Source organism: Aricia agestis, chromosome 2 (assembly GCF_905147365.1).
Source record: "Aricia agestis chromosome 2, ilAriAges1.1, whole genome shotgun sequence".
Lineage (NCBI taxonomy): Eukaryota > Metazoa > Arthropoda > Insecta > Lepidoptera > Lycaenidae > Aricia > Aricia agestis.
Window position 1 is genome coordinate 10,832,465 of NC_056407.1, and position 258,847 is coordinate 11,091,311.

At 36.1% G+C, this 258,847-nt stretch overlaps 5 protein-coding genes across 13 annotated transcripts; 4 read left to right on the forward strand and 1 right to left on the reverse strand.

Annotated features, from left to right (window-relative positions):
- Positions 1-14,617: 14,617 nt before the first annotated feature.
- Positions 14,618-85,317, forward strand: LOC121735107. Of its 5 annotated transcripts, none has more exons than XM_042125816.1 (16): positions 14,618-16,455; positions 41,949-42,311; positions 56,487-56,651; positions 65,117-65,304; positions 68,296-68,462; positions 72,022-72,148; positions 75,755-75,769; positions 77,072-77,224; positions 78,722-78,909; positions 79,906-80,048; positions 80,432-80,641; positions 81,844-82,083; positions 82,235-82,395; positions 82,937-82,980; positions 83,145-83,256; positions 83,922-85,317. In XM_042125816.1, the coding sequence occupies exons 1-16, from the start codon at positions 15,198-15,200 to the stop codon at positions 84,030-84,032; spliced, it is 3,645 nt and encodes a 1,214-aa protein (XP_041981750.1). In that variant the 5' UTR covers positions 14,618-15,197; the 3' UTR covers positions 84,033-85,317. The 5 variants fall into 5 exon arrangements, with proteins under 5 accessions (XP_041981750.1, XP_041981751.1, XP_041981748.1 ...); XM_042125817.1 differs by having other exon boundaries at positions 72,025-72,148; XM_042125814.1 differs by lacking the exon at positions 83,145-83,256 and having other exon boundaries at positions 72,004-72,148; positions 82,937-83,092.
- Positions 85,318-90,667: 5,350 nt separating this feature from the next.
- LOC121740000 (cadherin-23) lies at positions 90,668-141,526 on the forward strand. Of its 3 annotated transcripts, XR_006037520.1 has the most exons (31): positions 90,668-90,769; positions 106,239-106,580; positions 108,114-108,265; positions 108,569-108,787; positions 112,403-112,694; positions 112,835-113,007; positions 113,200-113,397; positions 113,619-113,812; positions 113,889-114,089; positions 114,889-115,003; positions 115,360-115,522; positions 116,962-117,119; positions 117,404-117,559; positions 118,066-118,242; positions 118,673-118,807; positions 119,556-119,740; positions 120,467-120,726; positions 121,345-121,508; positions 121,626-121,793; positions 122,482-122,639; positions 122,808-122,989; positions 130,777-131,006; positions 131,285-131,461; positions 131,703-131,983; positions 132,151-132,388; positions 132,538-132,723; positions 132,883-133,218; positions 133,999-134,194; positions 135,266-135,653; positions 135,960-136,299; positions 141,517-141,526. XR_006037520.1 is itself a non-coding variant. In XM_042132669.1 (30 exons), the coding sequence occupies exons 2-30, from the start codon at positions 106,394-106,396 to the stop codon at positions 135,601-135,603; spliced, it is 5,619 nt and encodes a 1,872-aa protein (XP_041988603.1). In that variant the 5' UTR covers positions 90,668-90,769; positions 106,239-106,393; the 3' UTR covers positions 135,604-135,707. The 3 variants fall into 3 exon arrangements, 2 of the variants coding, with proteins under 2 accessions (XP_041988603.1, XP_041988601.1); XM_042132669.1 differs by lacking the exons at positions 135,960-136,299; positions 141,517-141,526 and adding an exon at positions 121,884-121,967 and having other exon boundaries at positions 121,626-121,709; positions 135,266-135,707; XM_042132667.1 differs by lacking the exons at positions 135,960-136,299; positions 141,517-141,526 and having other exon boundaries at positions 135,266-135,707.
- Positions 137,695-141,098, reverse strand: LOC121740002 (ubiquitin-conjugating enzyme E2-17 kDa). Its single transcript, XM_042132670.1, has 5 exons — positions 140,779-141,098; positions 140,218-140,281; positions 139,957-139,988; positions 139,370-139,553; positions 137,695-138,882 (listed from the first exon to the last, which is right to left on the reverse strand). The coding sequence occupies exons 1-5, from the start codon at positions 140,800-140,802 to the stop codon at positions 138,743-138,745; spliced, it is 444 nt and encodes a 147-aa protein (XP_041988604.1). The 5' UTR covers positions 140,803-141,098; the 3' UTR covers positions 137,695-138,742.
- Positions 141,527-149,811: 8,285 nt separating the features above from the next.
- Positions 149,812-168,934, forward strand: LOC121739743 (progestin and adipoQ receptor family member 3). 2 transcript variants are annotated; one of them, XM_042132294.1, is made up of 7 exons: positions 149,812-150,143; positions 150,416-150,625; positions 151,109-151,265; positions 155,215-155,367; positions 162,269-162,457; positions 164,448-164,516; positions 167,936-168,934. In XM_042132294.1, exons 1-7 carry the CDS (start codon positions 150,067-150,069, stop codon positions 168,098-168,100), a joined length of 1,020 nt encoding a protein of 339 aa, XP_041988228.1. In that variant the 5' UTR covers positions 149,812-150,066; the 3' UTR covers positions 168,101-168,934. The 2 variants fall into 2 exon arrangements, with proteins under 2 accessions (XP_041988228.1, XP_041988229.1); XM_042132295.1 differs by having other exon boundaries at positions 149,813-150,138; positions 150,420-150,625; positions 167,936-168,932.
- A 15,620-nt stretch (positions 168,935-184,554) lies between these two features.
- Positions 184,555-237,852, forward strand: LOC121739834 (pituitary homeobox homolog Ptx1). Of its 2 annotated transcripts, none has more exons than XM_042132420.1 (5): positions 184,555-184,921; positions 196,736-197,038; positions 219,379-219,519; positions 227,810-228,051; positions 237,259-237,852. In XM_042132420.1, exons 2-5 carry the CDS (start codon positions 196,849-196,851, stop codon positions 237,850-237,852), a joined length of 1,167 nt encoding a protein of 388 aa, XP_041988354.1. In that variant the 5' UTR covers positions 184,555-184,921; positions 196,736-196,848. The 2 variants fall into 2 exon arrangements, with proteins under 2 accessions (XP_041988354.1, XP_041988355.1); XM_042132421.1 differs by having other exon boundaries at positions 219,379-219,504.
- Positions 237,853-258,847: the final 20,995 nt, after the last annotated feature.

Below are 258,847 nucleotides of genomic sequence, written 5' to 3' on the forward strand. Positions count from 1 at the left end.
TATTCACTATTAATGTACTAAATTTTACTGCTTTATTACATGAATTGTTATGTTCGATATAGGTCTATAAAAATATTGAGTTTTAAATATATAGGCTATTATAAAAGAAGACACTTAAAGGTAGAGAAATTAACTTTATGTAATGACAAATGTTTTAATGCATAAGAGATTTGGACAAAAACAGTTGTAAAAATCAAAATGTACAAATAAGAAAATTGTATAGCCATAAGTAAAGAAAAAGAAATCAAAATGAAAAGAGCAGACAAAAAATACAGCATACAACAATCCCTAATAATGTTAGGGGGGTTTTAAAAAAAAAAAAAATATATATATATATATATATATATATATATATATATATATATATATATGCCTATTTGACACGATAGACCCTAAGGGTACATAGAGGCTCCTGGTGGAGGTTCAAACACCCCCATTGACGGAGTCAGAGGCGCAGGGACAAAACTTCCGCAAAAATATCCCATGCCGTTAGTAATTGGTATCTAGTATTATAAGGTACCTTTATATGCCTATTGCATTTGCTCCATTTTAGCCAAAACGTGCTATAGTTACCGAATAATATTTCTTTTAAATTTAAATTACTTTATTTTAAAGTGCATGTCGATCGAATAAATGTGTATTTTGCTGCTTCTATTTATCTATGCTAATATTATAAATGCGAAAGTGTGTCTGTCTGTCTGTCTGTCTGTTACCTCTTCACGCCCAAACCGCTGAACCGATTTTGCTGAAATTTGGTATGGAGAATAATTGGAGATACTTTGGGTCCCGAGAAAGGACATAATATGATACTTTTTATCCCAGAAAAATGTACTTAAACTTATTTTGGCGCAACGGAGTTGCGGGCGTCATCTAGTTTTATATATTTTGGAGCAGGATCTTTTATCCAAGAAACTACAGTCATTTCCTTCCTACGAAGACTGGAAACGAATCTCAAAAGCTATGCTTAGCCGGCTGATTTATAATATTTTCAAGCCAAAATTACTTTTTGGTGTTCCAAACGCACGCCTAAAATCAATTACGTATTCAATACGTAACCGCCATGTATCGGTTACGGACGAATCAATATGTGCCATCGAGGAAATTTATTCATAATAGTTTTTCGTTTACTATTTACTACAACTTAAGTTTACCTTTTGCTATTTCCGTAAATCATAATTATCTCTAAATATAATATGACTCGAAGGTGACTGACTGACTGACATAGTGATCTATCAACGCACAGGCCACAGCCCAAACCACTAGACGGATCGGGCTGAAATTTGGCATGCACTTAGATGTTATGAGTTATGACGTAGCCATTCGCTAAGAAAGGATTTTGATTAATTCCACATCTAAGGGGATAGAATAGGGGATGAAAGATTGTATAATACTTTTTAACGCGAACAAAGCCGCGGGCAAAAGCTAGTTCATAATAATTGTTCGTATTAGGACATAAACGTTACAATACCTAACACCCGCCGAGACGAGCCAAGCGAAGCGCAAGGGTTTCGTCGTTTTTTGAACCCTCATCGAGTTGGTTTCCGATGTACCAGATAGTTCATATTCTCAGGATATGATGTCGAAAGTAAAGTAATTAAACATACAAAGTTTCAATTGAATAGCTCTAATACTAACTCTAATACTACTTTATTGACATCTAAAATAGAACGATTTCGTTACTGACTCACTCATACACTGACACACTGATAATCATCAAAATGTTTGGCTACTTCCTGAAGTGCTAGAAAGCTAGGTATGTTATCTAAGCTTAGTACACAACCAACAAAAAAATTCATAAACTTATAACTTTTGCCCCCATCCCCTAAAATGGGGGTTGTACCTAGGTTTATATGAGACTTTCACCAATTTTATGAATTAGGACATAAGAGTTTACACGGGACTGTAGACAGTAACTAAAAAACCTTTAAATAAGTACTAACCACAACCAACTTACTAAAAGAATTGAAATCCCACTAAAAACATTTCTTGTAAAATGTTGCCGAGACGACCACATAGGATTTACCCTGTGAAAAAGATATGAAATATCATGAAGAGCCAAGCTTCTGAATCTACACGGCCTAACTCTACTGGGCCTAACTTAAACAAATTCTATATATCAGTAAATATGTATGGCTTAGCTGTTTCGTTACTTACTTCAGATCAGAAACGACGGTAACGAAACGGCGAAGCCATACATATTTACTGGTATGTATAAGTAATTTGTTTAAAAGTTAGGGTCAGTGCGGCGAGCGTGCGCGCGGGGCAGGGCAGCTCATCGCGCGCACCCAGCCTGGCCAGTTCATTATCTAATGACGAGTAAACCTACCGTGTTTATTTGTTAATTATTAAATTGTTTCTATTAAGTATGAAATCAAATATTATGTATGCCTGTAATGGGTAAGTTGCGTAACAATTACTATATGTATTAGGTGTATATTAAGAATCCTTTGGCGCTAAAAGTAAAATGCTAACTAAGCATTTACGTGTAAATTACAATGTAAACAAGTGAAGTGCTGTAAATGGTGTGATAAAAACTTTACACAAATTCATGCAGTTAACTTTAAGAGGTGCGCTCAGCCTGTAAGTTCAAAAATTGCATGTTTTCAGTATAATTGTGCCAATCCAATTGTATGTATACTTATTATTATGATTAATAAAGAATTTTGAAAAACAAAAAAACAAACACTAGAAATGTTTTTGGTGGGATTATATTTTGTTCCTTCATAATTTATAGATATCAATCTCAATTTCTGGCACGAAAATAATGCATATTTACCGGAACGTAAAAGAAACGAATAGGTATTCGTATGAAGAAAATATAGAAGCCGTATTGTGTCACAGGAAAGTCTTTGTACTGTATTTGCCGTGCGCGAGTCTCGAACAGCTTATTTAGTTTGTCGCTTTGTTGAATGCACTGTACATTCACTGTGTAATATTGACTATCTACTTCAATTTTGATTTGAAATTCTAATGTCGGTGCTCGCTGCGCCCCGATTTCGGCGTCCTACGCGATAAATTCTACGGGAACATAAAATTACACAAAGCCTTTATCACATGTCCATTAAAATCGCTGTATACGATATTCTTTTATGGCCACCATAATGGCCATTTGCCTCATTTTTGACATAAAATACATCCTTAATCAATAAACAATAAGGGAGTTTTCATGTTCTCTGGTATATACAGTAAATATACATAAGTTTGTAAGTGATATAACAGATGTCGTAACATAATTGTGGTAGTCTCAATATTGGTGGTAAGTGGTAACTAATACTTATAAGTTATATAGGTACATGATAACAGTCGCAATTATCAGTCTCGCTGGATTTTGGCGCTAGATCAATACTGTATTTACTAATCAGAGAAATTGATAATGAGACAGATGACGGACCTACTTATTTCGGTTGGATTACGTTTTTAGGGTTCCGTACCCAAAGGGTAAAAACCCTATTACTAAGACTTTGATGTCTGTCCGTCTGTCCGTCTGTCTGTCTGTCTGTCTGTCTGTATGTCTTCAGGTTGTAACTCAATAACGGTAATAGCTAGAGAGTTGCATTTGTCAGCATGGCATTGATTGTATTTATACTTTAATAATTAATAATAAAATTTAAATAAAATTAATAATTAAGGGGCGTCTCCTATACAAGAATCACATTTTTTTACTATTTTTGCTCTATAATGGTGCGGTTCCTGTTCTGAGTGCGGAACCCTTCGTGCGCGAGTCCAACTCGCACTTGGCCGATTTTTTATGGTATAAGCTTCCATTTCAATATTCAGTATTATACTGTATCAAAGCCAATCAACAAACACAGTATTTCAATGAATACCAAAGTAAAAGCTGCGGAAAGTGCCTATGTAAAAACTGCACCCTAGTTTAGATTATCGCACTAATTTAAGCGTTACTTCGAGGAAACAACATAGTGTTCCGGTAGTAGGAAGACCAGCGCTATGGCAACGGACGGCAAACATTCCTCCTATCTAGGTCGCTAAGTCAGTCGGGAATATTTGCCGAATGATATTCATATTGCGTCCATTTTGGCTGTTTGTCCTAGAATTCTAGGGTCTTTACAAAACATTTCAGAAAAATAAGAATAAGGTTTAGTATTTACTTACATTGGTTACACTTACTTATTATCTTATCTGGTTTTTGAATTTTCATTCGTGCAGATATTAGTCTAACGCGCAGAAACCGTAATTTTTGTCCTAACGATGGTTTTTATATCGTCCAATACAATATTTCATTACAAATCGGTTCTGCGGTTTATATTTTGTTTATGAATCTGTTTTATGGATCCATAGTATTAATATTAGATTAAAAATAAAGTGAGAAATATACTTGGTTGTATCACGGCCTAAAAATGTATCATGTATTTAAGCAATAAAGCGCGCCATGTCATCGCTTTGATTATATTTTATCAACCTACGACTGTATTTTCAAGTTCTTGCTGAATCATCGTATGGAATATTTCCAAAGAATAGTAATGGTAATAGATTTCAATCGCTGCGTAGATTTCCTTTTACGATTAAATCGAGAAACCTTCTTTGGAATCCTCCGAATCCTTCGCCATTTTCGACAACTCTAATATTATATCCGTCACACGTAACATAATATTTACTTTATGTACCATCGAGCAAATCGATTCCTAGGCAGTTGACAGACCAACGTCATTTGGTCGGATCATGCCAATTTAATGCTAATTGTGATCTGTCGGCTGGGTTGCTAATTGTGAACTCGACCAAACTACGTAGGTCGCCCATCTGCCTAGGAATCAACTTCTCTGATAGTAAGTACGTCAGAAATATTGTTACAACTACTCGGGTAATCGAGACAGTAGCGGGCATTGACTCCCTGTCAAAGAACTGACTAGATCCATTTCTGTGACCTAACCCGACCAAATGATGTAGGTTCGCCATATCCATTTAATGCCAATAAAGCAATTTCATCGATGTTGCTTTTATTTTTATAGGTAAGTACGGTTATCAGAAAAATACGAGTGTACGTCAGTTAAATTACTAGGCTAGAGACAAAAGAGCAACATTTGGCAAATTGCCAGAGTATTCGAAAGCGCTTTTAACGCAAATATTTATGTCTTCAAACTATGTTCACGACAGCTACCTTAAATAATGTCCAAATTTTGGAAGAAATTATTTTTCACCCTCCGGACGGAAAACGTCAATTTTCTTCCCGCTGCACTTGCCGATGTTGCCGTTTTCCGCCTCCGTCGATGAGAAAAATAGTACGCACCATGGACAGTAAATAAGAAAGCCGCAGATCACATGTTTGTTGACCTCGGCCCTCAGAATTACATGTGATCTGAGACATTTTTTATTTTCCTCGGAATTAATGGCAAAAAACGGAATCCTTATAGATTCGTCATGTCTGTCTGTCTGTCCGTCCGTATGTCACAGCCACTTTTCTCAGAAACTATAAGAGCTATACTATTGAAACTTGGTAAGTAGATGTAATCTGTGAACCGCATTAAGGTTTTGATACAAAAATGGAAAAATTATTAAAAATTTTAGGGGTCCCCATAGGTACAACAGAAACAAAAAAAAAATTTTTCATCTAACCATGCGTGTGGGGTATCTATGAATAGGTCTTTAAAAATCATATTGAAGTTTCAAATATAATTTTTTCTAACCTAAATAGTTTGCGAGAGAGACTCTTCCAAAGTGGTAAAATTTGTGTCCCCCCTCCTCCAATTTCTAAAGTAGGGGCATGATAAATCTAGAAAAATAAATGATGTACATTACTATTGAAAACTATCAACGAAAATTGGTTTGAACGAAATCTTGCAAATAGGTTTTTTTATACGTCATAAATGGTAAACCTTAAACCAACAAAAAAAATTTTTTTTCATCTAACGCATGCATGTGGGATATCTATGGATAGGTCTTCAAAAATCATATTGAAGTTTCTATTTTTTTTTTTCTAACCTGAATAGTTTGCGAGAGAGACTCTTTCAAAGTGGTAAAATGTGTGTCGTCCCCCCCCCCCCCCCTCCCCTACACATAAAGCTATTACTTTTTTTTTATATAGATTTAAAAAAAGTAATAGCTTTATGTGTAGGGGAGGTATCATAAAATATATTTTTTTAAGAATTTATAATAACCGTTTTGTCGGCATCATTAATATCTGCATTCATGCCGAATTACAGCTTTGTAGGTGCTATAGTCTCTGAGCAAAACCGCGGACAGACAGACGGACGGATAGACCGAAACTATAAGGGTTCCTTGTTGACTACGAAACCCTAAAAAATATACATGTAATATCAAACCATGTCACACACTTTTTAAATTAGTAACTAATTTTAAAACTTTTTACTGCAAAATACATAAGTTAAAGGAGAGTTACTGTTGCTTTCCTTTTACTTATTTTACAGTAAATAGTGCACTATATGCACTAACCTTTAGCTGTTTCTTAACCTAAAACAAAAGAACATTGAATTATGAATCGTACGCGCATTCATTCATAAATGTCTGTCTGATCGTGCAGGATCATTAGCAACAATTATTATGGACAGATGTTATTTGGGCGTTTCGCAATCACAATGCAACAGTATCATGATATTTGCGAGGCATAACTCCGTTTAGAATTATGGATTTGTGGCAGCGCGGCTCGTTATTAGCGATATACATTACAGCTGCAGACCTATATCTTATTACCACAATATACAGTATAAACCAGTAGGACGACATCATACAATCTGACAAATCAGCGCGTTGTACACGTGTCACGTGGTACCGCTGCAAGCGTACTATGAACGGCTCCGCAACATAAGAATAGGGCGCGTGGCGATATGAGGCCGATATACGTAAGACGTATAAATTTTGAGGACAACTTTAAGTCGGCTTACTGGTTCATTGTCTACTGTGTCATTGCTACGATTACACAGCAACAATTATTATTAATAGGTATTCTACGTATAGTCTGTCAAGAAAGTTAAGAAATTAAAAAGTGGCAACATCGTAGTGTCATCCCTTTTTTCTTAGATTGATTTGAAAGGGATAACACTACGATGTTGCCACTTTTTAATTTCTTCACTTTTTTGACAGACTACTTATATAATTTTTCACAAAAATCTTAATACTATACGATTCGTAAATTACATAGGAAATGTATAGCGTTTAAAAACACTATAATTTATCACTTGGTCAATTCTGTTTTCAATTCGAAAAGGTGTGTTTATATTTATAAACCTCGTGGAGAGAATAAAAATAAAAGTAATATCGCATGTGGCCCACGATTCTGCGCGGGCGAAGATGTGGGTAGATTGTAGAATATATAGAAAATAATTTGTTTCTGTAACATTTTCCCCGCTCACGCAAGTTTGCTATAATATTACGTTTGAACAAGGTGGAAATACGGATCAAACTGGGGTGTAAGATAATATTATACTGTTTATTACATTCTTCTAACATATTCGTATTGTGTTATTAATTTGTAGTCCTATTCCGCCGCAATTACGTCTTATTTCAATACTGTAATTAGATTAATATTATGTTCTCTAGATGCGCGACAGTACTTAAGGGCCTACCTCAAGTTTTATTAAATAAATTATAAGCAAGAAACTTTTCGAAAAAAAGCTTTTATTTAAATGCTACTAATAATTTATCAACAAAAAAAAATTTATGACTATTTCGCCATCTTGGATGGTCGACCATATTGGATTTAGAGTGATGTCACATACAATATCGTGCATTGTCATCTAAACTAAACGTGCATGCAAAATTTAAGATCAATCGGTTAAATATATCTGCTTCAAAATTGAGTTCCAAAATTTCACCCGAACATACATACTTAGGTACATACATGGGCGTACCGAGGGGCGGGGCAGGGGGGGCAGCCGCCCCCCCCCCCTGCATCATGTTGACGTCCCTACTAAGTACTTTTACTTATAAAAATTAAAAATTAAGAAAACGAATTTTTGCCATTTGTTTGCAATACAATATTTTTACAACTAAAAATTATGAATTTTTTATTCTTTACACAGCTAACCTAGCACCTAGCTAATGAAAAATCTGATTTGCCCCCCCCCCCCCTGGCACCAGAACCTGGGTAATTTGACCCCCCCCCCCCCCCCCCCCTGGCCCAGAACCTGGGTACGCCCATGGGTACATACATACAGAGCAAGTTAAATAAAAGCTTTTAAAAACACCAGCTGATTGCGATCTATTTGAATTTGTTTTGAAAACAAAAACATCGGCTATCGGAATATGTGAGAAAGTTCCTAAAGATTTTTACTATTGGTATACAATAGTAAAAATCTTTGCCTAAATTTTACACTCAATGAACAAGAATACAAAAGCGGTATCTGAGCACCCAACTCTACGTAGACAAACTCTGAAAATAACCGCAATATTTTCATCCTTTCATGAAATTAATAACTTTTAGGAAGTTACAATTTGATTCGCGCAGAAGTGCAACAAACATTCAACGGGTACCCACATATTGTAAGCGGAGGGCGGACCGTGTTCAAAGCTTCCGCAAATTTCCGGGGCGTATTTGATTTGCAATTTCAAATTCATATTTCATTGAAATCGATTTTTCAGTGTAACGAATTGAAACTAATTGCGAGTTATACTAGAAACTAGCTGATGCCCGCAACTCCGTTGCGTCAAAAAGTCGTTAACACGCGAAAACCGTACATTTTTCCGAGATAAAACGTATCCTATGTCCTTTCAAAGTATGTCCATCTCAAATTACAGCAAAATCGGTTTTCGGTTTCGTCGTAGAGATAACTGACAGACACACAGTGTTTATTGTAGCCCAAAAAACGGACATCGTCTTTTTATATACTAATTCGAAAGAGTACTTAATCACAAATCCCCGTGTAAAACACCCAGGTAGCTTTACGTTTTAATAGTACGCTTTAATAGTTTTTGAATTATCTCGAAAAGAAAATCCCAATCCCGCGTTCATAAAAAAGTGAAAAGTTATTATATTTCAAAATTGGTACAGATTAGAAAAAAAACATATGATATAATACTTGTAGGACATACAAAAAGCTACATTATGAACCCTTTTTTAGTCGGCTATCACTTATGGGGGCAATGAAAACGAAGAAAATCGATTTTCAGTTTTTATTTTTTTCTGACTAAACTAAGTCGATGTCGAAAGCGCATGTTACTTTAAAAGAAAGGTAATTGTCACCACTACCAATAGTAAAAATACCAAATCCCTAACCCGTGGAACTTTTGAGTTCTATGACTTAAAAAAATCCGGGATTGGCGGGATTCGTGAACTTTGTTTTTTTATTACACTGTTCGATCGTTTTGCTAGCAAGGAACAAATTCTGCGAAGTAACTATAGTTATCAAACTCTAAAAAGTATCAATTTTCTAAGAATGTAATTTTTTGACGAAATATCTAAAAAAAATGGGTAAGAAGTTAAAAAATTGTGTATTTAAATATTTTTTAATTTAGTTTTATTTCTATGTATTTAAATATTTTTTTCAGAATGTTACATGTTGACCTACCACCGGTTCGGGAACTAACCAGTTGAGAAGAATCAGCGTAAGAATCTAGCACGGGTCCACTTTTTAGCCAAAAATTTAAAATTATTCTTTTAAAAATAGGATTTCCAACTTAATCTATAAAATGTAAAAAAAAATAACAGATAAATTAACAGTGTAAGCCACAAAATTATGAAAAATATTATTTTAAGGTAGACTTGCTAGCATCTACCAACTGCCAAGATGTGCCATCGCCCATCGCCTATGAAATCGTTGAATTTATGGTAGGCTTTAGCAAAAATAAAACGTTCTTTTGACTACCTTTTTCAATTTATTAATGGAAAGCTTTTGAAACATTTTTTAAGTTTTATTATAAAAACGCATACATTGACCCATGGAAGAGTTTAAAGGCTTATAACTTTATTGACGTAAGCTTGGTGTATTCAAGTCCCATCAACAAAGATGCCATTAGGATTGGTTTAAGCCCTCTTCACGCCTACGTTTAGAATTTCTCCTCCATATTGTATATAAAAATGATTCAAGAGTCAGACAGTGGAGGATTTCCAAACATTCAAGTGAGGGTAAAATTGTCGAGGATCGAAAAAAAGACATCCAAGTAAAAATAAGAACCAAATGGTCCTTTTAGTCGATATAGTTCGTCCAAATTACGGCACTACAAATAACGGGACTACGGTCCGGCGCATTTTTGCGACCATCGAAAGTCGTACAATGTTCGCCAACATTTTGGAAATTGAAGAAAGACTTATACATGAATTGAGTATAATTTTACTAACGATTAACAGTGGATTGCCAATAAACACCGAAAATTTTGATTTCTTTTGCAAAACTTTAGCGTACCGATATGTTGTTGAATATGAATGGCATCCCATGACAATAACATTACATGAAATACTAGTCCACGGTTAAAACATAATCAAAAATAGATCCTTTACCTATAGGATTTCTCTCAGAACAGGCTGGTGAGTCGCGCAATAAAACTCGTAAAAATTCCAGGATAAATACTACGACCGATTTGTTCCATCGAGCACTAGAGTCATCCGACCCAATAGTTTCCCATTTAAACTTTAACTCCAGACAAAAACGCAAAAAACGAGTACCTTATCCACCTGAAGTAATAAACTTATCAATAGCTTTTAAACCTGCCCCTATGATAATAATAATAACAATAGCTCAGTGACGATGGTGAAAGTAATTAATTAATTAACACCGACGCTGACGTCATAACAATTATACTATCATACTTTAAAACGATAAAAAGAAGCTTGATATCTAAGTTTTGTGGCTAATCCCACATTTTTAAAAACACATTTTTTTGATATTCGAATTTCACCAGTCGTGAATGTTGACGACAATTAATATTATACATGACGGCAACGGTGATGACCTGACACATGCATTGATTATATTTTTTTTACTTTAATAGCACTTACTTATACATTTTCCTAAAGCATTTCGTCGAAATGTATGAAAAAAAGTACATTTAAAAATATTTAGTACTTTTTAAGCTTTGACAACTATAGTTACTTCGCAGAATTTGTTCCTTCTTAGCAACACGATCGAATAGTGTAATAAAAAACAAAGTCCACAAATCCCGCGAATCCCGGATTTTTTAAAGTCATAGAACTCAAAAGTTCCACGGGTTAGGAATTTGGTATTTTTACTATTGGTAGTAGTGATGATTACCTTTCATATAAAATGCGCTTCCAACATCGACTTATTTCAGTCAGAAAAAAATAAAAACTGAAAATCGATTTTCTTCGTTTTCATGGCCCCCATAAGTGATAGCCGACTAAAACAGGGTTCATAATGTAGCTTTTTGTATGTCCTACAAGTATTATATCACATGTTTTTTTCTAATTTGTACCAATTTTGAAATATAATAACTTTTCACTTTTTTATGAACGCGGGACTGGGATTTTCTTTTCGAGATAATTCAAAAACTATTAAAGCGAGACACCTGGGTGTTTTACTCGGGGATTTGTAATTAAGAACTCTTTCGAATTAACAAATAAAAAGACGATGTCCGTTTTTTGGGCTACAATAAACACTGTGAGACAGACTAACACACTTTCGCATTTATAATATTAGTATGGTATGGCATAGTAGATAGTTTAATTTTCAATGACGAAATAGGTACCTAAGTGTTACTTGTTTTGTTCTAATGTGATAATATTTTGGTAAAACAGTCGCTCAATTGTCGACAATTAAAATATTATTTATACAATTCGACTTTTAAGTTTTACTTATTTCTTTTACTTTGTCATTATTCATCTCTTTTACTTTGCATTTTGCGTTTCTAAATAAAATAAAATAAAACTCACCTCCGGGCGGAAAACGTCAACTTTCGTCCCGCCGCACTTACCGATGTTGCCGTTTTCCGCCTCCGTCGAGAAGAAAAATAGTATACGCACCATGGGCAGAATATAAGAAAGCCTCAGATCACATGTTTGTTGACCTCGGCATCGCCTCGGCCATTACCACAAAGCTGTTACTTCTATACCAAACCTTCTATACCAATCCCAAAACCGTAAAGGAACTACTACGAAACGGAAGAATTGTCGACGAGTCATTGATGAGATAGTCGACATTATTCAGCTAATTGATTATCCGGTTGTTGATAGATTTTTGGCAATCAATACTAGACGAACCTTGAGATATATCCGCAATACATCTCTTGTCGGCTCATACTAGCCGCATGTATCCGATCGACACTGATGTATCGGTGATAATAAAATATACACTCGGTGCTAATCACAACAGTTGAATTAATAAACTAAAATATAAAAATAAATGGTTTATTTCTGAGTAAATTTGGATTTTTTTTTTCAGAGTCTCCACGTGTTGACCTACCACTGTTTGGGAACAACCCGGCGAAAAGAGCCGACGTAAGAAATTTGCTAGCAAAAAAAAAAGGTATTAGGTACTTAGTATTATTTGACTATCACATATTTTTATTCATAGATAGACGGATCTTCATAATTTAGTAGGGTTATGCTTACCGCCTTACCGATATAATTGATTTGACCTAACAAATAACCTAGACTTATGTTGATTGGGGAACCTATGAACCTATTTCTCTGGCAATACCTGAACCTGGGTAAGTAACAAAATATCAATTGCCTTTCTAAAAAAATGTCCTAGCTATCTTACTCGTATCTTCCGGCAAAACCTCAACTATTTCTATGTACACAATTTTCATTATTTTGAAGACGGTACCAGCTAAGAATGCTGAGTTCTATGACAAAATATTTTTAATACTTATTTAAGACTGGTACCAACTTCAAAATAATGAAGATTGTGTACATAGAAATAGTTGAGGTTTAGGAGAGTTATGCATTAGGCACATTAAAGAGTAAGAATTATTTAACACTTTTTGGTTCATTATAAATTATTATTGTTTTTACCCTGGAAGTCGGTTTTAATTTTTTGTTAAAAATAATAATTTCACTCTTTTTAGTCATATTTAATAAGCTGGTTTTTTGTACAGACCAATGTGTTATGCTTAGTGACTTCCGACAGCTCGCTCTTAATCAAGCAATGATAAAATTAATGTTCATACGCCTGTCTTTAAAGGCTCTAAAGTACTGTTCAGTGAATTTATTTCTATCATTACACTAATGGAAACTCATCAGCTCAACATAATATAATATTATGCTCAAATATAACTATAATCGTCCTTATAAATTTTAAGGAGAATAACATACCTCATAGATCTTATGATCAAATTGCTAACTTGGTAACCTAAACACCAAGATCGAATCATTTACATTGAAATAACATTATAATTTTGTAAATCGATCGACAAATTCGGGTTTCATTCTTAAAGACGATTAAAAGTACCAATAATAAGGGTTATAATTAGATAATTCATGGTGTGGTGACTGGTGGTAGTGATAATGATGATGATGAATGTAACTTGCATAGTAGCATATGCTTTCAGTTCTTAAACCAACTCCGAAACCCCCAAACTTGTATTTATAAGGAATCCGGAGTTCTCTTAGCACCTTCGGAACCATGGTATATCTTATTGCAAAATCTTGCTTTTTGGTAGCATATGCTTAGGATACTTCATAAAAAATTGAAATCACTATATGTTTCCATATAAATTTTGAGGAGTTCCCTCGATTACTCATGGATGTATGGTGGAATGGTGGTGATGATGATAATGCTTTCAGTTCTTAAGACAACGCCGAAACCCCCAAACATGTATCTATAAGGAGTAAGGAGTTCTGTTCACCACCTTCGAACCATGGTATATCCTGGTGCAAAATCTTACTTTTTAGTAACATATGCCTGGAATACTTCATATGAAACCAAAAAAATCATATGTTTCCATTTAAATTTTGAGGAGTTCCCTCGATTACTCATGGATCCCATCATCAGGTACCACTTTTCAGAACATGGTACCAAATTGGAGTAATACCCTAGACAACAAAACAAAAATTTTGAAAATCGGTTCACAAACGGCGGAGTAATCGTTGAACATACATAAAATATATATATATATATATATATATATATATATATATATATATATATATATATATATATATATATATATATATATATATATTTTATGTATGTTCAACGATTACTCCGCCGTTTGTGAACAACGTACAGCCGAACGTATAACCTCCTCGTTTTTGGAAGTCGGTTAAAAAGTAGCCAGTAGCCGATTCCTACTGAATATGCATGTACAATTTGGTAAAAATCAGTAAAGCCGTTTCAGAGGAGTACGGTAACTAACATTGTGACACGGCAATTTTATATATAAGAAGATATTATTCTTTAACCCCTAACAAAAAAGAGGGGAGTTATAATAACAAAAAGAATCGACACTCTTACAACGTTAAATTTTAATTCTGAGCTGCAGCTGAGAGATGCGTGTTGCTGTGTTACATTAGCTCAGAATTACTTAATCGGCTTGTGTATGTTTATATTTCTCTATGATCGGTATCTATCAGTTAACTACATAGATACAGGTAAACGTGTTATGCGTCATGCTTCAAATAAGGCCCGTGCCCATGGTCGGCCCCCGATGTGACACATGGCAAATATAGTGTGTCACTGTAACAAAACATGGCTTTTAAAAAACTGTGTCAGTGTAAACAGTTGCGTGGACATTACGTCTGTTACGCGAACTAGGTTCAAGGGGAGCCAGATAGATTGCCGGCGCGTTTCACTATTTATAGAGCCTCGAGTCTATTTAGCAGACCGATCTCAGTGCAGATATGTCCGGAGTCGCGACCGTCCAAATCTCACACTCCCGCGCCGAATTACGACGAAAATTACGTCAAAACATTGAAAAATACGAAGTGATCAAATTTTGGTTTTACGGCTTGTTTTCAGTGCAAATGTGATTTGTGACAGTGATTTTAAGTTAAGTGGTAGTAATCGTTTGTGATACGTGCGAATAAAAGTACAAGGTTTTCTTATATTATTTTCTGAGGCACTAAAAATTGGTTGTGCTACCGTAATAATTTTGTAACCGTGCTAATTACCATATTCATAAACAAACGTGTGTATGTTGAAAAACAAAATTGACATTGGAGTTATTTACACGAGAATGCCAAAGAATATCTGGAGAGAAGCCAAAATGAGCAGCTGACTGTAAACAAACTAAATAGTATCGTATAACTGAATACCTAGCGATACATCACAACAGAACGCCGCCGAGCCGTAATAGATGCTAGGCCTAATTCGAAGGGAAAACTTTTCCAAATGGCGGAGAAAGGAAACTCGTCCGACAGTGACGGACCAATAATACAGGATAACGTAATACGAATACAGCTCCGGAAACCGAGTCATCGGAAATGGGCGCTGAGGACGCAGAACAAGTCACCTGGAATAAGATTCCCGACAATACAGCTATTCGACTGCGAAGGAAACTTATTATTAGAAACTAATGATGATAATATTTCGATAAAAAGTTCAGATTTTCATGAACCCGCCCTGAAATCGAGTCAATCTTTGAAAGAAAAAGATTACAGGCACATCATAAACAAAAATTTGATACGAAAACACAATACTATTTCCGGAGAGAAGGTTTACACGCGAGTCTTCAGGAAACCCGTGCAAGTGTCGGAAAATAATGTAGGAAAGTCCGTCGTAAACGATAACAATTCTTCTGAAAACATTCCAAATATATTCACAACAATAAATACTCCATCGAGCAACAACTTGTTGAGTAGTCGAGAATCCTCGCCTTTCGAGGGACAGAGCGAGATAAGCAGCTACAAAAGTTCCGATTACGAGAATCACAAATCATCAGAAACGAAAAGTGATGAGCAGAATAGTGAATCCAATATCGAAGATTGCAAACAGTCATACGTCTCATCTGTGAACGAATCGAATTATGCGTGGAAAGAAAACGATAAACAGGGTAATGTGTACTTAGGACTTCAAACATCTCAATCGTTCAATAATGAATTGTTATCTGCGAATTTACACGAAAATCGAAGCAATAATGTGTTACGTTCGAAATCGGTCGCTCTGTATAAGCCGCCACAAAATAAAATATACTTCCTAAACACCTACTTAAAAAGCTTACAAGCCCGAAGGAGCTCTAATGCTTCTAATCCGGATTGGTTGTCGATACATTTGCGCCAAACAAAAGATCCGCAGGAGGACTCGTACAATAGATCCAAAAATGTCGAATCCCCCAAGGGCCGTTTGAAAGTATCCAACAATGTATCTGAGGCGGAATTCAACAATTCGCCGTCCGATGTTGCGGCAAAATGTGAAATGAGGAAGCGATTAAAAATGTACCGACGCGGCATATCTGAAAATGAATCGCGGTGTAAAAGTTCAAATGGGTTTAAGAAGAGGCGACACTCGGTGAGCGGTGCGATGAGTATTACTCTCTCCTCCTCGTCGGAGAGTGTGGATGAGGCTGATGTTGTTCTAAACCGCTTAAAGAGAAGGATCCGTAAGAATAAAATAAGGGAGAAACGAACTCGAACCGATTTAAATGGATGTGGTAAGCATTACTTTCTTTATCCTTTAGTTTTTACCGGCATTTTTTGCAAATAAAGTAGGTACACTCCGTGCATGAGTATCGAGGTTTTGTCAAATTTTTTGAGGGGAATACGGGATATTTTTCAATGTCATATATTATTGGGACGACGCCCGGTTCGCCTGATCCACAGCTTTCAATTCCTCGGAGCTCGCGCGAGGAATATACTGTAGTCTGTACACATGGTGTAAACTGTAGAGTAATTATTATTATATTTTGTTATATCAAACGTAATATTAAGTACGTGTACAATTCGTTCAACAGTTATATTTTTAGTACTGCAAAGTTATTTGATATGTCGTATAATCATTACTTGGCAGTTTTTATAGCGATCATAACCTTCATTTGTCTTGCTTCCGTTGTCGTCTCAGTAATTTTTCTCATGATTTAATTGAATAAGTACTGTTTGTGCCAAACCTATGGGATTTAATTTTGAAAAGAATTTAATTTAAAAAAATCAGAACAGTACAAAAAAGGCATACCCTATGCCCCACGTATAAAGCAGTTAAACGGACAATGGACTAAAACCGTTAATACTTCGATCGCAGATTCCAGGAAATGCTTTTGTATTCTATTGTTGTTGCGATCACCGGTGCTCTTATGGGGCTTGAAGAATTAACGTTATTCAGGGAATACAGAAGTCTTACCAAAGTTATTTCATAGTTCATAGTAACTACATATTATTTTATATAATATCAAGTAAAAACATGTATTCAAAACATAATATTATAGCTGAGTGATAAACTGTACGGAACTTCAAAAAGGCAAAAACTTGTAAGCTTTTTGTTTGTGTGACATCATTTTTATTTGCATCCATGATCCATATAATATATTTACCATAACATCAGGGTGAACTATTCAAGCTAAACAAGAACATCATACTTAAATTATTACTAATTGAAACAAAGTATTACGAATAAGTTTAATTATCTCTGTTATTATTAGATACGTATTAATAAACTAACACACGAATTAACACTTCCTAAGAGAGCCTATATTACTTGTAACTTGCGGTATAATTATTATTACGATTATACCTATAATATCTCATAATACCTTCTCCATCAGCATTCGTGCTAAAGCACAGTTTACGTAGTAACTACTAAACTAGTAACTATTATCTGTGGCACAGTTCTTTTAGTACTTTAAGGTACAAAATTTTATACACATCTTGAAATTTTAATTTTATATATACACATCAAGCCCCATAAGCTCACCGGTGAGCGGGACACAATAGAATAACAATAGATTTCCATGAATCCACGATCATCGAAGGATTAAAAAGCTTTGTGCACCAATTCGCTGTTTGAACTTTAGAAAAAGTTAAGTTAGATACAGCAGTGCCATCTACGTAAAACCTTCTTAACTAAAACATGCAGTCGGAACTCGGAATTTAGCCGTCAGCAGACTGTGAACTTACCGAGTTAACTTGATATAGCTGCCCTCTGGAGGAAAATTGTACAAACTTAATGCTAACTTGGTTGCCAGCACTTCCCAAGTAGCCGAGTTGCACTTCTAAATAATATTCCGATGATTATACCTAATAAGTTGGTTTTTAAGTTGTTTAAGCTTTACGAGTATTTAATGTTTTTAAAACTACATTTGACATTAAACACATTAGTGATTAGGTGTTTTGAGTAATTATGTAGCATTGGTATTAGTAGCATCTTAGAAATTAATCCATAGTCAGAAATTGGCTCTTTGTTAATTGAAGTTATATCAAGCCAATGATAATCATGATCTCTTTTAAATAACCCGACTAAATTACCTAAATCTGCCACCTGCCCGAATTACTTTTATTTTAGTGTATAATAATTATTTTAATGATACGTTTACAGAAATTAAAGTCGGTTATTCTGAAAAAAATATAAGTAAATTTTAATAGTTTGGTCGGGTTATGTTGTGTCAAATCCAACCGACTCGCCATAGGACTCGCTGATCACGTTTTACATTGAATTGACATAATATTATAGGTAAATCCGACCAAATGATGTAGATCCGTCAACTGCCAATGCATCAATTTCTTCGATGGTACTTAAAAAGCTCTGTGACAGTTTTACTGTTATGAGTCAGCTCCTTTGTTATCTCATAATCTGTTGTTAATTTGCAGTTTAACCTGTATAGGCGTAGATATAATGAAAGACGTATAGGTTACTAATATTATACACCTAGTAAAAGTACTTACGGTAAACTCCCAAAAAATAAGGACTCAATTAAAGTCCTGCGTCAGCATTACCCCACGGGCCACGACCTCATTTTCGCGTCCTTTGTCGAAGACTATATTTTCTGTAACATAAATCAATACAATGATTTCCGTTTTTTCCACCAAAATAGGGATGAGAAAATTATCGAAAGGAATTCTTAAGTTAACCGGCTCTGGCTGCGCGCCAATATTTGAGGATTATGAAATCGCCTGAGAGCAATATGGAAACAGGGTTCAAAATAAATTGACCCTTAAGTTCCTGCTCATGTTAACGTTGGTCAACAGAAATTACCTCGTGTCGTTTTATCGTGAAATAAAATTGCAATTGTGGTCCGAAAATGTTAACCCCTTTAAATGTTTTCACAGAGTAAATTTTTTCTTGTTTTACTTTAAGTGTAATTCGTATGATTGTTTTTAATAGTGTTATGTTATTAATTGTTATGTTAATTTATGCTGCCCTAATTTATTGCTAATTTGCATTCCTTTATAAATTATTTTGTATTTATTTTTTTGATATTTCGTAATAATAATTTATCTATTACAAAATATACTGCTGTTTTACATTTTCAAACCGTATTTTAAAATTACGATTTATAATATGTTATTTTCCTACCTAGTAATCTAGTGACTACTAGTCTAGTACTAGATATGTATAACTAGTAGAATATAAGAATACAAATCTTTAGAAAGAGTTTAGTTACTTAGTTGAATTCTCCTATAAGAATTTCGTACTTACTAACATACTTAGCTATTAGATTTCCTAGACAGTCGTATCAACAAAAAGATTTAGCAGCATGTAATCGATAGAATTAATAAGTTTATACTTTATCGACGGTCAAGGCCGCGCAGGTCATTTCATTGACACCGAGCTGTGTACGACTGTTGCAATGCGACACCGCAGCCGTGCCCATTGCTCAATACAAAGGCAATAGGCTTGCGGGCTCGTAAATGTGCACGTACGTTAAATAAACAAAGAAATTGATATAATTCTTCGCCATACGACCAGCATAAAAACAGAAACACATGGTACAGAACATGCGCAGAGACGGCGTCGCAAGTCAATATCCTCCCTCCCAAGCGCCGACGCGCCGCCATAGCAAAACCACCTAACTCACAATCTGTAAAAAACTTAAACGTTTTAACTTAGTCACTTATTTTAGTCTATTTCGATACCTCTTCGTTCATTGAAAAATGATCTACCTAGGCCTTTCCCCAATGTTCGGTAATACATACATTGTATCATTTGTTATTTAAAACATGGATTTTGCTTAGGTTATAGCCTATAGGTAGCTTAGTTTCATTATTTGAATAGAATGTATAAGTAAGAAATTGAAGTAGTCTCTTCAAAGCTATTCGTTTTGTGATAATTCCTATGATGGACAAACAAAACTTTGAATTATGGTCAAAATAATGTAAATTGTAAACTGTAGTCTGTGTCAATTTGTACTGTAACTCTACAATATAGGACTTAACAGTTACATAAAATCGAAGCTAGATTTAGAATTTCAGACAAACGAAGTCACAAAAATACCATACAATAGACAAAAATATTAATATCACTGCTGAAAGTAGAAAAAATGCATCTTACGAAAAAAGTTAAAGTGTAAGTTACATCATTTTGCCCGTCAAGTAAGTTAGTTTAAGGTTTGTCCGCTAGAGTGGCAGTGAGTGGCGACCAGCTGGTAGGTTTGACAGCACAGCACACGAATCGCGTCGCTCGGCCGAAACGCCGATACATACCATTCTCACGTGTACCCGGTATAAGTTCCGATTTTTGACCTTCCGCCTTTCCTAAACAACTTTTACATAATTCGTGAAAGTAGGAGTGATACAGACTATTTTATTCGGTTCGTATTTTTGTTACTTCGTCTGATTAGTTCCGATGCATTCTGAAATGCCGTAGTCGTATTATTGTGCGAGCGTTGTGTGGTATTTTCGTTTGTTTGGTTTTGAATTTCATTTGGATTGTACACCGGATTTATCTTATTTTAACCGGAGGACATAAGAGGGTGAGTGAATTGTATTGTTTTGAGTTGTTATACAAGTTTTTGGAAGATGTAAATATTATTAAACTTACAGTATGAATACAAATACCAGATACTTATGTAATAAATATGCGACAAGAAAGTGATGTGTATTAGATTATTAATTATCAAATAGGAAATAAAGAAAACGATGGTTTTTATTGTTTCCTACGAACACTATTTGTCTTAAAAACAAAGCACTTCCTCAAAAATTAAGTTAAGGTCGTTCCGCTAAGAACGTTCTTAAGTTTCTTTTTAATCTTAACCTTTTTTTATGCGTCGATTGGAGGTTGAGATCATTTTAAACAATTTATATGTAAGTATATACCTAATATGTACTCGTATTTATTTAAAACAGTCTTTTATAATAACACATAGAAGTGATTACAATTTGTAGACGTTGTGATGTGATTAACACATCAAGATAAGATCATAATAAAATAATGAAATTTAAAACACGTGATACATAATTAAACTCCTAAGTCCTAAGTCCTAGTAATAATATTAAGCAAGGTAAAAGTAACAATAAAATAAGCAATTCTACGTATTGGTTACCTATTGAATTTGGCGATATTTCGGAAACAGGAACCTACAATGGACATCAAACGCGTAAATGACTTTCATTTCCTCAATTAAAAAAGTTGTAATGCTAAATGAACACAATATAACATCGTCCACTATCGTCCATTTAATATAAGCGTGTGAAAGTAAGAGACTAGAGTACTTTACCTATAATAATGATACTTACTATGAAGTCGTACATTGTAACTTGAACGTCCTACATCGTATTAACTACCAGAATACTTATAAGTTAAAAGTATTACACATCAAATCCTTTGGATCACACTAAGGTACTGCTTACACTTGGATATCTTTGGAACAATAATTACAATTCACACCAATATCGAGATGGCAAAATGTCATAAGTTTATAATTTTGTCCTTATTCTTTGACTTTTCAAAGTGGTCAATAGTAACTAATTTTACAGCATCCGCGGTCTGGATAAGATGATCAATGATCATAAATCATAATATTTTGTCATTTTTTACAACTACTAAAAATATTCTCCAACTACCCGAACCCGAACCCGAACATTTTGCAATTAATATAATTAATAGTTTTAACGCATTTTATTATAAAGATTTTTTATAAAATATCGTAACGTGAGTAATGATAGTGTTAAAGAAATCTTGCAAGCAAAATAATTATTGTAGTCGTCGTCAATAATCACAATATACCTAACTTTAATAAATATTGAAATCTAACCCTTTTGATTTGAGGTTTGTATGTTGGTCATACATACCTCAAATCAAAGGAACACATAATATTATCCTCCTGTGGCGCCATAAAAATAAATCGTTTACCCAAACCGTAAAACGCCCGTATTCCGCAGTAGCGTAAAAGAGTTATTTTTACTTTCTTTCATCGGGCTACAAAATGGTTGTCTCATAATGAAAATGGCTTGACGAATGAGGGATCACTAAAAAGTGAGCTTGGGTTTTCACAGTCTCATTATGCATTCTAGCCAGTCATGATGTTCGCCTCGAGACCTATCACGGGAATACCTGAGGCCAGTGTTGACCGCTTCACGGGCTCGGCAAATATTTTTATTTTGCTACCTGTTCATCTCCAGACTATACAGGTGGGTTTACAGTGCCAAATGTTTGGTAGATACCGAAACTACGATTAACAGGTGTTAATTGCTACTTCAATCATAATTTGATGTTATCAACACGTTAAAAAAAAATCAAAACAACCAAATTGGTTTCTAGAATTATTTTCTTACTAGATGACGCCCGCAACTCTGTTGCGCCAAAATTTGTTTATCGCGCGGGAACCGTACATTTTTTGGGATAAAACTATTATATGTCATTTCCCGGGACTCAAAGTATCTCCATACCGAATTTCTGCAAAATCGGTTAAGCAGTTTGGGCGTGAAGAGGTAGTAAACAAACAAACAGACACACAGACAGACAGACATATAGACTAAAGATGTCACTATTCGGTATTCGGCCTATTCGGCTTCTTTTTTTGCTTATCGGCCATGCAATGCAAAATGCAAATGCAATAGTACGTAATACGTATTATTCGGCCGAATAGCACATATTCGGCCGAATAATACGTATTACGTACTATTCGGCTGAATACCGAATACCAAAATTTAGTATTCGGTTAATACATAATTTTGAGTAATATAACATGTTTTTTTACATGATATAGTCATGTAAAAAAAAACACGTTATATTACTCAAAATTATGTATTAATTTCCAAATTACAACTTTTTAGTAATTAAAATTGATCAGTGGTAAGTTGTGATGGATAAAAACCAGCTTTTCAGCATTTTTTGGTAGCAAACGATTACACTTTTCATCGTACTTAAATGTTACCAGCCTCAGAAAAATATAACCTCTTTGGCAAATTTCGGAAGATTTGGGTATTGTTTTTCGTTTGCTAACCACCACTTCTCTAGGCGAACTGTTTTTAAATAAAAATCCAACTCGTTTGACGCAAATGACTCGTTTGAAAACGCAGCGAGGAAATCAGGTTGCGACTTGTTTTAATCCAGCTACCGCGCCCCGGAACAGTATTTATTTCGTGCCGAATATTCGGCGCTTCGGCCGACAGTGTGTCCGAATATTCGGTTTTTGGTATTCGGCCAATTCACTATTCGTGGCATCCCTAATACACACTCTCGCATATTTTATTATATTAAAATGGATATGGATGTGAAAATGTCTAGCTATTGATAAGTGATCAAATCATTCCGGCGAATCAATTTTTAGAACTGCAGTCGATTATCATTAAATGTGAACTGCGTTGTACTCTTCATTTGCGTTTCAGATCAGTCAGATTGGCCTGTGATCAGTCGGAACTCGGACCTAATCGATCGGCTTCCTCGTACCGGCAACGGATCTTCTTTCTAATGGAATTTGTTCGGATAAGAATCAAAATATTATAATAGCCGGGTACCATTAGTCGGAGTTGTAGGTACGAACATAAAGCCCGTAATGTTTTCTGTAATCATATCGATTGTTTGTTTAGGGCCGGTGAGGGGCCCAAATACAATGGGCGGGTGTAACGGCCCACCGCGCCTTTTTATTATAGATGTTGTACCCAGAGATAACAAAAACGGTGATATTTTCATGATGTCGGGCGAGAAATATTTTTGGGTACGTGTATCTAATAAATATTGTTATCTGGGCCGTGCGGTTTGCTTCAATTGACACGAATTTCTAAATATCTACAATGTGATACAGCCTCCGCGAATAATCGTTCCCAACTCTTTAAATATTATTTTAATGTAACATTAACGCAGCTTCGATCCTTGTTCGGTCAAGTACATTGTATCTACTACGTGATGTTCTTTAGCAAACATCACAATTTAGTATTCTGATATTGTCTTACACATTAAAGAAATGTTTACGTCGCTTCGTTTGGTAGTTTATGTAAAAGACACTGGCCCTTTACTGGCACTGTACATGTAGCTTTATCTGGGTGCACGGTAGTGCACACGCCGAAACGAGCCAAGCGAAACGCAAGGGCACTACGCACCTTTTCTCGAAGTGTTTCAAGTATGTTCTCGAAGTGTCAGTAGAGTTAGGATGTGTAGATTCAGAAGTTTGGCTCTACGTGAGATCTTTTTCACAGGGTAAACTGTTACGACTTACGGGTTGGCACAAAAGATTTTAGTTTAAGGTTTATACTAGCTATTTGACCGAGCTTTGCTCGGTGTTCGATAAAACACGAATAAAATGACGATCTAGCTAGGAATAATTTCTAAAAATTATTCCTAGCTAGATCGATTTATCGCCCCCGAAACCCGCTATATACTAAATTTCATAAAAATCATTGGAGGCGATTCCGAGATTCCAATTATTTATTTATATACAAGAATTGCTCATTTAAAGATATAAGATTATATAGTGTCAATTGCCAAAAATTAGAAAATAGAACGACAAGAAAAATGTATGAGAAACGACGTGTCTGAATGTAATATTGGTTTTGAACCTAAAATAAAGAATAATTATTAAGTATATGTGTTTATTCTCAACATAAAGTGGCGACCGTGAGGCGAAAAACCATTAGAGAAAAATACGTGAAAACATTGAGATTTCAGAATGAGTATATTAGTTTGGGAGAAGCAGAGGTCTCAATTTAAGGCGTATTTTTAACAGGCACGTTACATAAATCGGCAAAAGTGATGTGATAGAGGATGCCGATTTGGAGTTCCTCCAAACAAAAGCATCTGAGTTGTCGAGACTAGACGAAAAGATACAAGACGTCATGTTACAAGACTCGGATTTTCTCGGAAGAAATTCTCAACAACGAATTTGACGAGAGCCAGAAATATCAGCTCGAGTGGCTTAAAATAAAACATTGCAAAAAGGCGCCGAAGGTAACAAGGCGATCCAGATTTGGACTCACAAGCTAACCAAAGACTAAATATGTCTACTGCTAAGAAGTTAGAGAATATTAAGAAAACTGAGGAAGAAGAAATAATAGCAAGCGAGTTAAGTAGAGATGTAACTGTTTATGTAAAAAGTAATACAGATACATTCAGAAGTAAGCTGTTATATTTTAGCAAATATAGGAAGATAGTAAGGTTAGTAGCTACATTACTAAGAATGAGTCAAAGAATAAGGCAAAAATATAATACCAAGTCGACAAATATTTGCTATGAAGAGTATGAGAATACTGAAGAGACTATAATAAAGATAGTACAGAAAGAGACTTATACAGAAAAAATAAGAAATAAGAAGTTACTGACTACAGAAATAGATCAGATTATTACAGTAAAAACAAGATTAACATATAGTGGAGAAGATAGAGATTTTATATATCCAATTTTGATGCCAGGAAATAATGAGTTGTTTTAAAAACATAAGGATATGCGTCATGCTGGAACACAAATAATGATGGGTGAATTAAGAAACACTTACTGGATGACAGATACTATCAGAGATAATTTACGAAGATTATTAAAGAAAGTTGTTTCTGAATGTCAAGTCTGTAAGAGATTTAAAGTGAAACATTATGAAGCACCACTACCACCAGTAGAACGCATAGTGGCTACAGCACCGTTTGAAGTAACAGCACCTGCCGCGCGCTGCGCGATATCTGCAGTTTCGCGGGAGTTACTACAACAATTTACCAGCAGAGTCACCGGGCATTTTCTAACCTTTTTTTTAAATTAGAAGACAAAACTTTTTTTAAGCATATTTTTTGAAATAGGTTTTGATGAAGGTACCTACTATGTTACATTGTTATGTTATTGTGGATTATGCACCTGTTGCCTCCCCCGGGAGTGTGTTACGACTTACGTATTGGCACAAAAGATTTTAGTTTAAGGTTTATATTATATAGTGTCAATTGCCAAAAATTAGAAAATAGAACGACAAGAAAAATGTATGAGAAACGACGTGTCTGAATGTAATATTGGTTTTGAACCTAAAATAAAGAATAATTATTTAGTATATGTGTTTATTCTCAACAGTAAACCTTATGTGGTAGTCTCGGCAACATTTTACAAGAAATGTTTTTGGTGGGATTAATGTTAAAAGAATCGTGGTGCGGAATACGTATCACTAATGAAATATCAGTGATATTTTAATCCCGACGAGTTTTTCAATCAAATTAATTAATGATATGCAATTTTTTCATGTATCGAATTCTGTAGCTTTTAAGCCTGCGATCACTTAAACTATTGAGAGACACAAAAACCAGGTAGTTCGTCAACACCCTTATCTTAAGCTGCATAACAAAAAAGTTCTAAACCATTAAGCAGATTTTTAATATCGACGACGTTCTCATGATTCGACAGATAAATACGAAATTAGGCTGAGGAGTCCATATTGATTTAGAATTCTCGACATATTCCGCCGCAAAGATCACATCGAGACCCGAGATTGAAACATTGCCGAAATATTGGGAGACCAAAATCAATGACAGTCACAACTCACAACCCTTTATTAAAATTTGTGATCTCGTCGCTACGCCTCGTAGCCTTTTGCGAGCCTGCGTAGAACATTGACACTTTTATTAAAATGGAGACTGAATATATGCTGAATAATGAATTATTTTAAGTATATGTTGCCGCTAATGTGCGTAAACTAGTTAGACTGCAGATTAACAAGGTATTCTGGGTGAGTCAGTTAAATTGCAAAAAGTTTATTCTATTCTCATTAAATTACATAAAACAGGAAAAAATATTAAATTTTAAGTAAAATGTTACTCAAGTACTTACTTAATAAAATATAACATATCGTATCAACTAGAAAAAAAACCAATCAAAACAACAAACACGTAGGTCAAAGTTTTTAGGACTTTTACGAAGGAAGGGAATGCAAATTTACTAGGTAAAATGGAAATAAAAGCATTTTTAGTATCAGGGAATCTGCAGATTACCTAGATAATGTACACGTTAACGTATTGTGCATTTTAACGGTAACATAATATTATACACTGTCTAACTAATTACGGCGGAACGGAGTTGCGGGCGATATCCAGTTTGAAACAATTGAATTAAAGTGACATTTATTAAACACGCACTGCAGACTGCTACATATATTGCACAACGCATTGTGAGACAATTAACACATAATTGGTCAATTGTGGTGCCCCAGACACGAGAGAACATGATGATTGACAGTTTTTGTGTTCAACAACTGGTTCAGTTGCACACATTTGATGTAATTAATTCATAAGTAGCCGTTACCGCGTCAAAGCACGCGTGTTGATAACACACGTTGGTTTACTATTAGCCAGTATTTTGTGTAGGTGACCTAGGTGTTAGGTATTGAAAGGTTTTTTACGTACTTAAGTAATAAAAAAACTTAATGTTACATACAATGTAAAAATTTACAAAATTGTGTATAAAATGAGAACTGTAATTATTTAAACAATCTAATAAGATATACTTAGTTACTTTAGAATAATTGCTTATGGACCAAGATCCCGCGAGGGCCAGACCTTCCTTCGTTTCGTAAAGCTGAAAGTTTACCTGTTTGTGACCTTTACAGAGGTAAGAACGACCAGCAACTATGGAATTGCGGTCGCGGTTAATTTAGGAGAGTTCCAGTTCTGAAGATCTACCTGACCATCGAGAAAGAGTAAAGTTCAATTTCATAGCTGATGTTATCCGCGGTAACTTGAGGAATCTCTTCTTCCAGTGTCGGAAAGGAAGATATGGCCCTCGCGGAATCTTACTCTATTATATTACACACAGTCATAATGAATAGAACTAAATTATCTCTATCTTGTTTTACTCGATAAGCTTCTTAGAATATTTACGTAAGCTCTAAACTTGCTTATCCTTCGACCAAAGTGCTTATCTTCATTGTATTTATAACACTCCCATTGCTGCACTTTTTTGTAGTTTAAAAGTGCTTTCGACGGTAATTTAAGATCTAAGTTTATAATGTAAAGTGAAAAATCTTTTTAAGAACGTGAATCTACTAGAGTCTAGACAGTTAACAAAGTTAGTAAAACCAGTTCGACGTTTGACAACGTTTTTGTCAATACTAGAGATCGTCCAATGGTCGAAATTCGACCTTAGTTTCAACGACATTGGGCATTTTCAAAAAAATGTGTACCCCTGGTTTTTACCTTGTCCCTTGACTTCGCTACAGATTATTTGTAAAAAATTACATACTAACATTTTGTAATTTTAATGTAGGAGCATAAACAAGTTTTCTTTTATTAAAATACATTCACGTTTGTATATAATTTTATTTAGTATGAGATTTATAAGGGTTTTTAAGTACCGAAACCTATTAAATTCACCTGTCCCCTTCCCAGAAGTTGTAACAAAATCTTTAATAACTATTTTTTTTCTTAAAGTAAGTTACTTAAAAAACTTATGTTAGATTCTTAAATACTTAATGTATCAATTGAATGTCTTGTTATTGAAAAATCTAACATAATTTAACTACAAATTAATTAAAATTATAATCATGAAAAAACAACCCGGCCGGAATGTTCGGTTTAGTGACCGTTTTTTTTAGTTTTATAAACATACTACAAAAATATTTTCGGCACTAAATGATAGCACTATATTTCATTGTACATCGAGAAACTTCAATTTAAATTTAGTAGTTAAAAATCTGCTACAAGACGCGGACGCAGGTTGGATGGTTCTTCAGGAACGGTTTATTTGTTCAGATAAGTGACCATATTTTGTAAGCATTATTATACTTTCTCCAACTGTTTTTACTGTTGACACGTTGCAAAATTAGTTTAGTATTTAGTATAAAAAATGAAATTGTGATAACTCTTATCGGTTATTTACAAACACTTTAAAAGTAAAAGAAAGTAATATTACGTGACTTCCGACTTGTGACTTTTCGTATGGTCACATATAATGGAACGGACAAGTCACAACAGGCGGAAAGCATAAGGCTTAGTTCACATTTTAAATAAATTATTTTTTTATTCACGGTTTTATTATGAAAATTGGAGATTTTTAAACTGGTACGATTAACGTACAAATATATTTTTTATTACTTATGTGTTAAGGTGACGCCGCGTTAAAGTAAAAAACCGTTTTGGATATGTTTTAGATTGCTAGTTTTCTATGAAAGGCCGGCCCGGCCTCTCACAGAAAACAAGCAATGGAACAGCAAAAAATGGAAAGGGCGTAAGTGACAAAATAGTTTTGTCGCGTAATTTAAAAACCATAAATACATTTCATATAAGCTATGGGCAAATTAAAGTGTATGCTTGAACCAATCCATGTACATTTTTGGAAGCTTAAATCACTCTTCTCTGTAGGGAAAAATAGGAATCCTTTTTTTTTACACAGGTCTATTTGATTGATTATTCTGTGTTATAAAAGTTGACCAATCGTGTTATGCTATGGGTAAATCAAAGACAAAGACATGATAAATACTGACAATGAACTTTAATTTCTTAGCTTTAGTTATTGCTGAGAAAAATCGATATCGCTACAGCCAAATCATAAAGGCGTCGACTTTACTTAACAATAACAAATATACTATTTAAAATTTAAGTACCTAAAAGTTTTATGTTTTTTAAAAATTTTGATTTTATTTCCACTACTTTTCTATCAGTAAAGTTGAAAATCATTTTGTGTCGTTGATATTTGCAGATTTATAATAACTAGACATCAGATTATATGCATTTGCATACTTGCATATGCAAATGCATATAATGTCACTTTTTAGGCGATAGTGCATATTTTGGCAATTTTTCGTTGATAGTGCATACTTCGGTAGTTTAACTTCCATGGGCATTAAGATTGCAATCGGAAAATGTTGGTAGAAAATTATTATTGGCGTATAATAAATAAATAAAAAGTCTTTATTTCAAGAAATTAAAAATCCTGGATTTTATGAAATTATAAAAATTGGCGCTTTTATTAATGTCACTACCGGAAAAGTCTTAAAAAAAATAATAAATTTTAATATTAAGTGACTTTTGATTGTGCATATTTTGTGCATATTTCGACCATTTTTCGTGCATATTTGCATGGATATTTCGGCACTTTGATCGTGCATATAATCCGATGTCATTAATAACTTAGGAATTCGTAGACATGTGAACACATCTTTATGATTATGAGATGTTCGTCCCTCTAATTATTGAAGTTAAATCTATGAAATCAAAGAATTTTTTACTTTTATAAGTAGTGCAACAATAAAAATGTTTAAATAAAAGGTTTTTGTGTTATAAAAACTCCTTTAAATATGTTAAATATTACTTACTCATGTAAAAAAATGAAAAATAACCTAGTGGTTGGGTCACATAGTCACACTATGGATTAAAAATAATTGCTACTCTTGTTGATCCTTGAAATTATCTAATTTTTTTTTAATAAACAATTAAATATGCATTTCACTAGATTAAATTAACGAAGAAATCCATTTATTGCTGTATTTTTTTGTATAAAATTATATTTTACATTTAGTCGCACAACGGAATCTGTTTCGTCGAAAATTCGATTTTGTTTCAATAATATCAGAATAATATAACGTTTTCAGCGTTCTTTTTAACTTATTCCATTAGTTCAATATTTCACTATCAAGATTTTCTAATAAACAACGACAACAACTAACTTATCCTACTGTACTTTCTAATTTGTACTCAGTATGTAGAGTAAACATTTTACGAGTTTAAAGTTTTCAAATAAGATGTAAGCTTGATTTAATAACACGAGCCGATGCGGGTGCTCTCTCTACGTTAAGTATTTATAGAGCTGGAATGCCTCGCCCACCCGACTATAATATCACCACTGTCAAGTTCATTACTCACTCCCGTCTCCCGCGTTATACGAATATCAACTCTTACGTTCAACACCCACGATACAAACTCTGAAAAACTCCTTTGTTATAGAAAATATTTTACATATTATCGTCGTAAAAATGATAAACATAATAAAGTAAATCAAAAGTAGGTAAATCAGAAGTAGACTTACGTATATATCGGGATGTGTCCTCAAAATAACTGTTCTAAATATATTTTATGAAAACACTTTACAGAAAACATATTATTAATATTATTAACATTTTATGACCATAAGCCAGAGCCCAGATTGATAACAATGGTAGCACTAGGTATGCCATCTTTGTAAATATTAACTAGACGTTCCGCGCGGTTTCGCCCGCGTAAATTAGATATTTCACAGACAAATTAGTCCACAAAAAATAGCCTATGATCCTTCACGTGGTCTACTTCTTATCCACAGATAAGGCACACCAAATAATAGAAAAATTGCTCCAGTAGTTCGTGAGATAAGCCCTTTCAAATAATTTCCCCCGTTTTTTCCATATTTTTCTCTATGTCTTCGCTCCTATTAGTCTTAGCGTGATAAAAATATATTATAGCCTATAGCCTTCCTCGATAAATATCTCACACTGAAAGAATTTTTCAATTCGGACCAGCAGTTCCTGAGATTAGCGCGTTCAAATAAACAAACATACAAACTCTTCCGCTTTATTAAATTAGTATAGCTATACGCGAGCGAAAAACTTTACATCCCTTTTAACGAAAAATGCGGAAACGTAGGTGAATGAAATTTTGCACAGTTATTAATTATTATAGTTTATATTATGGTGAAGGACTGCATCGAGCTAATATTGTTTTGAAATTATGCTTTTATCATACATTTTTTTAACAAATAAAACATAACACACACTACAGTCTAAAACACACAAATGTTTATCCGTCTGTCCGTTTGTTCGTCCGTCCGTCCGTCCGTCTGTGTGTCTCCAGGCTATCTCAAAAACCGCTATAGCTAGATATCTGACAGATATATTTACACTCGCACTTGATGTCTCTGGGGCTCCCGATTTTTCTGTCATAACCCTACTCTGCTATAAATTTTACTAAAAATCATATTGAGATTTAAAGGTACAAAAAGGTTTGTTCTCCAAGGGATTTATGTTTATAGCAACTATACCTATGAGGGAATTTTTACGACAGAAGATAAGGCAGGCACTGACTACTGTGTTAGTTTCAGGTTTTTCGAAAGGTCACGGATTAAGAGGAGTCCACACCGCCGTTTTTCCATACAAACGTTGTCCCCTGTTTCCTCCCTGGATAATGCCGGTAGAGTTATGATTTTTTTCCTGAATATCTATGGCCACTATTAGCATGTCCCTATATTTTCTTTTTTTTCATAATTTTATTATTAAAAAAGATAAGAACGTCCAAAAACCCAAAAAAATGGCCAGATTTTCCTCTGTGTTCAAACACGCAGAAAACAAAACTCGCTAAAATATACAAAAAAAAAATAGGAACACAGCTCCAGCCTTGCTTTAATTCTTAATGAAAAAAATACTTAAATCGGTTAAGTGTTGGAGAAGGAATTAGCGGACAACGAATCGAAGATTTTTTGTTCTTTTACGAGTATTAGAACTTTTGTCGTGTTGTATCTATCGCGCTCTGCGGTGAGAGACTTGAGATTAGTGAGACAGCAATACATTTTCAAATACCTATTTTCTATTTCTCTCGCCCCTGCTGTATCCTCTTAAGTATTGGTTTTCCACGGATAGAGTTTTCCAAGTGTTTAATTCTTTTCTCGCTGTCTAGTTCTTTCTACCTTCTTCTACATTTATTTCTTTTGAAAAGCTCTCCTTTAATTTAAAGTAACATTAAGCACCAAATTAGTTAACAAATATACTGGATGACGTCTGCAACTTGTTGCGCTAAAATTCTATTATCGCGAGGTAAACGTACTTTTTCCGGAATAGAAAGTATCCTATGTCCTTTCTCGGGACTCAAAGTACCTCCATACCAAATTTCAGCAAAATTGGTTCAGCGGTTTGGGCGTGAAGAGGTAACAGCCCAACTAGATAAGAGGTCACACTCTTTTGCATTTATAATAATACGAGCTTTTGCCCGCGGCTTCGCTCGCGTTAAGAAGTATTATTATATACAAACTTTCATCTCCGATTTTAACCTCTTGGGGGTAGAATTGATCAAAATCCTTTCTTAGCGGATGCCTACGTCATATCATCTACCTGCATGCCAAATTTCAGTCGGATCGGTCCAGTGGTTTAGGCTGTGCGTTGATAGATCACATGTCAGTCAGTCACCCTTGAGTTTTATAGGTATATAAAGATTAAAGATTGGTATGGATGGATGGATATTTTTAATAGTAACGTTGTTTGTTAATAATAATGAATATATATTTATTTCTGAATCCAACACACTTTTAATATAATAGTTTATTCTGTATGTCCCGGGATTCCCTTCCTATTCTGTTTTACTAAATTGCGTGACTGTGTGCAGTTATATCTGTATCAAATAACAGTTTGTACTTTATGCATTCTATGGTTTCTTTGGTAATGCAATGAAACTGTTAATGAAAACAGAAACACGCAAGTCCCCGCACGATATCAAAGCGCACGGAAGTGCGCAGGCCTAGTTCCAGCAGGCCGCGCGCATGCCGTGCACTATTTACACGAACCGTTTTGACGCACCTTTGACCCCCCTGTAGCTCAGTGTCTATTGCGAGAGCAAAAATAAAATTATACCCACGTAAATATATACTAGTACCTAAGCAGTATACCCTATTTCATAGATAAAGGTTTGGTAGATCCTGAAATATGTCCCTGTAAAAATAGCTAATTTTGGCACTCACTCACTCACTCACTCACTCATTGACTGGTAATCAAAACCTCTAGGAAATTTGGCATAGGTACGGGTTTTGCAAAAAAGATTAACAAAAAAATTAAGATATATTTTAGAAATCGGTCAAACGTGAGTCGGCTCATCTACGAACTTTAGAGGCAGTTTATATCGCGCATGGCATAAAAAGAAAAAAATACTTAGGTTACATGATTTCTTGAAAAAAAGAATTGAAAGCCCACCAAAAATATTCCTGTTAAAATAGGCAAATTTTTGGCCTAAAAAAAAGAGTTGAAATCCAATCCAATGCCAAGTTCAGATGCACTTCATTGAACATCATCATCTTCATCAACGGCCTTATCCATAATACTAATTCTAAATTTGAACTTGTTTTGATTAGGATTAGGATTAATTCCGGTTTCAGATCTGTATTTGACTGTAGTTACAACCTGCAAAATTGTATATAGAGACTAATAAAGAAAGTATTGTAGAGTCGATTTAAGCGGAATTTATTATCTACTCAAGATATTCCCTCTGATAGTCCCTCAAGATAATATCTGGTGTTTCAAACACTTTTTTGTTTTTGTTGCCAATACCAATATCGACCACCTACAAAACTATGCCTTTACACTGTAGTATTTAAACACCATGGAAATTTGCACGATCGAAGTGGTTCTACTACTTAGGCCCGATTCGACCAAACTTGAAGTTACACGAGTATAACTATCATGAGAATAATTTTACTCCTTTAATTTACTCTAGGGTATTATCGTTTGCATTTTACCAAGTTACTCAAAGAGTATGAAGTAAAATGTCAATTATAGTTCACAATGACCCCGACCGTGACAGTTGAACCCTGTTGTGCAACTATTCTCAGTTTAATATTTACTCCACCAAAGTAGCCCGTGTAAATATTTACTCCCGTGTAATTACCTCATTCTTGGATTAGAAGTTGGAAAAACGCAAAACCAGCTTACTCTTAAATAAGGAGACAGTTATACTCGAGTAAAATTTTACTCCAATTTGGTCGAATCTGCCCTTAGGGTCCCTGTCAAACGTCAACAATGTCGATTTCACATACAAATACATAAAATTCCCTAAGTTTTTTCGTCCTAGCGTTGCGAAAGTAAAAAAACTGTGGTTAATTTACCACAATACCCGTTTCTCTTCACCGACAGCTTAACAATGGTTTAATAACACTTAACATTTAACCACAGACTAGTTACGAGTTAACCGATGACTGGCCGTTACATAAACGCCAGTTATACTGGACTAAACGCGCTCAAGTATAGATCTAGTCGCGCTTACATGAAAGTTCACTTAGGCTAGTTTAACATCAAGTTAAACTCTGGGGCCGAATAAAATGGTATAGACAGAGTTTTGCGAACAGCAAGTGAAGCCAGGTTTAATTTATGTATGCAGTGTGAGTAAATCTACGCTTTTCATCGACCAGTTTACCTACGAAAGATAGTGCGAAGTAACGTAGTGCTATGCATGTGTTCGTAAGCATATTGTGTCAATAAAATGGGATTAGTTATAACTAGACATCGGATTATATGCACGATCAAAGTTCCGAAATATGCACAATCAAAAGTCACTTCATATTAAAATATTATTATTTTTTGAAGAGTTTTCCTGTAGTCTCGTTAATAAAAGCGCCAATTTTTATAATTTCCTTAAATCCAGGATTTTTCATTTCTTATACAGCACCAATAATAATTTTCTACTAACATTTTCCATTAATTTGTTAACTACTTTATTCAAAATTTTTACTAATGTTGAAACTTGAACCAATAAACTACAAAGAAAATTTTCGTTTCTGGAAAGATATTGTACTTACCTATTGGGTGCATAATGCATTGCATTCTTTAAATGGGGATGGAGCTACATATTATATTTTGAAGTGTTTTGATCTATCGTACCTCTGTTTTGTGGCCTTGGTGTGTGTCATGATAGCTAGTTTGAAGACCACGAGGGCATAAAACTACCGAAATATGCACTATCAACGAAAAATTGCCAAAATATGCACTATCGCCTAAAAAGTGCCTTTATATGCATTTGCATATGCAAGTATGCAAATTCATATAATCCGATGTCTAGTTATAACTTATAATATTACCTTTGCCGATTGCCGAGCGCTATCTTGTGCTTTTTAGGGTTCCTTACCCAAAGAGAAAAAAACGGGACACTATTACTAAGACTTCGTTGTCTGTCCGTCTGTCCGTCTGTCCGTCTGTCCGTCTGTCCGTCTGTCCATCTGTCCATCTGTCCGTCCGTCTGTCCGTCTGTCTCCAGGCAGTAACTCAAGATCGGTAATAGCTAGAGAGTTGAAATTTTCACAGATTATGTATTTCTGTTGCCGCTATAACAACAAATACTAAAAACAAAATAAAATCAATATTTATGAGGGGCTCCCATACAACAAAGATGATTTTTTCGGCCTTTTTTGCTCTATATCAATAATGGCAACAGGTAGGTACTTGAATTTTTCTCAAAGTGCTTAGTTATACGTGTACTTTAATATTTAATAATAATATTAAAATAAAATTAAAATTAATTCCCATACAAAAACACAATTTTAGCCTAATTTTGCTCTATAATGGTACGGAACCCTTCGTGCTCGAGCCCGACTCGCAATTGGTCGATTATTTGCTCTATATCTATAATGGTAATTACAGGTAGGTCCTTGAATTTTTGTTTAAAAGATCTAGACGAATAACGAATGGGTGAGTGGCGCATCATAAGCGCCACTCACCCATTCGTAATGTCAAATCCCATAATATTTTTTGGTGTCTAATTTAGTCGTCGAACTATCGAATGTTTTTTGACTGAGTACTTTACTCTCTAAATTGCCTTACTTACCGTTACGTTTTATTGCGTAAAGCTGTCTCATTTTATTAAAGAGCAACAAATTCTGCGCCTCATAGCTCATAGAAACTTCCGTCCAACTCGGGCCGCCCACTACAAAAGCTCAGCGTTAAACTTTGTCCTTTCGTATTACAGTAAGTGAAACGTAATACACTTGTACAGTCGAAGACAGATCCGGTGTGCTTTTGAGCCTTATTGTCAAGGGATAAAGTCGAAAAGTTGTAAGCCAATACAAGAAAAGCGCAATTCGAATCTCCCGCTGTGCGGTGCGGAAGTGCCGGCGAGACTTTACGTTAGGAAATTGTATTATGCGCTGAATATAAAATTATTTAATATCAATGTACTTTCATGGTATTGTACCGGCACTTAAATGTACTAACAGCAACTGCAAAACACCTTTACGCTATGATCTACTAGATGTTCCGCGCGGCTTCGCCCGCGTAATTTATTAATTTTACGGAAACCGTACATTTTTCCGCAAAAATCCCTTCAAGTTTTAATACGTGGGAGAGCCATGCTTCGGCACGAATGGGCCGGCTCGACCGGAGAAATACCACGTTCTCACAGAAAACCGGCGTGAAACAGCGCTTGCACTGTGTTTCGCCGAGTGAGTGAGTTTACCGGAGGCCCAATCCCCTATCCTATTCCCTTCTCTACTCTCCCCTTTTCCCTTCCCTTCCCTACCCTATTCCCTTCCCTTCCCTACCCTCCCGTATTACCCTATTCCCTCTTAAAGGCCGGCAACGCACTTGCAGCTCTTCTGATGCTGTAAGTGTCCATGGGCGACGGAAGTTGCTTTCCATCAGGTGACCCGTTTGCTCGTTTGCCCCCTTATTTCATAAAAAAAAAAGTGGTCTATTCTTTGTGTGTGCCAAATAACACAAAATATGCTTCTGTAGTTCTTAAGATAAGAAGAAATTTCATATAATCTTCTCCCGTTTTTCCACATTTTCCTCTGTTTCTTCGCTCCAATTGATTTTAGCTTAATAATGTATAGCCTATTATAGCCTTTCTCGATAAATGGGCTATCTAACACTGAAAGAATTTTTCAAATCCGACCTGTATTACCTGAGATTAGCGCGTTTAAACAAACAAATTCTTCATCTTTATAATACTATATAGATCCATTTCTGTGTTTATAATATTAAAAGTATACAGGGTGTAACAAAAATAAGTGATAATATTTTAGGGTGTGTACGTGTTCCTTGTAGAGAGTTCACTGTGAAAGTAGCAGCGCTGAAAGACCAACATTTTTTTTTCACTTTTGTATGGGAAAACTCCTTTGCCCATACAAAAGTGAAAATTTTTTTTCGTCTTTCAGCGCTGCTACTTTCACAGTGAACTCTCTACAAGGAACACGTACACACCCTAAAGTATTATCACTTATTTTTGTTACACACTGTATAGATATAGATTTAATACTAGCTAGATGACACCCGCAGCTATTGTTACTATCAACTATGTCCCGCGAGAACCGTTTCTCCGGGATGAAAAGTACTGAAATTATTCTATGTCCTTTTCATACCAAATTTTATCAAAATCTGTTCAGTGGTTTTGGTGTGAATAGGTAACAGACAGATAGACAGATACACTTGCGCATTTATAATATTAGTATGGATTAACCCAGGGGTTCCCAAATTGTGCGCCGCGGCGCCCCAGGGCGCCGTGGAAAGACAAGAGGGGCGCAATGAGTAGGTCCTCCATCATTATCCGAAACCACAAATACGAGTAACATAAAATTATGATTAAGTATAGCAGGTAGATGATCTAATAGTTAGGTAGAGTAGGGCGCCGTGACAAAATATTGTAAAGTGTAAATGCGCCGCAGGCTGAAAAAGATTGGGAACCCCTGGATTAACCAATAATGAAAATTCTCCTGTGGCAAAAACTAACTTTTTTTTTATGAAAGAAGGGGGCAAACGAGCAAACGGGTCACCTGATGGAAAGCAACTTCCGTCGCCCATGGACACTCGCAGCATCATAAGAGCTGCAGGTGCTTTGCCGGCCTTTTAAGAGGGAATGGGGTAATAGGGGAGGGTAGAGATGAGAAGGGAAGGGAATAGAGGAGGATAGGGAAGGGAATTGAGCCTCCGGTTAACTCACTCACTCGGCGAAACACACACCGGTTTTCTGTGAGAACGTGGTATTTCTCCGGTCGAGGCGGCCCATTTGTGCCGAAGCATGGCTCTCCCACGTATAGCATGGCTCTCCCACGTATTTTTGGCCATTTCCACAGCCAACTCAATGTCTGTGCCGAATTTTATTAAAATCAATTTGTTTTTATGTCTCTTTGATGCAAACAAATAAAACTTCTCCGAGCTATAAACATTTCTTCATATGGCTGTACAACAATATTTTAATGCAAAATTAACAATCATCAATAGACAATTCGATATGATCTGCCTCTATCAAGATATATTTTTCATAAATCAAAAGCAATGGATACCAAATTATCAACAAAAAAATTCGCCATTTCAGAATTCAAATAACTTTCAAATAGGAATAAATCTCTGAATCTGAATTGTTTCCTAAAGTTATATTAATTTGCCTTATTTGCATTATCTTTTCAGTTTTCTTTGCCCCGACTCGCTGCTTTTATGTAGGACTTTGGAAAGTTTACGAATATAATATTTGAAGCATTTTGCATTTATTCAAATTCAATGCACCATAATATTTTATTAACCCATTTAGACCCAAATGAAACTGAGCCATGGAAAATATGAAATGTCTTTATTAATTTATAGAAGCCAATAACATTATTAGGAAAACACAAAAAAACTTATTTTTTTTTGAATTCTGATATAAAAAAATTGCCGGCCTCAAATCAGGCCAATGGGATCATACGATGTGAAAATTTTCGATACATATTTTATGAATGTACCGTGTTTTCATACATTTCTCAAATTGCTTTTGACTTTTTCATGACGTAATGCTAGCCTACCAGAAATACGCGATTGTTGGGACAGTTTTTCGGGAAAGTGACCCTTCATGCTGCAGGTTTGGCAGTACACATTTTTTTGCTGGTTGCAGGATTCTACCGCTTGTATGTCTCAAGTAATGACGACCAAATGCCGCTGAAATTGGAGCTGATTTAATTCTTGTTTTTATTACTTTGATGATACAGCCGCCATTCGTTTGCCACTGCTACATTCAGCATGTGCGTAAACAGTACCTACCAGTTACAACCAATTTTTGTTTCGTATAACAGTGCGTGAAAATCGATTGACCAGTTGACTTGACCCTACGCATATCCTTGTTATAGCTTTGATAAAAATGTAGGAAGCTAATGTTCACCTTCTTTCAACAGTAATACATCTGTTTACTTTTCCCGGAAGAAAAACGCTGTAATGGCTTCCCCCGATCGCATAGACATTATAATCCAGCCGATGTAAAACAAATTCTGATTTAGTTGGTCGAAACGGTAGTCAAACTCGTCGTTTTCTTTTTTTTCATATCCTTGACGGATACGAGAGGACACTTTTCTGTACTGCCTTGGCCAACATTATCAGATGCACAATAGCCAGCTACCCCTTGGAGTAGTGAAAAACTGGTAAAGAGACACACGGTTGCGAAGGAAATACGACTAAATATATCTTTCCACTGTCATCTTCAATCATAGCAACTTCCTGAAGTCCATAGTATTTATCATAGCTAGTGAATACACTTCAGTTCATTGATTATACGAAATTTGTCGGTGGACAAAAATTGGAATAATTTACATTCAATGTGCCCATTGGCCATTGAATTCAATATATTGAGGATTATAACTTAATAGTTAAAATTTTTAAGGAGAATCTTATTTTCTTCTTTTTATACTATTTAAATAAAAGCTTTTTTTCAAAAAGCTTTTTGTTTATAATTTATTATATCAATTACCATAATCTACGCTTTCGAAACTGAGTTTCTATTTGATCGCTTTTCACCAATCATCTCTCTCATATAATTTTAATTACTCGTAACTATACTATGTCAGTTTGAATTTCCTGGCGATGTTTTTAAGATGACACGATTGTTTGGATGAAAAATCCAGCAACCTCGTACGAGATATTTCATGTCCGAACGTACATTTCCCTCCGTAATCTAACCCTAGTAACTGGTTTTACATAAACATTGCGTGTAGCCATTTTCAATTCCAATTTCGTTGCCGTCGGTACCTCCACGTGAACTGGAGTAACTATTCCGCGATAACAGGGGTGAGGTTTTGCGTGCCTGCCACGCCTGCACACCGTGTACACCTCTCATGTAACCCCTATGCCGACTACATACGGTTTCATTTTATAGAAGCAGATGTAAAATAATTCCGAATGTACTCGCTCTAAAATAAACCTGCGTTTAATTAAAACTTGACTACGTATTTAGTTGTAAATCTTTGTTCTCACGTTAGTATGTTTATTACTATTTTATTATTAACAAAGGTGTTATATGGAATATTAAATTACATACTATTCGCTTTTCTTTTTATGCAACTGTATTACAATAATAATTATGGCTGACCTATTTTTAGTTTAGTATTTTGTCTCTTTTAATATTAACAGCACCACGGGTTACAATTAGCGGATAATAAATCTGTAATAACTATCTGAAGATGGGGACGGTAATAGAAGGGAATATAATAAAGCTTAAAGCGATGCTTTAATACTATCTTAAATCTGGCGAATCTCTTAATTGCCAGCCCGGGGTTTCATTACTGCACAAATTGCCAAATCCTTTTTCTTTACCTTCCATTTACTTTAATGTAACTGCCAGCTTCTCTCAAAATATTTTCCGTGGAACGCTTATCATAGCTAACGCCATATTAGAAGCAATTTACAGCATTGTATAATTTTCGTATTTTCGCAGTTCGGTAAATTAAGTGTTCAGTTATTTAATTCTTTAAAATGATGACATCGTGTAGATTTATGGTCAAAACATCAAAAGAAACTGCAAAAACTTTGCATAACATTAATTTTAAAATTAAGTAGTTTTTTTTTTATTAAATTCACCACTTGCATAATATTAATATGCAAATAATGTATAATTAGATAATAGAAAATATGCATGTTTTTATCTTAAAATGAAAATAGGGATCACTAAAGTTGGCACATCCTAACAGCTGCAAATATTGGTTAAGACCTACCAGAGAAGTTGATTCAGACAAATGGCGGAAATGCGTAATTTGGTCTCGTCGAATTGACTTAACCCGACCAAATGACATAGGTCCACCACTCCATCGTCAATGAATTTATTAATTTTATTTTAAAGGTAATTTAAAGACACTCCTCTCTTGTTCTAGGTGGAAACGGGAAGCGCATCGGGGGCGCGTCCGAGGATTGGCGCGATGCGGGCGGCGGGACCCTCGTGAGGGCCCGCCTCACCATGGGCTCCAACATCAGCCAGCACTCGGTGAAAGGCCTGAAGGGGCGGCGCGCGCGTTCCAGCGGGGACCTCTGCAATGGCGAAGCCAAGGAGACGGAGTCCTCGGTGTGCGGCTCCGTGGTGGGCGACGTCATGGGCTGGAACCGCTCCCTGCCCAATCACCTGGACGGAAACCGACATCTAGCGGACTACAGCCGCGTCAACAATAACTACGCCGAGTTTGGAACGTACCGCAGCCAGACCAAGGGTAGGGGGCTGCGCTACCGCGTCTCCAAGTCGGGTGAGTTGGTTTATGTCTTATAGTACTGATGCTGTAGCGGACGATGTATACTGAAAGCTGTACTAGATTATCACACGCAGATGATAACGGAACTTGCTTCCTACTCTATAAATGTTAGTAAGCACTAAATGTTAGTGATACTTGCCACTACTTACTAATATATTCTTACAAATATATATTTTTTTATGAAATTAGGGGGCAAACGAGCAAACGGGTCACCTGATGGAAAGCGACTTCCGTCGCCCATGGACACTCGCAGCATCAGAAGAGCTGCAGGTGCGTTGCCGGCCTTTTAAGAGGGAATAGAGTAATAGGAGAGGGTAGCGAAGGGATGGGAAGGGAATAGGGGAGGGTAGGGAAGGGAATAGGGTAGGGGATTGGGCCTCCGGTAAACCCACTCACTCGTTGAAACACAGCGCAAGCGCTGTTTCACGCCGGTTTTCTGTGAGAACGTTGTATTTATCCGGTCGAGCCGGCCCATTCGTGCCAAAGCATGGCTCTCCCACGTATAAATTATAGAATATCTCGATATTCTGTATCGCAAAAACTCAATTTCCTATTTTAAATGTTTAATAAATTAGCCTGACTTGCAGTACCCTTAACAAAAACACTAACGATAGTGCGGTGTGAATAAAAACAATATTTACGTTAGCGTCTTGGAGAGCACTCTCAATCTGGGGTGTTATCGGATAAAGAGATAAGGCTAATGCCTCTGTCAAGAGAAAAGGATCGGTGCCACACTCTCAGCCACTAAAATTTTATTCTCTTTAAAGTAACTTTAGCTTTACGGCTTTGGTGCAGATAATTTAGTGTTAAATATTATGGATATCGATTTCGCGGATAAAATATATGGGAGTGTAGTTTACATATTTATAAAGAAAGTGTGCTTGCTTATTCATAAAAGCACTTTATAATTTTATGCCATTTACAAGCATTCGCGGAAGAAAGCTAGCAACTACAAAACGCGGTCGTTAGATTTGCATAAAAGTTTAAATACATAATCTGTAAAAAATTCAACTCTGTAGCTATTACCGTTCTTGAGTTACAGCCTGAAGACAGACGGACAGAAATCGAAGTCTCAGTAATAGGGTCCCGTTTTTAACCTTTAGGTACGGAACCGTAAAAATGACTGAGTCTTACTCTAGATATCAATTTCTGACTAGAATAGTGTAGATTCTATTATAGAAATAAAGGTCACATGATATAGTTAAGTTACATTGGAGTAACAGAGTCTAAAATAGCAAAATAATTCAGAAGTTTCTTTTTTTTATTTGTAGATTAGCCAGTAGCCACGCAGATTAGCCATCAATATCTTATCTGTATGGAAAAAGGACAAAACAATACCTGTTACATATATGCATATAATTCTCATTTAAAACTAATTTATAACTAAAAATATAAAAATATATATAACTAAAACAAAAACTAAAATATAATTATCACTTCGATTAACATAAAATATTTGTTTTTACTTTTCATACGAATTACTGTAAACTGAAAAATTCCACTCCATACATTGTCGCATTTCCGAATTGAGTCAATAGTCGAAACTGCGCCATCTCCAGCACCGGGTGAGCTCGCGTCGTACGTGTTTTAAAAAGCTCTCCGTAATTTTATTTTCTTCATACATTACATTCCTTTTAGCGAGATACGCTAAATAAAATCATCGAAGTGTATATTTTTCGTGTAGCCCGCCTCGCCTGTTATTAATTTAGTAAAAAGGTTTTATGTATGTTTTTCGTGTCTGAATTATAAACACGTGCTTGAGTTTCCTCTGTGTACAGCGTTAGTCATACAACGACCAACTTTTTTGAGTTCCCGAAAATTAAATATTGTAAAACTCACGTTACCCCATTTTCATAAGGCTTCATCACGTTGGCGGTTGGCCCATGATTGACCAACAGGCGATTACGAATGATCATGTAGAATGGGGTATTTGTTTACTATTGCCCGTAATACCTCGATCGGGGGAATGGCAGACACAATAGATTTTCAATTGTTATGCGACAGCCGGGTGCCGCTTGGGCGGCTTGGGTGATGGGTTAATCGACATCGGTGGTGCATTGCCATAGACAGTTTCCCAATTTACAGTTTCCCTTATAATTTAATCCTCGATCGCAAATTCTTGGAAATCTATTGTTATCGCGGTCGAATTTGACCGCTTGGGAGTTGATAGGTTAAGCAATCCTTGTAACCTACGTCTACTTCATCATCTGGCTACTATATCTGCAGGTTTATACATCAAATTCACAGTTTTTTGATTTTAAATCATTTTCCCAGCCCTAAAGCCTCCATTTATGTAAAAAAAACGGCAATCTGTGTCTCTCTTATGATTTTCCAACATGGCCTAACGTGGAGAGGGTCCAGAGACACACAATCTAGTCACCCACACCGCTTCGTTCTGAAATTACGTCATTCAATAAAACATGTGAGACCCGGTATTATGACACGTATTGGTAACGTTCATAAAGCCGATGATATGTCACCAAACGGATATTATGATTCAGCGTATTTGGAGGCTATCTAAAAGAAATTTCTCTGATCTTTACTATTATTTATGAAGAGAAAGTTCCCATGGTATCCGAAAGTTAGTCATTGACTACATACATTCACTTTACGTCCGTCCATCTGTTATATTAGTTTAGCTGTGTAGGTACTAATTATTTTCCCAAGAAGGTTCAAAAAGCAGTTCTTACAAATTTCTTTTCATTTCATTCTCGACGCCCAATTTCAGAAATGTTCTAAGAAAAATACAGCCTGGATATGAAAGGAAAATCTAAGCAAATTACGTTGAAGTTTTGATTCGGTCGAGTTTCCTTTGTTCGGTCGAGTGAGCTAGAATCCTAACCCTGTACCGAGTTTGTTATGGCTTGGCTTTTCGCAGTACCGGTTTTGGGGATCAGCGAAACTGCGCTGACGTCAGACACTGCGCTCCAAATAACTTTGGGTCAAGGCTGACTTCTAAATTATTAGAACTAAACGACGAATATTTTAATAATATTAATAAATCTGAGCGTTCTGACCTTATTTTAGAAGCTGCGATAAATTTGCTTAATTCTGCCGTTAAAGGCAGTTTATGGCACGTGCTTTTAATATTGGAATTTTCGGCGATCCGTCTTGTTATGTCAGACGATGTGAAGCAGTTTTACGAAATAGATTAAATTTTATTGTCGACTAACATTACGCTGATTTTATCCTTTGGGTAGTTGTTGTTGCTCAATATTCTATAGTTGGTTGTAAATGTAATATTATATATTTATACAGAGAATTAAACTATTTATTTAGAAGTAATTTATTTTATTCCGTTGCTTAGTATCAGTGACGGATTAACCCTTAACCAAATTAAGCAATTGCCTAGGGCATCACGTCTGAGGGGGCACCAGAGGAAGCACAAAAAAAATGTCCTTAGGGGCACGTTCACGTCTCACTCTCACCCTCATGTCACCAAAAACCACATCAAAAAAAGTTTCTAGGAAAAAACTAATGTTTTTAAGCGGAAAAGGTTTAAAGATCGATTCTAGTTGACATAGTACAGATAGGGGGGCCCACAGGCATGGATTGCTTAGGGCATCAAGTAGCCTTAATCCGTCACTGATTAGTATTTCGTATAAAATTTAAACACTGTGGTAATTATGTAATTATTTTAAAACAATAGCTGTTGGAGGACATTAAGAGACATGTTTTTGTTTAAGATTTGATTTAATTATATTATGCATCTTAACATTACAAAAGATACTTCTTAACACAAAATATTTTATTAAATTAACTGCAAATTTAGAGCTGGTATCAAAAATTCAATTGTCCTCGAACGCGTTTGCCGGGTAACGCCACTACCGTAATCCTTCAATAGAAGGGGTATAATAGCTCCAAAACTCTTCAATGTAAACGTAAATTGCTCTACAAACAGCATTAAAGTAAATTAGGGCAGATTTAAATTCAAAAGTTTGAGTACTAAAACGAAACGGCGGAATTGACCCAGCTATTTCACTCAATGCAAATAATTAGCAAATTACCCTTTGTGGAGCGCTCGCAGAATCAACAAGAAGGTACAATTACAATCGTCATTCCAGGCAATATTTATCCGCCGCTTGGAGCCGATTTCCTGAAGTTTAAACTAATTTTAATCGCTTTAAGAGGGGACGCGGGTGCAGTAGAATTTAAACGAAGAAACTATTGCCATCACGCTTTACCCTGCGCCGGTGGCCGCCGTTCATTTTTTGCGATTTTTGAAAGGTCATATTTTTATTTATTAGTAAATTAAAAAAAAATCGAAGGTAGAGGCATAGCTTTAACAGATACCAATATTGTGTAAAAATCATTTGTCTAGACGCATTGTCCAGGGAGTAAATTGGGGATTACGTTTGTATGGAAAACAGTGTTAGCGTTTCCTCCTAAGTTGTGACTTTAAGTTTTATAATGTAATGGTAGAGCTATTACACTTGTTATATCCCAATAATTATTATGGTAATTAATGATTTACCCAATATTTATCTAATGAAATATGAAAAATGAATAGCGCATCTGCTAGTATGTTTATTATTAAAATAATAATAAAATATTTGAAACAATAATATTTATCTAATTAAATATGAAAAATTAATAGCGCATCTGCTAGTATATTAATAAAGTAATTAAATATTTAAAGGTTGTAAATGAATGTATAATACTTCCTATGACGACATTATCTCAACCAAACCCGGCCGCTTAAGTACAAATTTATCTCACTAATGACTACAATGAATGCAAAAGGTTTTCGTTGCTCCGATATTAATCCCAATTTGCCGAGCGGGAGACGGCCCATCCCTTCGACATTGATTCATGAGCAGGAGAAAAAATCTTTGTTAGGCTCATACGATTACGCTTTTACTGCTTATTTGCTTGCTTATATTATAACTAGCTGTCCCGGCAAATGTTGTTTTGCTATATAAAGTATTTCGCCCTCATTTGGCCCCATAATAATTAATAGTTCAATGATTTCGCCTATTATTTTATTGAAGTGACTAAATAAGTATGTTACCATAGATAGCAACGTCCATCGCTATCCCGTCGCACAAACAATGGTCGCCGTCCGTCTCGAGTTGTAATAATATACTATTATTTATTCAACAAATGTACTTATCAATATAATAAGTACCCAGTAGCTCAGACCCACTGAATATGCATATAAAATTTCGTAAAATCAGTAAAGCCGTTTTGGAGGAGTACGCGGCCTAACATTGTGACACGAGAATTTTATATATAAGATCTTGCTATCCATATCCATACTAATATTAAAAATGCACTTCCTGTCTGTTACCTTCACGCTCAAACAGCTGAACCGATTTTGCTGAAACTTGGTATGAAGATACATTAAGTCCCGGGAAAGGACATAATATTAAGATACTTTTTATCCCCGAAAACTGTACGGATCCCGCGCGATAAACGAATGAAAGGGAGTTGCGTTTATGATGTAATATCATTGGAGTTGCGGGCTTAATCTAGTCTTAGATACTTAATATTATAAAGTGGAAGAGTTTGTTTGTTTGTTTGAACGCGCTAATCTCAGAAACTACTCGTCCGATTTGATAGGCTATATATTATCACGCTAAGACTAATAGAAGCGGAGAAATGGAGGAAAAGGTGGAAAAAACGGGGGGAAATTATTTGAAAGGGCTTATTTGAACGCACTAATCTCAGGATTTGAAAAATTCTTTCAGTGTTAGATAGCCTATTTATCGAGAAAGGCTATATGCTATATTTTATCACGCTGAGACTAAAAGGAGCGAAGAAATAGAGGAAAATGTAGAAAAAACGGAGGAAATTATTTGAAAGGGCTTATCTCACGAACTACTGGAGCAATTTTTCTGTTATTTGGCACAGAAAAGAAGTAGTGTGAAGGAACATAGGCTATATTTTGTAGACTAATTTTTCTGTGAAATAACTAATTTACGCGGACGAAGCCATGCGGAACGTCTAGTCTTGGATAAATTTGGCAGCATTTTAGGTAGTCTAATATCTTCCATTTAGGTAACCTTATTCCAAAAACGTAAGGTAGCCATCTGCGGAGTATACGTGAGCTAAGTTTCGCTCGGAAACTTGGAAGTAGGTAGGGAAGTCATAAACTTTTAAATGTTGCGATCCTTCGACAAAGGAGTTTACAACCCTACTTTCTCATTATAACTTTTTTGTTTTAGAAGTTTGCCGTAATGAAACTTTTGTTTAAGTATATTAATAAACATTTAATTTGCGTTTAATTAAGATAATTTTGCAGAAGATCAACATGGGCTTTGCTATTTACTTACAGTATTTATTTATATTTTAAACAGTCATAAAATTATTTCCGGAGGCCATCCAATATCTTGTCTATATAGACTACTTGCTCTATATAAATTCAGGATAATATCATGCATTTCGACACTTACGTAATACTCCATCTCAATTCACTATCGATTTCAAAGAGCAAACACTGTAACAAATACCGGGTTGTATAGATGATAGTACACTTAACGCTGAAGTACCACTTAATCAGTAGCCTTTGGTCCGGGAATCGCGTCCGCGTCCGCAATCAATTGCGTCCGTCCGTCCGCGATGAATCGATATAGGTCAGTTTTGCCATTTCGCTTGTACAGGTTCTATCGATTTTTCGGGTAATATTTTCTGGTTCCGTGGCTTTTCGGTCTCCCTGTCGCCAGACTAAAATGTGTGATAACTGAAAACTTTGTGAAAACTTTTACAGACAATGAGCGAGTATTATGGGGTATTAAAAATATAATAAAATAATACCTCACGTTTTATGTTATTCTATTTTTATTATTCTTTAGTTTTAATACAATTTTATAATATTTAACTTATGCCGGAAAAGTAAAAAAAATGTTAATGTAAGTTGCGCTCAGACGAACAATGAATAAGTAGAGCTAGATGAAACAACGGCATACTACCTGTTATATTACTATTTAGTATTTGCACTGTACACATGACTCGTGACATGTTAAACCCTATGTGAATATTGCATAATATAATATGTTCAGCCCTATTTAAAGTAAGCTTTATTCATTTTTAGGGTTCCGTAGTCAACAAGGTCCGTCTGTCTGTTTGTCCGTTTTGCTCAGAGACTATAGGACCTACAAAGTTGTAATTTGGCATGAATGCATATACTAACGATGCCGACAAAATGGTACATGAAATCTTAAAAAATATTTTTTATGGTATCTTCCCTACACATCAAACGGGGATGAAAATTTTTTTCGCGTCCATCCAATGGTGTGGGATGTCGATAGATCATTTAGCGATTTAGGGATCCGTTTGTGAAATATTAAGTTTTAAAGTGGTAAAAATCGTTAGAGTCCAGTGTTCCCTCCTTCTACCAGCTAAACGGTTGCTTCTGGAAATGTGAAAAAATTCATGGGAGTAGGAAATATGATGAATTAAAAAAAAACTTTTACGGCTAAGAAGACTTCATAATTAAGTTATTGAGTAATAGTCGTTCAACTAATAAAAATGTATTCGGCGAAGTATAAAGGAACTTTTCGTTCAAATCCCTTTGAAAGTAACTGAGAAGATGTTTTTGTTAGTAGTGTAAAACGCGTTATAAATGTACAATTGTACATTCATTGACCATACAAAAATTAAAAGAAAAACTAGCGGTACTACGGAACCCTATATTGCGCGTGGCCAGACACGCACCTTTTCATGGTAGTTGCCATACTTTTATAGTAGGTATTTCAAGATATCAAAAATCTTGTATTTAGTCAAAATTCCAAACGTGAGAAACTTTTATCCAAAACTCGATATTATTCACTGCTAAGCATATTCCTTGCATGACGAAAAACTTTGAATAAGGCTTTCCAAATCACGAACAGTTATTTTCCGAATCACAAATAACTTCCGGTTTTGTTAGAGTAATGTTGGTATTATGCGGATAATAGAAGCTTATTTCTGTAATGCATTTTTACCGACTTCCAAAAAGGAGGAGGTAGGGTTTAACTTAAATTTGGTACCATGTTCACAAGAGTGGTGATCTGATGATGGGATCCTGGAGGAATCGAGGGGACTCCTTGAAATTTGTATGGAAACATATAGTGATTTCAATTTTTTCTGAAGCATTCGAGGTAAATGCTACCAAAAAGTAAGATTTCGCACCAGGTTATACCCTGGATCTGAAGGTACCCAACAGAACTTTTGAATCCTTATAGATACAGGTTCGGGGATTTCGGCGTTGTTTAAACAACTGCAAGCATAAGCCAACACATCAATTTATTTGATCATCATCATCAAAATCATAATTATGCCATGGGTCATCACATTATGACCCAATTATTGATGCTTTTCGTGATATTTTGCATCGAAGCAGATGTTTTTGATGATTATTTCGCTGTTTGTGGACTGATTTTCAAAATTCTTGTGTTGTTGTATAAGATATAATCTCGATTTTGTATAATAATTACGAAAGTGGTGAGCTGATCATGGGATCTATGAGCAATCGAGGGAAATCCTTGAAAGTTATCAAAAGACTCATAGTGGTTAAAATGTTGTTTCTAGTAACTTAAACATATGTTACGAATAACAGAAAACTCATACGAAGGTGTCTCTTGGTCCAAAGACACTGAACAGAACTCCTAAACCTTTAAAGATAAAAGTTTTTAAATTGCAGCATCGCTTAGATAACTGCAAGCATTTACCACAATTTCGCTTACAGTAACATAATGTGAATAGTTAACATTCGTAGTGGTTATTTACGCATAAAGCCTTTTCTTGTAGATAACTAAAAAGAGTGAAATTATTATTTTTAACAAAAAATTAAAACCGACTTCCAAGGTAAAAACAATAATAATATGAACTAAAAAGTATTAAATAACTCTTACTCTATAATAGTGCCTTTTTCAGAATTCGTCTAAATCTCAACTATTTCTGTACATACTACAGTCTTCATTACTTTGAAGTCGGTACCAGTCCCAAAAGCTTCAGATATTCTGCCATTGACTGAACTTACGATAAAATTAGCTGGTACCGACTTCAAATAATGAAGACTGTAGTATGTACAGAAACAGTTGAGATTTAGACGAATTCTGAAAAAGGCACTATTATAGAGTAAGAGTTATTTAATACTTTTTAGTTCATATTATTATTGTTTTTACCTTGGAAGTCAGTTTTAATTTTTTGTTAAAAATAATAATCTCTTAGAAATATAGAATGTTGCATACGTTACGCGGACTCGCGCACGAAGGGTTCCGTACCGTTATAGATTATAGTCCAAAAATTGTGTTTTTTGTATGGGGGCATTTTTATCTGTTTTCATTATTGATAACGAGCAAAAAACCCCTTAAATATTTATTTTATTTTTAGTATTTGTTGTTATAGCGGCACCAGATATTATACACAATCTGTGAAAATTTCAGAAGTCTAGCTTTAGAATTTCAGAAGTCTAGCTTGTGAACGAGAGTGAGATGATTTCGGGGAATAAAATTGTAATCATATCGCCCAAGGTGGTTGCGAGTAGCCGAGAACGGTGAAAAGCATGAAGCGCGGAAAATCCCCGGGACATGATTCACTCAGCATTGAACATTTACAGTATGCTGGAGTTCATTTGCCCCGGGTCCTAGCCATGCTTTTCACCTTCTGTATAGGCCACTCGTACTTGCCCGAGGAGTTGATGAGGACTGTAGTTGTCCCCATAGTTAAGAACAAAACGGGAGACGTGTCTAGTCTGGGTAACTACAGGCCTATATCACTTGCGACGGTTATAGCCAGAGTATTGGACAGTGTGCTTGATAGTCATTTGGAATCTACCGTTCACCTACACGACGCACAGTTCGGTTTTAGACCGGAGCTGTCTACGGAGTCCGCGATACTAATTGTCAAGCACACTGTCCATTACTACACCAGTAGAAACACGCCTATTTATGCGTGTTTCTTGGACCTTTCCAAGGCTTTCGAACTTGTACAGTACGATAAGCTGTGGCAAAAAATGTCAAATAAAACTAATATTCTCCCCGAGATCATCCCAATTTTTAAGTTTTGGTATAACAACCAAACCAATTATGTACGTTGGCCCGGGGCACTCTCTAAGGTGTATAGGTTGAATAGTGGAGTTCGACAGGGTGGACGAACCTCTCCTCGGGTCTTCAACATATATATGGATTCTTTGATCAAAGAGCTCAGCAGTACCGGGGCCCACCCCGGTACTGCTGAGTACCCCAGTGCTCTATTGATGGTAAATGCATCAATAGTATAAGTTACGCTGATGACATGGTACTGCTGAGTCCGTCTGTCAGTGCCCTTAGGCGCCTAATAAGAGTTTGCGAGCGTTACGCGGAGGCGCATGGTACAATACTGACAAGAGCGAGATACTCGTGTTTAAGGCGGGAACCAAGAGTTACTCTATGCCGTGCGTAACACTGAACAACGAGCCGCTCAGAAGAGTCGAGCGCGTAAAGTACCTGGGCCACTGGGTCACCGAGTCGCTGGCAGATGACCTGGACATGTCAAGGGAACGCAGGGCACTGTCAGTCAGGGCGAATATGTTGGCTCGTAGATTTGCTAAATGCACTGCAGAGGTGAAGATTACTTTGTTTAGTGCCTACTGTCAGGCTTTCTATACGTGCAGTCTATGGGTCAAACATACGCTAGCGGCTTATAGTGCCCTGCGGGTCCAATACAATAATGGGTTCCGGGCACTGATGGGGCTGCCGCGATTCTGTAGCGCGTCAGGGATGTTCGCAGACGCCGGAGTGGACGGTTTTGCAGCAGTAATGCGAAAAATATCTGCATCCCTGATTCTCATCAGAGTGAGTACGCGGCAGCTCCAACAGTTACCTGCAACTCATTGCGAGTCGAATGGACACTGAGTGTCCATTCATGATAAAATGGACTCTAATGCATGCACAGTCACACAGTCTCACGTGATTATTTAATGTTGTGCAGTTACGAGTATTGTTATAATATTATGTAATTTTTAAATTTATAATATGGACCATGTCTGAAATAAACAATTTGAATTTGAATGTAGCGGTTCTTGAGATACAGCCTGGAGACACATAGACGGACGGACGGACGACAACGAAAGCTTAGTAATAGGGTCTCGTTTTGACCCTTTGGGTACGAAACCCTAAAAATAATATAATATCGCAGTAAAACAAGCTCGGCTTTGCTAAAGTATTATCCATTACATTTGCGTAAAAATTTCGAGAAAAAGTATTATTAATGGCTGTCGCTGTACTGAATTATTTATAAGGGGGCGAAAGAAACGTAAGCGAGGCTAAAAGGGTGCCATTTAAAACAGCGCTAGTGTCATTAGAGCGGTGGATTTGCATTTCGCTCAAACGTAAGGTTCCTTAATATCAGCTTAGTTCTTAGCTCGCGTCTTGAAAACGCTAATGAGGTCCTCGGTTACGGTGTTTTTAAAAGTCTTTATACTGTAAACAAAAACTGCAATAATTACAAGGTGCATTTCTCACTGCACCTTTTGCTATCAATAGGTAATTCGTTTTTTTGTCGAGGACATGCACGGCATTTAAACAATGATGCATAGGATAATTTTACAAGGATTATGCCAATTTAAAATTAAAAGAAAATACGGAAATATTGAAAATATTTCTTGCTTTGCTACTCTAGGGCCTGTTTCACCACTTCCTGGAGAATCTGTAAAAAAAGTTGTGGAAATGGTGAAAAAGGCACTATGTAGCAAATCGGCAAAATAGAGATATTCGCATGAACAATAATAATATATTGAATTACAATTTCTCGTACAAAATATCGCACCGGTATTGTTAGATAAATTGCAGTCGTCGGATACGTCCCACTGTCTGCAGGCACAAAGACTTCCGTTCAACCTGAAGCGGGAAATTGTGCCGTCTCTGGATTTGCATACATTCATAAATCCTTTCACGTAACAAAACGTATCCACAGCATACTCGGTATAAATCAACGCAGCGGTATACTCTAGAATCTAAATTTTACACGAATGAGCCGGCTCGACCGGAGAAATACCACGTTCTCACAGAAAACCGGCGTAAAACAGCGCTTGCGCTGTGTTTCGCCGAGTGAGTGAGTTTACCGGAGGCCCAATTCCCTTCCCTATCCTCCCCTATTCCCTTCCCTTCCCATCCTTACCCTCCCCTATTACCCTATTCCCTTTTAAAAGGCCGGCAACGCGCCTGCTCCCATCTGATGCTGCGAGTGTCCATGGGCGACGGAAGTTGCTTTCCATCAGGTGACCCGTTTGCTCGTTTGCCCCCTTCTTTCATAAAAAAAATCTAAATTTTACGTAAACACGCGATACTATATATTATACGGCCCTCCGTGATCTAATTTTTGTGGGTTTATTGGTTTGCGTGAATATAATTTTTAGAATTATTTATCGTCTACTAGATGTGGTCTGTAACAATGAAATTCGGATATCGGGAGGAAATCGAACAATTTCTCGGAACTCAAAGTATCACCATACCAAATTTCATTAAAATCAGTTCAGTGATTGAAGCGTGAAGAGGTTACAGACAGACACACTTTGCATTTATAATATCAGTAAGAAAATACCTGAAGTATGTATTCGAAAATTTACCTTCATTATAATATTAATGACTTTAAATTACTTTTTACCTCATCTAGAAACCCTAATCGCTACCAACTATAAAATATGTAATGTGTAAGAAATTCCATGTATGAATAGCACCATACTCAATAGTTCAATACGGACTAAAAGTGGTTCTGAGTTCCGAAAAGGAAAGCTTTGACTTTGATTTATAATATCCATTGATTAATGATTATTGCTTCTAATCGCCCTAATGGTGTCAGCAGATTTAGACCGGGATATAAATAACCTTACTACATGACTTCCACTGAATAAAATAGCTTGTAGACTGGGAATGAAAATAAAAATTGGTCTAGTGCGATTTGGACTTGAGACAGACGGAGAGACATCGAAGCCTTAGTAATAGAGTCCCGTTTTTTCCTTTGGGCTCGGAAACCGATAAAAAATCGGCCAAGTGCGAGTCGGACTCGCGCACGATGGGTTCCGTACCGGTATAGAGCAAAAGTAGGCATAAAATGTGTTTCTACTTTCTTGTGTGGGGGGTCCTTAAATATTTACTTCATAAAAATTTTATTATTAGTTATTAAAGTTCAAATATATGTAATTAAGGAGTTTGTAAAAATTTCAAGTGCCAAGATGTTACTATTATTGATTACGAGCGAAAAGACCTAAAAAAATCACGTTTGTTGTATGGGAGCCCCCCATGGAGGAGAGGACGTGTATTCATACCCAGTATTTAACAAAACATAATAATATTATAATCTACACGCATAAACTTTCACTCAGTGAATCCAATAAAACACAATTTCGTTCTTCAATTCGTTCAGGCGCTGGAAAAGACGAAAATAATAACAGAAGTAATGTACGTATGTAACGAAGTTTTTCTTTTCTTATATCCGGAGGCGTTTCTTTGTGCCTATCTCATTTTGTCTGGTGGTTCTGACAATTTTCCAAATTGAAATTGTGTTCCAAACTCAGTCTATTTCGGCGGGAGATTTCAGGCTTTTTCGGATAACACATACTTAGGGCCTCAGTACACGACGTTTTGGATTGTGTTGAATATTGGAAATTCTTGTGAAAGTTTTGAAGGTTTTTGAACCTTTTTTTTTTTTTATGAAATAAGGGGGCAAACGAGCAAACGGGTCACCTGATGGAAAGCAACTTCCGTCGCCCATGGACACTCGCAGCATCAGAAGAGCCGCAAGTGCGTTACCGACCTTTTAAGACGGAATAGGGTAATAGGGGAGGGTAGGGAAGGGAATAGGGTAGGGGTTAGGGGATTGGGCCTCCGGTAAACTCACTCACTCGGCGAAACACAGCGCAAGCGCTGTTTCACGCCGGTTTTCTGTGAGAACGTGGTATTTATCCGGTCGAGCCGGCCCATTCGTGCCGAAGCATGGCTCTCCCACGTAATTTAAAATGTATGATCTACTCTATAGATAGATATACTATAAGATACCTTTAGAAATCGTACCTTTTTCCTATTTGGATTTTTCAAAACTCCATGCCTAAAGGATAAGAAAGTATTGTTTTCCAAGAATACTGTTTAATGTGGGTGAACCGCTGAAAATAGTTGTTTCATAAACAGATTTTTTTGATAAAACAAGTATTTCCAGCGGCTTTGTCCGATTGCTTTGGGCCTAAAACTTAATGATGACTTTTATTTACAGGTTCAAATGCAGAACCAGTATGGAAGCTCCAGGACCCGGGTTTCGACCAGGGCTACGGGTCGGAGAGGTCGCCGGAGGAGGACTACCTGCCGCCCATCGTCCCTCCCATATCCCTGGAGCAGTACGAGCAGGAGCTAAGAGCGGTGTACCCCTTTATCACTGAAGGTGAGAAAGAGACACGTGTAGTTATGAGTGAAATAGCAATAATTTAAGTTCTATGCCTGACTATGTCGTAGCATCCAAACGGGTGGACCGATTTTCATCTTCTTTTTATTTTTGTTTGAAAGCTGGCAGAGAGTGAGACAGAGAGTCGAGAGTGTTTTTGGTAGCTTCATCATCAGCTTCCTAAATCCTTCGATCGTGGAAAAACTAGACAGAATAGCTTATCTATTGTTATAGCGGCCGCATGTGGCCGCTTGGGAGTTGAAGCATGAGTAATAAATTATTTTAGTTAGTATTCATAAAATAATGTGATTCGATGATCATTAAGGAACTACAAAATTTATTTTTGAATTTACGAATAAAATCTTCAAATGCGCTACTAAGCTAAGGTGGAAATAGAAATACGATTATGAAAACTCTAATCAAAGGTACAGTCAGCAAAATTTAATTACAAATCTAAATATATTTCATCCCCATCCGTAATTTATAGTTACATGATACGTGATATTGAAATTAATTAAAACGCTAGGCTTAATCAACACATATTGCATTCTATGTAATTTATTACACTGAAATACTAACGAACGAATATTGAAAGCGAATTTGTATATATTTATTTTTTGCATGGTATCGGAGAGATCTGTTTTTATTTTTTTAAGCTTCGACGAAAACAGAGGGTTGTTATATTATCGTATCTACATGTCTGTCAGTGTGTGTGTCCATCGCATCGATCTAAACGGGAGGACCGAATTGGAGCTAGTTATTTTATGAGAGTCGTGATTAGTGAAGAGAGAGTTCTTAGCAGTATTTCTTATTCATTAGCGTGCTGACTGTTAAGAAGTCTGGGGTTAACCTGGTTAGAATTTTTTTCAGTGGTATTTAATTTATATTTATCTAATCTAATCTAATAAGTATATAAAAATAAGTCGGATTTTCTTTCCTGACGCTATAACTCCAGAACGCACAAACCGATTTCTACGGTTTTGCATTCGTTGGAAAGGTCTCGGGCTCCGTGAGGTCTATATAAACAAAATCAGAAAAATCTTCAAGAGAAAAGCAGGAAAACAGGGAAAATCATTTTATGGCAAAACAACGTTAGTTTCTTATGGAATCTCTTCTTATCCCTTAAAAGTCCTAATGTCTTATTCCATACTCAATTCTCATTTACATTCTAAGTAAATCGTATTTTAGACGGGATAATGTGAGCAATGAAGTCATAAGCTTATTTAATTCAGTAATAGCTGTGAGTACTCCATTACCGGGGATAAACTTTGAATATTATGTGGAACAGGTGCGTTATGCTTAAGCCGGATTTGCAATTTTCCCTCGGTAGCAAATTTTGACGCGTCTAAAATATTTAGGCGTTTTATACCATTTCCTATCTCGGATGTTTTAATGTAATTATAGCCGTCAAGGTGTAAGCCTTTAAAACCAGCGAAATTAAAATGGTATTAAAAATATATCTCATCAGAAAACATAGATTAACTCTGTATTTTGATATTTTCTCAGGACTTATAGATGCAATCGCTGTAAATTTCCCGCCTGAAAAGATAACATCATTTAATCTTGAAATATAAATTTAATGAGATAATTTCCTGTATTTAGTGTAGGATGTAGAATGAAGAGACCTCCAGCACGGCCATCAATAGAAATGCGAAAGTATGGACAAACTGTGGAGATAAACTTAAGGTAGCGTTACGATCTTTTTTCGTTCCCAAAAATTCAATTAAAATGCCACTTTATGACAGACTATAGTCCTCAAAATTCAAATAGTATCCTACTCTATAACATATAAATAAATAAATAAAATCTTTATTCCAATTATTTAACATTACACAACCACAATAAACAAAAAATACAAAAGAAAAAAAATGTATGAGAGAATGATAAAAAAAAGAAAGCACTATCCTAAAATAAAAGTAACAATAATTGCATATTTAAACAACATATTACACTATATTTATGGCAGTGCAATGCCAAAAAATAAGGAAAAGGGGACCGCTCAGGTTTTGACAGCGACAGTCGCCGCTGTCCCTGGTCTTCCGCGAACTCCTACCCCCATAAATCAAGTTATCGAAAAGAAATAAAATAGTTTTGATACAAAAGGTCGATATTAATTGTAACATACAAGAACCTTAAGGTATTTATTACAATATTGACATGGTGTAGGGAAATGTTTATGAGTAACATGAACATCATGATAAAAAAATAATAATATTAAAATGTAATAAACTTAAAAAAAGAATGTAACGCATGTTATTATGATAATGTATATAAATAAGAATAGTTTTTAATAGGTCTATTAATAAAAAAAGTAATGTAAAATAATAATATAAACATAAACGACTATTTTACTAGGGCTGGACTAATTATTAATTATTTGTTTGCAAGTGCAATAAGTGATGCTTGAATTTAATAACTATAGTCTGTCATAAAGTGGCATTTTAATTGAATGTTTGTCGGTCGCGATTGGCCGCGGTAAAGATCGGAACGGCACCTTTACTTTATGTCCACAGTTTGTCGATTCTTTCGCATTTCTACTGGTGGCCGTGCTAGGGCTACTGGAGGTCTGGAAAAAATCGTAACAATATTCGGTTTATAATAGCAGACTGTTAGTTTCCTCATAGAGTATATTTATTTGTAATCGCTACTTATAAAATAAAATCTAGTAAATGTGATTCCAGACATAACTAGGTTTATTAACAAATAATTTTGCGTATAATCATCAATCAATTCACGATGTCAGATTTAAGTTTAATCTGACTTTGTGTTGGGATCAACTGGGTTTTTGCGTCACCCAATTCAATTTCGACCGCCGACCCGTGTCATCACCACTATCCAACTTGTCAGGTTCCGTACGATTAAGGTAGCACGATTCGACAATGCGAAACCCTAAACCGAGTCTTAATCTTATGAATACGAATGAGATGGTAAATTGTTTTGGGTTTAGTTGACATTTTGGATGGATGTAGAAATTGGGTCTTAGATTACTTTGCATAGATGGGATTTGGATATTACGTAACTATTTCAATGTGAAACACAAATATAATGTTTTTAATTGTATTTTAGAATAGATAGCCTATAGAATCTTTGAATCGTCTCACCTACTTGTTACTTAGCCGGTCTCTAAGCAAACCGAGGAAACGTTCTTTGTAGAAGCTTATAAAAAAACTATTAAAATTCTCCACCTGATCGTACATTTGCTCAACAAAAGTGCTACCTACACATTAAATTACACCCCTTTATGTCATCAACGTAACAAATTATTCGCACCATCGTGACGTAGTGCGTGTGCGTCCAACGTCACGTCTATTCCCGTGCATCCAAAGGTCAAAATCCCTCGGCGTCACTAAGCCCGGTGTTGACCCGCTAATAATAATGGAGTAATGATGTGACGGTGTGACACGGCCGCGCCGGCACGGTGAAATGCATTGAGCTTTTAGTTTACTCATAGTATTTCGTATATTTTATCTACGTCTCCTCCATAGTATATACTTTAGAAGCTACGGACATTATTGGCGTTTTTGAAACTTATTGTATTCAAAAAAGTCGAGTTCATCCTCACTATCAGAAACGTTTTACTGACGACCTCTGTGGCTCAGTTGGTGGGCTGTTGGTAGCTTAAGCCGAGGGTCGTGGGTTCGAATCCCGCCGAGGGAACAAAAAGTTTTCAAGGTTCCTGGGTCATGGATGTGTATTAAATATGTGTATCATATTATAATAAAAATCTTAAATTTAAAATATGTATAGTATAAAAGTATCAAATATATTTCCGTTGTCTGGTACCCGTAAGCAAGTCCTTCAGGTACTTAGCACGGGGCCTAACGTGGTGTGAAGCGTCCATAGATATTATTATTATTATTATAGACTAGCTATTCGACCGAGCTTTGCTCGGTATTCGATACAACACGAATTAAATGACATTTTCTAAAAATGATTCCTAGCTAGATCGATTTATCGCCTCCGAAACCCCCTATATACTAAATTTCATGAAAATCGTTGGAGCCGATTCCGAGATTCCAATTATATATATACAAGAATTGCTCGTTTAAAGATATAAGATAAGATAAGATATAAGATAAATTGATTTATTTATAGGCAGATGGAGGACCCACGTAATTAGGTCCCGTTATGTCAAACCCAGTGGACAGATCACAATAATTAACATTGAATTGACATGATCCGACCAAATGACATGGGTATGTCAACTGCCTGTGAATCAATTTCCTCGATGGTACTGTATACAAAAATATGAGGTAATCTCTAACATACACCATTTACATAGAAGATACACTTTTCAATGTCTATATAGTGGCAATTGTATTTTAAATGACAATAAGCATTGGACTATTTCTATAACTAAGGTAAAGTTATAGAAATAACTTTAGAAAGGTAAAGTAAAGTTGGCTAGGTGGCTACAGAGCATTTAAAGTTATATTACCTTCATGAAAACCTTTATTTCAATGCCATAAAGTTCACTCTCAAAGCAAATCCGAGGTAAATTCTGAATGGACTCGGTACTTGGCTAGCAACAATACAATCATGAATTCCTAAACGCTCGCTACATACATCTACAGACGTACAGTCTGACCCAATTGCTCCTTAATTGAATAAAGAAAGTATAAATCCAATAATTAAATAATTATCTGGAACTTATACGGCTACGACTGTTTATTTCTCTAATCTTTACTATTTCTGTGCATTTGAGTAAATAACGCACTCAGTAAAATTGTTTTTCTTTCCCGACTACGTCGAAGTCAAAAGGATGGGTAATGATTTTTGCCGTCTGTGTGCCTTCTTAGCGAGTCCAATTGTAACAAATGAGATCTCAATAGATTAATGATGGCATCGTTGACATAGGCTATAATATCTTTTTTATAGCCAATGTTACAAAAACTTATTACTTTTGTACAGAGCATTTTTTGATGATAAACTTTAAGTAAGTGCAAGTAATATATTAATTATTAATTCATACGGAAATTATCGAATCAAAATCGGTGGTGCAATTTAATTGGGAATCATCACAAAATCCGCTAAATCTAAAACATTACAAACAAATCTAAATAACAATAGCCGTTTCTAAAAATAGGGTGTCAGCCGAATATACAATACAATGATTCCAACAATAAAGTCCCATACTAAGTGTTTTAATTATTCATTAATTTTAGCGCAGCCTCGTGATATTTTCTGAGAAAACAGCTATTATACACTCAACACGACAAAAACGTTAACAAAGAGAATTTTCTTTTTCTCATACCGCTTAATAACAATAACTCTTCGATTTGTGAGCTCTATTTTACTAAACTGAAGCTCACGACAACGTCGCACGTCCTTTTAGCTATGGTAGGTATGATTATAAATTATATTTGACCAAGGGTCACTTCATACAATTAGAAATCTATACTATTTAATTAATATTATAAAGCGGAAGAGTTTGTTTGTTTGTTTGAACGCGCTAATCTCAGGAACTACTAGTCCGATTTGAAAAATTATTTCATTGTTAGATAGCCTATTTATCGAGGAAGGCTAAGAGCTAAGATAGAATAGAGGAAAATGTGGAAAAAACGGGAGAAATTATTTGAAATTGCTTATTATCTTAAGAACTAGTGGAGCAATTTTTATGTTATTTGTCACACATGAAGAATATACCACGTGACCACGCGACATAGGCTATTTTTTGCGTAAAAATGTACGGTTTCCGTGAAATTCCTAAATTACGTGGGCGAGCCGCGCGGAACATCTAGTATTTAATATTTATTATTATTATTTTTAATTACAAATATATTATAGCGTGATTTCTGTATGTCTGTCACTCCACACTTGATTAAATCGCGAATCATAGTGTCTCTTCGGGGTGAACTGATCTTGAGCTTTTTAACTTGCCGCGTGAGAAAAGCTTAGCATTTACCTGGAAGTTTTTCTGTGAAACATTATTTCTTTCGAGCAAAAACGTCCAAGATTACCTCTTATTATGCAGTAACATGTTCAACATCAATTTATTACCATCAATAGGAAGTGTAGGTATATAATATGCGTATAACAATGAGTTTTTTGTCTACGCGCTTGGTAGAGTCGCGCTTCGCAGAGCAGGGTCGTGCCGCGTGCGTGATGATCCAGAACGCACAACGTGTTAGAGACATGTAGTATAGACTATAGAGAACACTGTGTGTTACTTTTATTACCCCCAACTAAAAAGGGGGGTGTTATATAAGGTTTCCTTTATATACGTGTATTTAGTCATATTTTAAACTAGCTTTTGCACGCGGTTTCCCCCCGTGGAATTCTGAGAACGACATAATTTTAGGAAAAAAATCATTACAAATTATGTGCGTCCGATAAAATGTAGCTTATAACACTTAAGGTGGGTTGCACCCGAGGCGTGATGAAAGTTAAAGTTCTGGTCAAAGTTATGGTTATAGTAAAGGCTAACTTTAACTTTAACCTTAACTTTGACCATAGAATTTGACAGATGACAGCTGGTCCGACAAGGCTATAAATGAACGTGAGCGGTGGCGCTGCTGGTAAAGGAAAACTGTCAAAAATTGTGTTTTTGTATGATGACAGCGTTAGTTCCTTTTTTTCCCACGTTCATTTAAAGCCTTATCGAACTCAAGTTTATGGTTAAATATGGCGTCAATTTTTTACTTTAACCAAAGATTTGACATTTTGCATTGTAGTTATAGTTAAAGTAAGTTGGTGCAACCCACCCTTAGGATCACACCAGCTTTCTAACGGCGTTAAAAATTTTAAAATCGGACCAATACTTCAGAGATTTATACCTCCTACAAACAACAAAGTGTAGATATAATGTCTAGGTACTCCTATGACCGCTAAAAAGTTTCCGAAACGTCGGAAAAATTAAACACGTTATAAATCTCTTGATATTTCTAGATGCATCGAACTCACTAAAGAAGGAATTGATAAGACTAAAACAGATCACATAAAATGAATACATAAATAGAAGTATTACCATACTTCTATACTGGACCATCCATGGACCAGTATATCATACTGGACCTGGACCATGGAGTATTCTGTGCCAAATGCCAATAGATTGAAAAGGCGTATTAAATTTCTCATTACATTAGAAGTGTCATCGCACTGAAAGCTTTAGATGATTTCGTGTGTATTTTATGTTCGTTAGGGAGATCCTAAACTTGAGAGAATATTGAATACAATTTTAATTAGCACCCTGATACATCTGACTCACACACGAGGTCCAAAACGCCTTCCTTTTGTGTCGGGCGTCAAATTTCATTCTATATTAATGTCGGCGGTCGCGCAACAAACCAAATTAAAATGTGAATAAAGAAACTTGCTATTTCGTTGATGGATCGCTTATTTGGATTATCTAAACAAAAACAAAAAACTGTGCGACTAAAAGAGTGAAAAACAATATGTTTAAATATTTCTGTTAGATCCAACTTCGTAAAATCTGTCGAGGTTTTAACGAAAGCAGGATACTAATTTTTACACCGGGTTAAAATTTTCAAAATCTTTTCGCTTGGTAGCTAAAAACCACCTAATAATACTTGATAATTTGGTGTAACTAGATAATGAGTTTAAGCAAAAAATTTATGAAATTAATAAGAACATGAAATCAAGCCGTTGACTTAAAGATCAAAAGCGTTGATATATTATGATAGTGATCATTTTAACGGCACAAGCTAACTCGCAGAGTACGTCATTAAAATTCGTTTTTCGACGTCACACTAATGATTTTTATCCGGAAGGTTTTGAGCCCACTACAGCGTACAATATAATGTAAAGTACGCCACAATTTGAGTTACAACTAATTATATTGTATGGAGTACCACAATGTACTAACAATAGTATTCATTTTAATTAAGTTCGTAAACAACTAACAAGTACATAATAATTAATGGTGACATTATGCGACATAACAACTGAGTTTTATAAAAGTAGATAGGTACAGCCAGAATCAACATCAATTTAGACCGCCCAAAATAAATCCATTTCAAATAACAGTATCAATAAATTCTAACACAATGAAATCACGGGCTAAGGGTACGGAAGACCAATAAAACATCGCCTCAACACAAAAATCGCCTCATGTCAAGAAAATGGCAAGAAAACGGTCTGGATTGAATGAGATCATTGGCAAAATTGTTTTTGCGGATTCCCTTTGGCAATGTTTAATTCATGACTCGAACCTCAGCCATCCGTCGGTGGAATAAAATTTCATTCTATATTAAACTGTGCGACTCGCTCTCGGTTCATACAAATTGATCATCTGTTCTATGTGCCTCGATTTGATAGATAAGCTGTTTCAAGATGTTGTTACTATTAAGTCTTTTAAGTGGCGTGGAGTTTCTACAACACAATTCTCATAGACGTCTCCTATCTCTTACATTTGAAGACCATCAATCAAATTCATCATTAGTACTCGTATAGGTTACGATTCATTTATTACCTCCTTCCATTGCATTTAAATTATTTTGTTGCAGACAACACGTTCACAGTGGTTGTGGAGAAGGACGGGCGTGGTCTGGGGATGTCGGTGTGCGGGGGCGGGGGGCTGGTGCGGATCCGCCGCCTGTACCCGCCGCAGCCCGCCTGGCGTACCGGCCAGCTTGCGCCGAGGGACCTCCTGCTGTCCGCCAACAATGTGCCATTAGCGGGACTTAGTACTTACGTGAGTTTGTTACTATACTAATATTATAAATACTGAAATGTGTCTGTCTGTCTGTTACCTCTTCAAGTTCAACCGCTTCATGCCAGCCGATTTTGCTGGGCATGGAGATACTCCGGGAAAGGACATTTCGCGCAATGGAGTTGCGGACGTCATCTAGTAGGCTATAATATGAAGCCTTGGAGACTGATTCTTGTAGGTACTTCGAATATTATTGTTTCAATGACAATTATTGATAAGCTCTCTCATTTGAATTTGTTTACTTGCCAGTAAGAGCTGCAATACAAGTAATATGAAGCGAGATCCTAGTACGAATAGAGAGAATCGCGTTCGCCTTAGGATACCCAAGATTTGAAGTGTAAGAATTGCGCCACGAACATTGATGCGAAAAGCCAAAAATATTAAATGCTAGGACATTTGAGAGCAGCTGGTACATACAGTTTACATTGTACAAATACATAGTACAATGTTTACTGCAAAATATAGCAGCGAATGAAAAATATTATATCTCACGTTTGCAGAAACTTGAATACAATTAAAAAGCCATCCAGCATTGTAATTCTCATTAAAAACAAAACTAACAAAATAAAATTCCTTTAATATTTTAAAACTTCACTAGCAACATAACATAGCAGTATTTCAAATTAAGTTATAATAAAATTGTAATTAATTACCCTGAGATTGTGTGATTATAGTAGACTCTTGCTTTCGCTCGACTCGTAGTATGTTAATAAACATTTAAACTATTCATAATATTTATAATCTTGTTATCATTTCGAGATATTAAACGTGTAAAGATTTACTTACTTAAGTACTTTACTTAAGTAGAAATTTAAGTTAACACTTATGTGTTAACTTAAATTTCTACTCAAGTATTTCATTTTCCATGTAGCTTTTACTTATCTACGTTTCTTTTGACATTAATTTCAGCAACGCTTTTCAATTCAATAAAACGCTATCTCTTCAAGCGTAAACTCAAGGTTTTTGGAATTTTGCGGGTGGCCTATAAATATCTTGTATAGCCTTTGACAAAGAGATTCCCGAATAGAGAGCCGTTGTTGATGTCACTTGAAAAATAGATACGGTCCTTTGTCACTTTGAATTAGATACCCCACAATAGGAGGTGTTCTGCGCCCGCTTTTGTATTAAACGTACGTCAATAGCTTTATCAACTATACGACGTGAATTCACTATTACAGTTTATCGCCTCTAAAGATTTTATGGTGTACTAAATTTGAAGAGGTTCATCAGCAGGGTGTTTTCATTTTAAAACAGGAAATTCTTTTGATAAATCATCTTCGTGTTTAAATTTCCGAAGAATTCGAATATGATAAAGTCGGCTACGGTTTAGTATATCGTTGTACAAGCGACCTTTTCAAAACTTCTTTAAACGTTCTTTGAAAACTTAAAGATTCTTCAAACTTTTCTCGTCGACTTAAACATTTGCGCTATTTCGTTACATCGCTACTGTAAGTAGCGACTGAACTGTTCGCAACAACGGCAAAACTATTTTCATTTGTCAGATGTGTAAAAGCCATAAAAACAATTTATATAATGTGTTTTGTGGTTTTCATTTGGTTAATGTATTTTCTCTACGAATGTGAGATAAAAATGAATTTTATGTTCGAAAATTAATATTTATTTTTGGTAATATTCTACGTTGATGAAATACACTTACATAATATTTGTGCCTTGGGCCTAGGATTGTTTTTATTTAATGTTAAAATACAATGGTATTATTAATTAAATTTTGGGGCCTTGGTTAACAACATTATAAACAATTTTGAAAAGCCATTTAACACCTTACTTTAATGTTTTTTTTTATTGCCGGCTAATCAATGTGAGTTTCATAGGATATAGATGGATTAGCTGCTAAGGGTGGGTTGCACCAACTTACTTTGACTATAACTTTAACCATAACAAAATGTCAAATGAACTGTCAAATCCCTAGAAAAGTCCATAATGGACGCCATATTTGACCATAACCTTAACCTTAACTATAACGACGCCTCTGGTGCAACCCACCCTAAGTCGACAAATTATTCAATTTAATAATAATAATATAATATTAGAGTTAGCATTTAGTCGTCAACCGAAGAAGCTTATCTAAATAAGGAAGTCTTCAAGTGCCTGCTGTAGGTTGATTTAGTTATTTGCCTAACATATTTTTATTCAGAATGAATATAAACAAAATATTTTTTTAACGTCGTCTACCACCGGTTCGAGAACTAACCCAGTAAGAAGAACTAATGTGAGAATCTTAAATTGTCAAATATGGTAGGAAAGATCACGGCTACGTGATTTCTTTTCTACCATATTTGAAATCTTAACAGATAATATATTAACCCTCCACACCGGATTCGGTGACGGTGGCTGGTTTCATTGAAACCAGGCCAGGTACGCAGGAGTAATTTTATAGTGCCCAAGTGTGTGCATAGTACACAAGATCACTCTCTATTCTTTTACTCTCATAACCCAGTGGGACGGACGACCGACACGACTGGCGAGAGATCAGGCGCAGGACCAACTTTTTACATGCCCATCCGATGCTCATTTTACTTGTCAGACAATCAGACATCAGCCTGCATTGTCCTAACCAAACTTGGAAATAACATGTTTCCAACGCGGGAATCGAACCCACGACCTCCGAGTCAACAGCCACGCTCTTAACCACTGGACCACGGAGGCGTTAACTTAACAGATACAAATCTGACGTCACTGGCCTTCAAGCACTATCCCAACAGCCGTATAGCAATGAAAACATTGATTTCCCAGGCAGTCCTGAAAGTAAGCTGTAAGGACATTAAAATATTGAAAGTTGTCGTATGGGACGTCTCTGCATGCCAACAAGGATTATCCCAATTTCCAACCGACGGACCCCAATTAAAATTTGACCCCATCTTCTTCTCCCCGGGTTAGAACCGGTGGTAGGCATCGTAGACATTCCAGAAAGAGTTATTTTGTAACCTATTCGGGAACATTTTTTTTATTTAGGAAGCCCTGGAAGTTCTGCGGACAGCATCAGCGCGGGTGGAGCTGCGGGTGTGTCGCCCGCCCGCTGACGTGGTGGAGAGCGTCACGCCGCCCGAGCCGCCCACGCCGCCCGCTCGCACCCCGCACCCACCAGTTGACCCGCTCAACTGCCATCCGCTGCATGCCAGGTAATGTAGGAATCAGGGCGCTTTTAATGTCACGCGGATTTCGCGGAGATCTGGGCCCTGATTCAAAATGTGCAAAGCAAAGACAAATGCGCTAAGCACTGACCAATGACCGCACGGTAAAGTTTCCGAATCCGTGTCGAACGAGATTCGTGAATCGTCCTGCTGGTACGCATCATGCATGTGGGTGACAACGCATGACAGGAAAAAATTTATGAAATGATAGGATGCAAGCACCTTTCACCGGACCAGAGACCAGGCTTTGAGCGTTTTCGGATGATGATCAGAACCACAGGATAAGCACACAAAATTTCAAGTCCAGTCGTTTCGGAGGCGTTTGGTGACAAACACTACGACACAAGAATTTCATTTTATAAAGGAAAATTATATTCACTTATTAGTTTTATCTGACGGACTTTTCATTGGCGGGCTACAGACGAAGTGCTCCACTCAACTAATTAATTTTTCAATTAAATATTTTTGTGTAAAACCTCGTAAAAACGTTTTATTATTAATTAATATAGCTTTTTTACGTACAAACAATAATAAACTTTTTGAGAGCTTTTTTACGGGCGTAATTTCGTCAATTTACGTATTCGGTATTTATTTTGGATCTATTCTATTGGCAAAAGTAAGAAAACTTGAATTACTTTCTAGTTTATTTTAATGTATGTAATGGCAATGTTAATATAAGCGACGAGCTCCAGGAAAGGACCTTTAGGGACTAACTCATCTATTAAAGGTCCATCGTAAAGTTTAGTGGCCAATACATCTTGGCCCCAGAATCGTAAAAATAAATTGAGGAAATTGATGGTTAACATTACGGAACCATTTGATTTAATAGAAATATAGGTTACACATTACAATATCTATCTATAGACGCTTCATACCACGTCGGTCTGGCCCCGTGGTAAGGACTTGTGTTATGGCCGATTTACACGGGTGACTAAAGCCGCACGATTTACGCCGCACTGCGAAAATCGACCGTCTAAATGGCAATTCGACTACGCCGCATGCGGCTAAAGTCGCTAGCCCCAAAGTCGTGCGGCCAATGGCCGCATGCGGCTGGTGAGTGGTGACTAAAATCAACCGTGCAACGGTGCAAACGCTCAGTCGCAAGCGATCGCTTGCTGCGAATACTACTGTTGACTAGTGACTTGCCGGGTGACTAAAATCAACCCGTTAGTCACCCGTGTAAATCGACCATTACGGATACCAGACAACGGAAATATATTTAATACTTTTATACTATATGTACATATATTTAAGATTTTTATTATATGATACACATTACACATATTTAATACACATCCATGACCCAGGAACTAAGAAAACTTTTTGTTCCGTCGGCGGTATTTGAACCCGCGACCCCCGGCTTAACCAACATCTCACCAACTGAGCCACAGAGGTCAAATACATTTCATATATTCATGCCTATAATATTATGTACAAATATTAAATATACTACCAATGTTCCACGACAACCTCTGTGGCTCATTTGGTTGAGTGTGTGGCAGCTCAAGCCGGAGGTCGCGGGTTCGAATCCCGCCGACGGAGCAAAAATTTTTCAATGTTGTGGTTGTGGTTGTGGGTCTGGATGTGTATTAAATATGTGTATGATATAATAAAAATCTTAAATATAGTATAAAAATATTAAATATATTTCCGTTGTCTGGTATCTGTAACACTTCAGGTACTTAGCACGGGGCCAGACTGACGTGGTGTGAAGTGTCCATAGATATTATTATTATATTATAATTTATAATGTTGCCGCAACCTCATTACGCCGCCCAACCATAATAATACTTATATTAATACAGACGTTCTCTACGCCATCTATTTTGAAAACAGTTCAAGGTGTAAAAAAATGTTAAATAGAAAAGTTGTAGAGAATTTAATTCTCTACAACTTTCCTATTTATACAAAAAACGTAAAATGCATAGAAAACGAAATATTTGCACAAAAAGTAAAAAAATAGTTTTTTGTGACTTTTGACCCCTGATTTTAAAACTTGCGACCATCCAATTATATGTGAATTTTGAGAACTGTTTTAGGATGCCAAACTACGTGGTACGAGTATACTGGGTATCTCGATTTTCTGAGATCAATCCCCTATAGTGACTGGGCTATCAGCCGCGACACCGCTGACAATGTTGGATGCGTTCATAAAATGTTACAATAAAATTACCCATAAATTCCATAATAAGGCCGGCACGACGTTATTCGTGGAAAGTATTAATTATTAAGTATGACCCAGTAACCTGTTAAAATAATGCACGGCTCACGTGTTGCTCGCAGAATGCTCGGTAAAATTTACCACGTTGAGGGAGTTAGCCAAACTTACTCAACACGGCACTTACCACTCGAATTGAATATTCAAAAGCACATTACAAAAAGCGGCCTATGATTTGTTTATTTCGTCTATGATAACGGCTAGTAATAACATGCTAGCGGCTTTATGCGAATCATTTGTCACTTGTCAGCTTTTCCAGGCTGCGAAGTTGATCGATTAATTTTCTGTAAGTTACGTAAAAATTGATTATGACTCAAAGCAGATCATCAAGGCAGAGGACTTTATAATTAAGTCAGGTCATGTCAAGGCGTCAAGCCCACTTATTCAGCCCAAGCCCAGCCGATAGAACGCCAAAATATTGAATTGACAACCAAATTATTCAGATCCGACATCTGCCTATGAATCAAATTCTCTGCTTGGCCCATTAAAAACATAATATTTTGACTTGAATTACCTACATACAAATTATTTTACGTCTAATTATTTAAAAATAACATTTTCTAAATTATATTTCTCGCTTTCGGATTCTTTAATTAAATTTTTTTAATAACGTTCATTCTTCTCCGTATTTGTTATTGTTCGAAAACAAAATATTGTTTGATATATTTTTCAGTTAAATTTATATCAGTTTCGTGACAGTTTCTGTTCTCCCATTTCGTAAATAGACCTTTTAACGTTCTCGATGTCACGAAACTAAATTCTCGCTTCCTGAACGAAATCGAAAATCGAATTGCAGTCGACTTCGCTACGTGTATCAGTTCTATTTGTCTTACTTCCTCAGATATTTCATCTCGTCATGTCCGATTCGTTTTGAATGGGATTATTCGAGTTTGTTTGTAGCTCTGCTGGGATCGAATCCATTTTGCTGACTTTTAAAAGTGAAAAGGCGATCTATTCTCTTTTGTGCGAGCCGTACATGGCTAGCGTTTTCCAATAGTACTGAGCTTACAATGCGGTTTGCTGCTATTTCTATTGATAATACACTTTTTTGCTGTCGACGTGAATTGCGGAGATGAATGAATTTAAAAAAAAATAGGTACATATTTTAATTTAAGTAATATATTCAATGATTTATTATTAATATTATGTACCTAACTGTGTTTATCTGCCGCTGAACCGATTTAAAATAATTTTTTTAGGGACTCAGATATAGATACTTCCAGTCCTTTGAAAATACAGAATATTAACATTACTTCCTGATCGAAATTACACAAAAAAAATCTGAAAATTTTATAGAAACAATTTCAACAGATTATCTCAAACCACCAGCAGTGCTACCACTTCGTCGTCGGAGGGCAGAGGGCGGAGGGAAGCGAGTCCGGAGCACCACGCGCGGCACGACCTGCGTCTACCGGGGCTAGAGCAACCTCTCCCGGTATACAACATACAGTATGGGGTAAGTTGATCATGAACTTTTTTTTATTTTTTATTATAAAATAAGGGGGCAAACGAGCAAACGGGTCACCTGATGGAAAGCAACTTCCGTCGCCCATGGACACTCGCAGCATCAGAAGAGCTGCAGGTGCGTGGCTGACCTTTTAAGAGGGAATAGGGTAATAGGAGAGGGTAGGGATGGGAACGGAAGGGAATAGGGGAGGGTAGGGAAGGAAATAGGGTAGGGGATTGGGCCTCCGGTAAACTCACTCATTCGTCGAAACACAGCGCAAGCGCTGTTTCACGCCAGTTTTCTGTGAGAACGTGGTATTTCTCCGGTCGAACCGGCCCATTCGTGCCGAAGCATGGCTCTCCCACGTATATAACTTATTACCATCCTCATCACCTTGATGAGTGGCAGTCTTCCACCGCGCGTTTCTCGCGTAACTTTCTGCCGCGCACTGTAAAACTCTGGAACAAACTGTCACCGGCAGTATTTTTACCGAAGGACCTGCAAACCTTCAAGAAAAGAGCGTATTCCCTCTTAAAAGGCCGGCAACGCACCTGCAGCTCTTCTGATGTTGTTTGTAGTTGCTTTCCATCAGGCGACCCGTTTGCTCGTTTGTCCCCTTATTTCATAAAAAAAGAACTCATTTCTGAGTAGTCTGCTGTCTGCCTGTGTTCCGTCACAGATTACTAAATACTTACTTGGTTCCGTCGACCCAAAGTTTTGACCTAGTTAGAGAGTAGTTCCCGCAGTGTAATGATGGTGTAGAGTTTGTAAATTGTAAAATAATAGGACAAGTTACGCAATAGTTGACAGTGATCCTTACCAAATCCAAATTTATATAGCACTGTAAATAATCTTCCATTGTATTTGAACCTGCTCAAATGGAATACCAAACCGCTCGTCAAACGTTACCTCATAAACAGAAGGTAAGTTAAGTTGGCACGAGCCAAGAATTTAGTGGATGCTAAAATAGCATGCAACAAAGACAAATAAGCTGGAGAGCATAAGCCACCTGACGTCCGCTGTGCATTCAAGTGCAAATGCTCGAGGCGAGAGTCTTGCCGCCAAACATAGATATAGTTAGGTATGCCTCGTGTACAGTTATTACACCTTAAATTTTATGCGAAAGTAATCCTTGTGTCACTGGCATAAAGGTCCTGTGAGAGTTAGAGAAGTCCTTAACGGACTTAAGACGGACTTAACCATGCAAATTGTGCCATTATACAAATTGATTCATAGTCATATTTCGGAATTCGGATATTATTGTAATATCTTATTCAGTTGCGTTATGTAAAGTCAAAATTAGTACTTTGTGGTGACTCGTGTTTTTCAAGTTGGTTGGCTATTACTCGACCAAATAGCGTAGGCCCACCATCGGCCTATGAAAAAATAATGTATGTGATGATTCATGATACAATTTACAATTCGTCATGTAAATGACTGTTACAAGACACCTTGTCGGTATTACAATTGATTGATGAGTTTGTATAAATTAAGTACGTAATTGCATTTTAGCTAAATTTAGTACCGGCATCTTAAAACATCATTGTTTTATTACACTTTACTTTAAAAATATCTTGAAAATATAAACCAAAATATAATAAAAACGGACCAGCATTTTTATGATCGCATAAAACTTCAGGAATGCACTATTTAGTTTGTTAGCACCACTTGTCTCCTTATTAGAGTTATAAAACGCTCGTCGTATTCGAGATGTAGTTTAAACTTTACTATAGTTTATACAATATAATTTATATCACCTACTTACGTAACTCATAGAACGAAGGAATAAAGCAGAAAGGGAGTGCCGTGCACCCGCGGCTAAGACGAGCCTAACGAAGCGCAAGGGCACTGCCTAGCTTTTCTCGAAGTGTTTCGTCGTTTTTTTAAACCCTCATAGAGTTGGTTTCCGATGCACCAGATAGTTCATATTGATGTCATTAGACTAATTAAACATACAAAGTCTCTATTGAATAGCTCTAATACTTAAGATTTTATTGATATCTTAAATACACCGATTTCGTCACTCATCATCAATATGTTTGGCTACTTCCTGAATTGCTAGAAAGCTGAAATTTGGTATGTAATCTAAGTTTAGTATACATAATACAACCAACAAAAAAATTCATATACTTATAACTTTCGCCCCCCATCTCCTAAAATTATATGAGACTTTCACCAATTTTATGAATTAGGACGTTTACACGGTACTGTAGACAGTAACTAAAAAACCTTTAAATAAGTACTTACAAGAACCAATTAATCAAAAAGAACTAAAATCCCAGTAAAAACATTTCTTGTAAGATGTTTCCGAGACGACCACATAAGGTTTACCCTTTGAAAAAGATAGTTATTAACTTTAGATCAGAAACTAAATATTCGCAACACCTCCACGACGGTAGCAAAACGGCGAAGCCATACACATTTACTGGTATGTAGAATTTGTTGAAGTTAGGGTCAGTAGAGTTAGGCCGTGTAGATCAGGAGCTTGGCTCTACATAAGATCTCATATCTTTTTTACAGGGTAAACCTTATGCGGTCGTCTCGGCAACATTTCACAAGAATTTTTTTGGTGGGATCACTTTTACTGCGAATATAAGCTGAACTATTTAATGTAAAATTAATGCAGATCTTTTAAGATATAATATGCTGACTACGGAATAAATTGTAACAGTAAGATTATTTTTGTATGCTGAGTACTATAAACATAAAAATTATGTATACAGTATTCAACATACAAAAATAATCTTACTGTACAATAAAAAAGAGAGTTTTATACAGCGTTGTTTATGTATCGGTCGTGTTGATTGTCTATCATTTATTCACGTCGCAATCTTTCCAGAGTGCTATCGCCTGTTTGTACATTTGTACGACCGCACAAACTTTTATGCAGATTTTTAACGTACAATAGATTCAACAGAGTTCGAGTACTAACTTTTTAAGCTCGCCACAGACTTTACAGAACTCAAAAGTATGTTTAAGCCTCTACAGCAACACAAGACTTTGAATGTTCATTACATGTTTATAGATAAAGCCTTTAGTTATGTATTTCGACGTACTTAGTTGTTGAGCCTTTTTACATACCTACTTGAAATAGTATAAAATCTTGTTGTATTCGCTACGTAACCTAGTAGTTAACTATTAACTCCTGACATTACGATAAAATAATAATATTATCTGTTACTGTATGTACCTATAATATTATATTGATATTCACAGTTATTAAATTAACAGACTCTTTTGGCTTCATTTTCAATGTTTAATGTATTTTGCGGCATGCGGTATTTAATCAAGTAAGCATTCGATACATAATTATTAATGAAGTATGCATTAATATTGTGTAATTAATTATTAATTACATATTTATGACTAAAATACCCACAAAGTGTATAATTGACAAATTTGATTTTCACAAAATGAATTACATACGACATGATGTTACGAAAAATTCGTAGCGGGCTACGAATTTTTCAAGTTATCTTGCTAGTTTTAAAGATTTTGCGCAACGTCTATAATTTTCGATTTGAATGAAGCCAAAATTGTCTGTGATTAGTAGACTTTAGATTAATAAACTCCTAACCCTCTCCTTATCATGAACCTCTTTGTTAACGCATCCAGGACGATGGTGCTTTGGTAAGTAACATTTAGTTACTGTGTACAAAGATTCTTACTTCATATTACTATGTTGAAGAATTCAAAATCTTTCTTATCTTTATTCGAATCACAAGACACTAAGCATGATATTTCATAATTTTATCGTCACAAAGGGCGTTGTTACAAACCTAGACTCAGTAGGTACTGTGTTCGGCATGCAGCAAAACAAAATATTAAATAAATACCAGTCGATAAAATTGGCACTCAGAAAGATATTCGCACGAACGGCCCGCTTTTCTTTAATTAAAACGCTCATTGTTCATTGTTTGCGCTGTACTGGCGTTTATTAAAGAGAAAATAGATCAAGAGCAATTATAATGAACTGTATTAATCCAATCAAATATAAGTATTTAACGATCTCGAATGCGGATAAAATTCGCGAGCCGCGTGAGCGGAGCTCGTAATTATCTTTATACTTCATTAATTGAATTGTTAGACAAGAGACTGGCTGCGCTGTGTTTGAAGAGTGGTTACTTCGCTCGGGGAATAGTCTATAAAATATAAATCGTCCAGAAAGGATGCAAAGGCATCAATTTTATTAGAGCCATCTACAGTTTTATATTTTTATCGATCACCTTATTTATCGTAATGAAAATTACGAGAAAGTATTTTAGTTATATTCAGAAATACCTTGTAGAGGAACTTTCAGTATAATCCATTTTATATACATCATAGCAAAAACCTAGATCTGGCTGCACCAAAAGACTCTACATTGTACTTATTAAAAACAATATTTTATATTAGTACAAGAAACAATATTGGATAATACCAATGATATGGAAGGATGTATAAAAATCGTCGTTCTTTATTTTATTTACGCTCGCTACGTGTAATTCTGTTTTTATTTTTCGCCGTTTTGTCGAGTGCGGCAACAAAAGTTTACGGGCTTATCCCTAACATAAGTTAAGATTTTACATCTGTTGTCTTATACAAAACAAAGCCTAAGAACAGATTTTATTTCTTCGGATACGAAGGTGCTATCAACTTTTGAGAATCATCTTATTCCCTAATCGACTTTGTAGAGTTAGAGAGTGCAAAGCTTTGTAGAGTTATAGAATGAGCTTTGCTTTCCAGCGAAGAAATACAATAATATCCACAAAATAAAAAGATAAAGATAATTCAGAGGGTCACCCGGTAACATAAAAATAGATTCACCAATTCTCTATCCACATGAATGGTTGCCCGTAATGGCTGCGAGTATCCTCCATTTAAACATTAGTTCCAGTCCCATGACTCGGGAGGGCGGAAGACGGAAGTAAATAATTGATCGTTTAATTCCAGGAGTTCGACATCGTTATGACCAAGGTGAATGGTTCCCTCGGATTCACGCTGAGGAAGGAGGACCACAGTGCCTTAGGCCACTACGTGCGGGCGCTGGTTCGGGAACCCGCGCTCAGCGACGGCAGAATACAGCCGGGAGACAGGATAGTCGCAGTAAGGGATTTTTTATGAATCAGAAAACAATTTGACAGATTGGCTGATGTAGTCCTTGGATTTTTAGGCAAGTTGCTTACAATAATAATAACTTACAAAAAATATTTCTAATCTTAATGTGTAAGTTAAAGTAAAAACTTTAACTTACACATTAAGGTTAGAAATAGAATCGGTAAATGACATGGTGTTTTAGATTCCTCACGACTATGTAAACTTATAAAGTTTACATTTTTTAATTTACAACTTCGCTATCGACCTTGCCGAATACTACAACTTGACCTAAGGCCCAGTTGTGATAATTGAAACCTTTTTTTAAAGACAGGCATTAAACGAACGATTAACGAATGAAAGCATACTCAAGAAACTAAAAACTTCGTAATACATTAAGGGCCTGTTTCACCACTTTCTGATAGAGTGCAAAATAGGCTATTCACAGGTTTTTTTAACAGATTCTCCATACTTCATCTGTCAATTTAAGTGGTGAATAGCCTTATCAGGAAGTGGTGAAACAGGCCCTTAATGTATTACGAAGTTTTTAGTTTCTTGAGTATGCTTTCATTCGTTAATCGTTCGTTTAATGCCTGTCTTTAAAAAAAGGTTTCAATTATCACAACACCTTATTTTAATAAAGTACCAGATAGAAAATATAATTATAGCTCGTAATCCTTAATTTCGGAACAAAATATCTCCGAGGAATCATACAACTTTTTCAGCGCTGTAATAACACGGAAACAATTTATTACCTTGAAAAGCGTTTCATTATAAAGTGAGACGATTTATCATAATTTTCCTAAAACAATCTTTCACTTCTCAGTTGCGGAGATCAGAGCATTTTTGTTCGAAACATTACGTGCTCTTTTAAGTAGAAGATAAATAATGTATTTTGATTTCCGCTCGATCTTTGTATTTAGGTGGGACTTGGGAAGAATTTTGTAAAAGTTGTAAAAACAGACATTGTTATATTATATACTGATAATATACTGAAAGCATATAACACTGGAAACCGAATTATGATGACATGGCGTTTTATTATAAAGTGTTTTATTAAAACTTGTGCTTTGTGTCCTTAAATAAATAAAAATTGCGATTGCTACCCTAAGAATTTAAATGTGGAATTCTATCTTCTTGATTAAATAAAGTTCAGTTTTGACCGTCGCGCAGTTTTAAAAAATCCGAGTTGCTTTACATTAAATTTCATAGACTGTAATGATTAATATCGTTAATTAGATGACGCCCGCAACTCCGTTACGCTAAAATTCGTTTATTACGCGGGAACCGTACACTTTTCCGAGATAAAAAGTAACATATTTATGTCATATCTCAGGACTAAAAGTACTTATCTCCAATATACTAAATGTCAGCAAACCGAGGGTTACCTCTTCACACCCAAACCGTCTGTCTGTTAAGACAGACCTTGAAAACAGACTTAAAAACAGACAGACACAATTAAAATATTAGTATGGATATGGATTTTTAAGAAATCCCTCAATTTTCCAGGTAAACGACACACCAATGTCGAACATGTCTCACGCGGAGGCGGTCGCGTTTCTCCGCGCGTGTGACTCGGAGGTGCGGCTGCGGCTGTACCGGGACCACGCCGCGACGCCTTTGTCACCCATGTCGCCGAAGGACGAGGGCCCGACGGACTCCGATGCGCCGTTGAACAGACCGAAACCACCGTTGAGGTACGAAAAATTCCGCTTTTGACGGAGGTAATTACTCCCATAACGATGGCGCGTAGGTGCGGCTGCGGTTGTACAGGGAACATATATTATACGTGGGAGAGCCATGCTTCGGCACGAATGGGCCGGCTCGAACGGAGTAATACCACGTTCTCACAGAAAACCGGCGTGAAACAGCGCTTGCGATGTGTTTCGCCGTGAGTGAGTTTACCGGAGGCCCAATCCCCTAACCTATTTCCTTCCCTACCTTCCCCTATTCCCTTCCTTTCCCATCCCTACCCTCCTCTATTACCCTATTCCCTCTTAAAAGGCCGGCAACGCACCTGCAGCTCTTCTGGTGCTGCGAGTGTCCATGGGCAACGGAAATTGCTTTCTATCAGGTGACCCGTTTGCTCGTTTGCCCCCTTATTTCATTAAAAAAAACATCCATCTCGCCAAAAGACAAGGGACCGACGGACTTCGACGCGCCGTTGATTAGACCGAAACCACCACTGAGGTACGGAAAATTGGTAACACATGGTTTTTGAAGATAGAAATAGCTCCTAATACGATGGCGTGAAGGTGCGGCTACGGTTATACCACGGGCACCGATGCGCCGCTGAATAGACCTAAACCACCGCTGAGATACAAAAAGTTCTGCTTTTGAGGAAAGATATAGTTTTCCACGTTGATTTGAGAACTGTTAGCCAGTTTCATTAAAATCTTGCCAGCTACGACGGACGTATAATGTATTTTTCCTTGACTCTCGTTTTCCAATTTATTCTAAAGTAACAGCTTTGAATTTCAAAGCTAAAATGTTAGGAATTAGTCCTGTGTCAATAATAACAGAGCTTAATTAACATTGTGTTGTATTAGAAGGTCTATTCTAAATCATAACGTAAACTGCGACTTATGAGTAGACTATGGAGCTCAGAGCCTGTATCTCATTTGCTTACTACTTCACATTTTGGTTATATTCAATTATTTATCATAGCTTTTTCAATGAATCAACAATTTCAGGGCCGAAGCAGTATCCATGCTATGTGACTTGGCGGCGAGACGGCTCACCCCCGACGCCGGGGACAGCCCCCGCTCCCCCTGCCTCTCCCCCCGCAAATACCGCAAACTCACCAAGGACAACAACCACTATGAAACACCTAATGGTAAGTGCTTAAATTAGGATAAAATTAGAATGTTTGTCATATAACATCAATAGTAAAAATTATTGAACAGAACAGAATCGTGTTTCTAGTTTTTGCAGAAGTTTTTGGTCTAGGCCTAGAGTATAAATCTACAAGACGTAGAGTCTAGACTCTAGATAATATAATACCAAGAGTTTATTCGCTTAACATTATTGCCTCATAAATGAAACTGAAAATATTTGTGTTTATGATGTCTGACATAACCCAAAACTATTAAATGCCATACATAACTATGTCGTTTAATCACGCCTGATATCGTAAGTAAAATATAAAACGAAATATAAACTACGTGCTCATAAAACCCGTGTAAATACACACGCAGCTAAGTTAGGTTTTCCGCACAGATGCTCTCAACCCACTAGAAGTTGATATAAAACGATCAACGTGCACACACTCGGAAGCGAAAACCGAGGTCGAAGACGCTAAGGTTGACACGAAAGCCGAACCGGCTCCAGATAACCGAGCTGGTCAGGAGACGAAGCGGCAGCGTTCTATTTCTATCACGAGCCCCACGGCACCGCCCACATGTAGAAAACAAAAGCTAAGCCTGACAGGTGAGACGCTGTCGGCGCTCTGTCCCTCACAACACCTTGTCGACTGGTCGAAGGCTTCACCCACTGTAGAAATAGTACTGTACTATCACTGAGTAATGAATTTTGCATTTGAGCTGCTTGATTGATTCAGTTACGGTCGCACTACTATAATTGCTAGCATTTGCGAAAGAAATTCTTAAATCCTGTTGTAGTGTAAAAAAAATTAAACAAACGCCAGATTTTGGGATACTTTTCTTTGAATTGTCAACTCCGCACTGGTTTCAAAGAATTTATTTTAAGAGTACCCGCAAAATATCTAAGCTGTATAGTAGTCATATTTTAATGCTTTATATCATAGCACCTAACATGTATAACATCATGGTAAGCAAAATTTATTGGTCAGTTATAAACTAAACGTTTTATCGTATCCAAAACAGCAATGAACAGTCTGAAGGATCGGCACCTTTCACGCTAGTGACTAAAGATCAATTTATAATAGCGCAGAGTCGAAGCGAAGCGAATTCCCTAAAACTGAACACAGAAAATTCAACCTTAACTCGAGAGCGTAACGCATACATTTCTTCTGCGAGGCCAATCTGCGTTGGTCGGGCGCAGTCACGCGAAATCGCGCGGATGCGCGCGCCTTTTTAAATTCTCAGAAGCAATAAAGTGAGTTAACAATTTGAAGTTAAGGTTGAATTTGTAATGTTCAGTTTTAATAATTCGCTTCAATGCGCTTCGACTCTGCAGTCTGCACTAGTATAAATTGACCCTTAGTAACACCACCCGATGCAAGCTAATGTTTACTACTCTAATGACACAAGTAGTTTTTCACGTATTGCCACACAGATTTAGCTTGGATTTATTATTGTTAAGACTTATTTATTAATGTGATGACGATTATTGGATGTTATGTTATGTTACCTTGAAAGTTGAAACGTTTTGTATGATACCACATTAAACCATATAATTTAGAGCCCAATAACCTTTTATACTACGAATAATAATTTTATATGACATTTTCAATGCAATTGTAATTATTAATCATTACTTGATAGTTGATATTATTTAAGTATATTCTATTCTAAATTCAGATTTTAAATAAATGTCTGTATAAAAAATTACCTGCTTAATCTTGAAAACAAAAGAAAACGCTGGCCGTTTTCAAGAAGAAGTTTTTCCTAAGAGTAATTCGATTTTTGAAATCTTGCATCAATTTCTAGTGCCTCCACACGGCTACGAGCTGAACAACTTAGACAATGACACGTTAGACGCACCGAACATATACCAGGAGGACATAGCGCTGCAGAAGCTCAAGGAGCCGGCGTTCCCCATAGACTCGGACGAGCCAGTGTCGATGCCAGCGGAACTGTCCAGCGACGAGAGATTTAAACACTCCAATCCAGCGTACCAAAGTGCTGTACTACATAGTTCGACTAGCGAGAGTGCTGATAAAGATGATGGTTAGTTCTTGCGTGTTTTTATGTACAAGGTTTGACCTTGAAGTGCATGGGAAGTCCACTTCTTGTTACGTATGAGCTATTTGTGATGCGAACTAAATATAAGTAGAATTGTTGTTTTGAATGCAACTTAATTTTTCTTGCTTACTTCCAGGTTTAAATTTAAAGAAATGGAAAGGTGTCGCTCTATCCCCAGACAACGAGCGTAAAGTGAAAACGCCCATCGAAGAAAAACCAAAACCAGCAGATATAGAAGTACAAAAAGAAAACATCAACCCGTCACCAGAAAAAGACACAATAGATGCTGAGCCTACGGTGAGCAATCGTTCACAAATCCTAATGTTAAATACTGACGCAAAGGACAATAAGACAGAGCAACGCTATATTAGGTATAATATTGAGTTCCTAGTAGTTACTACAATTTGTTCAATTGTAACGAAATAAACGACATCGAACAGCTCTCAGATCTTAAACTATTATGCTAATTACGAACTGAGCCGATTTCCGCATAACCTCAATCAATAATTCACATATACCGTAATACATCTTATGCTCATTTGTCAATAATTAATTAACGATGCCGAATAACAATTAACTCGCATCAATCATCTCTAGACTTGCGGTGGCGTTCAATTATTTACGCCGTACCGATTAATTACTATGTAATAATGTAATGTTATCTACAACCTATGTTTTGTTATTTTAAAACATACATCATTAGGTCAACACGTTTTCTTTGTACCCAGATATTTTTATTGTGTTGAGTACTTTTCTTTTACCTAGTAGAGGCGGTTTTGTCTGAAAATGGTCTGTATGAAAATATTTTTAACAAATCGTTAATCCGGCTCAATTTCAGATAGTGACAGTTGAGCTGAATCGGGGCTGGAACAGCCGGCTGGGGTTCAGCGTGCAGAGCCACCCGGACTCCGGCCAGAGCTACATCTCCGCGGTGTACAGCGACAGCGTCGCCGCCAGAGACGGCAGACTGCGCCGCGGTGACGTCATACTACAGGTGACTACAGAGTGACAGTGGGCCTGTACCGCGGTCGGTGCAGCCGGCTGGGGTTCAGCGTGCAGAGCCACCCGGACTCCGGCCAGAGCTACATCTCCGCGGTGTACAGCGACAGCGTCGCCGCCAGAGACGGCAGACTGCGCCGCGGTGACGTCATACTACAGGTGACTACAGAGTGACAGTGGGCCTGAACCGCGGCCGGAACAGCCGGCTGGGGTTCAACGTGCAGAGCCACCCGGATTCTAGCCTTCCGCTTTCGGAGACTTTGGCTAGAGCTACGGCTACAACAGACTACAGACATCTGCATATTATTTAGGGTCTGTTTCACCACTTTCTGATAAAGTGCCGAATAGGCTATTCACAACTTTTTTGACAGATTCTCCAAACTTGATCTGTCAAGTTAATTGGTAGATAGCCTATTCGTCACTTATCAGGAAGTGGTGAAATAGGCCCTTAGTGTTATAAAGATGCTCACGGAGCGATCTGGCAGATACTTCAATTGCTAGCGTGGATATGGTAAGTGGTGTATAATAGTGGCGTACAAATTATAACAACCTCCCTCAAGTAAATTTCGCGTTTCTTGTAGAATTATATCGCATGACTCTACTTCCTCCCTTATCACAAATATATCACCAATGTTTATTTATTTATTATTTATCCCTTTATTCAAAGCATTACAATATACAAGAAAATCATGACATAGTTTCCCATACAAAAACCTAAAAGGTTTATCGGTTTGGGAGAGGCGTTCTGTTTACATACTATTCTTAAACTACTTTAGTATTTAATATTATTTTATGACTACTCTTACATGTATTTTGTTTTCCAGGTTAATGATGAGAACGTTACATCCATGAAGACGCCGGAAGTGATCGACTTGCTGCGAATACTGCGGGGATCCATCTGCATCACCGTGCTACGGCCGCCTAATCTACAATGAACCTTTTAGACTACTATTCATTATTATATCATCTCAGCCTTAAGAGGAGTTAAATTTCGTTTTAGGTAATACTACTCAAGTAATTTTTGGCCAAACTTGTAAAACCATTTCAAGAACCTACTTCTGACTTCACAAGGCGTAATGTTTTCAGCTGACTTCACAAGGCGTAATGTTGCCAGACAAGTTTTCCTTGAAGTTCATATTTTGAAATCGCGTTAGGTGAACGATAGTTTTAATCAGCAACATTTATTTAATTTAAATAACATTAATTAAACTAAGACGTAATGGGTCTATTTTATATTAATGTACCACTTTTTCAAATCGCAGTAACACGCAAAAATCGCACCTCAACTTCGTCACATTTAGGTAAGAAATTAGAAAAGCAAATTGTAGAGAAAGCAAATTATCATACTTCTGTATAAAAACATTACGATGTGTGAACTAATAATATTATATGAATCGCCAATTAGGATTGGTGAAAAATTAAATAGATTTGCAGTTGGTGAAAAATTAAATCGTTTCACACTTTCATGATTAAGTACTTATGGAGCTACTTAGTGACTTGTATTCTCCGTCAACTTCATTAAATGAATACTTAAGTAATCAATAAAATGTCTCTTGATGCGGTCGTTAGATATTAAAGCGGAAATTGAAGTTGATTTCATCAACCGCAGCAACGAACTCGCAGAAATCGACTGCGTCACTATTATACAGTAGAAATTGTAAGCAGTAGACAAAAATATCATTCCAAGATTTGTTGTTGTAGATAGAGTTATCTGTAGTTATCGTAAATTGTAAAAAGACTTAACTAGAATCAAAAGTTTAATGTAAAATTTAGAACGACAAGCGTTAACAGAATCAGGCGCGAATAACTGAACTCCTTAAAGTATATTTTAATGTTGGCCAACCTGCTTAAGCAATGAAAATTGAAAACAATAATAGTAACACGCATATGTTTATATATTTCTGTCTGTATGTAACTTGTGACTTGTTTAGTTCCTAAACGTATTTAGACACAATTAATAGCAAATGTTTTATATAGGATTTATAGGACTTACGCTCAGCGATCTGACTTTGACGTAAGTCGTTGGGTAGGGACTTTTAAAAATATATAACTTTGTAATCACGCAAAAGACATGCAAATAGATAATATTGCTCGTGACTAAAATGTATGTCTTGGACGACAATCTTGTCGTACAAGTTCACATTTCAATAAAAGTTAGATTAAATGAACACTTTAGGGAGCATGGGACACATTACTTAGTACTTAGACAGAATAAGGCGTCCGCGTCATAATGTCAATTTGTTTTAAACGATTATTCACTTAGAAATAATCTCAAGCAAAACGCTTAAAGCACACAACAAAATCGTAAAAAGCTCATACCCAACAAATATTTTCGATGTTAGAAATCATTAGGGTTTAGAATTTATGTCAAGATATTATTAAGTTATGGGAATGCTCAAATATGTAAAAATAATCCGTCTATCTCACCGAGAGGAATGTAAGTACAGTTGAATCTCAACATTGCCATCTTGTTACTACTGTAGCATTTGGGGTTGCACAAGCGTTTATACATTTGAGCATATCTAGCTGAGAACGAGTGTTATAAGGGTGCATGCACATGCCTAAGTATAAATATTTACTTAACTATACCTAAGTGATATTTTTTGACGATTAGTATTCGTGAGTAATATAACGTTATCAATTAGATTACAAACATAGAATAAATTCTTCCCTTTTATATTTGATTTGTATTTAAAAATTCTGATAAATTATTATTATTTAGGGCAAAATTATAGGTACTGATTAAATCTAGTCAAGTCGAGATAGTATTTACAAAAAATCTTTTCTTTTAAACGACTAAGTATACAAGTGCGACGTCATATTCTTTTATATAAATAATTATGTATGTTCATAATAGAATAGGACACATACTGCGGTCTTCGTTTCTTATATAATAATGTTATGGACTAAAAGATTTTATCAACAAATCCACTAAATATTATATTTTAATATAATTCAACTAGAATTAAGACTAGTAGTTAAACGGTACGCTTAGAGAATTAAATCCTACAATAAAGTCCTACGACGGATATGGAAACAACATATATTCTAAAAAAAATGTGATGGATTTGTGTTAGTAGATGTAAAGTTAACACAATGTTGTATTAATACAAGTATTATATAATAAACTGGGGACAGACTTGAACGAGAATTGATTGAAATTACGTATGGCCATACTCTATGCCTCAAGCTTGCCTTCATTCTTATTCTTAAATTATTTATATTTTAAAAATACTTTTTAATAAAAGTTCTAAAATTATGTATATTTAAAATAGACGATATTATAACAAAAATTATAATTGTACAAACAATAAAATATCGCTGAATGTTTATTTTGAATTTGTTGTAAACTTGAGATATCTAAAAAATATGTACGATTTTTTTTAATGACGAATAAAATATAATTATTTGACTATGACATGAATAGTTTGGTGCTACTACCTCATATATTTAATTTGACATTTTATTAAATCTATCTAATTGTTATCAATAAGTGCGTACTCCCACGTGATTCTTTAATTGAAAATTATGTTTAAGGAAAGTTACTTATCATCAAGTGATGATGATTAAAAAATCTAAATAAATTATATCATACTTACATATTTTATTATAATCTCTTAATTACATTTACAAAAATTTTAAAAATTCAGCAAATATAAATTTCAATGTATCAAAATTATAATGTATTTATTTCACTTTCACTAAAATTATTTTTATGCAAAATATGCTAACAATGCCTGTGCAGTATCAGCGTATCGTGTCATTATGGACGAGCCCTAAGTTCGGGGACTTCTTGTTTCTCGCCTGCGCAGGCCATTAGTATTATGAAATGTGTGAATCTCGTTGGATGCTAGAATTATTTTTAATAAAATAAAATCAGTCATAGTAATGTTAAAAAAGTTGTATGATATATCTAAAATTAAAATAAAATTATTAACAAAGATTTTGTTTTGTTATTTATGACATATCAAAACCTTTGCTCTTTGCAACGTTTTTCTTCGGCTCCCTTTAATTAAGGTCTCTGATATCAACAATACCAAGATGATTATGTTGAAATAATTATTTTATGATTTATATTCAACTGATAAAAGTGATAAACGCAATAATATGCATAATTGATAATGTTGCATGTTTTGCTGGATACATCAAAGGCAAACAGAGCTAGTGATAACCTATGCAAAGTTTAATTGATTCGATCGATTACCATATGAAGTTTAATTTTCTTTGCCTTGAATCAATAAACAAGTGTGTCTTGGCTAGCTGATAAAATCGACTGTCTAAATGGCAATTCGGCATGCGGCGTATTGCCATTTAGACCAGCCTTTCCCAAAGTGGGCGATAACGCCCTCTTGTGGGCGCTGAAGGTCTAAAGGTGGTGGACCCAGAAAAAAATGGGGGCGTTGTGTAGAGGCTTGGGGCGGTGATTTGTAATTTAATTTCATCGGAATACGTTTTAAATTCAAAGAACATAATTTGTTCGCAAGGTCGCAAGTAGACAAAATAAGTTTGGGAACCCCTGATTTAGACAGTCAATTCTCACCGTGCGGCGTAAATCATGCGGCTATAGTCACCCGTTACCCGCATAAGATGCATCCGTTATTATCGGAAGATTTGAAACATTAGCTGCTAGTAAGATTTTGGGTTCTTATTCCCGAGACTATCAAGAGTTGAAAAAATTTTGGTACTTCCGATACACTATCATAGGATCAGATTGTCAATATGTATCTAACTACCAAGGATCAGACAGTTCGACGTTTGTTTTTTTCGATAGAATCGAGTTCGTTCGTGTATAACAGTGTTTATCAACCTTTTTATTATGCGACCCTCGTTGTGGTATAAACAATATTTCGGGTCCTCTACACCTTTTGCATTTTCATGATGTAGGTACAAATGTACGTACTGTACTCAGTAGTAACTTGTACGTATGTGAATGAATAAAATTTGTAAAAATTTTCTATTTAATATAATATCAATCAATATTTTTTATTATTTTCTTACTTTAATAATAGCGGATCTTTCAACCTCTGGCGTCAGAAGCTTGCGACCCCCCCCCCCCCCCAGAGAGTCACAGGTTGAAAAACACTGTTATCACGATTTAAGCAGACTCAAAATCAGCCCATCTGATTGTGATTAAGTACCAAAAAACCTATAAAGTTACATACTCCTACGAAATATTCCAAAAACGCCGGTCGGTGTATATGACCGGCGTTTTTCACTAAACAAAATTTACGAGTAAACGCTAAAACCAAAAATCATCTCCGGTATCGTGTCTTTTAATTTCTCTTTCTCTTTACTTACGTAAGATGTACAACAGGTGGAACACGACACGCGTGTAATTGTGATCACGAAGCCAATAGGCGTGACAGGCGAACGGTGCACGCCGCAAGCCGACCACGACGGACAATACCGTGTTCAGTTCATCGTGGTCATTACCATATTAATGTCTTATTGGCGCCCACGTTGGAGTTATTGATCGAATGAGCTACGTGAAGCCCTATCAAAGAATCGATTTTAGATAATCAACTGTCAATTCGGAAAACTGAAAACTTAAGGTCCACCGAACACTAAATGAAAGGATGTACGTTAAATACCTGAGCTCTTATTCGCCGTGTCCCACTTAATCAAAATTAGTAATTACCACAGTAGGATTTTCTGTAGTCTGCATTCTTAGGGTCAATTCAGACCGCAACGTGACGAGGCGAAGCGCGACGCGACGCGACCTAAATTAGTATGGATTTGACAGATGTCGTCAGCGTGAGACGTCTTGCGAATCTGTCAAATCCATACTAGTTTAGAAATGCATCTACGCGTCGCGTTGCGGTCTGAATTGACCCTTAATACGCCAGTAGTTTTGTGTACTACACACTTAACATATCAGCCGACTATAATTTCATCTAGAATCTAGATGTTTGTCTTTGTCTTCTATGTTACACCTATACGTTAAACCATACAAACACTGTGGAGTGTTAGTATGGTTTAGCGTATAGGTGTAACATAGAAGACAAAGACACTCGTGGGAGTGAATGCTACATTACTTTCTTTTTTCGGAAATTTCAATTGACTCGCATCTTTCGTGATGAGTCATGGTGGAGCTCTGCTTTTTCCTGACCTTGGTGTGCGGGGACCGTGAAAAATGGAAAGGCCTGCTCAAACTCAGGTGCTTTTTGTGTAACGTCCTTTACCAAAATTACGTCTAAACACACGTTTACAGCTCTATTCTTAGTAACATTTTTTTATTGCCATTTTCAAGAAGCACAAAATATATACCTATGTCACACCGACATCACCATCAAAAGAAAAACAAAATTTAAGAGGTCTTGGAACGCGATTTTGCTGGGTTTCGGCCCAAAATGTTTGTTTGACCATACTCACCACTATTTAAGTAAGATTTCACAATTTTCAAATATAATACTGATGTCACTACATGATAGTTAGCCCAGTATCCCGTGCCATTGATATTTAATGAGTTATGATGGCGTCACGGTCAGCGGTGTCCGGCCGAGGGAGCGATACGCATCGCTGGACCTAACCGTTCCAAATTCAACACACATGACTTTCTTACTCTACCTTCCCTGCTATTCAATATTCATGCAGATATTCTAGTTTGCATTAGCAGAGAGAATGCACCTAAATAATTAATAAGATGAAAGAGAGGGCTTAGTGGCCGATTTGAGAGTAGAGTGAATACTCTATAGTCTACTCTCAAATGGCCACCAATCTGTCTACCGTTTTAGGCTCTACCCTGAAACGGCAGATTTAAATGATTCCAGATATTTTGAAAAATAACATTGTTGGATGATGACCAAAATCAACCACTGATAGATGCTGATAGCATCTCTGAATTAAGATTTTTATAAAAACAAGAAGTTGGTTAACAAACTAAAACTACCACATACATAATAGTTTTAGGTCCCTACGAAATTAATATTCACTGTTACAAATTCCTAGAATCATTTCTTAACCAGTTCTTCCACAGTTTTCGATGTTTTCACTTACAAAACTAAAAATAAAATTTCATTTGGGTATACATTACTTTTTACAACCTTACGTTAACTTTTATGTTTACGTGTTTGTTACCTAAGTTCGTGTCAAAACCAAAAATATTATTTTCGTAATATTATTTTCTCTCATTATATTCTGTCTATATTCTGTCTCAAAAACATAATCTCTGAAAGCACAAAATATGCTACTTTTAACAACTCTACCAATTACCAATATAACGAGCGACTCTACCAGGAAGAGGTAGAGAAGTAAGGTAGAGTTGATCTTATTTCTAAAGTAATAGAATTTTACAAAATTTTAATCTTACAATTTACCAATCTACATTTTATATCACATAATATTTCTTATTTGCTAATTAATCGACCTAACAACTAGATTTCTGCAAAATATGAAGGTGGGCTAGATAGTACAAAAACCTACTCTACACAAAATTCAGACATTACTATGCTATACCTCACACGTCATATTATGTAATATGACGTGTAAGGTATAACATAGTAATGTACTTTGCATATTTTGATCGATTTAATTAGTATAACTTGTACAGGAGGGAGTGAGTGAGTCGCACCAGTTGTAAACAATCCGTCCCCCACAGCGGTGCTACGGAAGTGCAGTGAATGAGCGCGGACATTGTAACTCAAATTGTGACTTTTTTAAATTTAAAACTCAGGTATGGTTTAATTTTTTAAATTATTTTAAAACCTTCGCCATTACTTAGGATTTATCATTTTTATTTTTTTTAAAGATATTTGAATACATTCAATTAATTTACAGTTGAGTGAATTCATTATTGAGATAGAACACTTAGCTTTATTTTGAAAATATATTGTTGTTAGTAATTATTATTAACAATTAATTAAACATTGGTGATTGTTGGATGTAACTGTACATCAAAAGCTTTATTTTATTTAAGGAATTTAGGGCGCAAGGTAAGTAGGTACCTAAGGCTGTAAAATTATAAAATAGTTACACTGGCAATTTACACGCTTTTTCACAATTTTGTAAAGAGTTTTTTAAAGTGGATAAAATAAGCTTGCAGAGGTTAAGGTTACCTTAATTTTATAGGAACCAGTCATTTAAATAAAATAAGATTTGAGAAAGGGCGATATTATGTGTTATACAGATATCCTTTACCCGATTACAGCATAGTCAAAAATTAAAAAAAGATGTCATGATTTTGGTAGCTTTTGATAATAATATCTTTTTTTAATAATAATATCTATGGACGCTTCACACCACGTCAGTCTGGCCCCGTGCTAAGTACCTAAAGGACTTGTGTTACAAGTACCAGACAACGGAAATATATTTAATACTATTATACTATACATATATTTAAGATTTTTATTATATCATACACATATTTAATACACATCCAGACCCGGGAACATTGAAAATTTTGTTCCGTCGGCGGGATTCGAACCCGCGACCCCCGGCTTGAGCTACCGACGCGCTCACCACTGAGCCACAGAGGTCGTCGATTTGATACTTTGATCCTTTCCGTTCTGGCGCCTAAGCTACTAATAAGATGTTAATAGATTTTATCATGGAGTGACAAAGGAATTAAAATAAATAATTTGAGCTGGTTTTTGAATGTAGGCGCGCTTGGCACACTTTTTTGTGTATGCCACTGCTGCAGGAGTTCATGCCTATTTAATGCCTACTTATAGATAATTATAATTAGATATCATGTAACATGTTGCACGAGAACAATTCATTTTATGATAGAAATGTTCTATGTTAAAGTATCTCTATACCAAATTAAACCTCAATCGATATAGACATACTTTCGCATTTAGTGTCTAAACACACTATGCCGAAGTTCCGCGGCGGAAATTCCGCATGATTACGTCAGCAATGTCAACGGTCAAACGCATATACAATATAACGCGACGAAATTTCGGCATAGTGACAGTTAGACAATCGAAATCCGCCATTTTGTCGATAAAATCTGTCAGTATGTCGATTCTTTCGTAGAAAGAAACCGTTTCTATGGTGCCATGCTACGCAGGCAGAAATATGTACGGTTCCCGCACGATAAACGATTGGTTGCAACGGCTTTGCGGCGGTATAAAAAACATTTAATCCAATTCAATGTTAATGAGGCTGTACAATGTACATTTTGAAGCATCTGCGATACACTTTCGACTTCCTTTAGTGCGTCCGGCGGTTGTAAATCTCACGCTTTTTACTTTCCGTAAATATGTTAATGTTTACAATAACAATAATTATGATACTTTAAGACATACTTACAACCTTGTACATATTTTATACAATTGTTACTCGTTTACGGCTGCATTTCCATTGTCTAAGGGAAATTTTGCATGAAGGGGTTGAAATTTAACATGTAAGTAACATTTTAAAAGAAGACATCCCTTTAAACGTCATGACTGATGAGTCATAAGTCATTACATAATAGAGTGATAATGACCCCGTAGTCCACACTCACCACTGATAGACAAACTGACGCGAGTAAAAGAAGTCTCAGGAAATGTGATCCGTTTTCATTTACGGAACCCTAAAACTTATGTGTCCCGATGAGACTAGAAGGAAGGATGATAAAATATAAAATTCTTAATTTAAACTTTCAAAAATTTCAATATCATTACATTATTCTAAAATGTTAAATTCGGATGTACGTACTAGCATGAAATGTACTTTTCTCATAATATTAAAACACAGACATACACCGTACTTTGCAATAAAATGTAATAAAAGCGCGATTAACGGTAACATTAACATAGTCTATGACCCTATTTACTTTGCAAATCAATCAATGTGCCTAAACCATTGAACCGACTTTATCCGCACTTTCACTTACCTTCCTGCCTTATTTTCACATAAATTCATGTTTATATGAGAAACTGGCGAAATTAATACCTTTTTTTATTAATTTCAAGATGAAGTCGATACTTTAGTACCTCGTAAATAAAACAGAAGCTTCCTCTACCATTCCTCTACTAGTATTGAGCTTGTACGAATCTTGTGTGGCCTATAATTCACGTTCGTTTATAATGGGTCAATACGAAAATGTGGATAGTTGGTGGATAGGGATATTTGTCCAGCTACATCTTCACATATTCGTCGATTGTACACGTAACAATTAGTTTTGGAATTTTGATTTGTCTATCATGACCCAATATAAACAGACCTTAAGTTCAGCTCTTAAATAAACAAAAAGCTTCCTAAAATTGCTTCCGTTTTAGTATTGAGCTTGTAGTGTATAAAGTGTCCGGCCTCTTTCCGTTTACCAACGATGATGATTGATGGATCAATACCAATTTGTGGATGGGCATATTCGCCCAAGTTCGACGTCAATAGTTGTGCATGCTATAGACATCTTTACAATTTCGGTTTTTCATCATAACCCAACATGACTGACCTTAAAGCAGTGGTTCCTAACCGGTGGTCCACGAACCACTGGTGGTCCCTGGAAGCATTCCAAGTGGTCCGCGAAGCCATCCTAATAATATGTGAGAATTCAGAAGTTTGTAGAGTATCAGTCACAAAAATCATACTAAATTAAAATCTGTTACTTTTAGATTTCTGCCAAATAAAAATTAAATGAGTGCCAATTATAAAGTTTTCCTTGTTTTCTTTATCAAACAACACTTAATTTAGGTACATAAAACCCAACTGGGTGGTCCCCGGCAAGACAAACATTTGTTATAATTATAATGGTCCCTCATGGACCATTATAATTATAACAATCCAGGGATCGCGGTGTAGGTACTATACCGCGATCATCACCTGAGTGGGGTCCTTTTCGGCAGCATTCGCATTACACTACATTGTGTTTTGTACCCAGATATATATTAGGAATGTGTATTATAATGTCCGTCTGATTGTTTTTTTTTCTTTGTTTTTTGTTTTGCTATGTTCTGTTTTGTAATGTGGTGTAATGTGTTTACATGTTGAATAAATGTTTATTATTATTATTATTATTATCATGACTAAAAGGTTAAGGGCCACTGCCTTAAAGTATTTCATATTATGCTTCTCGTCTAAATATTTTGAGGCGTCCTAGTACAAAGGCAATGCTTGAAAACATAATTACCTCTACTTTTAGATATTGCACTTGAAAATATCAAGATCCACTATGAAGACTCGTTATCAGTGATTTTGTAAACAAATTATAGTGTGAAGTAGATCGCGACAGATCGTAGTTTATGGGTCATTCTACTTTATACCCATACAAATTGTTGTTAGCTCGATAAAGAAAGTGAGGCTTTAGTTAATCACTATAATGAGTGCTCCCTACTTTCTAAGGTCTCGGTATAACATACTGTTAAACGGAGTCATTTATTCCCCAAGAATATTAGTTTCTAGAGTTCCGTACCCAAAGGGTAAAAAAGACTATTACTAAGACTTCGATGTATGTCCGTCTGTCCAGCGTTTCAGCGGTTTGAGCGTGAAGAGGTAACAGACAGACAGACGGACAGACAGACAGACAGACACACTTTCGCATTTATAATATTACTAGTACTAGTATGGATAGCGTATAGTATGGATGGATGTATTACTCTGATTCTGCTAATATAGCTTCGATATATTTTTTTTTATGAAATAAGGGTGCAAACGAGCAAACGGGTCACCTGATGGAAAGCAACTTCCGTCGCCCATGGACAGTCGCAGCATCAGAAGAGGTGCGTTGCCGGCCTTTTAAGAGCGAATAGGGTAATAGGGTAGGGATGGGAAGGGAAGGGAATTGGGGATGATAGGGAAGGGAATTAGGCCTCCGGTAAACTCACTCACTCCGGTTTTCTGTGAGAACGTGGTATTTCTCCGGTCAAGCCGGCCCATTCGTGCCGAAGCATGGCTCTCCCACGTATAAAGATTTTATATTTATATTATAGAGAGATATAGTTTTGATATAGCTTTTTAACGTCGAACGTATTCTGATTGCTCTGTACTCCGATTTTTTTTGATGTAATTGTAGGTATGTAATAAACTATTTAGTAGCTGGCTGGTATAGGTAGTATCCAGCCTTTACAAAACCTAGGTACCATAAAGAGTCATTGAAAACATGCTGATTCACTCAATGATAATATTATTATAATAGCTCTAGATTACTATTTTAAAATATATCTGGTACTTAAATATAAGCTACGATTAAATAGCAACCAGAAGAAATTTTCTGTTAGAATTTTAATTTTGCAAATAAAATTGCAATTCCCTTCATCTTAAATTGAGAGTGACATTAGTTTCTAATTTCTAATAACTTCATTACTTTCAGCTTATCTCTTACAATTAAATTTTTTTATTGAAATCTTTACCTGTTGCTACTTTTAGGCACCCACTTCTAGAAAAAACACGATATTTTCAGTGTTTTCCTTGAGAGTAGTTAGTAAATACTAATTTAACGAGAGTAATTCTATCTTTTATCTAAAACTACGTACAATAATAGTTTCTTGCACTATTAGAAATCGTGAGATGTTCGTAACAATACGTGGGACGTGCTCTATTAACATAATTCCTATAAAAATCATTATCAGTATTTTGTCAGATATAATAATTTCTGGTTATTTTTACATTAAACGTATTTTTAACCGACTTCCAAAAACGAGAAGGTTATACGTTCGGCTGTGGATATGTTTTTTTTATGTATGTTCAACGATTACTCCGCCGTTTGTGAACCGATTTTCAAAATTTTTGTTTTGTTATATTAGGTTTCACTCCAATTTGGTCCCATTTTCACAAAAGTGGTGACCTGATGATGGGATCCATGAGTAATCGAGGGAACTCCTCAAAATTCAAATGGAAACATATGTTTCTTTGGTTTCATATGAAGTATTTCAGGCATATGTTACCAAAAAGTAAGATTTTGTACCAGGATACACCATGGTTTGAAGGTGGTGAACAGAACTCCTTACTCCTTATGGATACATATTTGGGGGTTTCGGCGTTGTCTTAAGAACTGAAAGCATATACTACTATTTAAATTTAATTAATCATCATCATCATCACCACTATTCCCCATCCATGAGTAATCGAGGGAACTCCTCAAAATTTATATGGAAACATATTATAGTGATTTCAATTATATGAGAAGTATCCTAAGCATATGCTACCAAAAAGCAAGATTTAGCAATTAGATAATTATATACCATGGTTCCGAAGGTGCTAAGAGAACTCCGGATTCCTTATAAATACAAGTTTGCGGCTTTCGGAGTTGGTTTAAGAACTGAAAGCGTATGCTACTATGCAAGTTACATTCATCATCATCATCATCACTAGCACCAGTCACCACACCATGAATTATCTAATTATAACCCTATTATTGGTACTTTTAATCGTCTTTAAGATCGAAACCCGAATTATTTGTCGAACGATTTAAAAAATTATAATGTTAATTCAATGTAAATGATTCGACCTTGGTGTTTAGGTTACCAAGTTAGCAATTTGATCATGAGATCTTTGAGGTATGCAAATCTCCTTAAAATTTATACAGACGATCATAGTTATATTTGAGCATAATATTATATTATGTTGAGCTGATGAGTTTTCATTAGTGTAATGATAGAAAGAAAGTTACCGAACAGAACTTTAGAGCCTTTAAGGACAAGCGTATGAACATTAATTTTATTATACAGTGGTATAGCTTGGAGTTGCTTAAGCAATTCTGAAGTGGTAGTGATCTCAGACAATGAGTTCTCATAATCATGAAAGTGTATCCTGGATCCAAAGTCACTAAGCATAACACATTAGTCTGTACAGGAAACCTTATAAATGACCAAAAAGAGTGCAATTATTATTTTTAACAAAAAATTAAAACCGACTTCCATTGTAAAATCATTAATAATTTATAATGAACAAAAAAGTATTAAATAATTTAATATTTCTTATATAAGATTGTGTACAGAAATATTTGAGGTTTAGTAGAATTATGCCTAAGGCACGTCAAAGAGTAAGAATTATTAAATTATTTAATACTTTTTTGTTCACTATAAATTATTAATGATTTTACCCTGGAAGTCGGTTTTAATTTTTTGTTAAAAATAATAATGACATAATGCGGTCCCAACACTTTAAGTTTTCCTCAGTCCCAGTTTTCCTCATAGTGCAGTATCTATAAATGTACCATCGAGGAAATTGATTCCTGCAGTTGACAAACCCACGTTATTTGGTCGGGTCATGTCAATTCAATGTTGATTAGCTATATCCACATTGTGCACTTTCATCTTCAATTTTTAGCATCAACTTTCATATTGGCGCATTCAATGATAATTGAATGCGTCAAGGAACGCAACGCCAATATTGTCATTTTTGAAGTTTTGGATACGGTCAGAGGGCATGCGTCGCGGGCATGCCTCACGTTCGCTGTTGACTGCGCTATAACGCATGCCCTTGACGAACAGAACAAGGCACAGTGTGGACAAAGCTATTGTAATGTTTCGGCTGGGTTTGACGTAATGCGACCAAACTACGTAGGTCCCTCATCTGCCTAGGAATCGACATCTCTGATAGTACAAAAGTTCCTGCTCGAAAGGTCCCAACATTTGCCTTCGTACTGTAGAATAGGCGAAGGCAAGCTTTGTAACATTTCAGAATATTAACATTGAAAAACTTAAAAAAAAAAACCCCGCAACACTACTATGAGGTAAAGAGATTTCCAAGTTCTACTATGCAGTCGCAAATTCGAGTGTCTTCTATAGACTTTAATTTTTGTCTAGACAATAGATGCATAACACTGTTTTTGTAAGTGTAATGTTTTTAAAAGTGTAAAGCCGTAAAGTTATTATTTTATAGGTGCCCATAAAACTCAGCAAGCAAACTTCTTTCTGAATTAAAAACACTTTTATTGTGCTTCCGACCGTAACTAATAAAATGTCTTATACGAAAGCAAAAATCACTCGTAAGTACCTAGTAGGTACTTACGAGTGGCTTAGAGTAGGTATGCTCCGATAACTCTACACGCCTATGCGCATCGGACACCTTTATTAACATAATAACTATGTAATAGTTTAAGTTATCATGTTAGTTAGGTACTATCGTACTCGTATGACGTACCAGCAAAAATTTAAAAATAAAATGCCACTTTAAGACATAGGCTTCGTTTTCAACCGACATTGCTCTAGCCGCTGCTGCTGTTGCGGAGTGGCGGAGAGGCAAATGAAACCGACTTCAAAGTAGTGAAGACTATAATATCATCATCATAATATTTATACGCGAACGAAAAACTTTGTAACCCTTTTTACAAAAAATGGGGAAACGTAGGTGCATGAAATTTTGCACAGTTATAGTTTATATATTGTGAAGGAGTGCATCGAGCTAATATTATTTAGAAATTATGCTTTTATCATACATTTTTTTAACAAATAAAACATTACACACACTACAACACACACATGAGAAATGACAGATTTTTGAGTGACAAGCCTATACATACGAATTATACTCTTTTATTTATGGTTGAAGTCTGTTGGCAACAAGTTGACAAATTGAAATGCATTATAGTTTTTTTTATTGAATCTAAGATACTAAGAAGACAATGCTTACACGGCCAGTCTGAGATCAGCTAAGTCCCAGAGACAAGAGTTAAAAAAAAATGAGAAAGTCAATATTTTTTACAAAATATAGGTACTCGTAGTAGTCCTAATGCCATTGAAACTAAGGTAGAATTTCGACCATTGGGCGATCTCTAGTGTACAGAAATAGTTGGGATTTTGACGAATTCTGGAAAAGGCACTATTAGAGAAAGAATTATTTAATACTTTTTAGTTAATATTCTTATTGTTTTTACCTTGGAAGACGGTTTTAATTTTTTGTTAAAAAATAATTTTCTATCCTAAAATTTCATAATTTGTATTCTTTCTTAATTTGTGTTCGAAGTACAAAAACCCCTCTATATTTTCTTATGTATTTGTGGCTCTTCTTCCCTCTGTCTATAGTGAATAGTGATGTAAGAGTAGGAAGCGATGGCTATCATTTTATCATTGTTCTGCAAATATGGAGGAAGATTAGGTACGTTGTTTAATAATTTCACCTTCAATTCGAAATAAGTTTTAACTATTTTCTAAATAAACCCTCAACAATATATATTTTATTAATAAAATTGTGTTTGAAATAGTAAATTATTTTAAGCACAACTTTATTATTTAGGTTCTCAATTTTATCAAACTGTTTAATCTAAACAAAACTCGGCAGTAGGTGGCTAACCACAGCATTAAAATTGGCGCAGTAAAAAGAAAACTTTTCCGACCACGAAGATTTGCCTCTTTATTTTTAACTCATTAGTTCTTATTACTTTTTGTCAGTCATTTTCTACACTCCACGCCTACATGCAACTAGAATACAAAGAGATGAAGAGTCAAAATACTTGTTTTGTAAAGTTTCATATTACAAAGCCTTGACCAGGTGTATAATTTAGATGATATCAGGCTCGCTTGCGTAGAACTGGGTTAAAGTTAACCCTGGGTTAGATATCATGTTACTGTCTCTCACGTTTTTATACAAAACGACGTTGAAAGTTAATTATTCATAAATATGAAGGACTAGATATCTTTTCGATTTCGACTTCGAGATACCAAATTTCATCAAAATCAGTTTATAGTTATAAAGAGATAACACGCAGCCTTAAAGACTTTGGCATTCACAATGTAAAATTTTAGTTCAAGTCCTACTCTACGTTAATTTTTTTTTAAAAGAACATCTCGTATATGCAACGTATTTCTGAAGAAGAATTATTCAATAAGAACGTTTAACCCATGATTAACTTAAATCTGTGGAAGTGGACCTCATTGTCTAACACATTCTAACACATGATAAGTGGCACAATCTGAATGAGAAGGAAATGGCCCTATAATTAAGCGATGTCGGCCGAGATACTTTCGCACAAAAAGTTGTTCACCGACAGATGTGCCTTCCTCGGCGCATGTTTCCATTGCAAATCCTGTTATGAAATTTCGACGAAATGTCGTAAGCTAGAATTTAATATATCTTTCCTAGATGACGCCCGCAACTCGGTTGCGCCAAAGTTCGTTTATCGCGAATGAACCGTTCATTTTTCGAGATAAAAAAACGGTCCAGTGGTTTGGACATGAAGGAGTAACAGACAGACAGAAACACTTTCGCATTTATAATATTAGTATGGATAATTCGTGGTCTAGTGGTATAGAGCGCGGCTCGTGAGTCGGAAGTCGTGGGTTCGATTCCCGCGTTGGAAACATGTTATTTCCGAGTTTGGTTAGGATAGTGCAGGCTGATCACCTGATTGTCTGACAAGTAAGATAATCCATGCGTCGGATGGGCATGTAAAAAGTCGGTCCTGGCCATTTAGCCGGACTTTTTCGTTTTCGCTTCGTTATAGAATCGCCGATCAAAATGTATGGAATTGACATAAGACGAGTCGAACGTCAACGTCATATTAACGAACGCTTATGTCAATTCCATACATTTTCATCGCCGATTCTATAACGAAGCGAAAACGAAAAGATTTTGGCTCACCCCCCTGCGCCTGATCTCTCGCCGGTCGTGTCGATCTTCCGTTCCACTGGGTTATGAAAGTAAAGGAATAGAGAGTGCTCTTGTGTACTGCGCACACACTTATTACCATAAAATTAATCCTGCGTAGCTGGCCTAGTTTCTATGAAACCGGCCACCGTCACCGAAACCGGTGTGGGAGCTATTATTAGTATGGATTGATTGCTTCGACGCCTCCAGTAACACAAAGCTTGGCTCTTTATCGTAAATTTGGTGTCCGCATTGGAAAATGATATTTCTGAATTTTGTCAGAGCAGGCTGATCACCTGATTGTCTGGCAATAAAGATTGTATCCACCCGTCGAATGGGCATATAAAACGGCAACGTAAGTCGTAACATTCATTCTATTTCTTTGGAAAATGAAAACAATTTGAACTTTCCAATTTAATTAAACATGAGGAGAGAAAATCTGAATGAACAATTTAAATATAATGGCTACATACGAAAGTCGTTATTTATTTCCGAATCCGCTGCACTACAAACTTTCTTGTTAGCTTTATTTGCTTCTTTGTGGTAGTCAAATTACTTACGTCGAAATTGTAGGAAATTAGATGAGTATCTGTGTACTAATTCATATAAATGCGAAAGTGTATCTATCAGTAAGTTTACTCTTCAGGTTTAAACCTCTGAAAAGATTCCAGATAGGTATGGGATTTGGGAATATATTCAATTCCGAAAAGAATATCTAAGGATAGATAAGGGCGTAACTATAACATTCGGGACCCGTGGCAAATTGATGGGGCCCTATCAGTAAAAATCGTCACGTTAATAATTAAACAATGTATAAAAAAAAATTTGGGTCGGGGGCCCGTGGCATTTTGCCAGCCCTGCCAGCCTATAGTAACGCCACTGCGATAGATATTACTTAGGAATAATGTACGACTCTCGCGTGAAAAAAGAATTTCGACCCAACAAAGTTGCAAGCAACATCTTAGTTGTAAATCTAAATGCGAAATTATAACCTAGGCATTTCTTAATGCATCTCCATCGTATTTTGAAAGAAAATGTAAGTGAGTATTGCACGCATGGGAACCTAAACAATTAACACATTTTATGAGTATTCGTAGCTCGAATTACAACAGCATAAATATTAATCTTTGTATCAAATTCTTAATGGTGGAAACGGTCCACATTTTGACACGCATCATTTAATTACGATGCCCTTCAATTTTAGTGTCGTGTTAAGACGTTTTGTTAGTTCTATGTAAATTCTGAGTTTATTAACTTAACGAGATGTTACTTACGAAAATATTACTTTGTCCATGACTATACAGCAACATTTTTGAACGACTACTACACAACATAGCAATAAAATATATTTTTTATAAGTATTTACACAATTAATTAAATAAATAAAAACAACTGAACAAAATATAACAAATTGGCTACGTAGGGTTTTCTCTCGTTTTGGAGAGCGCGTTGAACTCTTTTTATACTCCGTCACGCCCGAAGCACGGAAATAACACTCATCAGTCATCACTTTCTTATGTATTTTGATGACAAACTATAGGTACCTAATATTAGACAAAACAGCAATGAAAATAACTATGTTACTTAGTAAGACTCATAAAAATTATTGTAGAAAAGCGCAAACCGTAGTTAATATTAGATTAAAAGGAAATCGGGACAATTTTTTCGGCACAAAAATCCTTTCTTAGGCTCCCGTTTTAGGCTTCGACGACATCATAGCATTTTGCCATGATTAGTAAAATCTATTAATTTTAATTAAAATACTTAAACACATGAGGAATAAAGGAAAATGAACATTTACTTACCACTCTTTGTGTACCTACTTCACTACCTGACTCTAACAAAACATCTAAGAAAGGATAGTTCCACTATTGCAAAATGATAAAGGAAACGCAAATGTGCTTTTCCCTATTACCGCTATGACACATATCAATACAATTAACAAGGTTCATTCCCCGGCAGGTCCTGTAGTCATCGGCCTTCGCACCCGTTACGCTGCGTAACCCTATTGTCTCTACTCTCTGACCTGACAACCATTTCGGTTGATGCCATTATAACCCGTCCATGTTAAATATTACAATTCCTAGTTATAACTTGGAGTTTCGGGAGAGTAACTATGGAGTAGTTATGTAGGTTTTACATCTTTATCCCAGGATTCTACTAATTTGATCTAGCACAGCTTTGATTACGTATGGATCCTTTAAAATAGCAAGAAATTTTTGTATGTCTGATTTTTCGACTAATCAATAATATCACGTTTAAAGTTGGTTTAACATTTTAAGAGCATACCATTTTGCAGTTTCGTCCTACTGAGACTGCATCTGAACTTAAAATCATAGCGAACCTGTACAGCTTTTTTAAGTTACTTTGCCTTTTAATAATACTTAAAATAGTCGAATATAAATTCTAAACCATCTCAAAGCTGTAATGTTGGTTTATAATATCAGAATAGTACTCGTTCCTATTCATAGGTGTATCATACTCGTGCGGGTTATACGCCAACGTTACTCACTTCCCGTGTTTTTATGTAACGTACGTGTTAATGAACTTAATGCATACTATCAAAATTGGTCCTTTGTTTTCTAACAATTATTCCACGTAACGTGTAACGTTACCGAGGTCAAAAATGATACCCTTTAATTTCTGTATGGATCTATTACAGATGTGTAGATCTATTAAGTATATTCTAATATCGTAGCTTACATAATAAGGCATGTCTTACTACGTATAGGTTACTACTATTTCTAATGATAAAGTAAGTAATATTGTAAAATAAGCTTCTGGCTCTACTAAACGGATTTGAAATCAGTTTTGTTTAATATAAAATCCTAAGCAAATAAGGAGTGCATAAGCTATATCAGGAAGGTATCGTTTGAAACACTCTTACCTTACTTACTTTATCCCAGGCAAAAGCAAGATAATTATAATCTAGTGTAGTTATTAGAATATTATTAGGTGTTTAATTAAGAAACAGATTATGTAGTTACAGTATGTGCCAAAACATTCAACTTGACGTTTTAATGAAATACATACCCGCTATTTATATAAAAGTTACAACAACAATTTACAAATGAAAGTGAATTGCATAATTATTATTATGTGAATTATAAGATTCTTTGTAAATACATACTTTCTGTATTAAAATATTAATAAGTCATAATTATATAAGTAAAAATGGTTGTCTTATCCGTGTTAGAGTATTAACTTGATACACCCAACTATTAGAATAAATGGCTAATACCTACTCATTAGCTTTTGCACGATTACTTGCTGTAATCGTAACAGGAAGAGGGTTTACATAAAAAAATGAAGTCACTTGTTTAGAGTTTCCTAATTTTCAGAGTTCACAAACCCTTTTTTTCTTGAGGGGGGAAATGTTCAAAATATCGTCCAGATATATAAGGGCTAAAAGCCACGGGTGTTTTAAACTACAAGAAAATCCTCAGTAGTCCACTAATTAAAAGTAGACTCTACATAGTAGGTATATCTAAGCTACATCAAAATATGTATTTCTGTCATTTAAAAAAATCTAGTTTATTTTTAATTGATTTGTTTTCACCAGATTCATAGTATAGTGTTTATTACCAAAAAAATTGCCAAAAACTAATAAAAATAAAATCAATTGTTTAACATCGAGGCAGTGAAAGAAGTGTTGTGCAATAGATGTCAGATGGGTCAGATCCAAGAACGTAATGGCAAAAAGGAATAAGTGTTGCAGATTAGTTACAGAAAGGCGGAAAACGATCATCGCTCTTATAAGCTGCTGTTACGTTTCATTAAATAACAAATTGATCATCGAGTTAGATTTTTATTGATTGTAAATCCCAATTACTTATGTTCATCATGTTTGAGGGTCGTAACATCCCCCTTTCATGACCCTTCTCCTTTTGACTATGCTTTCCTGTCTTCAGCGATTAATCTTGGAAAGCATTGTACACAGTAATCTCAACTTTTAGGTGTGGTGCGAATTTGGTCTGACCAACGCATGTAGGATCCAGCCTAGTAAAGGGCCCTTTGTTGTTTGGCCCAACCATATTATTATCAAGTTTTTGTGGGATCTCTCCTTTTTTCCGATTATGTGACTACCACATACAATTTATCTAAAATACATTTTATATCAAAGTAAGTATTTTAAAATATCTATAAGGTAGACGTTTTGAGACAGTTTTTAATTTCAGCTTTTACTCGAATATTCTGTTATATAGTTTTCGTAGTAGCAATCGTCCATCAACTGTGGAACCCTACGCTTCACTTATTCTAACTTAGCTTTTTTTTTTCGTTGTTTGAGGTTGGTTTTCTTTTTTGTAAGTCTTCACAAAACCATTCACTTTATTTACTATTTCCACCAAAAAAATATTAAATTTGTTACGCTCTGGTTTTCTTTCATTAAGTGGTTAAATTAATTATTAGATAATACGTGATGGTGTTAACATTAACAGTATTTTTGTTCTCTAGAACATATATTAGATAATAAAATATAACTGTGGATTAAACACTGAACTGTTAAAATGGCGTTGCCGCTTGCGTAGGTATAGGTAAAACCTTTTGCCAATGTAATATTATCTTATCGTGCTTTTTTCTCATTTATTACACAGTGATTTATACGACTCTATTTTCGAAATATGTAATTAGGTCTGATAATCGAATATAAATAAATTAACTAAACTGAATTTAATTATTTTCTTTGTGATCAATTAATGCCCTGATTTTTGTATCGTACGCTCCTAATTTTAACAAGATACCGTGCTAGACCATAACCATAGAGTAGGTGCTAAAGATGGCTGAAGATATCAGATACGGCTTATAACACCAGCCTTTGCCACGCACTGGTTCCCGTCCAGTTCAACATAATGTTACACTAACACCGTCTCACGTTAATGTAAGGTGCTCTTTAGCTTCGAGCGTGTCATGCCCCTAACACAATTAGATAAAAGAAAGTAACCTTAATTTTTCTTACTAGATCAACAAAGTAGTGTAATTGCGGGATTTAGAACTTGTTCTAGCGTAAGAGCCATTAAACGTTTATAAGGTTTATTTTCACCAACGACTGTTAAAGTTAACGCCGGAATTAGTATGACGTTACCTCTTTCGATTTTCATATGAATAAAAGAGAAGACATTACATTTTAACAAGCTGTTAACACTAACAGACGTTGGTGAAATTGGGGCTAAAAGTCTTTTAGTAACTAAATGAGCCATAAATGGTTAAGGCGACGCCTTGATAATTTGGCTGTAGCGATATTGATTTTTCTTAGCAATGACTAAAGCTAAGAAATTAAAGTTCATTGTCATAAGTATTCACCATGTCTTTGTCTTTGAATTACCTATAGCATAACACGATTGGTCAACTTTTATAACACAGAATAATCAATCAAAAAGCCGTTTGTAAACAAAGGGATTCTAATTTTGCCAACAGAGAGTGATTTAAGTTAAATTTGTACATACTCGTAGGTTGGTCCAAGGCTCAAGCATACACTTACACGGTTTTTTACTTTAACGCGACGTCACCTTAAATACTAAATTTGCTTTATGTTGGACCAATAGGCTAGGGCCTAGGACTACATGATTCGGACCGTGAACATTTAATATTAGATACAATTTTAGGCTCATCCTATTATCGCGCTCTCTTTTCAGTGTTAAGGATTTATACTTTCTAAAATATCGTTAATTAACCATCGTGTATTTTTTCAGGTCTCTGCGAAATCATCAGCACCTTGCGAATAACCCAAGTGTCAACACTTTCGCCCGTGCACGCGCCGAACTTCTCACGGTGAAACCGTGCGACCAGCCGCCCCGGGAAAATGTTCTACGACGTAGACAATAAGCTCAGGTGCGATAGGTGAACAATGAGAGGACTGGGTTCCATTCCGAGATGTACAGAGACTCTGCCTCGAGTCCGGTTAAAAACACAATATCTGGCGCTGCTGCTGCTCTGCCTCGCGTGTGTCGCCGCGAACAGACCCCCGCGGTTTCTGATAGACGGACGATCAGAAATTGTTATCAGACTGAAAGAAGGTCCCGAAACACCTGTTGGTAAGTGTCATTACGAGTAACATGAGATGTTGGGGTCACATTTTGACCATCGTATATTTGACAACCCTAACAACGACTTAATAATTTACTGTATTGAAGGCAAGTAGGTAAATTACCAATCTTTTGGGGGCGTCCACAAATTACGTGAGGTGTTTTTTTTTTACCCCAACCCTGGTAAGATTTTATTTAACCCCCCAACATTTTATTCAACAAATCTCACGTGAGATTTTTCAAAATTTCTGTTTCTTACGTAAACGTTTGCTTTGACAGTCAGTAGATTTTCTTCCGAACGAATTTGTGAATGATCTTAATCGTAAAACGATTACGCTTACGATTAAATCTTAAGCAATCTGGATGAAATTGACCAAAATAGTATTATTTTGTTGAGAAAAAAATTACTTACGTGAGCTTTGCCGAGACCCCCTCCGTAGCCCTCACGTAATTTGTGAACGCCGTTTTTGCTCAAATCTGAAACTTATTTCGACCTAACAACCTAAAAAAACGTTAAAATCCAAACTTCCTAAACGTTACCTGTCTCGATTACCGGAGACTGGTAAAGTTCGTTTGGGTGTAAATTATTGTGGTGTAAATAATCGTCGTGCACGACTGACTACCGGAAATTGTTCGTGGGGGAACAAGTTGCCAAGACAACTAGCGCCCAACACGGGGAAGCCACTCGCCGGCGTTAGTCACATGATGCCACTAATCCAATTCCAGGCCCTAATTCTTAGGAAGCCAAATAAGTAGCTGGTAAAAAAATATTTCTAGAGACAATTAAATAGGGACGTTGAATTTGTCCTATAAAAAAAATGATGATTAGGAGAATTATTGTTACTTGACTTGTAGCATAAGATTACATCTTTAGCTTTTAAAAGATAGGAAACCTGTAGCCTATAATAGAGCACCTAACGTTTTATCTAAAATGGTTAAAGTGAGCTAGCTAAAATGTTTACATTAATTATCCATTAACATTTAAGTTTTAACAGTACTTATATGTATTCAATACATGAGCTTTTGCCCGCGACTTATCACTTATCGTCCGCGTAGGAGTCGAAAATGATTATTATTCTTTACCCAATAATAATTATCATAGAACTAGAACGTATTTTGATATCGTTGATAATTATTGCGTTCGCGAACATAATATAACAAAAAATATTATGACAGCGCACACAAAAGGCCTGCACCATCTCTCAGTCCAAATTAAAAAAAAAATATTACCATTTTGTCGGCATCAGTCAAATAATAATATTATTATGTGCAATCATGCCGAATTACGGCTTTGTATGTTGACCCTAGAGTCTCTGAGCATAACCGCGGACAAACAGACGGCCGGACAGACCGAAACTATAAGGGTTCCTTGTTGACTAAGGAACCCTAAAAAAGTTGGAATCTGTTGAAGAAAATAAATTATTTTTTTAATTTAGTTTAAAGAAATATTTAGACAGATTAGATAGATTAGAATAAATATTTAGATTAAAGAATTAATAGTTGGAAGTAAATAGTTTATAACGAATGTTTTGATTGTAACAGGAAGTCTCATTTATCGACTACGAGGTGTGGACCCCGACGGAGACACGCTAGTCTTCGGCATACGAGATCAAGTAGGAAGCGACATCCTACGACTTGAAGCCATTTCGTCCAACGAAGCTAATATTTATTTAGTTAAGGAATTAGATAGAGAGGTGATTATTTTTGTTTAAATTAATGTTGTTTCATTGCTATACCTACCTATTTTGCTATCCTGCTTTGTAGCTGCTAACTGGCTATTGGAGCTTACGACCGAGAATCAATCACACGGTGGTAGTTGGTACTCGTCTAATTTCATGTATTATTATCCTGAATAATAATATTATGCCTTTCAGTAGCCTGACCTGAGATGAAAGGCATAATATTATTATTAAGACTGTAGTATGTAACGAATTATGCAAGTTGCAACAAAATGGAATCAATTGGAATCCTCGTTCCTAATTTAAATTATTTTACAGGTGCGTGATGAATACTCATTTGTTCTAACACTCACTGATGGGCACTTAGGAGAGGGTAATTTTATAACTCAAAGTTTCTTATTGCTAGTAGAAGATGTTAATGACAACGAACCTATTTTTAAACCTTACCCACCGGCAATAACGGTTAAAGAAAACTCTTCACCTGGTATATTGCTGACCGTTGAAGCAACTGACCTAGATGAAGGAGCTTATGGACAAGTAAGTAAAAAAATCCTTAGGTAATCTAAGCCCTAAACTCAATTTAGGCCTCAATAATTAGTACTACCTATAGACCTGGAGCCAGTGACAGACTTTCATGACCAAGTCCATCCCAACCGAAACTTCGTCAAATTAATAAGGGACATGAATACTCGCGACTGTCAGCTGCGACTCCGTGGGTGGGGTGGGCAGTGGCAGCCTCCAAAGATGAACAAAAAAAATATATTTTTCAGTCATTTCCTCTCAATTGAAAATTTATCAGAGTATTGTTAAAATACTCTAGTAAACAATTAAAAAAATCAGCTAGCTGTAAGTCAGTAGAAAAGTCGTCAGCTGATAAGTTTTAGTAGGTAAGTATAGATGCTGCTGCGTTACACCTTTCAAGGTGTAACTTTTATACGTGGGAGATCCATGCTTCGGCACGAATGGGCCGGCTCGACCGGAGAAATACCACGTTCTCACAGAAAACCAGCGTGAAACAGTGCTTGCGCTGTGTTTCGCCGAGTGAGTGAGTTTACCGGAGGCCCAATCCCCTACACTATTCCCTTCCCTACCCTCCCCTATTCCCTTCCCTTCCCATCCTTACCTTCCCCTATTACCCTGTTCCCTCTTAAAAGGCCGGCAACGCACTTGCAGCTCTTCTGATGCTGCGAGTGTCCATGGGCGACGGAAGTTGCTTTCCATCAGGTGACCTGTTTGCTCGTTTGCCCCCTTATTACATAAAAAAAAATAACATGTAAGGATCGGACACCGGTGTTAGGACACATTGTATGATATTACACAGTACACACATAATTATTAAAAATTAGAAATTAAATGAAAATGAAAAATATTCAAACATTAGGTTTAATTGAATATGTTCTTAGTCGCAGCTTTTGAAGTAAATATAATATTAACTTCCAAGGTTCCCAATTGTCATCATCATCACATTAACCTCTTCTCTAGGAGCATTTCTTTAACCTAAAAATAATTTGTTTATTAGTATCAATATTCAAAAAGTATTTATTCCATTTTTTGCACATTACAAAATTTTGACATGTCAAGATTTAAATGAAAAAATATGAAATTAGCAATTTTTAAATATGGATTACGGGGAAGGTTGTCTGCTTTATAATTATTGGACTCTGTTTAATGACTGCATTTGTGTATCATGCTACAAAACATTACGTATTGCGATATGAATGCAGTCATGTTCTTTAGATCATTTAAAGTGGCATCCTTAACTTAAAAAATGTGGGTTGATCCACAATTAATGACTGCGAGTACATACGAGTATTGAATACTTAAATCCATATTATAAAAATATAAACTTTAGCTAACCTTAGTATGCCTCGAGAATTATACTGAAAACAGTTGACAACAGTCTCCTTAACGGGGGGTCTCCTGAGCGTGGTAGTGATAAGGGGGATTTTCCTCACTTAAACCATCCCTCCTCACTCCATCTCACCACCAGATTACTCGATTCTAATCTAAACTTAAAAATAATATTATCTTCATTATAGGTCTCTCCGTCATCACCATCATATTGAACTTTTCTTTTATTTAGCATTCCAAAAACCTAAAAAAAAATAGTTGGTTTAGTGACATTAAATGAACTTAATACTATACAATATATACAATATATTATAATATTGTATACGGGGCAATATGCTTTATGTAAGTTTTCCATACTTAACCCATCAAGCCCCAAGCGGAACCCAGGTGCCGCATAACGAGTGATACGTGGGAGAGCCATGCTTCGGCACGAATGGGCCGGCTCGACCGGATAAATACCACGTTCTCACAGAAAACCGGCGTGAAACAGCGCTTGCGCTGTGTTTCGCCGAGTGAGTGAGTTTACCGGAGGCCCAATCCCCTACCCTATTCCCTTCCCTTCCCTACCCTCCCCTACTACCCTATTCCCTCTTAAAAGGCCGGCAACGCACATGCAGCTCTTCTGATGCTGCGAGTGTCCATGGGCGACGGAAGTTGCTTTCCATCAGGTGACCCGTTTGCTCGTTTGCCCCCCTTATTTCATAAAAAAAAAAAAAATAACAACTGAATATCTGTTGTGTCTGGTATTTATTAAAAAAGAGTAATGCCAGGATAAAATTTCAAAAAGTAAATCCAAGTAACGATTTGAGTACTAGGGGGAAGGTGTAAGAGCTGTTGATCATTTTACTCTCCGTTAGAACTTTTTTATTTCAATAAAATCATTGTTTCAAACTTACGTTTGAAATGATAATCCCAATATTGTGATGCCTTCATAAGGGAGTAAGGATTAAAAACTTGCATGAAACTTGCGTCTAAATATTTCTGATCGTCGTCTATTTTGAAGCATTTTCAAATCCTGAAAAAAAAACATTTAGTCCATGACAATATTTTTATCGATATAAATTTATACTTCAAGCAAGGTGCATCCTTAAAGCACACGTAAAAATCTATGCCATATTTGTAGCCAAATTATTACAACTCGGGCGAGTTAACTTGACACCTGGCTTAAATTTTACCCCTCCCTCGCTTCCCCGCGCAGCACCCCGCTCTCGTCGTACGCGTCCAGTAGCGTTAGCATATTAAATCTGTTACCGTTACACGTGTGTTATTGAGTTTGCGTTTCGGAGTTATTTGTTAGTAGTTAATGGTTATTGTTTTTGGATTTTTGTTGAGTTTTGTTGTGTTATTTGTTAGTTGTTACGTTTGAACGTTAAATTTGTTAAGTTTTTGTTATTCGTATTAACGTTTGAACATTGCCGTGCGTCTGTGGTATGAATTAGCTACTCACGGAATATATTAATATGAAGCTAGATCCAAATTATCGGACGCATCCATAAACCTCGTATTCCTGCTGGGGAACCCTTGGGCGAGTCCAACTCGTACTTGGTTAATACTGTGGTTAGTGTAGCCCTATAAAAATAACTAGTTCCGGTAACGTAATTTTTTTTTTGAAATAACTTAAAATAAAAAAACTTTTTTTGCACTCAGTACTTAAGAGAAACGTCAATTGAACCAGGTGTCATGTTAATTCGCCCGAGTTGTACTTGATGTGACATTTTTATCACTAATGGCATAAACAGCATGAAGCGATTAATAAACTTATAAATTTTCTTTTTAACTTACAAAAAATACCGATTGATAAGCTCAAAAAACGTTGTTGAAAACTTACGTATGTTATGTTAAATCCACGTGTTTGAGGCATTCCTTGGCCGTTTTTATGGTTTATTATTTAGCGGAACCACAAAACCCAACAAGATATTCCATTTAACGTTCACTAAACACTTTTATTAGCACTTTTAAAAGTTTTAAAACATGAAATATGCAGACCAGGCTTTTGACGTTTATACACCGATATGAGCTTTCTCTTTCACTCAACTTACTGCATCGTTAGTAAGAAAGAGTAACATTATCAACTGTCAAAATATAAGGCTCCCTCCAATAGTATTATACCTTCATGGTAAAAACAAATTGTAAAAAAAAATAAAGAATGTCAATTCTAAATGACAGCTTTACTGTCAAGTTGTCAACTGTCAACGTGCTGTCAAGTGTCAACTTTGTTTACGAATTTCGGTACTATAGCTCGCTGTTGTTATGTTATGTTATTTTTTTCCTAGATAATTATTAATCTAATGACTTTTTAAGGTGTTATATAATTTACAAGAATTAGACGGAGATGTAGATAACTTTGCCATACAAACAGTCAACGGAAAAGGTGTAATTCGTCTCATAAATCAGTTGGACTACGAACGCAAATCGTTGTATCAATTGAGAGTTTTAGCTGTGGATAGAGCCATTCAAGGCAGAATAAACACTGGTACTGCTGCTATATTAGTCAAAGTACAAGATGTCGAAGACCAACCGCCAGAATTCATTGTGGCCAGTCCAGTCACAAGGATCAGTGAGGATGCTCCTTCAGGAACCTCTGTACTGCAAGGTAATGTATGTTTACTACTATAAAATACCTACATAAGTACTTATGTATGACTTGTGCATCTTGGCTAAGAAGTTTCCTATAATTTCCAATTGAACTAAAACAAATGAATCATAAAACTTCATTATTTATATTCATTATAGTGCGTGCAATTGATGGTGACAGAGGAATCAATAACAGGATATCATACAGCATTATATCAGGTGGAGAAGATCATTTTGACATTGATAGTAGCTCCGGAATTGTTTACACCATTACTTCTTTGGATAGAGAAGATCCTGATAACAGTAATGGCGCTTACATTTTGGAAATCTTGGTAATTACTATATTTTTCGTATTAATTCATGAAGCCCTAAGCGGCCGCATCCGGCCGCGATAACAATAGATAAGCTATTGTGTCTCGTTATTCCACGATCGATGGGTTAAAAACATACATGCTTAGTTAAATCTGAAGAAACTTTTAATTAATTTATCTTTTATTTAGTGTAATATAATATTTGATTTTCAGGCTACAGAAGAATCACACATGGTATCCCCGATGCCAAGCACCACAACTGAAGTTACTGTGATTATAACAGATGTCAATGATGAGACACCGAGGTTCAAAAGTCCAAGATATGTTGGAGAAATTCTTGAAAATGCCCAACAAAACACACCTATTACTTTCCTTCAAGATGCCATACCAGAAGTGTTTGACTTTGACCAGGTGAGCTTTATTTGTTGATTTTTATCATACATTTTTTTAACTAGGTATGTAGTTGCTGAGAAATGTTATGTTGTACTTATGTGTGTGTATAATGTATATATTACTATAAGTATAAGTAGCATCAAAATATATAATACTATATGTAGCATCAAAAATGTGATAGAAACTAGTTAAATACCAATTTTTGATTAGTGATACATGAATCCTTATTCCTTTTCCAGGGAAAAAATGGAACCTTTGAACTTTACCTGGTTGGTGATAATGGGGTGTTTGATGTAACTCCATTTAAAGGAATAAATGAAGCATCATTTTTAATAAGAGTTAATGATCCTTCATATTTAGATTATGAAGTTAATACAGTTATGAATTTCAGTCTAGTCGCCAAAGAAATAGTTACCAAAGACCCCAAAATGAGGTAAGAACAGAGATATTTTTGTATTTTGAGATCTATCTTTTAATGCTATATATACCTGTATCTCTTACTGTTTCAGTGTAGTTCCAATTTTAGTTCACATAAAGGATGAAAATGACAATTTCCCAGAATTCACTGAATCCCTTTATACTGTGTCTATACCAGAGAATAGTGGTGTTGGCACTACAGTAGCGTGGGTGCAGGCCACCGACCAAGACTCAGACAACTATGGTACAAAAGGAATTAGGTATACTAGTCTTGGAGGGAGTGTGGCACACCTGTAAGTTGCATTGAGTCAATATACTTACTTATATCTTTAAACTAGCAATTCTTGTATATCTATATATATATATATATATATATATATATATATATATATATATATATATATATATATATATATATATATATATATATATATATATATATATATATATATATATATATATATATATATATATATATATATATATATATATATATATATATATATATATATATATAATTGGAATCTCGGAATCGGCTCCAACTCGATCTAGCTAGGAATCATTTTTAGAAAATGTCATTTTATTAGTTTTTTATCGAATACCGAGCAAAGCTCGGTCAAATAGCTAGTAATAATTATTATGTTACAAAAGTTTTTTAACGTGAGAGAGCCATGCTTCGGCACGAATGGGCCGGCTCGACCGGAGAAATACCATGTTCTCACAGAAAACCGGTGTGAAATAGCACTTGCGCTGTGTTTCGCCGAGTGAGTGAGTTAACTGAAGGCCCAATTCCCTTCGCTACCCTCCCCTATTTCCTTCCCTTCCCTACCCTCCACTATTACCCTATTCCTTCTTAAAAGGCCGGCAACGCACCTGCAGCTCTTCTAATGCTGCAAGTGTCCATGGGCGACGGAAGTTGCTTTCCATCAGGTGACCCGTTTGCTCGTTTGCCCCCTTATTTCATTAATAGAAAAATTACTTGACATAATTATTTGTAACAATGAAAAAACACAAAGAGTTTTCTTAAAATAAACTTGTAATGACCAATAAGAATTTATTTTAATAAATACTAATAATTTATTATCATTTCAGTCTCCATCTCAACCCAATATCTGGAGTAATAACAGTCAAACACGCAGGAGATGAAAGTTTTGACAGGGAACTGATTTACAGACACTACTTAACTGTGGAAGCTAGAGATGATCAAGTATACCATTTCTTATGTTATTTTATAAAACAAACTCATAAAACTTAAAAAAACTGTCTAAGTGTGAGTGGAACTTAAACACAAAAAGATGCATAAAAGTGATCGCACGTTTACCAGACGCATTTTAGAATTTGTTGTATGTGTATATAAATGTGCGAATAATGAATTCTTAAAATATGTATAATTATTATTAGATATGTACAAAACTACATCATCTGCGTAATTTTAAACTGTCTAGCTATCAGGTAGATATAGTCTGGTTAGAGACAGTAAAGTCACAATAATTGGATCCAGTTTTTACTCTTTAGATAACCTTAAAAATGACGACAAACTAACACCCAAAATTCATCTTGTAGGGAAAAGGCAACAGAAACACAGCTCAACTAGTAATCAACATAGAAGATGTTAATGACAATGCACCAATGTTTCTGGCTAACAAATATGAGGCCAGATTGCTTGAAAATGAATTGGAATTTGAAAACCCTCTTGTTTTGGAAGCTCGAGACCTCGATTTGAATGGTAAGTTTATTTTTATTAATACCTTGATCATGGGAATCGCAGACACAATAGATTTTCAATTATTATGCGACAGCCGGGTGCCGCTTAGGGATTGATGGGTTAAATGTTTCACAATTTAATTTTTGTGTTTATTAGGGTTCCGTACCTCAAAAGGAAAAAACGGAACCCTTATAGGATCACTTTGTTGTCCGTCTGTCCGTCCGTCCGTCTGTCAAGACCCTTTTTCTCAGGAACGCGTGGAGGTATGAAGCTGAAATTTATATCAATTACTCAGGTCTACTGTCCCTTGAAGCTGTGAAAAAATCAAACTTCTAAGCCAACGCAATCAAAAGATACAGCCGTTTATGCCGCAAATTTTCGACACTTGCAAGGGAATCAAAACCTACAGGGTGCTTCCCGTGAACTCAGAATCTTGAAATTTGGTACGAAGCAACGTCTTATAGCATAGATAAAGGAAAAATTACGAAAACCATAAATTTTTAGTTACATCACATAATATATATTTTTTTAATAATTTTAAACTTACTACCCATTTCCTCATAAACGCGTAGAGGTATTAAATTGAAATTCATACCAAATACTCAGGTCTATAATACCTTTAAGCTGTAACAAAATCAAACTTCTATGTCAACGCAATCAAAAGAAACAGCAATTTAAGCTGCATATTTTGAAACTCGCAAGTACTCGCAAGGGAATCAAAACCTAAAGGGTACTTCCAGTCGACCTAGAATCTTGAAATTTGGCATGAAGCAACGTTTTATAGCACACATAAAGGAAAAATTCCGAAAACCTTAAATTTTTAGTTACATTACAAAATATATATTTTTTAATAAATATAAACTTATTACTTTTTTCCTCATGAACGCGTAGAGCTATCAAGTTGAAATTCATATCAAATACTTAGATCTAATTGCCTTTAACCCGTGAAAAAAAAAAAATTCTAAGTCAACGCAAAAACGCAAAACGCAAAAGTACAACCATTGATACCGCAAGTCGCGACCGACCGCCGCCGCCGCCGATAGTCTGCTGCAAGGCTAGTATAAGTGTTTCAGTTATATTATAGATAAATGATATGTGTTAATATAAAATAAAGGATTACTTAAACGATAAAGAGATCTTTGTCTTAAATTTATGCTCCTCCATCTTTCCCCATTGTAATGTTATGAATTTCATTTTGCAATAAAAATACCATAGTTATGACTCGATTGTCGTAATGAACGAACTTTGTAAACCTTGCAGGTTTGTACGGAACCCTCGGTGCGCGAGTCCGACTCGCACTTGGCCGGTTTTTTTTTATTTATACTTATTATAAGTTATCTTCTGGCTCTGGATCAGTATTGCATCCAGTTTTTGTATGTTTTAAATCAGTCCAGTATGTGTATAATAATTAATTATAAATCATCATTCATCACCTACTAAAAATAAAACAATTTTTACAGGCACTAAAAACAGTCACATAGAATATTCGATCATTGGAGGAGAGTACAAGAATAATTTCACCATAGACCCAAACCTGGGCATCATAATACCTCGCAGCGGCATAGATTTTGAACAGATTCCGGGCGACAATACGAACATACGACCTATATATTTAACTGTAAGCATTTGTCATCAACTTATTAAGCATAGTTAATACTAAAACAGATAAAGTACTGCAGCCTACAGACTTTATCCTGCTTAAATTATTTTATTAAAAGTCATAATTAATTTAATTAGGATAATTATTCTATTGGTTTTCAGGGAAAAAACCTGTGTCTAGAGTTTAAATTACTAATACTAGTAGTGCCAAATTTAAAATCCGTTCAGTAATTTTTGTTTGAAGAAGTAACACACTTATTAGTCATTCGCCTTTAAAAATATTATGTGATTCTTTAATTTTAGGTTAGAGCGCGTGACTTTGGCGTGCCGTCTCTTTCATCAACGGTGCCCGTAACAATCTACGTGCAGGACGCAAACGACCACGCCCCCATGTTCGCACAGATGATATACAAACGATCCATACCAGAGGACATGCCCGGCGGCACCAGCATTCTTGAAGTAAATATGTGGCACAGACCACAGAAAATTTCGCTCTACAGTAGTATAATATGGGTCTGGATAGAAATTAAAAATAAATAGACTGTAGTTACAATGTTTTTAGTTAATGGAATCAGGCGTTACTTTGCGGAAATCCATAGTTTAAATTTAGTTTGTTATTATTTTTAGCAATATTCCGCGAAAACATGTTTTCGCGGAATATTGCTAAAAATAATAACAAACTAAATTTATACAATGTTTTTATTTTTGTATTGCCACTTTAAACTTATGGAAACTAAAGAAAGTCAATATTTTCCAAAGTCGAGGCATCGCTATGAATTTGGACTCCAAAATTCATACCTTTACTTGTAGTAAAGTCGACTAGACGCTAAGGGCGAGACTGTACTAACTTCACGTTTCATAAAAGTGACGTTTTCTATCGTTACTCCGCTGCGGTGTAGTTACGCCTAGTGTGGTATCACCTTAACACAAATAAGTAACAATTTGCGTCATTTTCTTTCATTCAGGTGAAAGCCCGCGACGCGGACGGTTCTGCGCCCAACAATCGCGTGGTGTACCGCGTGCGCGGCGCACGGGACAAGTTCGTGATCGACGCGCGCACGGGTCTGCTGGCCGTCGCGCCCGGCGCCTCGCTCGACCCCGACCGCGCCGAGCCCCGGGTTACCCATTACGCTCTCACTGTGGTAAGTTACATTACTGCTTGAACTGAGCCACCAATGGTCACGGCTCCAAGCTCAACAACAGCATGTTATACTGCTGCTATAACATTAAACACAATATTTCCTATTTGAAAAAAACAGTTGCTTCATACAAGATTGCCGTGGCTTTGAGGCATTGTATGAAATAGCTAATTTTTGATGAGAAATTGCTGCTATATAGAAAAGAAAAAGATAGAAATATTATATTCAAGAATATACTCGTAATAATAATTGTGGAAAGTGCAAGAAGGAATGAAGTAACCGTGTAATATTGAAGTCCTCTTTAAATTACATTAAGTTTTATACATGAAAGCATAAAGCCGAAGCGCGCTGACGTCTTTTCAGACGATATATAATAGTAATATGACGCGTTGTGTACGTTGTTTGGTCCGCTACATTGTGATATGGTTAACAGATCGCTCTGGACGGCGGTATCGGCGAGCAGCAGCTGACTGCGGCGGTGCTGGTCAACATTACCATCGTCGACGTCAACAACAAACCGCCGGTCTTCGCCGAGCCCGGCACTATACGAGTCAAGGAGAATACGCAGGTACGACTATGATAGTAAGGTTTAAAATGGCTTTTTGTCTCTCGCTCGTTATAATATCTTATTGCTCATCGTAACGTCCTTTGTCGCTTGGGAATATTACAGTTTTCTGTGACAAAAACTATCCTATGTCCTAAACTCAAAGCATCCTCATACCGAATTACGTCAAATTCAGTTTTGCGGTTAAATCGCGAAGAACTTAACATACAGAGATACATTTTCGCATTTAAAATACTAATGGACTAAGTTGTTCAATATAGTCCTACTAATAATGAGCCGACGTGCCTTTTTAACCGACTTCCGAAAAGGAGGAGGTTATATTATGTTCGGCTGTGATTTTTTTTGTATGTTCAACGATTACTCCGCCGTTTGTGAACCGATTTTCAAAATTTTTGTTTTGTTATATTAGGTTTCACTCCAATTTGGTACCATGTTCACAAAAGTGAGCCACCCATGGATCCCATCATCAGATCACCACTTTTGTTAAAAATAATATTACTTACTTAATATAAATCCCTACTATTAAAATTTGTTAATGTGTCCATATTTCAATACCCATACTATACAAATGCGAACCGATTTTTATGAAATTTGGTATAAAGATAGTTTGAGTCCCGGGAAAGTACTAGGGTACTTTTTATCTCGAAAAAGCGTACGGTTCCAGCGCGATAAACGAATTTCTTCGCAACGGAGTTGCTGGCGTCGTTAGTGTCTATAATAAAATAAATAAACATGTTTTCAAAAATCTCAGGTGGGCACAGCAGTGTACCGAGCGCACGCGTACGACTTAGACGAGCAGCCGGTGTTACGGTTCAGTATCGACAGGCAAGCCAGCGCCGCTAGAAATGAAGAGGGCGTCATAGTGCCCGTGTCAGAATACGACTATGTGGGACTGTGGGACCTCAATACTGTCGATGGATCGCTGAGGATAGTCAAGTAAGTTAAGTTTGTTGGAGCAACATGAGAGTTCATACTATCAGAGAAGTTGTTGTTGAACCATAAAGTTAATATATCTAGCGGAATAGAGAAACAAAGGCCTGACTGTTGCTCTATTCCGCTAGGTATATTAACTTTATGTGTTGAACCTACGTTATTTGACCGCATTATGTCAAACCAATGTGACAGATCTAAATTAACAATGAATTGAACGGAACCCCTGCAAATGACGTAGGTAGCAATTTGCTTATGAATGAATTTCTTCGATGGTACATATTATATCCAACGCAACACAGCCTTCCAATTCCCATGTTTCGTGTTGTGCCATTTATTTTGTTCTATGTCATTTTAAAGAGATTGGGTAAAAAACTAAAGAAGCAACATTTAAAGATGAGTTATGACATTTGAATGTCTATAACTCTATACGTATTTTTATATACTCTAATTAATTTGAAAATATAATACTTAGTTAAATTTAATTGTAATTTAAAAATATGACCTGTTGATAGGTTGAAATAAAGATTTATTATTATTATTATTACACGTATAGTTGTCGCCGATGGGACGATTGTGCAATTATTATCAATTATCATGAAGTTTGCTACTTAAAAAAACAATGCTGTTTCTTAATTTCAATTATTTACTATGATAATAACAATGTAATATTATATAATTATAATGATCTGTTACCACTAAAATGAATATGATATTGTTTTTCACTCCCAGGCTATTGGACCGAGAAAAAGTGGAGATGATCAAATTGGTGTTGAAAGTCCAAGACATGGCAGCCGTGAGTAACGGGGTTCCGCAGACCGCTACCGCCACACTCACAATAGTTGTTGACGATGAGAACGACAACAACCCGAAATTCCGAAAACCATTCTACAAGACATCCATCACAGAGAATTCCAAAAACGGCGCTCACATCGAAACCGTGATCGCCGATGATGCGGACAAGAATAGAACGATCACGTATTTGTTAGAAGGTATGTTATGCTGAAATCATATAAGAAATCGAGTAACAATATTATATCCTAAAATATGATATTATGTTGTTACTGGATTTCAGGGATTTACTATAAAAGCTTTTTTATATGATTACTTTGCTGCTTTTGGATGAATATTTTTCTTGCTTTGGATATTATAATTTGTATAATATTTGTGTTAAGGTTATTTATAAATTAAAAAATCGTGATAAGTCGTTCGTACAAAATCGATAATTTTCATAAAAAAACGACAAGCCATTTTCAAAATAAATATCCCAATACCGTGGACGGCAAGTCTGTCAATTCAATGTCTTCTTGTATAGAATATTAGTTATGGCACTTCAAAATGCAGTGCATCTCAACCCATTGCAAACTGACCCGAACTCGAATTGGCACAAATGGGTCTTTCAACTTAGGCTCAATTTACACCGGAATGGCAGAGGCGAGGCGAGCAGTTTCAGTGTCATATGATTTTAAACTTTATCTTCATATATTGTAATACGTAGTATCGCTTGAGAAATCTACGGCCTCCCGTGGACGCTCGTGGCCGCTCCGGATTCCGGTGTGAATTGAGCCTTACTGTCCCAGTTTGCCGCTTCTAACCTGTAAATCATACAGGCAAGGAGGAGATCAGCAGTCTGGTCCACCTGGACAGCTCGACGGGCGAGCTGGTGGTAGCTGGGAGAATAGACCACGAGGTGCAGCCCTGGCTCAACCTCACAGTCAAGGCCATGGACAACGGCTTCCCGCCTAGATATGACGTCGTCGATATCGCTATACAGGTATTTTCATTTGCAACATGTTTGATACTTTAAAGTTCAATTAAGTGACATTGACCGGCCCGCTCCAGCCGAAAGCTCAAAATAGAACATCACAGGAAACAATTTTATTATCATCAGGTGTTAGACGAGAACGACAACAACCCGGTGTTCGAGTCGTCCTCGTTCGAGTACCGTGTGCGCGAGGACGCCGCGCCCGGCACCGTCATCGCCAACATCACGGCGCGGGACCTAGACTCGGCCGAGTACGGCAAGATCACTTACCTGCTCGACCGTATGGCGACACAGGTGGGATATACATATAGCATAGTACTGGTAGGTAGATAAGACAACGAGCCGGTGTTCGAGTCGTCCTCATTCAAGTACCGCGTGCGCAAGGTCGTCGCCAACATAACGGCGCGGGACCTGGACTCGGCCGAGTACGGCAAGATCACGTACCGACTCGACCGTACGGCGACACAGGTGAGATAATATTATAGTATAGCATATTATACAGTGTTAGATAAGATGATAACCTAGTACGAAAACGCATCTTTTTCACATTTTTAGGGGGAAGTACTTTCAACACTTCAGAATAAGATACATAGAAGATAAATTTTCGATTTTGAAACTTCATAGTCAGGGATCCCTAGAACAATTTTTTTCAAAACTATCAAGCTAATTTTTTGTGAGTACTAGCTTCATTTTGATAAGACTAACAACAATTTTATCTGCGAAAAATCTCGGAAGTGGTACCCAACAGAGATAGAAAGTATTTCATTCTTTGATTTGATGATTCTAAAATATGGATTTTTATATTTGTAGGTCAATGTTACTCTTAAATTATATAACTAATAACCTATCAAAATACAAAAAAATCTGCTCGTTAGGGTTCCGTTTTAGGGTTCTGTAATCAACAAAACTTAGTTGACTACAGACCTCTAAAACGGAAACCTAACCATCAGATCATCAGACCATCTTTTCGTTTTTTTTTCAGGGCAAGTTTCTGATAAACGCTGACACTGGTGCCCTCACTGTGTCGGACTGGTTAGATCGCGAGACACAATCCACCTACAACCTAGTCGTTGAGGCCTGGGACAACTACCAGTTTGGCTACCTCAGTGGCGAAAGCAGAAATGCCTTCAAACAAATAGTGTTAGTATATCCCACTTACGCCAGCTTCTCTAGAGCGCTTACTCTGATTGTAGAAATATAGATGTAGAAAAATTAGTAGAATCCAGGTGAAAATTTATTAACATTGTATCATTATATTGACATCAATATTTGTGTTGAATAGATTCCTTTAAATTTATGTTATTTCAGTGTGAACATTGAGGACGTGAACGACAACGCGCCAGTACTGACGCTGCCCGTGGAGTGCGTCACCGTGACGGAGTTCCACAACGTCCGCGAGCCGATCGCGCCGGTGTCGGCCACTGACGCCGACGACAACACCCTGCCCAACGGCCGCGTGCAGTTCCACCTGCTGCCCACACAAGGCAGCGGTAAGTAACTATATTGTCGTGAACGATGCGAAGGTACTGACGCTGCCCGCGGAGTGCGTGACGGAGTTCCACAACTTCCGCGAACCGATCGCGCCGGTGTCGGCCACTGACGCCGACGACAACACCCTGCCCAACGGCCGCGTGCAGTTCCACCTGCTGCCCACACAAGGCAGCGGTAAGTAACTATATTGTCGTGAACGATGCGCCGGTACTGACGCTGCCTGCTGACTGCGTCACCGTGACGGAGTTCCACAACGTCCGCGAGCCGATCGCGCCGGTGTCGGCCACTAACGCCGACGACAACACCCTGCCCAACGGCCGCGTGCAGTTCCACATGCTGCCCACACAAGGCAGCGGTAAGTAACTATATTGTCGTGAACGATGCGCCGGTACTGACGCTGCCTGCTGACTGCGTCACCGTGACGGAGTTCCACAACGCCCGCGAGTTGGCCACTGACGCCGACGACAACACCTGCCGCCCACACAAGGCAGCGGCACAGAATATATATTAGTAGTACCAACAGAAGTCTCACTTGCGAAACCCGTTTAAAGAAGTAACGACTCATGTTACGATACTATTAAGTTCAAATTCCGACCGCGCAGTGCTAGGTGCCTACAATTATATTCACCTACATGTCCGCTCTCTGTCTATCGCATAACTCGTACCTTTTCTGACGAAATCAAGGTTTTCGCCTTTTAGAAAACAAAATATTATTTTTTAATTACTATTGGTATGAATAGCAAACCTTTTTATAGTAATACAAAATTTTAGTAACCCAACCTATATTTTATAGTAGTTTTATATATTTGATTATAGTGCAGAAAACTTTTACAATTTAAACATAGTAACTTGTGTTTATTTCTGTGTAGTTTGTGCGTTTCTTTGTATGAAATTGGTTTATTTGCTATGTTTGTATAGTTTTTATCTAATTTTTGTATTTAAATACCTTATTCAAATACATATTTCATTGGCCTTTCTTAATTGTTCATTTTTATAAGATTTATAACGATTTTGTCACAGCGGTTAAATCAGTATCACGAATAAAAATCGTCTATGATCAGTAAACAGTAGATACGCGACGAAAAATCTTGCGCGTGCGTCACCGCTCGCTTGTGAGTCCCTACTGATTGGCCACCCGCGGGTGGTACTTACAGTTCGATACCTATTCTCGCAAGTGGGACAGGCCTGGCAGCGGTAAGCTTTTTAGTACATGGGAGTCTTTAAAGAAACCACCTTAATTAAGAATGTGTGGTTGTCCCTACGAATAATAAAAACTAAGGAAGAGTAACGTTGTCAAAAAATTTGTTCCGATTCTACAAAATGTGGCCCAAATATATGCATACTTTATGCAAAAAGATACCCGAATACATGCAAAAATTTTGTGTAATTATGAAGTGACAATTATTGTCAACGGCTTATATTTTGTCAATAGGGATGATGACAAGGTCAAAGATTAGCGAATTTTGTTAATAAAATAAAGAAATCACGGTAAAAAATAAGTGTTCCCAAAATTTCAGCTTGATAGCATTTGTATTTTTTGTTTTTGTTATGCGCCTTCAAAGTTGGATATTCAAGTCGAATTTTTTTATATACAATTCGATAACTTATACAATTAAAAGCAACTTTTATTATGAAACCACTTTCATAAACGCAATCCATACTAATATTATAAATGCGAAAGTATCTCTGTCTGTCTGTCTGTCTCGCTTTCACGCCAAAACTACTGAACCGATTGCAATTAAATTTTGTACACAGTTATTCTAGAGTCTGAGAAAGGACATAGGCTACATTTTGATGTGGGAAAATATCTTATTTCCATGAAAATATCGATGAAAATTAATTCGCATTGCGCGTGGCCAGCGCTCATCCCGGGGGTCCTGGGTTCGAGTCCCGCAGGCGGAACAAAAAGTTTTCAATGTTCCTGGGTCTTGGATGTGTATTGAAATAATATTTCAAAAATCTTAAATATATTTTATGTATAATATTATAAAAAATCCAGAAATATATCGATGCAATGAACATTTTAGTTCTAATACGATTCAACAGATGGCGTTTTATTTTTTACTTCATTGTAACATAGAACTAATCATACTTATAATTAGTTATTATGTTTTTGTTTATATTTTTTAATGCGTTAGAATAATATGTTTAATAATATTATCACTTGGTATAATAATAATCAATCTATCTTATCTTATAGAACTCCTACTGCATTTCTAATATAATATATTAGAAATGCATGCATTATGAATGAATGAATGAATGAATATACGTTATTGCGCACATCACAGTTACAAACACACACATAAAATAAAGAACATATAAAATGAAGAGTTGACAACAGAAGGCGCTCTAAAATAAAGGAGTTCGTGTGTACCGTGTTGGCCTGTATTCCATCCAGAAAATATATCAATGCAATCAACATTTTAATTCTAATATATGAAAACAGATGGCGTTTTATTTTTTACTTCATTATTGTAACAGAACTAATCATACCTACTTTATTATAATAATAATAATAAAAATTCGTTTATTATCTCACCACATTAAGATCAAATACAATGTTATGTAGTACATACTCAACAAACTTGGCACTGGTTATGTGGGAGACTGGTGCCTAAACTAGGCGTAGCCTGTATTTCAGGACACCAGGATCTCCAAGCAAGGTAAAAGTATTCCAACTACATATTTACAACAAAGCAGTGAAACAATTATCAATGTGTTGCCTATAGGGTAATAGTGTGACAGTATAGTGTGTGTGTGTGCGTGCGTGCGTGCGCGCGTGTGTGTGTGTGTGTGTGTGTGTGTGTGTGTGTGTGTGTGTTTGTGTGTGTGTATTAGTCAGGTACAGTAATGAGAGTTTCAGTGTTTATGTAAGATAGTGTTAGCAGCCATTCATTAACTCTTTTTTTGCATGCTCTCATGGTTAGGGAGTAAATGTTTATTGTCTTATTAATTTTTTTGTAAACATATCCCCCCAGAAAACTAAAGAAACGATTGGCGAAGCGTGTGTGAAAACGGTGCGCGGTTGCATCAAGGTTATTACGTCTTTTGCAACCGGATGGTGGGATGTAATTAAGGAGGCTATGGTGTTTGAGGACTGCATAGGATATATACAGTTGGCGTACCGTCAATGCTTTTGTTTGCTTATAGAGAGACTCAGTTGGGTAACGGAATGGAAGGCTGTTTGACACTTTGAGGATTGCCCGTTGCGCTCGTTCCAATTGCAACATAGTGTCTTTGTGTGTGCCGCCCCATGTTGATATACAGTACGTGAGTAATGGTTGGCAAAGAGTGAGATAGACCACCCTCCTCAGTCCTCCGTCCGCCACATTTCTTAAGTTTTTAAATATTGGTATCAATTTTCTTATTCGAGACGTAAGCGCCTCTACGTGTGGACGGAAGCTGAGTGAGGGGTCCAAGATAACTCCCAGGTATTTGGTTGAGGTTGTTCTTTCCAGAGGTTCACATGTACATGGCTCAACATGGGGGTTACAAGTGTGTGCGGTGATACTATGGAATGTCAACGAGGGGGGCGTTCGTATCGCGAATGGGATGTATTTGGTTTTTTGGGTGTTAATGGTAAGAATGTTTTTGCGTAACCATTCTACTACAGTGTCGAGGCCACTTTGTGCCGTATTAAAAACGCTAGTCCAGGAATCTGAGTGGAACACGAGAGCCGTATCATCCGCAAACGTGAAAATTTTTCCATCACGTATGTTGATCGTACACAGATCATTAATGTAGATGAGGAAGAGGGTTGGAGCAATTGCGCTTCCCTGAGGGACGCCATGCGTAGTAGTGCGTTCAGAACTTAGGTACTCATCTACCTTAACACTCTGTGTACGCTCAGTTAGAAAGTTCTCGAACAGTTTGAGCTGGGTTCCTCTTATGCCTATGTGGAACATCTTCTTTAGAAGGATAGGAACCGAGACCGTATCGAAGGCTTTTGCTAGATCTAGAAATATTCCTATGACTTTTTGTCCAACATCAAGCTTTTTTACTATGAAGTCTGTGAGTTCGTGTACTGCTTCACCTGTTGATTTGCCTTGGCGGAATCCATACTGTGATGTGGAAAGAATATTATTGTTTTCTAGGAAGGATATTAATCTAGAGTTCATGATTCGTTCTAATATTTTTGCTAAGGTTGGTAGGACAGCAATTGGTCTGTAATTCGTGATTTGGTCTCTGTTACCCGCCTTGTAAATTGGATGAATAATTGCTCTCTTAAAAGCTTTTGGAAAAATGCCTGTTGAAAGGCACAAATTTAAGACATGAGTTAGGGGTGGAGCAATAACTTCTATGTTATTTTTTATGACCCCTGCTGGTATATTGTCCCAACCCACGGCACAGTTACTTCTCAAGGACATTGCAACTCTTGTAACTTCCTTAACGTCAGTCGGGAGCAGCACCATTGAGTGACAAGGAGTAGGCGTAGTACTATTAGGGCTTTGTGGTGGCTGGGGTATTTTTTCAGCTAGAGTTTTTCCTGTATTGATAAAAAATTCGTTGACTAAGTTCACGGAGTTTTCCGGTGAGGAGGTGAGTGTTAGTATATCCGTCGCACTGCTACGATTTTTAGTTCTGTTTGTAATTTTGTTAATGGATTGCCATAACGTTTTCGTATTATTTTTAGAGGCTAGTAGCTCGGTTCTGTAGTATTCTTGCTTCAATTTTTTTAGGATTTTGGTACAAAAATTTCTATAACGTGAGTAGGTGACGGAAAGAGTTTCATTATCGGGGTTTTGTTTTAATTTCTTGTGCATGTTATCTTTGTTTTTTAAACAGCGAAGAAGACCGGGCGTGACCCAAGGTTTTAGAATTTTTTTCCGATTTGCATGTTTTATCTGTTTTATGTTGGTCTCTATTTTTGAATAAATTAAAGAAACGATCATGTCTGCTGCCGTGTTAGGGTCTTCCGATTCATAGATTGGGGAGAAGTCTGTTTTAGATATGTCAGTAGCAATTTGTTGGTAGTTAAGTTTTGTAGTAATTTTACGAGTCTCTGTCTTTATTAGTTGTGTCGATAGGAACAACATGATGGTATCATGGTCAGTAATGGTAGAATGAGCAACACGCACGTTAGCCGGAAGTTTAGTCTTTAGCATTACATGGTCAAGACAGTTGGTAAGCCGAGTTGGCAGAAGGTGAGCTGGGAGCAATCCAAATGTTGCAAGTAAAGTTAAGTATTGGCTTTTATTCTGATCTTGGGAGTTGTCAGATATGTTTATATTGAGGTCACCAACTATTATTATATTGTTTGTCCGGTCTATTTTTGTTAAAAAGTCGTTTAGTGAGTTAAGAAATGGGGCTATATCTTTTGTCGATGGCGATCTATATATTACCAGTACTTTTGTGTTGTTTTTAAGGGATATTTGCAGGCAGTTTGCGTCTGTTAAAGGAAGCTCAATATATATTGTTTTTAGTCATAACTAGCTGTTGCCCGCGACTTCGTCCGCGTGGACTTTAGTTTATAGCGCGCGGTGTCAACAAAATTTGTGTCAAATTTAAAAACTTTTTAAAACCCTGGTAACTGGTACCCCTCTTAGGACCGCGCTACACCGGAATGGCAGCGCTGAAAGTGCTCGACTCGCCGCTGCCATTCCGGTGTAGCGCGGCCCTTAATTAATCAAAATACCCAAAAACAGCTGTGCAGTGTGCACATAATCTATACTAATATTATAATGCGAAAGTATATCTGTCTGTCTGTCTGTCAGTCTCGCTTTCACGCCAAACGCCAAAACTACCGAACCGATTGTAATGAAATTTTGTATACAGATAGTCTAAAGCCTGAGAAAGGACATAGGCTACTTTTTTACTGAAAAAAGGGTTGTAAGGGGGTGAAAATGCGTAAATTTGTTCAAATTAAGTTAGTTCCAAAAATTCATAATAGATGGCGCCGTGCGTCCTCTACATCGCGCTGACGCTTGCTCAAAAGGCTTTCTATAAGAGGTGGTATCATCTTCCATCTAAGTTTCGATTGTTTTCGATTGTTGATCTATTCTACGGTAGGTATTTAATAACTCAGTACTTTATCTGTGCAGTGACGTAACCTTAAACCTATCAATGATAAATAGTTTATGGGTAAAGTTGTGTAATTGGGGGGCTAAATAAGCTTTAAAATTTGGCATAAAATATAAAGTTTAATATAAAAAAATGAAATACTTATTGTGTGCACACTGGACAGCTGTATTGATTTAAGGGGTACCAGGGTTTTTTTATAAAAGCATTTGACACCAATTTTATTGACATCGCGCGCTATTAACTGAAGTCCACGCGGACGAAGTCGCGCGCAACAGCTAGTATTTAATATACCTGTCGAACAAAGTTGTCTCCTGATGCGTACAAACTACGAAAGACTGACGTCATACTTTCGTAGCACTTTGTATGGAGCGTTTCGGGCAGGTCTTTTTTATGAGATATTTGAATTGTCATATCTTGGTGAATATTTAAGCTATCAGAGTCATTCTTTCAACGATGTTTCTATTTTTTAAGTGTCTTTCAATTACCGATAAGAAAAAAAAATAGTCATCATGCCTATTTAAATGCAATGTTTCGTAGCTATTGCCATATTATTTTAGGCTGGTATAAATATTCAGTACTTAAGATGTGACCCGGTCTCAAGACGCGGTTCGGCTCTGTGATTGGTCCAAATTTTGACAGCCAACCAATCATAGAGTATGAACCGTGTCTTGAGGATCATCTTGAGTACTGACTATGCATCTCGGTCTCAAGACACGGTTCAGGCTCTGTGATGGCTGTCAAAATTTGGACCAATCACAGAGCCGAATCGCGTCTTGAGACCGGGTCGCATCTTAAGTACTGACTATTTATACCAGCCTACGTGTGCGAAAAGAACCTTGAGAATCAAATTCAAAACCATTGAAGTATGGTTCTGGTTAACCCTTCAGTAAGTGCCAAAATCTTTGCAAAAATGTAGGGTACGTGGTTTGCAAAAAAAAAATGGCACCCGGCCTACCCTCTTTGTATAAATAATGTAATAACCTTACATCTAATCCATATTTTATGTTTGTGTGAAAAATATTATAATATATGTTAAATTTTCTATCTATTAAGCCATCATAATATAGTATTTAGTCAGATGTGATATTCATCTCACCACTGTAAACTTTGAAATCTATGTTTCTAACTATTTCGCAACAAATATATTAATACATTGTTATAATCTCAATAACACAGAGCTATACAAACTGTTTATGTAAACAATTCTTTGAAATAACTTAACTTGTTATCAATAAACAGATAAGAGATAAGAGTAATAAAAACCGGTTTTGGTATTATACACAAGCAAACTTCGTCCTTAGTGCAATACAAATAAAGTTCAAAATGGCCGCGGCCGGCAAAAAGCCGTTATAAATAGGTAATTTTTATCTTGATTGTTTTACTAAAACGATACTATTATATACTATTACTAGGATCTAAATCGTTTTGTACACGATAATATACGCTTTTAACGTCAATTATTTACAAAAATATTAAACAAATCGCGTTCAAATCACATAAATAAAAACCAAATTTTCTCGTGTAAACTAGAAGTTATTACGATGTAAGTATTTCTTTCAAATGATTATCTAAAACTATTTATAAATTATAATTAATAAATTAAACTATTTTAAGTATGAGTTACGTTTCCTTAGTTTTTATTTTTCGTAGAGTTATCCAGTGAAAGTAATTGTCATTTTTTTAACACTCTAAAAGTAAGTACATTATAATCAGTTGTAACATATTTTAATACGTTTAATTTAAAGAATATTATCATTATCAGAGTTGTTCCGGTTCGAGCAAGTGGGCGGGGACGCAAATTCGGCACGGTTGTTCGCGCGTCAATCGCTACGAGATCGCTTCGGGAACTACTCGCTCGCAGTGGAGGCGCGCGATCTCGGCTCGCCCGTACTGGCGGCGCGCGGTATACTGCGTGTCTGCGTCACCGACTATAACGACCACGCCCCCGTCTTCGTGTATCCGCCGCAGAACGTCACCATTAAAGTGCCCGAAGTAAGTTAAATAGGACTGTAAAGGGTTTCGTCAATCTGGTCTATGATTTTAAATTTCACTGTCTAGAACGCAATTAGCCATCATTTGTACGCCATTGAAGAAGTGACTGTTTTGAATTATAATGTTATTAGTTTTTACAAACAGTTTTATTAAAAAAAAACATGTAAATAAATTTTTATGGTATACACATATAAATAAGTATTTTTTTTTTATATGTTGCAATTTCAAGACTTTTAATATTAGTATTTAAACAAGAAGAATAATAATTTAAATTCCAGAACGCGACAATCGGCACAGTAGTATGCGAAGTACGCGCTATAGACGCGGACGTGGGCGGCAACGGCGCGGTGCGGTACCGACTGCGCGCGCCCGCACGGACGTTCGCGCTGCACGCCACTACGGGCGCGCTCCGCACCGCCGCGCCGCTAGACCGTGAGCATCAGAGGTTGTACCAGGTAATATAGGAAAAAGACAGATTAGACTATTACTAGTCTACATCGGGGTATAGGCACAGTGGTGTGCGAAGTCCGCGTTATAGACGCAGACGTTTACCAATGTTATTGTATTAAATTGATATTATAGCACTAAATAGTAGGCTTGTTTTATATGAATTTAACAGTTATGAACATGTTTAAACTTGTAAATAAAATCTCATACCATTTCAAAACGTTTATTTGCCGTCATTCTTGTCTTCAGCTTAGAATCGAAGCGTATGATTTGGGACTCCCGACGCCTCTCAGTTCGGATTTAGACTTGACCATCTACGTACAAGACGTCGACAACTACCGGCCGAGATTCCCCCACCCGATGGTTAACTTGAACATTACTGAGAATGTGAGAAACTACAGCACATATCTGCCGAGCGTTATCGAGAAAGACGAGATCGACAGAGGCGACGAACCAGTGTTGCCAGTTTGCTATTATATTGTCGATGGAAACGAAGATGGAATGTTTGAATTGGTACCAAATACACACAAGTAAGTTGACAGATTTTTAGGCTTGCAATGGATATATCCAAAAGAAAATAATTTAAATTAATTTAGAAACTAACTACACTTATCGCCAATAACTAAACAAGCCATTTGTAAATGTGGTAAATATGATACAGTATTAAATAATGTTGTATTATGTATATCTTTCATAGGCTCATATCAAAGTCACTGGACAGGGAGCAGAAATCCGAATACACACTGACAATTTTAGCAACAGAAGATTGTGTGACCATACCAAAGTATGACAACACTACGGACGCTGTCAGCACTCTCAAAGTGCACATCTACGTTCAAGATGTGAACGACAATAGGCCTCAGTTTGTTAACAAGATATTCACAGGCGGCATCACAACTGAAGCTGACTTTGGCATTGAATTTATGTATGTAAAGGTAAGGAAGAGAAAGAAAAAATGTTTTCCTTTTTTTACTCATAAAACATTTAAATTGACACCCTTCGAATAACAATAAAATATTATTCAATTTCAATAGATTTCAATACTGCGATTTTTGTGTATATAAGTTTTGTGTCTTTTTCCTAGGCAATAGACTTGGATGAAGGAATGAATTCTAAAATTGCGTATTACCTTAATGGAGATGTTAAAGAGACATTAACAGAGGGCCTGGAAAATCTGTCCGTCTCACCTTTCCTGATCGACGCAGACACTGGCGCTGTATCTCTTAATTTTGACCCACAGAAAGGCATGAAAGGATACTTTGATTTCAAGGTAAAGGTAGCTTGGAAACTGAAAATAAAATTTAGTAGTATTATTACCATATTTATGCGAAAATTTGATGCTATGGCTTAGCATTATCGAAAGTTTTTTTTTATATACTTACTTTAGTTATTTCTCCCTTAAATTGTAATATCTGCAATTTTGTTTTAGGTTTTAGCAAACGACACAGACGGATTAGAAGACGAAGCGCATGTGTTTATTTATCTCCTCCGTGAAGACCAGCGCGTACGTTTCGTTTTACGCGCCCACCCGTCTGAAGTTCGCGACAAGATACACGTGTTCCGACAGAACCTCGCGCAAGTGACGGAGTCCGTTGTGAACATAGACGATTTACGAGTGCACGAAAACAAAGATGGCTCCGTGGACAATACGAAGACGGACTTGTACTTGCATTTGGTAAATGGACAGGACCACTCGGTACTAGAAGTCGACCAAGTGCTGAAACTTGTCGATAAAAATATTGAACAGCTAGATGATTTGTTTAAGGTTAGTTACTACTTGCTAACACAAACTGTTTTTAATAATTTCTCTAGAAATAACTTTGTTCCTGACAAAAATATTTAGGTAGCCTTAAACCTATCCATAAAAAATCAAATATGATGCCACTTTATGACATCTATACTATCTATACTTCTATACTATATAATATTATAAATGCGAAAGTATATCTGTCTGTCTGTCTGTCTTTTGACACCAATTTTGTTGACATCGCGCGCTATAAACTGAAGTCCACGCGGACGAAGTCGCGGGCAACAGCTAAGTAGACTATAGTCCTAAAAATTCAAATAAAATCCTACTTTATGACATAGACTAATGGCATAATTGAATTTTTGTCATAAAGTTAATATACCTAGCGGAATAGAGAAACAAAGGCTTGAGCAAGAGAGATGTCACTATCAGTAATATAGAGACATGTAATACATGAAAGCAGCACTCTTTTTTTGACGTCCAGTCGGCACGTGCCGCACGTTGATCTCATAGTTCAATTCATGTTCAATCATGCTTGTGTAAGTGTATAGGTACGTAGACATATTTTTCACACAGATGAAAACCAATTTCGGTTACGTTTGACAGCTCGAGATTGTTGCTCTATTCCGCTAGGTATATTAACTTTATAGTCACGACTCGCGGCTAGCCGCGGTATAGATCGGAACGGCACCTTCAGTTTATCTCCACAGAGTTTCGGTCGCTGATTGATGGACTGAACTGATGAGAAACTGAGCGTGTCACCTACGTCTTTAATATACCTAATCAATCACGTTACAGGAGTTCAACGTGTTGGACACTCAGCCGGCGGAGTTTGCACCGCTGACGGCGGAGGCGTCGTCCAGCCAGACTGTGTACTGGCTGGCGTGGGCGAGCGTGTTCCTCGCCGCGCTGCTAGCTCTCGCCGTCACCGCGTGTCTGTCGCAGCGAGCAGACTTCGCGCGCCGTCTGAAGGCCGCCACCGCCACTGCTTACTGTGAGTTTATCTCGCAACTAACATCCCTAAGGACCGAGCTTAAATTCTGCGTCGTATAATTAATATGCTGTCGAAGAATTTCATTCATAGATAAATGGCGGACCTACGTAATATTGTAGGAAGAGTGAGACTATACCTCTATGTTTTTATTTTATCTTTAAAATCTTTTAAATTTGTTTCATAGTCGGTCGATTGGCGGGGTACGGGGCTCTCATTTTTTGCGATTTTTAAGGGTCATATTTTTGATTTATTAGTTAATTTAGATAAAATCAAACGTAGCTTTAACAGATCATAATATTGTATAAAAATCATTTTTCGAAACGCATTGTCCAGGGAGTAAATTGGGGAATACGTTTGTATGAAAAAACAGTGCGAGCGTACGCTTTTAATACTCTGTATTTCCTAAAGTAATGATCGTACAGTAAAAATGTTGGGACGTAATTTATACGAAATTTAATGTAGATAATTAATGTAGAAGTCACTAAAGAGATATTACAAATGATTATCGAGTCACAAGCAAAAACCTTGAAAAAGAGACCTTTCTCTCCCTCCCCCATCGCCGGCTCTAATCCCACCCTCGGGGACTTTTAGTATATTCATCTGGATACCTTTAGGAACAACTGTATAACTTTCAAAACTACAAGAATTATTCGGTCTGAATTCCTTAATTTTCCCAGGCTATTTTGCGGTCCACACAATAATTATTACTCGATTTGGAGTATAACTCTCGAGCAAAACTGCGTGTGAGTACCTAGCATTACATTGACTTGACATAAAGCGACCAAATAACGTTACTGTGCAATGGCAGTTTTTGCGATAAGTCGCCGCAACACACTGTTGTGCCTTGAACCTCCGTACATAATCTTTTTGCACGAGTAAATTCGCACGCAAACGTATCAATGCTGTCGCGTTTATACGGATCCATGATATCAACATATTCGCCCGCGTATTTAGAACAAGATGAATGTAGTTATTTTATGCGTTCTGCGCAATCATATACCCATCTATTACTTGTTAGTTGCGTTACGACTATGTACCAGATGTTCATTTTACTCATCCTTTTTTCCCCAGCATCGAACCCAGGCGAATCGGGCATGACAATCCGCAGTTCCGCCGAGCGAGTGCCGAACACAAACAAGCACAGCACGAAAGGCTCCAACCCGATCTGGCTGCATGCGTACGAAAACGACTGGTACAAGACCGACGATCTAAGCCGCTCTGAGCGCGACTCGCTGGACGAAAACGTCGTGGACCAAGACTCGCCGGGGGACAAGCCCTACTTTATCACCACTAATTTCCCCTCCATACAGAGTGAAACCGACGTCGAAAACAACCAGGACAACTTCAACTTCTACCAGCAGTTGGAACAAATGAAGAACGCAAAGAATATGGAAACTACAGAGTTGTAATCGCTTTGAACAAGTCAGCAATTAGTACAAGCTAAGTTAATGAGACACTAAGGCCGGTCTAAATTTTGACAGCCAACCAATCACAGAGCCGAACCGCGTCTTGAGACCGGGTCGCATCTTAAGTACTGACTATTTATATAGGCCTTAGGGTCATAACTCACCGGGACGCCATCGCGACGTAGCCAGTGACGTTACCATGGCAACGTCCAAGCAACGTCTGGTGTCCCTACATCGCCGCAAAGCGCTGTTTTTTCTTAAAGTTAAGTTTAAAAACACCGCTTTGCGGCGACGTAAAGGTGACATGGTTACGTCACTGTCTACGTCGCGATGGCGTCCCGGTGAGTTATGGCTCTAAGGGCCTGTTTCACCACCTCCTGATATGTGCCGGATTGCCTATCCACTATCCACAATTTATCTGATAGATATTCCATACTCTATCTGTCAAGTTAAGGTGTGGATCGCCTATCCGGCACTTGTCAGGAAGTGGTGAAACAGGCCCTTAAGCTCCTAGGGCAAAAAAGTTTAAAGTGGGTATTTAAATGTAGGTAATCTTATTAGTTACCTACTACCATCGAAGTTTAGAAACTGACTTAGCAAACATGTTACAAAATAAAATTCTTTTTAACTGGGAAATGTTAGGCAATTTTACTATTAATAAATAATAATACTTAATTTAAATTGCCTTGCCTTTCAAAGGTTTACTTTAAGCTTTACATACTATTATAGTAAGCATCAACTTAAGATAAAATATTCTATTAGTTATAAAGAAAAATATTAACAAAACGAGCGTGCCTAATATATTTATTTATAATTTTCAAGATTTGAAAATTTGCTTTCATATAATTTTAGTCATAAGTATCTTGTAAGTAGTATGAACTATGAAGTAATGAATACATTTTATTTATAATTGGTAATAGTAAGTCATGTACTTTGTAATAAATTTTACCACAAATCTTATTAAAATTTATTTGGTTAGAATGCTTTATTTTCCCTATATCTTGTTTCTCCTACACTGTACATAGTATACTCTCTTATAGGGCGTTCGCTGCGTTGAGCGTGTGCCCGGCGCGGGCGCCCGCGTCATACGGACTGACCCGCCTCAACGCAGCGCTGCTCTTATGAATAACATGAAACAAGCACGCCTGGCGAACGCCCGTAGGGCTTACACAAGGCCTAAGCGAGTATACTACAGTAGTTAAATACTTATGAACCTATTTTGTAGGGTTCCGTATCCAAAGGGTAAAAACTAAAAACGGGACCCTATTTATGTGTGCTGTGACCCTTATTAGCCAAAATGTAAACTAATTCCATGTCCATTGGTGACGGTAGTTGCTTTCCATCAGGTGACCCGTTTGCTCCCTTATTTAAAAAAAATCGTAATTGTTAATTCTTCTATAATATAGGAAAACTCCACGGACTAAGTTTCAAAATCTTTCTCTCCTTACCTTACTATTGTTTGGCTCCACCGAATTTCGTTTTATGCATGAATGATAGAGAAAACGAGATAATTAGACAAACTGTTGCAAGCCTTGAAGAAATTTTGACTATTTTTTCGGATTCTAACAACAACATAACATTCTAACTGTATCTATTTGTTCCCAAAAGTTTAATAAATTACATATTTAATAAAATATCTCCTAGGTATCAGAGACCTTGTCACCTTTGTAGTCATGTCTCACGAAAATCTTACAAAACAACACTGATTAGCTAATCAGTCCCAAAAAGTATTTTTATACTAAAGAAAGCTGTTATTGTTTGCCTTATTTAAAAGTCTATATCATCTCTAGTACATATTATAGCTTATGCAGTAAGTACTGTTAAGTACCTAGTTGCAGAATTACTGAACAGGAACACCCTTGCAGCTTGCTTGTTACAAAACCCTTGTGCTACCCTTTTTTTCGTAATCTTTACTAATTCTTATAGATAATAGAACATAGTGTTCGTTATATTTCAATCCTATAGGTCATTGTATGAATAATTCTCTCTCCAAAACTCAAAATTTAAAAACGCCAACTCTCTCCTCTCACAGCAGACCTCATATGGCACTTATGGCTGCATTTTAGGTTTATAGCCTAAATAAATCGCACGGTGTTATTTACATACACAATAATTTATTGTTTCTTACAATTTAGTGAAGCTAAAATACATCTTGTCAATCGATTACAGTTTGAAAAGCCTTTAAAGTTTCTCACTCCCTGTGTTAACCAAATAAACGAAAGCTTCATCTTGCAGCTGAATAGAACACACCATAATTGCCACTCGTGCCATGAAATGAGAAAAAATGCCAAACTGATATACAACAGATGGGAAATAAGGAGGGTGGTTGCGGGGAGGACCTTCGCGGAAATCATAACGCTGGTGTCCTTACAACCACAATATATATTAGATAAAGTTATAATATAAAGATCGCCATTAAAAAAAAACTAGATTAAATTTAACTTATTATCTTATGAGATACACTGTAATTTAAACTGCATTATGTTATCTATCCGGAACGTTTCTTAATATTGTGGATGAAAGAAAACTGACCACTTACATAAACGTCAGTCTGTCAGCTGTACTACATTTACTAACTTAATAGAGATTTATAAAAAAAATAACACCTTAACATTGTCCAACAAGCTCATCATTGTCATTAACCAGCATGTGTGTAAGATGAGCTTTGAATACAATTCATAAATGATAAGACCAGGACTAACTCACATTCAGAATGCTATTGTACATTTCACAATCAAATTTAGATCTAGTTAAAGTACAAATTCTTTAGCAATTACATGAATTCAAACATAAATTTAACTAATTTTACTTGAACTAAATGAGTGTATGCGATAAGACATCTACCGACACATCAATGTTTTCACAAATCTTTTAATATCTCTTATAGAAAACATTACTTACACTTTAGATGAACAAAACTATTTGCACATTTATGGAGTTTACTTACATGCTTATTCATTTTAATTAGACATTAAAATCAAAAGATTTATTTAGTTCACATTGATTTTTTGCTCATTTTTTTTTTATTTTGATTGATAAGGATTCAGTAAATTGGGACAGGGAACATATTATGGATGGGGGATAGCCCGGGCTGTGGCGATGTGTTTGTATATTATGTTTTACAGGTGTCACATTTGACTCATCACATGGCATACTTCCGTGTCCACTCTCGGGCTAATTCATTGTACTTTTCTCTGTCGGTTTTATAGATCCTAGCGATTTCCGGTACCAATGGGTCGTCTGGGTTTGGATCGCATAGCAGTGAGCAAATTGAAAGCAGCACTGAAAACAAAAACATAATTAAATTTAAACTATTTATCTCACCTTAAGAGCTGGAAAATATCTCTCGAGACATGACAGTCTGAAAACAGACATTTTCTGTGCAAAAAATACTAACATTTTATATTGTAAAAGAATGTTGTGTCGCAAGCTATGAATAATAAAAATCCAAGGAAATGTAACTACCATACCGTTTTGAATTTGGTTCCTTTTCGCTCACTAAAATATGACAATAGCTATGAAACACTCACTCAAATTAACGAAAATAAAGCCATAACAATAATGATAACTTAAATAAATACACAAAATTGTGTACCAAATACATGCATGAAGTATGCATGTATCCAGGTCTCATTATGTAGACTCGCAGAACAAATTTTAGACACAGTTACTCTTCCTTAGTTTTTAATATTCAAAGGTCGCAAGTGAGCTCTCATCGTTAGTTAGAAATAGGAGATCTAAATTTAAAAACAATATGTTAAGTACATACCTTTAGATATGGTAAGAGCTGGAGACCACTGTGCACGTAGAATGTCCAAACAAATAGAACCATTACTGTTTATATTAGGATGATAAATACGTGTTGTGAATGCAACTTTGGGTGGTTTGAATGGATAGTCTGTAGGGAAATGTATGGTCAAAAAGAAGACACCACCTTGATAGGGACTGTCGACCTGAAATGAAACAAGTTTATATCAACAATACTTCCTAATTAAAATAATGATTAATTTGAAAAAGTTATGATGGCTTCCCTTTAATATCTAAAAATGACCTACTCCTTTTCTGTTATCAACTAGGTCTAAACTTATCTGTTATTTTGGTGCTTTATTATTTTGAAGCAAGTTTTCAAACATTTAACAAAATATTAAGAATATAAACCCTGGGTTTAGAGGCTGTATACTGTTTATTGGAATATCAAGTATTACTAAAGGAAGGAAAATCTTGTAAATAATTCCTTATTATTAGCTGAACTTAAGCATATACTCATTTGTAATATTCAAATCATTATCAGCTAATAACTTGTTAAAAAAAATGAAAACATACTATTCATAACAAACACAAAAATGTTATACTTACTGGACCCATTATTGTGGCTTGCCAGTGGAATACTGAAAAATAAACAATATCAACATAAAAATCACATCATTTAACACATGTAAAAAAGTATATTTACATAATCAGGCAGCATTGAAATATTGACAATGTAAGTGCTACAATGGGCAGCCCTAGGTACTAAAGATAATAGTTTTAGGTTAGGTATTATAAAAATAAAAAACGAATGGATGAGTCACAACTCACAAGATACATACGACACAATAACATATGTAAAATACTTACGATCTTCTCCGTGTGGTCCTGCAGAACATTGTGCCGGTGGGTCTCTGCCCAGATCTTGTAATTCCTGTAACACAAACCATACCCCGTTTATTTTCTGACCGACCACCAAATAGAGTAAAACATGTCAAACTGCAAACACATCATCAGTTCAATACCACTGAGATGACAAAACATTGCCACTGTTTTGGACAAAGACCAGTCGCCGAATCGATTAGCACGACCCAAAACATAAGCTATCCCCTTTGTTTATTGTTCTACTAAGCAAAAACTAAGGAGAAAACCTGGATATAGGTTCATATTTCCGACATTTTAGGTACGCCGTGTGCATAAAATTGTCACCTACTTAGGCTTCAATTCTACCGTTATTACACAAAAATACTTTACACGCATGAAAAGAAAAACATTACATTCCTGAAAATATTGATCACAATGAAATATGGAGAAGAAAATTCGAGAATAGATATTCACAATGACGAAACATTCACTGTGAGGTCTGGATTTACATCGTAATATTGTTTCACTTTCTACGTGCTATAAACAGCAAAATAACAAAATACATACCCTATTAATTCGTTTTAACGCCATTTGATTATGTTATAATTCAATAAACTGACTTTTAGCTGGACAACGAAACTGTGAGCCAAGGACCTTTTATTAGAGATTGCAAGATGGCTCCCGTCTAAACGCAAAAGTACCACACAAGTCGTTTTATGCAATAATATTTAAAAAATGTAAGTAACGCGATTTTTTTGAGACTTAAATAAAAAAATTATTAACTAATATTAATAAATAATAACAATTAGAACAAAGCGCAGGTTCTAGCAAAATTAGCACACTCGCGACGAATTGAGAACGGCAAACAGGAAAGCCGTTCATTTACGAAGAACATTTATGCTTCGGATGCAAGTATGAAACCAACTCAAACTTGACCATCTAAGGTCTTCGTAAATGTGCATCGATTTAACATACGAAAAATACACGACAAACAATTTAACTCTTGGATATAAGGAATATTTAATTTATAACAATCACATTTTAATCTTAATTAGTGAAATTTAATAGTTTTCTATATTTTATTTTAGACAAAACAAGTTTTCTTATTTTTATATGTGGCAACAATTACATATTCATTTCGGATATGACGTCATTATAGGAATTCTGAGCGCTATTTTTGGAAAGCAAGGTAGATAAAGAGGTTATTTACATCGCATTTTTGCAATATGAAACTTTTTCATATTGCAACGCGTCTGCAGACGCGTTGGCCAACGCGTTCGCCTATGTCGAGAGCCGCCAATATAGGCGAACGCGTTGGCCAACGCGTCTGCAGACGCGTTGGCAGTGCGCTTGCAACGGCGTTTGTGAGTAATCCACACATAGGAAGGTCGTTCAGTATGCTTTGGATCGCGCCAATGTGCGGACGGATTCAAAATGGATGTTGAGTCGCTAACAGCTGCAGCTGTATATTTATTCACAGCTTATAATTACTTTGTAAATGTGGACAAGAAAAAGTTTTTAAAGGGTATTCTCGAAATAAATAAGTAAAAGGCGAGAAAACGTAACAAACAAAGAAATAAACTCACTTTTACATATTTTATAATATTAAAATATATTTTTTTATTACTTATTATTTATTATATATAAAAATTATTACTTATTATAATTATCATGATTAATAATTATCTAATAATATATATTTATTATTTATTAAATATTTAATTTATTTTGTTTTTAGTATATTTTGTTGTTATAGCGACAACAGATATAGGTACATAATCTGTGAAAATTTCAGAAATCTAGCTAAGTATAGCGGTTCTTGAGATACAGCCTGGAGACAGACAGACGGACAGACAGATGGACAGACAGACAGACGGACAGACAGAAATGCAGACAGACGTTGAAGTCTTAGTAATAGGGTCCCGTTTTTATCCGTTGGGTACGGAACCCTAAAAACATCGTGAGGAAAATATAATGTCCAATAACCTTTTTTTTTTTTGCAACTTTTGATATGATTTTTGGTTCCACAGGCAGTTCTTACTCTGATAGGGTCTCTACAGACGGACCGCATTTCAACTGCAATCCAACCGCAAATTGCAGTTCAAGTGCAGTTTGAATGCAGTTGACATGACTGCAATAGAACTGCAAACCAAATGCGCAGTCGGATTGCAGTTCGGTTGCAGTTGGCGTGCAGTCGTGTGAACCGCATACCGACTGCATCCAAACTGCACTGCTACTGATTCCATGCGCGGAAGAGCGGAGCGTGCGGGTGGGTGGGATAGTGCAGTTTGGATGCAGTCGGTATGAAGTTCACACGACTGCAGTCAACTGCAATCCGACTGCGCGTTCGGTTTGCAGTTCTATTGCAGTCGTGACAACTGCATTCAAACTGCACTTCAACTGCAATTTGCGGTTGGATTGCAGTTGAAATGCGGTCCGTCTGTATAGACCCATAGGGCCCAATAAATTTAAATGTTTTCTCGATACTCATATTGTTCGCCATTTCGTCAAGTTAGATGTTAATTCGCCACAAGAAGGAAACGTACACTCTTCATCGCCGCTCCGGGCGAACTGATCGCGCGGCCTATGTGTGGATGGAGCTCGAAGCTTGCGACAAATGTCCTTTGATCTTTTGCCGACATTTCCGACCCGCGCGGCAAGCTCGCAGACGCGTCGGCCAACGTCTAAATACCTACGGCCAACGCGCGAACGCCCGTTCTACACATTGGGCCAACGCGTCTGCAGACGCGTTGGCCAACGCGTTCGCCTATGTCGAGAGCCGCCATAAGGGCCAACCCACACGTATTACAACCACAACCACACCACATTCCACAACCATACCACGTGGTCGTATATTTCGTATTGTAATTTGTAAATGAACTGGACTCTTCACACGTACCACATTTTGCAATCTTTGTCGACCGCTTGTATGATACCGACCACATCGCAACCACAAGCGAACTAGTGGCCGACCACATCGCAACCACAACGTTGCGTCGATGCAACGACAGTGAGCGCACACCTCCCGCGCTCTTCCGTCCCTCCGTTTCATTGACTTTTGTACGTAAGCACATCGCTACCACGTTGGCATTTTGTCGGTACCACAACGCTGCAACTACAAAAAGCTGCAGCGACACCATTCACACGTAACCACTGCTGAGGGGGGAATAGCGTGGGCGGTGTGTGCGCACTGTCATTGCATTGACGCAACGTTGTGGTTGCGAAGTGGTCGGCCGTGGTTGCGATGTGGTCGGTATCACACAAGTGGTTGACAACGACTGCAAAATGTGGTACGTACAATGATATAGGGTACGTGTGAATTCTCAAGTTCATTTACAATACGAAGAAATATACGCCCGACCACGTGGTGTGGTTGTCGTGTGGTTGTGGATTGTGGTACGTCTTGCGTGTGGGTTGACCCTAAGGGTAAATGTTTACCTCACATGACTATAATTTTTTACCATGGAGCTAAATTAATCTGCAACTATCTTATGTTCGTTAAAATAATATTATATTGCAATAACGAAGCGGCAGGTTTTATTCAAGTTTTATTATTATAACTTTTAAGTATAGTCTGTCAAAAAAGTGAAGAAATTAAAAAGTGGCAACATCGTAGTGTCATCCCTTTTTTCATAGATTGATTTGAAAGGGATGACACTACGATGCTGCTACATTTTAATTTCTTTAGAGGTACATGGGCGTACCGAGGGGGGGGGGCAGGGGGGGCAGCTGCCCCCCCTGGATCATGTTGACGTCCCTACTAAGTATATTATCTATTTATCTCGTACTTTCATCTATAAAAATAAAAAATTAAGAAAACTAATTTTTGCCATTTGTTGGCAATACAATATTTTTACAACTAAAAATTATAAATTTTTTATTCTTTATAAACACCTAGCTTATAAAAAAGCCCAGAACCTGGGTAATTTGCCCCCCCCCCCCCCCCCTGGCCCAGAATCTGGGTAATTTGCCCCCCCCCCCTGGCCCAGAACCTGGGTACGCCCATGGGTAGGTATATAAATTATAATAAAAGTTTTAAAAGTCGGAGCTGCAGTCCTGTAATTATTAGGGATGTATATAACACTAGCTGTCCCGGCAAACGTTGTTTTGCCCATATTATTTTATTGAAGTGACTAATATATAAGTATGGCGCCATGGTCGTTCGACCTGGCTCTCTTAGGCATTTTCAAATATTTAAGAAAATGTTAATAGCGTGTAATATTCTAGCTCTGAAAAGAACTAATAGATCTAAACTCGACCCCTCTCGCACGCGACTCCCGCCTTGATGACGCCCACTTCGCAACGAGCCGTGCAGTAGAAATCGTAATACATATTTTAATTTCGCCATAACTTCAAAACTAAACGTCCAATTTTAGTCATTCAAAGACCAAATATTATCTACATAAACTGTACTTAGTGATTAAATTATTTATTTTGATAAAGATTAATAGCATGAGTAAAATAAACGCGTTTAAATGTAGTCCAAAAAAATTTAAGATCTTTTAAATAAAAAAAATGTTGTTGTGCCTCACTCGACATATAAAGGTATAGTGTGTCGCGGACTTTTTTTGTAGATATTTATATGATTTACACTTGATTAGAACATTTTATGGTTCTATCTTTTATAGTTAGGCAGCGTACGCAAAATAAGTAACTTTTCTGGTTGATTTTTTACACCTTGTCTCCGAAAAATCCAAATATCTTACGGAAACCAATTTTTTCCTCAATAAACTTTAGCCTATGTTACTTGTGGATAATGTAGTTTTCAAATGGTTTGTCTCTCGCTCTCGAGCATGGTTCGCTGCATGCTCGAGAGCGATGAGGCCTGGCAGGCGGCGGTCTCTTTCTGCGAAACCGTCCTTTCGCAGAAAGAGGCCGCGGAGCGGAACAGAGAGGATGACCGTTCCGCTCCCCCGGCGTAGGACGGGAGTGCGGAGGCGTCGTTACGCGAACCTCCACACTTCCGTCTAATCCGGGGCTCCGGGCAAGGATGGGAACCTGCCCGGCTTAGCTAGTCCCGGCGCCGAGGGGAACGCTTCAGTTTGCCGGAGCATTCCCTTACTTTGGTGGAAGTCCGGTCCCTTTTAAGGTAGACCGGCCGGTCGTGGAGGGAGTCCGGTGTTAGACAGATCCAGGACATTCCTCCGTATACGGCTGAAGGCAAACCGCAGGTGGTTTTAGTGGGTAAGAGTCCCACATACCCCCGGGGTGCTTCAGCTAACTGAGGCACATCCCCAACCCGGGGCACCCATGATGGGTTTCCCCTGCGCATCAAAAAACAAAAAAACTTTCAAATGGTGAAAGAAATTTTAAAAATCGGTCCAGTCATTTTTGAGCCTATTCATTACAATTATACAAACAAACTTGCTAAGTATTTCACACTTATCAAAACCAATTTTTATAATGAAATTAATTTTTCATAAATGTAGATGTTAACAAATTCATCTAAAAAGACCATATTTTATTGTCCTCCGAAAATATTTTATTTTATACAATTTTATACAAAAAAAGTGGCAGACTCACAGATTACAAGTTCGGAGTATGGAGGGTAGATGGAGGAGAACTATCCATACTAATATTATAAATGCGAAAGTATCTCTGTCTGTCTGTCTGTCTGTCTGTCTTGCTTTCACGCCAAAACTACTGAACCGATTACAATGAAATTTTGTACACAGTTATTCTAGAGTCTGAGAAAGGACATAGGCTACATTTTGATGTGGGAAAATATCTTATTTCCATGAAAATATCGATGAAAATGAATTCGCATTGCGCGTGGCCAGCGCTCATCCCGGGGGTCCTGGGTTCGAGTCCCGCAGGCGGAACAAAAAGTTTTCAATGTTCCTGGGTCTTGGATGTGTATTAAAATAAAATTTCAAAAATCTTAAACATATTTTATGTATAATACGAGTATTATAAAAAATCCAGAAATATATCGACGCAATGAACATTTTAGTTCTAATACGATTCAACAGATGGCGTTTTATTTTTTACTTTATTGTAACATAGAACTAATCATACTTATTAGTTAGTATGTTTTTGTTTATAGTTTTTAATACGTTAGAATATAATGTTTGATAATATAATCACTTGGTATAATAATAATCAATCTATCTTATCTTATAGAACTCCTACTGCATTTCTAATATATGTGACAAGTTGACAACAGAAGGCGCTCTAAAATAAAGGAGTTCGAGTGTACCGTGTTGGCCTATATTCCATCCAGAAAATATATCAATGCAATCAACATTTTAATTCTAATATATGAAAACAGATGGCGTTTTATTTTTTACTTTATTATTGTAACAGAACTAATCATACCTACTTTACTATATAATATTGTTTTTATTCATAACTAGCTGTTGCCCGCGACTTCGTCTGCGTGGACTTTAGTTTATAGCGCGCGGTGTCAACAAAATTTGTGTCAAATTTAAAAACTTTTTAAAACCCTGGTAAGTGGTACCCCTCTTAGGGCCGCGCTACACCGGAATGGCAGCGCTGAAAGTGCTCGCCTCGCCGCTGCCATTCCGGTGTAGCGCGGCCCTTAATTAATCAAAATACCCAAAAACAGCAGTGCAGTGTGCACATAATCTATACTAATATTATAAATGCGAAAGTATCTCTGTCTGTCTGTCTGTCTGTCAGTCTCGCTTTCACGCCAAACGCCAAAAGTATCTCTGTCTGTCTGTCTGTCTGTCAGTCTCGCTTTCACGCCAAACGCCAAAACTTCCGAACCGATTGTAATGAAATTTTGTATACAGATAGTCTAAAGCCTGAGAAAGGACATAGGCTACTTTTTTACTGGGAAAAAAGGGTTGTAAGGGGGTGAAAATGCGTAAATTTGTTCAAATTAAGTTAGTTCCAACAATTTATAATAGATGGCGCCGTGCGTCTTCTACATCGCGCTGACGCTTGCTCAAAAGTTTTTCTATAAGACGTGGTATCATCTTACATTTAAGTTTCGATTTTTTTCGATTGTTATATCTGTTCTACGGTATTAAATAACTCAGTACTTTATTTGTGCAGTGACGTAACCTTAAATCTATCAATGATAAATAGTTTATGAGTAAAGTTGTGTAATTGGAGGGCTAAATAAGCTTTAAAATTTGGCATAAAATATAAAGTTTAATATAAAAAAATGAAATACTTATTGTGTGCACACTGCACAGCTGTATTGATTTAAGGGGTACCAGGGTTTTTTTATAAAAGCTTTTGACACCAATTTTGTTGACATCGCGCGCTATAAACTGAAGTCCACGCGGACGAAGTCGCGGGCAACAGCTAGTCTTATATATGGGGGAAAAAGTGTCCAGCTGTACGCAGTAAATAACAGTTGAAAAATCCTCCAAGAGTGGCGCTAGCTGCAGCAAAGGGTATGGAATGAATGTAGCCGTTGGTGACAAAATATAAATTGAAGTTATCCGAATAGCCGAGTCACACAATTACTGGGTTAATACCAATATATTTTGAAAAATATAACCTAAAATAGCTGAAATAAAAGCTGCTAAATGATTACCCTGTTGCTACTGTAGCGCCACCCTAATTTAACGCATTTCAGTGGACACTTTTTACATATAAGAGATAGTTCTCCTCCATCTACACTCCATAGTTTGGAGTTCGGACAGCCAGTGACAGCTATTCTTTGTAAACTTGAATATATAGCATAAATATATAGCCAAATAGAATAAAAAAAATATATTTTTCTATCAGACTTGAAGAAACCACTTTAGCGGCAAGACCGCCTTTATTTTGTACGGAATCTACGGATTCTTTTATCGTTTTTCTTCAGCTGTAGTTTAGTACAAGTAAAAAATAAAAAAATCTATTCTAAAACCCCAATTATTTTAAAAGTAAAGACAGGAGCCGTAAGTAATGTTAAGTTTTGCGTTAAATGTATACAATTACAATAAATATTTTTTAAATTGGCAGCACTAAGACCACGAATCAAATTTGACGGTTCGCTGCGAACTTCTCTTTGCTGCGAACCGTCAAAACCATAGATTAAGTATTATAGTATAGATGTAGTCATAGACTTAATATACAGGGTGTAACAAAAATAAGTGATAATACTTTAGGGTGTGTACGTGTTCCTTGTAGAGAGTTCACTGTGAAAGTAGCAGCGCTGAAAGACCAAAATTTTTTTTCACTTTTGTATGGGGAAACACTTGACGCTCGGGCCCTTGCCCATACAAAAGTGAAAAAAATTTTTGGTCTTTCAGCGCTGCTACTTTCACAGTGAACTCTCTACAAGGAACACGTACACACCCTAAAGTATTATCACTTATTTTTGTTACACACTGTATACTGTCTTATTTATGGATGTAGTCTTAGCCCGTCATCGCGTGGCCATTTTGTGCTTATTTTCATACAAGTAGTGTGCGTTTATTTTCTTGAATATTTCAATTTGTCAATTATTTCGAAGCATTTTATGATACAGGAAAGAAAGTCAATTAGTTCATGATATCGATTAACTATAGTTCAAGTGATGAGAATCCGTAAACACACGTAAAAAGCTATGCAATGTTTATAGCCAAATTATTAATTAATGTGACATATTTAGCACTAATGCCTTATATAGCACGAATAAGGGATTAATAAACTTATAAATTATCTTTTTATATTTCAAAAATACCGATTGAAAAGCCCAAAAAACGTTTTGAGTGTTTGAGGCATTCTTTGGCCATTCTTATGGTTTATTATTTAGCGGAACCACAAAACTCTACAATATCTAGCATTAAATGTTCACTAAAAACCCTAATTAACACTTTTATTACATGAAATATGCAGACCGACTCCTTTGTTATGTCCTAGTAAGTAGGACATAACATTACACGCTTTTGACGCTTATACACCTATCTATGGCTCTCTCCAGTCTATAGTACCTCAATGGTCAAAACTGTCAAATTTGTACGAAGTGAAGTAGCTGCATACGAGTTTGACAGCTGTCAAACTCGCCTACGCCTATCTTCACTTCGTACTGGGTTCGCCCGTCTGTAGAAGTCATAAAAAAAAGGGATGACACTACGATGTTGTCCCAATGACATAAGGAACAAGGTTGTCTGATGGTTGTCCGTATGTTGTCGTTTTTAATTTCTTCACTTTTTTTGACAGACTTAAACAAGGTGTGCTTGTCTTTGTTTAGATCACTGGATAAGTCTTATGGAAGAGAAAGACGGTGGTCTTAATTAGTTTTAACGCTGGGTTATCATAATAATATTAGTATTATCTTTATTACTAAGAGGGTAAAAGAGAGGTTATAACTTATAATAACCATAAAACTTATAAATAAGGCATTGAATCAGTTTGAGAGCTGTTTTTTTCACAATGTTTAAAAAAAGTACTGTCAATGACACTGTCATATCTAACGACATAAGTGAACAACCAACTAGTATACTAGCCAGTGCCACAAGAAGTCTTGGTAGCCAATCAAATTTCGTCAAATGTTGCCAGCAGGTCCAGCAGGCCCTTACCAGGCCAGTCGTAATGTAGTCAGCAATTGTACTGTTCAAATTTCGGAACACAGCTGCTGTCAAATGTCAATTGTCATTTGTCAAACTACAGCTGTATTCTGTCACCTGAGGGCCGTGGCCTGTGAAACAGATTTTGAAAGTTTAAATAAAATCTACAGTTCCCGAGACGCGAGTTGGGGAAGGTGGTGTAGTGTGCAAAATTGCAGTGTAAAAGTGTATACTGTTTGCTAATATTCGTCAACAAGGCGAAGAGCAATACAGTTTAAAAATAAAACGTGTTTCCTTTGTATTCACCTACTAATGTTTTGAAAGTATTGTTGTGGATGTAGCTCAATATCAAACCTGTGATATATTAATTAGGCATCATTTTTCAAATAACGAAATAAAAATGACTCTAACTATGACGAAAAAAGTTAGCGAGTGTCAAGAGGAAACAGTGCAATTCATGCCAATAGAAAAGGTAAATTTTGGTAAATAATAGGTGTTTTTTTGCATGTTCATTATAACAAAAACTTACAGTCAAATGTTGAACCGTTTTGGATGTTTGTTAAAACCTAAAGATTGCTGGTAGTTACTAGTATTATATTTAATTTTATTGTTCAAAAATTTGTTCGGGTATTAATGAATAGTACTTGGATATTTTATTGCCGTAACTAGTACTCTTTTTTATTCTTAATGAGTCATTATATATATAGTTTTTAAATAACTCAATACTTAATAAAATGTTTTAATATAATTCAGATACAAGATAATGAATGCTGTGGAAACACATTATTAAGACGAGGTAAAAAATTACAAGAGAACAATAATGTGACCAAGGAGGACATTGAATATTTGAATTATAGGCAATTGTTAAAATATGAGGAAGCCCCAGAATACATAAAACATAACCCATACATAAGAGATGGATATAGAAAACTGTTACCTACAAGATTATGTTGGGAAAGGTATTGTTTATTTTTTTAGTTTTATTTTGTTGGTAGACTAATACTATTATTAATTTGGTTCCAAAGAAGAAACTTATGAGTAAAAAAGTAAATATGTAGCTCTAAAATAAATATTGGAATTATCCGAGTTATTAAGAGTCCGGTGCCATCAAAATTCTCATACAAATACTATACCAAGATCATTTCCCATACGAGAATATTTACCATATTTGAGTTATTATTCAGCTAATGGAGGAATAAGAATAAGGAAATGATCTTGGAAAGACATTTGTATGAGAATTTCGAGGACTATTAAGCTTTAGGAAATATATGGTAAATTTTATTTTGAAAACTGAATCTCTTTTGGGTGATTCCATGAATCTAAATGAAAGAAAAGTCACTTTTGTAGTGAGCTATTAAAACATTCATTATTTACTATGAAATTTCACATTTGAAGACATTATGGGATTGATAATATATGTACTTGATATCTATGCTTTTTAGTATATTCTGGTGGACAAATGAAACAATGAATATCTGGACACATATATTTGGATTCTTTCTCCTGCTCTCCCTCACAATCAATGATCTAGCTATCATCAACATTCATGCAACATTGACAGACAGGACTGTCGCTGCAATACTGTTCTCGTGTTTTCTGGTAAGTCTCTTTTAATTAAGATTTAATTTTAAAACTTGAGGAATGTGAATTATTAAGTTTATTAAATGTTTTTAATATTGAGAGTTATTATAAATTATTATCATTATTAAATGTTTTTAAATGCTAAGCTGGGCTATTTATCTTCTTATATAGAGATTCTTCAATAAGGGTTGCCAGTCCAGTATATTATGTTACAGCCTAAAAAACAATCTTATGACTACTCATATTCCCACACTAGGCAAACATACTAATTTATTTGACTGAAGTATACTAACAAACTGGTCTGGGAAAAGATGGCGCGATGAGCTGGAGGGGTACTAATCTAGGAGAATAACTTGCTATAATATCAAATTTGGAAGATTTAAAAGTCTACAACTTTGGAAGTGATTAACTACATTCCCATTATTGACTGTACAAAAAAGTAATTGCCGATAACATTATGTATTGCGAAAACCCACTGTTTGCCATTGGCCGGCGAGACTCGACGTCTGTACTCGTTTTATCTCACCATAAAGTGAAAGTGATGTCAGTATGTAAAAATAATAAATAACTTGTACGAGGGACACTCACTCTTTATAGACAAAAGTTACACTATTTCTTCTTTTGCTGCCATGTCGAGAAAATAAAATAATACGCCAAATTTTCCTAATAAGTTTTTTTTATTGCATTTCATGATCTTTCAGTAAGACATTATTTTTGACTTTTGTGTAAAATTTTTAACTCGCAAAAATATGGTTAATTAGTATAGTAAAAATACTGTTTTCCCCCACTAAATTAAGGAATAAGGTCTTGCGTTATGACGTTATACATAGAGGGAACGAAATATAAACATTGCTTTTGGTAGATGGCACATAATTACTGTTATGCAAACCCAACAGCGAATAAGCGAAAGCAAGGCTAGTCCGCGATTCCATAAACTTGCTGTTTTGGCTCAGTAAAATATTACTGGGGAAATACTTTTTTTTATGAAATAAGGGGCAAACGAGCAAACGGGTCACCTGATGGATAGCAAACCAAAGTCGCGCAATTGAGGCTGTGCAGTATTCGTAATATGTAATATGTATTAGCCATTAGTTTTCCAGTAGTTCGTTAATTTCGGTAGTTAGGTACTTATCTAGGTACTATGTTCTAAAACAACTTGTTACTAACTGCGGAATTTTTATTGGTTGCTGATATCGGTATCGTTACTACAAACTACTGGTTAAATGTCATTGTTTGGAACCTGTTCGTCGTAACGTGTATTGAAGGTATTCAGCGCTCATTACGTCATTAAGCTGATCTCGACTTTCACTGTCAATGGGCCGTGCTCTCCGGAAGTTATGCTCAAGAGACGCATGAGCACAAATATTACACCGTTCACAATTACTTTGCCTTCAACAGTATCTTAAAGTCAACGATATAAAGGTTATTCTCAAAGTATCACCGAGTTCATGTCACTCTGAACGCAGTGGACCATGACCCATGGGTCCAATTTTCATGTCGCTACGATTGTAGACTCATGAAAATTGGACCTTACTCGCTTTATCACACGTAAGTAATCTTGATGACGTAATGAAATAAACTTTAACTAAATATGAAACTTTAAATAATATCACTCTGAACATAGTGGACCAAGTCCCATGGGTTCAATTTTCATACATCGAATGTCGCTACGAGTGTATGCTGTCTTACCTGCCTTGTCACACGCAAGTAAGACAACTGGATAATATCAAACTTCAAAGCAATATTTCAAGGTATACCTACCTAAGAATCCCGTCCGTGTTATTCAACGAACATCGATATTAATTTTGTGACGTTAATGATACCTAACTCGGAAATTACAAGTTGGAATTATGTTATGTTATAATATTATAAACAAGTCCTTGAACATTTTGCATATTTAATTTGCTGATGGTTTGCTAAAGCGTACGAAAATCTGTCATGACTTGACTGTGACTTGGGGTATAATGAACTTTGTTACAACGTTAATTCTACCTGCACAATTTGCAGACTGTATATTTAAACTCATATTTTAAAGGACGACTAAAACTTTACTTTCATTCATGTACTATTGTAATTGTTTATATTATATGAAATTAACGAATAATCTATACTAATATTTATATTATAATTCTGCAGAGTTTGTTTGTTTGTTTGTTTGAACGCGCTAATCTCAGGAACTACTGGTCTGATTAAAAAAAATTCTTTTACTGTTGGATAGCCCATTGATCGAGGAAGGCTATAGGCTATATTTTATCACGCTACGACTAATAGGAGCGAAGAAATACAGGAAAATGTGGAAAAAACGGGGGAAATTATATGAAAGGGCTTATTTGAACGCCTAATCTCAGGAACTGCTGGTCCGATTTGAAAAACCTTTCAGTGTTAGATAGCCCATTGATTGAGGAAGGCTATAGGCTATATTTTATTACGCTAAAAGTAATAGTAGCGAGTAAATAGAGGAAAATGTGGTAAAAACGGGGGAAATTATATGAAAGGGCTTATTTGAACGCGCTAATCTCAGGAACTACTGGTCCGATTTGAAAAATTATTTCAGTGTTAGATAGCCCATTTATCGAGAAAAACTATAAGCTATATTTTATCCCGCTAAGACTAATAGGAGCTAAGAAGTAGAGGAAAATGTGGAAAAAAACGTGGGAAATTATATGAAAGGGCTTATTTGAACGCGCTAATTTTAGGAACTACTGGTCCGATTTGAAAAATTCTTTCAGTGTTAGATAGCCCATTCATCGAGGAAGGCTATAGGCTATATTTTATCACGGTTAGACTAATAAGAGCAAAGAAATGGAGGAAAATGTGAAAAAAAACGGAGGGAAATTATTTGAAATTGCTTATTATCTTAAGAACTACTGGAGAAATTTTTATGTTATTTGGCAAACATGAAGAATAGACCACGTGAAGGGACAAAGGCTATTTTTTGCGGAAAAATGTACGGTTACGTGAAATTCCTAAATTACGCAAGCAAAGCCGCGCGGAACATCTATATATAATAAAATCGTAGGAAATTCAATTCTGTACATTGAATATTTTTGTACAATAAATAATACATGCCTATGTGATCTACTATGCTAACGCGGACGAAGTCGCGGGCAACAGCTAGTACATCATATTATGTTACTTATGTAAGTAGTTAACAAATTACAACAAAATATTTGTCAAGTACTATTTTATAAGCAACTGCCTGTACAAGGTGCTGAGTTTGTATATTTATACTATACTTGGATGCTAATAAAGTCTTTGAATCTTTGAAAGTCTTTGAATCTTACTAATGTCTATTTCATTGACTAAAGTGATCAGAAATGCTTACCCTATAAAATCAGCTAAAACCCCGGAACTCGGAAGCTTTGCTTAAAAGAAATCGCAATCTGATCGAATCAAGTAAATAGTTCTACTTTTTGAAAAAGGCTAACTTTCATCTTAGTTAAAGCAAACTTTGCAATTTTTTTTTATGAAAGAAAGGGGCAAACGAGCACACGGGTCACCTGATGGAAAGCAACTTCCGTCGCCCATGGACACTCGTAGCATCAGAAGAGCTGCAGGTGCGTTGCCGGCCTTTTAAGAGGGAATAGGGTAATAGGGGAGGGTAGGGATGGGAAGGGAAGGGAATAGGGGAGGATAGGGAAGGGAATTGGGCCTCCGGTAAACTCACTCACTCGGCGAAACACAGCACAAGCGCTGTTTCACGCCGGTTTTCTGTGAGAACGTGGTATTTATCCGGTCGAGCCGGCCCATTCGTGCCGAAGCATGGCTCTCCCACGTATAAACATTTTGCAAACATTTTAAAGTTTATGCAGTCAATATTACGCAGGGCTTTCTGTTTAGTGCCTGATAAGGTTCTTTAGATTTAAAGATTATTTTCTAGGCATCTATTTAATGACGTTACTAAAGCCCTTTTTGATTCATCTCTCTAGGCAAAGAAAAAATGTCCTTTAACTAGTATTTTTTTCAGGTATGCATGGCACTTTCGGCGCTATACCACACCTTCTCCTGCCGATCTGAACACGACTACAACACATTCCTCATGTACGATCTTTTCGGCATCGCTCTATCTCTCCTGGCGATCTACACCTCTGGCGTCTATTACGCATTCTGGTGTCACCACGTAAGTGCCTTGAATTTATATTACCTAATCCTATTTTTTAATGGGTGGTCTAGTTTGTATTCAACTTAACTATGGACATTATGAAGACAAAGAAACTGGTATGGATACGTCATTATATTTTAACGTATATGACGTTCGAAACTCCGTTGTGAGTTGTGACGTAATATAATTGATAATGTAATATAGGGTGAACATGACTAGTGATTGGACAGTTCTAGTCATTGGACAGAGTACAAAAACACTATTTATTAAGGTTGCTTTAATAACTACCTGTTTTTTTTTAAAACCAGGCGTTCTTTTACTTTAAAAACAGGCAATTTTTAAAGCAACATTAATAAATATTGTGTTTTTGTGCTTTTTCCAATGACTGGTACTGTCCAATCTACTAGTAATTTACCCTAATGATAAAATGACGTGTATAATTCGTTAATCGCGCAGAAGCCGAACATTTTTCCGGAATAAAATTTATCTTAATTCCTTTCCCGCCTCTCGACGTATCTCAATATCAAACATCTAAGTTGGTTCAACCGTAAAGCGAAAAGATATAACAGGCAGACAGTCATACTTTCGCAATTTATAATATAAGCACAATATATATTATATTAGTAGTACCAACAGAATTCCCACTTGTGCAACCCGTTTAAAAAAATAACAACTCATGCTACGATACTATATAGTTCAAATTCCGACCGCGCAGTGCTAAGTGACTACAATTATTATTATATTTGCCTACATCTGTTTTGCCTAGATCTGCCCCTTTAAAGGGGTACTTACAGTTCGATACCTAAACGCGCGAGTGGGACAGGCCTGATATTAGTAAGGAATCTAGCATATCAAACTCAACTTGTAATAATTACTCGACTTAGAAATAGTGCTAAATATGCCAGATATTTGCTAATAACAACTCCATGTGTCGTTGACGTAAGGTGAACGTTGTGTACGAGAGTAAATAGTAGAGTACCTCCAAATTCCAAAATAGGTAAGTAAATAAAATTATCACTTTAAACCAGTTTCTCTATATTGTGCTTTAAACATTAGTCATTACTCATTACTTGTACCGAATATATTTTAGGTATCTAGTAAAATTTTAAATTTAAACCTGTTTTCCAGTGGTATTAAAATTTTTCAAACTGCTTAGAGGCTAGAGCTTATACGTGCGTTTTTAATTAATTTGTTACGACTTACGACATTTCATTTCGTGATTCACCTGTTCACCAATTTAGTAGCAAACAGTGCCTAAAATAATTAAATCTTTAATTGTAATACATTTATTTAATAACTATGAATATTTAAATCTCTGACTTTTTAGCTTACCGTTAACCGTTATCGTAGACAATATTTTGTAAATAAAAGTATCTTGTAGAGTCTTGGAGCTCTTTGAATCGATATTCCATATCAATTATAAATTATTTATATCTTTATATCAAATTAATGATACATTCCAAGGTCCAATATCGATTATTATGAAATCGTGATATTATTCAATCAAGAAGTCACGTCAAAGAAATGGCAGCGACTCATCGCATCTCAAGGCGACGAGTTACTTCCTACATGTGATTATAATATAATATTATAATATTGCGTAGTTAAACCTTTGATAAACAACTTAATTACAACTTTCTATTTTCTAATTATACATTTTCATGTTTTTATTTTTTATAAAAACCTTAGAATTTAACTACTGTATGCAGAGATCAATAGGAATTATTTCGGCAACAGTGGCGTATCAAGATTAAGGAGGCCCGTATCAGTTTTTTTAGTCTTCCATCCTTCTTAGCAAAGATCTTTCATTTATCGATTTTTTCAATCAATATAATAAAGGAAATTATTACTAGCCAATGTTAATCTTGTTTTCTGATAAAATAAAAACATTGCAATAAATATATCTTTTTGTTTTTATAAAACTAAAATAATTTAATCAAATCAAATCAAAAATATTTTTATTCGGAGTAATTTTTTTACAAAAACTTTACCGAACGTCGATACTACGGTGCCTACCACCGGTTCAGGAACTAACCCGGCGAGAAGAACCGGCGTAAGAAACTCGCACAAATACAATGAAACAAAGGAAATCACATGAAAAACAAGTGATGTTCGGAATGAACCATTTTTAATCAACAATTAACTTAACCTTTAGGAGAGTTCAAAGCCGCCCATACCTTATTATCATAACAAGTAAGTAATGCGGAAATAAAACGGATGTTTATTTTTTAGTATTTTGTAGCAGAAACAGAATTTACCTATTAACTTCCTTATGACAGATATTAAAATAATATTAGCTCCGTACTGCTTCCGTTTAATAAATATCTAGTTATTAAGCGCTATGCGGATTAGAAAGAAAGACTTAAGTAAGTACACTGTACATAGAGATATTGAGTATTCGCTATAAATATGGTAAAAAGTACGTTGTAGCTACCAAATTATTATATTTTGCATAACTGCGTGAAATAATTTGCATATTTTTTTTTTATTTATCACGTATTTATTCGCCGTGAAAACATAAACACACTATGCTGCCCAAGAAAATAATTTTACTTGAGAAATATTAAGCTATTATAAAAATCTAGAGACAGGGATTGGATTTTTTCGATTGATTAGAATTTGATCCAAGTCCCAACTACTATAACTATTATAGTACGGCATTGGCATGCAAGTAGATGTTACGGCGTAGGACTATATTTAATAGATATAAAATACGTTGAGTATACTTAAACAGAATTGGGCGAATGTAGGAGTATGAAATTAGACACAGTCACAGTTTATGTATTAACTTTCGTCATACCGTATGACGAATTTTTCATATTTCCGTATGACGAAAGTTAATTTTTTTTTTAAAGTAATTTAAATTCATACTATTTTACTCAACCATGATTTGGTGTATTTTACGTTGAGTTATATGTTCGGAAATTTATTATCAACATTTCACAGACGTCATGCAATCAGGGCCGGTTTCAGCACTCCCAGCGCAATGGGCAAGATTCCTTCGGCGCCCAGGGTGCCGGTAGTGCTAAAATAAAGGCGGCGTCCTTTTTGTTTGCTTTCAGCGCCCCTTTTTATCTGGCACCCTGGGCGGTCGCCCAGCGTCGCCCCCTAACCTAACGCCGCTACTGTATGCAATTATTAAAGATGACGAAATAATTTCGACCACAGGACCACCTCGAGTTAGTACTTAGTAAAGAAACATATTTTTCACCTATATTTTATGCATCTAAGTGAACTCGTGCGAGACAACATTCCGCGTATGTAGAGTGTGACGAGTATATATGTATAATATGGTGCAATTACATGGTTTCTTCTGCGTTTCTACATATTCAAGTATATTATGTAGAAAATTTCAATGTTACCCATCCCCTTCTAATCTATAAGTACTAATATTATAAAGAGGAAGAGTTTGTTTGTTTGTTTGAACGCGCTAATCTCAGGAACTACTAGTCCGATTTAAATAAACTGATTCTGATGATCTATTTTTTGCTAACTTGACAGGTAATAATAAATAAATAACAATAGAAAGCTAAAAAATAAACATGTTTATATGAGCTCTTATACAATCCAACAAACAGACATATTATGTTTTAGCCGAGTGCTTTGTAAATTATCAAAATATACTCATCATGTTTTCACTTCCCGAGCAATATAGAATGAATGTTTGTAGTGAGATAGCCGCACGCAAGCAAAAGTTATGGTCTTATTGCCAAGTGAAAGGAAACTCTCTGACGTCTTATTTTGATCAACTGAGGACTAATTTATCTTACATTTCGTTAACATTAAAGGTTAAAAGTAATAAGCATTATAATTATTAAGTATTAACTAAATCATGTTTTATTTGCACATTAACATTGAGAACTTTATGTGGAAGATGGGTTTTAAGTAGGCAAATGTTATCAAACTTAAGTGCATTTAAACTACTTTCTAAAGTGACCTGCAAAATGACTAACCTGTAGTTACTTTTCTTTGCTTTGATATTTTCTGAAGCGTGCTATTTGCTAGTTTACTCATTGCTACGTATTGATTTTACCGTTGTCCGTTACCTGTAAATTCTAGTGTTTAAGTTCCGTTAAAGCGCCTAGGATTCAGTCATGATCTAGATTCTAGCACGACTGTATCTACACACCAATCATCGTCTATGACTCCACATAAATTTATGTTTCCCTGTAAAATAAAAAAAATCGGCCAAGTACGAGTCGGACGAAGGGTTCCTTACTGTTATAGAGCAAACATAGACCATTTATTGTGTTTTTGTATGGGAGCCCCTTATTAGACCTGTTTTCGTATAAAGGGAACTAAAAACTATAATCGAACTAGAAACTGTAATCTAGCCCAAACACAAAATTGCAGTTACAGTATTGGATGCTTAAAGAACTTGATAAAATGTAATGCAAAATTACGGGTAATTAGCGTTATTTGTAGAGGCACTGAAAATACTTCTGGAACCTTCCTTGTCCATTGGAACGTGTAAAAATCGGCCTGCGATTGCTAATCAAATATTTGTAAAGCGTCCTCAATCGGTTTGACGATTCATTTCACTCGCTATTGGTACCGTAGTGTTGCAACTTCGTTATTGACCTTCGTATGCTGATGCGTATGCGCAACAGAACCAGTTTGATAACTAAGCCCTAATTTCTTTCAAACTATTCCTTCCAATGTTTAATGCGCAACGGAAGCTACCAGTTTGTCCAGCCCTTCCAACGATTAGTCAAATGTCACTTTCGTTTTCTTCATTCTTATAGCTGTGGCTTGTGATCTGCGGTTAAACATTAATGACAATAACATTGCCTTTGAAATATCTTAAAGTAGGTTTTGGTGTCTACAGCCAAACCAACTTAAAACGAATAACTCATCCAATGTCCGTGTATTTGTTTTGATACCAAGGAAAAGCCTTTTGAGAGAAAAACAGAGCAACTTAAGGTAAATGTATCATTACTTAGTTGTAAGTAAACAATGTCATAGACATTAGTATCAAAAACTCTCAAAGGTGATTAATTATCATACAAATTTTACTGTCCTAAAGTCCACAAAAGTTCAATAACATTGGGAAAGTTCAAAAGTCTATGTCCTTCATAATTATTATGGATATAGCAATCCATGACACCGCTTCTAGATATGTTATTATCTAGGTAACAGCAAAAACTTGCTAAAATTGTAATTTTATGCATAAGTACTTAATATTTATCTTAAATAAATAATGAAGTCAGGTTACACCACCGGTTTAACGACCATCTACGGAAGTTTGTATATTTTCCATAATTGTTTTATGACTCAATGCTTTGAATCAGATAATATCGTACAAAAATGTACGTTTCCGTATACTATATTATTATATGAACAACAGAGTTAAGTATCTATACTTAATTAAATCCCAAATCCCCAAGCCCTTACACAATTTCCTTCCCTACCCTCCCCTATTCCCTTCCCTTCCCAACCCTACCCTCCCCTATTACCCTATTCTCTCTTGAAAGGCCGGCAACGCACCTGCAGCTCTTCTGATGCTGCGAGTGTCCATGGGCGACGGAAGTTGCTTTCCATCAGGTGACCCTTTTGCTCGTTTGCCCCCTTATTTCATAAAAAAAAAACCTTTTTTTTATTTAATTTGTATGAGATTTTCAGAATTTTTTATTGACTTAACATAAGTTCGTCTCTAAAAAAGTTTATATTTACCTTTTCATATAATGAAGAACTGTGTTCATAAAAATATATCTCCTAGCAAGATTTAGTACTGACCGGCTTTCTCCTAAACGGTTCCCGAAGTAGGTAAAGAGGGCGCTTGGAGATTCATATAAAATCTAAATTGTTGCTACGTGAAAAAGCTTTTCGTTACGTAATTTGTTCTTTCATAAAGATTTTTTTTTATTTGATTTAATCTTTGACTTTGAAGTGTTTAATACTGTCGAATTCTAATCTTACGCGAATCTCATACACATACCTTTTTAAATAAACACATGTTATGTTTTTATTTACATAATAAATGAATGCAATTGGTGCATTTCTTTTGTATGCTCATACTTAACTCTAACGTTTTTGACCTTGCAACTAAACTGTCTATTGTCAACCATTACCTATTGAATTCAATTGCATAATACCAGTGTTCTGTGATGATAGTTTCCGCACAAGCTATTTTGGAGTCACGCAGCACTTTATCTATCAACCGATTACTGTTATTGCATGTTGTTTCGGTTTGTGTTGATACAAATACTTTCCTTTCCAAGATAAAGACTCTACAAAAATAATAATTGTATCCGGCTTTCGCCGCCGGTGCGAGTACGGTCTTCCGAAAATGCTACGAATCGGGAATTTTCGTACCACATTATTTATTCAATTTCTAGTTCAACAACAATAAGGTTTTAATAATAATTGATTTTGTTACAACAAGCGTGCAGCGTTGATTACTAGCACTATATTATAACTCACTCACAACTCTAATAATTTTGTTCCTCGAGCTGAAAAAACATTCTAGGTCCAAATGCTTAATTCATAAGCTAGTGAATATCAAAATATATTCCCTCTCGCCTATAAAGTTATATTATAAAACTTAACATTAGCGCAACTATTAAGTTTAAGAATAACGGCCTAACTATACCTTACTTACTTTAGATCAGAAACTAAATTTAATGTTCGTATCACCTCCACCGTGGAGGAGCCTCTCCACTCGCCCGCGCCGTTTCCGTGACGATGGTAGCGAAACGGCGCGGCGAAGCCATACATTGACTGATAATAAGTAGAATTTGTTGAAGTTAGGATCGGTAGAGCTAGGCCGTGTAGATTCAGCTTGGCTCTACATGAGATCTGATATCTTTTTCACAGAGTAAAACTTATATGGTCTTGACAACATTTTACATGAAATGTTTTTGGTGGGATGTAAACTTCCTAAATCTCATCTGTTACCCAGTACCTTAACCTATTCCAGGAGCTGAAGACGTTTTACATGGTGTCGGTGACGCTGATCTTCGGTGTGGCGATGGCGCTACAGGTGCCGCGGTTCCAGGTGCCGTACATAGTCAAGATGTGCGTGTTCATCGGCTGGGCTGCGTACGGCGTGCTGCCCACGCTGCACTGGACATACGTGATGGGCGGCTTCGACAACCCTATGGTGCAGGTGAGAACTGTTTTCGTACTATTCATGATACATCCAAATAACAGGAATTTCATACAGGATAGTGTAGTACGGTGCAGGAATAGTACTATCAGATAATCAGAGTGGTTAATTCATCGGCTGATGGCGGATCTACGTAATTTGGTTGCGTTGAAGCCTGTCCACATGGCGCGTTGCGTCAGCGTTGCGACGACGCAGCGCTGCCGTTGCGTTGTTTTACATACAGATACAAAAGGTGAACACCTTGGTAGGTGTTCACACGGCGCGCTGCCTCGTGACAGCAGCGCGCAACGTACACATGGCGGACAGCAGCCCCCGAGACGAAGCGGGGAAACACCCCCTGTGTTTACGCCAAGACTGCTTCGTAATAACGCTGCGATGAGTGATGACGCAGCACCCGTGTGTCCGGCCATGCGTCAAACGGCGCGCTGCGTCGAGCCTTAAAGTGTCTCCCAGACAGACGCGGCCTGCGGTGGCGGTGGCGGTGGCTGTCAGTTGGATGACTTAATAGTTCTAGGAACGACACAGACACACGCGGCCACGCGGCCAAGCCATCCAACTGACCGCCACCGCCACCGCCACCGCCACCGCAGGCCGCGTCTGTCTGGGAGACGCTTAACGCTGACGCAACGCGCCGTGTGGACAGGCTCTTTCGTCAAACTCAACCGTCAGATCACGATATTGCATTGACAAATGACAATTAGGTTCGTCAACTGCCTACGAAGTACGGGCTACTAATCAATTTCTTCGATGGTACATTTTCGAGGATTAAACTCATCGTATGTCCTTTTCCGGGACTCTATAAAGTCTCATCCGGGAAAAAGCAACAGACACACATTTTCGCATTTGTAATATTAATAATAATAATAAGTTACAGTATGGATTCAATCTGTACATGTTTTCTGTAATTATATTCTTTTTAAAAGGCAACGAAATATAATATAGGCCATAGGGTATGAAGTTTTTATCTTAATTTTTATGTACTATCAGAGAAGTTGATTCCTAGGCAGATGGGGGACCTACGTAGTTTGGTCGCGTTACGTCAAACACAGCCGACAGATCACAATTAACATTGAATTGACATGATCCGACCAAATGACGTTGGTCTGTCAACTGCCTAGGAATCAATTTTCTCGATGGTACCTACATAACATACTTATAAAATGTGCAAATCATTTTGGAAAGCGATAATGGTTTTGGAGTTTGAACCTAAACGATCATGGACTTTTGATCGACTTTTTATGATTGATTTAAATGCATGCTATCAGTGAATTATTGCCGATTTGATTTTCACTCAATAGATTTTTATCTAAACGATTGAATGCATAAAATATTGTTATAATAGTTTATTCAGAAGCAGATTTTTGCTATACTTACCAAGATTATTTTTCATTCTCGGATCCGATTTTCATACCTCGAATGTGACGAGATCGAGTGCAACAGCCTATGATCAAAACGTCATCCCTGATACAAACATCTACATAATTATAGTGTGTCTGACTGTCTGCTGAAATTTGGTATGGAGATACTCGGGAAAGGACAAGGATACATTTTATCCCGGGAAAATGTACGGTTTTTACGAAATAGACGAATTTTGACGCAATGGAGTTGCGGACGTCATCTAGCATAAATAATAACGTTTGCACGTGGATATACATTATACACGTGCACAATATATTGTGCACCGTACATAATGTGCTTATAGCTGTAAAATCGAATTAGCAGGGTGGCGGTACCCACAATTCGCCTAAAATTCCTGCATCACGCTATCGAAGTTTTCTGAGCGCGTCGGTATATATGTATACGACAGCTGATATGTATCACGTGGGCTCCGGCCTGACCGAGCATACCACCTCGCTCGGTCGGAAGATCTTCCTTTGTGGCGGCCACGCATATCCCCACAGCAGTTTGATATTTGCTGTTTTGTGTCAAAGCTAAAATTACTTTACTCTGTCCTGAGAGCATTTAATTCTTTATTTATATTCTGTTTCAGCTCTTCTTTCCCCGAGTAATCGGCATGTACGTCATCAGTGGAACTGCCTTCGCTATTTACGCTTTCAAGGTAAGCGTTTAAAAAATTAAAAACACTACTTTTAAACTTGTAACAGGATGAGATTATCTTGATAACGAAGGAAATTTGTAAATCTTTTTAACGAGGTAACAACTAACAAGCATAGGTCGGTGGGAGAATGTTGTAGTTTTGCAGTTAGTTTCTGACCCGTTCAAATCCGGTACCGACGTACCGTTTATTGACATAGATAAAATCTATACTAATATTATAAATGCGAAAGTATCTCTGTCTGTCTGTCTGTCTGTCTGTCTGTCTCGCTTTCACGCCAAAACTACTGAACCGATTGCAATGAAATTTTGTACACAGTTATTCTAGAGTCTGAGAAAGGATATAGGCTACATTTTGATGTGGGAAAATATGTCTGTCTCGCTTTCACGCCAAAACTACTGAACCGATTGCAATGAAATTTTGTACACAGTTATTCTAGAGTCTGAGAAAGGATATAGGCTACATTTTGATGTGGGAAAATATCTTATTTCCATGAAAATATCGATGAAAATGAATTCGCATTGCGCGTGGCGCGCTCATCCCGGCGGTCCTGGGTTCGAGTCCCGCAGGCGGAACAAAAAGTTTTCAATGTTCCTGGGTCTTGGATGTGTATTAAAATAATATTTCAAAAATCTTAAATATATTTTATGTATAATATTATAAAAAATCCAGAAATATATCGATGCAATGAACATTTTAGTTCTAATACGATTCAACAGATGGCGTTTTATTTTTTACTTCATTGTAACATAGAACTAATCATACTTATTAGTTATTATGTTTTTGTTTATAGTTTTTAATACGTTAGAATATTATGTTTAATAATATTATCACTTGGTATAATAATAATCAATCTATCTTATCTTATAGAACTCCTACTGCATTTCTAAGGAGTTCGAGTATACCGTGTTGGCCTATATTCCATCCAGAAAATATATCAATGCAATCAACATTTTAATTCTAATATATGAAAACAGATGGCGTTTTATTTTTTACTTCATTATTGTAACAGAACTAATCATACCTACTTTATTATATATTATTGTTTTTATTCATAACTAGCTGTTGCCCGCGACTTCGTCCGCGTGGACTTTAGTTTATAGCGCGCGGTGTCAACAAAATTTGTGTCAAATTTAAAAACTTTTTAAAACTCTGGTAAGTGGTACCCCTCTTAGGGCCGCGCTACACCGGAATGGCAGCGCTGAAAGTGCTCGCCTCGCCGCTGCCATTCCGGTGTAGCGCGGCCCTTAATTAATCAAAATACCCAAAAACAGCTGTGCAGTGTGCACATAATCTATACTAATATTATAAATGCGAAAGTATCTCTGTCTGTCTGTCAGTCTCGCTTTCACGCCAAACGCCAAAACTACCGAACCGATTGTAATGAAATTTTGTATACAGATTTGTATACAGAGAAAGGACATAGGCTACTTTTTTTACTGGAAAAAAGGGTTGTAAGGATCGTAAATTTGTTCAAAAAATTCATAATAGATGGCGCCGTGCGTCTTCTACATCGCGCTGACGCTTGCTCAAAAGTCTTTCTATAAGAGGTGGTATCATCTTACATTTAAGTCTCGATTTTTTTCGATTGTTATATCTATTCTACGGTATTAAATAACTCAGTACTTTATCTGTGCAGGCAGTGACGTAACCTTAAGACCAAATTTCACCAACGACTGTTAAAGTTAATGCTCGAATTAGTATCACGTTAGCTGTTTCGTTTTTCATATGAATGAAAGAGAAGACAGGACATTTTAACATGCTGTTAACACTAACAGACGTTGGTGAAATTGGGGCTAAACCTATCAATGATAAATAGTTTATGGGTAAAGTTGTGTAATTGGGGGGCTAAATAAGCTTTAAAATTTGGCATAAAATATAAAGTTTAATATAAAAAATTAAGTACTTATTGTGTGCACACTGCACAGCTGTATTGATTTAAGGGGTACCAGGGTTTTTTTATAAAAGCTTTTGACACCAATTTTGTTGACATCGCGCGCTATAAACTGAAGTCCACGCGGACGAAGTCGCGGGCAACAGCTAGTATTTTATATAAGTTCGAAGTCCGTATCTATAAAAAAACTGTTATTTTATTTTAATGAGCCGAAACGGCATTAGGTATCTTACATTACTGCATTAATATTTAGGTGGGTTCCGGACAGTGTAAAGTTTTTTAAAGAGTTCTAGAAGAACAAACTTGAGAGTTGTCAAGGAACACCCGAATGGAATAAAGTTATTTCTTATGTTCAAAAAACCTCTATATATACTACAGTGTGTTAGTGTAAACACCGTTATCTTTGAAACCATCAAATGAGCCCGTCAAAATGAACAACTTTTTCTATGAGAACAATGCTGGGAATTATAAACTGGCTTTACTCCAGAGCGTAAGGCACACATTTGGGTTGGACTGAAGGAAACGGGGCACTATGGAAAAAATACTTAGAAAAATTTGTCGTCAAAATTTTAACCTCTTATAACCACCCTTTTTGCATATAGGTACCAATCGATAGGGGGCGCCAAGGGGAGCAAAAAAGCTCAGATAAACTTTTTTCACAAATCAACCCCTGTCGAAAGACAGGCCGAAATGTGACCCTCGTTAGCACGGAGAAAATACTTAAAAAAATTTGGACGAAAAAATTCAACCCCCTATGACCACCCCTTTTTATTATACCAATCGATAGGGGGCGCCAAGGGAAGCAAAAAAGCTCAAGCTCAAAAACAAACACAATCTAGAAAGTCCAAAAGTAGGTTAGGTTAGGTTGGAACTTAGACCTCAACACCCAGGTATAGGAGCCCCGCGTAGCGGGGCTCCGTCGACTTTCTTTTGTAGTAGTTTGTCAAATAAATTGAGGTAGGTTTGTAAACATTTACCAAGATTAAGATAATATTAAGGGGTTGAAGTATTTTCTTACGCGATGGTAAGATGGTAAGGTGGATTAGTAGGTAACTAAAAAGAGTGAAATTATTATTTTTTACAAAAAATTAAAACCGACTTCCAAGGTAAAAACAATAATAACATCCTTATAATATGAACTAAAAAGTATTAAATAATTTTTCCTATTTTTTAGCCTTTTTCCGAATTCGGCTAAACTTCAACTATTTCTGTACTCAATCTTCATAATTTTGAAGTCGGTGCCAGTTCCAAAAGTTTCAAATATTCTGTCAGAGAACTAAAGATTCAGCTATCTGGTACCGACTTCAAAATGACGAAGATTGAGTACAGAAATAGTTGAGGTTTAGCCGAATTCGGAAAAAGGCACTAATAGATAGGAAAAATTATTTAATACTTTTTAGTTCATATTATAAGGATGTTATTATTGTTTTTACCTTGGAAGTCGGTTTTAATTTTTTGTTAATTATAGCTTCGTTCCATCCGGGTGTCCCTTGACACCTCTTGAGTTTTATTATTATTTTGAATCCAGGTACCAGAGCGGTGGTTCCCGGGCAAGGTGGACTACATCGGCCACTCGCACCAATGGTGGCACGTGCTAGTGCTGGGCGCGCTCTACTACTGGCACAACTCCGCCATGCTCTACGTCCAGTACCGCATGAACCACGGCTGCGCCAACACAATGCGGATATTCTAGATCCTTCCATCGTTGAATGACCTAGAATGTCCACAGAACATCGTAGAGTAAGGCTATAATGTCTACAGAACATCGTAGAGTAAGCTAGAACGTCTACAGAACATCGTAGAGTAAGCTAAAATGTCTACAGAACATCGTAGAGTTAGCTAAAATGTCTACAGAACATCGTAGAGTAAGCTATAATGTCTACAGAACATCGTAGAGTAAGCTAGAATGTCTACAGAACATCGTAGAGTAAGCTAGAATGTCCACGGAACATTGCAGAGTAAGCTAAAATGTCTACAAAGAGCATCTAATAACTAGATACTTGGACTGCTGTACAAGCTAAATATTTATAAATAACATGGCTAGGAAACTCGTCTCGAAAACTGTAAAGGCTAAAATATTGTAAAATAACTAGAATACTGTGACTGACACAACAAGTCGCCTTGGCCACTATACTGGCCAAGTATTATAATGGTAGCTAACTTAATTATTAAAAGTCTGAGTATTCTAACTCGATACAATACTTTCTACCTAGTTTCAAAATTTTATCTTATACATGTCTTATACAATTTTACTTATATGTAGATAAAAACATTATACATACAATTTAACAAGAAGTCTTATCTTTTGCTTTTTTCGTCTTCTTTTATTTTATCTTCTTCTTATATATTTTTATGTGTTATATTTGTCTACACTGCCTTTCTTATCGCCTCTCTATTTTACTCTCATTTATTATTTTATTATTTTACAATTTAACAATATTTAAGGTACATACTTTGATTAGAATAGAAATTCCTAGACAATTTTTATTAGGTCACAAATGCTCAAACAAAGATCTTATTATTCAATTTTTTATTATTGTTTTAATAAATGTATTTTTTAATTGTTGTATAATAAAACTTATTTTATGTTATTTTCGGATATGGCATACAATAATCACATATTTTTTTTATATTATGTATTATTAATTTAAAATGTGATGTTAGGTTCTAGAAACGCTAGTGTTAAAAATCTTGCTTAACAAAATGTAGTAGCAAAAATACGACTGTACAGTTTTTAACCCATTGTGATATTCTAAATATGCATTCCTCATGTATTTAATATTACGTCTTGTTTAATTATACTGTTTATTGTATTTGGGGACAGACAGGGGTTTTGTTACTTTGGAATTATATTTTAATTGTTCTTAATTTTAGGAGTTTAATTGGACCCATTTTTGATTATTACGTTGCAGTATTCGTAAAAGATATATCGCTATCATGATAAATGTTTAAATAAGCTTAAATACAATCACCAATTACATAATTTTTACTTTTGAAGTTGGTCCAACTTTTATCAGCCTAAATTCAAAATCAGCTGTTTTCATAGTTGCCACAAAGCGACATCTTTTGTTGAATAGTAGAACTAATAATGTTATATCGCTTTCAACTTTTTGACTATAGATGTCGCTTTTTCAAAGCTTTTATATCACTTTTAAATTTTACCACTAGATGCCGCTATTAAATAGGATCTTCAAAAAATTAATTTTGATTTTGCTTTTATGTCCAGGATGGAGGGAAATGTCAACTCCAGCTAAAATTTAAATAAAATTGGAATTTGGTAGAATTTGGTGGAATTTTCATTAATAAAAAATGTGTATTTTAATAACAATTTACAATTAATACACGACGCGCGACCAAAAAAGCCTCGCTGGACAGCGGCGGCATTAGAACGAGACAGATGGAATACATTGCCGGAGGCCTTTTTCCGCAGTGGCATAGTATAAGCTCTTAAAAAAATATGTGTGGCACTCGGGGACTGCCGCGATAAAGCTTATTGCACAGCATTGTTTTACCAACTTATGAAATTATAATTCGTATACTTCTAGTCGCACGCACACAAACACCGTGCCGAAGTCTGGCAACGCAGCACTGCTGGACCGGTCGGAGTGGGGTGTGTTAAGTCTTTTCGTTACGGAATATCTTGTTTCGGTCGCCGCGCTCAAAGCCCGCGATAAAAGCTATAAAATAGCATAAAAATAATGTACTGCCTCACTCTAAAGGCTGCTACAGTTTATAGCTACAAATAACAAAAGTATAAAGTTAATAGAGCTCGAGATTGTTGCTCTATTCCGCTAGGTATATTAACTTTAAGTACAAAAGTTCGTAGATTGACGTGTTAAAAAATAAAAATACAGATTTCACATATCAGCGAGCCGGCAAATGAATATGACAGCGCCGTACACAATTCATATTCACACCCCGTTACACAGACGCTTGGAGAAAAAAGATAAATGAAATATTCCCATTCCGCCATGATTTATGAATGATCGAGTCCACCAGGCCGGAAAATTAATTGCTCTATTTGCTACCTGCCGGTCTTATAGACGTATACATAATATAATTGTACACATACAAAACAGAATGGTTAACAGGAGGTTCCATACCCAAATATATTATTAGGAACTTATATCAATGGATTTTTAATTCTTAGATTTACAATATTTATGTGAATTCAATTTTAATACTTATGTATATTTCTACTATGAGTTCTCTATATTCAATAGAATTAGATACTTAAGTAAATTGCAAAGGCTAGTGATGATTTAAAAGTAATAATAAGTTTTCCATCTTTGTTAACCACCATGAAACAATGCAAGGCGGTCGATCGTTATAAGATCGTCTAAAAGGAAAAAAACCTAAACTTCTAAGATCTGGTTTAAAATAAAAAATTAAAATTGTTTTATTTCTGAGTAAATTTGGATCAAATCTTTTCAGAAAGTCTACGTGATGACCTCACCTTAATAGAGTTAAGGGACCTATAAACTTGTTCTGTTAGAAAACTCTGTTCAATTCCATTTTCCAGTCATTATGTCTGAATTTTATAACGCTCACTCCATCTCCACGTGTGTAATTGATCAATTATGATGTTTCGTATCGCATTTGGCATTCGCAGCGAACTTGGGAGTCGCGTGCCGATTCCCGCGGGAGACTCGCTGACAGATTGTCGCGCGATTGCTACCGACGTGCCGCGGCGCTAGTGGCGGATTAACATTCACCGCTAGTGGGCAACTCAATTTTAGCTGCGTCTACTGAGTACCGACTATTAAAATTCAATATTATGCTAGTTTAGTGCTCATAATTTTAACAGTCGGTCATATACGATGTGACTCGAACGCGCGACCATTGGATTGAGCGTCAACACGCTAATCAACTGAACCACAGAATGTCTTATTTTTTTTGGGTATGATACAGTAATACCACCTAATGTTTTTGTTTTTCTCTGAGATGAAAATAGAGCAGGTATTTGTACACTATTGTGTACACTGTACAGAGTGCACGTGTCAGAACTCAGAAGTGAAACTTGTGTGATCTGATCAAATCATGAGGGCGCGAGGCGACGTGCGTTCCGACTCGTGACCAATTGGCCATTATGTATTATTGTTTCGGCTCTCTTTTTCTCAACGCGCCTAAAGAAGTCTCACTTCAAAAATTGAGAATTTGCCGCCCCTAAATTCTGGTGCCCTAAGCTCCAGCCTACTCAGCGTACTGGTAAATCCGCCACTGGCAGCGCCTCCCTGCGCTCGTCACACGTCACTCTCGCTTATGTTCGCAGCCTGATCAAATGATGCCGCCGACAGCCTTGATTATTTACAACTTTTTAGTGTTATCTGTAGAATATATTTTTGGTAGTAAGTAAAATAATATGGATTGGCATTTGACAAGCTTCGCTATAATAGAAGGCTTTAACATCTAGATAATGTGGTTTTCTGACTGAGCGTTGAATTGGATGAGTTTTGAGAGGCTGCGTTTAGGTACGTAAAAAAAAATACACAAAGTACACAGACCATGGGGAGCACAGAAGAATCTGTCAAAGTTTTCAAGCGCGCTTTACAAAACTTAGAAATAACCAACCGCCAGCGGTATTTTTAGACCTTTACAATCTGAACATCTTTGAGAAGGGAAGCGTCCTCTCTTAGAGTCCGGGTGCCATCGAAATTCTCATACAAACGTAATACCATTTCCCATACCAGAATATTTACCATATTTGAGTTATTATTCAGCCTAAGATAGTAAATACCTAGGTTTCTATATAAAGATTCACTGCAAAATATTTACATACCAAAAAATATGAACTATTACAATTTAGTATGTAAATATTGTAATCGTTCATATTTTTGGTCCGGGAAATGATCTTGGTATTACGTTTGTATGAGAATTTCGATGGCACTCGGACTTTTAGAGGACGAATGTTTATCGACGATGATAATTGCTTTTCATCAGGTGACCTGTTTGCTGCATGTTTGATTACCTACTGCAGAGAACTGAAAGCTTACCAAAGCTTCATTCATGGCTTTATGAATTAGACACTATAAAAAGTTTGTACCCCTCAGCGGGCTTAAATTTTTTACTGCAAGGGCCAAAACTAGCAGGTATTTTAATGAACAAATCGGTTTTTTATTGTAATTCCATCTGCGTTGGGGTGCGAATCGCATGGCGCTAATCGTCATCAAAACGCACGAGCGCAGATTTGCATAAAACGCACATACGTCTTACTACCACGCCTCGACAGATGTATAGACTATACAGCTCTACGTATGTTAATATAAATCTAAAAGCTTACACTTTGACATTGTAAACTATTTTTTATTACGAAAAAAGTGTGAGCCACGCGCGCAAAAAGCGGTTACCCACGCGTTTATACTGCGAGCTAATTTAAATTAAATGATAAATTAAGGGCGTTTAAAATATGATTTGTGGTATTTTTTCGTTTTTTATGATATTTATATTTCTGTGCGGTGGATTAATGTTACTAATCTTCTGTACAAACCTTTATATACTCGTCAACAATGTTTAGTTAAAAAATATTTTCTTAACAAATATAAAATTTTAATGTTAAATGTGTAACCTCCTACGTATGCTACCAATTCGGTTGGTGATTTCGTTGCAAATGAATGCAACATTATGATACATCAAATTATAAGATACTCACACAAACAGGCACAAGGCACAGAACATAATACCTACAGAAAACAGAAATTTAAATAAGCAATGCTCGATTAGGCATACGGTATCGCATCAAAATTTCGCTCGTATCTTACGGGTCGGTGGGGATGGGTATGATTAATCATGTTCCATGAATATGCATGAGCGTGTCAGCCCACCTTAAATATCTAATTAAACATGTACGGCTCCTTGCCGAGGCAATATGTATATCTATAGGGTTTAGCGCCGACTCGCTAAATATGTTTAATATCAGCTGGAAAATGTTGAAAACGCGGCGCGGCGTGGACAAATTGTTCCGCGTGATGTTGATTTATTTCGCCGGGCAAGGGTTATGCATCGGTCTAAACAAAGGTATTCGAATTTAAATATTCACGTTATAAAAATGGAAACCTAAACTCAAACAGAAAACGAAATAGCTCTTCTGAACTAAATAAATTTTAGTACTTGGAAAAAGCCAAGCTATTTTTATGTTACCCAAATTGATAGACTATTAAGTTAATCTACTCTACAGATACAATATTGATTTATACACTGAATGTCAGACCTAATAAATTATACACAAAAAACTTTTTAAAAAAGCTTTTATTTAAATACTCTGAAAAAAAGAAAATAAATTTCTCCTTAAAAATTTTAACTATTAAGTTCTAATCCTCAATATATTATATTATACAATTTGCATGATAATAAAAGCTTGTCGCGCGATTTGTAAATAAACTAGTACCACTAATTTATATATAACGAGCTTTTGCCCGCGGTTTCGCTCGCGTTAAGAAGTATTATTATATACAAACTTTCATCCCCTATTTTACCTTCTTAGGGGTAGAATTTTTTAAAATCCTTTCTTAGCGGATGCCTGCGTCATAATATCTACCTGCATGCCAAATTTCAGTCCGATCCGTCCAGTGGTTTAGGCTGTGCGTTGATAGATCACTATGTCAATCGGTCAGTCACCTTTGAGTTTTATATACATATATAGATATATAACTGAGTAAATTGATATATTTTTATATTTTAATAAATTTATCAAGTTCTGATAGATTCTTAAGTCTCGCGATAAGCTTTTATTATCATGCAAATTGTATATAATATATTGAGGATTATAACTTAATAGTTAAAATTAAGGATTGAACTTCTTTATACCTTAAAATCTTTCTGTGGTTAGCGTGCTGCGTGTAGGTATCGTGTCAGTGTGAGTTATTTGAAATAAGTACCGCCATGATTTTAATGAAAATATACTCAAATAGATTCCACTAACACTAGTATCGTAATCGTATTACTCCCATTGTGGAATAATTAAAAAAACACCAAAACCAATAAAGGAGCGCGGGCAGAAATTACCAGCGGCATTATCATCTAAATCGCGCGAGGTGTTTGCGCACTATTGTAGTGGCGTTGTGTATAAAATAAACATTTGTTACGGCGGCAGGGACCGCGTTATACCCCGAATTACCATTAGAATGGCTGATGTATGGCCGAGTATTACGCCAGGTTCCTAACATGGGGTTGGCCGTTTCATATCGCGGTAATGACACTACAATATCGTAAACTTTATCGATTGTGGCGCTGGACCGATTTTTACATTACATGTATTGTATTATTTGTCAATAGGAAATACTTTTAATACGTATTTTTCACAGAGTCAAAAAGGAGACGTTTTAATAAAGTAACATTTTACTTAGACTGTAATTTTAATTCAATTTAAAACCAATAGATAGTAACTGTTACACATTTTTTTTTAAATCAATTGAATTATCAATGAAATAAAAATGCTACGACACATTAAAATTACAACACAAACAATAGGTCGCAAAATAAATCAGAAACGAATGCAAATACGGGGGACACTCATTTGAAATTCGCAAAGGAAACACTCAAGACAATTAAATAATAATACAATCTGGGAATCTGTTTGCTCTGCTAACGCGCCGGAGAGGGCGTGATGGGATGACACCGGGAGAAGAGAAGCAGAATAAATACTGGTCCTGGGGTGATCCCTGGTCACGCGCGGGTCACGTGACTATCACGCGCTCGGCACGTGGCCGCCGCCCGCGCGCCCGCCACCCCCCATTCGATGCCAATCTAACGGCGATGTTTCGCGAAAAATCGTGGTAATTTATAAATCGAACAGGAAATATTACACGCTAATTTCAACACGTATTGGGGTGGAAATTAATTTTGCGGTGTGTAATGTTAATCCACTTAGCTAAGGATTTTAATTTTTGATCGGTAGCGGAATCGTTAGTAGCCGTAGCATTTAAACGCTACTGTCATAATAATGACTGTATTTGATTTTGACATTGTCTGATTTTATTTGATTCGTGAAAAAAATTAAGTGATTCGTAAAGGTTTCGTAGCAAGAAAGTTCGTAGCCCGTAGACCCCGTAGCCGTGCTACGACTACGTAGCAATATTTTCGTAGCTCATCCTTAAACACGTTAATCACCAATGTATTTGCTACACTCCGAGATATTTAATGATTATTAATATTTAATTTTCATTCATCTGTTAAACGTGGGTGGATGGGTTATAAGTGGGAGAGCCATGCTTCGGCACGAATGGGCCGGCTCGATCGGAGAAATACCACGTTCTCACAGAAAAGCGGCGTGAAACAGCGCTGTGTTTCGCTGAGTGAGTGAGTTTACCGGAGGCCCAATCCCCTACCCTTTTCCCTTCCCTACCCTCCCTTATTCCCTTCCCTTCCCTACCCTCCCCTATTATCCTATTCCCTCTTAAAAGGCCGGCAACGCACCTGCAGCTCTTTGTTAAATTATGTGTCTGTGAGTGCGGTCGTAAGTGCTGTATTCTATTTTCAATGTTTCAAAAGTATCATTTTGGTGGTCGTTTACCGTCTTCTAACTAAACTTACAATACTACTTCTTAGCTATGGCTTCTTCTCTCCGTATAGTTCGTAAGTTCTCGCTGGCTGGAGCCATAAATTCAATTGTAATTATATGTAGCGGAAGTAACAGGCTAAACTATCGCCGGCTTTACGAGCCGTGTGATTGACTCTAACTATTCTATTAACTTGAGACGCCATTACTTCTAAACAGTAATTAACTTTAGTTTTATCGTTCATAAAGTATTCCATTAAATAAGGTAATGCAATTGCTTTTATTTGTTTTTGATCAATTTCAATTACATGTTTTAATTTGGTAATCGTAACTTAATATTGTTTAAATGTAAATTTTGTTATTATTTCAATTTAAACATGTTACATATTTTAATTTTAAATTGTAGTTTAATTTTAATTGTCTTATTTTTTTTATATTTATTTTATTCTTACAAAATTTTCGTAAAATTGAATTTATGAATTTTGCCCATTCAGTATTAAATGAATACCTATTTAATACAGAATAGGCGCAATTCAAAATTTATTGTAAAATACAGTTCGTCGAAATGTTTGGGGTATTAGTGTAAAGCCGTTATCTTAGTGCTGGGCGGGGGCGGGGGCGGGCGGCGCCCAAAGATCGCACCTATTGTGATCACAATCCGCATAATTTCGCTTCATTAAGGCAATGAAATGATTAATAACGGGGATCTTCGCTGTGGTGTCACCACGCTGAACTCATAACTAGGACAAATGCAAAAGTCTCGCGCCTGATCTTTAGCAGTTCGAATCGATTTTAAGATGTAACTACTGGATAATGGGAGTAAATAATGTGACACTTTTGCCGGATGGATATTATAAAATAAATAGTCTGCTGGTCTAAATTTCATTTATGCAAACGGCCAATGTCACCAAAACCCATGTGGGAAGCATTATAAAGAAACACAACAGAAATATTTGTTCGAGGAATTGTGTATGTTGATGATGTAGACTGAAATTAATAAAAAATATTAATATCTTCTAAGCCCAAAACTTTCCAGCTAGGCAATCTATGAATGTAAATAGTAAGTATATTTAATAAAAATTCAATTTTGTTTTCAGATTAAATTCAAAATTGTTTTGTAGAAGAGTTGTTCACCGTGTTAATAATATTTACTATTTAGAAACCAAATTTATTTTGTTTTGTGGAGGACTTACGAATAATAAAAATTAAGGAAAAGTAACTCCGTGAAAAAACATGTTCTACAATACTAGTCAAAATAAATTATAAGCAAAAAACTTTTTGAAAAAACCTTTTATTTAAGTAACTTTAAAAAGAAGAAAATAAATTTCTCCTTAAAAAAATCTAACTATTAAGTTATAACCTCAATATATTATACAATTTGCATGATAATAAAAGCTTGTCGCGTGATTTATAAATACTTAAACTAGTACCAATTTAACTGAGTATATTTTATTTCTTATTTTTTATTAAAGTAAATAAATACTGACAGATTGTGTCTCGTGTCAAATACAATATCGTGCATTGTCATCCAAATTAAACGTGCATGCAAAATTTCAGCTCAATCGGTTAAATACATCTACTTCAATATTGAGTTCCGAAATTTCACCCGAACATACATACTTACATAGATACAGAGCAAGTTAAATAAATGCTTTTAAAAATGTGTACCTTAGGTACTTACACATTTCAATATATTTAGGTGGCCTTGAACGGTATCAGGCTGACGTTACATGATAGTTCGAAAGGAACCAAATTTAAAACGGTAATAGTATGGGAGTTAGGTTTCCTTAGTTTTTATTATTCGTAGTAGAGGACTGTCTATTATTTAATAATAACCATAATTGAGTGTAAATGATGGTCACTGTCTTCTAGTACGCGCTGGCCGTGCGATTCTCGCTAAATGCCGTCTTCAACTTGCTATTGTCTAAATTAGAAAATTAAATCAGTATTGAGTAGCCATGAATATTCATCGAGATTATTTTTGTTTTAATTTATTCAATATGCAAGTTATAATAATATAATTAAAATAAATAAGATATATTTCGTTTTTGGTAGATAGGTTTAATTATGGTAGTAATAAAGGTTTTAGGCATAATTTTGGTAAATACTAGAAAATATGTAGATACATATTTTAAATAGACTAGATGCGTTAGTGCTTTGTTTGACAATATAAATTATAAATTTATAGTTTACTGTTATGCAGTATAGTTATGTAGTTACCTAGAAATGTATAACTATATAACTTGCATAAGTACTTTTTTTAAATACTAGCTGTACCGGCAAACGTTGTTTTGCCATATATATTTTTTTGGTATGAACAATAGATGTTGGCCGATTCTCAGACCTACTCAATATGCTCACAAAATTTCATCAAAATCGGTCAAGCCGTTTCGGAGGAGTATGGCAACGAAAACTGTGACACGAGAATTTTATATATTAGATTTATTTGAGAACAGTACGACTTTATCGGGAAATTCGGGTTTCGTTCAAACGCACAATGTAATATGCAACAAACGCTCACTAAATAACGCCAAATAACGCTCGTTTCAGTGTGACCTTACCCTAGGATTAAAAAAAAATGCATTCAAACTTCAGTGGCAATGATAACGGTCAAGATTTATTGGACGATTGTGTGATAACATTCCCTACCGAATACGTAAACCGAGTTTAAGCCTTTTATTGCTGCACTGCACTTATCTCTCGATAGGAATATTTTGCGTCACTAATTACTATACTGTGTTGCCTCATATTATATGTTTTTATTATAATATACTAGATGATGCCCGCACCTGTTGTGCCAAAATTCATTTATCGCGCGGGAACCATACATTTTTCCAGAATAAAAAGTATGCTATGTCCTTTCCCGGGTCTCAAAGTATCTCCATGCCAAATTTGAGCAAAATCGGTTCAGCGGTTCTAACCTAACCTAACCAACTTTTGGACTTTCTGGATTTTGTTTGTTTTTGTTTTGACGGGGGGCTGTGCCCCCCGAACCCCCTTTCGGAGGAGGCTGCGTCCATCAATTTCATAGTCCCGTAATTTCTCCTCGAATATTTGGTGAAATTTTAATTCACTCGTATGTGCCTCCACAATTTTTGTCTCTTTAATAACACTTGTAACTTTTATTAACTACTTTCTATCCGAAAAACAACCACAAACACCTGCTAGTTGACGCCATATTGTAAATAAAACGCACCTAGCGCCGCAGCGGTGCGCGCTGAACTACTTCAATTAGACGGCGGCTTTTGAATCAGCTGTAGTGTTGAACGTTTTGAGCGACTAAAATATTCAATATAAAAGCTAGACGTGTGATTGAATGGCGTTGTTCAGTCAAAGGGCTAGCTGTTTGATTGAACGGCTATTTAAACCAGTCGGCTGCGACATGGTCATATCTATTGGAAGACAGGCCGCTCTTAACGCCTCTAGTCCACCGACGCTGCGAACTGCGAAACAGCGGCGAACCGATTTACTGTCTCATCCGCCACACGACAATGCGTTATATTGCATCTCGCTCTATTCCTGTTTCGCAGATATTTCGCAGTTTTCGCAAAACAATATATTTTCCTTATATTTTATATACCACTTTGTTGGCATCATTAATAATAATAAGTATAATAATATAATTATAATATCTATGGACGCTTCACAACACGTCAGTCTCTCCCCGTGCTAAGTTCCTGAAGGACTTGTGTTACGGGTACCAGACAACGGAAATATATTTAATACTTTTATATTATACATATATTTAAGATTTTTATTATATCATATATATATTTAAGACATCCAAGACCCAGGAACATTGAAAACTTTTTGTTCCGTCGGCGGGATTCGAACCCGCGACCCCCGGATTGCGCTACCGACGCGCTACCAACTGAGCTACAGAGGTCGTCTGAATTTTAAAGCTTTGTAGGTTCTATAGTCTCTGAGCAAAACCGCGGACAGACAGACGGACAGACGAACAGACGGACGGACAGACGGACTATATATATAAAAAACTGATGTGCAATTCACGATTAACTTTAATCCAGGTTTCAGACTGGCGCAACTAGGCCTTATAACTATATACCAGGTTTAAAAACTAAGTGATAATACTTTAAGGTGTGTATGAATCCCCTGTATAGAGTTCACTGTGAAAATAGCAGTGCTGAATATTTCTTTTACTTTTGTATCGGATTTTTTTTTATCTTTGACCCATTCAAATCATGAAAAAATGCTCTTTAAGCGCTGCTACTTTCACAGCGAACTCTATACAGGGACCAATATACACTCTAAAGTATTATTATTAATAGTTAGTTTTGCTACGCCCTGTATAATAAACTATACTGTTTTCGGCGAACATGACGGTAGCGGTCATTGACTCCCTGTCAAAAACATGCCATTTTCTATACAAAGCCGCGATTGAAAACATCTGACACTTCATTGTCAATCGCGGTGTATATAGAAAATGACAAGTTATTAACAGGGCGTCAATGACCGCTACCGCCATGTTTCACCGAGTACAGTATAGATGACAACCGCAATCCCGTTGCGCCAAAATGTGTTTATCGCGCAAGATACGTAGGTACATTTTTCGGGAAAAAAGTATACTTTCCCGGGACTGTAAGTATCTTCATACCTTTCAGAAAAATCGGTTCAGCAGTTGGAGCGTGAAGAGGACAGACAGACACACTTTCGCATTTATAATATTGATATGGATGGTATATGTATGTATATATATTATTAAACGTGGTAGAGCCATGCTTCGGCACGAACGAGCTGGCTCGACCGGAGAAATACCACGGGCTCACAGAAAACCAGCGTGAAACCTGCGCTGTGTTTCGCCGAGTGAGTGAGTTTACTGAAGGCCCAATTCCCTACCCTTCCCTATTCCCTTCCTTACCTCCCCTACCCTGTAATCCTATTCCCTCTTAAAAGGCCGGCAACGCAACTGCAGCTCTTCTAATGTTGCGTGTGTCCATGGGTGACGGAAGTTGCTTTCCATCAGATATCAAGTGACCCGTTTGCTCATTTGCCCACTTATTTCATAAAAAAAAAAATTATATTACAAATCTATATTAATTGTTATCAGTTATTGTTATCTAACGGCCGTTCCCAATATTTGATCTATCTCTGGTTTTGCCCTACTAGAGATAGGAATAGCTCACATTAGACATTAGAGGCATATATTTTATGTCAATTGTGAGCTATTCCCATCTCTAGTAGGGCAAAACCAGAGATATATCAAATATTGGGAATGGCCATAAATAGGTAATAGACGTACTTTTCAATACTACTTCAGTTATAAAATGAGTTTAGTTTATTATTATGAGGGTAAAATAAAAAGGAGTTTTGTTAGTAAGTTTTTATTAACAAAGGGTTTTATTTCGTACAGTTGCTATTGGAATTGCCCTCTTATTTTCTATGAAGCTGCTTCAAGCACCTTACGGTCTTTTCCATCATAATGTCCCATGCCATTTTGCAACTACAATTGATATTTGTTGCGTATTCAAAGCGTGATGACTGGTGTTACTGTCATACTCAGAGACGAATATGAATTAGTTAACTGTAATTAAATAAAGATTTTGATATAAGCTCCATACATTATATTCTGTCAAACTCTTAATCAAATTGAAGTTTAAATGTCTCTTGAGTGCAGCCATTTGAGCATTTTCAACATCTGAAAACAAAAGAAAATATTATTGAGATTGAAAAATTATTTCATTCTTATTGAACTTATGATTTCTTATTATTGTTTGAAATGGATTGCTTGGCAATGTTTTCGTAACATAAAGCTACAACTTACACTGAAATGAATACAAAATATTGAGGGGATAAAACTTAGGAATAGCATACTATATAACTATACATCATCATAATATATTTTAGCGCAATACAAGCACTTATAAAGAAAAGTTTTGAGTGGCATTATTGAAATTTCAATGAAAAATAAACATTAAATAAGGTAATTGATTACTAACACGAACAATAAATTATTGATAAAATTATAATTATATATTACGCAGTGCCGGTTTTAGCACTACCAACACCCTGGGCGAGATTTCTTCGGTGCCCAAGGTGCTGGTAGAGCTAAAAAAGGGGCGAGTGGGGCGCCCTCGGTTTATACCTTCGACGCCGTTTATACCCGGTTTATACGCGGTTCATACCCGGTTCGTACCTTTTTATCCAGTGCAACTAAAGAAAGTCAAATCAGCCTTATTTGTTTAAAATTATACAAATTTTATAAAAAAGTTTTTAGTTATAATAATTAGTAGTTTAATTTACTTGAATTACTATTTTCATAACAGACAACAGTTAAACACTAGAAAAGCTTTTGATTTACAAACTTTAAATAAAGTATGTAAAGCAAAATCTGGTCTGAAATAGGAAAGTATAGCTTTCAGTTATTTTACAAAATTAAATAGATATCATTGTTGTCTACTACCAACCCGCATAGTTATTATTATCTATTGAAATGTCTCATTTCCTACTCTACTTTTTTTTTTAAATCTATTAATTAATTTCTGTTTTTCTTTATTCTCTTTCTTTAATGTTACTTTACATTTCCTACTGTTTCTAATTTTTGTGTGGAGTGAAAAATATCTAATGTAGAGTTACTGAATGCTACAAAAAATACTATTCAAGTTTGGTGGTAATAACAATATTATGTTTCTAAAAACCTCTAACCTAAATGTCTATAGAAATAAATAAAAACCGGCCAGGTGCTTGTCAGGACACAAAATATATACATATAAGAACGAAGTTTATATGCATTTTGCTAGTTAAGGCTGCATAGTTACTAAACTTTCCATAGATATGTGACAAAGTGCTAAAAATATGAATGCAGAACTAATTTTTAATTAATATTTAGGCACCAGCAGTATTTTTCGTGTTTATTAGTATACCTTTTCACTTGTCTGTGGAAAGTTTAATCATTCTAACACTTTAAAGATGACTTCTTTGTATGGAAAGACTATAATTATGGGTTCTGAGTCTAAGGCCTAAGCTAAAGAACCCTGTTTTTTTAATTTATATTCCTAAACATAATCCTAAAAATAAAAAAAGTTACTAAAGTTTTTGTAGAGTAAATTTTTTATTACACTATATCAACGTACCTAATATTTAAATATTCGTGATTAAAATAATTTGTATGAACAGAAAAAAGGAAAATTATCTTCTACCTACTTAGTTTTGCCCATAATTATACCCTCAGAACAGGAAAAGAAGCACCACACCCACTTAAATTTTAATGTTTTTAGTCTCTTTGGCTAAAAATAGGCATTAGTAGGTATTATACGTTACTAGTTCATGTAGTTTCAGATATTAAATAAGATCTAAAGACTATTTATTTCATTAGAAATAGTAAAACCATGCAAATTTTTCTTGACAGTCTTTGTTTTCTATGGAATTAATATTTCTATTATAGGTACAATTATTATTGAAGAATGAAAAATTACTATTATTACAAGACATTATTAACATTATTGACCGACCTAAATAAAGGAGGTTATTTTACAACCTAGGCTTTCCTGTTAAAGACTTAAAAAATCTACTTACGAATATGAGCCGATTCGCACATCCCGTCGGCAAGTTTCAGGGAGGTCCTGGAAAGGATTCACTTATTGAACAATTCATGGTTGCTCATTTTTCCAAAAACGTTCATCATAAACGTATCTTTTTCACTGAAATGACTAGGAATTTCTTTATAATTGGGTTTTGTGGTGCACATAGAGTCAGGAGAGCGTAGCGCACGTAGCGCCGGCGAGTTTCCGCGGCGCCCGTGTCAAGAAGGTTCCCTCTCAGTCCGCCATATTGCCCGCGCCCCTCCCACTCCCGCGCGCTCGCCTCCCATTGGCCCCGCCACGCGAAATGGGCGGGGCCTCGCGCGCCTAAATGTTGCCAGCTTTTTGAATAAATAATTTCAGTAATTTAAGTAATGAAGGCAATTATGGCGTTGTTTAGCTAAGTTCGCGCGGTAGCTAGCGGGAACTTTATATTTATATCGCTCTCTTTATATACGCCGACGCGGTTAATGCGCCCGATCTGTTTACGTTGCGAACGCCCGCTTATTTATTGCGGGCGACGCTGCATAGAACGCGATTTAAACTGCAATTATTTGTATGCTGAGGATAACGTATCGCCCGATTTAAAATAGCCTAGTTTATCATATAGCTGCGAACAATTTATGCACAAAATTTGCAGCACGTTTTAGATATTCATAATACTAACAAGCATGCCAGGAAATATTTGCTTTAATGTTGTATTAGAATATATTTTCAGTGCAAAACATAAGTAGAATTTCAAATAAAATAACATTCCGAGCAAGCCGACTCATAATAGACCAAGAGCCGGCAGGTAATTACTTTCGAAAGTAGAAAAAATGTAATAATGTTACCAAGTTAATAAAAAGATAAGCATCATAAATCATTGAATGGAATAGTGTCCACGTTTGACCGGTGTAAACAGTGACGTCACGAAGCGTCACAGCGAGCCGATAAAAAGTCGATTTTATCCGCATAAGTTCGGCCAGCTGACTGATTCCCCCTCGCCCGCACGCACTGAAAATACCGCGCGGCGAGATTTCAGGGGGGAAGCGAGCGGCACGATGCGGGAAATACACGAGAGCGAGCGAGACCAACGGATAGGGATGCGACGGCGCGGTGGGCGGGCGCCGCCAGATGATGTATAGAGTGGTGGAGTTAGGTTCAAATTGCGTCGGGAAGTGGCCGAGATTAGAGCCAGTGCGGGCCGTTCCGCGCCGCGTTCGTAAGCCCACTTAAGACTGTTTTTAATACTAGTATTTTTTACGCGATCCCCGCAAGGATTTAGCGGATTCCCGTCGCGGATCGTGCGCTTTGATTTATCGGTATCGGTTCTGGTGTTTACGTTAGTGGGTGACGGGCGGTGCGTGGACGCGTAATCCGCCGGCTTGCCTCAGATTATGACGGATATTATCGGATTTCGTGCACTAACTCTGTGAAAATTTGAGGAACGAACCGACTAGCTACCGACGAAACCAAAACAACCGGCTCTATCGAACATACGGTGGGTAAAGCTGCTAACTTTTTTTTATCGGTATTACCAAATAATTCTCAATATTATTGAGCATGACGGTGAAAAGGTTTAGTAAGGATCAATGCTACTTGATTAAATCCACTATTGATATAAAGAGGCACTATTTTCCTGTGCAAATGCAAAAGAATGAAAAGAGCTCAAAAGTATTTTAGGTTAGGTTATGATAAGGCAATATACATAGAGAAACTGTGTAGCGGAAACAACAATTGCTGATTTTATATAGTTTATACTTAATTCAGATCAAGTAAATCAGTATTAATACCAGTATTGTAAATACATATTATTATTTAGTTCAAACAAAAATTTGTTAGTTTACTGTTAGAGATACAACTTACAATGGTATTCAAATGTAGAGTTGCCGTATGCGACGGCTGCAATGAATGAGGGGATTATTTTTCATAATGAACTAAATAACAAAAACAAGCTACCAACATAATAAAGAAGATATTCCTACATTCTTATTTGACGATGCATATTTCCTTACTCTACATTTTTTCCATCAATATTCAATTTTTACTTATTAGGTATTGCTATACGGTTTTTAAAAAAAGTATTGAAATAAGGTCTTAATTTACAAGACTTCTGCTCAATTTTTTTTAATACCACAGTGAAATTAATCATAATAAACCCTGATATTGTTTCTTATTAGACCTATTTTATCTAAGAGATATTAATAATATCAAGATTTTCACAATATTCTTAATTAAAAGTAGGTACCTAATAATAGGTTTTATGCGATTATAGAGGGTTGAAAATTGTTACTATTGAATTTTAATGATGCCGCAAAATATTATATCCATTTTTGTAACAACCTAACGCTCGGCAACATATTTTTTAGGTTATAACAACTGCGTTTTGACATAGTTAAACTACAGTAAGTTTTTTAGGCCTATGTATTAAATAGAAGTTACAAGTTTTGTTATATGAGGTTTGTGATGCTCGAGCTCGTATGGTTATTTGTTTCACTTATAAAATACGATTGTGTATTTAGCAGAAATAAACGATTGGATATGAATTATGATGATTTTTTAAGCGAACTAATATGATTACAATAAATAATTTGGATAATCATTGTACAGTACTAAATATTATATAACTTTATGAATACTAGAGATCGCTCAATGGTTGAAATTCGACCTTAAATAAAGAATTAAATTACAAGTTTCAAATTTCAACGCTTTTCTATTGATATTCTAATATCACAATATTGACTTTATTATTTTTTAGAAATAATTCCTGCGACAGTCTCAGATTAATAAAGTCAAATGATGACAGACTGGCCGTGTAAGAGGTAATTATTGTCTAACATTTTTTAAGATTCAATAAAAAAACTAAATCTATTTTCAATTTGACAACAGACTTCAACCATAAATAAAAGAGTGCAATTCGTGTGTCAAATCTAAAAATCAAAATCTCCTAGTGTGTGTGTGTAATGTTTTATTTGTTAAAAAAATGTATGATAAAAGCATAATTTCAAAATAATATTAGCTCGATGCACTCCTTCACCACATAAACTATAACTGTGCAAAATTTCAATCACCTACGTTTCCGCATTTTCCGTCAAAGGGATACAAAGATTTTCGTCGCGCGTATTAATTGTATTAATTAATATGTAGATTGTATCTACCTCTATAGTCTATATATATTATAATATAATTATTATAACGCAGTGTACGCTACAAGACAGCTGCATCTTATAGAGATTGTTCCAACTAATAGAGATTTTTTTATTTCCCTAGCTTCTTCCCTACCGTTGTACTTTGTACCATCGAAGAAATTATTTCATAGGCAATTGACGGACCTACGTCATTTGGCCGGGTTTTGTCAATTCAATATTAGCTGTGATCGGTCGGATGGGTTTGACTTAACTCGACCAAATTACTTTGGTCCGCCATTTGCCTAGGAATCAACTTCTCGGATAGTACTTTGTACATGGGTTAACCAAGTCCAGTATGAACAGTCAGAACAGGTTAAACATTGGTATACTAAGGTATAGGTGTACTGTACGGTATACCTATACACTATACCTACAGAGTGTAATAAACCAAAACTTTAGGGTGTGTTATGTGTATTTGTCCCTTAAAATATATTGTCACTGTGAGCGTGGGAGCTCCAAAAGCGTAACTTTTTAATACTTTTGTATGAGAAAATTCATGACCTATAGTAGCTTGCCTTGTCACAAAAAATACTCCTTTAGCGCTGCTACTTTCTCGGTGAAGGAATCTCTCTCTATATAGGGAACACATAAACACACTAAAGTATTATCGGTTCGTTTTGTTAGACCCTGTACAGATTCTCAGTCATAAAGTAAGCGCTTACAATCTTAACTGTCAAAAAATCTACCTGTGTTACTTGCGAACTACCGCTGAATGTTACAAAATCAATCAATAACAGGAAATGAGAACGAACAAATTACGTGATAAGCCTTATCTATAGAAATGCTTTCAGCTCATAACATTGACAAATATCATATTGTACAGTTATATCTAATACAATGTTAATAACTCACATTACTGTAATACAATAATTTGATATCATGTTCTGCTGTATTTGTCGGTTGAAAGTTATACGTCCAGTTAAAGTTGATTTTAAGTGTTTAATGCATGTTGTATCGATATGAATGATAAAAACTTATCTTTCCAAAAATAGAATGCTAGTTTCTAAGAGAAATATAAATTGAAGGAAAAATACGATATTTTACGTTTTATTCGGTAATTCTGCTTTGCTATTTTCAGGCACGAGTAGACTATTAAAGATTTAATATTATACTTACTTAATTGTCGAAGACTCCCAGCAAACTGTTGTATTCAATAATATATACCTAATGGACGCCGCGTCCACACTTCACGTTCACCTATCTCAGGGCTAAGTATCCAAAGGACTTGTTATGGTGACAAGACAACTGGAAATAATACGTAATCCTATTATATACTTGAATGCTTTTATACAGTCCCAAAAGCCAGTTTTGTGTTCTTGTTTGCAGTTTTCAGCATTTAATTGATACTTTCATACTATATACTACATATTCATAGGTACACATAACATTATGATTAAAATGTATAATCTTATATATAAAATTCTTGTGTCACAATGTTCGTTCCCGTACTCCTCCGAAACAACTTGACCGATTCTCATGAAATTTTGTGAGCATATTGAGTAGGTCTGAGAATCGGCGAACATCTATTTTTCATACCAAAAATTATTTATATGGCAAAACAACGTTTGCCGGGACAGCTAGTATTTTATATTTTTAAATGCATGTTATTTTATTTTTAACAACATGATGAAAATTCGTTTACGCGTGGTTTATCGTATAAAAAGTGTTCTATATCCTTTTTCGGGACTCAAACCATACCTTTAAGCAAAATCGGTTCAGCGGTTTGAGCGTGAATAGTTAACAGACAGACAGACTTACGCATAATATTAGTATGGATACGCGCGTTCATGACCCACAAACATTTTATTGCTGAGCCACAGTCGAAACTCGAGGTGAGTTTTAGTGAGCGATTCTCACGGATCTATCAGCGCTTCGTGTCAACATCGGATGCCATAAAATCATGTTATCTGAGATAGAGCTGATACAAATACATCGAGTCAAATATTGACTGATACGTTGTACTTACACATGTTTTACATTCAATCAACACGATATCAATTTCTTACGTGTTTGGTCTCTTTCAGTTTTAGTATCAAAAGTAGAATTCGATCAAAACTCGAAACATGTCTCAGCTTTTATCTGCCTGTCTGATGGTAGAGTGATAATATGGAATTAGGATTAAGTAAGAGCAGATATAGGTATATATTTTTTTAATTACTAAAGTGTGTTTGTGTCAAATGCAGAGCAAGTTAGAAGGTAGTTTTAAGACACAAAAAGCAAACTCTAAAAATTACTCTGAAGTTTGAACCAAGCATTAAAGCTTGAATTTTAGGGAGATCGCAGACACACTTTTTGTGTGATCGAGTCTGCGATCTCCCTTATTCAAAGTTAATATGTTCAGCACAAACAGAACGGAGCGCAGAAAAGAGAATTTTATTAAGGGGGCGACTAACCCAAAATTGACGATTTTATAATTCATTTTTATCTATATATTAATACGTGAGCCAAAAACTTTGTATCCCTTTTGACGAAATATGGGGAACGTAGGTGAATGAAATTTAGCATAGTTATAGTTTATATGGTGAAGGAGTGCATCGAGCTAATATTATTTTGAAATTATGCTAATTAAAAATGTATGATAACATTTTTTTAACAAATAAAACATTACATACACAACAACACACAAACTAGGAAAAATGACAGATTTTTGAGTGACAAGCCTGTACATACGAATTATACTCTTTTATTTATGGTTGAAGTCTGCTGACAACAAGGTGACAAATTGAAAATGGATTATAGTTTTTTTTATTGAATCTTAGATATTATTAGACAATGCTTACTCGGCTAGTCGGAGCTATCAGCTGAGTCCCTCTGGGACAAGAGTTGAATAAAATATGATAAAGTCAATATTTTTTTTACAAAATAACCTAAATTTTAGGTAAGTAGTCCTAATGTCGTTGAAACTTAGGTCAAATTTCGACCATTGGGCGATCTCTAGTACTTGAAAATAAGCATCTAAACATAGATACTACATTATATTTTTAATCGACTTCCAAAAAGGAGGAGGTTATAAGTTGGTCTGTATATTTTTCAAGAATTTGTTTTTTTTTTTTAAGTTTATTTGAGTCAACAAACAGTAACCAAAGTATATATTACCAAAAAGAGTTACATACAGATTAATCTTAATAACTATGGTACCAACTACGTTAACTACATATTACTAGATTTAATAATGAGACAATACATTCAGTAAAAAGCAAATGTACAGATTATTGCATGAATACTAGGTAGAAAGTATGTTAATAATAAAACAAGATATTTTTACAAAATATTACATAGATACTTTAACTTGGTAGAAAAGAAGAATTAAATATTACAAGCCACAATAATTAACAGTAGGTGTAGTGTAAATATTTAATTATTACTTACATAGTTTTAGAAAAAAGAAAGAAAATAAAATTATTAAATTTAAATGTTGCCATCGAAACTCAGGAGATATAGTCGGAGTCTTGGGTGTATTTTGGCAAAAGTTTAAGGATCTCTTTTTTATATTTCGATACCTTATCGTTAAAGATGTCTACGGAGAGAAAGTTTTTATTAAACGTATCAACTAGTCTATAAAATGGTGAGCGCTTACCAATATTGGTGCGACAAACTGCAGAAAAGAATATCTGATGAGGCCTACGAGAATGAGTTGTAAGGGGTGTCCTATAACATATTTTGTTATTTAAAGAAATGCAATCATAACGATTATGACATAGATCAAATAAAAGCATCATTTCTAATTGGATTCGCCTAGATGTTAGTGGGAGAAGATTGTGTGTCTTTAGCAAAGTATTGTAAGATTCACGGGAACGACAACATCTATATTGCACCGTGCGCAGATATTTCTTTTGAACCATTTCAAGTGCGTTACTATATTTTTTATAGTACGGGTTCCAAATTGCCACAGCATATTCAAGTTGCGATCGAATAAGTGATTTGTAGATGTAAAGGTACGTTGAGAAGTGCACAAATGCTTTGCATGATCTCATTACGAAACCATACATTTTGAATGAATTTCGTATAATATTATTAATGTGCAAATCTAAGTGTAATTTTTTGTCTAAAATCACTCCCAGGTCCCTGATTGAGTCAACATGTTCTAAATTTTGATTACACAACGTATAGATAAATTTACTGATAAAGCGTTTTCTTGTGAAAGTTATGGATTTGCATTTGTTAATGCTAAGTGATAGTTTATTTTTATTACAATAAGCAGAAAATCTATTGAGGTCGTCTTGAAGTCTAGTATGATCATCACTATTTTGTATACGCATATAAATTTTGAGGTCGTCAGCGTAGAGTAAGAACTTACAAAACTTAAAGCAGAGCCGAGCGTCATTAATAAAAAGGATAAAAAGTAACGGGCCTAAAATAGACCCCTGGGGTACCCCAGAGGTGATAGATACATATTCAGATTCAAACCCATTAATCATTACTTTTTGAGTGCGGTTCGTTATATACGACTTAAACCAGCGCCAGAAGTTACCTCGTATGCCGTTGAAAGCTAATTTTTCTAATAGAATTTTATGATCAACTCTGTCAAAGGCTTTTCGAAAGTCTGTATAGACACTGTCTATTTGTATATTGCGATCTAGAGCTTCAAATAAATCCGATATATAGATAAGTAAATTTGTGGTTGTAGATCGCCGTGACACAAAGCCATGTTGCTCTTCTATTATGATTTGATGTAGCACGGGATAGATATTATTATGAACTAGTCTTTCGAAAAGCTTTGACAGAGTTGGTAAAATTGAAATCGGTCTATAATTTTCTATATCACTCCTGTTACCGCCCTTGTGAACTGGGACAATTCTGGCAGTTTTCCACATAGTAGGAAAGGTACCTTCGTGTAAGCAAATGTTAAATATAATGTGCAGTGGTAGATATATGGCAGATGCAGATTCCTTAAAAAACAGTGGAGGGATACCATCAACACCAGCACCTTTAGAAGAGTCCAGAGAACGTAATTCTTTATGTATTTCTTTCTGTGTTAAGGTAATACTACTTATTATCGAATTACTTGATTTAAGCGAAAACATAATATCTTGAAATTTTCTCTAGAAAAAATCACAAAGATGCATCTAATTTTCACGAATTTTTAATATATTGCCATAACCGTGCATTAAGCTAAGCTAATATAATAATTATTTTAACACATTGTATAAAATTCTATCCCACCAAAAACATAAATGTAAAAATGGAAAGCCAAGCTCCATACAAACATTATTCTTGTCTTTTGACTTCGCCGTAAAAAGGATGGAGATCTAAATGAGTGCCAAGTTATATGGAAAATCGAAATATGAATGTATAGGAACCAAATAACATTATGAACAATTACATAAATTATAATAGAGTCTATTTCTTTGCTTTATTGAATATCTATAACAATTGATGTTATTTAAATAATGTGAGATCTTAAAGTAGATTAGATCTAACTTGGCCAGTTTTCATTACATCAGTCATTATATAAAGTTATTGAACATTTTCATTCTGATCCAGTTCATCTTACCATTTCCGTCCTCTGGAACCATTTTAATCCCACTTAAATTTTGCAGCTTTCATGCCGACGCGACGTCTTTAACACCTGTTTTGGAGCGCAGCGTGCTGTTTTTTATTCGGTCAGCTAGTCTTACACCTAACATGCTGCGCTCCATTGCTCTTTGACAAACCCCGTACTGGAACCTTTGCGACTCGGTGAATGACCAGGTCTGAGCACCGTAGATTAGGATGGGCAGAATACACGTCATGTCGACGAGTCTGCGTTTCAGGGAGATTGGCAAATCTCCCTTCATCAGCGTCTTCAAGGACCAGTAGCTCTTCCAGGCGTTTTAAATTCGACGATTGACTTCCTTTCCTAGTCTTTTGTTAAAGGAGACCTGGCCCAAGTAGATATTATACTCGTCGATATATTTTAATTCTTGCCCGCGTGGAAATAGCTACCGTTATTTCTTTCATTGTAATTGAGCAGTAGTATTTAGAAAAAGGTTATACGACGATGGAAGTAGACAGTGTCCATTCAACTATTGAACCAGTACATCAAACCTCCTATTTACGCGCCTAGTGATTATGTGTATCCAATGCAGCAAGCTCGACCAAAATACCCGTTCGCTGTTAAAATTTAACATCCTCTTCCTCACTGTAGTGGCACCTAGGCGATGGTTTCCTCCTGCCCGTTCCTCGGTGCAGGTAATGACCAAAGGTAAGGGCGTCCATCGAATGTGTGATCCCCTGTTGTAGTATCGACTAGATCGCTTTCACAGTTCGGCGGCTGGCAGTTGGGAAGGCCATGTGGTCTTGCCAGGTACTTAATGTAATGACAAGCACCTGTTGGCGCCATTGGGTTAGCACACTCTCCTCCATATCCCTGCGATGCGCAGTGATGCTGCCGCAAAGGCGGCGCTTCGGGGGTCAAAATAAAAACTTGGCCTACGTCGTTTCGACTGCGACCCGCAGCCCTAACGTTTCTATAAGCAGCACCACCTGTGAACTAATCCACATTATTTTTATTTAGAAGGGCGCCACTTTTGGTTTTAGCACCGCCTGAAAATTTGGTTAGGACCGGCACTGTGTTAAATCAGTGAGTTCTTTCTTAATTACGAAGAACTCGAAACAAACTTCAAATCTGTACGTCCCGGCAAAAAGGGAGATCCAGTCGTGTTAGACATAAGAGGGCTGAAATATACGCCAGTGGTTCTGTGCTTTATAAGTTGCGCCATAATGATTATTGGACCAAAAGCTACTAGGGTCAGGATCGCGATTCCAGAAAAATATATTCGCAGTCACCAAATTATTTGTAAGTCCGTCTGTTTGTCCGTCTCTCTGTCTGTCTCCAGGCTGTAACTCAATAACGGCTATAGCTAGACTTCTTGAAACTTCACAGATTGTGTATATCTGTTGCCGCTATAACAACTAATACTAAAAACAAAATAAAATTAATAAATATTTTATTTTGTTTTTTTGTATGGGAATTTTTTTATTGTATGGGAAATCCCATACAATAAACTAGATTTTTTTTGGCATTTTTTGTTCTATATCAATAATGGCAATAAATAGGCACTTGAAATTTTCACAGAGTAAGTACTGAAATATATATTGTGTACTTTAATAATTAATAATAATATTTAAATAAAATAAAAATTAAAGGGGGGCCATATCCCATACAAAAAACATAAAATTTGGCTAAATTTTGCTCTATAGCGGTACGGAACCCATCGCGCGTGAGTCCAACTCACACTTGGCCGATTATTTTTAATTTAGTAAGTTCTATAAATAGTTAGAATATCTTAGTTGCAATAAGAAAACACAAAAAAATAATGCAGAATATCTCTTATGTAAGAAAAGTTTGCAGCTAAAATGTCTTATGTGCAGCGGAATCGTTAAAAATATACTTTTCAGGCTTTTCTTAACATTTATTACTGATAATTATATCCACAAATATCCATTTGTAAACGCTAAATGTATCTGCATAAAAAAAATTACAAATCTTCTAACATTTTTTTTTCAGTAGACAGTTTTTATCGTTTTTCTCGGAAACTTAAAAATGTCACATGAGAGATTTTATCTTTGCAACGACGATATAATACATCGAGCTATTAAAAAAAACTTGTTGATGATTCCGCGTCGTCCTTTTTCACCTGACATATGAATCCTTATCGCACTTTAGTTTTATAATTTTAAAGTTTATTTTCAAGTGCGTTAATAAAATCCTCTCCACTGTCCTCCGTTCTGCTGCGCTGAGCCTAAAACAATAGTTACCAATAACTACCTCAACTTTTAAAACATTTAAAATAATTCCAATCAAAATAATTTCATGTAAAATGACATGAGGACGAGAGTATGGTGGCTATGTAAAAGATATCAGATCATAATAAAATATTATGTAAGCCAAGCATTTGATTCTACTCGTCCTTACTTTACAATATTGTGCATCATAACTTTTCATGTTTAATAGATCCGCTACAGGAAAGATATTCTTAACATTTCATGTATATCTAGTGTAATTCAAACCCTACTTGGGTTTGAAGTTATCTCGAAACGCTCTGAGAAAAGATTCGATAGTCGGATTACTAGTAGACGTACTAGGCTTGCATTTTGTTCTACTCGCCTTGGCGGGGGAACTACTGTGCCTCCAGATGTTCTAATATTATAGAAATCCAAATAATTTTACCAACAGTTTTCATAGAGGTAGTTAGATCACACAAAGATAACTTTAAACAAAGTTAAAGAGAATAAAGTAGAAAAAGAAAATCTATTGAAATAAAGGGATATTTAAATCGCCTCCAAAGTCGATTCCAAAGAGACGCCTTTTAATAGAGTCAGCCACTTTCGCCAACTTAAATCTTTCAGCTTAAAAAAGGCTTACATCGGTTTAAAGGGATAAAGGCGGCCCAGGCCGATCGATGATTTTAGCTTTATCCAATTAGGTACTTACTTAACAGTTTCGCTTTGGCTTCTATGAATGCTATTTCGTGTTTTATGGAAATCTAATTTCAATTTAGGTTTATTTTTTCTGAATACTTGAACAACACTTAAAAATATAAATATCAACAAAATGAGAAGGTGTATTAACAATTTAGAACTATGTATAAAAATTTTGTTCGTTATTGTTTCAAAATAATGGCTACAATTCTGAATAAAATTACGCTACAACGGATTAACGCACAAAGCAAAACGTTGGACAAACAGAATGGAATCAGCAATTTATTTTTAATCCAGATTCGACTAACCTCCGTTATTTCATGTTTGATAATATTAACGATTGAAAAATGCATACGAAACGGTCCGACCGGCGATAGCGATTCAGCGCCGCCTTTGTTCTCTTTGTCGAATATTGAATTCCGAAAGCCGGATGTAAAAAAGGCAATTAAACGAATAAATCACTATATCCGAGCCTTTTCCACTTGCAGCTATTATGCGACCAAGTTTTATGATCCAAAAACTCACGTGACGTTTGAAATATGAAAGCTGTTGGTCCATCGCGATTGTTTATGGCGTTTTCCATCCTTTGTGTACAAGCACTAAATCATGATGATATGAAGATTTATGTTGTTACTGATATATAGTCTCGCTTTCTATATCAAAATGAATGTGTTGAAAAGTTTTTTCGTGTTCTATGTAGGTTTATGGTACAAGGGAAGGGTAGAGTTTTGAATTATATGGAATTTTTGGTTTGAAATTTTTGCATTATAAGGTGCTTACTAACCTAATGGTATGGATAGAGGAATTTAGGTGTAGGTATTAAAGAATTTGTTAAACATAAGTATTTTAGTTCGGCCCTTTAGTCGAAGTGACAGCAACAGCAAAATAGACGTGGTTTGGCAGAGCAGACAACTCATTAATTACTTTCAAGTTTCAATATTCATTTAATTATCTATATATTAATACGTAAGCCAAAAACTTTGTATCTCTTTTGACGAAAAATGGGGAAACGTAGGTGAATGAAATTTTGCACAGTTATAGTTTATAATATGGTGAAGGAGTGCATCGAGCTAATATTATTTTAAAATTATGCTTTTATCATATTTTTTTTTACAAATAAAACATTACACACACTACAACACACACACAAGGAAAAATGACAGATTTTTGATTGACAAGCCTATGCATACGAATTATATTTTTTTTATTTATGGTTGATGTCTGTTGACAACAAGGTGACAAATTTAAAATGGATTATAGTTTTTTTTATTAAATCTTAGATACTATTAGACAAAGCTTACACAGCCAGTCTGAGATCAGTCCCAGAGACGAGAGTTGAAAAAAATATAATAAAGTTAATATTATTTTTTTACAAAATATAGGTAGTAGTCCTAATGTCGTTGAAATTAAGGTCGAATTTCGACCATTGGGCGATCTCTAGTCTTTTATAATCGTATGTCGATGGTAATGCAAATCATCAATCACTACATAGTATAAATCAAAGTCGCTTTCTCTGTCCCTATGTCCTTTTGTATGCTTAAATCTTTAAAACTACGCATAACGCAACGGATTTTGATGCGGTTGTTTTCGGCGGAACCGGACTACGGACCACCGACAGTAATGAATAAATCAAAACTACTGGATCGATTTAAATCATTTTATACCCGTGCGAAGCCGGGGCGGGTCGCTAGTCCCAAATAAATAGTAAAACTCTCTTTTCACAGGGTCAACATCCATGCGATCGATCTGAACACCGCGCGCGCGGCAGTTTCTACGACCGTACCCGACAAGCCTCACCATTCATCTCCGAGTGTACAAGGAGGCGCTGGCGGCTGGCATGGAGCCGCTAAGCGAGAACATGTGCCTCAGCGAGCTCGAGCTCCACGGGGGGCACCTCCACGAGTCGGTGGCGGCGTCCGTCGGCTCCGCCATATCGAGCCTCATGGCGCCCCTACACCACGAGCCGCAGCATACGCCCCTGCATCACGCCCCGCCGCTCCACCACGAGCCGCTAGAGAAATTAAAACGTGAGTTGTTTTAATAAAAATATTATTTTAGGCAATGGTTGTAAATGTACGATGTAACGTACAACTAGCAAAATGTTTAAATTAAATAATACACAAAGAATACGGAACCCCTTTGGCACTCTACTTATCAATCGCTGCAATGACCCGACGGTCTGCTAAAAGAGCTTATAAACGCACTTTAGTGTGTAATTATTTCCTGAAAGACTATACTATAGTTGGGGAGGGGAAGAGGGGATTTCGGGAGTAGCTCCAGCGTGTCAGATTAAGCTTGTATAGTCTTCCAACGTGTGTCTAGTTATCATGGTATAGAAATCAGATTTCTCATATTATGGTACCTAGGTTTTTTTTTTTACATTGAAATATCATCGGATCTGTTAGATTAAGGACGCTATCACAAAAATTATGACATTATTATTTATAATAAAAAATTAAAACCGACTTCCAAGGTAAAAATAATAATAACATCCTTATAATATGAACTAAAAAGTATTAAATAATTTTTCCTATCTAATAGTGCCTCTTTTCCGAATTCTAGTTGAATTTTTTGTCCAAATTTTTTTAAGTATTTTCTCCGTGCTAACGAGGGTCACATTTCGGCCTGTCTTTCGACAGGGGTTAGTTGATTTTTGAGAAAAGTTTATCTGAGCTTTTTTGCTTCCCTTGGCGCCCCCTATCGATTGGTACCTATATTCAAAAAGGGTGGTTATAAGAGGTTAAAATTTTGACGACAAATTTTCTAAGTATTTTTTCCATAGTGCCCCGTTTCCTTCAGTCCAACCCAAATGTGTGCCTTACGCTCTGGAGTAAAGGTTGAATTTGTTACTTATGTTCAATTTTGTGGTACTTGAAATATTATGTATTTTGGAACAACATTATGAAACAACATTAAGTATATTTTTATATTAAAATCACTTTGAAATATACCAAATAAATAAGGACATAACGTGATGACTGATGATATTTTATGGTGTTGTGTGTATATTGTATCCATATACAACCATGTGAGTTGTGACATTGGTGACCCTGACATGGTAGTGATGATGATGATGATGATGATGAATGTAATTTGCATAGCAGCATATGCTTTCAGTTCTTAAAACAACGCCTAAACCCCCAAACTTGTATCTATAAGGAATCCGGAGTTCTCTTAGCATCTTCGGAACCATAGTATACCTTGATACAAAATCTTGCGTTTTGGTAGTATATGCTTAGGATGCTTCTCATAAAACTAAAATCACCATATGTTTCCATATAAATTTTGAGGAGTTCCCTCGATCACTCATGGATCCCATCATCAGATCACCACTTTTGTGAAAATGGGACCAAATTGGAGTGAAACCTAATATAACCAAACAAAAATTTTGAAAATCGGTTCACAAACGGCGGAGTAATGGTCGAACATACAAAAATAAAAAAATTTAAAAAAAATCCACTGCCGAATATATAACCTCCTCGTTTTTTGGAAGTCGGTTAAAAAATTAGCAGGTCAGTACGAATATTGACGTTAAGGACATTAAAATAACATTCAATATCAGCGCGCCTTGTACTCGTACGGTGGCGGTTACGACGCTCGCCGTTTTCTTGATAGTAGGGCGAAAATAGATGAAGGAATTTTGAGAGCGTTTCTTATTTTTCTTATAAATATAAATTTTATTTATTTTTATATAAAATATTTAGCTATTCGTATAGGGGCTAAATAAGCAACAATTTTTTGTATATTTATTTTCCTTCGTTCAGTGTATTTAGCCATAATGGTACCTAATCAAACCCCATTTTTTTAATCTTTTGCGATTATTGTGATGGTTAAAACGTATTTGTTGTGAAAATTTTGTATGCGGCTATAAATTGTTTATGGTATAGACGTGGAGATGAATATATTATCTTTCATTTGAAACCAAAATATCCTTGCAGTGTGACTCCTAATTCTTTAAAATGGTACCTGAAAATCGCTGATATTTGTGAAAAAATGTGATAGCGTCCTTAAGATACTGGATGTTTAGTATACCCCAAAGAAGCTTCCATATAAAGCACTGACGATTCAAAGGTTTGGTAAGCCTGTAGGTACATTTTAAAATAAGTATAAAAAAGTAAAGCTTCTTATTTTTCTAACTAAGCTTCGCAGATAATTATTTTATTTTGCACTAAACTAAATAATTTAGTCCTTGCTATCTAAACAATATTTATAACTGACTTAAATAAGCAATTTTCGTCATATATTTTCTTTGTCAAAACTTTAAAATGGCTGCAGTTTCTGAACCCACCACTAAAATAAAAAACGCTCTATTATTTTTTAATTAGTTTTATCAAATGTACAAAACCTACTACTAAGTCTCCATGACGCTCGAGTGACTACAAAAATAGCACCCTCCCCTCCTCTACTATTATTTATTTATTTATTTCGATTCACCAACAGAATATCATCTCACACATTCAATAAAATACAAACAATACTAATATATTATAAAGTCCGGTTTCTGAGGTCCCTTGCTACTTTATCTATTCACTAATGATTTTAATTTTCTAACGTCAAATGGTTAAACAATCAACAACTCATTTCATGCAAAGATAAGGGCCTGTTTCATCACTTTCTGATAGAGTGTCGAATAGGCTATTCACAACTTTTTTGACAGATTCTCCATACTTGATCTATCAAGTTAATTGTTGAATAGCCTTTTCGACACTAATCAGGAAGCGGTGAAACAGGCCCTCAGTCTTTTAAAAAAACTCAGAAACTGGGTTTTGTATGGTGATTAATCTTAGATTAATTATTATCTACGTTGGCTAAGAATATACAACAAAAGATATTGTATATTTGATACTATATAATGTATCAAATATGAAAGGTTAGCTTTATGGTTAACACCGTAGAAAGACCCACGTCTACTTCAGTTCTTACACAGTTAGGTAAATAGCTAAATACACAAGAAGGTAAATATTATTTTATTAGTATATAATATATATCTCTCCATCATCATGAAACAGCGGACGGTAATACGATATAACAATCACTTCGCGTAGCTCTATATGTTATACAGACCATAAAGTTTATACCTAGCGGAATAGAGAAACAAAGACTTGAGCAAGAGAGATGTCACTATCAGTAACACTGCGAGGTAAAAAGAGACGTGTGATACATGACAGCAGCACTCTTTTTTTGACGTCCAGTAGGCACGTGCCGCACGCTGAAAATTTAATCTCAAAGAAATCATGTCCGATCATGCATGCGTGTATGCGTGTATACGTACACATATTTTTGCACACAGATGAAACCAATTTCGGTTACGTTTGACAACTCGAGATTGTTGCTCTATTCCGCTAGATAAGTATATTAACTTTTTGGTACAGTCCAAAAACAATTTTTCAGCATGGGAGTGGCAGCGAAATATATAATTTCGTACAAACTATAAATGCCAATTTGAGTGTGCACACAGGGAGGAAGTGACGCATTTTAAATAAAAATAATCGGAAATTCGTTTTCATGAAACGAGTAAATCTCCTTTATATTGGCAAATAAATCCCATTTTAAATTCAACTGCGCAAGTAAATAAAGGGGACTTTTCATGTTTCGTTCGCCGCCGGTTCCTCGTACGCAGTCGTTCCTTGCCCGTTTTATTTTTATGAAGATATATTCCGATGGAATGAAAAGATCAACTTTATTTGCGAATATAAACTCAAATTTGAATGCAACACGAGCAAATAAAAAAACGATCACATAAATTTTCGTTAAGATTTTTCGGAGCGGAAACGTTAAGTATTTTATCTCGTTGCATGCGAAGTCGAGTGTCGGCATAATGTTATTAAAATGAAGTTATTCGGTGATAATATTCGGCCCGCGATGGTCGTCACGGGTAATCAGGGATGAGGGAGAGATGTGGGCCCGTCGCCCGTCATAACACAACGTATACAAAATTACGTGTTATTCACCTCACACCCTCGAGATCAAAATCGATAGAATTTATACCTAAACTAGCTGTATCGGCAAATGTTTTTTGCCATTTAAAGTATTTCGCCCGTACTATTTTATTGAAGTGACTAGATGTCCCACGCGGCTTCGCCCGCGTAAATTAGGAATTTTACGGAAACCGTACATTTTCCCATAAAAAATAGCTTATGTCCCTACTCTCTTCACGTGGTCTACTCTATATCATTGCCAAATATTGCCATAAAAATTGCTCCAGTAGTTCGTGAGATATACCCTTTCTAATATTTCCCCTGTTTTCCCCACATTTTCCTGAGGTCGTATTAGTCTTAGCGTGAATTATCACGCTAAGATAGAGATATAGCCTGTAGCCTTACTCGATAAATAAGCTATCTAACATTGAAATAAGTTTTTAAATCGGACCTGTAGTTCCTGAAGTTAGCGCGTTCAAGCAAATACTCTTCAGGTTTACAATATTAAGTATAGATTTTTTAAAATTATCGCTTGACAAACTCGAGTCTCGATCTAAAATACTATGAAAAGTACCAATAACAGGGTCATAATAGACTCATAATCGACGATGCATAGTGTAATATGGTAGTGATGATGATGATGATGAATGTAATTTGCATAGTAGCATAATATGCTTTCCGTTCTTAAAACAACGCCGAAACTCCAAAACTTGTATCTATAAAGAATCAAGAGTTCTCTCAGCACCTTCCGAACCACGGTATACCAGGTATACCTCGGTGCAAAATCTTACTTGTTAGTAGCATATGCTTAGAATACTTCTCACGAAACCGAAGTCACCACACGTTTCCATATAAATTTTGAGGAGTTCCCTTGATTACTTATGGATCCTTCATCAGATCACCACGTTTGTGAATATAATACTTAATTGGCATGATACCCTATATACCAAAAGAAACATTTTGAAAATCGGTTAACAAACGGCGGAGTGATCGTTGAACATAAAAAAACGAACATAACACCTCCCCCATTTTGAAAGTCGGTTAAAATTGTAGCCTATGTGTTATTCTGATGTATAAGCTATATTATTGTAAAAATTCGTTAATTTTAATTATTTAAATTAAAATCCATTCAGTAGTTTTTGCGTGAAAGAGTAACAAACATCCATACATCCAAACAAACTTTCGCCTTTATAATATTAGTAGGACTAAATAAGTAAGTACGTCCATCGCTATCCCGTCGCACAAACAATGGTCGCCGTCAGTATCGAGTTGTAATAATTTACTATTATTTATTCTCAAACCCACTGAATATGCATATAAAATTTGGTTAAAATCAGTAAAGCCGTTTCGGAGGAGTACGCGGCCTAACATTGTGACACGAGAATTTTATATATAAGATATTATAATAACACTTATATATTTAGTTATTAGTATCCAATTTCGAAGTATACTTTATTGTATAATAATTATATGAGTGCCTAGTGCCTACGAAACTACTTCGTAGACACCCGTAGCCCGTAGGCCGTAGCACTGCTACGAAGCCACCGAGAAAAATTACTGAACTCCCAAGCGGCACCCGGGTGCCGCACTAATTGTGTGCTTTTATAATTCTGGACGTGGCGGTGATATTGTGGACGTCCGCGGAAAAACGATAATATAGGGAAGTAAAATGTATGGTAATATATGAAGACGCTTTTAAATTTCCGTCGACGATAAATTTTTAACGTGCACGGTAGAGGACACGACGTCTACACTCTTCTGAACCGAATAAAACATCCGCGGTGCGTAAAATCAAAAGGGCACGTATTAAATTGTAATAAGTTTCGTAAAGTATGGTTACTGGTATTAGGACTAAGGATCTTCTAGGCATAATTATTACGCTGCTAACGCAAAGACGCTAAGGCATAAAAATGACCATACTTGAAAAAGGCACCTTTTTGATTGTCTTTAACATCTTTGGACATTAGAAATCAAATTAAACAAAATAACTTATACCTCTCCAATCCATATTCCCAACTATGATTTACTATTGTATAAAATTGCACTCTCCAATGAAAAGAATAGTGTAATTTTTGCAAAGAATATTAAAATTCGGCACCTGTATTTGGATATGCAGGGGGTCGTATCGGATAGTTTTTACAAACGCATCAATATCGGATTACTCTCCCCAGCGAGTTAGTCACGCAATTAGTGACGCGAGGGACAGCAAATTACAACACAATTTTTGAGCAAACAAAGAACGGATCGAAACTGAATTTAGATGTAATTTTAACTCGTACTAACAGGTGGAGTTATGTCCGCTTTCTGAGGTTTTTTGACAAGAGTTTATACTGTCAGCAGTATAAAGTTAATATACCTAGCGGAATAGAGAAACAAAGGCTTGAGCAAGAGAGATGTCACTATGAGTAACACTGCGTGTTAAAAAGAAACGTGTGATACATGACAGCAGCACTCTTTATTGACGTCCAGTCGGCACGTGCCGCACGTTGACAATTTAATCTCATAGAAATCATGTTCGATCATGCTTGTAAGTGTATTACGTGTATGTGCATGTACGTACACATATTTTTACACACAGTCCACAGATGAAACCAATTTCGGTTACGTCTGACAGCTCGAGATTGTTGCTCTATTCCGCTAGGTATATTAACTTTATGGTCAGCAGTGTTGTAGATAGATTAACGTTTTTAAGTTAGCCGAACTTCGACATGAAGAGGGCACTAGATGATGATGATGAAGTTAGCCTACGGCAAAGTCTAAAAGGGTAGCATTATGATAATCTATGTAAGTTTCCAGTGGCACCAACGTTATGCTTAAAAATAGGATCCGATTGTGATAACTGAAAACTGATAATATAGGTATCAATAGGTTCTTAATAATGACCGGGAAACAAAGTCTATAATTTCTGTTTTCTGGTTATCTTTATATATTATATTTTTTAATAGTTATACAGATTATAGTACATATTATACTCAATCACGTGAATATATAAATTCAAACCACTTTGCAATTAGAAACACTTAAGTTTCATGTTATAATAATTTTTATTTATGAAGGGAAATAAAATTACAAGCAATCCAATCGAGTGAATGTGTAAAACTTACCGTTTAATACTGTATTAAATTTCGGTGGTTAAATACGAGAATCCCGGAGAAGAGAATTCTAATTATACCTCTATGTTGAATAGAGGTATATTCAGAAGTATTCTCTTTTGCCAGTGCATAAGATGAATTAAGTAAACAAAGTATCGATGCACGTGAAGCAAATAAACTCATTAGTGATCCATCACCAGTGCACAAAAAGGGCCACTGTAATCATTTAAAGTCAATTCAAATTAAACGCTTTAGCTTTTGTCTCTTTTTTCAACACGGAGATGTTATTTCCATCTCGCTCTGTCACTAAAAAAGTCCCCCTATCCACGAAGCATTATATTGCGATGATTAGGCTTGCACTTGCTCCGCCATTGAATTTAAATGGGGGATTAAAAAAGAACAGCGAGTTTTATTCACTTTTATTTATTAAATGTATTGTGCGTCAGTTCATTAGTCAATTGATGTCGTCATCTACTCTTTGTTGTATGAGACCCAGCTGTTTAATGAATTTGTCTATTATTGACAAATGCATCATTATTCATTAATATATTTTGCGTTGGCCCATGATACACCAATACAAATAATATTCGTTGATGATTGCCCGGATTGATGTTGATTGTGCACGCTCAGGCAGCTTTGGTGGCAATTATGGCTATCCAACATGGCACCAAGTAGAATGGAATCTTTAGAAATTTTCTGTCGAATATCTGTCTCTATAATATAGTCTCTATTGTCTCTCTCCAGTCTCTACTTGCCTCTGTTTTTCTGTAATATCTTTCTAATATTATGTAACTTAGGGTAAGGTCTAAGGACATCAATAATTCTATTTGTTATGACAAATTTGCATCAGCAAAAGTAAAATAATAATTATACTACGGTAATAATAATATTATTCCTATATTTTGTCGCATTACCCAAAATTACGGCTATGATTTTTAATAATTTTTCATCATTAGATTGCTGCATTATTCTCAATAGAATTAGGTACATGTCATCATAATCACATGTTAAAAATGTTCACTTTATGGAACAAACACGGGTCAGCTATAAACTAAAATCTGTTTAGTAGCTCTGTTTATCACGGATTTTAAAATAATATTTTGTTAATATAACATTACGTCTAGAGTCGTAGATACATTATCCTTTTAATCAGAAAATTTGAAAAGAGCAATCCAATTTAAAGATTTACTTTCGATTTTCGCACCCCAAAAAATAATTTGGGGTTATAATATACGGGCGTCGCACCTTTTTCGCATGACAAAAAATTCTATAGGCACTGCATATGATATCGGTAGCTCGGCTTACGGAGAAGATTGTTCTCATATCCGGAGATTTTTATAAAATACGCGAAAAACACGTTTCGTGGCTTTAATTTTAAATTGAGCTGGTTTTGCAAAATCTTACTAAAGCCTTCGTTGATTTTGTCGTTATCGAAGAATTTTTTACACCTCGCCTAAGCTTTATATAGAAAAAGCGGCTCTATGTTAATTGTATTAGGAACATTTATAACCTTATACGATTAGGTTGGTTTGTTAGTTTTAACGTTAATTGGAAAATCTTAGTTAAAGAAATGCTTTCCCCTAGCGAATTTCTAGTGGACTATGCCTAAAACCGTTAATAATAGTTTTTATTTATAAATTTTTTTGTTAATTTAACGTGATTTTATTTGAGTAGGTACTAGTTAGAAATGAATACTACAGAATATAGAACACTACAGAAGTCCGAAGGTAAATAGTACTTACTTATATGAGCTTCCGAATAAAACAATATTTGATTCAAAAAATTTCACATTTTATATATTATTATGTTTGTTTATATTCTTAACTTGAAGTTTTAACTAGATAGTTACCACGATTTACTAGATAATTATATAGCACTTAGATACCTTATGTTTGCTCAAGGCAAAGCTTTTGCTTAAAGTACCCTACCAAAGAAACCAAAATTTCCTAAAAATATAAAGTTATAACGATTACAAAAATCCACCTAAGTAATAATAACCGTTTTTGTGTTACCTCGATAAAGTTGGTCGCCACACATCCCGGTGCCGGAGGCTGGAGACAAATATTTATTTTGTTAGTTCGTGTCTCGAGACGAGATTACAAACTTTATCTCTATCCAAGTAAATCTGACCACTGATACGAAAAAAGATTAAGGAATTTGTTATAATCGAATCTTGCTTTACTTCGTCTCGGTGTCTTTAAGGAATTCTTATGTTTTATATTTCATTATAAAAACTTAAATTAATTGCAATTTGAGCATTATTTAACTAGTGTGCAGAGGCCTACAGTTTCTATTTAATGAATGTTTTATTAATTTCATCATAACATATTACCAATTATTGCTTTTTAACAAAAAAAAAACGTATTTGTATTAATTTTAACTAGAGATCGCCCAATGGTCGAAATTCGACCTTAGTTTCAACGACATTAGGACTATAACTACCTATATTTTGTAAAAATATTGACTTTATCATATTTTTTTCAACTCTTGTCTCTGGGACTCATCACTCAGCTGATCTCAGACTGGCCGTGTAAGCATTGTCTAATAGTATCTCAGATTCAGTAAAAAAAACTATAATCCATTTTCAATTTGTCACCTTGTTGTCAACAGGCTTCAAACATAAATAAAAGAGTATAATTCGTATGTATAGGCTTGTCACTCAAAAACCTGTCATTTTTCCTAGTGTGTGTTGTAGTGTGTGTAATGTTTTATTTGTTAAAAAAATGTATGATAAAAGCATAATTTCAAAATAATATTAGCTCGATGCACACCTTCACCATATAAACTATAACTGTGCAAAATTTCATTCACCTACGTTTCCCCATTTTTCGTCAAAAGCGATACAAAGTTTTTGGCTCACGTATTAATATATAGATTACAATACAAAATGTTATAGTTAAACTGCAACATTTTTCGTGTTCAAATATGGAAAACCGCCAAAATATGAACATTGATCACTTGACAAAACTAATCATGTGCACACAAAAAAGTTGTAACAGTTAACTATAACCTTTTTTGTGCACAAATGTTGAGCACTCCTAAATACAAAATTCCGAATAATTATGCGGGTAACAACAAACATCACTTTTTGTTGATCTTAAATTTCACTCTTACAATCGATGTTTTGATTTATGTTGCAAAAAGTGCAGCATAAAAACTGCGGTGCCATGCTGTCTGCTGCCTGCCGTCTGATCTGCCGTGCCAATAAAAAAAAAAACAGTTTTTCGACAAAAACCCCTGACCCCCGTGGGCTGTGAACACAAGTTTATTCTTTTGAAATCTCCGCTGCTACTAAGCTCGCCGAACAGTGAAATATTGTATAACATGTTTCATTCGATATTATCCTAAATGAAAAAGCATCTTTTAATGCGTTTGATTTTATTTGTTAGTTAATCCTATTAAAACTACAGAACCATATTCTAATATCAAATATGCAAACTATTTCAGCTAGATTTTTAAAATCCTAACTCCTGACTCTGTTTTACTTAAATATTAGTATGACTTATTTGCGGCTATACACAATCATACTCCTCCTAAAACTCCTAGAATGTAGATGCATTACATACAGATAAGAGTTTACTTATTATTTGATACGACTACATACGTTTTAAGATAGGTACATAATATACTCCTCTCCAAATTTTTTATTTTGTCTATGCCAAACCTATACTTTCTCTAACTATACCACCACATCTAAATATCGATACCGTGTTTACCAATACCAGAGAAAAAAAATGGATTTTCATTTTAAAAGAAAATAATCGAGGGAGGCGTGCCCCGATTCTGTACGACAGATGTCAGTGTATCCGCTTCGTCATGAATCTAAAAAACACCCTGAAGGAGGCGTGGTGGTAATAAATTTTGTCAAAATATGCTCGACGCAAACACTTCCCATTGCCCTTTTACAGTGGTTCCCAAACAGTGGCCCGTGGACCAGCAGTGATCTGCAGGAGACAAAAAATGATGTAAGAATGATTTTAAATTTAATATAAAATAGCTTACTTTCAAATTAAAATATAGCAGACATGAAGAAGGTGCACGCTTAGAAATTACATTCATTACTGTTATCATATTATTTTTATGTAATACTAATTTCCTCTTGAGACAATATTTAAGATCCTATCAGGATAGTCCCACAAACCCTGGGATGCGCAAAGCATTTCCGCATGTAAGTTTCTTTTTTTCTTGGCTAGGGACCACTGTCCTTAGCCAGTAAGAGTTTGGGAACCCCTGCCCTATTAGAATAACAGAACAAATCGGTTTTAATTTGTTAACAGCCGCCTCGAATGGGTGTCACATGTCTGGAGGTGGGCGCTATAAATTGTTTCGTCTCGCCTCCACTAATTGTCGACGACAAACTTTTAATTGCTTAAGCACATGTCTAAACGTCTAAGTTGAAATATATCTACAAAAAGTGCGGGTTTCCCATGTCTATTTCAGGATGACTTTCTTCGACTGAATGCTTTAATATGGTATGTGCTAAGTTACCGAAGATATTCTTTTATAGTATATTTTATTTAGATTATGGACGTCAATTATATTTGCTGGAGTGTATTTTTTTTTCTCTATACTTCTTAGATAAAGCCTAGAATGACCACTGATGAGTTGCGCTTAGGTGTATCTCATTAGTTTTCATCATAAAACGAGTAATTGATCTCCACTTTACATAGGTCCAATATAATTAATGCTTTTTTGCACTGTTGTAAAAAAATCTATTTTCAAAGTTTCGAGCTTTTTATTTGTAACAAAAATTAATAATAAAGTAAATTTTACTTTCTATAGTTGCTTACGTCAAAAGTAAAACGGGATTCTCATGGAATCCCGTTTGCTAGAGTCGTAACGTTATTCGAATATAATAAATCAAAATAGCAAAATTAAGTGAGGAAATCGGGTAGAAGTCAACACCAGTAAATATTGACACAATGAATACAAACAATACAGCGGTGATCGATTATTGCCGGCAGATGCTAACCCTTTCGCGGACACCTTGCCATCTGTTACTTATTCTGTACCCACTGGTCAGATTTACCCCAGATTTAGAAAACCGCTTTTCGATTTGTCTAATTATAATGACGTCCACGTTTAAGTAGATTTTATACCAATATTATAAATGCGCAAGTGTGCTTGTTTGTCTGTAACCTCTTTATTTTGAACCGATTTTGACGAAATTTGGCATAGGAATACTTGAGTCCCCAGAGGCCGGAAAAAACATAGGATGATTTCTATTTCAGACGATGTAATAAACAAATTTCTGTATTATCTAGTATTTTATATAAGCAGTCTGAGAAAATATTTTACAGTAAAGTCAATTGCAAACTTTACAAAATCCGTTATTTTTCATTATCAGACTGTAATAACGATGCCACAGTTTTGATATAAGTATTTTACTATCAAATAAATGGCTGCAATATTACATTTCGTATTTCCATTTTATTCGCTATAAGTAAAGGGACAGAATAACGGTTGTAATAGAGTAGCTCAGCACACACATCGGATAATAAATCTTTTTATTTTATGACAAATTGTTGTCTGACGTTCGGTTACCCTCGCCGCAACAAAAGATCTAGAACAAATAGGGGTATAATGGCCTGTGATGACCGTGTGGTACAATGAGAGGCATACGTAAACACAAATACAATGACACCGCCCTTTTTCTTTCGCTCTGACTTCAATTACGACCAATATTTCATCAATGTGACAAAATAAATAATAGACCATTGTGAAGTTAAATAAAACAACTACCAATATTTTTTTTCAATTTTATGTCCTAAAGTAACTTCCGTTTCTTTTACAATAATTGGATAAAACCTAATATCAGGCATAGGTATACCTGTGACTGCGATTTGTCTCTTTATAATATTTCAAAGATAGAGTTTGGCATATTTAAAAGGACATTCCTTTGAAATATGCCAAACTCTATCTTTGAAAATCCTCCGGTCCTTAATTCTAGAATACAATAAGGTATTTATTTACGATAACATTACGAATAATATAACGAATATTTTTATTGGCCTCTTACGAAGCAGTTCTTGTAGTAAAACTAAATACATAATATTTTCAAATTACGTTCTTTTACTGCATAAAAACATTTTTTAAATATTTTTATCGAACATAAAGGCATGAATATCACACACGGATGACACATCAGCATGTTATATGTCGTAAGTGATATATGACACAGTAACAATGGCAGACAACGGTGTTTTGGAACAGGGGTACGTCCTAATTGTAAAGTTATGACTTAACAATATTCCCTTTTCCGAAGTGTGGGGTAGTAGAAGTATGATAAAATTAATGTTCGAAATCTATGTGATATAATATTTTTTATATCGGCTAAGATACTAAGGATGAACAGGAAGATAAGAAGGAATATTGAAACTTATTGATACGTAGCTAAAGTATCAATAAGTTTCAAATTTCTTGTCAAATATTTTTAAGTTACCTCCAATTTCACATTGGGTATTTTTAGGTTCGTATCACATTGATTTGTAACATATAAAGTTATACAATTTAATACGAATATTATCTGCGGGATTTAATAAAAACTACCCTCAAAAGGCAAATGATACAGTTTGACAAAACAAAATAAAACGTCGGCCATAATTCAAACAGGCGGTGAAATAGCTTAATGCGATTTCGCCCTCGCGCCTGTAATATTGTAATCGCCATAAAATGTGTATCACCACACTAATATATTTATGACATTACAGCTTCCACTAATATTTATGCAAATTGAAAATACACAGAAAAGCGTCGTTTACGCTCCCCCAATCCCCTGTGTAGAGTACCTAAACGACATATGTCAGTATCATTTCATTCATATTGCTTTTCATTTTCCCTCTTAATTTCTATTTCTTCCCATATTTTTGTAACAATACTTATAAAAAACTAGCTGTGCCGGCAAACGTTTCTTTGCCATATAAAGTATTTCGCCCATATTATTTTATTGACGTGACTAAATAAGTATGTTACCATGGCAACGTCCATCGCTAGTCCGTCGCACAAACAATGGTCGCCGTCAGTCTCGAGTTGTAATAATTTACTATTATTTATTCAACAAATGCACTATTCAATATAAAAAGTACAATATAAAATTTGGTTAAAATCAGTAAAGCAGTTTCGGAGGAGTACGCGGCCTAACATTGTGACACGAGAAAATAATTCAATACACTTAAAATCATCTTGAGACAACATCATCTTGACATTAATTGATTATTATTACCATAGTAGTCAATTTTAAATATTATTAACACTGTTGAATGGTTACATTTCAATTTAATTAATCGTGAATATTTATATAATAACAAAATATGCCTAAAATTAACCCCCACTACCACTGCGCATAAAAGTCTTCAAGTCACAATCATCATAATATTTTGCTTACTTTATGTTCCTCGTATCTGAAAGCTATCTCGGCGCCCCATCCTACTTGTCATTGTTGTGAATCTAATGCTATAGAAAAAGTAATTTGTGTCCATATGGGACCAGTGATTACCTTCTGAATACTGTCACCCTCCGCGAATAGTCTTTAGGTGGCCAATTTCTCGTCCCTCATTTATAAGATCTAAACATTTTACTGTCTGTCGTGTTTTTGTGGTTATGGGGTCAGTCGGGAGTATTGTAGGGTGATGTGGATTTAAAGGGTTAATTTACTTTTATTGGAAATATGTTTTTATTTAAATATTTTAGAGTTGTTGATCTTTGGGCCATAAAATGCGTATACTTTGTAGGTGTAGAATTTTACATTATCTTTACTAAACATTTAAATACTGAACAAAAATATAGACACTGCCAAAAAAATAATCAATGAAAACAAATTCAAATGAAAAGAATAATATTTTGGTAACAATTCATGCACCCTTTACAAAAACGTTATGATATTAGTTAAATAGCAATAACTAACTGATAAGTAACTGAATTCGTTTCAATAAATCTTCACGATTTACAACGACATTTAAATTTTAATAGGAAAATGTCTAATATCATGTAAGGCTAAAAAACAAAGTCTTCCCCCAGCATCTCATTTAATCCACAAATAATTTCTGGGACGTTTTTACCAGTCTCAGGTGGTTAGTTTGCAAGCGGTGCAGTGCCGCTGCAAGGGTTACACTTGATTTATCTAGCTTACGAGCGTTGTGGGACAAATTATACATTGTGTTGTGGTCTAGTACTGCTTCTGAAATTATCGTCGGTTAGGGGAGGCCTTTGGGCACAAATTACTAATAGTTATTAGTTGCTTGGGTAAAAAAAAATTAAGATGATGTTTTTAATATAACGAAGAGATATTCGTACCAATTAAAATACATAAGTCATACTGCTACCTTTCCTTTCAACGTATGTACTCAGAAATCAGAGCAAGTCATCAGAGCAACAACCTTCCTAGGAAAGGCTCAAAGTCTTTTTTAAATAAGCTCGGTACCTGCTACCTTCAAAAAGCTTAATATTGAAATATATTTAATACATTATTCTACGCTACTATCTAATTTATAAGAAAAACAACAAATTAATTTAAATATTACGAGGGGAACACAAAATTGTTATGTTTCTGCCATAAAATAACGAAACATGAAAAATTTTCAGACACCCGCATCAGACTGATAAATGGCTTCCGAAAATCCAAAAGGAAGTTACAGCTTACTTGGGATTTGGTCTAGAACCTCTCACGTCCCATAACTGCTGCACTCCGCTTTATTACAATTAACATAAGCCTCAAAGTCCCACACTCTATGCTAAACAAATCTGACTGGCAATTTTGAACTCTACATCTTCCTAGCAATGAGCCGATTATAGCTCGGTCGCTATGTGAACGACTGAACGCGTTGGGAACGAACTTTTAGTCCTCTACGAACAACTTTAGCACTTACGCTCGTGGTTTAAGGTCGGAAGTCGCAAACAAGCTGTCCGCGCAGAAATGATGCGAGGTTCGTGCCTCCGGAGCAGCTCACTCTTTACATTTATGTGTACGATATGTCGCCGGCTATTTCGAATACTAATTGGGCCGTCTAGAAAATTTAGTACAACTACAAGGGCCACTGTATTAATCTTTACTACAATGGATACAACTTATGACTTTTTAAGATCCTTTTAAGTTAGAGATGGTAGAGAACACCAAGTAATTTTGCCACATGTGACTTGCCTCACATGAGTCTACTTAAGTTAAGAACTGATCTTGATGAAACATTAATTTAGTTACAAAATAAATAAAGGTGTAAAAAATGCAAGGCTCTAACTTTCTTTATGTTTGCTCTACTATTTTAGTTATCAGAATAATATGTGCAATTGTGCATAGTTTCAAATTCATTTTATTTAAGTTTCGAGTAGTGTTACTGAAGTATAAAATATTAGATTTAGAAAATAATGAACTTTAAATGATAACCGTAAGCAATATATTATTATATAATGTATAACAAATGAACAAACAAAACAGGTGAAAACGGTAACACGCGCCCCGCTCTACAGCGCAGCGTCACACTCTCTTGAATGTAAATAGAAAATCAACCAACCGTAAAATGATGATGAATCGTGCTATTCAAAGGGCCCTTCGAAAGAGAGACGCTACTCGGGAAATCAACGCAACAGAAAGGGACAGGAATAAGGAAAATTAGCTGATGCTCCCGTGAATTTGTGTACGCTTTCAATAAAGGTTCTTTACAGTAGGTAAAATAGGAATAAAATGGATCGGCTCTAATCCGCGGCCATTTATAACTCACACGCCATTAATTTAAGCGATAATTCGCGTTACGCCATTGGTCGGACAGATACCACAAGTTGGGAATTCCGAGACGTGCCTACTTGTAATCGGTAGCATCCTTATCTTGTTTGTTGCAATGATTTTAGTAATCAAAGTCATGCTGCAATTATACGAAATTAAATATCTTATTGGGTAGTTCAGTGAGTAAAGTTCACAGCCTTGTATCATATTATTTATCATCTAAGACCTTTAATGAATTACTCTAACGGCCGCAATGATGATGATTAAACTTTGACAGATGATGTATAGGGCTTATGTCAAAATTTTCATTTAATTACAGTTAAGTATATGTATGATCATTACATTTGTCTCTGAATGAAGTATAAGTTATGACACAATTATTAGATTCCTATTTACACTATCTAAGTACAACTTTGAAACCTTTTACGGTGGAAAATCAAGTAAATTAGTGGGAGTGAAGACTCTAAAGAGTAACATTAATTGTAGAAAATATTAGGTTGTATTCAAACAGGGTACTTCAGCAGTAGTAGAAACATAGTAGTAAGATGAAGTTTGAATTTGTGATGTCATCTAACATCAAGTAAGTATTACAAAGTATATATGAGGCATAATATGCCGCATGCGTTTATTTACATATCAACGAATAAATATTGCGTCAGAAGCGCGTCTACTTACGTATCATTAAAATGTCTCCTTTGGCAACAAAACGATTCAAATATTTTTTGAAACATTACGAAAAGACTAAGATAAATAATAAGTAATAACTATTAAAACATATTAAGAATTTCCTAAATCGGTAAAAAAACAGCGAAGATATCGTTGAACATACAAAAAACTTTCATTCATGGGATCGAGTTGAAAATCATACTTATCTATCACTTAACACTTAGAATAAACGATTATTTATAACACTGTGAGGTCTTCTCGTTGAGACTTGAGATGTATCACGGGCGAACAAACAGCGCGTCGGAAGCACTCGTCTACTTCCGCATCAGCCATCAGGATTATGTTATTAAGCAGACCCGAGGTGGTCCGTACACACAGTGTTTAAATATCTTTAAAAGCTTATTTTGATTACGTTGTGTTTATTTTGTTCTTACATCACGATGCGTACTTAATCTTACTTAATGCTTGGAGGTCGCCGGACGCAGCGGTGATCTATTTGCAAAATGTAACCTAATTTGACATCTTTTAAAAGTGTTAACGTTTACTTTTTTTTGTTTTATTATTATTATTTTTTAATGAGTTTTGTTAAGATTATCATTTCTTAAGCCACGTTACTAATAATTAATTATAATATACACAGTGTGTATACTCTACCTACCTATATAGTAATAGAGATGGCATAGTTTCACTTTGTGTCTATGTCTCATACGTTACTTAAAATTGTGACTAAATGTGTGCACAGCTAATCGTTTTATTATTAAAGCAGTAAATTTAAAAAAATGAATTATGAACTTCGTATAATTATTTATTGTTCAGTGTTTCGTAAATTAGATAAATGATATTCCAAGCTAATGGATGTTGCTGTTCTATAACTAAATTTGTGCTACAATAGTCGTAATAAAATACACAATGTGATAGTTGAAAGATAAAATGATAAAATGGCAATAAAGATAATAATTTGTTCAAAAGACTTCAGTTATGTTTGTAAGCAAAAAGCAAAATACAAGTCTTTGTTGCTCGCATATAAATGAACAATTTTTAAACTATATTATTTCATCGCTATCATTTGTTTCTTTGAAAACATTAATTCGATTGTCAAATTAGTCATTGCCTTCAAAATTCATTCAGCGTTTTACTCGTAAATGCTATTTACATTGCGGGAAACGTATGGGGATTAATATGTTCTTCAATATCACTTAGTTAATGGACATCGTTCATATCAATTGTCCATATACTTGGCTTACATATTTAATTGTCTGTCAGGGTGCCAGGCGGGCGACGTGATAATCACAATACAAATCTATTGCAATGAATTATGCCGTGTGGATGAGGACAATGAACTGCTGATCTTCAAAGTCATTGGCTAAAATAGAATCTACAGACACCTCAATAAAACGATAAGATTTTTCTCTACAAATATGAGCGTCGCGTCGTCGTTGCAAATGATATTTCAAAGTATTGTGGAATATGCGTGTGGTGGCCAAAGGAAGATCTTCCGACCGAGCGAGGTGTTATGCTCGGTCAGGCCGAAGTTTATCACTTCATAGAAGAATTTTGGTGTAATAATATATTCAGAAAACGAATAAATGTATTAATGTAATGTAATACCTAATTTTACAAAAATACATTTAGTACCGACAAAATTCAAGCGATTGTACCTTCACATTTGGTATTATAACTTCAAATATAGTAGAAAGTTTCTATTACAATAAAATGTAGTAGACAGGGTCGAGGTCGTAAATTCTGAGCTACTTATCTATGTGTACCGCGGAGACCAGCCGGCTAAATGTAAATACAACATTTTCTGGTTGGGTCTTTATACACTTTGCCTCGGAAATTTACGACTTCGCAGCTCTTGATAATAACGGGATTAAATTTTTTTGTTTCACTCCTATTATTTTGTTGGATATCTTTGTAAAATTGGATTTATATACGTAGAGTACTAAGTATTTTTTTCATACAAACAATATGACGCTGCGGTTTCACAAACATAATATGTGTAGTGGAGTATATTGTGTAATTTTTAATTTATTTCAGAATTCCCATTCTTACTTATTCACGTTTTGCTTGGAATTTATACATCAGATATGGCAGAAACATCGACATAAAACACGATACAAATCGTATTCTTGTATTTGTAAATAAAAACCTCTTGCTCGGTTGTAAAGACGTAACAGCCGCAATAAAACAATGAACGCGCTTATCACTCGTTATCAAACCAGCAAACATACATTTTATTTGTACGAGTGTTCTCAGCGCCGTGCGTTTGTACGACCGCCTGCTCTACTTGTGACGAGATAACGATCGTTATCACTCTATCACTGTATCATTAACTATACCACGTTGAACGGTTTCATGTTATATACTATTGGAAAAGAACTAGTTTCGACACTTTGTAGGTTTTCAAACCTTTGTCTGCTACCACAAGAAGCGCTCGCATGTGATAAGAAGGTGATCAATGTAACACAGAGTGTATATTTAAGGATTAGATGACACGAATAAATAAAGGACTTGAATATACAAAATAAATAGTTTGTCAGCTGTATGAGCTGACCTTAACATCTACGTATGTTACGATCGTGTAAGGCGCAGCGCAGACGACAGACTATCCATGACGCACTTTTTAGTCCGTGGAAATAGAACCTATGCAATTATATGTAGTAACGCGCACGACGCGCAGCGCAGACATGTGCGCAATTATATGCAGTAACGCACACGACGCGCAGCGCAGACATGTGCGTTACGTTACTGCATATAATTGCATAGGCTCTATTCCCATGGACTAAAAAGTGCGACACGGATAGTGTGTCGTCTGCGCTGCGCCTAAATAAATAGATAAGTACGCGAGTATTGAAAGGCACGCAGAAACATGACTAGAAAAAAAATAAGAACAATAAAAGTTAAATAGAAACTACATATCAATAGTCAATAGACAATAAATAATACCACGTTATCTATGGTTGTATAATTTAATATGATTTCATATTGTCGTCGCCATTAACTTTCAATGATCAGATAATGATGTAGCTTATTTTATGTAACAACAAACGACAGTGGCTGCGCTGTAACTACAGTTATTGGTGGTTCGTGACTTTTTCCAAAACAATGGGATTACGGCAGAGACATCTGTTTATGATCTCTATACAATATACTGTCTGCTGCAGTTTGCCTTGAAACATATTATTATGAATTATATTAACACTTATACTGATGTCAAAACTCATATTTTCGTGTTACAACATCAGATTTTTTTGGATTTGCTGGTATTCGCGATAGTTATTTAATTTAAAAAAATATATTATTTTAGCAGTAAGTATATTTAAATGCTTTTCTGTCGCACTCAGTGTATATATAATAATAATTATTAGTATATATATGTCGTAGGATGATTTGATAAATCCGTGTTTTCGCGAAATCCCTAGAATTTTCGCGAAAATTCGATTTATCAAATCATCCTACGACATCGTAGGATGATTTGATAAATCGAATTTTCGCGAAAATTCTAGGGATTTCGCGAAAACACGGATTTATCAAATCATCCTACGACATATATATACACAAATAATAATAATTATTATTTAACTGTACTTTAAATGGAGATTTTGACGTAAGCGCCGTACATTATCTGTCAAACTCCTCACTAAATTGAAGTTTAATCATCATTAAAATAATATGTCTCAGTGCGGCCATTTGCCTAGCATTTCTGTTATTTTTTCGATTAAAATAAAATTTGTAATTTTATATTATAAATGCTTTAATAGCCATAAATTATGCTATTAAAATACTGTAATTCTGTTTAACCTTAGATAGTTATCTGATGCTAATAATAAAGCAATACATACACGACAGTTTCACCACAGTATAAGTAAGTAAACCTACTTATACTGTGGTGAACAGCATTTACTACAATTCAAATTGTTATTACTTATTACCATATATTTTTATTACAATAATTATATTATTTATGTTTTTAACTTACATCCAAACATAACTTTTGCTCTAAGTTTGAACGTGTGTATTGAATGGAATTTGTCTATTGAATGTGTGTCAACTATGGTCTATGACACATCTGTCGCACTAATAAAGTCTGCTCATCAGTTTCCCAAGTGACTAATTTGTTAACAAGTGTTCGGGGACACATAATTAAGTCGGAAGCAACGGGGTGTCCGCGTCCCTCTCCATATATCCCGGTGTCAAAACGCTCGTGTAAACGACGCCTAATTACCAATTTTAAAACAATTTATGACACCGTTCGACTATTTCCTTGAACGAATATCTACAATTTTCGTTAATAAGCCTAATGTATGTGACGTGAAGGTGAGTTCTCGAGAAGGCGAATAAATAGACTGACAATTTTATCGGCGATTTCTATTACTTTAATGCTATTGCAAATATATTTGCTCATTCCAGGTAAAAAATAAAGAGCGTACAATATATTTTCTGGTCATGCAAAAAGTAATAATTTGCAGTCGGCTAGGTTGTTCTTATACACAGCTACGCAGGGGGTCTAAATGTATCATGTATCGAAAGTTTAATGAGTTATTACAATATATTAGATGTTATATTCAGCAAAGGTTATCAATAAATTATGCAGTACTTCATCTACATAACAAATATAGCTTACATTATAATTGTTTGTGTTGCATACAAGTTGGGTTGTATAATTCTTCACTGTTAAGAGCAAGCATTAGAATTATTCATAGTAAAGAAAAAATTTGCTTCAACTTGAACTTGACTTCAACTTGAGAAAAGAATTTGTCCGGTTTCTTTTACATAAATTAAGTTGACTTTGATGTAGGGATATTATGGTCTAATAATATTAGTTGTACATTTGTTGCACTTGCAGAGTAGTCAGGTTGTCCGACAAACGTTTTAAAGGGCAGTGGCTGTATATAGAATTTTTGTATTATTTGATTTGTTGAATCAACGATATATCTCCAACTGTTTTGTGGAATTTCAACCAAATAATTTTGTTTCAGTATGGGCAGAAACGGGCGAGTTTAGAGACAGCGGGCACTCGTCGCTAACTTCAGGCGGCTCGGGGGTGGACCAGTCGTTGTACGCTCCTCCTCGACCGAGAAGAGATCGGAAACTTGCTGACGATAGTGAGTATTATAAAGGTACAACAATTTGCAATTTCTATTATATTTTAGTTGTTATGTTTGATGTAGATTTGAGACTTAGTTTGTAACGTCTTACCACAAAATATTTAAACACCTTATGAACAGTTGATTACAAAAAAATTCGAAAGTTTAAATCTTTTGCGGTAAGACCGTGTTTTGTGTTTCGTAAAACAATATATCTACAGTTTATACCTTTTCTTAACAAATTGATAGAAAGCGAGAACTATGAACTATTGTGCGCTCTTATAATATTTTGTCTTAAGGCAGTTTTTTACATTTTATTAGCAAATTGAAGAAAGCAATATACTATTGAAAGCATCTTTAATATGCCGTAGCATAGTACGCCATGGTACTTCTGAAATATTTAGCCATTTGCTATTCATGGCTTGCTGTTGCCGTACCGGCAAAATTATAAGCGACTGTATACGATTCCATACATTAAAATATTTTGCTCTCCTATAATATTACCGTACGGAAAACACGTGCACGGCGCAGTGCTACGGCAAATTGTTAAATATACTATTAAATGCAAATGATACTATTTTTACGAAATTCAAATCGATTGACGGAAAACTGAAATCGAACAACATAAACCAGTGGAATCTATGGGCAAATATATTCTCGCGTTATTCTAATTCTATTACAAACATGTCGGCCGCCGCGCGCCGGCTCTCTAGCGCGTGCATAAATATTTCTTTACCACTTCTTGGTTTGAAAACTTTAGCTTCGATAATATTATCTACTAGCTATTTATTTTAATACTATTATAATACTAGATTATAATACTAGGTATTTGATAAAACACGAATAAAATTACATTTTCTAAAAATTATACCTAGCTAGATCTATTTATCGCCCCCTAAACACCCTATATACTAAATTTCAGGAAAATCGTTGGAGCCGATTCCGAGATTCCAATTATATATTTATATATATATATATATATATATATATATATATACAAGAATTGCTCGTTTAAAGATATAAGATAAGATACTGAGCTCTATAAGTGAATTTTTACTGAATGCGGTTTTTCTGGTTATGACCTGGGAGTTGGGACTCTTTCATATACCATATTAATTAACTCCTTCAATTAAGTCCCTACAATAACTGTAGAACAATGTCTCAACACAGGAAATTCAAAGGTAACACGTCTAAAATTACCTAAGATCGATCGATTACATGGAGTAGCTGAAACATTTTTCACTGTCTCTATACAGTCTCACAACATATCACATAAAAATAGCGTTTTATAAGATTATCAGTTGTAGCCCAAATGTAGGCCGTATTATAATAGTTTGTTCCCTAATTGCATATAATACTGACATATTTACTAATCACTAATCAGGCATTTATCGAGTGATACGCGCTCGTCGCTACTTATGTAACGTAAATTAAAGAAAACGTTGTTATCGAGTATCGGTTGAAGTGGCGTATGTAGCGATAACTGTAACATATGTTAACTGCTATTTACCTTCGAGCCTTCGTGTCGGCGGGCGCAAAGGTAGTTTCCGAATGATGGATGGGTCGGCGAGCGCTCAAAGCGTATCGGCGATAACGCCTATCGCCTCGTATCGTTTATCGCGATCGCTTATGTGGTAGCTCAACTAAACTCCCAAATCCCACCTTGCCCATAAACGACCAACAGATTGATGTTTTAATATAGTCGATACGAGTTGCAAGCGATAACGATTGTGCAACGAAACTTTCGGTAGTCGTTAATCATTAGAAGTGATAATTATTATACTTATACTTAACGTGCTCACGGCTCACTGGGAGCATTCGCTTGTAATGTAACGTGACAGAGTCGAGCATTACATCAGTGAGGAAGGAGAACCGAGCATTACAATGCGCACCTAGTAATGATACAATGTGTAATATATTTATACAAGCTCGCTATGGAATGCTCAAAGTCAAATCTATACTGTTACATATTACACACGAATGCTCGTCAGTCAGGGAGGTAGTATTGTAATGTAATGCTCAAAGTCGAATCTAAAATGTTACATAACACGTGAATGCTCGAGGTGAGGCAGCACCTTTACAGTTTGTTAAATTGTCGTCTTTTTTATATCTTAAAAGATAAATTTTCGATCATAACAATAATAAGAAATTACAGTTGCCCCTTTAATAAGCAAACTGTACTATAGCATTTTGTTGCAAAAATTGAGGTGATAAAAATGTGAGAAAGACTTCAGAATGGCGCGTCGTAGCTCCGCGTAGCACTTCGTAGACAGGAGCTACCTACCGGCTTTATAATATTACGAGCTTTTGCCCGCGGCTTCGCTCGCGTTAAGAAGTATTATTATATACAAACTTTCATCCCCTATTTGAACCCCTTGGGGTTGGAATTTATTAAAATCCTTTCTTAGCGGATGCCTACGTCATAACATCTACCTGCATGACAAATTTCAGCCCGATCCGTCCAGTGGTTTGGGCTGTGCGTTGATAGATCACTATGTCAATCAGTCAGTCACCTTTGAGTTTTATATATATATATATATATATATAGATAGATAATATTATTACGAACGTAATTTAACATAGGATCCGTTTTTTTTTCTTATAACTTATAAGTTAGTCTATGTATTCTTAATATCTAGACCGAATATTTATAGATTAAAATATAAATTAAATTATACTGAAAAGGTGTTTCTGCACTATAGTCTATCTATGGTGTTTTAAAAGCGATACACATTCTTGCAATGCCAAGTTTCTTGCGTTTGCCGTCACAGTACAAACTAAGGAACGCCGTGCGATAACTGACTTCATTTGCTAATTGACTCAAACAGTTCTAATTGCCCACCATAAACGACTTCGTTCTTATCACACTGCATATTTATTGAAGATTGTGTAGATTATTGTCATTCTCCACGTTTATAATTAAAAATTGGCCAAAAGCAAGTCGGAATCACGCGAAGGTTTCCGAACCGTTATGGAGCAAAAACAGGCCAAAAATTGTGTTTTTGTATGGGAACCCCCCTAAACGCTTAAATTTTTATTTTATTTTTATTATTAATTATCATTACACATATAATTTAGGATATTCTTGAGATACTACCTGGAGACAGACAGACGGCAGACATCAGAGTAATAGGGTCCCGTTTTTACACTTTGGGTACGGAACCCTAAAAACGAAAACTATGCAATGTGTAAAAGTGTAAAGAGGAAAATATTTTTTAATTTTTTTCATCTCTAATAATATGTTATTTGGTTAAAATCTTGATATGAACCTACTGAAATATATAAGGTAATTTATAAAAATAAATACTATGATTAATTCTTTGAATTGTAATTTACTTACATTGCTTTTGGGCTGTTCAGTAGGTCTACTACGAAACTGTTTGGAGACTGAAACAATCGGACGAGAATGCCGCGTCCTGCTCTAACAACGTCATTTCACGTTTGTTAGAGTAGGACGCGGCATTCTCGTCGAATTGTTTGAGTCTCAAAACATTTTCAAATTATTTTTTAACTAAAAATTTTGAGGCCACAGTCTCTCCTCACGCAACACGAACGTTTACAACCTGTGTTCAGAGTATTCACATGATTTTTTTAATTGATCGTTGTTGTTATACCTATGATTTAATCTATAAAGTAATTTACAAAGTTAACCAAATTAGGTAGTTGATTTAGTATTGTCTTCAATCAAGATATTTGAGCAATAAAAATGCCACTGCTTATCCGATTAAAGTTGTAAAATTAAAAATATAAATAATATTTAGGTACCTAGATAGTAGAAGTTTATCGATGAGATAAACATTCGATAGGTTCGTACATTAATGTGTATGCAGTAGATGGTACTTAAATCCTTAGTATTTGTTGTAATCCTAGATTTATTGTGATTTGATTACTCATATTTTCGACCCATTAAGTCCACAAAACCAATGTTATATCATACAATATTTAGATAGTAGACAGCTTTTTCAATAGGAAGTAGAATTTTATTTGATTTGCTCAAATACTTTGAAAATGCTTTGTAGAGGTTAAGAGCTTCCATAATAATTTTGAATACTGGGTCTTGTTCAAATAAGCATGTTGTAGTGTACGTAGTAAAACAAGCACTATTAAATATTCAGAACTCCATGTTTTGGGCAATACGTATTTTCTTCACTACACTAAAGTAATAACTAATAAGAATGTTCCAGTAATGTTATATCTTCAAACGCATTAAAGTTCCAGTGCGTTGGGAGATATTACTCTACGAATTTCTAGAAAACTTTAAAGGACTTTCGTGGGTTACCCTTATTTCCTTGACCTCAAGGTCCAGTCAGATTAAGAACTATATTTTCAAGGCTATTAAAACTTCATATTGATGTGCAATCGGTGTATTGACACGGGGATCGCGACTAAGCCCATAAACGCGATCGCCGTTATCTACGTATTGATGTTACTATCACCGCTGCGCCCCCTCCGCCACCAAAATTATACTACACTTTTATGACGCTTGTATAATATTATTATAACCCTTATAATGATAGGCCTTTTTATGACTACGAAATGTGTATAAAGTCAAAATTGTTTTTGCGACAAAAATGATTACCTATTATATACCACACTGGCAAAATTAGCGGAACATAGGTAAAAAGGGCCAAAACTTGAACTCAAGTGGGTCGGGCTGTCTGAAAGCCTTTTTTATAGCTTCTAAGCTCATTCAAGAAATAAAATATTGAACAAAACTGGCAAGTTGACAGGTTTTTATAGCCATTATGCCCTAATAAGTGTTTTTCGATTATTGACGTTGTAAGTGTTCCTGATAAGAATGGCGTTTTAGCGGGGTGCAAGGTATGCTCAGCTCATTTGATTGTTTGGTTTTTGGAAGAACACATTGCTTAGATACAAAATTAGTGATTTCCCAGCATCTGCGACAGCTAGAGCTGTAACCACGATAGAGAAAGGTCACACCTACCGTTCGGTCAGTCAGGCCTTAGGTGTGTCGGCTTCCGTGGTTCATCGTAACTTTTAACGCTTCAGAGAGACTGGATCTTACGTTCGGAGACGAGAACAAGGCAGATATCGGGTGACAATGGTTCAGGATGACCATTTTGTAAGGAAACAAAACTTAAGAAATCGACCTCAAACTGCTATGCAGACACGAAACCTGTCGGAACAGGTCCAAGATGAACGTGTAAGTGATTGTACAGTAAGAAGAAGACTCAAAGAAGTTAAATTAAACTCAAAAGTGCCAGCAAGAGCATCAAAACTTGAGACAGGACACCGAAGAGCCAGGCTAAGATTTGCGCGTGAACATCAAAATTAGACAAGTGAGTGAAATCTTGTGCTGTACAGTGATGGGAGCAAATTCTGTGTACATTGTATTGACAGGCGATAAAGAATGTGGATAAATTATAAGGAAAGCTACAGGCCATCAAACTTACCGGAAACAGTGGCCTATGATGCAGGCTTCGTAATGGTTTGGAGTTGCATATGATTTGGAGCCCGCATGGAGCTGATGATTATAGATGATGGTACTTTGACAGTACAGGGCTATAGCACTGACATCCTGGAACTGCATGGTGTGCTTTTTACACAGTTTTAGGTAGTAATTATGTGCGTCCATAGAGTAAGAAAATCGGGCATTATTACCTAAACGATGCTGGCGTAGCCCAGGTGGAGAGGCCAGCGTGGTCTACGAATGTGGATCCGATTGAAGAAGTGTGGCACATCAATGGGTGAACGGTACGAGTTAAAACTCCAGCTCCAAAATGTGTCCAGGAGCTCGAGTTGGCGCTACTGGAGGAGTAGGAGAATATCCCACAGGAAATGATTGACAATTAAAATGCAAGCATGGAATGGCGTATAGCCCTCTTGAAATCCATAGAAGGCATTACACGCTTTTAACATGGCATTTCTTTAATTAAAATAGAGAATTTTCTTAAAAACTTACTACTGAAATTTCAAAGATTTTCTTAATTTTTTGATTTTTTTCTATTTTTCACTTTTTTATGCCCTAAATTTATATAACATTTATTTTTAGGGTTCCGTACCTCAAAAGGAAAAAACGGAACCCTTATAGGATCACTTTGTTGTCCGTCTGTCCGTCTGTCAAGACCCTTTTTCTCAGGAACGCGTGGAGGTATGAAGCTGAAATTTATATCAATTACTCAGGTCTACTGTCCCTTGAAGCTGTGAAAAAATCAAACTTCTAAGCCAACGCAATCAAAAGATACAGCCGTTTATGCCGCAAATTTTCGACACTTGCAAGGGAATCAAAACCTACAGGGTGCTTCCCGTGAACTCAGAATCTTGAAATTTGGTACGAAGCAACGTCTTATAGCATAGATAAAGGAAAAATTACGAAAACCATAAATTTTTAGTTACATCACATAATATATTTTTTTTAATAATTTTAAACTTACTACCCATTTCCTCATAAACGCGTAGAGATTGCAATAAAAATACCATAGTTATGACTCGATTGTCGTAATGAACGAACTTTGTAAACCTTGCAGGTTTGTACGGAACCCTCGGTGCGCGAGTCCGACTCGCACTTGGCCGGTTTTTTTAATAATCAATTAGTAAATAAATATATAAAAATCAGTGAACAATTAAAAAAAATGAAAATTTTGTTATGTTCCTCTAATTTTGCCGGTGTGTTAGAAAGATTTGTATGTTACATAAGTAGTCATTTTTTCTAAAGAAACTATATCACAGTTTCAACCATAAACAATAAAATAAAGAGCCCTAAATATAAGCCGGACTATTTAGGAAAACTGATTGCGTTGAAAATTTGGTTTGATATAAAGAAATCATTGTTATTTCAAATTCAAGAGTACTACCAAAGTTATATTAGTACAGCTACAATAAAGGCAAACAAGTAAAGATTATTGGTACATTCTCTATATTTACTGCAGTTATATCAGCTTAAAGGTTTGCGCACACTTTGTCGGCGCATGCCGGCGCATGCTATTGCCGGGTCGGGTCGCATCGCATTGACGGATTTTAACGCTCACTGTGCCGGGGCGTGCTGGGTCGGGTCGACGCGCAACGCATTGATGGATTTTGAGCCGAGGCTTGCCGGGCCGCATCGCATCATATCCGCGCGCCTCTTGCTATAGCACACTGTTGCTGGGGCGCAGCGGGCCTTGTCGGGCCGTGTCACATTGACGGAAATCCGCCGAGCAAAAATCCGCGCCGATGCGCCCCGGCAAAGTGTGCGCTACGTGCATCCGCTTCCATAAAAATTGTATGGAGGCGGATTTTTGCGATGCGCCCCGGCACGCTGAGCCCCGACACGGCCCGTCTCAGTGTGCTCACTCCTTAAATCAGCATTCAGCATATCATCGAAATAGAATATCAGTTGAAAATATCTGTTGGAGTGACTGTTATTGTGTATAACGTTAGAGCTATGTCGTAAAATGCTGCGCATGCGCCTAATCCCAGTATTAGTGGCGGCTACCGGCGCTCATCATTCATTATTTTTAGGGTTCCGTACTCAAATGGTAAAAGCGGTACCCTATTACTAAGACTTCGCTGTCTGTCCATCCGTCCAACTGTCACTAGCCTGTATCTCAAGAACCGCTTGAGATTTTAAAATATTAATGTATTTCAGTCGCCACTATAATATTTTTAACATTTTTAGCGCGATATCAATAAATGGTACGGAACGAACCCTTCGTTTTAATCCGACTCGTACTTAGCCGATCTTTTATTTGTAAACACTCAATATTGCTCGGTAACACAACTTTTTCGTATTTTATTACACGTTTCGGCGGTAATATTACGAATTTATGCATTTTTTTATGATGCTAATGTGGTTACGAGGTCAATCGTTTGTGCTGTAAATCACAAGCTTAACATTGTAAATAAAATAATGATTTATTAAATTACCGAATGTATTTTGCATTCATGGTTTCGTGTTATTAGTAATTATTAAAAACGACACCCATATAATTTATAATTTAAATAATAATATTATACAAACAAAAGTTCAAGCTTTAATTGAATTTTATGCACCTACCTTAAGGTTGTCTGTAAGAAACCGGTTTCATCGGTAAGACCGCCTGTTTGTACAGGATCATATATTATTTTAAATTGTAATTTAGTTTCTAATTTTTGTAAAAATAAAGCATTTTCTATCTATCTATCTACCTTGTGATTAGGTATAGGTACTCTCCAGGCTTTGCATGGATAAAATTTAAAATTTTTCTTTGCTCTAAATAGGAATGAAAACAAAAATAAATGTTTATTTACAAAATTAGCGTTCTCAATAATGTATTAAAATCCTCTATTTCACATCATTTTAAATTACGCATGCAGCGCTACTATACCACCACTTTGCCACCAGATCGACCACTAACCGAAGCCACCATCAAGACGGAGTCCACGACGCCGGGAGTCGGCCCCGACGAGCCGTCCCTCGACGACAAGGGCGACAAGAAGAACAAGCGCCAGCGCCGCCAGAGGACACACTTCACCAGCCAACAGCTGCAGGAGCTGGAGGCCACCTTCGCCAGGAACCGCTACCCAGACATGTCCACGCGCGAGGAGATCGCCATGTGGACGAATCTCACGGAAGCGAGAGTTAGGGTGAGTTCACATAATAATAATAGCTTCCACACCGGTTTCGGTGACGGTGGTCGGTTTAATTGAAATCAGGGTTATGCAGGAGTAATTTTATAGTGCCAAAGTGTGTGCGCAGCACACAAGAGCACTCTCTATTCCTTTTCACTCTCATAACCCAGTGAGACGGATTACGGGACGGATACATATTAAATAACATGTTTCCAACGTGGGAATTGAACCCACGACCTCCGAGTCAAGACCCACGTGCTCTTAACCACTAGACCACTCACTCACTAACGCCTCGATAGTGAGTTCACATATTCGTGTATTCTACCAGTAGGCTTAGCATGGTCATTGGTCACCATAGAAGCGATTTCTTTCTACGGAAGAATAGACAAAGTGACAGTTAGACAAAGGTAATCCGCCATTTTGTCACTAAAATCTGTCAGTGCCTGCTGAGTGCTGCGGTCCGATTCTCGTTTGAGTCTTAAGAATTGGACTTCTAAATCGAACGGGTAAAGAAAAATGTTGAGTTGACTTGACAGTGTCCTCTATCTCAAAGGAGTGTCCTATGTCCTTCTCACAGTGTTTAAATGTCTATATGATGAACAAACATGATGGTTTATTATAATACCAATCATTAATAGAAAAATACCTAGTATACCTAGTTCTTAAATTACGCATGCCATTGTCGTGATAAAATTCCTTTATTTAAAGTTAAACGTACAAAAAAGAATTCGCATTATTTTCGTGAAAGCGCATAAAAATAGTGTCCAGAGAGAACGCGTGGAAACTTGTTCGTTTTTTGTGGATAGCGTAAAAAGGCAGTTATCACGATATTAACGAGCGAGATGTTTAGACTAATCGGTGCATCCGGAGCGCACTCGGTGTATTTTTGTACCGCGCCGTCGAACGGAACACCAAAGCCCTTAATCCGTAAGGATTTGAAGCGTCTATTTTGGTCTTTTCATAATCCAGGGCTTAAGTTTGATCGCATCCACACACTGTCAATAGTTTTGGAAGGCCCCGCTAGAGATTCTGCGGTCGAACTCGCCTCGTACTATTTACACTATGTTCCGAATTCGTGGAATACCTTTTGGTTTCTTTACTATGCGTGGCGTTGTCGTGTTAAGCCCTCGAACGTGTCTCTTCAGCGAATTTTTTATCTTGATCCTTGTTTATAATGAAATAAAATGTAACGATTATCATGTCATAAAAACACTCGTCCGGATTGACTGAATTTCAGGGAAATCTATTTTCAAAGACCTTTCAATTTCTTCCTGACGTCGTAGAGCTTAAATATATAATTCTTCGATGTGACTTGTGGTCACACGAGAGTAAAGAGCGTCAAATTATTTATTACATCTCAGTTTAAGTGCGATGACTGACGAGGCCTGAAAAGGCGATCGTTCTGAGTACGTAGCAGCTTTTCTAGGCTTACAAAGTATCTAACATAGTTATAAGAGAAAATTGTAATCATAACGCACTCGTAACTTTTCATAACTTTAAATATTTTGAAGCACAAAGCTGTAACGTATGAACTTTATAAACTAGTACTCATTACTCAATACCCATATCTACAAAACGATACATAATTAGCATACTTGGAGCACATAATTAGTAAGAGGTGTGTGTAAATCGATATATTGAGATACGGCCGATACGTCTCAAGTGTTTGATATTAATTTCGAGTCATTGCCGTCTGAACTGAAAAGGCCGCGGGTGCTCTTTCAAACATTCTGTTCTTTAACATTAGGGTTGTAACGTCTTACATTTTAAATCTGAACATTATTCTCTAGTTATAAAATACTCTTCTATAACATTAGTAGTAGAAAGTGGTATAACTGTGAATCCTTCGAGGTAATTTAACACTTTTTGAGATAAAAATATTCAATTGTAATAATTTGTAGGTATAATTATTATGGTTTGCCTTTTTAATTTTACACTATTTAGTTCCTCATTCGCTGTAGGATGTGTACTTACTTATTGTAAAATCTCATTGATATTTAATAAAATATCAGCTCTATGTCGCTTTGTTGATTCTGTATTTATAATACTACTTTAATACGATCACGTAAAGAAACATCAATATTCAAGAATACACGAAGACGTTGCTGTAGAGTGTAGGAACATTGTGTCACGCGACTGATCCTGTTTGCGACGCGGGCTCGAGCCTAATCATTGCCTCTGTCATTACAGATTATAACATGAAAAATCTACATTGCGAATAATGTAAGATATAATTTAATCTCGCGCCAAGACCTTCCGACAGCCCTAATCGTGGGGATTACCGTTCGCTCGTCCGCGCCGCTCTCCGACCAATAAATCTGTGCGCGCGCGCAGCGATAAATCGTCCGACATTATTTTTGTTACGCACTCATTAGGGTCATTGCCTGCTTATTGACTCCTAATATATGATGTGTTAATCTGTCTGTTTTCTTTACCACATACGCGAATTACTCGTGACAAATCGATTCAGACGTTCACTAACATGCATTTCAGTTTTTACAGTTTGAAGAATTTGAAGAAGAGTGTTAATCTCTCTTTAAATCCTCGTGTATTTATCGCTTAAAAGTAAAGTGTTGAATGAATTTCTCGAATTTAAATTCCTAACTGAAGTAAAATGGGCAGGACACTTCTTAATTTTTTTTTTGAGATTTAACATTTTAGCGACAACCTACCAAGCCAGTATTGCTAGGTACTGGTATTATAAGTACGTGTAATTTTAATAATATCAACTCAACGAATAACGAATACTTACCAATTCATAAGCCTTTCTTCCATCCTATCATCTTCCTTTTTTTTTTATGAAACTAGTGTAGACCTGCATTGGAACTGAACAATTCCCAATATATTTGTCTTCATCTCGTCGGCAGTTGTTCCCTACAGCAGCCCCGCCCCACAGTTACACAATTTTCTGAGAAAACGCCGACGGTACTCAAGCCAATCGTCCGTGAAACAACTTGTGACATATTTCATTTGGTTCCGAACGCGTATCGTATTCCCTGACAGAGTATTAGCCCATCGATCCTCTATCACATAAATTCGCAATTTTTACATCCAGCTGCAGATGTCTGGCTTGTTAGGGAATGTTATTATGTTATTGTGTTATTTTAATATTATATTTCGTATTCAATAGTCAATCAATGTAGACCAATAGAAGATAAATAGTTACAACTTGCAATCACAACTTTAGCTTTCATGTGTTTGTTACGTTATTTCCATTTCATTAATAAAACTTTTTTTAATGAAATAAGGGGGCAAACGAGCAAACGGGTCACCTGATTGAAAGCAACTTCCGTCGCCCATGGACACTCGCAGCATCAGAAGAGCTGCAAGTGCTTTGCCGGCCTTTTAAGAGGGAATAGGGTAATAGGGGAGGGTAGGGAAGGGAAGGGAATAGGGGAGGGTAGGAAAAGGAATAGGGTAGGGGATTGGGCCTCCGGTAAACTCACTCACTCGGCGAAACACAGCGCAAGCGCTGTTTCACGCCGGCTTAATGTGAGGACGTGGTATTTCTGCGGTCGAGCCGGCCCATTCCTACCGAGGCATGGCTCGCCCACCAGTGGCGAAGAGTCCATATAACCCGATTCCCGTCGGCTTCCATTTTGGAAAATCGAATCTATGGGCCAAATACATTTTTATCTAATAAATATTTTACATACTTAAAAATCTTTGAATTCACTAAACGCCTACAAAATTTTATATGCAATAATTTTTTCTCTCACTTGAAATAGTTTGAATTAATAATTAATTGCCTACAAATTTATATAGGCAATGCAACGTGCAGGCCATCTCCGATAGAAGCCGATAAATTAGCGGGTTATTTCTTCATACAACGATATTTCATAGTAAGCATCTGTCCTTTTCATTCCTGTGAACTGATCGTCATGTTCTGTCTCGTTCTACCACGCGCCAATATACTCGGAAATAAGCCGATACTCGGCGAGTTATTACGGAGAAAGGTTAATTAGCAACGCACAAGTGCGAACGAGAAAGATAAACTTCATGAAGTAAAATTGTTATGAGTCAAATGGCGGATGAGTGTTTGTAAACAACTTGTTTGTTTTGTGTTATTTGTTTTAGCGTAAAATAATGCAGTGTCGCGAATTTAAATTAATTTGTATTGTGATTTGTTAATTGTGACTCGTACAGCTGAGACTGTTGTCTGAAAGATTATTTGCTGTCGAAGGAAAGTTCGTTTTCCAAACTTAGTTTTGAATGACCGTATGTGCCGTCAGTCGTCACGCATACAACTTAACTCAGAAGGCATTTTTCAAAGGCATCATTATCAAACTTGAAACTCGAACATTGTTGAACATCAGTGCTGAGCGTTTTGGTAAGTAGACTTTTTACTCCGGCTTCCCTTCCGAAAATATTCACCCTTCGCCACTGTCTACGTATAAACATATTGATTCTTATTTGAAAGATTTAATATTATATTTGGATTCTGTAGGAGTTTTTTCTCTCTACCTTCTTTTGTGTAACACTAACAGTTAACACCTTAAAGATTTCCTCAGTTTTCTCATTCAATTGAAGTCCAAGCAAAATCGATTTGACTAAGCATTTAAAAAATCCTCTTCCGCCGACAGCGCAGTCGACACGTCCCATTATTTATTTTACGTGGACGGCCGCCGGTATTTTTGCACCGCTTTAGCGCTGTCGGCGACCGGCGTCGATACGTGCAAACAGTTTAGTGAGTAACGTTATTTTCGCTAACGCCGACCATCCGCGTCCTGTTTTTTCAAAGCTTACATGCTGTGGGGTTTTTTCAGATGTTCCAAATCGAAATCATAAAATGTTATCACAGGCTTGGTCATATGCAGCGTGGACTATATTATCAAAATTTCATAATTCAAGACGTGAGTGGATGAATAGGGTAAGTAACATGAAGAAACTTCCCGTTTTTTTGTTTTAATGGAGGGTTTAGGGCCGGAAAAAATATTTGAAATAGAAAAAGTATGAATTATATGTGTAGCCAGATATATTAGCTTGGTTATGAAGTAAGATAAGTCACAAGTTTTATTAAAATAATTAGGGAAAAAATGTTATTGTCCGTATGTTACAAAATGTTACTTATTCGATTCTTCCACTCACATCTTCTTTAGGCCGTTTAAAGACCTAGGTCGATTGGTCGGATTATGTTACTTTAAAATTAGCTATGATCTGTCGGAAGCGTTTGACATAACACGACCAAATTACGTAGGACCACCATCTGTCTATGAATCAACTTCCCTGATAGTACATTGACGATTTGTATTCGATTCGTCGTGTAGACTTTAGATGTTAAAGAATATTTATTTGTACTACCTCATGCATCAGGATTCAGGCATCGTAATGAACAAAGTAGCAACATGCTATTATTTGTACAACTTGTTTTTTAATCAACCAAAAGAACAATTAGAAGTAAAGAGATATTCTAGTCCAGACATGAGGAAACGTCAAAGTACAGCAGAATAAATAGAGATTACTGACTTATAACAGCAATGAGCCAATGACTGATGCAAATGTGCATTGAAATCCGCTAAAATCCGACAGATCAAAACATCGCGGCGGCCCATCGCGGTATAATACCGATATAGACAACTATTCTAGCCACATTCTAGCTCAGTTAGCAAATAATTGTTATTCATTAATAAACATTGTTAACTTCATACGTAGAAATATGTATGACATGCATACAGAAAATTTTGGTACCACTGCAGCATTGTAAATATTGCAGTTTCGCCCATGATTATTCTAGAATCTAGAGTATATCAAGGTAGAGTTCTATTTTATAATAGACGTACCTTGCAAATTTGTAATTAAGATATTATATTATCCATTTTGATCCTAGATACTGAATATAAAAAAGAGATATTAATTATAAATAAGACATTTTTATACTAGACCGGCAGATTTTTTGTAGTACATGTAGACTATATTTTCGGGACTACCAGATACCAGAAATGTTATATATATTACGATAATAGTCCGTTTATAATGATTTCGTAAGGAAGTGACTCAATATAGCTCTGCACTCTGCAGGGTGCATCAAATAAGTTATGTTGAGTGTAGGGTTGCTACAAGAAAGAAAATCGTAAGACTGGTTTTTCCTCGCGTAATTATAAGAAACTAGCTGTCCCGGTGAACTTCGTGTCACTTTAAAACCTTCCCTGGACTTCTACGAATATTTTAAGACTAAAATTAGCCCAACCCGTTCAGCCGTTTTCGAGTTTTAGCGTTACTAACATAATTGAAAATCCATTTTTTATATATTTGACTTTTAAGTATTATCACAAATCTTTTGTATGGGAGTATAGAAAAGTGATGTTTTTAGACTTTTTAGGAAATTTATTTTTTTTTAGAATTTTTCTCTCCGTAAGAACCATCCTCGTACTTCAAGGAATATTTAAAAAAAAGAATTAGCGAAATCGGTCCAACTGTTCTCAAGTTTTGCGCTTAGCAACACATTCAGCGACTCATTTTTATATTATAGATATTTCAATCCTCATATTCAATAAGACAAAAAATTGCCTTTTCTAAATTGTCTTAAATTATGTAATTTTTCAGTGCTTATTTTATACTAGAGTCTACATTAAAACGTATCTTTATAACACATATTGTTGCGTATATAATAAATATTAATAAACTATATTATCATTTCAAGCTTTATTGTATTTTACAAACACCAGCAGTGGTCAGAATTTGTTGAAATCGATAACCCTAACTTACGCACGTGTCAAATCCTGGTTCATTTATTCGAGCCCACGTTTATTTGACTTTGGAATAGTTGAACCGCAGCAGGGTACGTCAATTTGGGTCTACGGGCTATGGTTATATGGGTTATAATAGCGCGGCAGTAATCCCGTTCCGATGGACCATCATTTGATTGATGATACTAATAAAACTGTGATTCTAGTTTAATTTAAATTTAAGGCAATTTAGCAGCCCTGCTCCCGCTGACCGTAAAATAGGTTTATTATTCGCATAGTGCGGTCGCATCGCTCATTGTGACGTCTATTATGTGGACACAGTGACTAACGAGTTTTTTCCTCGTCATTATTAGAAGTCTGTTTGGAAATATGAGATAGCGTCTAAGAATCTTTCCAATGACTCATGCTTAGTATTAAAATTCGTGTGGTAGAACTTTTAATTACCTAGAACTGTAACTGAACCAGAAAACAGACAAAATATGACACAAATTTAACCAAAAAAGATGAATGAATGAAGAAAAGATAATTATTTGTTGAAATGAACACTGAACAACATAAATTGACGGTAAAGACTAAAGAGAGAAAATTGCTCACTTAGGAATTTAGGATGTTCGTTGCGAACGTCCACGTATAGGGCAACTAAATACAAGTAGGCCTAGAACTTATAGTTTTTGATTTTTAACAAACATAAGTAGAGTTTTGTATAACATTGTAGGACATGCTGTCAGGGTCGACATTCTCACCGTGATGGGTCGCATTAATCTTGCTCTACGCGTCCCGCATGTTAACATCATAATTTTATATATTTTGTACAATACTTGCAAGTTATGGAAATGAAAATCTAATACGAGTTTAGTTTACGGAAAAGATAATATTTATGTACAATACTGATTCAGATTTTGACTGCTTTACTTCGAAATCCACAAAACAGCTATGAAGTATCACTTATAATTTTAATAAATTGGTTTAAATTTACCCTTCACAAATCGTGTTTAAAAGTCTTATAAACGTATATCTACACAAACAGAAAGTGCACAGTGTTCTATCCGCAAACTCTACAGAAATAGAAGGTGCGTAGAGTTTTATTCGCACACTTTTCACAAACAGCACGTGCGTAGAGTTCTATCTGCTAACTCTGCATCAACAGAAGGTGTGCAGTGTTCTATCCGCAAACTCTACATAAACAGAAGGCGCGTAGAGTTTTATTCGCACACTTTTCACAAACAGCACATAGGTAGAGTTCTATCTGCTAACTCTGCATCAACAGAAGGTGCATAGAGTTCTATCCGCAAGCTCTACGTAAAAAACAAAAGCGTGTAGATTTCCACAAACATCGATTGTGGTGGCTTAAAAAATACAATGATTCTAATGTTCCCTGATGTAGGGCAGCCTCAGCCTCGTACAATAATATATTTAAAGGATTAACCCCGCGTCGCAATATCGCGACCCTCCGGCCTTAGCGCCCCGCGGCGCTGCCCGCTATTCAAATAATGGAAATTATTTCCACATATGTGCACCTAGATAAATATCATTGTGTCCTCGTTATTGAACTCCCCCGAATGTGTGGAGTTATTTTCACCCGTTATCTTGTCATTTATGAGCATTAGAACGTTGTAGGTTGCTATTGGATTTTTTATGGGAGATTCGAACGTTGTAATTGAATAGGAAAAGCTGCGGTGAAAAGTTTGTTTTGTAGATCTACGAGTACATTGGAGGATATTATATTGTTACTCTTGGAACTCAAAATATCGTGTATCATACACGTGTTTCGCTGAAAGGTTAAAAATTCATGTAAATTCTGGTCATGCATCATTTTTGCCGGTTCTCATTTATCTATTGAATTTTTAACGCGTCGTTTTCCCACCTGCGTTTTAAAACATCCGTCACGTAAAATTTATGTTTTGAAAAATAAGTGTGCGTATATGGGGTGGAAACGACCGCTCATGTTCACTTAACCGAGGAAGGAGGGAATTATTTACCGTTTCGGCTGGGCGGGCCCGCCGCAGCGAGTGAGACAAATACCGCCGCCGGCACAATATTTATTGCAGTCGCTGCCGTGGATTGCGCAATTTATCGCGGAGGTGTCGTCGGCGATCGATCGCCCGCTGACGGACGCGCCATACATCAGCGCGCGCGTTATCTGTGCTCACGGCGACTTATCACGCGTCAGCCGCCTTCGCCCGAGCCTCCTGCCGCCGCCAGCTCCGAGCAGCGGCTCGCGGCGGGTCCCGGCGACCGCTCATTTATTGCGGCTCGACGTAAATTCTCGGCGAGCGATGCGAAGGCGTCCCGTCCAATCGCGATGCTCGTTTATCTTCATTTCGCGACCGCAATTAGACGGGTCGTTGGCTGCGGTCGGGTGGGGGCCTCGCCTCCTCCACTAGTACGTGGCTCGAATACCCCGCCACGACGGAGCGCTTTTTCAACTTTGTAATGAGTAAAGTTAATTACTCCCGAACCGAGGATGACGCTCGGTTTACGCGGAAACTTTCTTTTTCCCTCGATATGAAGACCCTAATAACATTCATTGTTTCAGGTTTGGTTCAAAAATCGGCGGGCGAAGTGGCGGAAACGCGAGCGGAACGCGATGAACGCCGCGGCCGCCGCCGCCGCCGACTTCAAGAACGGCTTCAGCACCCAGTTCAACGGTCTGATGCAGCCGTTCCCCGACACGGACGCACTGTACTCGTCGTACCCCTACAACAACTGGGCGGCGAAGGTGCCGAGCCCGCTGGGGACGAAGAGCTTTCCGTGGCCCGTCAACCCCCTCGGCTCCGTAGTGCCGGCCAGCCACCACCAGGGCTCCGTGAACTGCTTCAACACGGCGACGTCGATGGGCGGCGTCGGCGGCGGTGGCATGGGCGGCGTGGGCGGCTCCGGGAGCGTCGGCGGCGGCGTGGCGCCCTGCCCGTACACCGCGCCGCCCAACCCGTACAGCATGTACCGCGCGGAGCCCTGCCCGGCCATGTCCTCGTCGATAGCGTCGCTGCGGCTGAAGGCGAAGCAGCACTCGTCGAGTTTCGGCGGCGGGTACGGCGGCGTGTCGCCGGTGTCGCGCGCGGGCTCGGCGCCGCTGTCGGCGTGCCAGTACGCGGCGGGCGGGGTGGGCGTGGCAGACCGCGTGCTCTGAGAGGAGGCCCGCGGCCGCGAGGAGCCGCGCTCGCCGGCGCCGCCGCTGCTGGCGACGCGCGCGTCCTAGTCGCCGCCCGCGCGCGCGCCCGCCGCCGCCGCCGCCGCCGCGCACGCTCACCCGCTGTACCGCCACCTCTGGGAGTGGTTCGATTGACGCCACTTGCCGCAGTGTGATCCTATAGGTTTAAATTTAAGAAACTTCGGGCAATAAAAACTTAACGATTCGTTCTAGACGATGTCCTGTAAATATGTAGTTATGTACTTACGTATACCAAAGCGATGTGTGCAATTTTTATAAGCTTAGCTGTATCTAGGTCGTTAAGAATATTTTTATCGTGTATGTAATTAAATTTTCGAGTATTTGTCTGTATATAAATTAATTTTTAGGTAATTTACTTGTAATTTATTTTGAGATGACTAGGAGATTCGGCAGTGCATAATTGCATAATGCAGTTGCATTTTTATGTTAATAATTTACATATTAACTAGTAATTTAAAACGAAATTACGCTGATTTAAAACTAATAAGCAATAACGATGGCAATTTTTATTACAAAAGTCTCAAACAATACTTAGCTCAAAGTGCATTTACTTATTGATTAAAAGAATGTAATTTATAGATTCAAAAATTCTCGGGTACTATTTGTTTTATAAATAAAACAATTAACTGCGAATATGCGCTACAGAGGTGTTTAATATTCTGTAGAGAGCAAATATACTAATAAACACCGTAAGCTGTAAATTGCAATACAAAGAAAGTTCCTGTGACGGACGTGAAAGTGGAAAGTAAAAGCAACGTTTCAGTTATGAGGTCCCAAAAACTACATACTTACTAGTTTCAAAATTGTCCAACCTTCTTAAGGCCGTTCCCAATATTTGATCTATCTCTGGTTTTGCCCTACTAGAGATAGGAATAGCTCACATTAGACATTAGAGACATATATTTTATGTCAATTGTGAGCTATTCATATCTCTAGTAGGGCAAAACCAGAGAAGATCAAATATTGGGAAAGGCCGTTAGTCATCAAATTCTGACGATACCATGTATATCGCCGTTTACTTACTTACATTTTTAATTTATATTGCACTTGTTTAGTTTTAAATCTACCTGTTTATAGTGTAGTGAATTAAAATTTAGATTTTTTTGGTTATGAAATTGTATTTAAATGGCAACAGTGACTATCTAAAATTACAAGTTTTTGCAAATTTTATTCATGAACAAAGTAATTATTCTACACTTCACAACATGAGGATGATTTTTTAAAATTTCTATGGCAACAACACGTACCACAGTTTTGCCAAAAGTTATGCCAAAAATTTATAGTCAAAATATATTTTTAAGTACAAAAGAATTAAGTAAAATGTATTGGAGAACGAAATGACTATACCTAATGAGATTATTGCAACCGCGATCTCATAATATTTAACGAATACTTAATATTTATTATCTTTTAATGTAAATAAACTTAAATAACTAGTACTACGAACACGAATTAGATTACCTACATCCGTGTGCCTATTGTAATGAGAAGTACGCAAAGAAAATATTGTAAATAGTTAATCCAAATCGATATAAAGATCGAGGTTTTCATTTTATACATATCAAACAAAATAAGTGAACTGTTTCTGTTTATTTTGTAAATGTATTAACGGATAACTGATTGTTTTGTAATTAAAAACCTCTAGTCATAATAAAAATTATCACCGAATGTTTTGTTTTATTTTGTTGAAGGGCTTTATTATGCCTTTACTCCGCCGCGCGGAAGCTCTGAGGAATCGGGACTCAAAGAAGAGCCGCCCTTGGCCATATAAAATCAGCTTAGCACTCGAACGTTCCGTATAATTCCTCGAAGCTTAGGCTAGGAGAAAAAAAACCAAGGTTTTCTGATCAATAAATATTTTGAGCTGATACCTAAATTAGCAATAGAGATACAGTAACGAACAATTACGAAAAATCAAGAATCTGTTTAGAATAGTGAACAATACTCACAAAGCAGTCTAAAAATATAACTAATAAAATCGAAAAAAACAGATAATTCTTTTGCAATTAACTCTGCTTTAGATATATTTTAACTCAGTGCTCACATAAAATGAGATACTATAGTAAGAGGTACTACAGAAATGCAGCGAAACGTGTGCATCAAATTGAAATGGAAATAAGTTTCACGTTAACGTAAGCTATTTTATTGCGAGGAGCGGCGGCGGCTGGCCGGAGACGATAAATTGTGTTGTCAACTTCAACATTACTGCTTACGTTCAAAACGTTCAAGTAGGTGTGTTTTCGTGCCGTACTTTTGCATCTACACCTGCTTATTGCCATTCAGAGGCCGGGTGCCATCGAGATTCTCATACGTATATACGTAATACCTAAATCATTTTCTCATACAAAAATATTTTACACTAGATGACGCCCGCAACTCTGTTGCGCCAAAACTCGTTTATCTCGCGAGAACCGTATATTTTTCCGGGACAAAAAGTATCCCATGTCCTTTCCCGGGACTCAAAGCATATCCATGCCAAATTTCAGCAAAATCGGTTCAGCGGTTTGGGCATGAAGAGGTGATAGACAGACAGAAAGACAGACAGACACACTTTCGCATTTATAATATTAGTATGGATGTTTGAGTTTCGATGGCACCCGGCCCCTTAATGCTCTCATTTAGGTTAAAGGCAATGTTTGGGATACGTAGAATGTATGAAAAATCGCAAACCAGCAAAGTAGCGGCTTGTGCTAAAAATAAATTTATAATTGTGATTTCTAATTATTTCAAGTTTTGGATTCGTTTTCCTTGTTTGTTAAAATGCACCAAGTTTTATTGAAGATATTTCGGTATCCAAATCCAGCCAATAAATTCCGAGCAAAAAATCTATAAAAGTACCGATTATGGAAAGCCTCATTTGTTTATAGGTGCAGAATAAACACACATTTGTACTTTTAGATAAACGCTGTTAATCCACGCAAAGAGCGCGAATCGGCGCACGTGGACATAAATTGCGATCAATTGATTCCTGAAATTCGGCGACATCGGGCAGAAAGTATACAATAATCCGGCAAATGATTATCAGGCGGCCGGCGCGGCGACGCAGTTTTCAGGTGCTCCGATCCAGGCGCTTTAAGGATTTAGCCGAGGATTTGCTTTCAATATTAGCCGTCGGCCGGCGGGCGAGCCCGTTCCGTTCCGCTCCTTTTTTATTATTTCGTCGCATCGTTTTGGCTCCAAATGGAATCATTCCGCCATCTACATTTTTATTTTTCAATTGCTCCCCGATTAGTGGGATTAGCCGGTATCGCTTCTCGATTTTTTGCTTTCTTTGGTGGGCGCTTTCGCGGACTAACGCGCGCGCCTAATGACTCCGGGACGCGCCGCATTCGTCTCAGTCTAAGCGCTGATGTCGACGAATGGATTATTTGCTTCAGCAGTCAGCTTCATTAATTGATTCGATTGGTGTGTAAAGTGACGGCTTTGTCTATACTTTGGAGAGTTCTGTCAGTGAGTATAATTATCTTTTCAATACCAGAAGGAAGATTGGGAAAGAAGAAAAGAACGACCACATATCACCCGCTCCATTTGTAACAACATGTTCGCAAGCTCTACAAATCGTTAAAAATGAAACACACTGTTATTTGTGCACGCACAGCCGCATTGATATTGATATGGAGTATATACATTTTTATAATTACTGGTATTTGTTCTGTTACATAAGCACGTGTGGCTCGGTGGTCGCCGGCCGCGTCACAGCTATCTTTATGGTGGCAAACATTCATGTTGTTTTTTATTTTATCAAGCCTTAGTCACTGAGGTCTGGTTTGTGCGTACACACGATATCATATCATCCCTACGTTAAATTATATTTGCCTTGAACTAACACAAGTACCTTGGTAGGTATGCAAGTCAGGGTAACGACGCTACATTTAACATTCTTTGTTAAAAATGCAACAAATCTAATTGAAATAAAATGTAAGATTTGTCTTATGAAGAAATATACCTTCTAATATTATATATAAAATTCTCATGTCACAATGTTAGATAGCGTACTCCTCCGAAACGGCTTTACTGATTTTAACCAAATTTTAAATGCATATTCAGTGGATCTGAGAATCGGCTACTGGGTACTTTTCATATTGATACTTATCAATTATTAGCATTTGTTGAATAAATAATAGGAAATTATTACAACTCGAGACTGACGGCGACCATTGTTTGTGCGACGGGATGGCGATGGACGTTGCAATGCAATGGTGACATACTTATTTAGTCACTTCAATAAAATAATACGGGTAAAATACTTTACATATGGCAAAGAAACGTTTGCCGGGACAGCTAGTAATAATATAGTATAAAGTCTTACAAGTCATGACTACTAAGCACAAACTTTATTTAGCTCTGTGACTATTTATATCAGATTTCGTAGGCAAGTAATGTCTTGCTTATTTTTGTAAAATCATCATAATATATAAATAATGATTCTGATAGTTTTGATTCTTGAAAGTTATTCCTTGTATAGTTTGTTCCAGAAGACAACTAGTAAAGGAAAAGAAAGAGATAATATTTTTATAACACCGATAAAATGGTTGCTTTCAACCCTAGGCTCTACGAAAACATGAGTTAATACAAAACACAAGTAGAAATATAACAGGTATGCAACATGTCAATAGTTAACTGAACGCCGACGAGGGCTAGGTTTTGGGTGGAAAGGATCAAAACGGGATTAGAGGAACGACAACCAATCAAGGGTAACTGGACTGTTATACCTACACGAAATAAATGCGCCGCATAAAACTTAACAGCGTCCGTTCGGATTCAAGCTCTATGCTCTACGTGTAAGGTACGTTTTGGTGTGCACGGTGGAGTTTATTGATGTTTTGTTTCGGAGGGAGGGTAGATGGATGAGGGGGCGAGGGTACGAGTGCAGCCTCCGCAGACAATCTTACAAGTTAATTGTGTTCCGTGCCTGAAGCCGCCTGACTACTAAATAATATCAGCACACTCACTACACTTACTGTAGATTGTAGAGGTATATGGTTTTTGATATTAGAACGTATGAATATGTAAAATCAGTCATGACTTTAATAATCGTAGACTTACACTGCTTACACATGTGTAAGCAGTGTAAGTCTACCATTATTAAAGTTTTTATTTTTGTAGGTGACTACAATAATAAGTGTAAGTATAGTAGAGAAATTTAGAATACAATATCTATAAAGTTTCTGAAAAAACTTCTCTTATTCCTTACTAACATTAGGTATACATTTGAAGGCGTGGATGTTTGTTACACTTTTGAGCAAAAACTACTTGACGAATCATCATATTTGTACACTAGGGATGCCACGAATAGTGAATGAGCCGAATATCGAATACCGAATATTCGGCAACGCTGTCGGCCGAAGCGCCGAATATTCGGCCGCCGAATATTCGACACAAAATACATACTTTTCGGGGGCGCGGTAGCTGGATTAAGACAAGTCGCAACCTTCCTCGTTGCGTTTTCAAACGAGTCATTTGCGTCAAACGAGTTGGATTTTTATTTGAAAACAGTTCGCCTAGATCGAAAGGCCGATCCTTACAAGTGGTGGTTAGCAAACGAAAAACAATACCCAAATCTTTCGAAATTTGTCAAAGTTTATCTCCTGGATGTAGCGTGTATACTCTGTATAGTGTGGGTTATTCCTGAGGCTGGTAACATTAACGATGAAAAGCGTAATTGTTTGCTACCAAAAAATGCTAAAAAGAAAGAAAAAAAAGAATGTATTTTTCACAGGGCAAACCTTTTGTGGTCGTCGAGGTAACATTTTACAATTTACATGAAATGTTTTTGGTGGGATTTCAGTCCTTTTTAACCCCCGACAAAAAAGAGGGGTGTTATAAGTTTCACGTGTCCGTCTGTCGGTCTGTCTGTCGGCATCGTAGCATCCAAACGGGTGGACTGATTTTGATCTAATTTTTTTTTGTTTGAAAGCTGACTTAATTGAGAGTGTTCTTAGCTTTAGTTCGTCATCATCAGCCTGCTCAATGCTGAAAAATCGTGGTTCATCTGGTTCGTGAAGGGCCGATTAGCAACTTGCAGTCGTTTGGTGGGCTTTATTGCATTCTAGTTCGTGACATTTATGAATATTTACACATTAACTAGAGGACGCCCGCAACTCCGTTGTGCCAAAATTCGTTAATCGCGCGGGAACCGTACATTTTTCCGGAATAAAAAGTATCCTATGTCCTTTCCCGGGACTCAAAGTATCTCCATGCCAAATTTCAGCAAAATCGGTTCAGCGGTTTGGGCGTGAAGAGGTAACAGACAGACAGACAGACAGACAGATGGACAGACAGACAGACACACTTTCAGATTTATGATATTAGTATGGATGGAAAGTTTACCTGGTGCTGCAGCATCACCTGGTAATAAATAGGATATCCAACTCCTCACCAACTTAGAGCAATGGTTTAGTGTTTGGGCTCATTTTAATTGCGACAACTAGTAAGACGTAGATAACCAATAATTTTTTGCATGCTGCTGCTGCAGCATCACCTAGATTCTATAGGAGCAGAGCTCCATATGAACCCAAAGTGGAGGTTTCATGTTTGGACTCATTTTGGCGGCCTCGTCCAAAAGGACACTCCTAGATGGTATTCATTGGGATATAATATGATCCTGTTGATAGGAATTATTCTGCACTATAACCAACACAAGTTTTAAAAGCATGAAATAAAATTAAATTAGGAAATCAAAAAAAAACCCGCCAAACCACTTTAAAAAGTAATGAAATAATATATTTTACTGACTTTTAATTCCTAAGTGTAAAGTGATATTTTAGTCCATAATTGTTGTCAAGGTGTGTCGGGGGACCGCTAATGTAGATGTTTGATTTCACATAACATTATAGAATCGAGCTAATCAGTGTCAAAAAACAAAAGAACAAAATGCAAAAGACACTGTTGGCGGTCCCCCGACACACCGTGACAACAATAATTATGGACTAAAATATCACTTTACACTTAGGAATTATTTAAACTTAAAGTCAGTAAAATATATTATTTCATTACTTTTTAAAATTGTTTGGCGGGGGTTTTTTTAAATTTCTTAATTTAATTTTTTGTAAGTTGTTACAGTTTGCTAGGCAGTCTTTTTAGTGTTTTTTTATTTATTTTTTAATAAGAGGTTTTTAGTTGATGTCCATCCTGTGTAAAATTTTATATCTTAATTCATAAAATTGAATTGGTGAAAGTCTCATATTTAAACTTCCATTTTCATACTGGCTACTAAACTTATTTTACGGCGTATAATCAAATGTCGGCGTATTTTAGATATCAATAAAATCTAAAGTATTAAACCTATTCAATTGAGATTTTTTTTTAATTAGTCTGTTATTGATATCAGCTCCAGAGAATATGAACATCGGAAACCAACTCTACGAGGGTCAACTACCACCCCCCATTTTAGGGGATGGGGGGCGAAAATTACAAGTTTATGACTTTTTTTGTTGGTTGTATACTAAACCTAGATTACATACCAAATTTCAGCTTTCTAGTACTTCAGGAAGTGGCCAAACATCATCAATAGATGATCATCAGTGTGTCAGTGACAAAATCGGCGTACCGGTAGTAGGCATCTGTGTAGCCCCGACGTTCAGAGATTATACCTATTTTGAAAAAAAATATTCTGAATAAAAAATTTTGAGTTTGAGTTTGTTCAATTGAAACTTTTTATGCCTAATAAGTATTTGTTGATGACATCATAATATTCAGAAAATATGAACTATCTGCTACAACGGAAACCAATTCTATGAAGGTTAAAAAAAACGGCGAAACACTTCGAGAAAAGGTAGGTATAGTGCCCTTGCACTTCGCTTGGCTCGTCTCGGCGGGGACACTACCATGTCCATGACCATGTCCATGACCATGTCCATGACCATGTCCATGACCATGTCCATGACCATGTCCATGACCATGTCCATGACCATGTCCATGACCATGTCCATGACCATGTCCATGACCATGTCCATGACCATGTCCATGACCATGTCCATGACCATGTTCATGACCATGTCCATTCGCCTTACCTCCACGACGGTAGCGAAACAGGCAACAGCGAAGCCATATATACTTTCTGATATTACATAGAATTTGTTGGAGTTAGGGTCGATAGAGACGTTAGACCGTGTAGATTCAGAAGCTTGACTCTACATTAGATCTTATGTCTTTTTGACAGGGCAAACCTTATGTGGTAGTCTAGGTAACACTTTACATGAAATGTTTTTGATGGTTGTAACTATTTACTTAAATAGCGGCGCGGTCACTCCGCAATATTTGACCGACTTCCAAAAAGGAGGAGGTAATACGTTCGGCTGTATGTATCTTTTTTTGTATGTTCAACGAATACTCAGCCGTTTATGATCCTATTTTTAAAATTATTTTTGTGTTGTATAGGGTTGAGCTCGAATTTGGTACCATGTTTACAAAAGTGGTGATCTGATGATGAGATCCATGAGGAATCGAGGGGACTACTTGAAATTTTTATGAAAACATAATATAGTCATTTTGATTTTTTCTGAAGCATTTGAGGTAAATGCTACCAAAAAGTAAGATTTCGCACCAGGTTAAACCCTGGATCCGAAGGTACCCAACAGAACTTTTGAAACCTTATAGATACAGGTTCGGGGATTTTGGCGTTGTTTGAACAACTGAAAGCATAAGCTAATTTATGAATTTGATTAATAATCATCATCACAACCATAATTATACCATGCGTCATCACATTATGACGCAATTATTAGTACTTTTCGTGATATTTTGCATCGAAGTTGATGTTTTTGATAATTATTTCGCTGTTTGTGAACTGATTTTTTTTAATTCTTGTGCTGTTATATAGGAAATAATCTAAATTTTATATAATAATTACGAAAGTGGTGATCTGATGATGGGATCTATGAGTAGTCGAGGTAATCCTTGAAATTTATTAAAAATCAAATGGCGGTTAAGAAGTTGTTTCTAGTAACTTAAAAATATGTTACAAATAAGTGAAATTTCAAAAAAAGATGTCTCTTGATCCGAAGGTACTGAACAGAACTCCTGAACCTTTAAAGATAAAAGTTTGGATATTGCAGCATCGCTTAGATACCTGCAAGCATTTAGCACAATTATTCCGCTTACAGTAACAAAATGTGAATATGCAATTAACATTCGTAGTGGTTATTTGCGCATGAAGCCTTATCTTGTAGATAACTAAAAAGAGTAAAATTATTATTTTTTAACAAAAAATTTAAACCGACTTCCAAGGTAAAAACAATATTCTTAAAAATATGATCTAAAAAGTATGAAATAATTCTTAGTCTTCATTAGCGCCTTTTTCGAAATTCGACTAAACCTCAACCAATTCTGTTTTCAATTTTCATTCTTTTGAAGTCGGTACTGGCTAAGATCTAAGTCATCTCAGTTCTGGGCTGGTACCGACTTTAAACGAATGAAAATTTAGAACAGAATTGGTTGAGGTTTAGTCGAATTTCGAAAAAGGAGCTAATGAAGATTAGGAATTACTTATTTCATACTTTTTAGATCATAACGAATATTGTTTTTACCTTGGAAGTCGGTTTAAATTTCTTTTTTTTAATAATAATTTACATACAATTATTGTGATCAATTCAATTTTGATTGGGTCTAAGATCGTTCAGTAAAAGTTCTGTCCGTAGCCGGCAGTCGGAGGTTTCAACTTTCAATGCTTTATTTTGAGTGAATAGTGCTACATCTTCAAAAACTAGCTTTTGACGAATACGACGCAAAAGTACTCAGTGAATAGTGATACAGATTTTTTATACGTACCAGATACCAATATTATACCGGCGAAGTATACATTTTTTATTATAATTGATCATAGTAGGTAAAATAAAAAAGTTAAAAAAATCTTATGTCTTTTATTTTAATCAAAATTGAAATTACATTGAATGAGTCACTTAAAATCATCGTACATCGTTTAGGTGTCTTCCTCAAGACACCTAAACGATGCACCTTTTCAAATAATGTTATTTTTAATAATTTATGACACCAACATGTTAACGTCTTTCACGTTTCAAAAAACATGTCATGACGATTGCTATTTAATTAAGTAAGCCATGTAGAAGGCTAAACAAATATTAAAATATCGTACGTAAAAGTTGTAAATGTAAGCAAACACTACAAGTCTAAACTCTGAAGGCCTATTTTTACCTCTTTTGTTTTGCATATGAATGAAAGAGAAGACATGACATTTTTTTTTATAAAATAAGGGGGCCAATGAGCACCTAATGGAAAGCAAGTTCCGTCGCTCATGGACACTCGCAACATTAGAAGAGCTGCAGGTGCGTTGCTGGCCTTTTAATAGGGGATAGGGTAATAGGTTAGGGGAGGGTAGGAAAGGGAATAGAGTGGGGATTGGGCCTTCGGTAAACTCACTCACTCGGCGAAACACTGCACGCTATTTTTCATGCCAGTTTTCTGTGAGCCCGTTGTATTTCTCGAGCCGGCCCGTTCATGCCGAAGCATGGCTCTCCCACGGAATAAACACGGAATAAAATTTTAACAAGCTGTTAACACTAACAGACGTTAGTGAAATTGGGACTTACTCAAATAGTTTTAAAATCATAAAAGGTGCACTGCACAATATAGCTACATGACTTCATTTAATTGCTTTTCTATTTAGATCAAGTAGATAGTAGAGTCCTTTTCGAAAATAATCCGTATCTTCGAAAAGGACTCTACTATCTTCTTTTATAATTTTAAAACTATTTGTATTCCTTTATTAAAAAAATTGCTAAAAATAATGTTTTTTAATCTTCATTTCATCATGAACTACAAAATTATAAGATCAGATTCAAAAAACTTACTTTGCTCCTAAGACAACTTTCTAGCATTACGTCGTACATACTAATATGTTGTAATGTGCTCGAGTGGGAACCGGGAACCGCGCTGGCCCCCAGCCGAGGGGGGGGAAAGGGGGTGAAGATTTACGAGCGACGTATAACGAGGGCTAGATGAGGCGTGAAGAAGGCCAATTCGGGTTATTATATTTGTACCGGCTCTATCGTATTTACTGAACATCATTTACTGTATTCGCTAAATGGCTGAAGTTTTGTAACTTATTTTTGTTTTATAAAGATTAGGTTGTATTAAGTATGTGGAGTTTTTGACTTTCCAATCAGTAGGACAGGACAAATATTCATTTGCAATGGTATAAATTCACTATAAAACTAGCTGTTTATTTTTGATGAATTTAAACAAGCCGTAGGCAATATCCTTATGGATTATACTAATGAAAACATAAACCTGTCGATATTACTTTCAGTCGATATGAGCTTTGACTCATAAGAAATGATTTATCTTGACTTAGGCCAAATAAATGATATAAAAAGAATTGAATTTTATAGCAAGTAATTATTTCCTGCATTACAGTAATTTTAGTTATTACTTATTAGTGAACTTTAGGCTATAAAAATCTTACCAACCTCATGTCGCATCCAGCATAATACTTGAAAGAAATATTTCTTTCAAGTATAGGTACTGTATTGAATTATGTACATCAAAATACTATGTTGTACGGTACAACATAGTATTGTACTGGTATCATGGTACTGGTACAACTTGTACCTGTACCTATATTGTTGTATTATTATTTAGAGGCAGCATGTACAGGAGCGAGGCGCGGGCGGTACGGTAGTGAGGGAGGGTAACTAATTTCAGGATTAAGCACATTTGCAAACGTAATTTATATTCATTTAAACCACACGTACAACCTGCCCGCTTTGTTTTTAGAACCATTATAATAAACAGGCCATGATGAGCAGTAACACCTATTGTAATTTGAATTCATTTTAGTAGCTAAAATTTAAATGTATTTAATAAATGTTGTACTGCAAGAGTAGTTTAATTTTATAACTGCTAGGAATTTCACTCGTACATTTACTCGTAGGATGCCTAAACAAACAAACAATTATAACGATAATAACGTATGCCAATCGATCGTAAACAGTAAATGAACACTAACCGTAAAAGCTACACCCGAAGCAAAGTTCCAATCGTAAGCGACATTAAATTTTCACGTAGCGACACAAACTGCCATACAATTCCAAAACAATTACCTCCAGCTCGATATCACAAGATTAAGACAGTCCACGGTCGGAATTAGGATCGGGCGCTCCTTAACAGCCCGACTCCACAAATTGCGGACCTTAACGACGGCATAAAACTCGACGCGCACTCCCAAGACGCCGCAGATCGTCTGAGTCTTAGCTCGGGATTAATGGTGCAGAAAACAGATTATCATTGGCCGGATTTCGATGAGACCCCTGCCACCGGCGCGTGAAAAGACCTCCGATGTTATTATTTTCCACATAACGGAGCAGCGATGCTCCCGATTTAATTCTATCGCGATCTGTCGACTCCCAACTACAGAGCGATAAACTTGTTTGAATAGTGTCACTCACGCGGCGCATTCGAACGCAAAAAGCCGCTCCGTACTAATTTGTTTTGTTATCTAAATTATTAATTCAAATAGAATTAGATTGGCTGAACAAATTGAATTCTGTGTCGTACTGAAATTGGTACCTTTGGTAAAAGAGTACACTCGAGAGAAAAAAAAAAACAAAAAAAAAATATTTCTGCTGAACATAGAAATTAGAAATTATAAAACAAATAGATAAAGCACTAGTAGCTAAGCGTTATGTTTTGATAAAACGTAAATCGACCACCTCAAAAATCCAGCAACAACATCCACCAGTGTAAATATCAATTCGTGGAAAGAAAACTCTCAACGAGGATAATAAAGACGAAAGTAATCATGCAAATTGGTCGAGGAGGAAAGTTGAATTAAAAAGCGAGTTTGAGGGGGGGAGTACCCCCCTACCTAATGTGTCTTAATGACCGCAATGGATGAACGCTCTAATCCCCCCCGCGTCCGCAACCTTTCGCTCGTTACTTCGCCAAACGTTTGGGTTCACTCTGTTGTATAGATGCACTAAGTTAAGAATAACTAAGTTCGGTTTATACTGATTGGCTGGATTAACTAAAAAAAGAGGACAAAGACTAGCCATAAACTAACTGTTGTTAGATTGCTCCGCATAAACTGAAAATTTAGAGACTCATAATAAATATGAACTAACTCGACGAAGCACTTTACGAGTAATTAGTATTCTTAAACAAGTGGTATTCTTAAACAACCCAGTGGTATTTTTAAGTTATCACTTATCATGTTACAATTTAGTACTGCCTACATCTTATCCCGAGCAATCCTACAATGTAATGTACATAAACGTATACGTATACGTAATACACATAAGCAATACCAATCAGTGTAGTGGCGAGGCGCGCGGCGTAGCGCTACGCGTGTACCGAAGCGCGGTGACATCATCAAATCAACATTTGCAGATTCGCGAAGATTCCCTGGGAGATTTAGAGGTGGAGGGAAAATAAAAAAGTTCCTAGTGGAATCCCACTTGATCCCAGTCGCCTTTATGGTAATGCCGGGATGCGTGTATTCGACTATTCAATTTATATTTTTTCCCTCCGCCCTATTTCTTTCTACGAAATTATCTATCCTTTGAAATTCGTTTCACACTGTATTGTATACGGGATTCGATGTTTGCGAATAAGGTACGAGTTCACCGAGAATATCGCAGATAACCGCCGGATTGGCTTTGTTCCCGACTTCAAAGACTTTTCTTTTGAACAATATTTGTTTGGGAATTCCGAGTTTTCCGAGTAGGTGGACTGAATTATGTAGAGTGGGTTCATATTTTATTATTTACCGTTACTGACTTATAATAAATATCTACTAAATAGGTAACTTAAATTGTCGAGTTATCCAAGTTTAGACGTTGTTTTCGTGCCATATAATTTACTATGTAGTTGGCCATAAATCTTTATGAAAAACAAATTAAGCACTTAAAACGCCTGACGTTTTCCACCGAGATGCCCCTGTACAAGTAGGCATGTTCAAATTTAACGTTGTTCTTGCTCATGAATAAATCATAAGAAGTGAGCGGGGCTCTACGCCTTTATAATTCTACATAATACATTAAAACGTTGTACAGATTGCCTTCTGCTTTAATAATAAACTTTGCATATTACAAAAAGGTTTAATGCAATATTCTAGACGAAAATATGCCCAGAATAATAATAAACCTAGGAAGATAGTTGATAAAGTTATTCCTATGTAACTTATACGAAAGTAAAAGAGATCATCAAAATATAAAAAACTCTCTAGTTATAAATTATACTAATTTTAATCGACAACAGAAAGAAAAGTTATTTCAATAGTATATAATACATAATATTCCATTGTATTTTTTATAATAACAAACTAATTGTTGGTTATTTGAGGTAGTAAAAGTAGTACGAAATAAAACGGCATGAAAAGATTAAACGTGTTTTATGTAGCCATAAAATAGGACGACGGAACCCTTATAAATTTATCATGTTCTTCCGTCCGTGTGTCACAGCAGCCGTTTCCCATATAAAATAACTGTAATTATTGTATTGCTATATTTTTGTGTGTTTGTCTCTTCGTCTATCACCTTTTCATGCTTAAATAAGTTAAGACTTCGGCTCAGTAAAATAGCATAACTTTTTTATCACGGACATTTAAAATGTAGAGTTCCCGTGCGATAAACATAATTTCGTATGAAAGAAGTAGCTGGTAACACTTATTACTTATTAGTTATTAGATACCTAACAGACAGAAAGTGTTAACTTACAACCGAACTAGCTCAGTTGGTAGCAAAATCATCCAAGAAATGAATTTTTATCACCTTTTATTTTCTTGATTCAGCGAATGTTGCGTTCTTCTTACTAAAATAAGTAGCTCTAGCGTAAATTACATTTTACTATAGTTGTTAATTGTATTCGTGCTTGTATTATTATAAAGTATCAAATTATGGTAACAAACATTTACAACGTTATTATTCATGATGTTATCAAATCGTATTAAGAGTATTAAGTACAAAAATTTTACAACGGATTATTCTATTCTATTTAGGGCCTGTTTCACCACTTCCTGATAAGTGCCGAATAGGCTATCACCGCTTAACTTGACAGATGAAGTATGGAGAATCTGTGAATATGTGTATGGAGAAGTTGTGAATAGCATATTCGGCACTTTATCAGAAAGTGGTGAAACAGGTCCTTAAAGTTCTAATTTTAAATTTTGTGAGATTTGAGAGTAGAGTCGTATTTAGAAACAGGTTCTAATTCCATAATTCACTTACGGGTAATTTAATATCTCAATATCTGAAGGTAAGGCGAGTCGTGAGTAATAGACGCCGTTTGTCTCTGCCCCCTTCACGTGAGATTGAACATTTACCATTCATTTAGCTTCGGTTTACAGGACCTTTGAACCTTAAACTAATGCAAATTGGTCACCTAAAAGTGGGCAAGTAAGGTAAGTAGGTAGGTAATTGCGTATTTCATTGCTCTAGATCAGGGGTCACCAAATGGCGGACCGCGGTCCGCATCCGGACCGCCGACCCATTCTGTGCGGCCCAGGTATGTTCGAAGATGATCTTAATTCATCTTAGGACTTCAACATCTCCAGGATTTAATGCCAATATCTATTTATAGCTTGCACCAATATTTCACTCCAAACTTCAGGGAGAATTAGCTACAAAAATGTTTACTTTTCTCATTGATATTTTTTTTATAAAATGTGTGGACCGCGAAGGACATTCTATGTCTTAAAACGGACCCCGAGCGAAACTAATTGGTGACCCCTGTTCTAGATAATACAAGCGTACAAGGTTTAGTTGTAATTAAATTTACGATGTTTTTTACTACTGTAAGTATAGTTATTTTATGAAAAAAATTCACTTGTAGATTTTTGACCATCTTAAATTAGTTTTTACCTATAATAGTTCTCATCAATTAAATAGCAATACATCACAAGTCTATAAAACAATATTATAAAAGAATATGAAAACGAGAAATAATCTCGGTCCACATAATAAACAAGGCAGAAAGAATCCAAGATTTCAGTGATTATATAAATACTCTATTTCAGTGCAACGATACACACTTGTTTACAGGAAGGGGCTCCTGGGGAGGCTAGGGAGGAGGCAAGATGGCGCCGTCGCCATGGCAACGGTGCACTGCTTCCTTAATCGACCGACGCAGCCTCGCCGACCCTCCGACTCGTTTATGTAAGTATGTATTGTATTGCACTTCTGAAGGCTGATATTTGTAAGTAAGTATATAAGAAAACTCCACATATTTAAGACTTCAAAGTTGGAAATTACTTTCTATACTTGCAGTATAATTTTAATTTGTTGTGACAACTTTGCCGTAGATATTTTTACATTAAAATAGAGTACCTAGTAAAAGACGTCATGTATTTAGTTACATCTACACGGCCGCACTCAGAAACATTTAATGATAACTTAATTTTAATGTAATAATATAGAGTTTCACATAAAATCTATAGAGTTTGTGTCAAAATCTTCATTATATTAATCATTGAATCTCACTTAGTGCCTGAAGCTGCATTGGCAAGACATTAGCATTTAGTCTTATACCTGAAATCTCTGATGGTGCATCTGTAATCATCGTTATTATCAAGTAAACTGCACAGATCAAATCATATTATTAAGTACATTGGCCTATTAATTAAGATGCTAATGTGGTTGGTGAGATAATCGCAGTCGTGTGCGTTAATAGTTATAGTAGACGGCAGCAATCAGAGAAATTAACGATTACTTTACACTAATTTAATGAAGTATTGACATAAAATTGTGTGGAGTGTATTTCAAAATCTAAGTTAAATTAAAATTAAGTAAGAAATGTTTCTGGATGCGGCCGTAAAGTAGTGTTTAGAACGCGTTTTGTATTAGGTTCCTTAATTTAATTAATAATTTTATTTGTTTGCTGTTTTTATGTTTACGAAATTATTGTTCAGTGATTGATTTTTGTTGTATTTTAAATAAGATTTTATTTTCTTACCAAATTCATATTACGTTACAACTTACAAGTTATTGTTAAAAATAAAAATTTCTCTTCTATCTACTTTGCACTTTTTATTATATTAAAGTTTCAGATATCTATCTCCACATCTAAAAACGATCCTAGCATAGAAGAAATAGAGGCAGAAATCTCTCGACAAAATCAGGCTTAAAGTATCGAGAGGTGAGTTTCAGCGGTAACAAAATACTTTACGGTCATCCAGTGATCAGTTAGTGGCATAATCCAGTGGCGGCCGCCGGTGCAATGGAAAAGCAATAAAAAAGAGTTATAGTTGAGAAGAAAAGGAAAGTTTCGGGAAGGGATGTCGAGATGTTACCGAATGCCGAATATCTGGCGACTACAGAATCGGTTACTACGAACTACGAGCATAAGTGTCTAAATACACTATGCCGAATTTCCGCGGCGGAAGTTCGGCTTGATTCCGCCTGCAATGTATTTTTAATTACCGATGACACAGCATGCCGAAATTCCGTCGCGTTATGTTGTATGCGTTTGACATTGCTGACGTAATCATGCGGAATTTCCGCCGCGGAACTCCAGCATAGTGTGTTTAGACACTAAGACATAACGATTACAAAGAACCTCACCCAAAGATTGACAGAGAATGTATGAAGCATAATATTATGTCAAGAACTTAATTTAGTGATTCCATAATATCAAATAGTGCGGCCGTTAGAGTCATTATTTTGACGTAATGTGTATTTTACTAATTGCTAAAGAGTGGAAGAAGAGTTTCTGTAAAGTTTCTTATTCGCTTGTTTAAAAAAAATCTGCTCTACCCTTTGCGTTTACCGAATACTAGCCGAATGTACCTACGTCTCTAGCGCGGAGTTTGAGCCGGCCGCCGTTAGTTAGGGATCAAGGGCTCAGCTCGCGCCGGGCGATAATCATAATTTTTACTTACAAGAGCAAGTACAGCATTAGTTGGCGGGCGCGCGACAAATCTTCCCTAACTGACACAACTTCTCGACTTCCACTCTACGGAACCCGTATATTTTGTAGGCCAAAGCGCTCCAGATTATGCTGTTCATAAAAACTTACCTTTTAAGGTTTTCGATGCTAATCGAGATGCCATAATAAAACAACTATAAGGTCCTTTTAAATAGAGCACAGCTTTTGCATTGACTCGTAAATCTCTAGTGTACATATTTCGTCAGACAATGTTATGTTTTTACATTTATTTATTTTTATGAAATAAGGGGGCAAACCAGCAAACGAGTCACCTAATGGAAAGCAACTTCCGTCGCACATGGACACTCGCAGCATCAGAAGAGCTGCAGGTGCGTTGCCGGCCTTTTAAGAGGGAATAGGGTAATAGGGGAGGGTAGGGAAGGGAATAGGGGAGGGTAGGGAAGGAAATAGAAGAGGGGAACGGAAAAGGGTAGGGGATTGGGCCTCCGGTAAACTCACTCACTCGGCGAAACACAGCGCAAGCGCTGTTTCACGCCGGTATTCTGTGAGCCCGTGGTATTTCTCCCGGTCGAGCCGGCCCATTCGTGCCGAAGCATGGCTCTCCTACGTCACAAACATTTACAAATTACTGAACGAAATTTTACAGAAAGTTGCATATAAACCTTACATTAATCTGCAATGGCAATGGAAGGCATGAATTTTGAATAAATGCTAACCGTAATCCTAGACCATTAGAGTCCTTAAATTTTTTTTAAGTGCTGTTCAACAAATCAGGAAAATATAGCTATATACTCGTTCTATAAGTACATTAAGTATACACTTCATAAGAAAAGTCATTAAGTATACACTTCTGTAGACGATTATACTTACTTGCGCTTGAACTTTTATTAATGAAATCGTGAGACTTTAATATAAAAAATGTAGAGACTTCGCTACTTTCCCGAAGCATCCATAAGCGGTAAGTGGAAGTGGAGTAAGGAGGTAGGAAGGTAAGTGGACGTGAGCAGTCCCGTCACGTGGCTCCGGAGTAGCGACGACAAACAACCAGTGCGTTACGTCGCCATTCAACTGTTATTTAGAATATGGATATCGCATACGTGATCGGCTATGGAGACTTCATTGCTTTATTTTTCGTTTTTATGTTGGGTTTTAGAGTTTTTTAGTGTTGAGTACAGGTAAATATATCATTTAGGTATCGAAAGCAGTAAGAAGGCATTGATATATGGTCTAGCCACTAGAATAGCTACAAAATATCATAGAAAGATATCTAATATCAAGTTTTTTGAAGGCTTACGTACAAATTAATTTGTTATTATGCAGTTCTAGTACATAATACAGGGTGCAATTAAACCTTCCTGCCAAGTTTTGATATATTGATCCTTGTTAAAAATAAAAATACACGTATTTTTCTTTTATAATCACTCAGTACTAAAATGTTGAGAAATAGCTTCCGAAAGTTATCCTAAAAAACACTACAATTAATGGACACGATGCGTCGACCGCGCGTGACGTGCCCCCGCGCGCGCGCCTCCTTCCGCGTTACCCCCGATCATTCGCCCGCGCCGCGAGTGACCGTTCTGCAACGATTTTAAATGGGATAAAATATGTAATTGAAAAAAAATAACACCCAATTTTTTTAGTTAAATAGACTCTCCTAATGATACCTAAGCCCTGGAAAAAAATTGGCAGGAAGGTTTAATTGCACCCTGTATAATTGCAAACAAATTATATTAACAATAGTGCAAAGTTAGGAGTGTTAAGACATGTACTTATTTTGACACTAGAATCTAGATCAAATTTATTAGTTCTCGTCTTGGTCACCAAAAAATATAACACATTATATGAAAGCATTTTGTAGTAGCTCTCCAATTCTCTTTACTAGAATCTAGGGTATAGCAGTAGTATCCTAGATTAATAATTACAAAATATTCAAAATGGAAACCATAATAACTTTTGGAAATAACTAAGGATCTCCAGAAACGACATATTAATAATGTAAAATAACAAACACAAATATTGAGGCTCCACGCCATTATTTTAGGTCTTGTTCTCACCGGGCGTCTCGGAGCGGATTTGTTTTATGCTCACCGAAGGCATCGACTTACTGGGACCGCACGCCCGAGGCGTCTTCTTAATTTTATTACGCGACCCGACTCCGGACCTGTCCCCGAGGAAAACCTCCTAATTGTGTCTCGGAAAACTACACACAAATACTCATTCTGTTCTTTACTATTCCGTATATAGACGTATACTTAGACATAGAGTGTTAAGGAAAAGCGAAAAAATATTTAGACATTTCGGTGAAGTTTATGGTCATTTTGAAATTCAATGTCGATTCGAGTAATGGAATTTTTTTAGAGTTTCGTACCCTAAGGTAAAAACGGGACTAAGACTTCGATGTCCGTCCATCTGTCTGTCTGTCTCCAGGATGTATCTCGAGAACCGCTATAGCACAGATTACTAAATACATAGGTACTTAAATAGTTACGTAGTAAGCCAGGATTCTGAAATTCGTTCCTTTTTTTCTCTACATCAATAATGGCTACACGAAGGCTCTTGAAATATTCACAAAATACTTAAATATATTGCATAAGCTTGTACTATTATATATTCTGTGGTATACGTACCTACTTTAATAATTACTTAAAAATAAAATTAAAAAATATTTAAGGACTCCAATACAAAAAAAAACACGTTTTTTGGCCAATTTTTGCTTTATATTATACTTTTCCGATTTTTCAATCACCCTTGTGGGTGCTATAACCCGAGTTTTTAAATCTTAGTAGGTACATCTGAGACGAAAAACTTGTAGCTACGAATTTTTATGAATTTATGGTAAGCGTCTAGATTTTATTTAGGGTAAATACGCATCCATATTCCATGCTTTTACATCTGCAACATGGGAGACCAAGTCTAAAGAGGGAGACGTATCTAGCTTTTGCGCTTTAGTGCTGGAGAGAGATACCTACGTAAACTATGTAACAACTGATTAATTGAGTTTTTAGATAACTTTGGTTGGTCCACTAGTTTTGACGGCAGTCGACACACTGCAATGTGCGGCTTAGGGGAGACTGACTGAAAGAGATGTTTTAGTCGCGACTGATCTTTATTAACT

Coding starts and splice junctions, on each gene's coding strand:
- LOC121735107 (XM_042125814.1), top strand. CDS start 15,198: ATGGCGGAGAAAGGAAACTCGTCCGACAGTGACGGACCAATAATACAG. Junction 16,456..41,948: donor AACCGATTTAAATGGATGTG/GTAAGCATTACT, acceptor CTCTTGTTCTAG/GTGGAAACGGGAAGCGCATC. Junction 82,396..82,936: donor CAATAGATGCTGAGCCTACG/GTGAGCAATCGT, acceptor GCTCAATTTCAG/ATAGTGACAGTTGAGCTGAA.
- LOC121740000 (XM_042132667.1), top strand. CDS start 106,394: ATGAGAGGACTGGGTTCCATTCCGAGATGTACAGAGACTCTGCCTCGA. Junction 114,090..114,888: donor GGAGGGAGTGTGGCACACCT/GTAAGTTGCATT, acceptor TTATCATTTCAG/TCTCCATCTCAACCCAATAT. Junction 131,007..131,284: donor TCACCATTAAAGTGCCCGAA/GTAAGTTAAATA, acceptor TTTAAATTCCAG/AACGCGACAATCGGCACAGT.
- LOC121740002 (XM_042132670.1), bottom strand. CDS start 140,802: ATGGCGTTAAAACGAATTAATAGG. Junction 140,282..140,778: donor CGTTAAAACGAATTAATAGG/GTATGTATTTTG, acceptor TTTGTGTTACAG/GAATTACAAGATCTGGGCAG. Junction 138,883..139,369: donor AGCTCTTACCATATCTAAAG/GTATGTACTTAA, acceptor TTTTGTTTTCAG/TGCTGCTTTCAATTTGCTCA.
- LOC121739743 (XM_042132294.1), top strand. CDS start 150,067: ATGACTCTAACTATGACGAAAAAAGTTAGCGAGTGTCAAGAGGAAACA. Junction 162,458..164,447: donor TCGACAACCCTATGGTGCAG/GTGAGAACTGTT, acceptor ATTCTGTTTCAG/CTCTTCTTTCCCCGAGTAAT. Junction 164,517..167,935: donor TCGCTATTTACGCTTTCAAG/GTAAGCGTTTAA, acceptor TTTTGAATCCAG/GTACCAGAGCGGTGGTTCCC.
- LOC121739834 (XM_042132420.1), top strand. CDS start 196,849: ATGGAGCCGCTAAGCGAGAACATGTGCCTCAGCGAGCTCGAGCTCCAC. Junction 219,520..227,809: donor CGATAGTGAGTATTATAAAG/GTACAACAATTT, acceptor CTTTGCCACCAG/ATCGACCACTAACCGAAGCC. Junction 228,052..237,258: donor TCACGGAAGCGAGAGTTAGG/GTGAGTTCACAT, acceptor TCATTGTTTCAG/GTTTGGTTCAAAAATCGGCG.